The sequence below is a fragment of the Myxine glutinosa genome, chromosome 3 (assembly GCF_964187855.1).
Source record: "Myxine glutinosa chromosome 3, kmMyxGlut1.1, whole genome shotgun sequence".
Classification (NCBI taxonomy): Eukaryota; Metazoa; Chordata; class Myxini; order Myxiniformes; family Myxinidae; genus Myxine; species Myxine glutinosa.
The window spans coordinates 183,869,034-184,157,391 of NC_136263.1; the positions used below are offsets into that span (position 1 = coordinate 183,869,034).

The window sequence follows — 288,358 nt, forward strand, 5'->3', positions numbered from 1 at the left end:
ATATTAGATATATTTATATTTATTTATTATATATATTTATATTAGATATATTTATATTTATTTCTTACATATATTTATATTTATTTATTAGATATATTTATATTAGATAGGCTATATTTATATATTTTTATTATATACATTTATATTAGATATATTTATATTTATTTATTAAATATATTTTATATATTAAATTAATTTTTATATATATATATATATACTGTATATATATATATATATATATATATATATATATATACAGACTTGGCATTTAATATGGAATATTTTTTTTGTGGGGGTGAACTTACTTTTCAAGATGACTTAGAACCAAAAGTTCATTGGAATTATGTTGAAATTATTCTAGATTTTGTTAATGTGACCTTTAAAAGAAACAAAAACCTCATTTGACATTTCGAAGCAAATAATTTGATCCTTGAAAGTGATGTAAACTGATATCGAACTCAATTCACGGACAGTACTGTGTTAAACTTCTGTACGTTTTCCAGAAGTATCTCTTTATTTTGCACAGTAGCCAAAATTTTTTTTAACAAAAACAAAAGTTAAATTACGACTGGGATTACAGACAGTAAAATTACAGTACAGTACTTCGTGTAACCCCCACGAGCATTCAGGAGAGCACGTACACGTTGAGGCATGCTGTTCACGAGATTTGCCAAGGTTTGGACAGGAATCGCTTGCCATGCAGTGACAATAGCCTGCTGCAATTCACGCGCAGAGGTCGGCTGCTGGTCCAAGTGGTCGATTTCACGCGTTAATTCTGCCCACAAGTTCTCTATCGGATTCATATCCGGGGACATGGCAGGCCACTCCATATGCTCTACACCACGGTCAGCAAGAAAGTGTTGGATCATGCGAGCACGATGAGGCCGTGCATTGTCATCTTGGAAGACAAAGTTTCCTCGAAAGGCTGCACAAGCAAATGGAAGCAATGTTTCTTCCAGAATGGCCCTGTACTTGAACTGGTTCAGGTTTCCATTCAGAACAACCAGGTCAGTTTTGCCCCCTGCATGAAAAGCAGCTCAAACGGTCACCCCACCACATCCAGCTTGGACTCTTGGCACTATACAATCTTTGTTGTAGGCTTCATGCACTTGTCTGCGCACTCGGACACGGCCATCTTCACGATAGACCATAAATCTAGACTCGTCACTGAAGATCACGTGATTCCAGTGTCCTGTCTGCCATTGACGGTGCTCTCTGGCCCACTGCAATCGGCGCGAGCGGTGTTGTCTGGTCAGGCGTGGCTTTCTCAGGGGACGCCTGGCACGATAGCCTGCTTGAACCAGTCGTTGGTTGACTAGCCTTCTGGATACAGGCGCATTTGCCAGTTGCTGCCACTCAGCCCTAAGCCGATTAGCTGACTTGGTACGGCCATTGTGGACGAACCGGTGCAGCTGGCGATCATCCCTCCTTGTGGTTCTGCGGGGACGTCCTGGTCTCGGTATTGGAGTAGGGACACCCCTCTGAGCATTTCGTTTCAGGATCTTTGACACCTGACCTTGAGTGATGCCATACTGCCGAGCAATAGCACGCTGTTTCATGACGTAATTTTGTAAAGCCACAACTCCATGACAAACAGCATTGTCGAGTTGACGGACCATCTCCAGAGGAAGCGGCAATAACTTTTGGAGACGTGCAGCAGTTGTTTTCCACTAATACAGAACCAACAACCCTTGAATACCTGAATGTGAAGCCAATCATCAAATGCACCTGTCCATACATTTTGCCACGCCACCTGTGATATAATCCTGTTGTTGACTTCTTGCTGCGACAGACAATCAGTGACATGGTTCTTTTAACAAATAAATCACCAAAGTGTAAAAGAAACTCACCAGATTGATATATTGAGTTAAGAAAGTAAACCCGTCAAGAAAAAAAAAAAATTCCATATTAAATGCCAAGTCTGTATATATATATATATTGTTACGGATCTCAGAGACGGCACTCCCCTTAGCAAGGGGGGGGGAGGGGCGGGGGGGGTTAATCCCCTTGGCCCGTTAAGCTGGCCGTCTCTGGTCCTGGTACTTGTAACGCTCTTCTGCTGGGTGGAATTGATCAGGGTTATTGGTCAAGGTGTTCTCCCGAATACCTTCACCAATCCCGCCGCAAAACAGTGAGACAAGTACCGCTCGAACCACAGACAAGATGGTATTTGCCGAGCGGTTTAGCAATCCGCGGTTCGAGCCGTTATCAATTGACTCAACCCGATTCCGAGCGTTGGCCAAATCATGCCACAGGTACTCAATGGAAAGAAGGGACTAAAGCGGTCGGACGAGAAAGAAGAAACCAAAAGTAAGAAATAACAGACATTTATTAATTATGAACAAAAAAACCAAAGGAAGAGAAACGACAGCAATATACAGGACGAAGAAGAAGATACACAGGGCAAGCCTTAAAACAGTCTTAATTATCAACGCCCAGACAGAACAAACACAGACTTACATGAAAGGGGAATAGCAGGCAGGAATCACTGGAAGGAGAAGGTCCAGGTGGGACAACAGGGCTGGAAGGTTCGGCACGGTACAGCAAGGAGGTCCGCTCCAGGTCCACGCTCCGGGCTGGAAGCGAGCAGCCAGCGGCAGGTACACGTAGTCATTTCACGCGGTAGGGCTTTTTGAAGCAGCTTGTCACAGAGCTCCGCGCAGCTTCGTCTCTCTCTGCCTTCTTCCTCCAACTCTCTTCCAACTCGTACCTTCTCACCGAATTGTACCTTTTCCGTCCAACTCCTTCGGAACCCTCTCACTCAACTGGCCAAGCAGTCCCTTGCAGCCCTTTTTATTGCTGTGTTGGAAATCAAGCCGCCGGTTCGAGAACACGCCTACCGGTTGGCTCACCGCGGTGCTGTTTGGCCGGTAAGGGCTTGCTGACTCCACCTCCTAAGACGAGCTGATGTGCCACACCCTGTTCTGGGGGCTCCTCCCCCTTCTTCCCCGGCCCGACCGCATGGCCAATGGCGGCTGGTGGGGAGTTAGAACACCACTTGCACCGCTTTTGAAGGGAAGTTCGGGCCTACTCTTATTTGATTAATGCAACGCAGATTCAACTATTGGGAACAGGTCCTTAACTGAAACACATAATAATGAGATAACTACGAAGAGCTCCTATGGTTCGCTACGTGTTGTTCATGGACTAACTAGGGTGCGATCTTTAACAAGCCAATTGATGGGAATATTTACAGGGGGATATTTATAAGGGATACATTTGCTAAAATTTACTAGTGAAGGTTCTAAAAACCGTAACTATATATATATATATATATATATATATATATATATATATATATATAAATATATATATATATATATATAAATATATATATATATATATATATATATATATATATATATATATATATATATATATATATAGATATATATATGTATATATATACTGTATATATTGTTGTGGATATGAGAATGTTTTTTTTTTTTTTGTTGTGGTAAAATGTTGTTGTAAAAGGTTGTTGTAAAATATCACCCCTCCTCCCTCCGTTTGTGGTTGTATAAAGGTCAAAGGGCGTTCCCGTAGTTAGTCCATAAAACATACATGCAGGACACGATATATCTTTTTTTGACAGTTATATCCTTATTATGTGTATTAGTGTAAGGCTGTGTCTTCCATTAATTGAAATACTCCATTGCACCAAGTGAAATAAGATAGATTCCCTTTCATTCCCATTCCCAAAACCTCCATTTCCAACTGCGTCATTGCCATTCGCATTGCCAACTACAATTGCCGCCATTAAGCGTGGTCAGCTCGGGGAAGAAGGGCGTGCCCGCCCATCGTCATAGAGGGGAGGAGTGAGCCAGCCCCGAACAACCAACCAAGTACAAGGGGTTTGGCTTGAGAGGGCGGAGAGAGAACGCTCGGGGAGGTTCGCGAAGGTTCGAGGGTGTGGCCTATATAACCCGCGGCCCCGACGCCCCCAAGAGAGTTGAGTTGAGGAGAGTTGAGTAAGGGATCCCTGAAAGAGCAGCTTCAGCCACCGCAGCTTCAGCCAAAGCAGTTTCAGCCACCGCAGCTTCAGCCACCGCAGTTTCAGCCACCGCAGCTTCAGCCACCGCAGCTTCAGCCCCAGCAGCTTCAGGGCTTCGACGGCAGTTTTCGTCCGTGGCCACGAAGGTACGGCGGCTGCTAAACGCGCCGATCGAGAGAGGGCGGCGGCTGCTCATCCCCGACCCGACCGTGCTGCGGTTCCAGCTGGACCCTCCTCCCCCTCCAGCCATCCACCTCCTGCCATTCCTGTCATCATTCCCCGCGTGAGTCTGTCTTTTGTTTGTTCTGTCCCAGGGTATCAATTAAGACTGTAGGTAAGCTAGCATTGCACTGTGTCTCTGAGTTCTTCTGTATATTATTTTATTATCTTTCCCTCTCCTTGGTTTTTTTGGTCCTGTAAATAGTAAATAAATGATATTTGTATTCCTTACCCTTTGTCTTTCTTCTTCTTCACATCCTTCGCTTTAGTCTTTTCCCCATTGAATATCTGTGGCACGATTCGGCCAACGTTCAGGAATCGGGTTAGTCGGGGTAACGGTTAGGGCCGCGGTGCCATCCGCTCGGCAAAACAACATCTTATCCGCGGTCCGTAACAATATATATATATATATATATATATATATATATATATATATATATATATATATATATATATATATATATATATTGTTACGGCCAGCGGATAAGGATGTTGGTTTGCTGAGCGGATGGCACCGCGGCCTAACAGTTACCCCGATTAACCCGATCCCCGAACGTTGGCCGGATCGCGCCACAGCTATTCAATAGGGAAAAGACAAAGGCGACACGGATGTGAAGAAGAAGAAGACAAAAAGGTTGGCAATACGAATATAATTTATTTACTATGTACAGGCTCAAAAAAACCAAGGAGAAGGAAAGATAAGAAAATAATTTACAGAAGATTTTAGACACAGTGCAACCTAGCTTATACAAACTTAATTAAATACCCAGGACAGAACAAACAAAGACAGACTCACGCGGGGAATGATGATAGGACTGGCGGGAGGTGGATGGCTGGAGGGAGAGGAAAGTCCAAGGGGTCCTGCAGCACGATCGGCGCGTTTAGCAGCCGCCGTTCCTTCGCGGCCCTGCTCAAAACCGCCGTCCAGGCCCCAAGCGGCTGTTGAGTGTTGTTGCTGCTGTGGCCGCCGCTGCTGCTGCTGCTGCTGCTGTGGACGTCGCGTGCTTTGCCAGGACTACAACAGGCTTTGTGCTTCCCTGGATGATGATCTCCTTAATGTGCTCTATGTTCTTTTAGTGCGGGAGCCCAGAAACATTTGTTTCACATCTCGAGTACAAAAGGTTTGAGGCCTGGAATATATGCATCTATGATAGGAGACCCCAAAAAGGCAATTCTTAAGTTCTGCAATTCTGCACAGCAACCAGGGGGCGCCACCAAAGACCCCTAAATGTGACTCTTAATTCACAATTTGAGTACATCTTTCAAACTTGTCTTAAAATGTTCTCTATAGGAGTGGAAATCAGAATTCCCAATTCTTAAGTTTTCAATTTGTGTATTAGGTCGCTTAAGAACGACCTAATTAATGCTAATTAACGCTAATTAGCATTTTTAATTCACAATTTGAGTACATCCATGAAACATATGGCAATGTATTCCTTAGGTCATCCTAAATCAAGATCAGTCATTCTTAAGTATCCATTTCATGTATTAACCCACTTAAGAACGCAAAATGTACTCATTGACCCCGTCCCTGGCAAGGTGAGTGTTAATTCACAATTTGAGTACATCTTTCAAATTGGTCCCAAACTGTTCAGTAGATCATCGTGAATCAAGAACAGCAATTCTTATGTGTCCATTTCATGCATCAACCCACTTAAGAATGCAGTCAGTATTGTAACGGAATTTGGGTTGTCACTGGCTGCTATCCCCCCTCCACTCCCTGGCTGGCCCTCCCTTATATGCAAGGGAGGGGCTGGAGTGCTGACCTGAGGGCAGGCCCCAAGTAGACACCCACACCAGTGCTGAGCATGCACACACCTGTCTGGCTGGCCGGATCGAGGGTGTTCAGTTTTGGTTAAGGAAGGAGTTTTGGCCTCCCAGCCAATGGGGAGGCTTCTTCCCTAACTTGAGCCAATTACACCCTAAACAGGAAGTGCCTCTCTACAGAAATGACTGTCCTGCAGTGAATAACTGGGACCAATATACAACATTGTTTGGGGAATAATAACCAGTGACTTAAAGGGAAATATTAACACATTATCAATCCAGGTTTGTGACACTATCTTGAGGGACGAACTTTCTGGGACACCCTGTAGAGGGAGTTGTCGGTTTATCATAGGACCTAATCATGGGGAATCTCCTGCTCTTTCCCTCCATAGATTCTCTGAATCGGCTGCAGAATGTCTGATGTTGCCTGCAATGCCTAGATCACTGCTTAGGTAAGTCAACAAATAGGGTTAGGGTTTGGGGTTAGGTGGCAAAACCCCGGCAGAGGTTGTAGAAGGTGACGACTCCTTGGATGGACATAAATGTGGGGCATTGCTATGGTGAACATCACTGGCGGCTTTAACAGGTGGCGTTTGGGATGAGATGGCGGTAAAGTTCTTGTAACAAGAAACATGGTAACCCTAACCCTAACCCTAACCCAACCCTAACCCTAACCCTAACCCAACCCTAACCCTAACCCAACAAACAATACTATGCTGTAGGCCTAATAAGCATTCGGGGCCGATACAGAATTATGTAGCCCTAGGCCTAGGTGGCGCGCAGGAAATGTCCAGGCAGATGAGGGTATCCAAAGTTCTGTATGCATACCGATTTCAGGTTCGAACCACAGCTGAGTAGAAAATAATGACTTATTGCCTCAAAATTTGAAATAACTTCTTTTGGATTTCACTGACCAAAACTGACTGACTCGCCATGCTCACTGACCACCCGCTGTGATTTTATTTTTCAGACAATGATTTGAAACATGCAACCATGGAATCGGCCACCAATACTACGCCTACTGTCCAGCCTACTGTCCAGCCTACTGTCCAGCCTACTGTTTCATCATTGGAACGCAGATGTATTCTTCACATCCAACGCAGTGCAGACAAGAAAGCTCGTCCAGACGTTCTACCTTTCAAGGATACGCAATGGGAAGCAGTAGAAACAGCAGCAGCTAATAGACGGCAAAAGCAACATTTCCAGGACTCTGTCTATTGTGGTGTAGTTCAGAGATTGCCTACGTCTCCTGCTGAAATGGATGGTTACCATGTTTCTTGTTACAAGAACTTTACCGCCATCTCATCCCAAACGCCGCCTGTTAAAGCCGCCAGTGATGTTCACCGTAGCAATGCCCCACATTTACGTCCATCCAAGGAGTCGGCACCTTCTACATCATCTGCCGGGATTTTGCCACCTGTTTGTCTATTCTGTGAGAAAAAGATAAAACGACTCAAAGGTGGAAGCGTCGAACTGTTGGGAAGATGTGAAACCATTGAAGCCGGTGTATCGATCCAAAATGCAGCAAAGACATTAAATGACAGTAAGGTTATTCCAAAAGTAGTTGATACGGATTTAATTGCCAAGGAGGCCCACTACCATCATTCATGTAAAAGTGCGTATTTGTTGTCAGCCAATCGAGTTTCCCAAAAGGACACACGTGAAACAAAAACGCCTTCTGAGACCAGTGTGTTGGACATTTTTGCATACATTGAGCAATCTGTAATAATAGACAACAGACCTGAACTTCTTAATTCTGTATATGAACGTTATCTTGATATTTGTTCGGCATCCGCAGAAACGCCCAGGGGAAGCGCCTTCAGCCTCTCTAGGACATTGATGAGTCACTTCAAAGCGCGCATAAAGATACAGAGTTCACTTGGGAAAAGGCTTGGAAACATCTTATATAATGCAGAAACCGCAGATGATGCAATTCGTGTTGTATATGATTACACATCTACTGATGAGAGAACAATCGCCAAAGCAGCATTGCTTTTGCGCAACCAGTTGCTCAAGGTTGAAAAGGTCGACCTTCCTGAATGTCCGACATTGGAGGATTTAAGAAACGGGGACTCGTCACCCCCAAAACTTGTAGTAGATTTTTTCAATATTTTGTACGGAGGGCTAAAACCAGAGCGATATACAGAGTCAGTAAAGCGCCGCGCAAATTCGTCTAGTCAGGATGCCTTGTTCATTGTACAACGGGGTCGCGCAAAACCTGCAAAACATGTAGCTCTTGGTATGAGTGTTAAGTCGGTCACTGGCAGTAAAAAAATGGTTCAAGTCCTGAACAGGTTTGGTCACTGTTTAAGCTACAACACATTGGAAGAAGTTGAAACTGCCACAGCTGAATCCATTCAAGAACAGAAGCTTGCTTGTCCAAAAGGAACAGTCGTAGGTAAACCAGTCGGATTAGCCTTCGACAATTTCGATGAGATGACTCAAACCATGTCTGGAGCCAATTCGCTGCACGATACCATGGGTATTCTGTACCAAAATGTGCCAGCACCTGATGAAGAACGTGAAGCATCTGCTGTCATGGCAGTTTCAACCTCAACTAGTGCTCGGCAAGTAAAGACAGGCAAAAGGAAGAGAACCCTTGAGAGTACAGATACTGCACTCCAGCCATATACTGCACTTGAAAAGCTGAAGGGAGCTGATGCCAGTAGTATTCCTCCATGCGAAAGAGAGGTTGCTGCCCACATAAAGCGTGTATCGCTTGTTTCAAGAATGTGGGCCAATGCTGACCAGCCAATCATCCAGCAACACCCATCAGAGGATGACGGATGGGAACTAGTGGGAGATCAATATAAACCCATCTGGTTTGAGGGAGACCAACTTCCGGAGTCGCTCGTTCCAGATGATGAAGAATTAGCTGATGCTGACGATGATGAGGTCCTAGCGCAGTCATCTTCTGATGAAGAGGACGTTGAAGGAGATGGTGATGATGGTGATGTGTAGGTTTACAATCGACCAAACCTGTTCATACGATTATATTCAGTACGGTACATATCCAAAGCATCCTGACAGGGAATTTGTAATGTTTTTGAAATTTTAAGCAAAATAATGTTAGGAATGTTGGATAAAACAACATATATACAATCATGTTGATGTTTGAGATAAATTCAATAATTTTTCGTTGATATAGTTAGTTGAGTTTTTACATACATTAAAATTTGTTTTTAGTTCAGGGTAATTAGCTTAAACATGTTAAATAGTTTATAAGCGATAGTCAGAGATAAAACAGCAATATCGCTAATAGAGTAAAAGTTAGACATTAGGTATTAATTTTTATAAAATTAACATTAAAAATTGTTTTTTGTTCCGAGATTTGAGATTTAATTGTTGATGGGCGGTAGAACCAGGACGCCAATTTACTACATGACTTACTATGATCTGATTTTGAAGCATAATTCATGCATACTAAGTACATTTTTGTGTAGTTTATAAAAAAATAAAACATTGTGTTTGTATACAATCTATGTTTCTCCTTTTTGTCAGTGTGCATTCTTAAGTGGGTTAATACATGAAATGGATACTTAAGAATGACTGATCTTGATTTAGGATGACCTAAGGAATACATTGCCATATGTTTCATGGATGTACTCAAATTGTGAATTAAAAATGCTAATTAGCGTTAATTAGCATTAATTAGGTCGTTCTTAAGCGACCTAATACACAAATTGAAAACTTAAGAATTGGGAATTCTGATTTCCACTCCTATAGAGAACATTTTAAGACAAGTTTGAAAGATGTACTCAAATTGTGAATTAAGAGTCACATTTAGGGGTCTTTGGTGGCGCCCCCTGGTTGCTGTGCAGAATTGCAGAACTTAAGAATTGCCTTTTTGGGGTCTCCTATCATAGATGCATATATTCCAGGCCTCAAACCTTTTGTACTCGAGATGTGAAACAAATGTTTCTGGGCTCCCGCACTATTTTGCTCACATGCCAGCCTCGGACTCTGCTCGGAAAAGCACCAGCTCCGGAACAAACATCAGCCCACTTGATCAGCCGTTGCTGTGTACAAAGCTTCCTTGGGTGATCTCAATGTACTCTCGCAGTTGGTTCTCCTCCAGTTGGTTCTCTGTTCTCCTGGATCATCTCTTGCAGTACCTTGCGCGCGCGCTTTTATAACGCCTCCGGCGATCAAGCCGCCGGCCTTCAGGACACGCCCATCGGTGTGCTCACCTCGGCCCTGGTTGGTCGCGCGACCCTCTGGCTCCGCCCTTGATGACGACGGGTGGGCACGCCTTTCTTCCCCGACCCGAGCACATGTTCAATGGTGGTTTTGGAGGGGATGTAATCGGCAATCGAGGCTTGGCCATGACGAAAGGGGAAATGGAGGTTTTGGGAATGGGAATGAAGAATGAAGGGAATCTATCTTATTTCACTTGGTGCAATGGAGTGTCATTTTAATGGAAGACAAAGCCTTAACCTAATACACAGAATAAGGAAATAAACTACTGAACAGGGATATTATAGTGTCCTTCATGTATGCTTTATTGAACTAACTACGGGAACGCCCTTTGACCTTTATACAACACTGGAGGCAGGAGGGTCCAGACAAAAGCAATATTCACAACAATTGGTATACAATACAACACAATCAAAAAAACTCAATCCTCATATCCGCAACACTGCACCCTCCTCCTCTTAGGCACGTCCCGGGCCTATTACTTTAATTTAGTGTGACACGTAGGTGTAGTTCCCTCTACATTTAACCTGACCCTGAGTGCGACAGTTTTAAAACATAAATAAATATGTCCCGCTGCTCCATTGCACCCTACCTAACAGACTCACGCCCACAGCTAACCGAATTGCGGAATGGTCTTCAAACTATACACTGACGGTGGGGAGCATTATTTACAATGACGCTACTTTTATTTACAAAACGCAACCCAGGACCTGTGATTGTTCTTTCTAGGGGGGAGACAGTCTGCTCTGCATCAATGCACCATGAAAGCACCCAAAACGCACCAACACACCCTCAAGCACCAATCGGTGCACAGTCATCATTGTTCATGAAAATAAAAACAACAACCCCTAACCCTGCAGGTGGTCTCTTGCTCTTCGGCTCCCTCTACTGGCTATTATTATTTTCCTGGTGTTGTCATCTTCCTTTGCTGGCGGCCTATTTGCAATAAAAAATGCACCCAACATGTCCATTTTATTTATTTATGGCCCACAGGGGCCTACTAGTGTGGTTCACCTGTGGGGCATCGGTGCCCTGTGATCAAGGTCCGCCAGCAAGATTTCGGGCCTTCATGGCCGGTTCCAGCAGTGGGGCCATGCCCCAACCCATGGGGTCCATCAGTGGTGCTCGGCCACAGACATGTGGTCCATAATGTGGTTCATCGATGCAGACAGCTGGTTCTGGGAGTTCCGGGCGCACAATGGCGGACTCACGCACGCTCCCCTCGGCGCACAGGTCCTCAGGTGGGAGACAAAGGGGGGGAGAGACAGATGAGCGAGGGGTAAGGTCACAAGGGTACACATCAAACAAGGCAATGCAAGGCGAAATGCGTACGGAGAGCGAAGTGAGAAAAGCTCGTCCCTTCCGTACGTCACCCCCCCTGTCACCTACTCTACCCTTGCCCCGACCCCATATGTACAACAATCTACACATTTACAAATCCGTCGCTACCGTCACATCTTCCCCCTATACCAAATTTGTTACCACAATCCCTCTTACCAAAATTTGCCATCACCCAATTCATCATCAATCCTCATAAGGAGGAAGAGATGGAACACAAAGCACAATGTCACACCCACGTCATGATGCGTCTCTCATTCCAAACATTTGCATCAAAAATAATAAAACAACCTGGCATGGTGTGGAGGTACGTCATCCCAGGTGAGTGGATGCAGATGGTGCGAGGAGATTTTCATCCTAACTACTGTCTAAATGACATTAACACACTTTACACTACCCGGGGTCTTTCCCTGCCAATCCATTGGCCAACTTACACTATGGGTTCTAAAAACCAATTCCCATTGACTAAACTGTGGTGCTTCTCAATTTGGGGTCTCACTCCCCCGATTCAACTCCCTGTGCCCTTGCACAATTTCAGGACTGGGGCGTGTAGCTCTCCCAGCAGGCCTACCCACCTGCACACCTCCACCACTGTAGTTGCCACCCGAGCTTACCTAGCTCCTCACCCTAACCTACCTAACTGGGGAAGGCCCCTCCTGGCTCTGTCACCCCTTGGTGCCCTCTGGCACTGGGCTACCCGGGTCCTCCTCCTAGGGTCCTCAGGCCCCACTCACAACTACACAACTACCCTAACTGGGGAAGGCCCCTCCTGGCTCTCTCACCCCTCGGTGCCCTCTCTGGCACAGGACTACCCGGGTCCGTCCTCCGGATCCTCAGGCCCATCCACAACAACTCTACTGGCTCCCAGAGCCCACCTGCGGCCTCACCTGGCCGACAGACTAACAGTGGCGGAGTGCCCATAACTACAAATGGTCATGCAACTACCACAACCCCCAAGGAACTGCAGCCTCCTGCAGCTGGAGCTCCGAGGGAGTTGGTGACGTAATGTCATGGTCAAGGACCATAGCCTTCAACTGGCATCGTTCCGAGCATAACTCCCAAGGGATTCGGACTGGCATGCAGTTGGAACCCCAAGGGAATTGATTACTCCGGACACCAGGTGGGGAAACTATGGTGCGCCATGATCATAACTACGAATTCAGCCACACGCCCAGCCATTTCCACAACACTAATGCACCCATCCAATCACCATTCTTCCACCACGCACCACAGATGCCAATATCCAACCACAATTTACCTGTACCCTCTACCTAACACTTAAACTACCCTCCCCGGGTATTCGTGATGGGGGTCCATCCTTCCCCCACTCACACCTTCGCACCATCCACTCCACTCCATAGTTTCCACCATACTCACTCCACGACCATCCATTCCAATACTCCAGATATTCCACACTACCATTTATTCCACACAGCCATTCTCCATACACCTGTTGTTGCACACCTGTGCAATCACACCTGGTGCCACTGGCACCCTCCTTCCTTCCTGGACCATTTGGTCAACACAACTCACATCACTATCACTCACTCAAACACTGCTCCATACACCTGTTCAGTTGCACACCTGTGCAATCACACCTTTTTAACCATTCACACGGCATCATCTAATCTACCTACTCCCATCTGAAACTCGCGCTTCCCAGTTGTCCCTTTAAACTATTGCGCTCCCTCGTCATTATCATCCACTCTAATCTACCTGCGTCCCCACTACAGGTATCATTGTCACTACCTAATCTTAACGTTACCTAAGGTCATCTTCTAGGTCCCCATACATTATCCAAACCCTCCCTGGCTAGTTTTCACTGCCATAAACCCCATAACTAGTGCTCCTTTGCCCCCGCTGTGAGAGATGGCAGAGTTGCCATCCCACCACATCGGGTATCTCTCACTATAAATTTTGCTCGTCCAAATTCCACAAATCAAAAATTTGCCAATCACTTTACCAATCGCCTGCCAATCCTCACTCTGCCAATCATCAAATTTTGCTTTGCGATTTCGGGTCCAAAACACTTTCCTCATCATCAGTCTTCTCACTTGAGCCTCTCGGTGCACCAATTCGTTTCCAAAGCTCTGCTTCGTAAAGCCGAGCAATGAATGCGGGTTGTTTGGTGCCAGCGGCTGGATACGTCCCGCATTCGGTGCAGGGAAGGACGCTTACCCGGGCCGAGATCCCACGCACCACCTCGGCACGGAGCCATCCAATGGCCCGATCTCGACCTGCCGGAACGCCTCAACAAAAAGGGGTCGCCATGACGACCCTTCCTATCGGCTGCCCGCTCCGCCTAGTGGAGCACGGACGCGGCCGTTCTGAGCGAGGCCCAGCGTGGATCGCGTACGGCGGTTCTTTCGAAACCGCCGTGGTTCAGATCCCCGCTGGTCCTCGCGGCACGCGAAGCTGCTCGGCGCGCACCGAGGGCCCGATTCGGCTATAAGTCGCTCTAACCGCTAACCCGGTTACCGTCGATGCTTCACCTGCATGCTCACACGCATACGCTACCCCTTTCACCCTCACCGAGCTCGGTGCTCCAACGCCGCCCGTACACCCCGCGTACTTCGCTATCGTACTCGTTCTTTCGCTCACAGACTTGGTCACACACCTGACCACCGCACACCTTTGCACACTCTCGTCGTTCGCACACCTCACCAACACACCTCTTCACGCCCCCTCCTCGGTCACCTCCTCGGTGACAACCAAAGGTGTGCTCTCACTCGCACACCCAACCACGTGCCTCACTACCAACTCAAGTGTGCATTCCCACACACGCTCTACCATTCCAGGTGTGCATCCTTCCATTCCAGGTGTACATCCTCTCTCACCTGTCACAACCAACTCACGCTCCGTGTCACTCTCACTACTTTCACCACCACTCTTGACAGCGCACTCACCCTTACTCTCGACAGCACACTCTTTCCTCATGCACCTGTCCGTTACACACCTTTCTCGCGCACACTCTCCCGTTACACCCTCTGTAACACTCACCACAGGTGTGCATTCTTCCTTACTTTTGACAGCGCACTCTTTCCTCATGCACCTGTCCGTTACACACCTTTCTCGCGCATCCTCTTGCGCACACTCTCCAGTTACATCCTCCGTAACACTCACCACAGGTGTGCACTCTTTCGTTACATCCTCTGTAACACTCCCCACTCCGCGCTTCCATGTGCCCCCTCGCACACGCGCAACAACCAACTCACTCTCGACGGCACACTCACTCCTCGGCGCGCACCTTTTCCTCACACACCCCAGAGTCGGACATTCTCGCACACCTCCTCTTTCGCACACCGTACCTGTCGCACACTTCACCAACGGCCTCTCACGAACACCCGGATCCAAATCAACCCCCAAGCCGACTGAAGCTCCCCTCACATCATCTACATTTCCGAATATATCGCCACTCACCTTGGCACCTCGTCTCCGCACCTCCTTCGCCACCTGCAAACTCTTTATTTGGTTAGTGAGCACATCATCACGATTCGAGCACAGACCTTGTACCAATTCCATTACCTCCTCCTTTATCTCCTTTTTAGTTTCCCTTCGTCTCTTCTTAATTTCACTCACCCCTTCTTCCACCTCCTCTAATTTTTCCTTTACCTCCTTCATCTCCCGGTGCGCCCCCTCTATCTCTTCCTCTAACGCCACTTTAACCGTTTCTATGTGCGTCCTCACCTCTCGGTCCTTCGTCTCCATACGCTTTTCACCTCGCTTTACCTCCTCGCGTACCCCCGAGACCTCCTCACTTACACCTCGTCGTATCTCCTCCTTCATCTCCTCCATCTCTTTTGTAGATGCCACCCTCATCTGTCCCAATTCATCCCTCTGAGCATCCAATTTACCTTCTAACTCGATTTTCACCTCCTCTATCTGGTTCCCCATCCGTTTGATTTCCCGGGCGGATTGCTCCCCTACTTCCTGCAATTTGTCGTCCATTGTGTTTTCTAACCCCCTTAACCCATTCTTCACCCCCTCTATCTGATTCTCCTGGGCAGCCATTCTATTTTCCACCCCCGTTAACCCATGTTTCACCCCTTCTATCCCATTGTCTAGCCCCTCAAATTTCTTGTCTAACCCCTCAAATTTCTTGTCTAACCCCTTTAAATTGTTGTCTAACCCTTCAAATTTCTTGTCTAACCCCTCAAATTTAGCTTCTAGCCGCTCCCCCATTTCTCCCATTTTGCCCCCCATTTCACCCCCCAATCGCTCACTATTAGCCCTTGCTTCGTCCCTCATTTGCTCACCCATTTCTCTTTGCTCTCGGGTGGACTTATCACTTTGGGCATCCATTTTTGCCATCATTTGAATCATAAAGACTTGCATGTACTCTGGCATCTCTGGCTCGGCTGCCGCGACCACGTGCGCAGCGCAATTTGGTGCTGCTACGGTCACGGGCGCGGCAAAATTTGGTGCCGCTACAACCACGTGCGCGATGGCTCCATTTTGTGCGCCTGAAACCTCCTCAACCACTTTGCCATTTTTCTCCTCCTCCCTTTCCTCCACATACATTTCCCCGAGGTGCTGGGTCGATTCTACCCCGTCTATCTCTCCCACCGACATCCCGTCGCCTTGACCAGCCATGGCGTGATTTCAAAATTCGGGTTTTGTAAAACAAACCAAATTTCAGTAGCTCGTAATTTTGAGCGCGTTAAGCGCGCTTCGGGTCCGATCCCACTCCTGACACCAATTGTTACGGCCCGCGGATAAGGATGTTGGTTTGCCAAGCGGATGGCACCGCGGCCTAACAGTTACCCCGATTAACCCGATCCCCGAACGTTGGCCGGATCGCACCACAGCTATTCAATAGGGAAAAGACAAAGGCGACACGGATGTGAAGAAGAAGAAGAAGAAGACAAAAAGGTTGGCAATACGAATATAATTTATTTACTATGTACAGGCTCAAAAAAACCAAGGAGAAGGAAAGATAAGAAAATAATTTACAGAAGATTTTAGACACAGTGCAACCTAGCTTATACAAACTTAATTAAATACCCAGGACAGAACAAACAAAGACAGACTCACGCGGGGAATGATGATAGGACTAGCGGGAGGTGGATGGCTGGAGGGAGAGGAAAGTCCAAGGGGTCCTGCAGCACGATCGGCGCGTTTAGCAGCCGCCGTTCCTTCGCGGCCCTGCTCAAAACCGCCGTCCAGGCCCCAAGCGGCTGTTGAGTGTTGTTGCTGCTGTGGCCGCCGCTGCTGCTGCTGCTGCTGCTGTGGACGTCGCGTGCTTTGCCAGGACTACAACAGGCTTTGTGCTTCCCTGGATGATGATCTCCTTAATGTGCTCTATGTTCTTTTGCTCACATGCCAGCCTCGGACTCTGCTCGGAAAAGCACCAGCTCCGGAACAAACATCGGCCCACTTGATCAGCCGTTGCTGTGTACAAAGCTTCCTTGGGTGATCTCAATGTACTCTCGCAGTTGGTTCTCCTCCAGTTGGTTCTCTCTGTTCTCCTGGATCATCTCTCGCAGTACCTTGCACGCGCGCTTTTATAACGCCTCCGGCGATCAAGCCGCCGGCCTTCAGGACACGTCCATCGGTGTGCTCACCTCGGCCCTGGTTGGTCGCGCGACCCTCTGGCTCCGCCCTTGATGACGACGGGCGGGCACGCCTTTCTTCCCCGACCCGAGCACATGTTCAATGGTGGTTTTGGAGGAGATGTAATCCGCAATCGAGGCTTGGCCATGACGAAAGGGGAAATGGAGGTTTTGGGAATGGGAATGAAGAATTTTTTTTTATTATTTATTTATTTATTTTTGTATACAAGATCGAGGCTCGTGAAAGAGCGAACATTAATCACACAGAAAGACAAACCGACACATAAAACATATAACATCGGGAGCGGTAGACAAGATGGGGAGAGAGGGGGAAGGACACAAACACAACATTTGAGAGCAGGGACCGAGAGACATGGAGACATCGAGAGATCTGAGAGAGGGCGAGGGCTTTGGGGGGGGGGGGGGCATGGGAAGGGGGCGGTGGGAGAGGTATAAAACATATGGACACTGCCAGGACTTCCAGGAAAGAAGTTGGAATTTCAAACAAGGTGGATCTGGGGTGAATTAGCGGGGGTAGAAAAGATCAAGGTTTTGGATGGGAGAAGATAAGAGATGGTGGTGAACAGCTGTTTTAAAGACCTGGAGGGAGGAGTGGGATTGAAGGGAGTGAGGGAGTTTGTTCCAGAGGCGGGAGAAAAGAGGAATGAAAGAGTGAAGGTGAGCAGAGAGCCGAGATTTCGGCAGTTTAACCATCAGAGGGTTGCTGGCAGATCTTGTGCGACATGTAGGAATATTTGGGGGACAGAGCACAGAGAGAGCTGGGGGTGCAAGGCCGGAGAGGAGTCGGTAGAAGACAGAAAGACCACCTACCTGCCTGCGGTGAGTGAGTGAAAGGCCCTCAGAGATAGCTTCATCGCGGGAGATTCCAATAATTCTGAAAGCTTTGGTTTCAACAGCGTGAAGCCGAGCTAGGTGTGAGGCAGGAGCACCGGCCCATAGGGCAGAACAGTATTCCATTGAGCTGCGGATGAAAGCCTTGTATGTGGTGAGGAGCTCAGGTGTGCCGAGGAAGGACTTCGCACGACGGAGGATGCCCAGTCGGCGACTGGCTTTGGAGGCCAGCTTGGAAATGTGGTTTTCCCAAGAAAGATCATGGCAGATAGTGAGACCCAAAATCTTGAGCGACAGAACTTCTTGGAGAGGATTGTTGAGAAAGTAGATGGGAGGGTTGTCCAGTCGATCTTTTCGGAGAGACATAGTAAGAGTGTGAGATTTGTCAGGATTGAAAGACATGTTCCACTTGTTTGACCAGTCTGTGATTTTGTCCAGGTCTTCAGAGAGTGAGGAGGCAGCAGACTGCCGATCTGAGGGAAGAGGAATGGAGCGGCAGAGAGTGGAGTCACCAGCAAAGAGATAGAGAGGATTTTCGAGAGAGTCAGAGAGATCATTGATGAAGACCAGAAAAAGCACGGGGCCCAGAACACTGCCTTGGGGAACTCCAGCCTGAACAGGAAGAGGAGATGAGAGAAACCCATTCAGGGCCACACGTTGACGACGACTAGAGAGGAAGTCCGCCAGCCATGCGTGGAGATTTCCATGGATACCAAAGGAGGAGAGTTTGGTGAGCAGAGCGGGGTGCCAGACCGTGTCGAAGGCACGTGATATGTCGAGGGAGACAGCTCTAATTTCCTGTTTGGCATTGAGGACCTCCATCCATTGTTGAGACAGCAGAAGCAGCATGTCCAGAGTAGAGTGACCTGGTCTGAAACCAAATTGATGATCAGAGATCAAGCCATTGGAGAAGAGGAAAGATTTCATATCCGAAGCAATGATGGATTCCATGACTTTGCTGATAATTGGGAGAAGGCTGATTGGTCTGTAGTTGCTAGGATCTGTTTTTGCACCTTTTTTGTGCAAAGCGGTGATGTTGGCTGATTTCCAAGCAGATGGCAGTTGACCTTGAGCAAAAGAGAGGGTGAAGAGAACAGAGAGAGGGTGAGATAGAGCAGCAGAGCAGGATTTTAGGACCCGTGGGCTGATGCCGTCGGGTCCAGTTGCAGAATCAGAGTCGAGGGTTGACAGAAACTTTTCCACCTTGTCAGGAGGAAAGGACACGGAGTCCAGGAGCAGCAGGGTATGACTGGGTATGGTGGGTACAGAGAGGGATGGGTTTGGGACACAAGATTTAGAGGCAAACACAGAGTTGAGGCATTCAGCTTTTTCACGTGCGGAGTCAGCTGTGTAGCCGTTTGAGGTAAGGGAGGGGATGGAGGGGGAACAAACACCAGAAACGGATTTGACCAGACGCCACCAGGATTTGGAAGAGGGAGACAGATAAGAGAGTTCGGTCTTGAGAACGGAGAGATATTGTTTCCTGGCTCTCCTGAGGGTGGACACACACTTGTTTCAGGCTTTGTGAAAGGAAATGAGATTTCCTTCCGTTGGATTTGCTTTCCAGGAGACGAAGGCAAGTTGTTTCTGGGCAACAGCCTCACCACAAGATTCCGTGTACCATGGATGGGAGGAAGGGTATGACAACTGAAGACGAGATGGGATAAATCTGTGCATGAGAGAGAGCAATTTACTTTGGAAGAATTCCCAGGATGAGTTGATGTCAGAGGTGGTAGAGATCGGAGACCAGTCCAGATGATTGATGGCTGCTTGAAGACCGTGCCAGTTGGCCTGAGTGAAATGCCAGACTCGTCGACGCTGAGCAGGCTCCCTGAGGATGGTCAGAGAGATGTCCACTTTAACAAGGACATGATCAGATGATCCGATCGGAGCAGAAGAAGAGCAACAGACATTTTCAGGGAAGTTAGTCATAACCAAGTCCAGAAGAGAAGATGTTCCGTTGACTGAGATCCGGGTCGGGAAATTGACAGATTGTGTCAGTCCCAGTGAGTCGCAGAAGTCCTTTGCTGAGGAGCCATGGCTGGTGAGAGAGGTACCCACACCCAGCCAACTGGCATGATGACAGTTGAAATCACCACATATGAGGAAGAGAGAGTTGGGATGAGTAGATAGAAGTTGGTCCATATCATCAGACAGCGAGATGTAGATGGAGTCATCACTGTTTGGTGGACGGTACAACACACATATGAACAAGAGGTGGGAGCGAAGGGGAAGCCGTAGCCAGAGGTATTCCTGGGGGTGAGGTGGAGAGAGTGCAGTGCAGGGCGAGTGAGGAAGAGAGTTTTTGATAAAGATAGCAACCCCGCCTCCAGGACGAGGCTCAGGTCTATCATACCGGAGGAGGGAGTAGCCCGGGAGAGATACTATGGAATCAGAGACATCATAAAGGAGGAAAGTTTCTGTTAAGCAGATCACGTCTGGTTTGACAGAAGCAACCTGTATGGAGAGATCAGTTAAGTTTGAATGAAGGCCCCGGATGTTTGAGGTCCATACGGTTAATGAAGAGGAAGGGGGAGCATCAGATACAGAACAGGGGGGAGGAGGGGTAGGGTAAGATGTGGAAGAGGTGGAAGAGGTAGGGAGAGCTGTTGAAGGTGTGTCAGAGATTTCAGAATAGCTCGGAGAAAGGGAAGGATGGGGCGGACAAAAGGTTTGATGGTGATTGGGTGAGCCACAATGAGGTGTTATTTGAGGAGGGGGGAAGAGCGAGGCAGAAGGTTGGGGGAGATGGAGGTGAGAGTTTGAAGGGGGAAGAAGTGGGGAGGACGCTTTGAGGAGGGGGAGTGAGAGGGGGGAAATTGAGAAGCAATGAGGGTGGGGAGATTTGAAGGGGAGGGGTGAGGGGGGAGTTTGGGAGGGAAGGGACAAGGGGAGGGATTTGAAAGGGATGGGATATGGGGGAGATTTGGAGGGGAGGGGTGAGGCAGGAGTCTAGGAGGGGAGGGGCGAGGGGGCGTCTTGGCGGGGAGGGGTGAGGGGGTAGTTTAGGAGGGAGGGGGGAGATTTGAAAGGGATGGGTGATGGGGAAGATTTGGAGGGGAGGGGTGATGGGGAAGATTTGGAGGGGAGGGGTTATGGGGAAGATTTGGAGGGGAGGGGTGAGATTGGATTTTTGAAAGTGTACGATTTATGGGAAACGAACATTTATTGCAAAATGAGTTTCTTGTGACCTTCGAGTTAAAAATACGTTTAAGGATGCTGGATGGAGGATGGAGTGCAGGAGAGTTTAGGGAATGTAGAAAAAAGGCACTATAGGAGATGGATATTTTTTTTGGGATGAATTGATTTGGTGAGCAAGTCGAAAGCAGCCTTTTAAAGAAGAAGAAGAAAAAGGTGTTATAAAATATGACGGAATACATAACTTGAGGGGAAAGTGTAAACATTGAAGGTTAATGAGTGAAAACTATCTGGGGAAATGGGGGAGAAACACGTGGTCGAAGAACGAACGAACGAATAAGAATGAATAAACGAATGAGAACAGAGAAGAAAATGTTGTTTTGTTTTTTTTTGTTTTTTGTGAGTTGAGATTTACACAAGGAAGTATAGGCTATGGGTGAAAAGACTGGGAATACAGATAACGAAAGTTATTGGATCACAAACGACAGACCGCTGAGAGAAAAACAAAGCCTCAAGGTTGTACAGTGCACACTGTACAAGGCCTCAAGACACGACACGAATTAACACGATTTTCAATACAGGTATGAAAGATTTGCACCGAAAAATCTTCGTCGGGACACAATTTACGTACAACACCATAAATAAATACAGTTTTAACGAAAATACAAATGGGAACAATCACTTAACTTCGATTTCAAATCGTTCGCGACGCGGCAAAGGCCTTGCTCGCGACACGGCAAACAGACGATCAATTTATGAAAGATAAACACCGAGAAACAACCAAAGTTGCACACAATAACTTCACACACCGAATGATAAATACAGTTTCGACAAAATACAATTGTGAACAGACTTAACTTCGAAAAACGTGGAGACCGTGTGGAGCTTTGAAAATCCCTCCCACCGTCTCCGAGATCTCGCGAATGAAGAATGAAGGGAATCTATCTTATTTCACTTGGTGCAATGGAGTGTCATTTTAATGGAAGACAAAGCCTTAACCTAATACACAGAATAAGGAAATAAACTACTGAACAGGGATATTATAGTGTCCTTCATGTATGCTTTATTGAACTAACTACGGGAACGCCCTTTGACCTTTATACAACACTGGAGGCAGGAGGGTCCAGACTAAAGCAATATTCACAACAATTGGTATACAATACAACACAATCAAAAAAACTCAATCCTCATATCCGCAACAATATATACAGTATATATATATATAATTGTCACACATTACATTACCGGTTGCTGTTTATTAATCTGGGAATGATCAGTTGTTATTATGGATCGATGACGTCACAATTTATTTTCGATATCGGGAAGAAAGAATTTCGTTTGTCCGCATGCGAGTTTAAAAATATCTCTTTTAGCAACACTTCCTCTGCATCGTACTCTCTGGACAAAGCCCATTCGTAAAATGTGTCATTCACAAACATTCCAGAAAAACAACGCAAAACGCAACTCCATTCATTGGGAAAATAACGGCCATCGAGATCGTCATGGTTGTGTGGAGAGCTGCATCATAATGGCTGCACTGTGACGTCATCAAAATTCTCGCTCTAAACTCCCTCTCTACTATTTACCCTGCTCATGGCTAGTTATTAACATGCCTATCCATATGAACTAACAACGCCAAGTTTCTACAGGGCACACGCGGTCCACCATCAAAGCCCCCTTATGGTGAAACTCCCTCAATCCGGGATCACCGCTCACCTCCACTCTTTCGTTTCTCTTTTCTCCTGCCTGTGGAATGAACTTCCACACCATCTTCAATCTCATTCTTCCCTCCAGCTCTTCAAGACAGCTGGTCGCCATCATCTCAGATCATCCCCAATTCAAAACCATGATCTTTTCTACCCCAGCAACCCCCCAAGCCCACCTCCTATTCCAAATTTCCAGTTTTGCTTCCTAAGAGATTGCTTCTGTATGCATCTTGTCCACCCCATGAATCCTTCCCTGTTCCCCATTCCTTCCCACATCCCTTATTTGTCCAAGTCTCACTATCAAGGGAGGTGTAAAGCACCCCTCCCTTTATATAAGGGATCGTTTCTCTGTATGCAGCTTGAACATGGGGACTGAAAATACGTTTCTCGGCTTCTACTGGACGAAATCGGCTGCAAATTCCTTTGTACATCCAGAAGTAAATGCTTTGTACATCGAGGTAATATGTTCGAAATTTCAGCAACGTCCGTTTTTGCATTCTTGAGTTATCATTAGAAAACACTCAAAATCGCGTTGGTGTCTGTCCGTCCGTCCGTCCGTCCTCCCAAAATGTGTTGGCGCTCATATCTCAAGGACTATACATTGAAACGAGCTGAAACTTGGAATATGCATCGGCCAATAGGTCTAGTTAATGGCTTTCAAAGCAAATTTGTGCTATCGTTTTCGCTTTAAAATTAAATATCTACCATATAAAACACAATGTGTGTCTGTCTGTCTGTCTGTCTCCCTCCATAAGGATAGGTTTTAAGGGCTTTGAGTAGTGCTTTAGGAGGGATTTCAGTGGGGAGGTTTAAGGGGCAATCTTTGAACACGACTGTGTGTCCACCAGTTAAAGGACCCAAAAGACACCAAGGACCCAGAAGACCCAATGTACCTCAAACACCCAAAATACCCTGTAGACTGTTGAAGACACAAAAGACCATGAAGACCCAGAAGACTCCAAGGACCCAGAAGACCCCAAGTACTCTGAAAACCCAAAATACCCGAAGACCCAATGGACCCCAATGACCCAGAGGATCCAAACAACCCAAGGACCCAAATAGACCCCAATGACTCTGAATATCCAAAATACCCCAAAGACCCAAAACACCCTGAAGACTGTTAAAGACCCAAAAGAGCATGAAGACCCAAAATACCCTGAGGATCCCAAAGACCCAAAAGACTGAAAAGACCCTGAAGACCAAATGGACCCCAAACACCCAAAATACCTGGAAGACACAAAAGACCAAACAATCCCGAGGACCCAAATGACCCCAAGGACTCTGAAGACCCAAAATAACCCAAAGACACAAAAGACCCTGACGATTCAATGGGCCCCAAACACCCAAAATACCCTGAAGACTGTCAAAGACCCAAAATACTCCAAAGACCCAAAAAAACCCAAAAGGCCCGAAGACCCTTAAATACCCCGAAAACCCATAAACACCCCGAAGGCCCAAAATGCTCCAAAGACCCTTAATACCCCAAAGAGCCAAAAAGACCCTGAAGACCTCAATGACCCAGAGGACTTAAAATACCGACAAGTTCCTGAAAACCCAAAATACCCCAAAGACACCAAGACCCTTAAAGATCCCAAAGACCACAAAACCCCAAAAGACTCTGAAGACCCAAAATTCCCTAAAGACTCTGAATACCCAAAAGACTCCAAGACCCTTAAAGACCCAAAATACCCCCAAAGACCTTTAAATACCCTGAAGACCAAAAGGATCGAAAAGACCCTGAAGATCCAAAATACCCCGTAGACCCTTAAAGACCCAAACAATCCAAAAGACCGAAAAGACCCTGGAGCCCCGTAAATACCCTGAGGACCCAGTGGACCCCAAATTACCCCGAAGACACAAAATACCCGAAGACCCTTAAATACCCCAAACATCCAGATCGAGGACCAAAAATACTCGAATGACTCAAAAGACCGAGAGTACCCAAAAGACTCAAATGACCCCTTAAGACACCGATGAACCAGAAGACCCAAAAGACACAGTGGCTTGCAAACTGAGCCTCAAGGTCGATGTACAGAATCGGTATTTTTTAAATCACAATAAATACAAGGCACAGGGAGGTGAAATTTGCTGCACGTGATGTGCAATGCGCGTAGAGTAAATTGAGTGTTCATTTATGTCTGTAGGATGTCTATAAATAAAGATGATATAAGCACCCGACACTAGGCCCAGACTTCAGACTTTGGCATGCTCACGTGGCTGTACCGTCAAAAACTGTTCCAACCCGTCATTTTTGATGGGCTTTATACTAGTACATAAATAAATATATAAATATATATACACATAAATAAATATATAAAAATATATACACACAAATAAATATATAAATATATATATATAAATATATAAATATATATACACGCAATATAACATTAGGCCCAATGGCCTAATGGATAAAGCATCAGATTCCCATGCGAGGGATTGTGGGTTCAAATCTTGTCTGGGTTGAATATTTTTTCCCCTTACTTTTTCAAGTCCTTTGTATCGTCTTGAATAAAGTCTTGTAAGATGAACAAATGCATTTTGTTTGTATTTAAAATGTATCTTGGGGAAAATGCCAGGGTCATAGGAAAGGCCCTTTTCTATGGTATGTGCCATGTGGCAAAGTATAAAAAAGAAGGGAGATTATTGGGTAAAAATTTTTTTTTTTTTTTTTTTTTTTTTTTTTGTATACTGAATCGAGGCTCGTGAAAGAGCTAACATTTATTTCACAAACAAATCAACCAGACAAACAAAATATATAAAAAGAGGGAGCGGAAGACAAGATGGGGAGAGAAGGGGAAGCACACAACCACAACATTTGAGAGCAGGGAGAAGTGTGGGAGGAAGAGGGCTTGGGGGCAGGAGGCGTGGGAAGGGGGGGGGGGGGGGTGGGAGAAGTATAAAACACAAGGGGACCGAAATTAGCGGGGGTAGAAAAGATCAAGGTTTTGGATGGGGGAGAATAAGAGATGGTGGTGAACAGCTGTTTTAAAGACCTGGAGGGTGGAGTGGGATTGAAGAGAGTGAGGGAGTTTGTTCCAGAGGCGGGAGAAAAGAGGAATGAAGGAGTGAAGGTGAGCAGAGAGCCTAGATTTTGGCAGTTTAACCATAAGAGGGTTGCAGGCAGATCTTGTGCGACCTGTAGGAATATTTGGGGGACAGAGCCCAGAGAGGGCTGAGGGGGCAAGGCCAGAGAAGAGTCGGTAGAAGACGGAAAGACCACCAACCTGCCTGCGGTGAGTGAGTGAAAGGCCCTTGGAGTTAGCTTCATCGTGGGAGATTCCAATGATTCTGAACGCTTTGGTTTCAACAGCGTGAAGATGGGCTAGGTGTGAGGCAGGAGCACCAGACCAGAGGGGAGAGCAGTATTCCATAGAGCTGCGGATGAAAGCCTTGTATGTGGTGAGGAGCTCAGGTGTGCCAAGGAAGGACTTCGCACGACGGAGGATGCCCAGTCGGCGACTGGCTTTGGAGGCCAGATTTGAAATGTGGTTTTCCCAGGAAAGATCATGGCAAATAGTGAGACCCAAAAGCTTGAGTGACAGAACTTCTTGGAGAGGATTATTCAGAAAGTGGATGGGAGGGTTTTCCAGTCGGTCTTTTCGGAGAGACATTGTAAGAGTGTGAGATTTATCAGGATTGAAAGACATGTTCCATTTGTTTGCCCAGTCTGTGATTTTGTCCAGGTCTGCAGAGAGTGAGGAGGCTGCAGACTGCCGATCTGAGGGGTGAGGAATGGAGTGACAGAGAGTAGAGTCGTCAGCAAAGAGATAGAGAGGATTTTCAAGAGAGTCAGAGAGATCATTGATGAAGACCAGAAAAAGCACAGGGCCCAGAACACTACCTTGGGGAACTCCAGCCTGAACAGGAAGAGGAGATGAGAGAAACCCATTCAGGGCCACACGTTGACTACGACCAGAGAGGAAGTCCGCCAGCCATGCGTGGAGATTTCCATGGATACCAAAGGAGGAGAGTTTGGTGAGCAGAGCAGGGTCATAGAAAAGGCCTCTTTATATAAGTGTATGTGCCATGTGGCAAAGTATAGAAAAGAAGGGACATTCCATAGCTTGTAGAAAATTCCCAACAGTACAAAATAAGGGGCAATCAAAAAATCTCGTGTGCATGCTGTATGTACTACCCTTGTGTTCTTAGGAGGAACCAAGTAATGCTCTAGAAAGTTTCATATAAAGGGGGGAACCTACATCTGGTAAATAAAATACATTTACGTCTTCATGCAGGTGTACGAATCAAATTGGCACCCCTTTACATGAACTTTGTTTTTGTCCCTCAACTCCGCTGTTTGTTTCCTCCCTCTTTATACTGTTCTGTACTGAACCGTTCAGTGTTCCATTTCTTCAATGAGCCTTGACTTGCTATACAAAAAAACGGGTCTTGTTATGCAATGTCAAGGCTTGGATGGGAGGATGGCTTTGAGGTCCTAGTGGACCCCGGCTGGGGTGGCAGGATGGCTTAGAGGCCATAGACATACGCACAGTCACCTATGAACTGTCCTGTCTAACTTGGATTTGGATCTCAACCCTGTCATCCTGGTGCCATGAGCTGTCATCCTGGTGTTTTGCAGACAGGACAAGGCTGTTCCTCAAGTGGGTGTTAAACTTGACCTTCCCATCCAGCCGGCATTAGTTGGTTACGTTAGCGATCCCCACAGTGTCCTTCATGAAGAGTCGACGAGTTATCGCAGGCACTCTGAATAACTTCCAAATCCCTGATCTAACCTATAGCAACAGCACAGCAATAGCAACAGCACAGCAACAGGGGCACAGCAAAGTCCCCATCAAATTGTCACCACCACCACCAATGTGCTGCATATGAAAAGAGAGGAAGGAAGCAAGTCAAGGTTCATTGGACAGTGAGGTGTCAAAGGGCAAAAAGGCAATGTATTAACAATGGGGCCTGTTTGACACAAGCAGGGAAATGAGCAAACAAGAAAAGAGGGGAGAGAGAGAGAAGAGAAAAATTACTACAATGCCTTCAGAAAGTATTCACACCCCTCGACTTTTTCACATTTTGTTGATACAGCCTGAATTTAAAATGGATTAAATTGAGATTTTTTTGTAAATGATCTACACATAATACCTCGTAATGTCAAAGTGGACTTATTTTTTTTTAGAAATATTTACAAAATAATTAAAAATGAAAAGCTGAAATGTCTTGAGTCAATAAGTATTCAACCCCTTTGCTATAACTCTCCAAATTGAGCTCAAGTGCATCCAATTTCCTTTGATCATCCTCGAGATGTCTCTACAACCTGAACCTGATATGGGGAAGGGTATAAAACAATTTCTAGAGTGTTGAAAGTTCCCAAGAGCACAGTGAGCTCCTTCATTAGGAAGTGGAAAAAAATATGAAAATACCCAGACTCTTCCTCGAGCTGGCCGCCCGACAAAACTGAGCAACCAGGCAAGAACGACCTTAGTCAGGGAGGTGACGAAGAACTCAATGATCACTGACAGAAATACAGAGTTCCTTGGCTGACATGGGAGAACCTGCAGGAAGGACAAGTCTTTGCAGCACTTCACAGATCTCGGCTTTATCAGAGAGCGGCCAGAAGGAAGCCACTCCTGAGAAAAAGGTGCATGACAGCACACCTGGAGTTTGCAAAAAGGCAGGTGAAAGACTCTGAGAGCATGAGGCAAAAAATTCTGTGGTCTGATGAGATGAAAATTCAAGTCTGGCCTGAATGCAAAGCACTACATCTGGCAGAAACAGAGCACAGCTCATCACTCATCCAACACCAGCCCGAATGTGAAACATGGTGGTGGCAGCATCGTGCTCTGGGGACGCTTTTGCATCGGCAGAGACTTGTAAGGATAGAGGGAACAATGAATGGAGCCAAATGCCGGCAAATCCTTGAGGAGAACCTGCTTCAGAGTGCAAAGTTCTTAGACTGCAGTGAAGATTTACGTTCCAACAGGACAATGACCCCAAGCATACAGCCAAAGCAACACTGGAATGGCTTCAGAACAAGAACGTGAAAGTCCTTGAGTGGCCCAGCCAAAGCCCAGACTTGAATCCCATTGAGAATCCGTGGAAAGACTTGAAGATTGCTGTTCATCGACGCTCCTCATCCAACTTGACAGAACTTGAGCAAATCTGAAAGGAAGAATGGGAGAAACTCCCCAAATCCAGATGTGCAAAGCTGATACAGACATACCCAAGAGTCCCCTTGCCTCCACTGTCTCCCAATGTGATGCTCTTGGATTTCTAATTGTGGGAGTATGTCGAGAACCGTTTTCCAAACCTCTGATGCTGACATTGAAACACTTTGTGCAAGGATAACCAATTGCATCAGCAGTGTGACAAGGGATATGCTGGCCAACACTTGGAACATTGATTGCTGGGAGGTGCTATGTGCCACTAAAGGTGCACATGTTTAGGTGTACTAAAGAACACAAGAATCGTTATGAATTATGTGACAAAATGCAAAAAACACACCTCAGTGTATGTCGTTTGGCTTGGTTGTAATAAAAATTTAAAACTGGAACAAGACTGTGGATAGCCTGAACTTCGTTCCTGAGCTGAAAATTATCATCATATAATCCATGTTAAGTTTACCCGAGGGAAATTCTGTCTGGAACAGCGTTTGTCTGGCCCAGCCAAAGGTGTATGTATGTCCATTGTCCGGTGTATGTATGTCCCTCACAAACGTCCACCAATCAGAGCTGAGGATCTGGTCACATGATAGGGGCACAGCATTTAGTAACCATTACAGTTGCATATTTTCCTAAAAGGAAATATAATAACCTACTGAGGAGTTGTCTGAGGAGGTCAGACACAAGATTGTAGCAAAGCATGGACAATCTCAATGCTACACGTCCATCTCCAGAGACCTTGATGTTCCTGTGTCCATCACATGCAATGTTATCAGGAAGTTTAAGGCCCATGGCACTGCAGCCAACCTCCCTAGATGTGACCGCAAGAGAAAACGTGATCGAAGATTGCAGTGAAGGACTGTTCGAATGGTGGAGAAAGCACCTCGATCAACTACCAAACAGATTCAAGCTGACCTTCAGACACAACGTACGACAGTTTCAACTCACACCATCCATCACCAACTGAATGAAAGGGGATTCTATGGGAGGAGACCCAGGAGGACCCCACTGCTGAGAAAGACAAACATAAGGAAGCCCAAATGGAGTTTGCCAAAACACACCTGAACAAGACAAACTCCTTCTGGGAGAATCCCTGTGGACAGATGAGACCAAATTAGAGCTTTTTGGTAAAGCACATCATCTCTATGTTAACAGAAAACAAAATGAAGCCTTCAAAGAAAAGAACACCTTCCCTACAGTCAAACATGGAGGAGGTTCAGTGATGTTTTGGGGTTGCTGTGCTGCCTCTGGCACTGGGTGCCTTGAATGTGTGCATGGCATCATGAAATCAGGAGATTACCAAGGCATTTTGGAGCGCAATGTTCAACCCAGTGTCAGAAAGCAGGGTCTCCGTCGAAGGTCATGGACCTTGCAGCAGGACAATGACCGAAAACACACTTCAAAAAGCACCCGAGAATGGTTCAAGACTAAACGCTGGACTGTTCTGAAGTGGCCAGAAACGAGTCCAGATCTAAATTCCATTGAACACCTGTGGGGAGATCTGAAAACAGCAGGTGGGAGAAGGCACCCTTCAAATCTGGGAGAACTGGGGCAGTTTGCACAAGAAGAGTGGGCCAATCTGCCAGTAGAGAGGTATAGGAAGATCATTCATGGCTTTCGGAAGCGCTTGACTACAGTTATTTTGTCCAAAGCCTGTGATACCAAATAAGGTGTCAATAATTTTGTCAATGCCATTTCTTTTTATTTTCTGATTTAAAAGGATATATTAAGTTCTGAATCAAAAACAATGGTTCTGTAATATTAACAGTGAAATAAAGAATTGTGGAGACCAAATACTTTTGTCAATTTCAACTTATTATTCGAGAAAATTGTGAGTTATTTGAAAAAAGTGCAAGGGTGACAATATTTTTGGCCACGACTGTACATCATTGATGTTTACATTTTCTGAAACTTTGACATCAAGCCCAGCTCTGAAAAAGTTAATCACTCTTTGGCGTCCAAAGTACACTATCTTTTTATTTGATGTAACTGTGAAAGGGCTGCAGTCTCTAACTATTTATTCTAAACATATTACACTATGCTGTCTGTGTTGGCCCTCGACTTGTGGCAAAGAAGACATTTGTCCTCAAAGTCATGAAGTGCGGTTCCAAAGAGCTGGGTTCAAGCAACCTCAACTCAAGCACCATCGAGGTTGAAAGGTTAATACATTCGCAGCATATAAACAGGAGGCTAAAGGCAAAGGACTTTATTTTTTAAAAGTTTTGTTTCACAGTATGTTCAAATAAGTTTCACACATCTACCTCTCTTCTGCCTTACAACTGACTACTTTAAAGGATCACCTGTAATGGGGCTGATGCACTCCTTCCTAGTCCACACCCATAAGTCCCAGGTGTCTGCTTACCTTCTTTGTTTCATCCTTCACTCATGTTTGGAAATGCCTTGATCTCATCTTGAATTTCATGCCACGCCTTTAAGATGGTTGCACGTCACCCACTTAACACCATCCGACGTCTGGTGGAAACCGAGCATAGCTCATCGCCCATCTAACACCATCCGTACTGTGAAGCTTGGTGGAGGCAGCATCATGCTATGGGGATGCTTTTCAGCAGCAGATACTGGGGGACTTGTAAGGATAGAGGGACCAATGAAGAAAAGAGAAGAACCACCTTTAGAGGCCATTTTTCCCCGCAAAGCGGGGGTCGGCCTTTTTCGGGCACCATGGTCCCCTTTTTGAAGCAATGTTTTATGGCCGGATGCCCTTCCTGCCACCAACCCTGTTAGTCCCTCTTGCGACACACAGGGAATTACCAGTGAACTGGTACTCAATTTGCCGACCTCGGAAGGATGACAGGCTGAGTCAACCCCCCTGGCGTCAATTCAGCGATCGACCGCGATTCAAACCCAGGATCCTAGGATCCCAAGCCGGCACCCTAACCGCTAAGCCAACACCAGGCTTCAAATGAGGGTCCAATGAATGGAGCCAAATTCCAGCAAATCCTCGAGAACCTGATTCAGAGTGCAAAAGACCTAAGACTGCGGTGAAGACTTACATTCCAACAGGACAATGACCCCAAGAATACAGCCAAAGCAACACTGCCAATCTCGAACATCATATTCCAATCCTAGCTCACGTCTAACATCTGAACCCCTAGCAGCCTAGCTCCTAATGCAAGTTATTCTTCTTTAACGGCCACAATTATTCCCACGTTCTTGTGGGGTTGGCCGGGGAAAGTTTTTTTGGATGACACCAACTATATTTGTCCACCAGTCTCATTTCCCCCACCACATCCTAATTGTCAGTCTTCCTAACATGATGTATCCGTGATATTCTGTCTAAAGAAAATAAACCCAAATAATTCCTATATTAAAGGACATGTTTCCCATACAAACAACCCATCTCAAACACCTTTTATTTAAGTTCTGGCAGACCATGACCATATACCATAAAGCATCCAGACTGAAGACAAGCATGCTTTTGGGTGGACAACAATAACTTTAGGAGACAATAACTACACTGTGCACGCGGTTCACCATAAACCACCTTCATGGTTTAACTCCCAAAATCCAGGATCACTGCTCACCTCTCATTTGTTCCAATATTCTCCCACTTGTGGAACCAACTTCCACATCCGCTTAAATCTCATTCTTCCCTCCAGGTTTTCGAGACAGATGTTCATCATCTCAGATCATTGGGGTCTAAAAAGAATCGGGGTCTAAGGGGGTCTACTGGGGGTCAAAATGCATCCAGGTTTGACCCCCCAAAATAGGAATTTGCTTTTTTCTCTGAAACTACACAAACTATTTCCATGAAACTTGACCACAACCTTAATCACCCGTGTTGTACCAAAGTTTGTTCACAGCATTAAAAAAAAAATCGGACTGTGAGGGGTCTACTAGGGGGTTACCCCCCAAAATAGGTATTTTTTTGTTTGTTTGTTTAAAGTGTTATGATCATGTTAGTCTGATTCTACATGCTGTCCGGTCTTCTAGCAACCATTGAAATTGGTTTAAAATACCCTTAGTCGGTGCAGTATGCTGTTTATTCTACCAGGGGTATTGCCCCTATGTTTTTGAGTTGCTCCTGGGTTGGTGTGTAATCAGTGTTCCCATCTGAACCCTAAGCTTCTAATGCAAGTTCTTCTTCTTTAACCGTCACAATAATTCCCACGTTCTTGTAGGGTTGGCCGGGGAAAGTTTTTGACCGAAGTATTTCGCGAACCAACTGGCTGGGCCTGATGCTCAACTAAGAAGTTAGGGGACGAATTTGTTAGGGAAATGTGAAGTTAGGGGAGCCAGCTTAACGTCCATCCGATGGAAGGCCCACACATTGATGAATGACCCCTTCCTGTGAAATACCAGGATGACAATCTATAGCTGGGCCGGGATTCAAACTCAAGATGGCGGCTTAGTGTGGCGTGTGCGTACCCCTAGGGTCTAGGCCATCGTGTCAGCCCTCTCCTGATGTAAGCTCATCGGTTTTAATTTCCATATTCCACATATTTGTCCAATTTGTCTGCTGATGTCCTTGTAATTAAGGTAAAAAATAAACTACCGTTACCTCCGCCACCAAAGGTGGATGGAGGTTATGTTTTCACTCTTCTCTGTCTGATCGTTGTGAACAAGATATCTCAAAAAGTTGTCGACGGATTCAGACGAAACGTGGTGGAGAGGTTTGGTATGTGACAAGGACGATTCGATTCGATTTTGGTGAAGATCTGAATAAGGATTTAGATACGAGAATTATTTAATTTTTTAAGTGATGTTCACCATTGATGGATAGAGCTAAAACCGATACATAGCACGACATATCAAAATGTTATGGACGAGTTATGACTAAACTTGGGGAATGAGTTGGTTAGGTGACGAGAACAAGCCGATTAGATTTTGGTTCAGGTCTGAATCCAGATCCGGCCTATCAGTGGGTTACAAAACAAACTGTTCAGCCTGGTGGAGGTATGTGCTCCACCGAGTGCTGTTCTAATTTACTAATGTATTTATCTGTATGTAATGGATGTAAAATGTCCTCCAGGAGTCTTCGATCACTAGAAAAAAAAAAAACCACAAAGGCCGACCTACAAATGATCTTTGTAGACATTAAAGAACAAGTTTTCTGGGTTGTTGTTTTTTCTCAACATCCTCTTTTGTTTTGATTTGCAGTTTTTAGCACCATCTTTGGCATTTTACTTGTAACACTTCGGCTTGTGTAGTCACACTTCTTTTTTGAGTAGGCCTTTCCAGTTCTAGACTCGGTTCAAGTTCCTCTTGTGAAGCGTTACACTTCCTCACTTGGCGATATAACATGCTTCCCAATAAGACATGCTCGACAAATCCTATGGTGATGCAGTTTCAGTAAAAACAATTGCTCATCCTGCAGATTACGTCCCATGTAACACTTTGAACAATCGCTATGCAAGGCCAGGAACACATTCTTCACAGCACAGATGATACCACCATGTAAGAAATCTCGATATCGAGACACATTGTTCTACGAAAAACGCTAGTGTATTTAAAAAAGAACCTGTTTATGGAATTCCTTCATCAGCATATTCTCCTTCAAAGATAACATATTCGACACTACCAATGATAGTATTGGATGTCAGCTGTTTTTGTTTCAACACAGATTCCTCTTTCGTGAAATTCTGACCAAAATAATTACTTGCTATGAATAACCAAAACACAATATTAACAAGAAAGAGCAATCAGAGATTGGTAACCATCGCCAGCATGTATTTTCAGTGGTTTTTAAGGCTTTTGTGTTAAAACAAATATGGCGGCCGAACCACGTGACCGATGACGTCATCATTATTATTTTTTTCTCCACCAATTTATGCCGACATGACGCTCAAGAAATTTCATCTTGATCGGAAGAAGTTTTGTACTTGTCGAATTATGACGTCATAACGGAGGCACCTATGACATCATCATTAACATATTTTATTCCCGATTGAGAGTTCTTTACAATGAGCCATGTCTCAATTTTTTCTATTCAGCGCTTTCGGATATAGAGGTGCAACGTTTTTCGGTTTTTCCAAGATGGCGGCCGAAACCACGTGACCTATGACGTCATAATTATCATACAAAAAATTATACAGGTGGTTGCACCTATGGTGAAAATGTTTTGTCGATCGGACCAACGGTTGCAGAGAAAATCATATTTATTCTGTGCGGACAAACGGACTCAAATGCAATACCCTCTCCTCAGGCGAGGGTAAAAACTAGAATGACACTCTTCGACATGACGACGTTGACCGATATGCCTCCACCCACATTATTACATCATTATTACACCGATATGCCCACATTAAACCACGCTCGGAGGGCCGAGGTGGTGGAATTGCCGTTATCCACCGTCAAGACATCAAGACCAACCTCATCTCCATCTCATCTGCTCCATCATTTGAACACCTGGCTTTTAAACTCTCTGATCGCACGCAGTCAGTCATGGCTGTCGTCTACCGCCCTCCCAAACCACACCCATCATCCCTGTCTGACTTCTACTTTCTGACCCAGCTATGTTCCCTCTCCCCCTCAATCCTCCTCCTTGGTGATTTCAATATCCACATGGACTCCACTGTCTCCACAATAACCACTGACTTCACTGATTTACTCACCTGCTTTAACCTCACTCAACATGTCGACTTTCCTACCCATATCCGTGGTCACATTTTGGACCTTGTCTGCTCCACTGGATTAAATTTGCACCATCTCTCTGGCTCCGACCTCACCCTCTCTGACCACTTAGCCATCACTCTGACCATCAACATCCCCGCCCCAGGACCAAGGCATTATCGCACTATCAACTTCCGTAAGCTAAACGCTCTTTCACCTACCTCATTCTCATCCACCCTCTCTGGAAAAATGTCCACTTCTCCCTTCATTGACCTCCACACCCCTTCCGACCTCACTGACTACTACAACCACACTCTCTCCTCCTGCCTTGACCAGCTTGCGCCTGTAAAAACCAAATCAGTTTCTTTCACCCATTCTGCTCCCTGGTTTACCCCTGAACTCCGCCTGATGAAAACTCGTGCTCGCCAACTTGAAAGACTCCGCAATAAAACGGGTCTCACAGTTCACTCCCAAGCCTACAAGGACCACCTACAACACTACAAAGATGCCCTCTCCTGCGCCCGCTCCGCCTACTACTCTCAAATTATCCACTCTGGCTCCGGAAACCCAAAAGCACTCTTCTCGACAATAAACAAACTCCTCCGCCCCCTGAACACCACCACCCAGTCATTCACAGTAGACAACTGCATCTCCTTCCTCTCTTTCTTCCAACGCAAAATTGACAACATCGACAACAGCTTGACCACCGCCGCACCCGCTCCCCCTCCAACCACCTGCCCCCCCTTGTCCTGCCATCCCCTGTCTCGATTCTCCCCAATCTCCCCTACTGACCTCTCTGAACTCCTCATAGGAATGAAAACTGCCACCTGCACTCTTGACCCCATCCCCTCCAGCTTTGTCAAGGCCTCCCTCCCTGCTCTCTCTCCACTTATCATTGCAACAATAAACTCCTCCCTGTCTACAGGCATCGTCCCACCTTCCCTCAAAATTGCTGCTGTTACCCCCATTCTAAAAAAACCTGGTCTAAACCCTGACACCCGAAACAACTTCAGACCCATCTCCAACCTACCCTTTCTGTCAAAAGTTTTGGAACGCGCTGTAGCCACTCAACTCAAACATCATCTCTCTGCCAATAACCTGTATGAAACATTCCAATCTGGATTCCGCTCCAACCACAGTACTGAAACTGCTCTCCTCAAAATCACCAACGACCTTCTCCTCTCCTCTGACGCTGGCAACCTCAACATTCTCGTCCTCCTCGACCTCAGCGCTGCCTTTGACACCATCGATCACACCATCCTCCTCACCCGACTTGAATCCACCTTTAACGTTACCGGCACTGCCCTCTCTTGGATTAAATCATACCTCTCTGACAGACACCAGTTCATCTCCATCAATAACTGCAAATCCCCCACTGCTCCCCTCCCCCAAGGTGTCCCCCAAGGTTCAGTTATTGGCCCCCCCCTCTTCATCCTTTACCTGTCCCCCCTCGGTCACTTAATCCGCCGGCATGGTCTCCAATTCCACTGCTTCGCCGATGACATCCAGCTTTTCATCTCCACCAAGTCCGTCTCCACCGACACCCACTCTATCCTGACAAACTGCATCACTGAAATAAAATCCTGGCTTCAAATCAACTTCCTCAAGCTTAACTGTGATAAATCTGAAATAATCATCATTGGCCCAAAAACGCTCACAAAATCCACCCAGAACTTTGCCCTCAACATCGACGGTATCCCAGTATCCACCTCCCCTCACATCCGGAATCTTGGCGTCATCTTTGACCAAACCCTTTCCTTCGACAAATACACTAAACAGATCACAAAGTCAGCCTTCTTTCACCTGAAAAACATCGCCCGTCTCCGCTCATCCCTCTCCTCCACGGCTGCAGAAACCCTCATCCACGCCTTCATCACCTCCCGTCTGGACTACTGCAATAGCCTCCTCTATGGTTCACCCTCAAAAATCACCAATAAACTCCAATACATTCAGAACTCCGCTGCCCGTCTACTCACCAATTCCCGGACCCGTGACCACATCACCCCCGTCCTTTACAAGCTTCCCTGGCTCCCCATCCCCCAGAGAATCCAGTACCAAATCCTCCTCTAGACATACAAAGCCCTCCATAACCTGGCCCCATCCTACCTGGCTGACCTCCTCTCCAGACACACTCCCACCCGCAACCTCCGCTCTGCTGGTACCAACCTCCTGACCCCCTCCATCCGGACCAAATTCAGATCCTGGGGGGACAGTGCCTTCTCCATCGCTGCTCCCACCCTCTGGAACTCACTACCTCACACCAACAGAGACTCCTCCTCACTCACCACATTCAAAACATCACTAAAGACCCACCTGTTCAACACTGCATTCAACATTCAACCCACAGCATTTAACCCCTGACTATCTCTTCTCCTTCTCCCTCCTTTTGCTTTAAATATTTCCCTATTGATTCTTGTCTTTTTGCAATTGTTGTTTTCATGTATTGTTATGCATTATGTTTTCCACTCTGTCAAAGCGCCTTTGGGCTTCTGGAAAAGCGCTATACAAAATAAATGAATTATTATTATTATTATTATTATTATTATTATAATACTTGTACGAAGTTTGATTTAAATCCATTCAGCTGTTCTCAAGTTATCATATTTTTACCTGACATGACCTCTGACCTCTTGACCACAAAATTTAATCAGTTCATGCTTACATCAGTATACATAACTGTTCCAAGTTTTAATTTAAATCCCTTCAGCTGTTCACAAGTTATCGCATTTTTACCTAACATGACGTCTGACCTTTGACCTCTTGACCCCAAAATCTAATCAGTTCAGCTTTACATGATTATACATATCTGCACCAAGTTTGAATTAGATAACTTCAGCTGTTCTCAAGTTATCGACCTATTACAGACTTTGATCTTTGACCTTGTGACCCCAAAATATAGTCAGTTCATCTTTACATAATTCTACATACAACAACAACATGCATTTTAAAAGGCCATTTTCCCTGCTAGAGCGGGGGTTAGCCTTGCGGTCCCCATGACAATCTTCTCCATTTTGCCCTATTTTCTGCATCTCTCCTTGTTAACCCCCTTGCCCGCATTTCTTCTTCCACCATCTTTAGCCAAGTCTTTCTCGGTCTTCACCATCTTCTACTTCCTTCTACATTCATTTCCATCACTCTTAACCAGTCACTTTCATCCTTCCTCAACACATGACCAAACCATCTCAACCTGTTCCTCTTCACAGCATCAATCACAGGCTCTATTCCCATCATCTTTCGCAATTCATCATTTGTCTTCCTCTCTCTCAACGATACTCCGCACATCCGTCGAACCATTCGCATTTCCACCCTTTCCAACCTTCGTTGCTGCTCTACGTTCATTACCCATGTCTCGCTCCCATAAATCATAACACTTCTCACACATGCAGCATACACCTTTCCCTTCAACTTCAACGACACTCCCCTCATCATCAGCACGCCACTCAATTCCCGAAACTTCTTCCATGCACATCTCACTCAAGCAGCCGTTGTCGAGTCTGATCCACCTTCTCCATTCTGCATGTCTCCGAGGTAGCAAAATGTTTTCACACCTTCCAGCTTCACGCCGTCTCCAATATCCAACTCAACATTTCCTCCATCTGCAGCTCCCTCTGTGCACACCTTACATTTGAATGTAGCTGCCACACTGGTTAATGACCCTCTTAGACCACTACATTTTTGATGAACCCACTCAGCGCACATTGTACACTGAATGGAGTTCACTCCGGACACCCTTCCCACACCCAGCACAGGGCCACTTCCCAGTTCTTTCCACCTCACCACATGCTTTACCACTTGCCATCACCTTCGTCTTTCCGATATTCACCTTCAGACCTTTTGTCTCCATACATTCCTTCCACGTGTTCATCTTTTCCTTCAGTCCATCCATACTTTCCGCAATCAACACCAGATCATCTGCATACAACAACTCCCACGGTAAACCCTCCTTTACGTTCTGAGCCAGCACCTCCATCACAGCTACAAATAGTAGTGGACTTAGTACCGACCCCTGATGCACTCCCACCTTCACCTCAAACTCACCACTGTTCCCGTCCTTCATCCTTACAGCTGTGCGCGCTCTTTTGTACATTGCCATCACTACTCTGATCAACCATTCCTCCACTCCTAACTTCCTCAATGCCCATGTCAATACTTTGCGTGGAACCCGATCGAATGCTTTCTCCAGATCAACAAACCCAAGAAACAACTTCTTCCTCTTCTCCATGTACTTCTCCTGCAACTGCCTCACAATGAAAAGTGCGTCTGCCGTTCCTCTTCCTGGCATGAATCCAAACTGCATTTCGTCGATCTTCACTTTCTTCCTTATCCTCCTCTCCAACACCCTTTCCAATACCTTCATTCCATGCTCCAATAACTTTATCGCTCGGTACGAGCCACACTCCAGAGGGTCACCTTCCCCCTTGTATAGAGGGACGCGGGTACTCAGTTCCCAATCCACTGGAATGCGGCCTTCTTTCACCACCAGATTACAGATCTCTGTCATCCTCTTCACACCCCAACTTCCTGCTGCCTTCAACATATCTCCCACAACTCCCGTCGGCCCTCCCGCTTTTCTACCCTTCATTGCTTTCATCGCTTCCTCAACTTCCTTCTCAGTTATCTTCTCTGCTGGTCCTAAAACTGGGTTACTCTCTATGTTGCCATCCCATTCTTTCTCTGTATTCAACAGCATTTCCATATATCTTTTCCATCTTCCTTTAATTCCATCTGGGTCGACAACGATTTGTCCCACTTCATCCTTCAAGCAACTCACCCCCATCACATCACACCTCTCTTTCGCTATCTGCTTTGCAATCCTGAATACTGCTTTCTGACCCTCTTCCGAATCCAAGCGTTCTCCGAACATTTTCCTACATGCCTCCTGCGCCTTTGCTACCTCTTTCTTTGCAGCCTTCCTGGCTGCCTTATAACTTTCATGCTCTGCTGTTTCTGCTCCCGTACCCGTCGCCTTCTGCCACTCCTTGAACTTCTTCCTCTTCTCGTCAATCCTCTTTCCAACTTCATCATCCCACCACCATGTTTCCGAGTGCCTCGGTGGTCCTTTTGTCCATCCACATACCTCACCAACGGCTCCCAACAGACTAGCTTTCATTGACATCCAACCACTTTCAAGCTCAACCACATCATCCTCGACCCTACTCAGCCTCTCTTTTAATGCCTCCCTTACTGTCACCTCTTTCAACCTCCACACCTTCATTCTCGGTTGGTACTTCACCTGCCGAGCTCTCCTCGCACCTTTCACCCTTACGTCGCAGACAACCAAGTGGTGCTGTGAAACAGCCTCCCCCCCCGGGATCACCTTTGTGTCCCGGAGGTGCCCCCTATCTCGCCTACGCACCATCAGGTAGTCAACGGTTGTCGTCGACCAACCTGACGTGTATGTAACAAGCTCATTATCCTCTTTCTGGAACTGAGTATTACAAATCAACAAATCAGCTCCATCAGCAAACTCCAAAATCCTTTCACCTTCTCCATTTCTCACACCATATCCGTAACCCCCATGAACTCCGTCAAAACCATCCATACTCCTTCCCACATGTCAATTTAGGTCTCCTCCTACCACAACAACTTCCTCATCTTTCACGTTTTCCATCAGCTTCTCTATCGCACACCAGAACTTGTCCTTCTCTTCATCGCTTCGACCAACCTGTGGAGCATATCCCGAGATGACGTTCACCAAGAGCTTTCCTATCATCATTTTCACCATCATCAACCTATCACTCACTCTAGTCACACTCACCACACTGTCTACAAACTCCTCAGAAAACAGGACACCAACACCATTCACGCCCTCCGGGCACCCTTGCCACACAAACTTGTATTTCTGTCCCTGCCTACCCTTCACCATTCTCACACCACCTCCCTTCCATCTCGTCTCTTGCACACAACATATGTCCACTCTTCTTCTGACCAATACTTCCACCACTTCTCCTGATCTCCCTGTCATTGTCCCTACATTCCATGTCCCAAACTTTACATAATTCTACATAATTGTATCAAATTTGGTCAGAATCCCATCACTGGTTCACAAGTTATCGCGGTAACAGGATTTTTACCTAACATGACCTCTGACCTTTGACCTCGTGACCCCAACATCTAATCAGTTCGTCTTTACCTGAAAACATCATGCCTCTGGCGACTTCGTTGACGGAGGCATAAACAATGCAATTACAGGATAGCAAAAGCTTCTCAATTACTTATTCCCAAATCACATTAGGGTAGTTATTAAATCTGACCCATCCATGTATCTACACTATAAAAGTGAAATTGAGTTATAGTTCCTCCACCACTGAAAGTCGATGGAGGTTATGGTTTCATTCCTGTCTGTGTTTGTTGTCTGTGAGCAGGTTATCCCAAAAAGTTGTGGACCAGTTCCAGAAAACAAACTTGGTTGACAGGTTGGATGTGTCACGAGGATGAAATTCTTCGATTTTGGTGAAGATCCAGATCTGGATAATATAGGTTTTGAGAGATCCTTCACCATTGAGAGAAAGGAGATTAAAAGGCCAGGTAGGCGATGAAAAGATCATTCATCCTGTCACACCTTTACCTTTGAAAGAGATGTTGAAAAGTTATGCCTCCTATTCCTTTTCTCCAAAACAGGCCAAGATATTTGAATGAAACAAAGACCGATACTTGCATCATTCTTTATTCTACTGTGGTGCATATTTACGTAATCACGACTGCGGCCCACACATTTCTACCCAAGTTCAAGTACTTTTGTGATGCCATCTGGACAGCTGCCTGGAAATCATCGTCAGTAGAAAAATATTCTCCATGAAGGTGATCCTTAAGTTTGGGGAAAGAGATGATAATCTGACGGAGCCAAGTCGAGGCTGATGACCGGTTGTGGCGGAACTCCGTTGACCGGTACTTTTACTCTCTGGACCGTAATCGTGCACCCAACTCCCATCTCATTGAGATCGAGCATGGATCCACCCCTGGGTTGGCATCCCAATGTAAGGAGAAGATTTTTCCTTAATTCCTGAGACAACCTGCCATAATTTAGGTCAGGTCAGTCTTTTGGGACTGCCACTGGTAACATGTAACCCAGTGCTACCTGCCGCATGGTCGGGTTGGCGGCGACTAAACCGACACCCCTCACTGGCTTTGCTAATGGGGAGGGTGACTGACTCCCTGCCAGGACCAAAAACAACACCTGGCAAAAGGGCAGATGAGCTCCAGTTGGGAGCCAATGATCTTCCAGTAAGGAGATTGTGCCTCCTAAAAAACACCCATCTGGTTTGGACCAGTTCAAGTCATACCAAAGACTTTAAAAATGGTACGTGCTGCTTCCTTGCTTGACAAGGATAGAGCACGGACAAACTCCATCGGTTGGCATCCATGGGGAGAAAGAAATTCCTCTTGAGGAAATGCCCTGCTGAGTATGGTGAGAAAAGCGGTGCCATTGTTATGACATCGCTGGTACCCAGGGTGTCCCAGGAAGTGACGGTACTTCCCCAAAGCTCAGTGTCTGTGTTAAATGTTTGTCTCGTGTGTGTGTGTGTGTGTGTGTGTGTGTGTGTGTGTGTGTGTGTGTGTGTGTGTGTGTGTGTGTGTGTGTGCGCGTGTGTGCGCGCGCTCTATTACAAGCCTCAGCCCATGTATTAAAAATAAATAAAAACAGATCCTGAGGGCCCCAGGAAGTGGCATCACTTTCCCCAAGGTCAACGGCTGTGTTCATCTGAAGTCAAGTCTATGGTGAAGGTTGTGTCATGTATTTGCATGACTACTCACACCCATTCACTCCGGAAGCGAGAGGTTCCGTTTTCAGAATTCACATCGTTTGCCATCCTCAATACCCCTTGTCTCCATGCAGGGCTGATCCGACGATCTCGCCAAACCATCCAATTGATAGTAGCGACGGGTAGTGTGTACAAAGGGCAGGGACTTGATGCGAGCTGATGACTCGTGCGTACTGGGAATTCCTCGTTCATGGGTGTCTCAAGCCCCAGTCCCCATCACGGACCGGGCTCAGCAGTTTAACCGAGCCCAACAGCCCCCTTGATCCAAAATTGAAAAATTGAAGCCTGAGCGATTGTGCAGGCGACTCCCTTGTATTCATTTGTCAAGTTTCAGAACAATCAGCCGGGCGATAAGGGAGTAGCAAAAATAGCAAAATAGATGGTAGACCGGACGGACAGACATCCGGACATCACAACCCATTTTATGAGTTCATCTCTTCGAGAATCGAGACGCGATGACCTAAATGGACATAATTAGACGTCACGACATGCACCAATACACCTCCGCCCACATTAAGTCTTTGCTTCCTCGAACTCCGACTTAAAACCTCAAGACCATTTGCCCTCAATATCTAATCTGTACATATGTATCATATTTTACATATACTTAGTTTAGTTAAAATCCCATAGCCAATCGTATCACTTTAACAGGAGTTTTAATGTGACCTCTGACACTTGACCTTTTAGTAACAAATAAAATCTCATGGATGGACACACTGACAGAAGTTTATAATACTAGTACCAAGTTTGATTTAAATCCCTTCAGCTGTTCCCAAGAATCACATTTTTACCTGCCGTGACCTCTAACCTTTGCCATAATCTAATCAGTTCATCTTTACATCATTATACATACTCATCCCAAGTTTGACCGAGATTCCTTCAGCCATTCTTAAGTTATCGTGGTAATGAAATCCTATCACGGAAGCACGGCTGGACAGATGGAAGGACGGACAACCCGAACACATAATGCCTCCAGTGACCATCAGTAAAGGCACAAAATCAGACAAATAATGGACAACCATCGTGATAACTACAATTATACAAAAGGCATCATAAAATCTCAGGCAGTATCACCGAAAGGAAGAGGTGGTTTACACGGTGTAATTATTATACAGACAGTGTATCATTTTAGAATTCAATCTTGTACAAATTTATCCCAATGACGAATATTGTGTCAAACCAACATAAGATTTATCAAGAGTTCCAAACTGACGTCAATAAAAGTACCAGAAGTGAACATTGTATGACGCAATCAAGAATAATCAGCCAAGAGGTGATTAAAATTGGATTGGAATATTTGCCAGCTTTTATTACATGAAGAGACCCTTCTAGTATTCCAGGCCTCGTATGGCTGCCAAGCCACAAACCAGCCTCTGTGGAGCAACTCTGGCCACCGAGCGAAAGTCTTGGGGTGTTGCCTTGAGCAAAGCGAGTGCATGCTGTAGGGCTTTGGAAGGCTGGAGACCGATTGCATCCAGAACGTTGATGAGATATTCTGTAAATAAACAAGAGGGAGAATTGCTTTGCCATACATATCCCCTACTGGTCCCAATGAATGTTCTTGTTCCAAACACTCAGCAATTGTGAGCCATATACACTACACAGTCGGGCAAATTTTTTTAGGTATGCAAAGCAACAGCATAAGTTGCAGTTTCTGTAACTTGTCATAATAAAACCATGTACCAAGTTTCAGTTAAATATATTAGAGGTTAAGGGAAAAAAGTATGGAAAACTGACCCATGTTTAATGTGTGATGTTTCTAAGTCCAAAAAGGGTACAACTCCGTGAAGAATTGGAGAAACGCCCCGAAACTCAAACTTGTTGTGTAACTTATCATAACTAGAACGGCAATCTGCAGAGAGCATACCTCCACCTGGTTGGTCATATCACTCAATGGTGAAGAATCACTTTAAAATTATACTAGCTGGATCCGGATCCAGATCTTCACCAAAATCGAATCGATTCTTCCTTGTCAGACAACCAACCTGTCCACCAAGTTTCGTCCAAATACATCCACAACTTTTTGACATATCCTGCTATGTATCGTTTTTGGCCCTATCGCCCAATGGTGAAGAATCACTTTTAAAAATTATTGTAGCCAGATCCGAATCCAGATCTACATCATCTCATCCTTGTCACATACACCAAATTGTCACAAATGTCACATCATCATCATCAAAATGTCACTTGTCACCACTTCTCTGCCAAATTTCCTCCGCATCCGTCCACAACTCTGAGATATTTTGTTCACAAACAAAGGGACAGACAAACAGACAGGAGTGAAAGTGTAACCAACCTCCATCCTCCTTTGGTGGCAGAGGTAATAAAGCCGTGCACCAAGTTCCAGTTGGATATGTTAAAGTGCATGGGAAAAAGGTCTGGAAAGCCACAGGTGGGATGGACAGATGGACGGACTGACAGACGGAGAGAAAACCTATAGCCCCCTCTGATGAAACCGGTAGGGGACTAATAATTAATCAGAGCGAAGTCGATGGCACGCCATCGCAAATCCCCACGCTTCCCACCGAAAGCAAAGTTGAAAGATGGCAAAAAGTTCCACCAGGAATGACCCAATATCAAGTTTTGAGTCAAGGATGCTTTTCCTTGTGACCATAAGTTGGGGGTCAAATCCTGTGACCCCCAAGTCGGCGGCATGAACCCGGTGGTCAAATCCCAAAAAATTCGTTACATATTTCATTTGTCTCCCAATGTTGATTGCACATACCACAACAACAACAACAACAGCAACGGCATTTTTAAGGCCATTTTCCCTGCTAGAGTGGGGGTTAGCCTTACGGGCCCCATGACAATCTTCTCCATTTTGCCCTATTTATGTTGATTGCACATACAAGGTTTAATTTTAAAATGTTTAAACATGTGCCCGTAATTGCATTTTTCGGTATTTGACCTTTTGACCCTGCCCCAAGGGTATGGCCAAAATAACACTGCTCTTGCACATTCTTGCCATGTGGTGATCATAACTACTAAGTTTGGTGAATTTCTGCCCAACCGTTTAGGAGGAGATAGTGTGACGGACGGACACAGATAGACAGAGACAAGCAGACAGACGTAGCCATTTTCTTCAAAAAGCTTGGGGATAATAATCCACAGCATTTATATAGCGCCAATATATCTGCCAATTAAGCCATTCAAAGGTGCTCCATGATCCAACAAACCTTGCAATTGTCACCAAACTATGGTTGGTTGCCTATGCTCTATCCTTATTAAATGTCGGGCTTCAAGCAAGGAAGCAGCACGTACCGTTATTTGCTACGACTCAGCCGGGGTTTGAACCACCGACCTCCCAGACTCAGAGCTGATGCTCCGAATGAGGAATCAGATTCCCTCACCCTTTTCCAGGGTTTCGATAAAGGCTGAAAAGCTTGAATGAATGAATGAATGAATGATCGTTTTCAGGCCATTTTTCCCCCGCTACAGCGGGGGTTAGCCTTGCGGGCCCCATGACAATCATGGTTCCCTGTTTGAGGCAATGTTTTTATGGCCGGATGCCCTTCCGGATGCCAACCCTTAGTCGCCTCTTACGATGCGCAGGGATACGGTGTACCTATTCTAAACCGGGGTACACACCGGGATCATTCATCCCAGCAAGCTGGTACTCAATTTGCCGACCTCGGAAGGATGACAGACTGAGTAAACCCCCCTGGTGTTAATTTAGCGATCGACCGGGATTCGAACCCAGGATCTGAGGATCCCAAGCCGGCACCCTAACTGCTAAGCCAACACCAGGCACCCTGATCGCTAAGCCAAAGGCTGAAAAGCTTAGGATCTGTTAATCGAGACAAAGTCCTCTATCGGAATGGACCGTGTACTTATTACTTCCACTAATATGGTGGAATTTTCTCGATCCGTGGTCTGTTCTTCCAGCATGAATCATATGTACTGAGTGTGCTTTGTGGACATCTCACCCTTCCTCACCTCCACCCACTGACACATCCAAAAGAAGATGTGCTAATTTTGTTCTTATGCTTTCTGCCTGTGTAATGTTACAGTGAAAGTCATGCCTGCCATGTCCAGCAAAATCTATTACAGATTTGGCATTATCTCAAAAATATTTCATCCTTTAACATTTACATAGTAAAAATGCTAAATTACCAACTCCAATCTTTTTTTTCTACTCATCACAAGTATTTAATGACAAGTAGTTTAAAATAAAAATTCTACTCGGTGAAAGAAAACAATAAAATATATACTAAGAGGGTCGGCATATATCGAAAGGTTAACAAAAGGTAACTTAAGAGTTTTAATATTTTAAATAATACTGTACCATACATCCACATACAAAACTAGAAGGGCACTTGGTAGAGCGCATACCTCCGTCAGGCTGAACAGTTTACATTTTGTATCCCACTGACAGACTGGACCTGGATCTGCACCTGAACCAAAATCGAATCCATTCGTCCTTGTCACAACGTCAAACTCTCCACCAAGTTTCGTCTGAATCCGTCCATAACTTTTTGACATATCATGCCATATATCGTTTTTGGCCCTATCTCAATGGTGAAGAATCACTTTAAAAATTCCAGTAACAGGATCCAGATCTTCACCAAAATCTAATCATTTCGTTCTTGTCACGCACCCAACCTCTCCACTAACATTTGTCCAAATTCAGAATCATTGGAATCTCCTGCGATGAAGCTAACTCCGAGGGCCTTTCATTTACTCACCGCAGGCAGGTTGGTGGTCTTTCTGTCTTCTACCGACTCCTCTCCGGCCTTGCTCCCCCAGCTCTCTCTGGGCTCTGTCCCCCCAATATTCCTTCAGGTCGCACAAGATCTGCCTGCAACCCTCTTATGGTTAAACTCCCAAAATCTAGGCGCTCTGCTCACCTTCACTCTTTCATTCCCCTTTTCTCCCGCCTCTGGAACAAACTCCCCCACTCCCTTCAATCCCTCCCCTCCCTCCAGGTCTTTAAAACAGCGGTTCACCACCATCTCTCATCTTCCCCCATCCAAAACCTTGATCTTTTCTACCACCGCTAATTCACCCCAGATCCACTTTTTTTGAAATTCCAATTTCTTTCCTGGAAGTCCTTGCAGTGTCCATATGTTTTATACCTCTCCCACCTCCCCCCAAGCCCTCTCCCCCCACAGATCTACCAATGTCCCTGCTCTCAAATGTTGTGTTTGTGTCCTTCCCCCTCTCTACCCATCTTGTCTACCGCTCCCCTTATTTTGTGTTTTGTGTGTCGGTTTGTCTTTTTGTGTGCTTAATGTTAGCTCTGTCACGAGCCTCGATCTTGTATACAAAAAAAAAAATGCGTCCAGAACCTTTTGAGATATCCTGTTCACAAACAAAGAGACAGGGGTTAAAACATAACCTCAGTCTACCTTCGGTCCCAGAAGTTATAAGCACTACCTTATTGACAGAACATACGAGTACGTAGGAACGGGTGATGCCAGGGGTGGAGGGGGTGAGGGATGATCATATTTCTATATTTCGGTGTGTAGCTGAAATATAACATGCCTGCCCATCTGTTTGCCAATCACACAATGACTACTTGACATATAAACATGATCTACACCTAATTGGAAAGGTTTTGGATAGCAGAATGATGTGGGATTTGTTGGGGGAAAGGGGTATGAGGAAAGAGTGGTGGGAGGAACGCGATAACCTCTTGCCTTAGAGAATAAGTACTGGCCCATAATTATGTGAGAACTATTAACTGCGGAGAGAGGGGGGGCAGAGGATGGACAGAGGGAGGGGGAGGAGAAAAGGGGAGATAGCGAAGGAAGAAAAGGGAGATATATGGAGGGAATGGAGATATATCATGGGAAGGGAAGGGAGAGATATCATGGGAAGGGAAGGGAGAGATATCATGGGAAGGGAAGGGAAGGGAGAGATATCATGGGAAGGGAAGGGAAGGGAGAGATATTGTGGGAAGGCAAGGGAGAGATATGGAAGGAAGGGAAGGAGAGAGATAGAGAAAGGAGTGAAGGGAAAGAGGGAAGGAGGTAAGGGAAAGTGGCGATAGGGAAAGGATGGAAGGGGGACATCAGGAAAGGAGGGAAGGGGAAGATAAGGAAAAGAGGGAAGGGGAGATCAGGAAAGAAGATAAAGGAGAGGGGAAAGGAATAGAGAAGGAAAAAAGGAAAGAAGGATAAAGTGGGAAGAGGGCAAAAATGGAGGGGGAGATGGGGGGGGTCACCAACTTTACAGGTATATCAACTCATTCAAGTATTTTTAAAAAATTACATTTGAGTTTAAAAGTTCAAGAAGTTTGGCAGATTTGGAGTACTAGGGCATGCCCGTACTATACACAAAGAATTAAGTTAAGCACCCCCCCCGTTTTTTTACAACCTCGCACATTACAAGTTTGTTGTCGTCAAAACAGTGTAATATACCCATGATATTGCTATATTTTCTGGAGAAGTGATATTATGGTCACATAAAAACATAACAATCATGCCGTTTTCAATATTTTATTCTGAATAATTTAAGGTGAAATTTTTTGGGAATTTTAGGCATATTTTCACCTCAATTTAAGTATGGAGCTATAGGTCCATCACGGACAGTGTGGATGACGTTTATGTTTTCTAACGTACAGTCATTGTTCTGAGAAGACCTCTAGCGATCTTTGCGTCAATAACGTGTGTAGGACCCACGTGATCGGATCACTGACTCAACCAATCACTTTTTTTCACTTTGATCACTCAATTTCATCAATGGATAATTGCTAATGTCATACCAATCATTATTTGATCTCACATACCTTAGAATATATGCCAATGTATACATATACACAAAGAATATATATTAGGGGGTGCTTACCTTAATTCGTTGTGTAGGGGTGCTTAACTTAATTCTTTGTGTATATATATATATCTAAAATTATATCCCCCCCCTCTATTTACATGAAATGGTTTGGTCCAAAGCGAACGGCTTGCGAGTACGGTGACAATCCCCCCCCTCTATTTACATGAAATGGTTTGGTCCAAAGCGAACGGCTTGCGAGTACGGTGACAATCCCCCCCCTCTATTTACATGAAATGGTTTGGTCCAAAGCGAACGGCTTGCGAGTACGGTGACAATCCCCCCCCCCCTCTATTTACATGAAATGGTTTGGTCCAAAGCGAACGGCTTGCGAGTACGGTGACAATCCCCCCCCTCTATTTACATGAAATGGTTTGGTCCAAAGCGAACGGCTTGCGAGTACGGTGACAATCCCCCCCCTCTATTTACATGAAATGGTTTGGTCCAAAGCGAACGGCTTGCGGAGTTTGGTAAAGAAATCGCCATAGCGTGCACAAACGGGCAGGAAAGCGAAAGAATCGCAAATTAGTTTTAATTAGTTTTAAAACATAGTTTAACGCCAACATAGTTTGCCAACGTGAAATAAATGAATACGCTCTCAAATGTGCCGTCCGAGGCAGAGTCTGTTCGCCACGTTCGGCACACGTGATAGCTCGCTGCTCTCTGATTGGTTGAATCGTTTTTTGGACATAGCTCGGTAACTACTTGTCCGATTAATTTCAAACCTTGAAAAGGCACATCCTCGGGTCCCCAGCAATATACCTGGCAAGTTTAAAGTATATCGGACCCGTGGTTGTCGAGAAACAGCGGTCACAGACAAACATACAAACACACATACACACATACACACATACACACAGAGATTAATGGAATTATAGATAGATGAAGCGGTAAGGGAATGGTGGGGAGGGGAGTGAAATGAAGACGAGTTGTGAAAAATGAAGATTTGAGAAGAGTGATTTAATAGAGAAGCTTCATATTAATGGGCTCCAACCAAGGTTTGCTCAACTGTAAATTAGTAAAGATGTTGCCACCATAGTAGGAGAATCATGCTTGCATACAAGAAAGCAAGAACACAGCAGGTAATATCTCACCAATATCAGTCGTGAGCTGGCGTGTTGCATGTGGGGACAGATGGCCAATTTGCAATATGGCCTCACAGTAGCACTGCAAAGAAGCACGGGCCACCGCACCAAGCCAACGGTCGGCTACACTGTCCATCTCCGGCAGTTCATCTCCTGCGCGTTAGCAACACAAACAGCAATGGGTCACAAAACTGGATGCTCACCTCCATTCTTTCATCTCACATCCTCTCGTATTTGTAAAGCAGTCTCCCCGAGTCTGTCATTCTATTCCTTTTAAGTCATTCAAGATTACAGTAAACTATCACCTCATGATCTCCGTCATATCCATACCTGAGCTGTTCTACTGAATATTCCGCCCCCCCCCCCCCCCTGATTTGCTCAAATTTGCAGAGTACATTGTAGTGTTTTTTTTATTTTACTTTCTGGTTGGAAGCACCTTTCTTTCTTTAAAAACCCATGTATATATAAACCCACACACACATAATATATGAACTACGCCACTGTAACGAAGTGATAGCAACGCTCTTTCACAACTACGTGTAATTGTGCCCATTCTGCTTGTTCTTGAAGAGAAATGAAATTTGCTAAATTATATACACAGCACTGCAAATATTTAACAGCAGCAATTAAATCGTAAAGCACGTCCAAACCTATCCTCACTGGATGTTGGCAGGACAGTGCAACACGTTTGCAAATGAGAGTTATTTCTATATCTAGTCCTAGGTTACATGCATTATCACTTGCAAATTGCATTGGTACTGAAACTTGAGTTACTGTTTGCAACTACAAAATGAATGGAAATCATTGATCCAATTGGAAGAACAAGAGCATTTTACTTTTCGGTATCTGCTCCTGTGTTCTGCATTTGATATTATCAGTACAGAGCAGAACATTGACACGAAAAGAAAAACACCAAGTTATTCACATGTGACGTTGGATGATGATGATAGTTAAATGATGATAAATAGTTCAATGATAATTATATGCAACAATAAATAATAATAAAACCACAATGCATTCTGATAGATATCAAATTTGAGCAGGACCAAATAAACAGTCAATATTATATTGTTCTAAGAGTAATACATCGACCACTGGGAAGTCAGAGAGGCAGTCCTCATAGATTTTTCGGTGTGTAGCCGATTGTCATTTTTCTCACTCGAATACACAAAGTAACCTGAAGAAGAAAAATCACCCATTACAAAAACAAAGTAAACACAAGTCAGGAGACGACAATGGTTCACGAGCGAGCGGTATTCAATGACAAAGGACGGACTATAACCGAAACAGGCCCGGACAGGCCAGGCCTGGAAATGTCAAAACGAAGGTTACTGACCTTGAAATGAGATAGAAATGTTATGAGGTTATGAGGAAATGTTATCAGTTATGAGGTTAGTTAGCTACACAATACCGAAAATTTGGTTCGATTCCGACAACTTTGAAACTTTGACCATTGTGACCTTCAAAGGTCAAAGGTCGAAGATTCTGAAATTTGTTGGAAAACTTGTATTTCATGATGTATGTGATAATATAAGATCATGTACGACATTTCATCCTATCAGGAAGCCAACAATGTAATAAAACCATCAAAAATCGACTTTTCTAAATTTAGTGACCTTGTGACCTTGACCTTGGGGCGAAAATGAAAAATCGAGCTCCGTGGGACTAGACACATGACATTGGCCTAACCAAATACCAAAACCCCTGTCAGATTCCACCAACTCCCTCGGAGAAGATGTAGCTTGAACTCGATTACCCCCTAAAAAGACATCCTTTTCGGGCATCGCTCCACCCACAATGGGCGCAATACGCCCACTCTAGGCAGGACACAACTAGATCATGATATCAACCTCCCACCCAAGTTTCATCAAGATCGGATGATATTGTTGCGGATCTCCTCGTCGGCCTTTCCCCTTACCAAAGGTTGGATTAGTCCCCTTGTCTTTTACTAGCCGACGGGATCCGGGGCTATGACGTTCCTTCCGGACGGTGTTAAATAGGGTAGTAGGCCGAATTCCGATTACCTAAGTACCAACGCTGCCCAGGAAGCAAGGAAATAAACCCCGCCCGAATCACGGTTATAGGTGGAAACGCCGAGTGATAGCGAACCATGACCCGGGCCGTTAGCAAGGACTAAACCCGATCCGAGCGGTTCTGATCGTTCCACGCTTACCCAATGGGGGAAATCACTGATACGGTCGAATCAGGAAGAAACAAGGAATAACAGATTTATTTACAATTTGTACAGGAAGGTGAAGAAGAACACACAATGCAGCCTTATTACAGTCTTAACTTATCCCAGGACACGGGCCCGTTTCACACTCACTCACACGGGGATTGTAGATGGTCAGGTTGATGGTCCAGGGATGATGGCCAGGCAGTCCGCTCCGGTCCCCGACTCGCACCGCGAAGAAGATGGTCAGGGCGGCAGAAGCTCCCCGCGGGTCGTTGGCGCGGATCGGACAATTACGGGGTTAAATGTGGGGTGAAAGGTAAGGCTGGCTGGGCGGTTACTTGCGACCACAGTCGCGTACGTAATAGATGAACCGGGCTTGGCGGTTATACTTGCGGTCACGGCCATGTACGTAATAGAAGAACCGGCGCTATATGCGCTCCCAATAGAGTTCGATGGCAAAGCGCCTCTCCCGCAGAAGTCCTCTCACAGAGCGCAAATCGGGCAAGTCCTCTTACAGTGCGCGTATCCTCTGCAAGTTCTCTTTCAACGAAGTTCTCCTGGCCAGTCCTCCTCATACGAGCACTGTTGCGTCAGTCCTCTCCAGGGCTTTGTGTGTGCGCTTATATAGGCACGCCCTTACCACGCCCTATCACGCCATGTCACCCGAGCCCTGATTGGTTGGTGGCTCTTACCGTCTCCCGCTGCCGCTCCCCGACCTCAACGCCGGCCCCACCCTCTCTCAGGCCTACCTCCTGGCCACCCGACTAGTGAGCATCCTAATGCGAGGTGCAGTAGCCAAAATGGGGTGCGGGATGGATGCTGCCCAACGAGGTAGATTTGGAGGGTGGAGGCAAAATGAACGGGGCCTATACTTATTTCTTTTACACAACGCAGATGATACTAGGGAAATGGCCTTATCCTCACACATACTATGACATAACTAATGTTCTAAAGGGCCTACGTGTTGCTTGTGGACTAACTATGGGGGCAAACCTTTAACCTTTAATGATGTTATATTTACACTCTCAAAACCGCAACAATATCATCGGGTAGGTATGCTGCGGACAGACAGACACACAGACAGACACACACCCATGACGAATATAGTGGTCACTCTGTTTGATAACTCGTGAACCAATTGTATGTATTTTTACTTCTTCATCTCTTCCCTTCATAAGCAGTGAGGTCCAATGGTACAAAGACCATCACTTCCTTCTGTACTCAGCCAACTCTTTCTACTCTCCAACCACCCCCACCTTACTGATATCCGGCCAAACGCAATCTTCCCATCTCACCCACGGTCTACCCCTTTCCAACCTCACTCCCGCAACTTATCCGCTTTCTTTGCCATTCTCTCTTCCTCCATCCGCAACAAGTGATCAGGCTACTTCGGCCGGCTTTTTACAAATATCCCCATCAAGCTTATTTGCACACCAATCTCCTCCCTCAGTTCATCCTTCTTCCTTCTATCCACCCTCTTCAGTCCCACAATCCTCCTGACCTAGTTGTTCTCGCAGGCCTGCAGCCTCTGTTGTTGTTGTCTTTCTGCCAGTGCTACTTTCTCCAGACAATAAATGTAGGCTGGCATTATAAAACACCAGAACTGTCCCTTTCTATTTCCTGGATATTTTTCCTCTGTCACCAAAGGTGGATGGAGGTTATGTTTTCACCCCCTGTCTCTCTGTCTGTTTGTTTGTTTGTTTGTTTGTTTGTGAACAAGAAATCTCAAGAAGTTGTGGACAGATTCAGACAAAATTTGGCAGAGGGGTTGCATATGTGACAAGGACGAAATGATTATATTTTGGTGAAGATCCGGATTCGGATCCGGCTAGTAGAATTTTTGAAGTGATTCTTCACCTTTGGGCGATAGGGTCACAACTGAAATATAGCAGGATATCTGAAAACGTTATGGACGGATTTGGACGAAACTTGGCGGAGAGGTTGGGTTTGTGACGAGGACTAATCTTTTCGATTTTGGTGAAGATCTGAATATGGATTCCGATACGAGAATTATTTAATTTTTAACCGATTCTTCACCCATTGGGAGATCGGGCAAAAAGCCATATATAACATGATATTTTAAAAGGTTATGGACGAGTTATGAATAAACTTGGTGGACGGGTTGGTTAGGTGACAAGAACAAGCAGATTAGATTTTGGTTTAGGTCCGAATCCAGATCCGGCCTATCAGTGGGATACAAAGCAAACTGTTCAGCCTAGCGAAGGTATGCGTTCTACCAAGTGGTGTTCTAGTTTTGTCTGTCACCAATCCCTCCACCCTAATCCACACATTCACATCCACCTGAATACTCCTCTGCAGCTCTGCCTCTGACTTACCATCCCCAGTCACTGTTTACCCCCAGATACTCAAATCAGTTTTCTTGTCTGATCTCCCTCCCCTCAAACCCGATATAAATTTCCTTCCTCTGTTGCCCGAACCAAATCATCTTCCATCTTCTGCAATCTGTTTCCACAATGCGCTCTACCGCTCCCCAGTACCTCCTGCACCCCCCACTACCAACAGCCAGATCGTCCGCATAACATCTTCCTCAGAATACCCTTCATTTAACCCTCCTGCCTACCAGCTCCATCACCATCTATATATATAAAACACAGTTTGTGTGTGTGTGTGTGTGTGTGTAATGTTACCGATAGACTCCTAGACGGAGAGGCTCACGTGCTTGATATTTGGCATAGACATGGCCATTGAGCCTGGGAAGAACATGGCCGACCTAAAAAAAAAAAATTTCATAATATTTTTTTACCATATTTTTACCTCAGCGCATTTCAGCGAGGAATATTATGCAAGGAATCTGAGGCGGTGGCAGAGCAGCGCGCTGATTTGCTCAGAGCGATCATGTGATGTTCCTTGCCGCCATAAACTCAGTTACGCGTTCTCACGTATTTCAGAGCGAAAAGCGATTGCGTTTTTTCACATTTCAGCGAGGAACATTGCCATTCACACCACATGGGTTTTTTTTTTCTTTCATCTTTACGAGATCCATATTTTTTATTCATATTTACCTCAGCGCATTTCAACGAGGAATATTATACATGGAATCTGAGCAGGTGGCAGAACAGCGTGCTGATTCGCTCAGAGCGATCACGTGATGTTCCTTGCCGCCATAAACTCACAGTTACGCGTTCGCATGTAATTCACACGTTCAAAACAAACGAGATCCGCGAAGCGAGTTGGTCGAGTCGTGCTAACCAAGATGGCGACACGGCAGCTTCACTTTTCACGGAGTACGAGTGTTCTATATATTTTCAATTCAGTGCGCCCGACTCGCTCACGTACTTGATTTGTGGCATAGACATGGCCATTGGGCCTTCACGGTGTAATTTGTGCGAGGCTTTTGTCCGAGTGAGCATGAGTCGAGAGGGCGAATGTACGGGTTGGGAATGTACGTGTCTCCCTTCCCCCGCCCGGCAACGCCGGTAATGGAGGGCGTCACAGGATCGGTGAGTCTCCAAAATCCGCTTCGTGCTGTTGCGAAGATGCAGGACGATGTCGCGATTGTTGTGCTGCTCTCCGACCATGAGAACTGCAACATCATTGTTGACTGGCCCTCCCCTTCCCTTCCCCCTCCCCCCTCTGTCCTCCCCTCCCCCTCCCTTCCCCCTCCACCCTACCCCCTCCCCCTCCCTTCACCCCACCCCCCCCCCTTCCCTTCCCCCTCCCCCCTCTGTCCTCCCCTCCCCCTCCCTTCCCCCTCCACCCTACCCCCTCCCCCCTCCCCCAATTTGGTTTGAGGTGGGACAGAGATCGAGAGTATGTCTGTGTACATGTGCGGGGGAGGGAGGGGAGGAGGAGGGGGAGTACACATCTGTGGGTTTTGAATGGGGAGGGAGAGGGATAGGGCAAGAGTGAAGGTGTGTCTGTGTGTGTGTATGTTTGTGTATGTGTGTGCGGTGTGTGTGCGTTCGCATGATAATGTAAAGCGCCATGAGGGTCGTTTACTCTGCTTGATGGGGCTATATAAGACTCGTTTATTATTATTATTATTATTATTATTATTATTATTATTATTGCCCTGCAAGAGAGTGCACAAATGATATCTGGGTGTTTGGTGTGTTCACACACTCCTTTTGAAGATGATTAATGGGGTGCTCATAAGAACAAAAAAAACAAGAAGACATCATGCACAGCACAATACCTGCAAAATCCATCAACCCACCCGAAAAAAAAGTTGCAATTGATCCAGCAAATTGTCCATTTCATCAAGATCAAAATTTACGATCTTGATCAAAGCTCGGGTCAATAGGATGAAAAGTGATTATTATTAGATGAAAATTGATGATTTTAGAAGTTTGACCTAGAGTTGTCCATTGACCTTTTGACCTCAAAAATAGTTGGTTTCCCAATTCAGTGAGGCAATATGCAAATGCTGTTCTATTTTCAAGTGAATCGGATGAAAATTGATTGTGGAAGTTTGACCTCGAGTTGACCTTTGACCTTTTGACTCTTTGGTTTCCCAATTTAGTGACTCAATATGCAATTGCTGTTCAATTCACAAGTCAATCGGATGAAAATTGATGGTTTTTCAGATTAAAAGTGATGATTTTGGAATTTTGACATTGAGTTGACCATAGACTTCAAAAATAGTTGGTTTCCCAATTTAGTGACTCACTATACAAATGCTGTTCAATTTTCAAATTAAATCGGATTAAAATGGCGATTTTAGAAATTTGACATCCAGATGACCTTTGACCTTTGAACTCAAAATCAATAGGTTTCTCAATTGTGATGACCTCTACAACTTGGTAAAGTTTCGTGAAGATCGGTTGAAAATTGTGACCTGTAGGCGACTGACATACAGACAAACAAGTAAAGACAGACAAACAGACAAACAGACAAACTAAAAAAAATCACTCAGAGCACACTTGGCAAAAGAGAACAAAGTAGAATGTCACTCAGTAGAGAATCCTTTTGACTTCACAAATAATTGGTTAGGTGTTTGAATTATGTGACCAGATATGCAAATCTTCTTCAAATTAAGGTAATCGGATGAAAATTGTCAATTTTAGAAATTTTGCCGATGTTGACATTTTGGCCTATTTTGACCTCAAAATAGTTGGTGGTTGGTTTCAGTAAGCCGATATGCAAATCCTATTCAGATTTCAAGTCAATCGGATGAAAATTGCGGATTTTAGAAATTTGAAAAAACGTGGTTGACCATTGGCCTATGTTGACCTTTTGGCTTATTTTGATCTCAAAAATAGTTGGTGGTTGAATTCAGTTAGCTGATATGAAAATCCCATTCAAATTCCAAGTCAATTGGGTGAAAATTGAGGATTTTAGAAATTTGAAATAGTTGTTGACCTTTGGCCTATGTTGACCTTTTGGCCTATGCTGATCTCAAAAATAGTTGGTGGTTGAATTCAGTTTGCTGATATGTAAATCCTATTCAAATTTCAAGTGAATCGGATGAAAATTGAGGATTTTCGAAATTTGAAAAAAAGTGGTTGACCTTTGGCCTATTTTGATCTCAAAAATAGTTGGTGATTGAATTCAGTTAGCAGATATGAAAATCCTATTCAAAATCTGAAGGGTCCGGTCTGAAGAGGACGCAGGCGTCACATGCTCGCCGCTTCTTCGACTGGGCCACTGTCTGTGGCTTGCTTTTTTGGTGGTCGTGCGGATTTTTTGGCCATTGAGTCTGCCCTCCGCATAGTCCCGGCTCTGCTCCCTGCTTCGCCTACCCGGCTCCTTCGCCTGCTCGCTGTTTCCTCGGGCACGCTCTCGTGGGTTGTGTCCTTCGCAGCGGTGTGGCGGTGGTTTTCCCGCCGTGATCTTGATTTGTAGCGGCGGCGGTTGATTGCCGCTGCATTTCCCGCTTTGCCGTGATCAACCTTGGCCTCGTGATCGTCTCTTTGCTCCTGTCTGCCCTCTGCTTGTCCCGACTCTGCTCCTGGCTTCACCTACCTGGCTCCTTCGTCTCCTTCGTTTCCTTGGGCCTGCTCCCGTGCGTTGGGACCATTGTTTCACCTCCTCAACCTTGGCCTCGTGCTCGCCTCTCCGCTCCTGCCTGGCATGGCTCTGCGGTACTCCGCCGCAAGGCTCCTTCTGCTCAATACCCGCTCCACCCCATCATGCATCTCTGCCATCAAATCAAATGGACTCCTCCGACGACCCAGGTACATTCACCGTGGCTCCGGTCGTAAGTTTGTATATGTACAATCAGGTCACTCCATCCCCGTCCTCTGGTCGGCTCAGCGCACTCCCACTCATCGTCCCAGCGCACCTGGTCACGGCAACGCACAAAATCGCACCTTCTGCCTGCGAACCCTGGCTAAATCACCTGAATTCATCCCCGCTGTTCAAAACAACATCAGGCTCACCCTGTTCAACACCCGGTCCCTCAACAACAAATGCCTCATCCTGAACGAATACATCCTGGATAACAAACTGGACTTTCTCTGTCTCACCGAAACCTGGCAACAACCACTGGACTACTACACGCTCAACCTCACCACACCCAATGGATATTCCTACGTCAATAAACCACGTTCGGAGGGCCGAGGTGGTGGAATTGCCGTTATCCACCGTCAAGACTCATTTTTACGGTGGATAATGGCACCGAAACTCATTTTGAGTTTCTCAAACTCATCAAACTCAAAGAAACTCATTTTGCAATAAATGTTCGTTTCCCATAAATCGTACACTTTCTAAAATCCAATCTCACCCCTCCCCTCCAAATCTTCCCCATAACCCCTCCCCTCCAAATCTTCCCCATCACTCCTCCCCTCCAAATCTTCCCCATCACCCATCCCTTTCAAATCTCCCCCCTTGCCCCCTCCCTCTTAAACTACCCCCTCACCGCCAAGACGCCCCCTCGCCCCTCCCCTCCTAGACTCCTGCCTCACCCCTCGCCTCCAAATCTCCCCCATATCCCATCCCTTTCAAATCCCTCCCCTTGTCCCTCCCTCCCAAACTCCCCCCTCGCCCCTCCCCTTCAAATCTCCCCACCCTCATTGCTTCTCAATTTCCCCCCTCTCACTCCCCCTCCTCAAAGCGTCCTCCCCGCTTCTTCCCCCTTCCAACTCTCACCTCCATCTCCCCCAACCTTCTGCCTCGCTCTTCCCCCTCCTCAAATAACACCTCATTGTGCCTCACCCAATCACCAATCAAACCTTTTGTCCGCCCCATCCTTCCCTTTCTCCGAGCTATTCTGAAATCTCTGACACACCTTCAACAACTCTCCCTACCTCTTCCACCTCTTCCACATCTTACCCTACCCCTCCTCCCCCCTGTTCTGTATCTGATGCTCCCCCTTCCTCTTCATTAACGGTATGGACCTCAAACATCCGGGGCCTTCGTTCAAACTTAACTGATGTCTCCATACAGGTTGCTTCTGTCAAACCAGACGTGATCTGCTTAACAGAAACTTTCCTCCTTTATGATGTCTCTGATTCCTTAGTATCTCTCCCGGGCTACTCCCTCCTTTGGTATGATAGACCTGAGCCTCGTCCTGGAGGTGGGGTTGCTATCTTTATCAAAAACTCTCTTCCTCACTCGCCCTGCACTGCACTCTCTCCATCTCACCCCCAGCAATACCTCTGGCTACGGCTTCCCCTTCGCTCCCACCTCTTGTTCATATGTGTGTTGTACCGTCCACCAAACAGTGATGACTCCATCTACATCTCGCTGTCTGATAATATGGACCAACTTCTATCTACTCATCCCAACTCTCTCTTCCTCATATGTGGTGATTTCAACTGTCATCATGCCAGTTGGCTGGGTGTGGGTACCTCTCTCACCAGCCATGGCTCCTCAGCAAAGGACTTCTGCGACTCACTGGGACTGACACAATCTGTCAATTTCCCGACCCGGATCTCAGTCAACGGAACAAATTCTCTTCTGGACTTGGTTATGACTAACTTCCCTGAAAATGTCTACTGCTCTTCTTCTGCTCCAATCGGATCTGATCATGTCCTTGTTAAAGTGGACATCTCTCTGACCATCCTCAGGGAGCCTGCTCAGCGTCGACGAGTCTGGCATTTCACTCAGGCCAACTGGCATGGTCTTCAAGCAGCCATCAATCATCTGGACTGGTCTCCCATCTCTACCACCTCTGACATCAACTCATCCTGGGAATTCTTCCAAAGTAAATTGCTCTCTCTCATGCACAGATTTATCCCATCTCGTTTTCAGTTGTCATACCCTTCCTCCCGTCCATGGTACACAGAATCTTGTGGTGAGGCTGTTGCCCAGAAACAACTTGCCTTCGTCTCCTGGAAAGCAAATCCAACGGAAGGAATTCTCATTTCCTTTCACAAAGCCCGAAACAAGTGTGTGTCCACCCTCAGGAGAGCCAGGAAACAATATCTCTCTGTTCTCAAGACCGAACTCTCTTATCTGTCTCCCTCTTCCAAATCCTGGTGGCGTCTGGTCAAATCCGTTTCTGGTGTTTGTTCCCCCTCCATCCCCTCCCTTACCTCCCTTACCTCAAACGGCTACACAGCTGACTCCGCACGTGAAAAAGCTGAATGCCTCAACTCTGTGTTTGCCTCCAAATCTTGTGTCCCAAACCCATCCCTCTCTGTACCCACCATACCCAGTCGTACCCTGCTGCTCCTGGACTCCGTGTCCTTTCCTCCTGACAAGGTGGAAAAGTTTCTGTCAACCCTCGACTCTGATTCTGCAACTGGACCCGACGGCATCAGCCCACGGGTCCTAAAATCCTGCTCTGCCGCTCTATCTCACCCTCTCTCTGTTCTCTTCACCCTCTCTTTTGCTCAAGGTCAACTGCCATCTGCTTGGAAATCAGCCAGCATCACCGCTTTGCACAAAAAAGGTGCAAAAACAGATCCTAGCAACTACAGACCAATCAGCCTTCTCCCAATTATCAGCAAAGTCATGGAATCCATCATTGCTTCGGATATGAAATCTTTCCTCTTCTCCAATGGCTTGATCTCTGATCATCAATTTGGTTTCAGACCAGGTCACTCTACTCTGGACATGCTGCTTCTGCTGTCTCAACAATGGATGGAGGTCCTCAATGCCAAACAGGAAATTAGAGCCGTCTCCCTCGACATATCACGTGCCTTCGACACGGTCTGGCACCCCGCTCTGCTCACCAAACACTCCTCCTTTGGTATCCATGGAAATCTCCATGCAGGCTGGCGAACTTCCTCTCTAATCGTCATCAACGTGTGGCCCTGAATGGGTTTCTCTCATCTCCTCTTCCTGTTCAGGCTGGAGTTCCCCAAGGCAGTGTTCTGGGCCCCATGCTTTTTCTGGTCTTCATCAATGATCTCTCTGACTCTTTGCTGATGACTCCACTCTCTGCCGCTCCATTCGTCTTCCCTCAGATCGGCAGTCTGCAGCCTCCTCACTCTCTGAAGACTTGGACAAAATCACAGACTGGTCAAACAAGTGGAACATGTCTTTCAATCCTGACAAATCTCACACTCTTACTATGTCTCTCCGAAAAAATCGACTGGACAACCCTCCCATCTACTTTCTCAACAATCCTCTCCAAGAAGTTCTGTCGCTCAAGCTTTTGGGTCTCACAATCTGCCATGATCTTTCTTGGGAAAACCACATTTCCAAGCTGGCCTCCAAAGCCAGTCGCCGACTGGGCATCCTCCGTCATGCGAAGTCCTTCCTCGGCACACCTGAGCTCCTCACCACATACAAGGCTTTCATCCGCAGCTCAATGGAATACTGTTCTCCCCTATGGGCCGGTGCCCCTGCCTCACACCTAGCTCGGCTTCACGCTGTTGAAACCAAAGCTTTCAGAATTATTGGAATCTCCCGCGATGAAGCTATCTCTGAGGACCTTTCACTCACTCACCGCAGGCAGGTAGGTGGTCTTTCTGTCTTCTACCGACTCCTCTCCGGCCTTGCACCCCCAGCTCTCTGTGCTCTGTCCCCCAAATATTCCTACAGGTCGCACAAGATCTGCCAGCAACCCTCTGATGGTTAAACTGCCAAAATCTCGGCTCTCTGCTCACCTTCACTCTTTCATTCCTCTTTTCTCCCGCCTCTGGAACAAACTCCCTCACTCCCTTCAATCCCACTCCTCCCTCCAGGTCTTTAAAACAGCTGTTCACGACCATCTCTTATCTTCCCCCATCCAAAACCTTGATCTTTTCTACCCCCGGTTATTCACCCCAGATCCACCTTGTTTGAAATTCCAACTTCTTTCCTGGAAGTCCTGGCAGTGTCCATATGTTTTATACCTCTCCCACCGCCCCCTTCCCATGCCCCCCCCCCCCCCCAAAGCCCTCGCCCTCTCTCAGATCTCTCGATGTCTCCATGTCTCTCGGTCCCTGCTCTCAAATGTTGTGTTTGTGTCCTTCCCCCTCTCTCCCCATCTTGTCTACCGCTCCCGATGTTATATGTTTTATGTGTCGGTTTGTCTTTCTGTGTGATTAATGTTCGCTCTTTCATGAGCCTCGATCTTGTATACAAAAAAAACCAAAAAAACAAACAAAAAAAAAACACATCAGGACCAGCCTCATCCCCATCGCCTCATCCTCATCCTTTGAACACCTGGCTTTTAAACTCTCTGGTCGCACGCAGTCAGTCATGGCTGTCGTCTACCGCCCTCCCAAACCACACCCATTATTCCTGTCTGACTTCTCCTACTTTCTGACCCAGCTATGTTCCCTCTCCCCCTCAATCCTCCTCCTTGGTGATTTCAATATCCACATGGACTCCACTGACTCCACAATAACCACTGACTTCACTGATTTACTCACCTGCTTTAACCTCACTCAACATGTCAATTTTCCTACGCATATCCGTGGTCACATTTTGGACCTTGTCTGCTCCACTGGATTAATTTTGCACCATCTCTCTGGCTCCGACCTCACCCTCTCTGACCACTTAGCCATCACTATGACCATCAACATCCCCACCCCAACACCAAGACATTATCGCACTATCAACTTCCGTAAGCTAAACGCTCTTTCACCTACCTCATTCTCATCCACCCTCTCTGAAAAAATGTGCACTTCTCCCTTCATTGACCTCCACACCCCTTCCGACCTCACTGACTACTACAACCACACTCTCTCCTCCTGCCTTGACCAGATTGCACCTGCAAAAAACAAAACAGTTTCTTTCACCCATTCTGCTCCCTGGTTTACCCCTGAACTCCGCCTGATGAAAACTCGTGCTCGCCAACTTGAAAGACTCCGCAATAAAACAGGTCTCACAGTTCACTCCCAAGCCTACAAGGACCACCTACAACACTACAAAGATTCCCTCTCCCACGCCCGCTCCGCCTACTACTCTCAAATTATCCACTCTGGCTCCGGAAACCCAAAAGCACTCTTCTCGACAATAAACAAACTCCTCCGCCCTCTGGACACCACCACCCAGTCATTCACAGTAGACAACTGCATCTCCTTCCTTTCTTTCTTCCAACGCAAAATTGACAACATCTACAACAGCTTGACCACCGCCGCACCCGCTCCCCCTCCAACCAGCTGCCCCCCCCCCCTTATCCTGCCTTCCCCTGTCTCAATTCTCCCCGGTCTCCCCTACTGACCTCTCTGAACTCATAGGAATGAAAACTGCCACCTGCACTCTTGACCCCATCCCCTCCAGCTTTGTCAAGGCCTCCCTCCCTGCTCTCTCTCCACTTATCATTGCAACAATAAACTCCTCCCTGTCTACAGGCATGGTCCCACCATCCCTCAAAATTGCTGCTGTTACCCCCATTCTCAAAAAACCTGGTCTAAACCCTGACACCCTAAACAACTTCAGACCCATCTCCAACCTACCCTTTCTGTCGAAAGTTTTGGAACGTGCTGTAGCCACAACTCAAACATCACCTCTCTGCAAATAACCTGTATGAAACATTCCAATCCGGATTCCGCTCCAACCACAGTACTGAAACTGCTCTCCTCAAAATCACCAACGACCTTCTCCTCTCCTCTGACGCTGGCAACCTCAACATTCTCGTCCTCCTCGACCTCAGCGCTGCCTTTGACACCATCGATCACACCATCCTCCTCACCCGACTTGAATCCACCTTTAATGTTACCGGCACTGCCCTCTCTTGGATTAAATCATACCTCTCTGACAGACGGCAGTTCATCTCCATCAATAACTGCAAATCCCCCACTGCTCCCCTCCCCCAAGGTGTCCCCCAAGGTTCAGTTCTTGGCCCCCTCCTCTTCATCCTTTACCTGTCCCCCCTCGGTCACTTAATCCGCCGTCATGGTCTCCAATTCCACTGCTTCGCCGATGACATCCAGCTTTTCATCTCCACCAAGTCCGTCTCCACCGACACCCACTCTATCCTGACAAACTGCATCTCTGAAATAAAATCCTGGCTTCAAATTAACTTCCTCAAACTTAACTGTGATAAATCTGAAATAATCATCATTGGCCCAAAAACGCTCACAAAATCCACCCATAATTTGCCCTCAACATCGACGGTATCCCAGTATCCACCTCCCCTCTCATCCGGAATCTTGGCATCATCTTTGACCAAACCCTCTCCTTCGACAAATACACTAAACAGATCACAAAGACAGCCTTCTTTCACCTGAAAAACATCGCCCGTCTCCGCTCATCCCTCTCCTCCACGGCTGCAGAAACCCTCATCCACGCCTTCATCACCTCCCATCTGGACTACTGCAATAGCCTCCTCTATGGTTCACCCTCAACCATCACCAATGAACTCCAATACATTCAGAACTCCGCTGCCCGTCTCCTCACCCATTCCCGGACCCGTGACCACATCACCCCCATCCTATACAAGCTTCACTGGCTCCCCATCTCCCAGAGAATCCAGTACAAAATCCTCCTCTTGACCTTCAAAGCCCTCCATAACCTGGCCCCATCCTACCTGGCTGACCTCCTCTCCAGACACACTCCCACCCGCAACCTCCGCTCTGCTGGTACAAACCTCCTGACCCCCCCCCCCCCCCCCATCCGGATCAAATTCAGATCCTGGAGGGACAGGGCCTTCTCCATCGCTGCTCCCACCCTCTGGAACTCACTACCTCACAACATCAGAGACTCCTCCTCACTCACCACATTCAAAACATCACTCAAGACCCACCTGTTCAGCACTGCATTCAACATTCAACCCACAGCATTTAACCCCTGACTATCACTTCTCCTTCTCCCTCCTTTTGCTTTAAATATTGTTGCGAATATGGAATTTGGCCTCCATATCCGCTTGTAAATATTCCCCTATTTTCTCCAATACTCCCCAACTTTCCCCAATCCCCCATTCCCTAGTCCCATTGCATGTAAATAACAATCAGTAGAGCCGACCTTCCCCTTATTCCCCCATTAAATGTCGTGCCCAGGTCCACCGCACCACACGTAGACAACTTTCGGACATCTTCCTAGTTATTCTTATTCTATGTCAGTTAAGGCCTCGTCTCCATTAATTATGACTCTTCGTTGCACCAGAATGTGATTATATGGCATCAGTAGTGAGTTTAGGACCTTTCCAATACCTCCTTCCATCTTCTTCCCCAACAATTACAACAACAACAGAGGAGATGGCGGCGGAGCGGGGGAGGATGCGTCCTCACCCCGGCTCGATTAGCTCCAGACCATGCGCTCCACGGGGTTACCACGAAGGGGCTCCTTGTCAGCTCCTCGTCAAGGGCGGAGCCTGGTAAACCCCCCGCACGCACCCAATGAGAAGCAACGTGCCGATTCCACGAGGCGGAGCTAACGAGCCGAGGGCGTGTCACTCCCCGCCGGATATACGCGGCCCCGCGCCGGATGTGATGAGAGATGCGCACCCAGCTTGGAGAAGGAAAGCCACCTGCGAGCGCTGAGTCAGATGCGCCCCCAGCCTGGAGAGAGAAGTCGCCACCCCTCGAGCGCTGCAATACCTCCACCGCATCTCTTAAACTGGACCGTACGTGATCCTGCCCTGAGCCAAGGTGCACCTGGAGCGATCGCTACCCGCTTTCCTTGCCATCAAACCCCGTGTGAGTGAGCCTTGTCCCGTTTATCTGTCGTCTGTTGGGGTTAATATAAGTGTGTTTAAGTGCCCACCTTCCTATGTTTCCCTCTTGTCCCTGTAATCTAACCTTCCGCCTTAATATAACCTCCTCCGGAGGTCTTGAGAACTGAACCCCTGGTGTCGTATTGTGTTATTGTGATCCAGCCGGGTGTCTTCTTTTTCCTTCATTGGTCTAGCATAGCGCGATTAGTCAACGTTCGGGCACAATCGGGTAACTTGTGCAGACGTGGTCATACCATAAAACCGCTCGGTAAATAACATCCAAGCCACGTCTGTAACAATTGGTGTCGAGGAGTGGAATTCGAACCCGGGACTAAATTTATTAGGCCCAAATTTTGGGAGGGAAAATCGAGCCGGAGCGCGTACGGCGCTCGACCGAATCGATTCGGAGCGCGTTTCCCGCGCGAAATTATAACGGCGAAATTTGAATTTGTTTTACGAAAATAAAAAATAAAAACCGAATTTTGAAAGTCGCGCTATGGCGGATCAAGACAGCTGGGGTCCGGTAAAGGAGAGTGAGGTAGGGTCGATCCAGGACCAAAATGAGGGACAGGAGGAGAGCGAAGCAGTGAGGGCGGCAGGTTCGCAAAATAGCGCCGTCACGCACGAAGAAGCGGGCGCGCAAAATGGCGCCTCGCTGATCACCGCGCCAGCGACCGTGGCAGCGCCCCCGATGGATTGGGGCCTTTTTTTCATACAAATGAAGGCCCTTATGGCCCAGAATAGTGAGCGATTGGAGGGCCGGATGGATGCTCAGAGTGAGCAAATGGGGGTAATGGGGAACCGGATGGATGCTCAGGGTGAGCGATTGGAGGGCCAAATGAGGGGTACCGGTGAGGGATTAGAAAAGAAATTTGAGGGGTTAGACAACGGGATAAAAGAAGTAAAGAATGGGTTAACGGGGGTAGAAAACAGAATGGCCGCTCAAGAGAATCAGATAGAAGGAGTGAAACATGGGTTAACGGGGGTAGAAAACAGAATGGCCGCTCAAGAGAATCAAATAGAGGGAGTGAAAAATGGGTTAGAGGGGTTAGAAAACAGTATGGAAGGCAAATTGAGGGACATGAGGGACCAAGCGGAAAGGGAAGTTAAACAAATGGAGCAGCAGATAGAGGGGGTCAGAATGGGGGTAGAAACCAAACTGGATGCTCACAGGGAGGAAATGGAGCAGATGAGGGTGGCATCTGGGCAGGAGATGCAAGTGATGGGAGAGGAGATCAGAAGAGGAGTGAGTGAGGAGGTCGGAGGAGTGCGCGAGGAGGTGAGGCACTGTAAGGAGCGCATGGAGAAAGAGGTGAGAAAGGGGACTGTAAAATTGCAAGGTGGTATAGAGGAGTTGACGCTGGGAGTAGAACAACTGACAGTGGGACAAACGGAGTTAGTGGAGCAGGTTCAAAGGAACACTGCGGTATTAGGAGGTTTAAAAGCGACACAAAACGACATAAAAAACGACTTGATAGCGACAAAGAGGGAAAGTCAGATGGTACGTGAGGGACTGACAACGAGGTTGGACGAGGTGATAGAGGTAATGGAGACGAAGGACCGGCAGGTGAGGACGCACCTGGAAACGGTCAAGGTAGCCTTAGAGGATGAGCTTGAGGAGACGTACCGGGGAATAAAAGAGGTGAAGCACAAATTAGAAGAAGTGGAAGAAGGGATGAGCGAAATTAAGAAGCGACGGAGAGGGGATAAGAAAGAGATAAAAGAGGAGATAAAAGAATTGGTCCAAAGTCTGTGTTTGGATCGTGATGATGTGCTCATTAACCGGATGAGGGATTCGCAGGTGATGGAGGAGAAGCGAAGAGGAAGAGGACCCGGTGTAAGTGGTGACCAATATGGTCGTGCGTATGATGCGCCAGGTGATTTAAGAGGCTTGGGGGTCGAGATAGACCCGGGTGTTCGTGAGAGGCCGTTGGTGAAGTGTGTGACAGGTCTGGTGTGCGAAAGAGGAGGTGTGCGAGAAAGTCCGACTCTGGGGTGTGTGAGGAAAAAGTGTGTGCCAAGGAGTGAGGGTGTTGGCGAGAATGAGTCGGTCGTAGCGCGTGTGCGAGGGAGCACATGGAAGCGTGCTGTGGTGAGTGTTACAGAGGGTGTGACGGGAGAGTGTGCGCGAGGAAGGTGTGTGACGGACAGGTGCATGGGGAAAGAGTGCGCTGTCAAAGGCAAGGAAGAATGCACACCTGTGGTGAGTGTTACAGAGGGTGTAACTGGAGAGTGTGCGCGAGAAAGGTGTGTGACGGACAGGTGCATGGGGAAAGAGTGCGCTGTCAGAAGAAAGGAAGAGTGTCCACCTGTGGTGAGTGTTACAGAGGGTGTAACGGGAGAGTGTGCGCGAGAAAGGTGTGTGACGGACAGGTGCATGAGGAAAGAGTGCGCTGTCAAGAGTAAGGGTGAGTGCGCTGTCAGGAATGGAGGTGAAAGTAGTGAGAGTGACATGGAGCGTGAGTTAGTTGTGACAGGTGAGCGAGGATGTACACCTGGGATGGAAGGATGCACACCTGGAATGGTAGAGCGTGAGTGGGAATGCACGCTGGAATTGGTGGTGAGGCACGTGGTTGGGTGTGCGAATGAGGGCACACCTGTGATTGTCACAGAGGAGGTGACCGAGGAGGGGGTGCGAAGCGGTGTATTGGTGAGGTGTGCGACCAACGAATGTGTGCCAAAGTGTTCGGTGGTCAGGTGTGTGACCAAGGCTGTGAGTGGAATGAGGGTACCTGGGTGTGTAAGGAAGGGTACGAGGAGCATGGGCACAGCTGGATGTGTGAGCAAGGAACGGGCTGCGGGGTGTAAGCATGCAGGTGAAGCATCGACATTAAACGGGGTAGAGTGTAGAACGACTTATAGCCGAATCGGGCCCTCGGTGCGTGCCGGGCCTCGCTTTGAACGGCCGCGTCCGGGCTCCACTAGGCGGAGCGGGCAGCTCGATAGGAAGGGTCGTCATGGCGACCACTTTCTATTGAGACGTGCCGGCAGGTCGAGATCGGGACATTGGATGGCTCCACGCCGAGGTGATGCGTGGGATCTCGGCCCGGGTAAGCCCCCGTCCCTGCACCGAGTGCCGGACGCATCCAGCCGCTGGCACAAAACAACCAGCATCCATTGCTTGGCTTTACGAAGCCGGGCTTTGGACAGGGATTGGCGCACCGAGAGGTATTAGTGAGTCGACTGGGTGATGAGGTTAGTGTTTTGGACCCAAAATTAGAGAAAAACAAAATTTGATGATTGGCAAAGGATTGGCAGTGGTGATTGGCAGATGATGGGCAGTGATTGGCAAATTTTTGATTTGTTGAAATTTGATGTGCAAAATTGGTAGTGAGAGACCCCCGATGTGGTGGGATGGCATCCCTGCCACCCTGCCCAAGTGGGGGGCAAAGGAGCAATAGCTTATGGGGTGTATGGCAGTGAAAACTAGCCCGGGTGGGTTAGGATATGGTGTGTAGGGATCTAGCGAGGATTGACATTAGGTGACGTTAAGTTTAGTTAGTGACTGATACCTGTAGTGGGGACGCAGGTAGTTTAGTGTGGATGATAATGACGTGGGAGCGCAATAGTTTAAAGGGACGACTGGGACGCGCAAGTTTCAGAAGGGAGTAGTTAGCTGAAATGATGCCGTGTGTGTGAGCATTGAACAGGTGTGATTGCACAGGTGTGCAACTGGACAGGTGTGTGGAGCAGTGTGTGAGTAGTGAGTGTGTGGATCAGCGCGAATGCGCTTGGGGAGAGAAGGGTGCAGGTGGCACCAGGTGTGAGAGCACAGGTGTGCAGGTACAGGTGTGTGGAGAGAGTTGGAGTGAGTGGTACGGAGTGGTGTGCATGGTGCGAAGGTGTGGATGGGGGAAGAGTGGACCCCTTTCACGAGTACCCGGGGCGGGTAGTGTAAGTGTTAGTTAGAGGGTGCAGGTAAATTGTGGTTGGATATTGGCATTTGTGGTGCGGTTGCAGAATGGTGTTGTGAATGGGTGCATTAGTGTTGTGGAAATGGCTGGGCGTGTAGCCTGTTAGTGTGTGTAGTTGGTTGGGCACTCCACCACTGTGAGGATGTCGGCCAGGTGAGGCCGCAGGTGGGCTCTGGGAGCCGGTAGTTGTGAGTGGGTGCCTGAGGATCCCGGGTGTGGATCGGGCAGCCCAGTGCCAGAGAGGGCACGGAGTGGGGAGAGAGCCAGAGGGCCTTCCCCAGGTAGTTAGGTTAGGGTAAGGAGCAGGTAAGCTCGGAGGCAACTGCAGTGGTGGAGGTGTGCAGGTGGGTAGACCCACTGGGAGAGGTACACGCCGCAGCCCAGAAATTGTGCGAGGGCACCGGGAGATGAATCGGGGGAGTGAGACCCCAAATTGAAAAGCACCACAGGTTGGCCAATGGGAATTGGTTTTTAGAACCCATAGTGTAAGAGGGCCAATGGTTTGGCCGGAGAGAGACCCCGGGTAGTGTAAAGTTGTTAAAGTCATTTAGGAAATAGTTAGGATTGATGAACCTGTCGCACCATACGCAGCCACTTACCTGTGGTGATGATGATGACTCCACACCTGTGTTTTCTTTGTTCTGTGTGCAGGAAATGAGATTGCTGTGGATTTGTGAGACGCATCACGACGTGGATGAGACATTGGGGTGATTCCATCTCTCCCTCCTTAGGAGGGACTGATGATGAATTGGTGATGGCAAATTTTGATGTGCAGTTGGAGATGGCAAATTTTGATGAGAGTTGAAAATGGCAAATTTGATTGGTTAGGAGGGAGAGAAGACGAATTTGGTTTATGGGAGGAACGGGGAAGACAGTAGGGATGTTTGTCGATTTGTAAAGTAGATGTTTATGGGTAGTGTTGTGTTTTGTGGATGCAGTAAGGGGTAAGGGAGGGGCCATGTAGGTTACCTGGTGGGGGGGGGGCGTACGATAGGAACGTACCTGTCTCACCTGGTTCCCATGTGCCCCCAGTGTGCATCACCTTACATTGCGTGCACTTTTGCGCCCTTACCACCTTACTCACTTGTTTCTTCTTTTGTCTCCCACCTCCGAGGATCTGGCTTTGGGGTGGAGAGAGAGGAGAGAGAGGTGCTGGCTGCGCAGTTGTGGGCCTGCACTTTCGCTGTTTGCTGCCGGGATCGATACACCATATGGACCGCAATGTTTGTGGCCACCCACAATGGACCGCAGTTCGTTTGCGGCCAAGCACCACCCGGGGATGGACCTATGGGTCAACGTGGCACCTATGCCATACAGGTGAACCACTTTTAGTTACCACCAAGTGCACCACAAGAAGAGCAAGAGACACCTGCAGGGTTAGGGGTTGTCGAATTTATTTTTATACCAATGAACAATGGTGACTGCACCGGATGGTGCTGACTGTGTGGTGGGGTGGTGCTTTTGATGCTGGGAAAGGGTGCTCTGCACGTTATTAAAGGCCGTCGGCCACAGAGCACTCGTGGGTTGGTGTATCGATGTTGGCAAGCGCGCTCTCTCTCTATGCATAACATCTGCATGTGTTCCTCCAAAAACAGGTCCTGGATCGTAGTGTAAATAGCCGCGTAGTCTTGTAAATAATGCTCCCTACCGGCTGTATGTTTAGTTTGCGAATTCTTTCCGGATTCGGTTATCCTGTGGGTGTGTTTCTGTGAGGAGAAGGGTGCAACGTCGCAGGGGGACATATTTACTCATTTGTGAATATCTGTAAAACTGTCGCACTCAGGGTAGAGTTAATAGTAGAGGGAACTACATTGCGTGCCACACTAAAGTAGGTAAAAATTTATCGGGTCGGGACGCCCCGAGGGTAGAGAAGGGTGCAATGTTGCGAATATGGAATTTGGCCTCCATATCCGCTTGTAAATATTCCCCTATTTTCTCCAATACTCCCCAACTTTCCCCAATCCCCCATTCCCTAGTCCCATTGCATGTAAATAACAATCAGTAGAGCCGACCTTCCCCTTATTCCCCCATTAAATGTCGTGCCCAGGTCCACCGCACCACACGTAGACAACTTTCGGACATCTTCCTAGTTATTCTTATTCTATGTCAGTTAAGGCCTCGTCTCCATTAATTATGACTCTTCGTTGCACCAGAATGTGATTATATGGCATCAGTAGTGAGTTTAGGACCTTTCCAATACCTCCTTCCATCTTCTTCCCCAACAATTACAACAACAACAGAGGAGATGGCGGCGGAGCGGGGGAGGATGCGTCCTTACCCCGGCTCGATTAGCTCCAGACCATGCGCTCCACGGGGTTACCACGAAGGGGCTCCTTGTCAGCTCCTCGTCAAGGGCGGAGCCTGGTAAACCCCCCGCACGCACCCAATGAGAAGCAACGTGCCGATTCCACGAGGCGGAGCTAACGAGCCGAGGGCGTGTCACTCCCCGCCGGATATACGCGGCCCCGCGCCGGATGTGATGAGAGATGCGCACCCAGCTTGGAGAAGGAAAGCCACCTGCGAGCGCTGAGTCAGATGCGCCCCCAGCCTGGAGAGAGAAGTCGCCACCCCTCGAGCGCTGCAATACCTCCACCGCATCTCTTAAACTGGACCGTACGTGATCCTGCCCTGAGCCAAGGTGCACCTGGAGCGATCGCTACCCGCTTTCCTTGCCATCAAACCCCGTGTGAGTGAGCCTTGTCCCGTTTATCTGTCGTCTGTTGGGGTTAATATAAGTGTGTTTAAGTGCCCACCTTCCTATGTTTCCCTCTTGTCCCTGTAATCTAACCTTCCGCCTTAATATAACCTCCTCCGGAGGTCTTGAGAACTGAACCCCTGGTGTCGTATTGTGTTATTGTGATCCAGCCGGGTGTCTTCTTTTTCCTTCATTGGTCTAGCATAGCGCGATTAGTCAACGTTCGGGCACAATCGGGTAACTTGTGCAGACGTGGTCATACCATAAAACCGCTCGGTAAATAACATCCAAGCCACGTCTGTAACAATATTTCCCTATTGATTCTTGTCTTTTTGCACTTGTTGTTTTCATGTTTTGTTATGCATTATGTTTTGCACTCTGTCAAAGCACCTTTGGGCTTCATGAAAAGCGCTATACAAAATAAATGAATTATTATTATTATTATTAAAATTAGTCAATTGGATGAAAATTGAGGATTTTAGAAATCTGGCCTATGTTGACCTTTTGGCCTATGTTGACCTCAAAAATAGTTTGGGGTTGAATTTTGTGACCAGATATGCATATAGTCTTCAAATCTTAAGTTAATCAGATGAAAACTGACAATTTTTGAAATTTGGCCTATGTTGACATTTTGGCCTATGTTGACCTTTTGGCCAATGTTGACCTTTTGGCCAATGTTGACCTTTTGGCCAATGTTGACCTTTTGGCCAATGTTGACCTCAAAAATAGTTAGTGGTTGGTTTCACTAAGCTGCTATGAAAATCCCATTCAAATTCAAAGTCAATCGGATGAAAATTGAGGATTTTAGAAATTTGAAATGGTTGTTAAGCTTTGGCCTATGTTGACCTTTTGGCCTATGCTGATCTCAAAAATAGTTGGTGGTTGAATTCAGTAAGCCGATATGTAAATCCTATTCAAATTTCAAGTCAATCGGATGAAAATTGAGGATTTTATAAATTTGAAAAAGGTGGTTGACCTTTGGCCTATGTTGACCTTTTGGCCTATGCTGATCTCAAAAATAGTTGGTGGTTGAATTCAGTTTGCCGATATGTATATCCTATTCAAATTTCAAGTCAATCGCATGAAAATTGAGGATTTTAGAAATTTGAAAAACGTGGTTGACCTTTGGCCTGTGTTGACCTTTTGACCCCAAAAATATATAGGATTTTGTCGGACCACGAACTCTACCATTTGGTGAAGTTTCGTGAAGATCGGTTTAAAATTGTGACCTGCAGGCAAGTATAAGTGAGCGGACAGACAAATACACAAACACAAGGCGGAGTGATCAGCATACTTGTCCCCCCAAAACATTTTTTGCCAAGTAATAACGCACAAGACCAACCAATATAATTGGGGAAAAAATTTACGATTTTGCAAGTAAAAAGGCCTTACCAAAATGGCGGTGCACCATTTTGGTCAGCCCTCTGTCACATCCCTTGGTTCTTACATCACAATTTTGTTTCAGCCCATTCAAACATGCCTTGGCTTGAAAACACGATCCAATCTCATGGACTAATTAAAGTATATAATCAAAAGATGGATTTAGATTTGAGGATCGGATTCCATGCACTAAATAAGTATCGAAATCTGGAGTGAAATCTGAAAAATGTAGGAAATTGGCAATTCTTATATTCTCTGTCTCTATAATCAAGGTCCCTCTCTGTCTCCTTGTACTTTTTCCAAGCCTTTCCTTTATCACGGGATTGTGCCAGTTCCGTGGGTGATGTATGGCTGTTTCCGCCTGTATGTTTTATACCTCTCCCACCCCCCGCCCCTTCCCATGCCTCCCCCCCCAAAGCCCTCTCCCTCCCACAGATCTCTCAATGTCTCCATGTCTCTCAGTCCCTGCTCTCAAATGTTGTGTTTGTGTCCTTCCCCCTCTCTCCTCATCTTGTCTACCGCTCCCGATGTTATATGTTTTATGTGTCGGTTTGTCTTTCTGTGTGATTAATGTTCGCTCTTTCACGAGCCTCGATCTTGTATACAAAAAAAAATAAAAAAATAAAATAAATTCCTAGTCGGTACACTTTTAGGAATACATTTGTCCATGGTTGCCTCCGTTGTATTTCTAAAAAAGAACCATGCCTCTTCACAGTTTAACTCTGCTCGCTCCTCATCCCATTTTACCTCCACAAGTTTCTGGTTCATCTGCTCATAATCCCCTTTATTCAGTTTCAATCTACGTACATTTATGGGATTGTTTTCCAATGCACAAACTGAGCTCCACTCGAATGCAGCAATGGTTGCAACTTCCAAGTGGCCCGAAGTATTCTATCGATTTCATCATCTCATTCACATTAGTTATCACCAGATCCAAAATGCTACACTTCTGCCCTTGGCGGTGTCGCCTGGTTCCGGTAATATGCTGTTGATAAATAATTGCCTGCAGTGTCTCGATAAATCGATGTGCTGGGTGCTGTGGCATGGCACATATGTGCCATGATTCCCAGTCAATACCCGGAAAATTAAAATCTCCAACTATTACTATATGAGACTCATGTCTCCTACCCCGGTACCGGTGTGTACCCCGGTTTAGAATAGGTACAACGTATCCCTGTGTGTCGTAAGAGGCGACTAAAAGAGTTGGCGTCAGGAAGGGCATCCGGCCAGAAAAACATTGCCTCAAAAAAGAGAACCATGACAATTACAACTACATATGGGCAGGGTACAGCCAGAAGTACCCCGTGGGGGACCCAACTCCCTCTCGTCAGAACTCAAGGTGGGGAACCCGATCGAAGCAAGGGTGGAAATCACTCCATTTATGATGACGAAACGTCTGATGCCCGACGTGGAGATCGGTTTCTGAGGTTTGGCACATGGAATGTAGGGACAATGACAGGGAGATCAGGAGAAGTGGTGGAAGTATTGGTCAGAAGAAGAGTGGACATATGTTGTGTGCAAGAGACGAGATTTAAGGGAAGTGGTGTGAGAATGGTGAAGGGTAGGCAGGGACAGAAATACAAGTTTGTGTGGCAAGGGTGCCCGGAGGGCGTGCATGGCGTTGGTGTCCTGTTTTCTGAGGAGTTTGTAGACAGTGTGGTGAGTGTGACTAGAGTGAGTGATAGGTTGATGATGGTGAAAATGATGATTGGAAAGCTCTTGGTGAACGTCATCTCGGGATATGCTCCGCAGGTTGGTCGGAGCGATGAAGAGAAGGACAAGTTCTGGTGTGCAATAGAGAAGCTGATGGAAAACGTGAAAGACGAGGAAGTTGTTGTGGTAGGAGGAGACCTAAATGGACATGTGGGAAGGAGTATGGACGGTTTTGAGGGAGTTCATGGGGATTACGGAAATGGTGTGAGAAATGGAGAAGGTGAAAGGATTTTGGAGTTTGCTGATGGAGCTGATTTGTTGATTTGTAATACTCAGTTGCAGAAAGAGGATAATAAGCTTGTTACATACACGTCAGGTGGGTCGACGACAACCGTTGACTACCTGCTGGTGCGTAGGCGAGATAGGGGGAAAGGTGATCCCGGGGGAGGAGGCCGTTTCCCAGCACCACTTGGTTGTCTGCGAAAGGTGCGAGGAGAGCTCGGCGGGTGAAGTACCAACCGAGAATGAAGGTGTGGAGGTTGAAATAGGTGACAGTAAGGGAGGCATTAAAAGAGAGACCGAGTAGGGTAGAGGATGATGTGGTTGAGCTTGAAAGTGGTTGGATGTCAATTAAAGATAGTCTGTTGGGAGCCGTTGGTGAGGTATGTGGATGGACAAAAGGACCACCGAGGCACTCGGAAACATGGTGATGGGATGATGAAGTTGGAAAGAGGATTGACGAGAAGAGGAAGAAGTTCAAGGAGTGGCAGAAGGCGAAGGGTACGGGGGCAGAAACAGCAGAGCATGAAAGTTAGAAGGCAGCCAAGAAGGCTGCAAAGAAAGAGGTAGCAAAGGCGCAGGAGGCATGTAGGAAAATGTTCGGAGAACGCTTGGATTCGGAGGAGGGTCAGAGAGCGGTATTCAGGATTGCAAAGCAGATCGCGAAAGAGAGGTGTGATGTGATGGGGGTGAGTTGCTTGAAGGATGAAGTGGGACAAATCGTTGTGGACCCAGATGGAATTAAAGGAAGATGGAAGAGATATATGGAAATGCTGTTCAATGCAGAGAATGAATGGGATGGCAACATAGAGAGTAACCCAGTTTTAGGACCGGCAGAGAAGATAACCGAGAAGGAAGTTGAGGAAGCGATAAAAGCAATGAAGAGTAGAAAAGCGGGAGGGCCGACGGGAGTTGTGGGAGATATGTTGAAGGCAGCAGGAAGTTGGGGTGTGAAGAGAATGACAGAGATCTGGAATCTGATGGTGAAAGAAGGCCGCATTCCAGTGGATTGGGAACCGAGTACCCTCGTCCCTCTATACAAGGGGAAAGGTGACCCTCTGGACTGTGGCTCGTATCGAGCGATAAAGTTATTAGAGCATGGAATGAAGGTATTGTAAAGGGTGTTGGAGAGGAGGATAAGGAAGAAAGTGAAGATCTATGAAATGCAGTTTGGATTTATGCCAGGAAGAGGAACGATAGATGCGCTTTTTATTGTAAGGCAGTTGCAGGAGAAGTACATGGAGAAGAGGAAGAGGTTGTTTCTTGGGTTTGTTGATCTGGAGAAAGCATTTGATAGGGTTCCACGTGAAGTAGTGATATGGGCATTGAGGAAGTTAGGAGTGGAGGAATGGTTGATCAGAGTAGTGATGGCAATGTACAAAAGAGTGCGCACAGCTGTAAGGACGAAGGACAGGAACAGTGGTGAGTTTGAGGTGAAGGTGGGAGTGCATCAGGGGTTGGTACTAAGTCCACTACTATTTGTAGCTGTGATGGAGGTGCTGGCTCAGAACGTAAAGGAGGGTTTACTGTGGGAGTTGTTGTATGCAGATGATCTGGTGTTGATTGCGGAATAGTATGGATGGACTGAAGGAAAAGATGAACAAGTGGAAGGAATGTATGGAGACAAAATGTCTGAAGGTGAATATCAGAAAGACGAAGGTGATGGCAAGTGGTAAAGCATGTGGTGAGGTGGAAAGAACTGGGAAGTGGCCGTGTGCTGTGTGTGCAGGAAGGGTGTCGGAGTGAACTCCATTCAATGTACAATGTGCGCTGAGTGGGTTCATCAAAAATGTAATGGTCTGAGAGGGGCATTAACCAGTGTGGCAGCTACATTCAAATGTAAGGTGTGCAGAGGGAGCTGCAGATGGAGGAAATGTTGAGTTGGATCTTGGAGACGGCGTGAAGCTGGAAGGTGTGAAAACATTTTGTTACCTTGGAGACATGCTGAATGGAGAAGGTGGATCAGACTCGGCAATGGTTGCTCGAGTGAGATGTGCATGGAAGAAGTTTTGGGAACTGAGTGGCATGCTGACCAGGAGGGGAGTGTCGTTGAAGCTGAAGGGAAAGGTGTATGCTGCATGTGTGCGAAGTGTTATGATTTATGGGAGCGAGACATGGGTAATGAACGTAGAGCAGCAACGAAGGCTGGAAAGGGTGGAAATGCGAATGGTTCGGTGGATGTGTGGAGTATCGTTGAGAGAGAGGAAGACAAATGATGAATTGCGAAAGATGATGGAAATAGAGCCTGTGATTGAGCCTGTGATTGATGCTGTGAAGAGGAACAGGTTGAGATGGTTTGGTCATGTGTTGAGGAAGGATGAAAGTGACTGGTTGAGAAGAGTGATGGAAATGAATGTAGAAGGAAGTAGAGGATGGGGAAGACTGAGAAAGACTTGGCTAAAGATGGTCAAAGAAGAAATGCGGGCAAGGGGGTTAACAAGGGGAGATGCAGAAAATAGGGCAAAATGGAGAACATTGTCATGGGGACCGCAAGGCTAACCCCCGCTCTTGCAGGGAAAATGGACTTAAAATGCCTGTTGTTGTTGTTGTTGTTGTTGTCACTGGCATCAGCCATACCAGGTACTCCAGCATGTTTTCTTGTGCATGATCTGCATGTTTTGTATTTTCTTTTCTACAGTTTCCACCATGCTTTTCTTTTTATTTGCACATTTTCCAACATGTGACCGATCTTGTATGTCTGTTCCTTTTCCATTTGTCTCGCTCTCTTCACTGTCATTACTGCCAATTCTGTACCCCCTTTTCCAATTTGATGCCAATTTTGCACTCATTCACAAACATATCATATGCTTCAATCAGTATATTCTGACGGTTTAAAGAAGCCTGCCTCTCACATTATGATACACATTATCCATCTCCGCACTCTTCCTTATCCTCCTGTCCAGAATCCTCTTCAGTACCATCGTGATGTGACTTCGGAGCGTAATGCCTCTGCACATCAGCCTTCCCCTTCCATTTTGGCACAATTAACCCTGTCCTCTACTCTTGCAAAATCGAACCCTCTCTCACACATACATTCAACAGCCTCTTCGTCCAACTTCTCCCATTGCAATTAGCATCTCCGTACATGTCTCATCAATGACGGGCGGTATTGGTAAAACATCAAAAACCTTCAGACAAATGTTTCTCTAATTTTACAAAAAGTAATGCAATTTCACAAAAACTGAGAACTGGGCACAATTTCATGAAGATTGATCACTGTTTAATAAATAAGCCTAGGGGAAAAAAATATTTCCCCGCAAGTTCGATAATCTTCTTCTCCTCTGTTATGGCTACAATTATTCCTGTTCTTGAGTGGGGAGGGGGGAGAGGGGTTGGCCAGGGGAAGCTTGGCCCAAGTCTTTCATGAATCGGCTAGCCAAGCCTGTCGTTTGAATAGGGTTGTGGCAGGAATTTGTCCAGGGTTTTTTGGGGGTAATTTTGTATACAAGATCGAGGCTCGTTTAAGAGCTAGAATGCCTCTGCACAACTGCACAAGGTGATGGCGATAGCTCACCTACTCTTTGCGAAGGACACCATGGGATATTTAACATAGACCAACTAATGCCTGTAGATGGGATGCCCATTTAACGTCCATCCAGGGGACGGCACACACATTGATGAATCACCGTGACTGGGAAACACCAATGTGACAGTTTATAGCTGGGCCAGGATTCAAACCCAGGGAGATTGGGCAGGTTAGAGGAGATTGTGCCTACCTCTAGGCCATCCTGCCCACCCCACAAATTACATAATCATAAGGCAAAAATTTTGATTTTTTTCAAAACACCTTTAAAAAAACGATTCTTTTAAATGTTAACTCGTCGTATAACCAAATCAAATGGATTTTAAAAAAACATCCTCATACATTCCTATTTCGATTAGTACAATCAGAATTGAAATTGGCCGAACAATAACAAAGATATTCATGTTTGAATTGACAAGAAATATTATGAATTATATTTCTTTGTACAGCACCACTTCCTGGTAAGAAGTGGAGATTGGTGCAAAGTGCATCAATTAACACATTAACTAACAGATTTTGTGCATCGAAAAGAAATTCACGACACAGAAGGGTCAACATGTAGAATGAAAGTCGACGAGCCAGCTGGATTGCTACAGTTAGTCACAGTCACAACTTCAGTCACAAGATACATCAAAATCCGTTTCATGCATGCCAATTGTTTACTATAACTGCCCGAGTGCTGACCTTTGACAAATAGTCTGATGAAAAAAAAAAAATCCATCAGTTCCCATTCTAATTCTGCACAACAGGGTCAGTAATATGTTAACATCAGAAACCTACTGTGTTAATTATTCCCAGTTCACCAAGTCATTTTACAAATGCAAGTACAAAACTTTAAAGAAAAGAAAAACAGACTCTTGCTGCAAACAGCTCACTTGCAGTTGGGTCATCTAACCACAAAGTTTTGCTCTTTAATATGCAATTTACATTTACAATCAAAACCTGAATATACCGTATGTACTTGGTGATAGTAATAAATGTTGTGGCAAAACAGTGCAATTCAGAAGTAACAGAAGTTTTACCCTTTTCTGGTGGATATGGAAGTTTGCCCGCATGTAGTGCAAGCTCCAAGGCAGCATCCTCTTCAGTTACAAAAGGCTCCAGATGCAGAGGCAAGGACATGATGTACTGGCCAATCTGAGATAACAGTACACATCAACAAACCAAATGCATTACTGTAATGACAGCAGGGAAAGGATGTGGGTTTTAAAATGAAATTAAACAATTAAAGAAGGCAGTATGACATAGGAAAGGAAGCCAAATAACTAGACTCGGTGGCATAATTGTTAGAGCGTGCGGTCTGAGTCTGGGAGGTCGGCAGTATGTTTCCGACAATAGCAGTCATGCCAAATACTTTACAAATGGTATGTGCTGCTTTTGTGGTTGATGGTCAGCATTTAAAATGATCAAGCACAGAAAGACCCGGGAATGGGTTGGCATTGATGAAGAGGAGGAAATATATCCTCCAATGCCTCGCTGAGTGCAGAGAAAAGCGACGTCATAAAGATAGTGTCGTCATCGGTACACAGAGTGCTCAGGGAAATTACTTCACTTCCCCCCTAGCCCCTACTCTGGCCATGTTTGTCTGAAGTTGAGACTGGAGACGTTTTGTGTGTGCATGTGTTTCAGCTCCTGCACAAAGCCTTAAGTGCAAGACTACTGCACCAACGATTTTGAGGAAATATCAATATTAAGTGACGAGAATGAATGTATTTGGTATTTTGTAAAATTAACAAAGTGCCAGCAACTTTTAACTGTCCTGCTGTGCCAAACGAATGTCCAATCAAAAATGTAATGCACATAGAACATTCCATTTCAGGATGAGTAGGTGTGCAGAATTTCATTCTGTGATGCATTTCAAAATAATTTGGGCATCTGAGGGCTGAAAGTGAGCATGCAGCGGTGCTACTTGACCTCTTTACACCAACAATCATGAATAATGAAATCAAGGCAGTCTTGTAAAACAACGACAAGAAACCTCCAGCATTCTTTTCTTTTGTATGCAGCACTAGGTTGCTGGGTAGCACAATTGGATGGGGACATGGCTGCGCCGCTAATGCAGCGCCCACTGCTGGTTAGGGCAGGAACTTGTAATTTGTTCATGGTGCCAGCAATGGGACATACCGGTCATCCGAAGCATCGTCTTGCATGCGGAGCACCAGGGTGGTGGGTTATCGCTGGGCTGAGATTCAAAGCCAGGGTAGACAGCTCAATGGCAAGTGCACAAATTAAGTCTAGGCCAGGGGTCGCAACTCAATTAGCAAGAAGAGCCATTTTTTTCAAATTTGGTCAAAAATGCAACATCTTAACAGCCGCAATGCATGTAACCCCTATTTCACAAATCACTCTTCACAACCTCCCAACCTCCCCCCCCCACACAAAGCCCACCTCCTTCCAAATTTCCAGTCTTTTCTGAGAGTTTGCTTATGTATCCATCTTGTCCACCCCATATGCATTCTTCCCCACCCCTCATTCCTCCCCACATCCATCATTTGTCCAAGACTCCCTCTATTTTGTCCTTCAACCCTTCTGTTGGTGTTTCCTCCTTTGTTCTGCAGTTCTGTTGCATCCTGATCCATTCAGTGTTCGAGCTCTTCCACGAGCCTTGACTTTTTGTACAAAAATAATTTTTAAAGGGCAAAGTGTCTGCCTTTAATTCAAAAAAAGAAAAACTTCAAAAGCTTTGGGTCCACAACCCATCCATGCACCCCTCCCCCATCCCACTCTCAACAAAATTCTGTGACCTTTATATTTGAGCAAGTCATAAAATTGTTTAGCCTCAACCTCTCTTCTGCTCTGGTTCTGGACGGCATTTGTGCCACAGATCTCAAATCTTGTTCCGACGTGCGGACTTCTCCTCTGTCTGCCCTCTTAAACAGGTTCTTCACAACGACCTTTTTTTCTCTTACCGTAGGCAGGTCAATAGACTCTTCGTTTTGTATAAACACCTTGTCTATTCTTATATCCCTTACCAATTCAACCCTACACCAGCTCCAAGCTCTTCCAGGTCAACACATTCTTCCAACACAACCACTCTTTTTTCATTGATCTGAAGCTTGTACATAAATCACTTGCTGGACCAAGACCTTAGTAGAAATCTGTCCTTTTAGGTGAATTACAAGAACATTTATGTGAGGGCATTTTGAAAAGTAATACCTCCTATTGTTTTTCTCCAAAACATGTAAATATATTTGAATGAAACAAAGACCAGAACCTACATCAACCTTTATTCCACCGTGGTGCATTTCAATTTCTCAACATAATCACCACTGCTGCCCATACTTTTCTGCCAACGTTCAAGTCGTTTTGTGATGCTGTCATGCTGACCGAACCAGCACTTCACAGCGGCCTTGACATCATCTTCGGAAGAAAACCGTTCTCTAAAAATGTGTTCCATAAGTTTTGGAAGAGAAGAAAATCTGACCGAGCCAAGTCGGGGGTGGTGATCCTTTGTGGTGGTACCTCATTGACCGTGAGGATCATAATAGTGCACCAGACTCATTTCCAATCGCTCATCCCAACTTTCATCTCCAGTTAGTCACCCCCACTCTCATCTCTGACGCTTCACTCTTCACAGTACTGACAATGTTGTGCAACGCTATCGAGTTATCGCGGTAACAAAAACCTATCACGGGCGGACGGACGGACAGATGGACAGCCGGACGGACAACCTGAAAACGGACTTCGTCGGCGGAGGCATAAAAATAAATAAAATAACACCTTGGTCCAATTTGAGCTGGGATATAAATGTGTGAACATTAAAAACTTAGAAATAGTCATTTTACTTACATTGGTGACATATTCCAAAGGGGAAAGCCCAAAGTTTGGGAGCTCATCTGTCAGCATCTCTGAACCTCCAGCCTCCCTCCATACCTGTGTAAGAAAAGAAAAAAAAAGAATCAGACTTCATAATGTAGTTGTTAAATGAAATAAAAAATATAGGTCTTGGAAATACCAGTAATAAAGGGGAAGAGTACTTAATGAGTAGAAATAAACAAGAACTAGAGAATTCATAGAACACCTCACCATATGTTGTCTTAAAAAACAACGACATAGGCATGTGGGGTCTGTGAGTGGCAAATTTGATTGGTCGTAATGACGTAAATGCCATAATATTTTGTCCAAGTACTGCTAAATGAAATTGTTTTCAGAGAGCCAAAAGGTGCTTTGTGTTCTACAGTGTTCAAAAAATAATTCAATTGAAATAAAATAATGATTTTGAAGGTCGTATAATTTTTTCCCGCAAGTTTACTGTCGTTGATGCGGCGTCTTTTACACCACCTCATCTAACCAAGTTTCATTCGTTGTTCATGCCTGTTGTTTGTGTCCTTTATGACATCCTCAAACAGTAAGTTTCCTGTTTGAAATTATTTTCAATTTTGTTTGACTTTCAGAGATACAGGTAGAGTAAAAAAATTATCTCACTCTTCTCTGTGCCTGTGTGATCGGGACAAATTTAGAGCCAAAGTGCTGCAAAACTACAGGTTTGTTTTCCAATTCATGTTGAAACTAGAAAGAGCAATCGGAGATTGCAGACCCTCGCCAGGACGCGTTTATGTCATGTATTTTGTATGGCGTTTATTAGCTGCTGTGTTTGTGTGCTTTATTGACGGCGTAGATTTATGTCAATCCAATATGGCTGCCAAAGCAAGTGACCGATGACATCATCAATTTAATTCTCCCATACAATTTGTGTGAATTACGGTCAAGAAATTTAAAACTGATCGGATCAAGCGTTCTACTTGTTCAGTTATGATGTCATAATGAAGGCACTGATGACCTTGTCATGAATATATGTTGTTCCCCATGGGGAGTACTTAACGACAGGAGCGGTTTCGGAGATGTAGAGGTGCAAAGTCTTTCAGTTTCTCCAAGATGGCGCCAATGTGAGCTATGATGTCATAATTAACATTAAAACATTTTTACAGGACGAGGCGCTGCTATGGTGAAAATTGTGTTGATCGGTCCAACGGTTACAGAGAAAAGCACTCATTCTGTGCGGACAAACAAACAGACAGACAAACGCAATACCCTCTCCTCTCGTGAGGGTAAATATAACATTCAATTGAAATGAAGTTGTTCCTCATTATAAACTGACGTTTGTAGACAGACAGACAGACAGACAATTGCTTTACCTCGACTTTATGCTTCCTGCACAAGGGATAAAAATAAAAAAGAAAAAATATATAAATAAACTTGCTTTGTGCAACTAGCCTGTGATAGAAAGTGAAAATTATTGCAACAAACATTATTGCTGCGATTATGGATGTAAAACCAAAAAAAAAAAAAAAAAAATCAAAAACATTTCCAGCATAAACATTCAAAGATGAAGACAACTCTCAGTATAAAAAAAAAAAAGCATACGTAGAAATATAAAATAAATGCATTATTATTATTTATTATTAGAATATTTCATCAAATAACATTATTGTTCATGGTAAAACCAAAACGAATAATTGTCCAAAGCATTAACGAAAGAAACATTGCAGCCAAACATTTTAACAATGATCGACTCACCTCCATGTGTGGCACAAGTTTGAGTTGCTGCTGAATCCACAAGAAAACTACGTCAAAAGCCAGCTGGTGAGACTGCTGATTTAAACGAGAAAGGGCTGTCCGGCTTTCCGCCAAAATGTTGCTGCTGCCTGTGCCTTTCTCCTAATGGGCACATCAATGTTACAAGTTCACAAGCCACAGGAAAAATTGTCAAATATGATGATATCTAAGATGAGAATGTCCCGATTGGGAATATGAAACGATGATCTTGTGCTCATAACAATTAAGCTAAAGATATAATATCCTAACGTGGTGCCAAATCTTATTAAAATGGAACAAACGTATATGGTTATGTATGTATATATGTGTATGTGTATGTGTATGTGTATGTGACCAAAACGTCTTCTTCAAATATATATAAAACTGAAAAATACAGTCCGTGAAGCCGTGATGTGGTTAGAGGTGAGAGGTGAGGCGGTGAAGCCATGTGACTACATATCTATTAATTAAGTACTTTTTGAACGTCGGTTGCAACCTGACATTACGCACATTGCAACCTGAAAATTACGTACGTCAATTAATTACATACTGTTGGAATGTACCTTTCAACCCTTTAGACTGCTGAGACCCCATGATACCTTTGACGACCCTTTTAGTCCCCCAAAACACTTAAAACCACCAAGACCCCTAAATATCCAGAAGACCCTTAAAGACCGAAGAGACCCAGAGGATACCAAAATAACCCGAATACCCAAAAGACCCAAAATACTCCAAAGTCCCCAAATACCCTTAAATATCCCAAAGACCCAAAACACCCTGACAATCTCAAAGACCCTAAAGACCCAAAAGACCATGAAGACCCAAAAGACCCTGAAGACCCAAAATATGCTAAAGACCCAAAGGACTCAAAAGACTATAAAGCCTCCTGAGATCATTAAGGACCACAAAGACCTTTAAGACTCCAAAGACCTATAATACACGTTAGACCCATTAGACCACTTGGACCTTTTTTTGATTACAAATAAATTACAAATAAATAATATCATCAATATTACAAATAAATTTGCACAAAAGAAATGTTTGTATTATGATTGATGGAAATCATGACAACACAGAAACTCAAATTCAGTGAGGTCATCATCCTCTGTTTAAACAAGCCCGTGCCTCTGTAGCGATGTGTGGTGAGGCGAGCGTAGCAAGCTGATCCACGCTAGTAAATATTATGACAAATCTCCACAATATGAAAAATGCTCTTCCTTGAAATACCAAGAAAGCCAAGCGGTGGAGAGGTAATACTGGCACAGATCATCTGGTCCAAGCAGAAAATATATTTGGGAATACGATTTGGTTATGGCATGTTGTGGGATAGCCCCAAGCTAAAAGGTGGTTATGGCATGTTGTGGGATGGTCGGGCCCAAAAATATTTGGAAAGATAAACATAAACATCATTTGATTTATTCCCTTCCCCTCCCTCCTCTGGTAATAATGATGTTATTTGGATCTTAATTCTTACGAGGACTGAACAACCAATTAGTTTGGTGTCTGAGACGATTTCAGATTCCGTCTTGTGGCTTGCTCTTTCAAGGCCTACCAGGCATGAAAGAACAGCCTACCTTGCAAATTATGGTCCAAGAAAATGCATAATTATGCAAGTGAAATGTGTATAGATTAAAAACAGAATTTATTATATGCATAATAAATATGTATATACAGACTTGGTATTTAATATGGAATATTTTTTTTTTCTTGACTTGGGTTTAATTTCTCAACTCGGTATATCAATCTGGTGAGTTTCTTTTACGCTTCGGTGATTTCTTTGTTAAAAGAACCATGTCACTGATTGACTGTCGCAGCAAGAAGTCAATAACAGGATTATATCATAGGTGGCGTGACAAAATGTACGGACAGGTACATTTGACGATTGGCTTCACAATCGGGTATATAAGGGTTGTTGCGTTCTGTATTTGTGGAAAACAACTGCTGCACATCTACAAAAGTTATTGCCGCTTCCCCTGGAGATGGTCCGTCAACTCGACAATGCTGTTTGTCATTTAGTGGTGGCTTTACGAAATTCCGGCATGAAACAGCGTGCTATTGCTTGGCAGTATGGCATCACTCAAGGTCAGGTGTCAAAGATCCTGAAACGAAATGCTCAGAGGGGTGTCCCTACTCCAATACCGAGGCCAGGACGTCCCCGCAGAACCACAAGGAGGGATGATCGCCAGCTGCACCGGTTAGTCCGCAATGGCCGTACCAAGTCAGCTAATCGGCTTAGGGCTGAGTGGCAGCAACTGACAAATGTGCCTGCATCCAGAAGGCTAGTCGACCAACGACTGGTTCAAGCAGGCTATCGTGCCAGGCGTCCCCTGAGAAAGCCACGTCTGACCAGACAACACCGCCAGCGCCGATTGCAGTGGGCCAGAGAGCACCGTCAATGGCAGCCAGGACACGGGAATCACGTGATCTTCAGTGACGAGTCTAGATTTCTGGTCTATCGTCAAGATGGCCGCGTCCGAGTGCGCAGACAAGTGCATGAAGCCTACAACGAAGATTGTATAGTGCCAAGAGTTCAAACTGGAGGTGGTGGGGTGACCGTTTGGGCTGCTTTTCATGCAGGGGGCAAAACTGACCTGGTTGTTCTGAATGGAAACCTGAACCAGTTCAAGCACAGGGCCATTCTGGAAGAAACATTGCTTCCATTTGTTCGTGCAGCCTTTCGAGGAAACTTTGTCTTCCAAGATGACAATGCACGGCCTCATCATGCTCGCGTGATCCAACACTTTCTTGCTGACCGTGGTGTAGAGCATATGGAGTGGCCTGCCATGTCCCCGGATATGAATCCGATAGAGAACCTGTGGGCAGAATTAACGCGTCAAATCGACAACTTGGACCAGCAGCCTGCCTCTGTGCGTGAATTGCAGCAGGGTATTGTAGCTGCATGGCAAGCGATTCCTGTCCAAACCTTGGCAAATCTCGTGAACAGCATGCCTCAATGTGTACGTGCTCTCCTGAATGCTCGTGGGGGTTACACGAAGTACTGAACTGTAATTTTACTGTCCGTAATCCCAGTCGTAATTTAACTTTTGTTTTTGTTAAAAAAATTTTTGGCTAATGTGCAAAATAAAGAGATACTTCTGGAAAACGCACAGAAGTTTAACAGTACTGTCCGTGAATTGAGTTCGATATCAGTTTACATCACTTTCAAGGATCAATTTATTTGCTTCGAAATGTCAAATGTGGTTTTTGTTCCTTTTAAAGGTCACATTAACAAAATCTAGAATAATTTCAACATAATTCCAATGAACTTTTGGTTCTAAGTCATCTTGAAAAGTAAGTTCACCCCCACAAAAAAATATTCCATATTAAATGCCAAGTCTGTAGTATAAGCATAATTCCTGTTTTTGGAATTGGCTTCCTAAAACTTTAATCCCACTCGGATTCACTCATTCTTCAAGACTAAAGGTTCAAGCAAGGGGTGCACTCCCATTTTGTGTCATCCTCCAGTGCTACCCACAATATTTTCTACCCCCAGGTTACTGTGTTTTCTCTCCTCTTCCCTGTTTGTTCCTTAACCTTGCTTATTGTGTAAAACAGTGGGCCCACTGTCAGTAAATACCCCACCTCCATGACACTCCTCATGGAGCCCCCGTTATGTCTGCCAAGTTTTGGTGGCCCTACAATGTTACGTTCTCAAGACATACAAAATATAAGGGAATTGACAGACAGACAAATACAAACATAGAATATGACAATAAGGGCAGCTTTGTGTTTGTGTCAGCTATTCCTGGTGTGAGACTGGTTAGCAAACATTGTCCACTTGGACCAAAGAATAAAACAAGTGCAGATACATTCAAAGTACACCACCCCCATGCCAAATAAATAAATATCCTCCAGCACGGCATTGCCGGGGCACCTTCGGCGCCTGGCGATACCGCCATGCAGCTTATAGAGACTGCATTGGAGGGAGAGGTGTACAATAATTGATTGATTAATTGCATAATTAAAATCAGTATATAATGTTCATAAAATATTTTCTTAATCAAATGGCTAATAGCATACGTAAACCACCAGTGCTTCATCCGCTGTAACTTTTTGAAAATTAATTGGTCATTAATCAAAAAAATTAAATAATTAATTGATTAATCAATAAATAATTAATCGATTAATTGATTAATCAATAAATCAAAAATATCCTTTAAGGGGGCATTATACCATTCATTGAAGGCAAAAAAAAAACATTTTTTTACAAATATACAAATGCATCAATTAAAATGTTTGTTTCCTAGTATTGTATATATGTACCAAGTTTGAACGTAAATGGACTTGTCATAGAGAAGATATAAGCTGTAAAGTGGTAATTCATCATTTGTATGCATCTGGTTACCATGGTAACCATGCATAATATAATGCTATGTAATGTATACCAATGTAATGTTCATATATCAAGCAACATGTACATATATAGTTTTGCATATTTTCAATCAAGACATTTTATCAAAAAGTGCATTACTGTGATTCAGTGTTGTTTTTACTGTGTTCAGTGTAATGGGGAGCTTATATCTTCTCTATGACAAGTCCATTTACGTTCAAACTTGGTACATATATACAATACTAGGAAACAAACATTTTAATTGATGCATTTGTATATTTGTAAAAAAATGTTTTTTTTTTGCCTTCAATGGTATAATGCCCCCTTAAGCCACATCTCTTGGTCACTGTCGTGTCCAAATATCAGCTTCCTAGCTCAAAAGGTGCCTGAAATATTGCCCAGATGAGAAAGAAAATAAATAAATAATAATCATAAAATAATTAAATAATTAATCAATTGGCCAATAGAATACCTAAACCACCACAGTTTCATCCAAATCTGTAACTTTAAAAAAATTAACTAAGGCATTAATCGAATAATCTAATAATTAATTGATTAATCAATAAACCAAAAATAGCCTTTACAGCCAAATCACTTGGTCATTGTCCTGTCAAAATATCAGCTTCCTAGCTCGAAAGGTGCCTGAGATAATGGCCAGAAGAGAAAGGAAATAAATAAGTACTTAATTAATCTATAATAATTAAGTAACGAACCAATTAATTGATTAATCAAAAAACAAAAAAATACCATTTTGCCAAAGCCAAAGCTCACCATTGTGCCAAAATTTCAGCTTCCTAGCTCAAAATATGGCTGAGATATCACCCGGACAAACAAACAAGAAAGAAACTGGAGAGAAAACTGAGCACTCCCTTTCAGGGCGCGTCGTACAATACTTCAGTTTGTAACGGAATCGAGTGCAATTCCGTTAACTGCAGATGGTAAGGCTGGTACTCAAATTCAGAATTGAGAAGCAACAACTCGAGACTTAAACAAAAAGTTGCCCCATCCCTCACATTTTCATTGCACATGTGTAGAATCTTTCACCCTTATTTACCTGTCACCATATATATGAAATCAGCAATTAGTTGAAGCTTTGTACCTTTATGCAGGGACTTCCTTTACATCCCCAAATCCTCACGAACAAACACGTACAATAGAGTTATCGGCACTGTATTGTCTGATCTCGGGTAGATCGCAACAACGGTGTCTTAGGAAAAGCAAGTTTATACTTTCAGCAAATTTCAACCAAATCAATTATTATCAATGAAACAAACCTCTGCTTTGCCTATGAAATGTGCACCATTTCATGCAGGTGATGGCCCTCTCCATCTTTATGGATATCCATGGTGTATAAGCCAAGTCCTGTGACTACACAATCCCATCTTATAGGCTGAACTGTTATAGTTTCTGAACTGTTGTCACCTTGAGTGTGTACAGCATCTCCAAGAGAGCAGCGTGCTTCGTTGGATTGCCTTTGAGCAGGTAATTGTACTCGAGCCATGGGTTCCTGGTGCCCCCGCGCCTCTCCATGGTGCTGCCCTGGGCCAATCCCACAAGGCTGCTTGGGCTGTAGCTCTCAGCTAAGTACTTCGCACTAGTTGCTACTATCCTGCAACAAGGCAAGATTCCATTGCCAACAGAAGATAATAAGATCTTGCTCAGGTAAATTTTAAACATTTTCCACAACTCAAAAAAAAAATTTCTAACATTCAAAAATGTCGCACAATCTCACCCTTCCCAAACTCATGCTAAGCTGCCTTGACGTCATAGTCTAGTACTGTATGTCAAAGGCACAAGTGATACCAAACTTGGAAAAGCACAAGCATTTGTAAGATCCTGCAACAAAAGCCTCGAAAAGGGCAAAAGATTCTCACCTACTCGCAAGTTGTTGTTCAAAATCTCCACACTGTCTGAGAAGTTCTCCACATGTTTTTATCACCCTGGTAAGAATAGCTCATTATACAAACAGTATCAATAGAATGTGCTTTGTGAAAATTATATGGTCAATGGAGAAGGAAAGGTGAGTGTGGGGAGGGTCTTGATTAGTAAATCAAGAAAAAAGAACTTTCAAAAAGGATTTGGGAGCAAAAGAAGGAAAGAGTCAGCTGAGTTGAGGAAGAAGGGAGTAAAAGAGGAACGGTGCTTGAGAGGAGAAAAGAGAAAGGGATGGAGAATATATAGGGCAGAAGGTGTGTGGGGAAATCAAAAAATATCACCTTTTGTTCTATTTTTAATAAAGTATGTAAGGCTCATAGTGGAGCTACCAGACACACATCTCACAAATATGGACATACAGACAAAACAGATAAATACACGAGACAGCACAGGACTGTTAGACAAGACAAACACTGCTATTGAGCTTGGGGGAACTGCAGTCACTTCCCAGGGTACTCTGGGTACCAGGTGACGACACAGCACCGTGCACTCACCACGGGGAATTTCAGAAGGAGGAATTTTCTCCTTCCCATGGATGCCAACCTATGGTTGCTTTCACCTGCTCTGTCCTTGTAAATGCCGAGCATCAAGCAAGGAAGCAGCACGTACCATTTTAAAAGTGCGACTCAGGCGGGGTACTCTAACCGGAATCATTAAATTTGTCATCGGCGATGCTTCTTTTCTCCATATCCATGAACCCATAAGTGGATTGTTATCCCAAATATCTGCCAGGTCAGGTCAGGTATGGGAGCATGCGCCAAAGCAGAGCGTCGCCAGAGCAGGCCCATCCCTATCTCCTTGAGATACCGATTAACCTGCTGCACCCAAGAATCACGCGGTCGGCCCATTGGCCTCCTCCACTCACGAGGCTCCCTTGCTGAGAGTATCTGGTGAGCTGGATCAGCATCCGGAAAACGAGCCGCATGTCCATACAGCCGCAGCTGACGCTCATGGACCATACAGGAAACAAATCTCATCTGAGTCTCTCTCAGCAACCGCTCGTTGGACACAAAGTCCGACCAGCAATAGCCAAGGATTCTCGGAAGAGACCTGGTCCCGAAGGAGTCAAGTCTCATTCTCGGGCCCTTGGTGAGGGTCCAAGTCTCACATCCGTAGAGCAAGACTGGAAGCACCAAGGACTTAAAGACTGACTTTCGTCTTCCTGCATACATACCGACAGTGCCACACCCCATGATCCAGTGAATCCATGACTCCCCAGGCCAGACTCAGATGTCCATCAACCTCTGGCCCACAACATGCAGAGACATGAATAACACAGCCAAGGTAAGTGAATCTCTTCGTGACCTCAACATCTTCGCCACAAACGGGCACAGACCAGACAGCAGCATCCAATATGTCAATGAAAGCCTGGATCTTGGTTTTGACCCAGGAAATCCATAATCCACGTCACCCAACCTAAAATCATGGATCCGTGCCTGTATGTAAAATGTAAGTGACTGGTTATATCAGGAAACGTCTCAAATATAGATACTCTTCGATAGGGTGGCACAAATCATAAAAAGGCACCCTTGGTTAAAAAAATCTATGAAAATAACCCGAAAAGATTCTACCGTGATCTAGAGAAACAAAAGCTAAACATGTCAAATCCCCCCTACAAAGATAAACATAAAAATTTATGGAAAGGAATCTATGAGGACCCAAAATAACACAACAAAGAGGTGGATTGGATTCAATACTTGGAGAAAAAGAAACATCTTATGGAAATGCCACTAGTGATATTTAATGATGAGAAAAGATAACTAGCAAAAATGCCAAACTTTAGAAGCATAGGCCCAGATGGAATGCCAAACTTCTGGTTAAAGCAACTAGATTCTCTCCACAATCACTATGCTCGAGCATTCACGAAACTTATCCAAGGGGAGGAGACCTTAGATGAGTGGCTCACAGTAAGTAACAAATTCCTCATCCCAAAGTCAGAAGAGACCAAACTACCTCACAAATATAGACCAATAACCTGTCTGCCAACAACATACAAACTCCTGACAAAAATAATCACAGAAATGATGTACCACCACCTAACATAAGGAGGCCGAGAAGGAGAACAGAAGAGGTGTAAAAGAGGATGCTATGGAACAATAGACCATCTTTTAGTAAATAAGGATATACTCAAAAATTGCAATACAAGAAGAATAAAATTATCCACAGCAAGGTTAGACGACAAAAAACCTTTTGATAGTGTCCCATATTCATGGATGATAAAATGCATCCAATTGTACAAGATAAACCCCCAAATATAATGAAACTGATAAATAAAAAAAGCAATGGAGCTTTGGAATACCACATTGATATTACAGCACTCAGAAGGAAAGATCAAAATACTAGGAGTGAAGATACAGTGAGGAATCATTTAGAGAGACAGCCTTTCACCCTTTCTGTTTTGACTGGCCCTGGACCCAATGACAACCTCGTTAATGAACAAGGATATGGATACACCCTGATGTCAAATAAAAGACCGTCCAAAGAGACAAAAATGTGACATCTACTTTACATGGATGATTTAGAACTGCACCAAACGATGAGAAATTGGCAGAAAAACTCAAATTAGTGAAACAGTACTCCAATGACATCCAAATGGAATTTGTCTCAATATCTGCAAACGTCTCAATATCCCAGTTCCAACAAAGTCGTGGAAACATGAACCAAAAGCATTCACTGAAAACAAGGACGTAACGCTCATGTATACCTAATGATCCCATCAAGCATGAACATAGAGAACAGAGCATTGCGACCGGATATAGTACTGAGATACAAAAAAGAAAAGAAAGCATTGCAAGTTAAAGTGTCAGTATCCAGTGATTTTGGCCTAGACAATGCAGAAATTGAGAAAATGACCAAATACCAAGATCTCAAAAATGAAGTGAAAAGATCCTATAAGCTAAATACCACCAAAATTGTACCAGTGATTAATAGGAGCAATGGGAATGATAATAAATTTAAAAAACCTCACAGAGATCTTAAAAACAATCCCTGGAGATATTACGACAAACAAACTGCAGTTGGAAGCTGTCCGAGGCTGAAAAGAGTCCTCGGAACAAAACTTTGAGAACAAGAAAACTTCACAAACTGGTCCATGAATCATGATCCCTTACTGAAATGGAAGTGGATAATTTGAGACCCAGAAGGACTCTGTTCCACCTTATGAAACCTGCATATGGAGATAACAACCAACAACACATACATACACATACACATACACATACACATACACATCTTATAGTTGTAGATGAAATCATTGTGGATTCTTTGAAACGCTATGCTGTGCAGAATGTATTATATTTGGCACGTACCGGATGGCATTCTGAAAGGCAGTCCAGTCCTCCTGGAAGTGATCTGATACAGAGTGATCGTCCAGATGGCACTTCTTCCGTATGGACTGCAGCGTGCTGGAAAACACTGCTGTGTACCTGACACAGAGCCCGACTCTCCGTCATTTTATGTGCACATTAATGCAGTGGACAACATTACAAAATAGGATTAAACACATTATTAAGAACTAGCAGGTACCCATGGAAATTCCTCATAATGTCCATGGACATTCCTAGTAATGTAAATGTAATTCCAACAATATTATGAAAAGAATGTTTACTTGATCACATCAACTCCCTACACCCTAAGTTCTCAAGTTCTCAACTCCCCTCCTCCTTACTTCCCCATCTACAAAGCAAGAGGGCAATCTTAAATCATGACATATTGTTTTTTCATCAATCATTAAAATGTCTTAATTGTTTTAATAAATTATCCTAATAATTATCTTTCTCGTGACTGACACACACACACACACACACACACACACACACACACACACACACACACACACACACACACACACACACACACACACACACACACACACACAAAATAAGAATAAACAGCGTTTAATTCACAATATCACGAGACGACAGACTTTTGAGATATGCGACGGAAAGAATGTCAAGCGTATTGTATAGATTTGGGACACCTATTGGGCAAGTGTGCCTCTACGCCATCCTATCAGTCCCGCAATTGAATAGAAAATGACCGGAATAAACCTTTGTGCTGGGAGAAGTGGGGTAGGAAGAGGGAAATCTCAAGTATGGTAAAAAGGGAACAAAAAATCCTCATGGTTGATTTTTTTTTCATTTAAGGTTTTGTAACCACCAAAAATTCATATTATTGGCAACTTTATGATGCTATAAAATATCAGAATGATTAAGAGAAATGCCAGGATATATTGAAACTAAAACTGCACTCTGACGTCACGAAGTTAACCGATATGCCTCCACCCACATTATTACATCATTATACATACTTGTACCAAGTTTGACTTAAATCCCTTCGGCTGGTCTCAAGTATCACATTTTTACCCTCAAACATTTGATGCCAAAATCTAATCAGTTCATCTTTTCATCATAAAATATACTTGTACCAAGTTTGGTCAAAATCCCATCACCGGCTCTCACAAATTGGCACAGCAACAAAATTTTACTTTACCAAATGCGACCTCTGACCTTTGACCTCTTACTTTAATCCATTTATCCTTACATCATTATACATACTTGTACCAAGTTTGCCTTAGTTCCCTTCAGCCGTTCTTAAGTTATCCTGGTAACAAAAGCTTCTTACAGACTGACGTTTGACCTCTTGAATCCAAAGTCGAATCAACTCATCTTTGCATCACAATACATGGGAGCGAGACATGGGTAATGAATGTAGAGCAGCAACAAAGGCTGGAAAAGGTGGAAATGTGAATGGTTTGGTGGATGTGCAGAGTATCGTTGAGAGAGAGGAAGACAAATGATGAATTGTGAAAGATGATGGGAATCGAGCCTGTGATGGATGCTGTGAAGAGAAACAGGTTGAGATGGTTTGGTCATGTGTTGAGGAAGGATGAAAGTGACTGGTTGAGAAGTGTGATGGAAATGTGATGGAAATGTGAAATGTGATGGAAATGGATGGAACTGTGATGGAAATGAATGTAGAAGGAAGTAGAGGACGGGGAAGACCGAGAAAGACTTGGCTAAAGATGGTGGAAGAAGAAATGTGGGCAAAGGGGGTTAAACAAGGGGAGATGTAGAAAATAGGGCAAAATGGAGAAGATCGTCATGGGGCCCGCAAGGCTAACCCCTGCTCCAGCAGGGAAAATGGCCTTAAAATGCCTGTTGTTGTGTTGTTGTTTGCATCACAATACATACTTGCACCAACTTTGTTCAAAGTTCCATCACTGGTTCACAAGTTATCACGGTAACAGAATTTTTACATAATATGACCTGTGACCTTTGATCCCAAAATCTTATCAGTTCATATTTTCATAATAATACTGTATAGTGTATATGCTTATACCAAATTTGGTCAAAATCCCATCACTGCTTCACAAGTTAGCGCAGTAACACAATTTTTACCAAGCGGGACCTCTGATCTTTGACCTCTTGACCCCTTAATCTAATCAGTTCATCTTTACATCATTATGCATACCTGTACCAAGTTTGACTTCGATCCCTTCAGCTGTTCTCAAGTTATGATGGGAAAGAAAACCTATCATGGACGCATGGATGGATGGATGGACAAACAGACAACCTGAAAACATAATGCCTCCAACAACTTTGTCGGCCGGCAGAGGCATATAAAAATAAATAAATACATGACCAAATAAATGATAAAGGATATCTATATTATTTTTGGAAGCGCAAAAAAAAAAAAAAAATCACATGAAGGTAGTAGTCTGCCATATCTGATGAAGGTCAAAAGTCCAGTCTTGCCGATGTCACATGCACATCCCAACACAATCTTCTATTGCAAAGTAACTATACAGCAAATAATTTGGCCAGGGCACTGGCAAGCAATGGCATATTATTTTTGAAAGCGTGTAGGGCGTTTAATGTCCCAAACCTTAACGCAAATGGGAATGCTGCCTTTATTTCCTCAAAAAAAACAAAACAAAAAAAACATTGTAAGCTCAAAGATGTAGCATACCCTGCTGGTGCTGCGCAAGCATGCGTATGAAGTAAAGACCAACTCTGTCACAAAATTTAAACTACGCAAGAGAGCTCACTCGTAAAGAGGCTACCAAAGTGTGGTACCACTAATTTTCCATCCTATATTTTTTTTACCTCTGCCACCAAAGATGGCAGCAAGTCATGTTTTCACCCCTGTATGTTTGTCTGCATGTGAGCAGGATATCTCAAAAAGTTATGGACCGATTCGGACGAAATTTGGTGGACAGGTTGGGCATCTGACAGACAAATTGATTACATTTTGGTGAAGATCTGAATACGATAAAAAAAAAATTTTTAAAGTGATTTTTCACCATTGAGAGATGGGGCTAAAAATGACATACACCATGATATTTCAAAACGTTGTGGACGGATTAAGACAAAACAAAGTGGATGAGTTGGGTAGGTGATAATAACAAGCCAATTGGGTTTTGGTTAAGGTCCAGATCCAAATCCGGCCTATCATTGGGATACAAAACGTAAACTGTTCAGCCTGACGGAGGTATGCGCTCTACCAAGTGCCATTCTAGTTACAAGGGCGAATCCATACGACATATTATATTCATAACTTGTCTCACCACATACAACGACATGTTAGCTCATTAAAATAAACTTCGTATATATCTTATAGACGTCTTATTGGCAAACTTTTTATTTGATTTCAATGCCATCAAATACACCGCACAGCAAAAAAGCAGATATTTACTTGGCAAACAGAGTACGAAGAGCTTGGAGGACGCCGGTGCAACCGAGGCCATCAGTGAAGAGAGCACACCTCTCTGTTGCTCCAGATGCCAGCTGGAATAGCTTGTGTACCGACTGGGCCATCTCCCGGACGCAGTCTGCCAAGTCGCCTCGTTCCTGAAACACCACCGCACATGATAGCACATCTTAATTTTTCCAAAAACAAATATCAAAACTTCTGAAATTGTGAAATGTGCAACAATTCAGAATATCCTGAAAAAATTAGAGCAATGCGACTGTGTCGCCAATATGCTTCCGCATAGTCCCACAATGGGTGGATGCCCTCGTTCACTGTCCTAAAAATAAACACGTTTGATTTATATCCCTCAGTGAAGCGGTTTCTGGGAAGGGATTTTTAAAAAATACCTGCTTTCAAGCTATTATGGCTACCACACCACGTGACATATGACCTTAAAAAATATACACTCTGCATATGCATGGGTAGGGGATCACGTTTGTGAAGTTTCGTGTTGATCGGCTAAGGTTCGTTTTTCTATCCAAGATGGCTGCCAAAACACGTGACCTATGACATCATTTTCAAACTATATGCAACAGTGCTGAGATGATATTTGTAAAATTTCGCATCAATAAGGTGTGCGGTTTCAGAGATATAATTATTTAATATTTTCCTTCAATCCAAAATGGCTGCTTCAATCCATGTGACCTATGATGTCATAAATTGAATATTTCAATATAAATGGGTCATCGATCATGTGCATGCAATTTCAGATTTTTAGGATAAGGATTTCGATTAAAACATTTTTGGCTGGTATACCACTTCACCTACGATGTCATCATTATCATGCTTTTGTTCCCCATTTGGAGTACTTGACAATGTGCCAAGTTTCAAATTTTTCCATTTAGCGGTTTCCGAGAAATAATTATTTAATTGTTTGCTTTTAATCCAAGATGGCTGCCATACCACATGACCTATGCCGTCACAATTATCATAAAAACATTCTGCATGGGTGTCACTTCTACCCTGAAAGTTTCGTCTCAATCGGACATATGGTTGCTGAGAAAAACGAGGTTTAGCCCGTACGGACGGACAACCCGAAAACATCATGCCTCTGGCGACTTTAAACCTTTCCTACTTGTCCAATTTCTCTACTTGTAGTCCAGTAAAACCAGGATAAGAAAAGGAGGGCCAATAGCCATTGTACCTAGCTCCTAACATGTGATTACAATATCCTCATAAAATAAAGATTTCTGATTAACTCATAGTTAGAGAGTTCCACCTTTTAAAAAAATTTAAAAAAAATGTAGATGGACAGACATTGGAAAGAATAAAGCAGACAGATGAAATACGATTATTATTTTATTTGTATCACTTTTCAGTCTGTCCAGTACATTTATATAATCTTCTGTCACTTATTTTGTTTCCCACAATTATTTTCACTTTTCTCCAGGTCCCAATCACCTTGATGTTTAACACCTAAACCCTGACCCTTCCTGTCGAAATTAGTCATTTTTACCCCCACAAGCCCCCTTGACCTCACTCCTTCGACTCGCCCCTAGCTTATATTAACCCTCGCCGATATCTTCTCTTTTGCTCCAACAAAGGGTTAACAGCCGGAACGTGAGCTTCTCCTTGCTTCCCACAGAGGTGAGCATACCAATCAAGGTCTTGGGGATTTTATCCATTAGACTCTTGGCTTGTTTAATTTAATTTGTTTATTTAAATTAATTGTTTATTTAAATTAATTGACACAATGGCACTCACTTTTAAGAAGCAGATCTGCAATTATCAGAAGCAGCTATGTGAATTTTGATGCTTAGTAAGAGCATGGAATCAAAATTGACTGAAGGAATCAAAATACCTGCAAAACGTCACATATGGTACATGTTACATCACATGTTTACTCTGTGTTATTTTAGTGCCATAAGCAAAACCACAAAAACATCTCCAAAAAAAAACCACAGGCTCTTTTCTTTCTTTTTCTCCCCCCCCCCCCCCCCCCACCCCCACTATTTGCACTGATCCATAAACATTTCATTGGCAGCAAGAAAGGACTACAACATAGTGTAAATAAAAGCCAAGAACATACATACCAATGGTACAGCACTGATCTGTATCAGGAGGTTCTGCTCCTCCATTTCTCCATAGGATAATTGGTAGCTCAAATATGGATGAAATACCAATTCGACGAGCTCAGTCACTTTGGCCAAGTTCAGCTCCTCTGAAAAGGCAGATGAAGTTAGCGCTGAAAAATTGCAAGTCTGAGAATATTGCTGTTCCATGTGCAATTTACACAACACATCATTTATAGGGTTTCCATAAAAAGTCATCTCGAACGTATAGAGTGTGAAATTAGGTTTGCCGAAGGTGAAGGTTAATCTTTCATTGTTTGAAGAAAGGCATAAAAATACATTATTATGATTCTGAAAAATAATATTGTCCTGTCAGCCCGGCGGTTAAAACCACTGGGTGATGAATAGCCGTAACGGTCCTTAATTCCGAGGTGCGTAGCTGAATTTGACGGTTCGTCTGTCGTGCACGGGTGATGTGCAATGTGAGCAAATGTGAACAAATTGAACAAATAAACACCTGTGGTCAATTCAATTGATTGGTCATGATTTAGAAAGAAACACACCATTCTACAGACTTGGCATTTAATATGGAATTTTTTTTTTTTCTTGACTTGGGTTTACTTTCTTAACTCAGTATATCAATCTGGTGAGTTTCTTTTACACTTTGGTGATTTATTTGTTAAAAGAACCATGTCACTGATTGTCTGTCGCAGCAAGAAGTCAACAACAGGATTATATCACAGGTGGCGTGGCAAAATGTACGGACAGGTGCATTTGATGATTGGCTTCACAGTCGGGTATACAAGGGTTGTTGCATTCTGTATTAGTGGAAAACAACTGCTGCACATCTCCAAAAGTTATTGCCGCTTCCTCTGGAGATGGTCCGTCAACTCGACAATGCTGTTTGTCATGGAGTGGTGGCTTTACGAAATGACGGCATGAACCAGCGTGCGATTGCTCGGCAGTATGGCATCACTCAAGGTCAGGTGTCAAAGATCCTGAAACGAAATGCTCAGAGGGGTGTCCCTACTCCAATACCGAGGCCAAGATGTCCCCGCAGAACCACAAGGAGGGATGATCGCCAGCTGCACCGGTTAGTCCGCAATGGCCATACCAAGTCAGCTAATCGGCTTAGGGCTGAGTGGCAGCAACTGACAAATGTGCCTGTATCCAGAAGGCTAGTCAACCAACGACTGGTTCAAGCAGGCTATCGTGCCAGGCGTCCCCTGAGAAAGCCACACCTGACCAGACAACACCGCCAGCGCCGATTGCAGTGGGCCAGAGAGCACCATCAATGGCAGCCAGGACACTGGAATCACGTGATCTTCAGTGACGAGTCTAGATTTCTGGTCTATCGTCAAGATGGCCGCGTTCGAGTGCGCAGACAAGTGCATGAAGCCTGCAACAAAGATTGTGTCGTGCCAGGAGTCCAAGCTGGAGGTGGTGGGGTGACCGTTTGGGCTGCTTTTCATGCAGGGGGCAAAACTGACCTGCTTGTTCTGAATGGAAACCTGAACCAGTTCAAGTACAGGGCCATTCTGGAAGAAACATTGCTTCCATTTGCTCGTACAGCCTTTCGAGGAAACTGTCTTCCAAGATGACAATGCACGGCCTCATCGTGCTCGCATGATCCAACACTTTCTTGCTGACCGTGGTGTAGAGCATATGGAGTGGCCTGCCATGTCCCTGGATATGAATTCGATAGAGAACTTGTGGGCAGAATTAACGCGTCAAATCGACCACTTGGACCAGCAGCCTGCCTCTGTGCGTGAACTGCAGCAGGCTATTGTCACTGCATGGCAAGCGATTCCTGTCCAAACCTTGGCAAATCTCGGGAACAGCATGCCTCAACGTGTGTGTGCTCTTCTGAATGCTCGTGGGGGTTACACGAAGTACTGAACTGTAATTTTACTGTCCGTAATCCCAGTCATAATTTAAGTTTTGTTTTTGTTAAAAAAAATTTTGGCTAATGTGCAAAATAAAGAGATACTTCTGGAAAACGTACAGAAGTTTAACACAGTACTGTCCATGAATTGAGTTCGATATCAGTTTACATCACTTTCAAGGATTAATTTATTTGCTTCGAAATGTCAAATGTGGTTTTTGTTTATTTTAAAGGTCACATTAACAAAATCTAGAATAATTTAAACATAATTCCAATGAACTTTTGGTTCTATGACATCTTGAAAAGTAAGTTCACCCCCACAAAAAAAATATTCCATATCAAATGCCAAGTCTGTATATAAGGTCCCACAGTTCACAGTGCATGTCAGAGCAGAAACTCTACCATTAACTCCAAGGAACTGTCTGTGGAACTCCTAGATAGAATTGTGAAGAGGCCTCGATCTGGGGAAGGGTATAAAACAATCTCCAGAGCAATGAAAGTTCACAAGAGCAGTGAGCTCCATCATTAGGAAATGGAAAGAACATCAAACTACCCAGACTCTTCCTAGAGCTGGCCGTCCAACCTAATTGAGCAACCGGACAAGAAGTACCTTGGTCAGGGAGGTGACCAATAGGGTGGTCCAAAAAAAACAAAGGAACAAATTTCCTTTTTCCACAAGGTTATTTTTATTCCTCGATACGTAAATGAAAAGTACACAAAATCATTTTCATAAAAAACAATATTTAGAGGTCGCCCCATGTTGCACTCATAAATCAGAGATCCCACGTAGCATAAAACAATCATTTGCTTGAAAAACTATGACAGACCTGCCTTCGATGGAGTGGGGAGCTCTTTTCTGTGATTTACCACCAATTGAAGAAGGAACAGTTTCTGTTCTTCGCCTTTCGTCAGTGTCTCATTGTATTTTTGGATCAGGTTGATGCCCCATTCCACCGTGTCGTTTACTACTTTCATCCGAGAGGACCGATCCTGAAGTTCGTTGAAAAAAGTATTGTCAGTTCACTGTCTGGGGGGTTTCTTTGGAAAAGATTGGGATTTCACTTTTCCCCCTTCCATCAAGCCATCAAAGAAGGAACTGGTCCTTTTTGTCACAAGGTCTTCAAACTACAGGTCTTCCACTTAATTTGTGATCTCCAGACGTCGAGGAAGGCCGGGTAACTGAGAACGTTGTAGGTTCCGGACCATCCTTTCTTTCGTCTCCGAGCACCTAGTTGCCCTAGCCTTTTTCGACGACGGAGTGACCACGGAGAGAAACCAAAGAAGTCTACAAAAGGCCGCGGATGCTTTGCTGGCCACAATCTGATTGGGGTAAGTCTTGAGAACAGGCAGAAGTTGAATGTCCTTGTAGGGGGCTCGAATTCCAAGGGACGCTTCGTTCCACTGCCTGATGTAAACAAGACTCACGAACAGAGCCAAATTGGTTATGCTCTTGGCTTCTCGTGATGTCAGCTTCAACTGAGCTTGGAAAAAGTACATCTTCAATGCATAAATCCCTTTCCCCATCCATTGAGTGTGGTGTGTTGGTCCAGGAGCTCAAAATGAATAGTTTCCACTTCCTCCACCAAGGAATAAGAGAGACGGGCGCAAAAATTCTTGATAATGAAATTTTTAGTACTAGGCTGCCTATAAATATTCACCCACCAAGCTCCAATTTCACATACAAGTAAATCGACCCCAGTGGACAAAAACAACATATGTAGAGAAAAGATTCAACTAATCTCGTTTTTTTGGACCACCCAAGTGACCAAGAACCCAAAGACCACTCTGACAGAACTAGAGTTTCTTCGCTGAGATGGGAGAACTTGCCAGAAGGACGACTGTCTCTGCAGCACTTCAAAATCTAGGCTTTATGGGAGAGTGACCAGACATACATTAATAACGCATTAACAACATTAACAATTAACAACACCCATCGAGCACCAACACACAGAAGTAAAAATCCCCCACAAAAAAAAATCAAAGAACACTTTTTTGTATACTGAATCGAGGCTCGTGAAAGAGCTAATGAGAGGTGCACAGTTCCTTGCAACGGCAAATGCCAACCCTAATCACCCATACCACGACATGTACAACCACCCACAGGCTCCTAGACACATTAAAACTACACGACAATGACATACTACGTAACATCCCCAACCAAACAACAGAAACTACAAAAAAATAAAAAACACACCCACATCACTATAAACGCAGTAATCAAACTAGGCCCAAACAGTATCTTGAGCACAAAACCCCCACCCATCAATGACAGAAAAACTACTCCCCAGGTCTGATCATGTTCATCTTTCACGCCTTCGCTGTGGACACCACCCACAACTTTTCCACTACAAACATAGACTCAACAACACCACTGATGACACCTGCAACCATTGCCAGGCAGCTCCACACACAATAAAACATATCATGGAAGACTGTGTAGTCCTGCCTTCACATAGGCAAGAGCACACCATCTTGGGTGTGAGGGATCCCTGGGTCGCTCATGTGAGATTGATCGGCTATCTCTGTGCCACTGGTCTGTTCAACCAGAACTGACTGTGGCAACAACACAACAACAATAACTTTCTGAAGGCACTGCATCCCACCTTATTCAACACATTAAATGATATATTTATGTCTGATGTTTGTGTCTTTCATGATTTCCCTCAAAACTGTAAGTCTCCTGTTTGGAATTATTTTCATCTTGTTTGATTGCCAGAAAAAAAGAAAAAAAAAAAATCACACCTGTGTCCGAAGGAAGCGGTTCAGTTTGGCATTTTTTATATGAAATTGGCAAAGCCTAGAAACAAACGAACCCATTATAATGACCTTAGAGAACCATTTATAATTACCATTTAGATCCCTTTAGAACCCATTAAAATTACCCATTAGAACCCATTATAATTAAACACAGTGGGTTAGAAAGGTTGTTCTCCTTCATTTTGACAGATGGATGGAAGGTAGGACCCATAGGCAGGTATTGAAGTGGCCTCACCGCTTAAAAATTACCTTATTCCTCTGTGTGCATGCACAATCGGGACCAGATTCAGTACAATTTGCCAATTTCAGAGCCAAAATACTGCTAAATTACAGGTTCATATTCCTATTCATGTTCCGATTCGGGTTCTGCAGTATTCAAAATATAAAATTCAATTGAAATTAAGTAGTTTCTCTCTCACAGACCGATATCTGTAAACAGACAAAGTGAACAAATCGTTTAACCCCACTTTTCGCTTCGTGCACACAGGGTAACAATTATAATAAAAGGAGTGCAGACACCATCACATTGATACAACAGGAAACCAATTTCCTTTATGGTGGCAGCTTACCAAGGTGAGATGCCATGGCTTCCTCCAAGCCATGAGCGAAGATCTGAGTCACCTCATGGAGTTTTAGGAGCTCATCGAGCTGGGACTCTGGGCTTTGTCGATAAATTTCTGCCCCGATACACTCAGGCAATGGTGGAGACACAGCAGACAGAGTCTGAATCAGGAGCACGGTAACAACTTCAAAGGGACTGTTGAATACCTGCAGGAAATATGGAACCAAAAACAAGGAAATTATTGCAGAACCAAAGTGAAGTGCAACATTCATGTTGGCTTGGAATTTTTATGCCTTAAAAAATTGACAACTTCAACATAATATAACATTTTCCACATCTGCCACAAGTACGTATTTGCTGTCTGGCCTACCTGGCTACACCACTTGAGCTGCGCGTTCCAAGTATCGAGCAGAAGGTCGTAAAAATTGTGCAGGGCCTGCCTGAGCTCAGTTCCACTTTGCGTCATGTCTTGCCATGAAACCAGTAGCTGGGCCTAGAGACAAAGTAAAATGTAAAATTATATTGTGATACATTTAGAATCACATAAGACAAACAAATACCACTATCATAATTACCGACACAAATTCAAAGAAAATCAACGCTTGTGGACAATAGGTAAACAAATAGGAAGAGGATTTTCATTCTCATAAAAAAGAGAGACAACATTGTTAGCAAATTCATAACAAGCTTCACAGGGAAAATAAATGATAAAACAAATAAATACCAAGCAAGAGATGTTTCTTGTTTGGTGTTTATTTAATTCTACAGGGTGTCCACAAAGTCACGCATCATAGGAAATTATTTAATTTAATTTATCTGATGTATTTATTTTTTAATGTATCTTTTTTATTTATTTATCAATTATCCCGGATATGTTGAAGAACATTCAGAGAAACCTGCTTTTCCATTTACAAACATGTTTTGAGATTGGTGGGACACATTTCGAATAACTGATGGAGGCAACCTTACAAATAAATGTTTTGCCTATAATTCGTGACTTTGTGGACACCCTATAGAACACTTCTATACTTCCTGCTTGGTGTTCATGTCTAGAATAATCACAACAATCTTTACTCTTGCCTGTAGGTTTGCCTTTTTCTCAGAAATGGAGGAGAAATTAAGTGACAATTTATTTTTGTAAAAGCAAGAATGGGTTTTATTTATTGCACACAAGCTTCTTTATAACATCACAATTGTGTAAAACAAAGGATTCATACCTTCTGGTACTTATAGTAGTAGGCAAGAAGTTGTGGCATCCGATCTATGTCCGAAAATATTTTCACAAACATACGTGACTGATCTAAGAAGAAGAAAAAATAACAATAATAGTAAAGAAATTGTTCTGGGAAGAATGAAAAGAGAGCAATACATAATTATCTTTTTTGATGTACCATACTCTTTACAGAACGTTGGTGCTGCCAAAGTGTTTCTTTGGCAAGGGTTATACTGGGTGGTTTGCCATTGTCTTTTTTTTCTTTTCTTTTTTTCTGGATACAAAAATCGAGGCTCGTGTAAGAGCTAACATTAATGACAAAAACCGAACACAAAAGACATATAATAAAGGGAGCGGGAAGCACACAAGTACAACATTTGAGAGCAGGGACATTGGGATATCTGTGGGAGGGAGAGAGCTTGGGGGGAGGAGGCATGTGAAGGGGGGGAGGAGGCGAGTGAAGGGGGGAGGGGTGTGGGAGAAGTAAAAAAACACATGGACACTGGCAGGACTTCCAGGAAAGAAGTCGGTATTTCAGAAAAGTGGATCTGGGGTGAATTAACGGGGGTAGAAAAGATCAAGGTTTTGGATGGGGGAAGATAAGAGATGGTGGTGAACAACTGTTTTAAAGACCTGGAGGGAGGAGTGGGATTGAAGGGAGTGGGGGAGTTTGTTCCAGAGGCGGGAGAAAAGAGGAATGAAAGAGTGAAGGTCAGCAGAGAGTCTTGATTTTGGCAGTTTCACAAGAAGAGGGTTGCTGGCAGATCTTGTGCGACCTGTAGGAGTATTTTGGGGACAGAGCACAGACAGGGCTGGGGGGGCTAGGCCAGAGAGGAGTCGGTGGAAGACAGAAAGACCACCAACCTGCCTGCAGTGAGTGCATGGAAGGCCCTCAGAGTTAGCTTCATCGCGGAAGATTCCAATGATTCTGACAGCTTTGGTTTCAACAGCGTGAAGCCGAGCTAGGTGTGAGGCAGGAGCACCAGCCCAGAGGAGAGAGCAGTATTCCATTGAGCTGTGGATGAACGCCTTGTATGTGGTGAAGAGCTCAGGTGTGCCAAGGAAGGACCTCGCACAACAGAGGATGCCCAGTCGGCGATAGCCTTTGGAGGCCAGCTTCACAATGTGGTTTTGCCAGGAAAGATCATGGCAGATTGTGAGACCCAACAGCTTGAGTGACAGAACTTCTTGGAGAGGATTGTTGAGAAAGTAGATGGAAGGGTTGTCCAGACGGTCTTTTCGGAGAGACATAGTGAGAGTGTGAGATTTGTCAGGATTGAAAGACATGTTCCACTTTTTTGACCAGTCTGTGATTTTGTCCAGGTCTGCAGAGAGTGATGAGGCTGCAGACTGCCGATCTGAGGGATGAGGTATGGAGCGGCAGAGAGTGGAGTCATCAACAAGGAGATAGAGGATTTTCCAGAGAGTCGGACAGATAATTGATGAAGACCAGAAAAAGCACAGGACCCAGAACACTGCCTTGGGGAACTCCAGCCTGAACACAAAGGGGAGATGAGAGATATCGATTCATGGCCACACTTCGACTCCGACCAGAGAGGAAGTCGCAAGCCATGTGTGGAGATTTCCATGGATATCATAGGAGGAGAGTTTGATGAGCAGAGCGGGGTGCTAGACCGTATCGAAGGCATGTGATATGTCAGGGGAGACAGCTCTAATTCCCTGTTTGACATTGAGGACCTCCACCCATTGTTGAGACAGCAGAAGCAGCATGTGCAGAGTGGAGTGACCTGGTCTGGATCCAATTGGATTATCAGAGATCAAGGAGGAGGCTCGCCCGGTTGTTGGTTTTTCGGGTGACATAGTCACAATTTCGGTCTTCGAGGCCGGCCGATAGGCACAGTGTGACCAGAAGGGACGAGGTTCTCCTGACCACGTGGCCCTCGACTTGGTGGGGTTTGTCCGCACAATGTGGGCGCTTCCAGGATGAACTTTAGCCGGGGAGCGTTTGGGCGCCCCGGTCTGATACTGCCGCCCACGCGCAGAACAACTTGTGAGTGCACGTGGGTCCCGGCGGTCCCACTGGCCTAGCGCTACCATGTTTAGACAGCGAAGTCCGTCCCCGGGCACTGGCACCTACTCCCGGAAGTTTGAGAGAATAGCGGCGCCAGGCACGGTAGGACACCCGCGGAGCCCCGGCGGACCAGGGACGCGCGAGCCTACGTGTTAGCGTGCTACGGCGGAATCAACGGCTTCGGCCACGGTCGGGCCGATACTCGGCCCGGTCGCACCGGAAATGAACTGGTTCGACGCCCGCGCTGGAGAGGTCGCGGGCGACTGAGATGTATTAACAAATTAATGAATTAATTTGAGACGTCGCTCGGGTGGCAACTGCAGTGGTGGAGGTGTGCAGGTGGGTAGACCTGCTGGGAGAGCTACACGTCACAGCCCAGAAATTGTGCAAGGGCACCAGGAGATGAATCGGGGGAGTGAGACCCCAAATTGAGCAGCACCACAGTTTGGTCAATGGGAATTGGTTATTAGAACCCATAGTGTAAGTGGCCAATGGATTGGCAGGGAAAGACCCTGGGTAGTGTAAAGTGTGTTAATGTCATTCAGAGGATAGTTAGGATTGAAGTCTCCTCGCACCATCTACATCCACTCACCTGAGGTGACAGGTACTCCGCACCATGCCATGTTTATTATTTTTTGAGGCAAATGTTTGGATTGTGAGACGCATCATGACGTGGGTGTGACATTGTGCTTGATGTTCCATCTCTTCCTCCTTATGAGGATTGATGATGAATTTGGTGATGGCAAATTTTGGTTAGAGGGATTGTGGAGACGAATTTGGTATAAGGGAAATATGGGGAGATGTGACAGTAGTGACGAATTTGTAAATGTGTAGATTTTTGTACATATGGGGTAAGGGCAAGGGTAGTGTAGGTGACAGGGGGGTGACGCACGGTAGGGACAAGCTTTCTCACTTCGCCCTCCGTATGCATTTCGCCTTGCATTGCCTTATTGATGTGTACCCTTGTGACCTTACCCCTCGTTCATTTGTCTCTTTTGTCTCCCACATGACCTGTGCGCCATTGGGCGCCGAGGGGAGCGTGCGTGAGTCCTCCATTGTGCGCCCGGAATTCCCAGAACCAGCTGTCTGCATCGATGCACCACATTATGGACCACATTCCTGTGGCCGAGCACCACTGATGGACCCCATGGGTTGGGGCATGGCCCCTCTGCTGGAACCGGCCATGAGGGCCCGAAATCTTGCTGGCGGACCTTGGCCACAGGGCACCGATGCCCCACAGGTGAACCACACAGTCGGCCCCTGTGGGCCATAAATAAAATAAAAACAGACACATTAGGTGCATTCTTTTATTGCAAATAGGCCGCCAGCAAGGGAAGATGACAACACCAGGAAAATAATGATAGCCAGCAGAGGGAGCCGAAGAGCAAGAGACCACCTGCAGGGTTAGGGGTTGTTGGTTTTATTTTCATGAACAGTGATGACTGCACCGATTGGTGCTTGGGGGTATTGGTGCGTTTTTGGGTGCTTTCATGGTGCGTTGATGCAGAGCAGACTGTCTCACACCCCCCCCCCCCCCCCCCCCCCCCCCCAAGAAAGAACAATTACAGGTCCTGGGTTAGTTTTGTAAATAAAAGCAGAGTCATTGTAAATAATGCTCCCCACCGTCAGTGTGTAGTTTGAAGACCATTCCGCAATTCGGTTAACTGTGGGCGTAAGTCTGTTAGGCAGGGTGCAATGGAGCAGCGGGACACATTTATTTATGTTTAAAAACTGTCGCACTCAGGGTCAGGTTAAAAGTAGAGGGAACTATACCTACGTGTCACACTAAATAAAAGTTGTAGGCCCGGGCCGTGCCTAAGAGGAGGAGGGTGCAGTGTTGCGGATATGAGGACTGTATTTTTTTGATTGTGTGTATTATTATTAGTGTTCAGTCTGCGCCTCCTGCCTCCGGAGCTGTGTAAAGGTCAAAGGGCGTCCCATAATTAGTCCATAAAGCATCCACACCACAGCTAATCATAGAATACCCCTGTTCGATAGCTTATATCTTATTATGTGTTTTAGGGTAAGGCTGTGTCTCCCATTAATTGAAATACTCCATTGCACCAGTGAAAGAAATAGATTCCCTTCATTCCCACTCCCAAAACTTCCATTCCCCCTTTTCGTCAATTGCCATTCGCATTGCCAACCAACAATTGCCGCCATTGGCCACGAGGCAGGGTTGGGGAAGAAAGGCGGGTCCCCACCTCGTCATAGAGGGGAGGAGTGAGTCAGCCCCACTCAACCAACCACGAACAAGGGGTTGGACTTGGAGAGGGTGTGGAGAGAAACATCGAGGAGGTTCGCGAAGGTTGAGGGGCGGGGCCTATATAACCCACAGCTAGGGCGTTTCCCAAAGAGATGAGCTTTTACAGAGAGACGAGAGGAAGTCCAAGCGGTTGAGTCCAAGAGAGGCGCTTTGAGTTGAGTCCGAGAGAAGTCCAGAGTTGAGCTGCAGCTCGAGCCACCGAAACTGCATTTACTGCAGCTCGAGCCACCGAAACTGCATTTACTGCAGCTCGAGCCACCGAAACTGCATTTACTGCAGCTCGAGCCAGTGAAACTGCACTTACTGCAGCTGGAGCCACCGAAACTGCAGCCACAGCAGCGTGAGGCCTGGACGGCAGTTTGGAGCAGGGCAGTGAAGGAGCGGCGGCTGCCCAACGAGTCGATCGGTTGCAGGACCAGTTGGACCTCCCTATCCCGCCAGCCATCCATCTCCCGCCAGTCCTATCATCATTCCCCGCGTGAGTCTGTCCTTGTTTGTTCTGTCCTTGGGTTAATTAAGACTGTAGGTAAGCTAGCGTTGCACTGTGTATCTAATATCTTCTGTAAATAAACGTGATTGCTTTCTTCCTGCTTATATGTGTAAATAATAAATCCAATTACTCTTCTGTACGTCTTCTTCCTCTTTGTATTCGGTCGCTTTAGACTTTTCCATATTGAGCAGCCGCGGTGCGATACGGCCAACGTTTGGGTGGAATTGGGTTCTAGTCGGGGAATAACTGTTCAGTCGCGGTAATACCACCGCTCGGTAAAATAACATCCTTTAACCGCGTCCGTAACAATTGGTGTTGTCCTGGTGTTGGGCTAGCGGCTAGGGTGCCGGCTTAGGATCCTAGGATCCTGGGTTCGAATCCCAGTAGATCGCTGAATTAACGCCAGGGGGGTTGACTCAGCCTGTCATCCTTCCGAGGTCGGCTAATTGAGTACCAGTTCACTGGTAATTCCCTGGTTGTCGTTAAAGGCGGCAAAAAGGGTTGGCGTCAGGAAGGGCATCCGGCCGTAAAACATTGCTTCAAAAAGGGGACCAAAAAACAACAACAACCACGGTTCCCAAAAAAGGCCAACGCCCGCTTTGCGGGGAAAAATGGCCTCTAAAGGAGGTAAGCCATTGGAGAAGAAGAAGGATTTGAAATCCGAAGCAATGATAGATTCAATGACTTTGCTGATAATTGGGAGCAGGCTGATTGGTCTGTAGATGCAAGGATCTGTTTTTGCACATTTTTTGTGTAAAGCGGTCATGTTTGCTGATTTCCAAGATGCTGGCAGATGACCTTGAGCAAAAGAGAGGGTGAAATAGAGCGGCAGAGCAGGATTTTAGGACCCGTGGCAGGTCGGGAAATTGACAGATTGTGTCAGTCCCAGTGAGTCGCAGATATCCTTTGCTGAGGAGCCAAGGTACCCACACCCAGCCAGCGGATTGATGACAGTTGAAATCACCACATATGAGGAAGAGAGAGTTGGGATGAGTCGATGGAAGTTGGTCCATGTTATCAGACAGCGAGATGTAGATTGAGTCATCACTGTTTGGTGGACGGTACAACACACATATGAACAAAAGGTGAGAGCGAAGGGGAAGCAGTCTGGTCCAGTTGCCATCTGGTCCAGTTGCAGAATCAGAATCGAGGTTTGACAGAAACTTCTCCACCTCGTCAGGAGAATGGACACAGAGTCCAGGAGCAGCTGGGTACAACTGGGTGTACGGTGGGGACAGAGAGAGACGGGTTTGTGACAAGATTTTGAGGCAAACCTAGTTGAGACATTCAGCTTTTTCACGTGCAGAATCAGCTGTGTAGCCATTTGAGGTAAGGGAGGGGATGGAGGGGGAACAAACATCAGAAACGGATTTGACCAGACGCCACCAGGATTTGGAAGAGGGAGACAGATTTGAGAGTTCACTTTTGAGAGTAGAGAGATATTGTTTCCTGGCTCTCCTGAGGGTAGACACACACTTGTTCCGTCCAGGCTTTGTGAAAGGAAATGAGATTGCCTTCCATTGGATTTGCCTTCCAGGAGGCGAAGGCAAGTTGTTTCAGGGCAACTGCCTAACCACAAGATTCCGTGTACCCTGGACGGGAGGAAGGGTATGACAACTGCAGACGAGATGGGATAAATCTGTGCATGAGAGAGCAATTTACTTTCGAAGAATTCCTTGGATGAGTTGATGTCAGAGGCAGTAGAGATGGCCGACCAGTCCAGATGATTGATGGCTGCTTGAAGACAATGCCAGTTGGCCTGAGTGAAATGCCAGACTCGTCGACGCTGAGGAGGCTCTCTGAGAATGGCCAGAGAGATGTCCACTTTAACAAGCATATGGTCAGATGAACCGGTTGGAGCAGAACAAGAGCAGCAGACATTTGCACGGAAGTTTGTCATAACCAAGTCTAGAAGAGAAAATGCTCCGTTGACTGATATCCGGGTCGGGAAATTGACAGATTGTGTCAGTCCCAGTGAGTCGCAGATGTCCTTTGCTGAGGAGCCAAGGTACCCACACCCAGCCAGCGGGTTGATGACAGTTGAAATCACCACATATGAGGAAGAGAGAGTTGGGATGAGTCGATGGAAGTTGGTCCATGTTATCAGACAGCGAGATGTAGATGGAGTCATCACTGTTTGGTGGACGGTACAACACACATATGAACAAAAGGTGAGAGCGAAGGGGAAGCCGTCGCCAGAGGTACTCCTGGGGGTGTGGTGGAGAGAAGGCAGTGCAGGGAGAGTGAGGAAAAGAGTTTTTGATAAAGATAGCAACCCCACCTCCAGGACGAGGCTCAGGTCTATCATACCGAGGAGTAACCAGGGAGAGATATTAAGGAATCAGAGACATCTTGAAGGAGGAAAGTTTCTGTTAAGCAGATCAAGTCTGGTTTGTCAGAAACAACCTGAATGGAGAGATCAGTCGGGTTTGAGCGAATGCCCCGGTTGTTTGAGGTCCATACTGTTAAGGAAGAGGAAGGGGGAGCATCGGATAGAGAACAGGGGAGGTGAGGACTCGAGTAAGATGAGGAAGAGGATGAGGAGGTAGGGAGAGCTGTTGATAGTGTGTCAGAGATTTCAGAAGAGCTAGGAGAAAGGGAAGGATGAGGACAAAAGGTTTGATGGTGACTGGATGAGGCACAGTGAGGTGTTGTTTGAGGGGGTGGGGGGGAGCACAGAGCGAGGAAGAAGGTTTGAGGAGATGGAGGTAAGAGTTGGAAGGGATAGGAAGCGGGGAGAACGCTTTGAGGAGGAGGGGTGAGGGGAAATTGGAGAGAAAATGAGGGTGGGGAGATTTGAAGGGGATAGGGGATGGGGAGTTTTGAAATGGACGGCTGAGGGGTATTTAGGAGGAGAGGAGTGAGGGGGGAGTTTGGGAAGGGAGGGGTGAGGGTTGAGTTTGGGAAGGGAGGGGTGAGGGAGAGTTTGTGAGGAGAGAGGTGAGTGGGGAGTTTGGGAGGGGAGGGGTGAGGGGAGAGTTTAGGAGGGGAGGGGCGAGGGGGGACATTTGAAAGGGATGGGTGAGGGGGGAGTTTAGGAGGGGAGGGGCAAGGGGGGAGATTAGAAAGGGATGGGTGAGGAGAGAGTTTAGGAGGGGAAGGATGAGTTTGGATTTTAGAAAGTGTTGGACGATTCATGGAAAACGAACATTTATTGCAAAATGAGTTTCTTGTGATTTTCTTTTCACTTGAGTCTTCTCAGTGTTGTTAGTCCTTGCTCTGTCCTTGTAAAAGCTGAGCGTCAAGCAATGAAGCAGCACGTACTATTTTAAGCCTTTAGTATGACTCGTACGGGGTTTGAACACTGACCTCCAAGACGCTGAGCAAATGCTCCAACGAGACTGACTGATTGAGTGAGACACACACGCACACGTTTTCTCCATCAAAATCCACCAGCTTCTCAATGTCAATTTTTATTATTATTTAGTTAATTTAATTTAATTTAATTTGCCAGCCAGCAATTTAATTTGCAAATATGATTTGATCTCCCTTCCATCAATCGGTTCATTGGGTTTACTGGTCTTTGAAACCTATCTGAGAGATTTTTTAAAAAGATTTTGTAAATGTGAGATGGCGACCAAGCCTTTGGACCAATGGGCTTAATCGAAGGATGTGCACTACATCCTTTAGGGCTTCCAACAAACCTGTGAAGAAAATTTTATCATTGGAGCTGTCAAAATGTGGCAGAAAAATAATAAAAATTAAAACTGCAGCAGTGATGCACCGGAAACCAAGACGCACCACTCTGATTGGACAAGTGCGTGACGACATCATTGCCAACGGCAGCCCAGATCCAGTTATTTAAAGTTTGAATTGATTCGATTAAAAAATGGAGATGCATTTTGAAGGTTTTCATGAAATCCAATATGGCCGCCTTGTCACATGACCTACTAAGTCAATCAGAGGATATACATCAAGCCAAGTGGTGTACTATAAGTGGTGCAAGTTTCAACTCAATCGATCCAAAAATGGAGGAGATGCATTTTAAAGGTTTTCATTAAATCCAATATGGCCGCCTTGTCACATGACCTACTAAGTCAATCAGAGGATATACATCAAGCCAAGTGGTGTACTACAAGTGGTGCAAGTTTCAACTCAATCGATCCAAAAATGGAGGAGATGCATTTTAAAGGTTTTCATTAAATCCAATATGGCCGCCATGTCATGTGACCTGTGACGTCATATTTAGGATGTGCATCCAATCAAGTGGCATACTATAATTGGGCAAAGTTTCAACTCAATCAATGGAAAAATGAAGGACACAAAGAAATTTAAGAAAAGAAAAAAAAAAGATGAAAGAAAAAGGAGATGCATTTTCAAAGAAAGGAGATGCATTTTCAAAGAAAGGAGATGCATTTTCAAAGAAAGGAGATGCATTTTCAAAGAAAGGAGATGCATTTTCAAAGAAAGGAGATGCATTTTCAAGGTTTTCATGAAATCCAATATGACCACCATATCACATGACATATGACATCATACTTAGTATATGCATCAAGCCAAGTGGCATACTATAGGCATAAGGGGTCCAAGTTTCAAGTTCCTCTGACCAATGGTTTGAGACAAAATTCATGGAATTATAACATTACTTTAAAAAACAAAAAAAAATGACCAATGACGTCATCATTTTTAATTGGCCAGTGGCAGCCTAATTTGCATGAAAATCAAAAATAGGAGAAAAGAGTGTTTAGCATCGGTGACAGTGGTAACAAAATAAAGTGAAAAAGAAGCAACACCGAGTTGTGCAAAAATGATGGTTTGTGAGTGACCAAAAATATCACAAACTACTTAATGTTGGTGAACAATCCCATAACCATTCAACTAAGAAAATCAGTCTTCAAAAAACTTATTAGTAGTACATTAATTAGCTAGAACAGCACTCGGTAGAGCACATACCTCCACCAAGCTGAATAGTTTATGCTTTGTATCCCACTGATCATTTAGATCTGCATCAGGACTTCAACCAAAATCTAATTGACTTGTTCTCGTCACATACCACTCTCATCCACCAAGTTATGTCATAATCCATCCATAACTTTTTGGAATATTGTGTTATTATATCATTTTTGGCCCCATCTCTCAATGGTAAAGAATCACTAAAAAATATATTGTAATGGATTTGAGAAGTGTAACGGATTTGCGAAGTGTAACGGATTTGAGAAGTGTAACAATTTTGAGAAAGTGTAACGAATGTGAAAAGTATGGTTTTGTTGTGTGTAACTGACCCTCATAATGTAAAGAATGGTCGCAGCTCGTCCTCTTAGTTAATTCCATAAACCTACACACAGGACACGATATATCCTTTTAAATAGTTAGTCCCTTATTCTCTGTGTAGGCTAAGGATGTGTTTCCCACTAGTTTGACTCTTCATTGCACCGAATTAAATAAGAGTAGGCCCTCCGAAGCCCCATGGCAGCTTCCAAGTGCCAGGTTTGCACTTTGCTGCATTTTCATCTGCCGTCCACTTTGCAGCAGTTAACTCCATTACGCACGAGGTAACGCCGAAGAAGAAAGGCGGGTCTCCACCTCGTCATAGAGTGGAGGAGTAAGTCGGCCCCGCTCATCCAACCCAGAACGAGGGGTTTGGCTAGAGAGGGTGGAGAGAGAACGTTTGGGGAAGGTTCGAAAAGGGTGAAGGGCGGGGCCTATATAACCCGCTGCGGTATGCTCCCAAAAGAGAGATGAGCTGAGAGGAGGGATGAGTTCTGGGTCCAGGAGATGCGCTGGAGACGAGCAGGTGTGACCGAGCCGCCGTGAGACGTGCCGCGCTGCAGGAGAAACGGACCAGGGCAACGCAAGGAGCGCACGAGGCAGTACGGAGAAAGGAACTTCGCCCGCGCAGTTTGGGACCAAAGCTCGGCTTCTTGACGGCGGTGCCTTCTGGCCCGACCGTGCCCAGCACCCGCTGAACCTTCCTTGCCTCTAAAAGCCACCCATCTCCAAGCCATTCCTTCCTGCCTGCATTTCCCCGTGTAAGTGTGATCGTCCGTCTGTCTTTAATGTTGTCCTGGGGTTTATTAATTAAGCTTGAATAGGTAAGCTAATGATTTCACTGTGTGTCTGCTCCTTCCATTTTCTGTATATAACCGACTGCTCTCGTTGCTTTGGCTTGTGAAAATACTTAATAAATCCTGTTATTCCTCCGTACTTCTTCTTCTTCTTCTTCATTCTCGTTCGGTCGCTTCAGAGGTTTCCATATTGAGCAGCTGCGGCGCGATACGGCCAAAGTTTGGGGTGAATCGGGTTTTAGTCAGGGAAGCACTGTTCGGTCGCGGAGCCTCCGCTCGGCAAACATACCATCTTTAACCGCGTACCGTAACAATATATCTATTCGTTCTCATAACCGGATCTGGATCCGGATTCGGATCTTCACCAAAATCTAATCAATTTGTCCTTGTCACACACCCAAACTGTCCACCAAGTGTCGTCCCAATGTGTCCGTAACTTTTTGATATATCCTGCTCACAGTCAGACAAACAGACAGATGAAAAATCACTCATAGAGCGACACTTGGCAAAAGAGAACAAAGTAGAATGGCACACAGTAGAGCATCCTTTTGGCCTCAAAAATAATTGGTGGTTTAATTCAGTGACCTGATATGCAAATCGTCTCCAATTTTTAAGTTTATCAGATGAAAATTGACAATTTTAGAAATTTGGCCGATGTTGACCTTTTGGCCTATGTTGACCTCAAAATATATAGGATTTTGTCAGACCACGAACTCTAACATTTGGTGAAGTTTCGTGAAGGTCGGTTTAAAATTGCGAACTGTCGGCAATTTAATACAAGTGAGCTGACAGACAAACAAACACACACAAACCGGGGTGATCAACATACTTGCCAAAAATAATTTTTTTGCCAATTAACAAACAGACAGACAAACTGAAAACATAACCTGTCCCCCTTCGGTGGCAGAGGTAATCAAAGAACTTAAATAAATTTAGTGGAAATACAAACAAAATGTATCAAATTCTCAAGATCCATTAAATAATTCAAATTTTACCCAAAAATGTTTCGAACTACACAGAATAACATACCGACAGACTGAGAGGTGAAGGCAGAAACAATCTGCGTGCTGGCGATGGCCTCCAACCTGTTCTTGAGCGTCTCCAAGTGAACACATTTCTCCGAGAAGTCTGGTGTGTCTTCCAACATACATAAGCTGCTCTGGAGTCCTGTTAGCTTCTCTGCGATGACCACTACATCCTGACAGAGTCGATAACATACAATTATCACATTTGTGATTTTAACATTTTGAATCTCCAACATTCTTCTTTTTTTTTTAAATAACACATCATGAAGAACTTCAAGAACATGAAGAACATAACATCAGGATTGCAAAGCAGATAGCGAAAGAGAGGTGTGATGTGATGGGGGTGAGTTGCTTGAAGGATGAAGTGGGACAAATCGTTGTCGACCCAGATGGAATTAAAGGAAGATGGAAAAGATATATTGAGCTTTCTTTTATATGGAAATGGAAATGCTGTTGAATACAGAGAATGAATGGGATGGCAACATAGAGAGTAACCCAGTTTTAGGACCGGCAGAGAAGATAACTGAGAAAGAAGTTGAGGAAGCGATAAAAGCAATGAAGAGTAAAAAAGCGGGAGGGCCGACGGGAGTTGTGGGAGATATGTTGAAGGCAGCAGGAAGTTGGGGTGTGAAGAGAATGACAGAGATCTGTAATCTGGTGGTGAAAGAAGGCTGCATTCCAGTGGATTGGGAACTGAGCACCCTCGTCCCTCTATACAAGGGGAAAGGCGACCCTCTGGCGTGTGGCTCGTACCGAGCGATAAAGTTATTGGAGCATGGAATGAAGGTATTGGAAAGGGTGTTGGAGAGGAGGATAAGGAAGAAAGTGAAGATCGACGAAATGCAGTTTGGATTCATGCCAGGAAGAGGAACGACAGACGCGCTTTTCATTGTGAGGCAGTTGCAGGAGAAGTACATGGAGAAGAGGAAGAAGTTGTTTCTTGGGTTTGTTGATCTGGAGAAAGCATTCGATCGGGTTCCACGCAAAGTATTGACATGGGCATTGAGGAAGTTAGGAGTGGAGGAATGGTTGATCAGAGTAGTGATGGCAATGTACAAAAGAGCGCGCACAGCTGTAAGGACGAAGGACGGGAACAGTGGTGAGTTTGAGGTGAAGGTGGGAGTGCATCAGGGGTCGGTACTAAGTCCACTACTATTTGTAGCTGTGATGGAGGTGCTGGCTCAGAACGTAAAGGAGGGTTTACCGTGGGAGTTGTTGTATGCAGATGATCTGGTGTTGATTGCAGAAAGTATGGATGGACTGAAGGAAAAGATGAACAAGTGGAAGGAATGTATGGAGACAAAAGGTCTGAAGGTGAATATCGGAAAGACGAAGGTGATGGCAAGTGGTAAAGCATGTGGTGAGGTGGAAAGAACTGGGAAGTGGCCCTGTGCTGTGTGTAGGAAGGGTGTCGGAGTGAACTCCATTCAGTGTACAATGTGCGCTGAGTGGGTTCATCAAAAATGTAGTGGTCTGAGAGGGTCATTAACCAGTGTGGCAGCTACATTCAAATGTAAGGTGTGCACAGAGGGAGCTGCAGATGGAGGAAATGTTGAGTTGGATCTTGGAGACGGCGTGAAGCTGGAAGGTGTGAAAACATTTTGCTACCTCGGAGACATGCTGAATGGAGAAGGTGGATCAGACTCGGCAACGGTTGCTCGAGTGAGATGTGCATGGAAGAAGTTTCGGGAATTGAGTGGTGTGCTGATGATGAGGGGAGTGTCGTTGAAGCTGAAGGGAAAGGTGTATGCTGCATGTGTGAGAAGTGTTATGATTTATGGGAGCGAGACATGGGTAATGAACGTAGAGCAGCAACGAAGGTTGGAAAGGGTGGAAATGCGAATGGTTCGACGGATGTGGAGTATCGTTGAGAGAGAGGAAGACAAATGATGAATTGCGAAAGATGATGGGAATAGAGCCTGTGATTGATGCTGTGAAGAGGAACAGGTTGAGATGGTTTGGTCATGTGTTGAGGAAGGATGAAAGTGACTGGTTGAGAAGAGTGATGGAAATGAATGTAGAAGGAAGTAGAAGACGGGGAAGACCGAGAAAGACTTGGCTAAAGATGGTGGAACAAGAAATGCGGGCAAGGGGGTTAACAAGGAGAGATGCAGAAAATAGGGCAAAATGGAGAAGATTGTCATGGGGACCGCAAGGCTAACCCCCGCTCTCGCAGGGAAAATGGCCTTTAAAATGCATGTTGTTGTTGTTGTTGTTTGTTGTTTGTTTGTCTGTATGTTTGTCCGTTTGTCCGTACAGAATAAATACGATTTTCTCGGCTTCAATGGTTGTTCTATAGATTCTGGTCACGACTCATTTTTGAGACATCCACATGAATATACAAGAATAATTTCCATCAAACTCTGCCAATGTACACACATTTGTGTCTTGGCAAGTTAAGAGGATCTTGAAAAACTAAATGTTTAATAAACCAAAAAACATGTATGACAAGTTAAACCATTGACTTTCTGATTCCAGTGTAAGCAGAACAGGTAGATAGCACAAAACAATGGAATATTGACAACCACATAATCTCGACGACTAACTTATCACTGCGACTTCCTCACCTGCAATTTGAAAACTCCTTCAATTTCAGCATTGAGAGTACTCCATTTGTCAGCTACGTGCAAGGCCTCAGATGCAGCTTGCATACGAGACTTTACCTTGTCGATCTCCACAAGTACCTGGAAGTAATCACATAAGAAGTTAGGGGGGAAAAAATAATAAGAACAGTTTTTTTTCCCCCTTTTATCTTTCCCCTTGTCCGTATTTGTGTCAGCCTGGAGGGTCCCTCACGTTAGATTTATTTTACCTCAACATTCTTTTCATCGTATTGCATTTATTTTCATTAAACCACTATTTGTTGCCTTTCATTTGTTGTATTGTTGATTTTCCTTGTCTAATTTGTATGTTTGTGGGTTCGAGGAATAAACCCCGTGGCTTTCGTCTGTGTAGGGTATAACTTTGGCCCCGTCCCGCGCACGCCAAAAGGTACCGCAAATTTTCGGCTTATGCGCCTCGGAGTTAAAGCAAACTGTTCGGCTATATGCCGCCCGTGATCTTAATCACCGGCGACATGACAGTACTCAACCCCTCTGCTATGACACTCCAAATTGAGTTCAGGTGCATCCAATTTCTTTGATCATCCTTGAGAATCTTCAACTTGATTGGAGTCCACCTGTGGCCAATTCACCTGATTAGACATGTTATAGAAAGAAAGACACCGTTCTATATAAGGTCCCACAGTTGACAGTGCATGTCAGAGCAGAAGCTCGACCATTAAGTCCAAGGAACTGTACGTAGAACACCGAGATAGAATAATTAGGAGGCCTAGGTCTGGGGAAGGGTATAAAACAATTTCTAGAGTGTTGAACACTCCCAAGAGCACAGTGAGTTCCATCATTAGGAAATGGAAAGAATATGGAACCACCGAGCCGCTTCCTAGAGCTGGCCATGCGAGCAAATTGAGCAACCGGGCAAGAATGACCTTGGTCAGGGATGTGACCAAGAACCCAATGACCACTCTGACAGAACTAGGGTTCCTTGGGTGACATGGGAGATCCTGCCGGAGCGACATCGGTCTCTATAGCACTTCACAAATTTAGGCTTTATGGGAGAGTGGCCGGCCGCAGCCCTCCTCAGAAAAAGGCACACAACAACACGCCTTGAGTTTGCAAAAGGTCAACTGTGAGAGCATGAGGCAAAAGGTTTTGTGGTATGACGAGACAAAAATTGAACTCTTTGGCCTGAATGCAAAGCACTACATCTGGCAGAAACAGAGCACAGCTCATCTCCCATCTAACACTATCCCTAAAATAGAGCATGGAGGTGGGAACGTCATGCTATGGGGATGCTTTTCAGCAACAGGAACTTGTAATGATAATGATATACTTGCAATGATAGAGGGAACGATGAATGGAGCCAACACAGGCATATCCTTCAGGAACTTCAGAAACAAATACAGGAACCTCCTTCAGAGTGCAAAATACCTCAAACGGCGGCAAAGATTTACGTTCCAACAGGACAATGACCACAAGCATACAGCCAAAGCAACACTGGAATGGCTTCAGAACAGGAATGTGAAAGTGCTTGAGTGGCCCAGCGAAAGCCCAGACTTGAATCCCATTGAGAATCTGTGAGAACATTCGAAGAAGACTGTTCACCAACGCTCCCCATACAACAACACCGACGAAGATGACTGTTCACCGAATGGGAGAATCTCCCCAAATCCAGATGTGCAAAGCTGATCCAGACATACCCATGAAGACTTGAAGCTGTAATCACTGCCAAAGGCACCTCAATGAAGTATCGACTCAAGGGGCTGAATATGTATGTAAATTAGATGTTTCTTTATTTTGTTTTCAATAAATTTGTAAAAACTTCTAAAAACAAGTTTTCACTTTGTCATTATGGGGTATTTTATGTAGATCGGTGACAACATTATTTCATTTAATCCATCTTTAATTCAGGCTGTAACAAAAAAAAAAAAATGTAAAAAGTCAAGGGGTGTGAATACGTTCTGAAGGCACTGTGTATGCCACCATTTTGTTTCACAAACATCTGCGCTCATTTGGATTCCATGAAAAGTTAAATTAATTTAAATATTTTAGAACTGGCATGGGATTAACTCCCATTGGAATGCAAGCTGGTGATGACCGGTCAGAATCAGCTCATGAGAAGCAGTTTAGCTCAGCCATCTTTCAAGTCTTGTATGCAGCATGCAATGGTAACAGCCAGGTGTGGCTGCATCCTGTCTGGAGGTTACCTCCCATGCAACAGTTGTCTGCAAGAGGGACGCTGCACAAAAACGACCGCCATTCTTTTTCACCTCGTCTCACTTTTGAATGCCAAAGTTTGAATGGACATGAAAATTCAAGCCTTTGCATTACTCATCTACAGTTTCTAAATTTTCCTACTATACGTAATCAATGTGCTCATCATTGCTCACCTTCATGGACTGGGAAGTATCTTGCTCCACCTTGCGAATATCTTCCTTGACAAGAGCCATCTGCTTGGCTAATGTGGCAGCTTCCTGCCTCACAGATTCCACATCACGTAGCACACGGGGCAAGCTTTGCATTGCTTGATTGCTGATATCTGCGGAATGAGCACATACAGGTCAAAACATGAAATTATTGTGCTCAGGAAGAGCTTAAATGCCCTCACAGTGAATAATACAACAATAAAATGGTCAACCTTTTGAATACCATCATGGTAAAGTAATGCACTTTATCAGCATACTATGTGGGATTTGAACCTTGGGTAACATCCTTGTTGTGTATCTTGAGGAATTATATTCCTACCTCTGCTCAGTGGAAACTTTCCACACTCCTGTAATAAAGTGTAGACATGTCTCGTCTGTCTCCAGGACTGTCTCTCACTTTAAAGGTTCATGACTTGTGATGAGCATTCCATGCTCTGTTATAGGGCTTATGGGAATCTCAAAATACAAGATGGCAAGAGTCAGCTAACTTTATGCAATCAAGCTGGAAGGCCTGGCAGATGATCACTCAACTCACAGGGAGATCAGCAAAACGACACCCCTGCCCTGTTACTGCAGACTCCATTGCACATACCCGAGGGTTCATACCCTTTTGGGTGTCTGAAATTCCATGACGTTTCCATGACCCTTGCCTGACTCCATTTCATATACCCCAGGGTTCATACCCTTTTGGGGTGTTTGAAACTCCATTACTTTCCCATGACCGTCAGTGAAATTCCATGCCTTTCCAGGACTGAAAAAGCATTTTGTTAAATTCCATTACTTTCTAGCATTTCCATGACCTGTACGAACCCTGTACCCTTACCATTACTGGCATGTACCCACACCCTGACAGAGCACTCTCCCAGTTTGTTTATTAACAGTGCATTGAGAAACGACCTCTTCGAGGCCGAGGAGTCCCTGGTGTTGGGCTAGCGGCTAGGGTGCTGGCTTAGGATCCTAGGATCCTGGGTTCGAATCCCGGTCAATCGCTGAATTAACGCCAGGGGGGTTGACTCAGCCTGTCATCCTTCCGAGGTCGGCTAATTTGAGTACCAGTTCACTGGTAATTCCCTGCTTGTCGTTAAAGGCGGCAAAAAGGGTTGGCGTCAGGAAGGGCATCCGGCCGTAAAACATTGCTTCAAAAAGGGGACCGAAAAACAACAACAACCACAGTTCCCGAAAAAGGCCAACCCCCGCTTGCGGGGAAAAAATGGCCTCTAAAGGTGTTTTTTTATTATTTTTTTTTTATTGAGAAACGACCTGGGCTGACAGAATAGCCTTGAGGTACGCACACTCACCTCTAAGCTGTCTAGCCTGGGTTTTATCCCAGACCCGACTATAAACTGTGTTTCATAGACTGGGTGATTCATCAATGTGTGTGCCATCCCTCGGATCGACATTAAACAAGGCATCCCGTCTACTGACATTAGTTGGACATTAAAGATCCCCACGTTGTCCTTCGCGAAGAGTGGGTAATCATTTAATTAAGTTTTCTTTAAGCAAGTTTTCTTTTTTCTTTAAGTAAGTTTTCTTTAAGTTTTCTAAATAGAGAGAGGGGGGTGGGGTGTGAGAAAGGAGAGCAGAAAGACAGGGATGGTGGGTGGGGGGGGGGGGGGGTGGGAGGGAGGGGAGTGGGGAAGAGAGAGGGTAGAGAGGGGAGAGCAGACAGAGAGGGGAGGGGGGAGAGAGTGAATATGGAGAGAGAGAGAGCAGAGGGGAGGTACATGGGAGTTTCCCTCCGTACCCATCCTGTCCCTCCCCTCCCCCCCCCCCCCCCATTTTATCCTTCAACTCCGCTGTTCGTGTCCCTCTCCCCACCCTCCTCTCCCCCACCCCCACCACTCTCTACTGTTCCATTCTGTGCTGTTGGGTCCTAGTCCATATAGTGTTTGAGCTCCACCATGAGCCTCAACTCTGTATACAAAAAAACCTATTATTGGTTGACAACCATCGTGCAGGCTTAATGGGCCAAACTTTGTGCCGATTGAATTTCTTTTCATTGATAGTCGCTGACACCACTAAAACAAATCCCAAGAACAATCAAAGTCAGACATTTTTCGACCAAAAAAAAAAACTTTTTAAATAAATAAATAGACTATTGTGGCTTTTGGACCTGTCCCCTAAGGGATTGCATATTCTTAAGGTCGATTTGATATGTGTTTACATTTTTAGAGTTCTGTCGAGGTGTTTTTGTTTTTTTTTCTTGTTTTTTTTGGTATACAAGATCGAGGCTCGTGTAAGCGCTAACATTAATCACAAGAAAAAAAAACACATTAAAAACATACAATAAAGGGAGCGGGAGGACAAGATGGCGAAGGAGAGGGTGGGGAGAGAGAGGGAAGCACACAAGTACAACAGTAGAGAACAGAGACATCGGGAGATCTGTGGGAGGGAGAGGGCTTGGGGGGAATGGGGAGGGGAAGGGGGAGGGGGGAGGTGGGAGAGGTGGGAGAGGTATAAAACACATGGACACAGTTAGGACTTCAAGGAAAGAAATCAGTATTTTAAAAAAGTGAATCTGGGGTGAAATTAATGGGGGTAGAAAAGATCAAGGTTTTGGATGGGGGAAGATAAGAGATGGTGATGAACAGCTGTTTTCAAGACCTGGAGGGAGGAGTGGGATTGAAGAGAGTGAGGGAGTTTGTTACAGAAGCGGGAGTAACGAGGAATGAAAGAGTGAAGGTGAGCAGAGAGTCTCGATTTTGGCAGTTTCATCAGAAGAGGGCTGCTGGCAGATCTTGTGCAACCTGTAGGAATATTTGGGGGACAGAGCACAGGCAGAGCTGGGGGAGCAAGGCCGGAGAGGAGTCGGTAGAAGCCAGAAAGGCCACCAACCTGCCTGCAGTGAGTGAGCGAAAGGCCCTCAGAGTTGGTTTCATCGCTGGAGATTCCAATGATTCTGAAAGCTTTGGTTTCAACAGCATGAAGCCGAGCTAGGTGTGAGGAAGGAGCACCAGCCCAAAGGGGAGAGCAGTATTCCATTGAGCTGTGGAAAGCCTTGTATGTGGTGAGGAGCTCAGGTGTGCCAAGGAAGGACTTCACACGACAGACGATGCCCAGTCGGCGCCTGGCTTTGGAGGCCAGCTTGGAAATGTGGTTTTTCCAGGAAAGAACATGGCAGATAGTGAGACCCAAAAGCTTGAGTGACAGAACTTCTTGGAGAGGATTGTTAAGAAAGTAGATGGGAGGGTTGTCCAGTCGGTCTTTTCGGAGAGACGTAGTGAGAGTGTGAGATTTGTCAGGATTGAAAGAGATGTTCCATTTGTTTGACCAGTCTGTGATTTTGTCAAGGTCTGCAGAGAGGGAGAAGGCTGCAGACTGTCGATCTGAGGGATAAAGGTATGGAGCAAAGAGATAGAGAGGATTTTCCAAAGAGCCGAAGAGATCATTGATGAAGACCAGAAAAAGCACAGGTCCCAGAACACTGCCTTGGGGAACTCCAGCCTGAACAGGAAGGGGAGATGAGAAAAATTCATTCAGGGCCACACATTGACTATGACCAGAGAGGAAGTCCGCAAGGCATGAGTGGAGATTTCCATGGATACCATAAGAGTAGAGTTTGGTGAGCAGAGCTGGGTGCCAGACCGTATCGAAGGCACGTGATATGTCAAAGGAGACAGCTCTGATTTCCTGTTTGGCATCGAGGACCTCCATCCATTGTTGAGACAGCAGAAGCATCAGGTCCAGAGTAGAATGACCTGGTCTGAATCAAAATGGATGATCAGAGATCAAGCCATTGGAGAAGAGGAAGGATTTGATATCTGAAGCAATGATGGATTGTGAATGAAATTATGAGAAATCTGGGGGGAAATAAGCGTTTAAAAAAATCTGGGAGAACAAAAATGAACGGGTCTGTGATGCTGTTTGCATCAGCAGACAATTAAAATGACATGTTTAATTAATTTTCAGTTATGCAAGAATATCAAGAAACTCACCTTCAATAGAATTATTGACCTCCTGCATGAACAACTGAAGTTTCATGACAAGTGTTGAAGCATGTTGATCCACCTTGGCTGGAGATTCATGTTGAACCGCTTTGAAAGCTCCATTCACCCAATCCTTGACATCAAAATCATCATTGAGAAACTTTGAGAAGTCCATTGTGCAGATGACCGCAGTAAGGCCTTCAGGGCTCGGCACTACATCTGCAGGATTTAACAAGAATAAAGTTCCATCTCGATACTTTAGCTTTGCATATACATATACGTGTGTGTGTGTGGTGTGGTGTGGTGTGGTGTGGTGTGTGTGTGTCTTTGCAGATAGGCATATTTATCTATTAAAATAAATAAATAAATGTAAACATTTTGAAGAGCATTTTCTGTTCGAAGCTCAGATCATACTTTAAATAATTACTTTAATCACCATAATTTGCATTCAGACAATGACCAATCTTGATCACAAAGATCAATCGAGCGTTCATAGAACACCTTACCCCAATGCAGTGTTCAAGTATATAATTTGTGTCCTTTTTGATGTCCTTAAAACAGTAACTTTCCTGTTTAGAGTGATTTTCAATTTTGTTTGACTGTCAGACATGCAGACAGAGTAAAATATTATCTCACTCCTCTCTGCGCATGTGTGATCGGGACAAATTCAGAGCCAAAGTAATGATAAACTACAGGTTCCTCTTCAGATACATGTTTAAACTAGAACTGCACTCGGTAGAGCGCGTACCTCTAACAGGCTGAACAGTTTATCTTTTGTATCCCACTGATAGGCCCGATCTGGTTCCGGAGACCTGAACCAAAATTGAATCGGCTTGTTCTCATCACCTAACCAACTTGTCCACCTAGTTTTGTCAGAATTCGTCCACAACTTTTTGACATATCATGCTATATATGTCTATTTTTTTTACCTATTTTTTTTTTTTGGTCATGTCTCAATGGTGAAAAAATCACGTAAAAATTAAAAACTTGTCAAATCTGGATCCAGATTCGGATCTTCATCAAAATCAAATCATTTTGTCCTTGTCACAGACCAAAACTCTCCACCAAAGTCCGTCCAAATCCGACCATAACTAATTGAGACATTGCGCTATATAACATTTCTGGCCCTGTCAATGGTTAAAATATATATATATATATATATATTCTAGCATCTGGATCCGGATCTTCACCAAAATCAAATCAACCTCTCCACCAAATTCTGTCCGAATCCATCCACAACTTTTTTTTAGATATCCTGTGCACAGACAGAGAGCGGTGAAAACATAACTACTGCCCACCTTCAGTGGCAGAGGTAAATATATAACATTCAGAAATCAAGTTATTCCTCAATCATAAACTGACGTTTAACAATTTTGGACAGGTAGACACAGACAGACAATGAGACGATTGCTTAATCCCACTTTCCACTTTGTGTGCAAGGGGTAATCAATTTGAGAGTGCTAATGCTAGATTGGTGTCGATTCAATTTGACATGGATGGAATAAACAGAATGTGGATCAAAGTATACACACTGAAGTTTCGGGCGTTAACCCTTCATCTGAGGAAAAGAGCACAACAGAAAATTAACCCTTGCTTTTCACGGTGGCATACTTCAATTGGCATTGTGTTGATTCCATCCATTGTTCTGCCTTCACGACGACGAGGTATATACTCTTCAATCTCTCCACGGCATCAAAGTTTGAGTGTTTTCCCGTTCGTCTCTTTGTCAAATTTCCGCTGGGTATTTTGTTGTGTATGTGTTATTGTGTGTTTTATTTGGTTTTGTAGTTGTTGCAAATTTGTGTTTAATTAGTCGGTTTTTTTGTTCGCGCCGCGGGCGCGGCCTGGTGTCTCCGGGCTCCCCCCCCCCCCCCCCCCCCGTCAGTGTTTTGTGAATATGGGTTCTTTCCTTCATAGTATTTGCTTGTTTCTTTGATTTTCTTTTCTCCCCCCTACCTCTCACGACCATCTTACCTTTTGTCCAGCGTTTTGAAAACAGAACAAACAAATAAACAAACAAAAAAAATTCTATATTAATTCTTTCTCTCCTCCCGGACACGTGCTTGTTCGCTCTCCTCCTCGTCTCGACTTGTGCCCCGCCCCCTATATCTCGTATTCTTCCACCTTTGCTCCTGCTTTCTCAAATCCACGTTCTCACTTAGAGACTTTTCCCAGATTGTTTTTCATGGTCTTGTTTAAATATTATTTAAATATGTTTAAACCGCAGCCGTGATGCTGACGCCACCCCCCCCCCCCCCCCCCCCCAGAATTTCCATGTTTTGAACGTTTCCCAGTGTATACCCTGGATTAGAATAGGTACACCGTATCCCTGCGTGTCGTAAGAGACGACTAAGAGGTTTGGCGTCAGGAAGGGCATCCGGCCATAAAAAACATTGCCTCAAAAAGAGAACCATGACAATTACAACTACATATGGGCAGGGTACAGCCCGAAGTGGAGATCGGTTTCTGAGGTTTGGGACATGGAATGTAGGGACAATGACAGGGAGATCAGGAGAAGTGGTGGAAGTATTGGTCAGAAGAAGAGTGGACATATGTTGTGTGCAAGAGACGAGATGGAAGGGAAGTGGTGTGAGAATGGTGAAGGGTAGGCAGTGACAGAAATACAAGTTTATGTGGCAAGGGTGCCTGGAGGGCGTGAATGGTGTTGGTGTCCTGTTTTCTGAGGAGTTTGTAGACAGTGTGATGAGTGTGACTAGAGTGAGTGATAGGTTGATGATGGTGAAAATGATGATTCGAAAGCTCTTGGTGAACATCATCTCGGGATATGCTCCGCAGGTTGGTCGGAGCGATGAAGAGGACAAGTTCTGGTGTGCGATAGAGAAGCTGATGGAAAACGTGAAAGATGAGGAAGTTGTTGTGGTAGGAGGAGACCTAAATGTGGGAAGGAGTATGGATGGTTTTGACGGAGTTCATGGGGGTTACAGATATGGTGTGAGAAATGGAGAAGGTGAAAGGATTTTGGAGTTTGCTGATGGAGCTGATTTGTTGATTTGTAATACTCAGTTCCAGAAAGAGGATAATAAGCTTGTTACATACACGTCAGGTGGGTCGACGACAACCGTTGACTACCTGATGGTGCGTAGGCGAGATAGGGGGCACCTCCGGGACACAAAGGTGATCCCGGGGGAGGAGGCTGTTTCACAGCACCACTTGGTTGTCTGCGACATAAGGGTGAAAGGTGCGAGGAGAGCTCTGCGGGTGAAGTACCAACCAAGAATGAAGGTGTGGAGGTTGAAGGAGGTGACGGTAAGGGAGGCATTAAAAGAGAGGCTGAGTAGGGTCGAGGATGATGTGGTTGAGATTGAAAGTGGGTGGATGTCAATGAAAGCTAGTCTGTTGGGAGCCGTTGGTGACGTATGTGGATGGACAAAAGGACCACCGAGGTACTCGGAAACATGGTGGTGGGATGATGAAGTTGGAAAGAGGATTGACGAGAAGAGGAAGAAGTTCAAGGAGTGGCAGAAGGCGAAGGGTACGGGAGGAGAAACAGCATAGCATGAAAGTTATAAGGCAGCCAGGAAGGCTGAAAAGAAAGAGGTAGCAAAGGTGCAGAAGGCATGTCGGAAAATGTTCGGAGAACGCTTGGATTCAGAAGAGGGTCAGAAAGCAGTATTCAGGATTGCAAAGCAGATGGCGAAAGAGAGGTGTGATGTGATGAGGGTGAGATGCTTGAAGGATGAAGTGGGACAAATCGTTGTCGACCCAGATGGAATTAAAGGAAGATAGAAAAGATATATGGAAATGCTGTTGAATACAGAGAATGAATGGGATGGCAACATAGAGAGTACCCCAGTTTTAGGACCGGCAGAGAAGATAACCGAGAAGGAAGTTGAGGAAGCGATAAAAGCAATGAAGGGTGGAAAAGCGGGAGGGCCGACGGGAGTTGCGGGAGATATGTTGAAGGCAGCAGGAAGTTGGGGTGTGAAGAGAATGACAGAGATCTGTAATCTGGTGGTGAAAGAAGGCCGCATTCCAGTGGATTTGGGAACTGAGTACCCTCGTCCCTCTATACAAGGGGAAAGGTGACCCTCTGTAGTGTGGCTCGTACTGAGCGATAAAGTTATTGGAGCATGGAATGAAGGTATTGGAAAGGGTGTTGGAGAGGAGGATAAGGAAGAAAGTGAAGATCGACGAAATGCAGTTTGGATTTATGCCAGGAAGAGGAACGACAGACGCACTTTTCATTGTGAGGCAGTTGCAGGAGAAGTACATGGAGAAGAGGAAGAAGTTGTTTCTTGGGTTTGTTGATCTGGAGAAAGCATTCAATAGGGTTCCACGCAAAGTATCGACATGGGCATTGAGGAAGTTAGGAGTGGAGGAATGGTTGATCAGAGTAGTGATGGCAATGTACAAAAGAGCGCGCACAGCTGTAAGGACGAAGGACGGGAACAGTGGTGAGTTTGAGGTGAAGGTGGGAGTGCATCAGGGGTCGGTACTAAGTCCACTACTATTTGTAGCTGTGATGGAGGTGCTGGCTCAGAACGTAAAGGAGGGTTTACCATGGGAGTTGTTGTATGCAGATGATCTGGTGTTGATTGCGGAAAGTATGGATGGACTGAAGGAAAAGATGAACACGTGGAAGGAATGTATGGAGACAAAAGGTCTGAAGGTGAATATCGGAAAGACGAAGGTGATGGCAAGTGGTAAAGCATGTGGGGAGGTGTAAAGAACTGGGAAGTGGCCCTGTGCTGTGTGTAGGAAGGGTGTCGGAGTGAACTCCATTCAATGTACAATGTGCGCGGAGTGGGTTCATCAAAAATGTAGTGGTCTGAGAGGGTCATTAACCAGTGTAGCAGGTACATTCAAATGTAAGGTGTGCACAGAGGGAGCTGCAGATGGAGGAAATGTTGAGTTGGATCTTGGAGACGGCATGAAGCTGGAAGGTGTGAAAACATTTTGCTACCTCGGAGACATGCTGAATGGAGAAGGTGGATCAGACTCGGCAACGGTTGCTGGAGTGAGATGTGCATGGAAGAAGTTTCGGGAACTGAGTGGCATGCTGATGATGAGGGGAGTGTCGTTGAAGCTGAAGGGAAAGGTGTATGCTGCACGTGTGAGAAGTGTTATGATTTATGGGAGCAAGACATGGGTCATGAACGTAGAGCAGCAACGAAGGTTGGAAAGGCTGGAAATGCGAATGGTTCGACGGATGTGCGGAGTATCGTTGAGAGAGAGGAAGACAAATGATGAATTGCGAAAGATGATGGGAATAGAGCCTGTGATTGATGCTGTGAAGAGGAACAGGTTGAGATGGTTTGGTCATGTGTTGAGGAAGGATGAAAGTGACTGGTTGAGAAGAGTGATGGAAATGAATATAGAAGGAAGTAGAGGACGGGGAAGACCGAGAAAGACTTGGCTAAAGATGGTGGAAGAAGAAATGCGGGCAAGGGGGTTAACAAGGAGAGATGCAGAAAATAGGGCAAAATGGAGAAGATTGTCATGGGGACCGCAAGGCTAACCCCCGCTCTAGCAGGGAAAATGGCCTTTAAAATGCTTGTTGTTGTTGTTGTTCTGCCTTCACAATTAACACAAGGTAGTCATCCCACCACTTATAGTTATAGAGAAATTTAGTCTTGTGTTTTTGCTGCCGATTTTTTTCGTTATTACAACTCAGCTCATGGAAAAGCGAGTACTCGAGCAAAAAGGTAATGCAGTGGGGGCACAAATGCACATAGGAATTAAGAAACAGGAAAATAGAAGCGAGAGAGAGAAACAGTAATCTGCAAGTAAAAGGGTTGAGATAGGTAGAGTAGAAAAGATGTCAGGTATAAATGATATGAGCCAGAGGTACACTGCCTGTTTGAAGCCCTGCAGGGGAGGGTTGGATTGAACAGTCTCTGGAAGGACAAGACACTGCTGGGACAAAAACGCTGACGTAAGCATACAGGCGGACAAGTATATCAAACAGACAGGGCGCTTGGAAGACAAGAATCAAAAAGAAGAAACCTACGATAACAAAGCAGTCTTCCATGGTTCGTATTCGTGACAGCCAGTACATACTACATTCGACTCTTGAATAATATGTACGTGGCAATGGATGTCGCCAGAACCAGCAGCCGCCCTTCCTTTTGGAGTTGAGTGGAAATTTCAAATCACACACGATTACTGTACATAGAAGTGAAAATATTTATATCAAATTCCCTCGAATATATATTTTTAAGCAAGTCCGGCAGAGAGAACAGCAAACCGCTTCGCCGATTACATCAACTATACACTGCCGCTAAATACACAATAATAGTTAGTTAATCTTTATTATTTCATTTATTATTCCTCAACAATGACGAACACCCCTTAACTCAAACTTTATGGGAAATGCAAATAACATTTAGGGAAAACAGCGAAAAACAAAAGGATGTGTTCGCCGAGCTTACAAAACTCTCATATACAACTCAAATATTATTATTACTGTAACGTGCGTGGTAAGTCCTCAACACGTCACTTGTTCTGATAAAGTTAAATTCGTGTGGAAAAGCAGAAACGTTTCAAATACATTTTACATATTATAAAGACATGACTGGAGATTATAATTTTTTCATGCTATAAAACCAATAATAATCTAATTTTAATAACCGCTTTTGTGTGGTGATATATGTGGCGGTGTAGACGGCTGCACAATCACACGGCATGTACAATGTACTTTTTTGGGGGGGAAATAAAAGAATATTATCCTGTTTTAGCAATAAACAGAAGATTGGGTATAATGTGTTATTTGTGATTTTATTTGAGAGTCGATTTATTGTAACAAGACACCTAACCTAATTGAGAATTTGTCTCTAAAAGGTATGATGACGTACCACGAGAGGGTGCGATGGTGCGAAGCTCTTCCTTTCGAGATCTTCCACTCAGACCTCATTACGAATGGGGTGTCCTGGCCTTCCGGTAGTCTGTCGCCCTTTGACGAGGTGTTGCGAACTGCGTGGCAGTCCCGCCTCGACGCGGGCTTATTCCGATACCAGTTGCGCAGCTCTCCTTTGAGCCGCGTGCTGAGTCCCCCGCACGATGTGCGTTTCCCATTTGTGGCGCAGCTGAACCCGGAGAGGTCCAGCGAACGAAGACCCCCGCAGCGCTTTGCTTCGGTTCAGCAACCTTTCGACCAGGAAGCCTTCCATTTCGGGCGGATTCCTTGCCGGGAGGTGCTTTTCGAGTTGCGGTTGCACGGCGAGACCGAAAACGAGGAGGGTGGTGATGGAGACTACGTGGTAATCAATGTAAGCCCGTTGGAGTTTGGTCACGTGTTGCTCCTGCCTCAGCCCGGTCTGCTCCTCCCCCAGGCTCTGTCCGTGCGGGCTGTGCGTCTGGCTCTTCGCACGTTGCTGCTCAGCGCACACCCAGGCTTCCGTGTTGGCTTCAACAGCTTGCGTGCCTTTGCTTCTGTCAACCACCTACACCTGCATGCCTACTACCTTGAGCATAGGCTTCCTGTGGAGTGGACGAAGCTATCCGTGATCCCCGGTCTTCGGGCGGCAAACCCACTCCGCTTGGCACTTCCGCCAGCGACGCCAATACCAAGCTTTGTGGTGTTGGTGGATCCTGAAGAGTCTTGGGCACTCGAAAAACTCACCTACATTGTGTGTCAACTAGTGCAGCTGATGGCACAACGTGAGATTGCCCACAACGTGATGTTCACGCGGGGAGAGGAGCCTGAGAAAGAGGAGCCTGAGAAAGAGGAGCCTGAGAAAGAGGACCTTGAGAAAGAGGACCTTGAGAAAGAGGACCTTGAGAAAGAGGACCTTAAGAAAGAGGACCTTGAGAAAGAGGAGAAAAATAGGTTCCATTTTGGGACTCGAGGAGGAACTTGTAGTAAAGGGGAGAGGGATGGGCAAGGAGGTTCAACAGACATTACTAAAGACTGGCAACATTGTAAAACGATTGAAAGCAGTCATGAAAGATTTGAGACCAGGAAGTCACAAATAGAAAGAAAAATAAAATGTCATCGAAGTAGCAACAGTAGTAATACAGGTGAACATGCGACAGAAAGGGCCACAACAGGCAGGTGCATGGTATCTATGGTGCGCGCTTTCATTTGGCCAAGGAAATCCAGCCCTGAGACCAAAAATCTCGGGGCTTTCAATGTGGCACTGTGCGAGTTGGCGGGTCACCTGCCTGTGGGCAGTCGAGAGCACTTTGACGTGTTGTGCTGGCACGATGCGGCGACAGCGCTGAAGGACCAGGCTCTGAGTGAGCAAGATTTTGCGGTGCTTGAGAAGGATGTGGTAAAACTGTTGAACAACTGCAATAGTCTTGTAATGACCGGTGAATGAAAGACTAACGTTGCTTGTTCTCACTTCGCCAACTGGACGACCGTGCCAACCATTTGTATGATGATGTATTTGAATGACAGTTGTGTGTGGCATTGGCAATGATAATAAAATATATGTAAAAGAGTTGTGGTACACACTTCTTCTTCACTACCTCCTTCCACCATAATTTTATTGTTCCAAATGTATCCATAATATTGTTGTGGATATGAGAATTGTGTTTTTTTATTGTGTAGTAAATGGTAAAATATCACCCTCCTTCCTCCAGTTGTGTATAAAGGTCAAAAGGGCGTCCCTTAGTTAGGTCATATACAATCGCGTTAGCCAATCATAGATTTCCTGCTTGTTGGTAGTTTATTTCCTTATTCTATGTAGGTTAAGGCTCTGTTCCCACTAGTTGACATTCTCCATTGCACCCAATTCAAATAGAATAGATCCCCTTTCATTCCCAAAGCCCCATTCCCAAAGCCTCGATTGCCAACTGCATTCGCCGCCATTGCCATGTGCTCCGGCTCGGAGAAGAAAGGCGTGTCTCCACCTCGTAATAGAGGGGAGGAGTGAGTCGGCCCCGCTCAACCAACCCAGCCAAAGGGGTTTGGCTTGAGCGGGCGGAGAAAGAACGATCGGGGAGGTTCAACAAGGTTGAAGGGTGGGGCCTATATAACCCGCAGCGGGACGCTCTCCACGGCAGATGAGTCCAGACGAGCTTCAGAGAGAGACGGGAGACGCGTCCTGAGGTGAGCCAGAGAAGCAGCTTTGAACCACCGCAGCTTTGAAATCCACCACCACCAGCTTGGAGCCACACAGCTTTGACTCCGCCAGGGTGCTCGTATCACGGCAGCCTGCACGACCGCAGCTAGGGCGTTGATGGCGGCTGCTGGACGTGCCGATCGAGGAAGGGCGGCGGCTGCTGACTCCCGGGCCGACCGTGCTCCGGTTCGAGCGGAGCGTTCCTCTCCTTCCAGTCCTTCCATTCCTGCCTGCAATTTCCCCATTCGTGTGAGTTTGCTCGTAGTCTGTTTTGTGTGTCTTGTCCTGGCGTATTAATTAAGACTGAATAGGTAAACTAGAGTTTCACTGTGTCCTTCTGGTCCGTCCCTCTTTCTGCCTTTATTTTATTATCCTTCCTTCTCCTTGGTTTCTTTTGGTTGTAAATAGTAATAAATCATATTCGTATTTCCTACCTCTTGTCTTCTTCTTCACATCCGTCGTCTTTGTCTTTTCCAAATTGAATACCTGTGGCACGATTTGGCCAACGTTCAGAATCGGGTTAGTCTTTGTTAGCGGTTCGTGCTGCGGTTGCTAAACACCGCTCAGCAATCAATTAACATCTGTCCGCGGTACGAACGGGGCTGTGCACCGGCCTTTCCGGAGGTCGCGGTACAGCACCAGGGACCACGTCGGTCAGTTATAGAAGAGGGGATTAATCCCCCCTCAAAGGGGAACCATAGACCGACGTTGGGTTCCATAACAATATATTGTTACGTTTGTGGGGGTAGACGATTAATTACCATAGTAAAGGTAGGATTGTATCATATTGGCATGCACCGTGGCCACGTAGGAGACATCTCAATGTATTTAAGTTGGGAAAACTGTGAGCTTAAGATCGTTGACGTGTCGCCACACGGGTGGTGCTGCTGTGTTAACTAGGTAGGGTCTAAGGCGAGTTTCTTCCAGTATGTGATTGCCCCCCTGTGAACTTTCCCTATGTTATTATTCACAACTAGAACGGCACTCAGTAGAGAGCATATACCTCCGCCTGGTGAACAGTTTACGTTTTGGATCTCAGAGTAGACCAGAAAATCAATACAGAATTTATAATATAATGTAGAAACATTCTTCACCAAAATTGAATCGATTCTTCCTTGTCAGACACCCAACCGGTCCACCAAGTTTCGTTCAAATCCGTCCACAACTTTTTGAGATATCCTGCTATGTATCGTTTTTGGCCCTATCTCAAATGGTGAAGAATCACCTAAACAAATTCTAGTAGCCGGATCCGAATCCGGATCTTCACCAAAATCTCATCATTTCGTCCTTGTGACATATGCTGCATTTCTGCCAAATTTAGTCTGAATCCGTCCACAACGTTTTGAGATATTTTGTTCACAAACAGACAAGGGTGAAACCATGACCTCCATCCACCTTTTGTGGTGGAGGTAATCAGGGGAAGTATTACAGAATAAGTGCATCAGAATCAGTGAAATATTTTAAAAAGATATGCATGTAATTACTTTGTCCTTAAAAAACGTTGAAAGAGGATGTCGTTAAAAAGTAGAATAAAAAGGGAGTGCAATGTATATTATTCATTCAAAGTTTTAACAAAGCATGGTTTTGCACTGTTTTTGTACCTTTGGGGTTTTGCATGTGATTTGTGAGTTGAGATGAATTTCTGGGAGTGTATGGTGTCATATCCTGCCTGAGGTCTGGAAGCCAATGCCTAACCTCATTAGACGTTGGCAATTGGCCTGCGAATCTCAGACAAATTTCAAACCTGCGTCGTTTCAAGGTTGAGATCACAAAACTGAAGGGCCTGATCATAATGAATGTATGATTGTCCCAGAATGATTCGGACAGCCCTTTTCTGAACCTGTTCCAGGTCGTTACTTTGGCGGATTGTGAGACCAGCATTACAAACTGGAACGGCATACTCTAAAAGTGATATGACATAACCTTTGTCAATGGTGAGCAAATCTTCCACAGCTAAGTTAAACCTTTTCAGCATCTTCAACATAAACAACTTTCCATTTGCCCTTTTTTTCCCCTTTTTTTTGTATACAGGATCGTGGCTCGTGAAAGAGCCCTGGTGGCAATATTGTGAATGTGAAGATTCCACTTCAGATCAGATGAGATGTTCATAGGATCAACCTTCTGCGGTACAGTCGTTTAGATAGTAAATTAGGCCTTGGCGGAGGTTGTTTCATGAAACAAACTTCTATAAGGCCACACTGTGTTCTTAACACTTTATCAGTGTTCAACTTGATGTTGTTTTTAATTGCCCACTGAGTAAAAACATTCAAGGCAGATTGCAGTTTCATATTAGGTTGCCTGCCCCTTGAATTCTCAATCAGTGTTGTCATCAACATACATAAGGGCTAGGATATGAGCACAGTCATCAAGCTGAGATATCGCATCATTGATTTGAGACAAAAAACAGAGAGGGCCCAATTTGGGACCCCTGTGGTACCCCTGCACACAATGTAAGAAAGGATATCAACTGTAGATCTTGCCTTCCGAAAGTCATATTGATGGTCAGATTGAAGACTGTGAAATTCAAGATGCTTGAGTAAATGGAAATTGAGAAGACATTCAAAGACTTTCAAAATAGTAGAAGTCAGAGCAATGGGACGGTAGTTGGAAGGGTTTGAACGATCACCTTGTTGATCACCTTGTCCTTTATGGAGACACTTTAAAATAGGCTGTACTAAGGCATGTTTCCAGGAAAGAGGAAAAGTTTGGGTTTTTAAACAAAAACGAAACAAAAGAGCAAGCACGGGAGCAGGTTCTGAAGCACACTCCTTCAAGGCACGAGGAGGAATGCCATCTTGTCCGTATGCCTTGCTTGTGTCCAGAGAGAGGAGTACTTTTTTGACTGCATGGAAAGAGATTATAGGGAGGGGATAGGATTGGTAAGGGGTGTATCGGAGGGAGATGGGATGTTAGTCATCCAGAGTGGAATTAGAGGAAAAAAGAGAGCCAAAAAGAGTTGCTTTGTCAGTCGGAGAAACAGCGATAGTATCATCAGAATGGAAAAGTGAAGGAAAGGGAGAGCGACAGGTAGAAAAGTGTAAAGGTAGAGCGACAGAAGTTGTTAGAGATACTTTTAGCTAATGACCAGAAAGCTCTATTAGTGGAAGAAGATGAGAGGTTGTCACATTTCTTTTGGATAAAGGGATGCTTTGCCTCACAAATAACATGGTTGCAACCATTTCTGGCAGATATGAGAGCTGAATGCGAGTCGGAGGAAGAGGAGTTTTTCCATGTCCGATATGCCACATCCCTTGCACGAATGGCCGCAGAGCAGGAATTATTGAACCAAGAGTTGGTAGGAGAGATAGACTTGAAAGACAAGAGGATATAAGAATCCTTTCCTGCACCAATAACTTCAGCTATATGTTCAGCAGAGCCCGAAGAGAGGCTTTCTTGGGAAAATCAGAAAATACGTTTTGTAGACCAGTCAGGTCAGAGCTATTGAAATACCAATACTGGTGTTTCGTCAGAGCAGTCAGAGGAGAAGAAGTGGTGGTAAGTAAAGTAATGGTCACAACATTGTGGTCAGAAAAACCAATTGGAGGTGAAAAACAAATCCAAGGCATTGGAAGGGTGGTCATGACGATCTGGGATATGGGAAGGGTTGGTGATAATTTGTTCCAAATCATTGACAATGGAAAATGTAAAAGCTTCAACTCCCCCAACATCCATGTGGGAAGATTTCCCACAATTTTTTGTAACCAGTTGAGTTTTAATTTGTACATGGTTTTTGCAGGTGTTCATGACATGTAACCTCCTTCAACTACAACAGTGTTTAGTTTGATCTCTTTGGCTCAGCCTGGTGTTGGCTTAGCGGTTAGGGTGCCGGCTTGGGATCCTAGGATCCTGGGTTCGAATTCCGGTCGATCGCTGAATTAACACCAGGGGGGTTGACTCAGCCTGTCATCCTTCCGAGGTCGGCAAATTGAGTACCAGCTTGCTGGGATGAATGATCCCGGTGTGTACCCCGATTTAGAATAGATACACCGTATCCCTGCGCATCGTAAGAGCGTGACCAAGGGTTGGCGTCAGGAAGGGCATCCGGCCATAAAAACATTGCCTCAAACAGGGAACCATGATTGTCATGGGGCCCGCAAGGCTAACCCCCGCTCTATCGTGGAAAATGGCCTTAAAACCATCATTCATTCAGTTTGATCTCTTTAGTTATCAATAAAAAAGTTCATTTGGAAAAAAATGTTTCTCCATAATTTGTAATTCGCTCGATGTAAGTTCGCAAAATCGTCACAATATTATATCAATCCATCAAGTCTCATATCGCATATAAAGGATGCCTGCGTTGCTTTACCTGTGTTGCTTTAATTACAAGATTGTGGTCAAGAAATTCAACCGAAAATCAGGAACATTCAATTGCATTGCCTCGAACGTCTACCCGCAGAGCGTGCCCCTGCACCCCCACACCATCGGGTCAAAGAGTGCTGCAGCACCCCCACTCCATCGCGTGGTCGCCATTTCACAACAGTTGAATTTTCCAATCGCTGGACAATGGGTTACATACGGTGGGGGCACTTGCGCTTTTTTTATCTAAATGATTGTTTGATGCAAATCAAGGCTCCTTCACGAGTTGACTGTTATTAGTCCCCTGCCGGTGTACACCGGAGGGGACTATAGGTTTGCACTCCGTCCCTCAGTCTGTCAGTCTGTCCGTATGTCAAGCAAAGAACAGTTTTGTGGACTTTTTTCTAAACTCTTAATGCTAATGATTTCAAACTTGGTGCATGGTTTCCTCATGATAAGTTACAGATCAAGTTCGAACTTCACGACGTTTCGATCATTTTTGACAAAGTTATGGCACTTTGAACTTTGGTAATTTCCCCAACAGTTTTCCGGACGACAGACTGTCGGTAGGGGCCATGTATTGCAGCGCGATATTCAGAATGCTTGTTAACACTATGTGTTCACGATGTGTTATTAGCGCAGGTGATAGCGTTTTGTAATCGTGTGTGTGTGTTATGGGGAAGACAAATTAATAATTTTGTCGAAAGGTCAAAGGTCAGCATCACATAAAATCATAAATTTTCATCCAATTGACCTGGAATTTCAAATTACCATTTGAGCTTGGTCAATTTAGTAAAATTTTCAACAAAGCTTTATTATGAGAGTATAAAAAAAACCAAAAAAAAAACCACCTTTAGAGGCCATTTTTCCCCGCAAGCGGGGGTTGGCCTTTTTCGGGAACCGTGGTTGTTGTTTTTCGGTCCCCTTTTTGAAGCAATGTTTTACGGCCGGATGCCCTTCCTGACGCCAACCCTTTTTGCCGCCTTTAACGACAAACAGGGAATTACCAGTGAACTGGTCCTCAATGAGAGTATGGAGAGTATGGAGATGAGATTATGAGAGTATGAACTATTATGAACTATTATGAGCTATTATTATGAACTCTCATAATGAACTATTATGAGAGTATGGAGAAGAGAAAATAATAATTTGGTCAAAAGGTCAAAATCGTCAAATTTCATGCACTTGACCTGAAATTTTCAGAATCTCCATTTTGAGTCACTGAATTGGTTCACCAATAAAAAGCTCGAAGCCAATTGTTTATTTCGATCAAAAGGTCAAAGGTCAGTGCCACATAAAATCGTCAATTTTTATGATCTGAAATTTTAAGAATCTGGATATTGGGTCACTGAATTGGTTCACCCATCAAAAGCCTGAAGCCGATTGTTTTGTTTTTTTTAGATCAAAAGGTCAAGATCGCATAAAATCATCAATTTTCATCTGATTGGGCTGAAATTTTAAGAATTTGCACATTGGATCACTTAATTGGTTCACCAATCAAAAGTTGTAAGCCGATTTTTTTTTTTAGACCAAAAGGTCAAGGTTGCATTAAATCATCAATTTTCATCTGATTGGCCTGAAATGTTAAGAATTTGCATATTGGGTCACTGAATTGGTTCACCTCTCAAAAGCTAGAAACCACTTATTTGTCACCGTGCACTCACGAAGCGAAAAGCAGGGTTACGCATTCGGTTTCGTACGTGTGATGTGTCTGCATTTTTAAAAGAAATTTTCTCGGCAACTGTTGGTCCGATTGACACGAAAGTTTACCGTCGGAGCGCCTTCACCTGTAGAATTGTTTTATTCATAACTATGACGTCATGACACGAAATTAACTATGACGATTCATAACTTTACCAAGATGGCGTCTGTACCATGTGGTACAGACGCCATCTTGGTAAAACGTTACACCTCTATATGTCCCAAACCGCTCAATGGAAAAATTGAAACATGGCTCATTGTCAAGTACTCCCCCTGGAGAATAAGATATGTTGATGATGATGATGTCATTGATGCCTTCATTATGATGTCATAATTCGACAAGTACAATGCTTTATCTGATCAGTATGAAAAAAAAAATTCTCTGCAACTGTTAGTCCAAAGGGCAAGAAATTTTCACCAGAGGAGCGCTTCCTCCTGTAGAATTTTTCCTTTTTTTTTTTTCTTTTTTTTTCTTTTGTATACATAATCGAGGCTCGTGAAAGAGCTAACATTTATCACACAAACAAATCAAACAGACAAACAAACAAAGTATATAAAAAGGGGAGCGGTAGACAAGATGGGGAGAGAAGGGGAAGCACATAAACACAACATTTGAGAGCAGGGACATCGGGAATGTGTGGAAGGGAGAGGGCTTGGGGGGAGGTGGCGTGGGAAGGGGGGGGGGGGGTGGGAGGAGTATAACCACAAGGACACCAAGGACTTCCAGGAAAGAAGTTGATTTCAAAAAAGTGCATTTGGGGTGAAATTAGCGGGGGTAGAAAAGATCAAGGTTTTGGATGGGGGAAGATAAGAGATGGTGGTGAACAGCTGTTTTAAAGACCTGGAGGGAGGAGTGGGATTGAAGAGAGTGAGGGAGTTTGTTCCAGAGGCGGGAGAAAAGAGGAATGAAGGAGTGAAGGTGAGCAGAGCATCTTGATTTTGGCAGTTTAACCATAAGAGGGTTGCACGCAGATCTTGTACGACCTGTAGGAATATTGGTGGGACAGAGCCCAGAGAGAGCTGGAGGAGCAAGGCCGGAGAGGAGTCGGTAGAAGACAGAAAGATCAGCAAACCTGCCTGCGGTGAGTAAGTGAAAGGCCCTCAGAGGTAGCTTCATCACGGGAGATTCCAATGATTCTGAACGCTTTGGTTTCAACAGCGTGAAGACGAGCTAGGTGTGAGGCAGGAGCACCAGCCCAGAGGGGAGTGCAGTATTCCATTGAGCTGCGGATGAAAGCCTTGTATGTGGTGAGGAGCTCAGGTGTGCCAAGGAAGGACTTCGCACGACGGAGGATGCCCAGTCGGCGACTGGCTTTGGAGGCCAGATTTGAAATGTGGTTTTCCCAGGAAAGATGATGCAGAGATGAAAGATGCCTGCAGCATCGTCTGTCAGAACAACAGTTCGACCCGCCACTGGACGTTTCCGCTCCACGTTTGGATGGACGTTTCTTGATGGACGTGACGGGATGGACGTTTCCGCTCCAGCCGGCTCGGATGTCCCGAAAACCTCTGCGAACGCTACACCCTTTGTGGAGACCAAAGGAATCACCTCGGACTCTGTATCCACTGGTCCACCGCGCCGCTCAATGCGTGAGAGAAAAGCACCTGACCGTTTGAATCTTTGAAGATGTTTTTTTCACGTTGACACATGTTCTATTTTCACATTGACACACACAGGGACAGAATTATCCCCTTGCCCACTTGCTTTTGTTTGCACACAAAAACATTTTCACATGTTTTTGGAAATGTTACTTTTGGAATGTAAATTTTGGAAATCTAGCACGTATTGCTCTTGGTAAGTTTGGACTTAAAGGGGAGGATGTCATATATGAAGGTGCAAATATTCCCCGTTTTATCCCGACACCATGACCCCGGGTTTATTTCCGTTTCCGGGAGTTAAATGGCGTTTAATGGTTTAATTACGGATGGCACTGTGGTGAATCGGGCCTGTATCTGTAGAGTTAACAAGCGTTACGCCTAGGTCCCCCGTCGGCGAAGTGATGCGAGTTGACAAAGTGGAAGACGCAAGGCGGCCATCTTGGATTTTGACGTGGCGACCCAATTTTCAATAGCGTTCTTCCTTATGCCTAGCTCTTTTTAGCTCTTTCACGAGCCTCGATTCAGTATACAACAAAAAAAAAAAAAAAAAATGCCTACATACACCCACACAGCAGATTAGACGTTAGTAGTTCGTTTATTTTTCAAGATATTTCGCTCACAAGGTTCAGACATTTATATGGTGGCGGCCATCTTGGATTTTGACGTGGCGACCCAATTTTCAATAGCGTTCTTCCTTATGCCTAGATACACCCACACACCAGATTAGAAGTTGGTACTTCGCTTATTTTTCAAGATATTATGCTCACAAGGTTCAGACATACATGGTGGTGGCCATTTTGGATTTTGTCGTGGGTTGCACCCACACACCAAATTCGAATGCGGTCCTTCGCTTATGCATGCACGCACGCACGCACGGACGGACAGACGGACGGAGGGGTAAACCATAGTCACCCTTTCGCTCTGCGGTGCGACCGGGGACAATAAACGTGTGCAACAATCGATCGTAGTCTGTCGAGATACCTTACAGTGGGAATGTACTCGCAGGAACCCAATTGGTGATTGTAAATTATATCAGTCTGCATCAAGCTAAGCAACTCATGACAACCCCTGACTTTGAACAGATTTACTGTGGAGTCACCTACGCGAGTTTGGCCTGAGCCTTGCTTTGTTCACTCTGTGGCCGGTCAGGGCGGAGGTTCCAGCAAAACAGAACTCCCCATAAAGCTGGGTGCATACTTTCCTTACCTTGGCTATTGAGCAGACAACTGTGAGCTCCCCAGGTAGCAGTTTCCTTTGCTGTAGACATCCTTAAGTACTACCTCCGGTTGGTCCTTGTTCTTCGGGGGACTGTCGCTTCCTTCACTCCCAACTGCATTGTCAACGACGGGCGTAGGGCGACACTGCTCAATGATCTGACTCGTTGGTGCATGAATTTGCCTTCTGTTGATGGCCTCGTTTGCCTCGCTGTGGAACATGGCATGTCCTCTGCATGACACCGACATATTGTGGCATCACTGGACCTCCCGTGGAGTTCCGTCCATGGAATCCTGGGTGGTCACCTACATCCATCCGCCTATGGGGTTCGCCAGTATGGATGTTGGCGGGTTCCAGCTCACGTCCATCCTTCCTCTGCTGGCACGATCTTCCAACGCTAGCATTGTGAGTCTGATTGCGACCTGGAGTATACTGGGGATTATTGGACACCACTACTCCCTGTATCACCATCTATACCGCTTCTGCCGCCTGTGCCGCTCCGGGTCCCGGTGGTCCCTTTGGAGGTTACCACAGCCGTACAGCCTGATATGGATCGCTACCTTCCACGCTGTGGTCATCCAGTCATCCAGCCAGCCAGCCAGTCAGTCATCCGTTCTTCGGAGCTACAGATGGCCTGTCCTCAGCTATCATCTGCACCCGACCTGCGTGGCTCCAGTCACGCTTGGCGACGGCCTGGTTGTCTGCACGATTGCTGTCTTATCCTGATTGTGTTGATATCGTAAAGGCTGATATCTACAGTTATTCCTGTTTTCAGTTATTTTCAACTGTTTCTCACTAATTTGGTGCCCACGAATCTGAATCTGACCTTAAAATGGCACTATCACGTAACCTTGACGTAATACATCATAAGTGTGGAAAAAATATTTGTAGCATGCAAATTTATTGATTAAGTCTCAATAAGTCTATTTATTGTCACAAAAAATAATATGAACTTTAAGTTTTTATTTACATCACATAAAAAAATGTAAATCTCCAAAAATAATATGAACTTTATAAGATATCACCAAAAATAATATGAACTTTAAGTTTTTATTTACATCACATAAAAAAAATGTAAATCTCCAAAAATAATAATTACTTTATAAGATATCACAAAAAATAATATGAACTTTAAGTTTTTATTTACATCACATAAAAAGTGCTTCTGAACTTTACTTTTGCGTTTGTAGGAGCAATCACTTTCACGCTGTGAAGTCCAACAGTAGTCGCCCATCATGTTTGGATTGAATCGGCCTTGATATCGAGTCTCCATGATGGCAATTTCCTGGTGAAACCTTTCAACATGTTCATCACTGACATCGCCAAGATATTGTGGAAAGAAGTTCAGATGAGAATGGAAGAAATGTACCTTGAGTGACATTCGAGCACCGAGCACCTGGCAATTCTTCAACATCTTGTCCACAAGCTCTTCATAATTTGGTGTTCGAAAATTTCCAAGGTAATTGTTAGCAAGAGCCACAAAGCTATCCCAAGCAACGCTTTCCAGCTCAGATAGTCTCTTTACAAAGTCTTGATTAGTGAGTACAAGACGAATTTGAGGACCATTGAAAACACCCGCCTTTACTTTGGCATCATATACAATGCCTTGGAACTTCATTAGCAAGTAGTGTAAGCCAGCACCATCTTGATCCATGGCCTTCACAAAGTTCTTCATCAAACCAAGTTTCAAATGAAGTGGTGGTAAGAATACCTTCTCTGGGTCAACAAGAGGTTTGTGAATTTCAAATGAAGTGGTATTCCTATGGTATACTGGTTCTCAAAAACTGGATGTGCTCGTGAAAATTCTATATCAAAATCGAAATCTACAGGTTCATGTTGGTTAGAATCACCTCAAAATATACTAGTGTAGCGGTTACCGCTGGATGTACATAATCGCCTTGCACCGGCCAGAACACGGCCAGACGCGCCTCTCCCGGGCATGCCCGGACTCACTGTTCCTGGGCACGCCCGAACCTCCCGGGCACGCCCGGTCTCGTCTTTCCCGGGCATGCCCGCTCTCGCCTTTCCAGGGCTCGCCCAGAGCGTCCGGGCATGCCCGCTATCGCCTTTCCAGGGCTCGCCCAGAGCGTCCGGGCATGCCCGCTATCGCCTTTCCAGGGCTCGCCCAGAGCGTCCGGGCATGCCCGCTATCGCCTTTCCAGGGCTCGCCCAGAGCGTCCGGGCATGCCCAGCCTCGACTTGCCAGGCCGCAGCCAAACACGCCCGGGCAGGTCCAGACTCGCCTTTCCAAGGCTCGCCCTTGATACCCGGGCATGCCCGGTATAGCTTTTGCCGGGCAAACTTCCCGACATAAATGTGTATATATATTGTTGCCCGAAAAACGGGCTTGTCAGAATACCTGAGCTGTTTTGTTTCAATAAAGCAACTCGGACGAATTCCGTCTTTGGTCGCGTCAATTCTTTCGACTCGCGTTGGAGCGCAGTTCCTTCACTAGCACCATAAAAGTTTTAAAATTTTGTTGACCAGTGTTATTGTTGATTAACGTCAATGCATGTCATAACTTTTCCCTGAGTTGTTTCCACCCCATTGGTGATTTTAGTTCAATTCCATCTTCATATATGACATGCTATGCTAATCCATTATATCCATCAGTGATTTTTTTTCGGAGTCTGGGTGCTATTGAAGCGCGGTGCTACGCGCGCTACTTGCTTAGCAAGGAGGAAGCGGACAACGCGGTAGGTTAAAAGAGTTTATTTCAAGAGCTCCACTGTAGCACTGGAGCGCTCCGGGCTGCGCAACCCGGTGTATATCCCGCGGCCACGCCTACCCCTCGGGCGTGGCCGCCGCCCACTTGGTGCGCGGAATGATGCCATCATGCCAGTGAGCTTTCGTGTCCGCCACACGCACCCCCCCCCCCCCCCCCCCCCAGAATTCCCGCGCACCTGGAGGGCCAGTTTGTGGGGCAAACAGATGACCCGGCCGAAGCGCCCTCTGGCGACTGGCGGCGTCCGGGGTGCAGGGATGCCAGCTGGGATGCCTCCGGCTGCACCCGGGATGGGTGCAGGATCGGGGGGCGGCGTGCTGGCGGGCCTGGGCGGTGCCGGAGGTCCACCCACAGGGGGGCGGCCCCGACGCGGGGGCCGAGCCACCGGCGGTGGGTGTTCCACGTCGAGGTGGGCCGGCTTGAGGCGATCCACTGAGACGCGGTCGGGAGTACCGCCGATGTCCAAGGTGAAATGTTTCACCCCGGTCTCCAGCACGTGGAAAAGCCCGTCGTACGGGGGCCGCAGTGGTGTCCGGTGGGCGTCGTGCCGGACAAAGACGTACTCCGCGGTGCGAAGCTCCGGGGCGACGTGCGTAGGCGGGTTCCTGTGGTGCGCCGTCGGCACCGGGGCGGACCTCCGGGCGGTCTCCGGCAGCGCGGAGTGCTCCTGCGCCGCGGACCATGGTGCCGTGGGGTCGGGGAGGAACTCGCCCGGCACCCGCAGCGGTTGTCCGAAGACCAACTCCGCCGCAGATGCACGCAGGTCGTCCTTGGGCGCCGTCCGGAGGCCCAGCAGGACCCAGGGGAGCCTGTCGACCCAGCCGCCGTCGCGGAGGGTGGCCCGGAGCGCGGCCTTCAACGAGCGGTTGAACCGCTCGCACAGGCCATTGGCCTGGGGATGGTAGGCCGTGGTTCGGTGCAGCTGGACCCAGAGCCCCCGTGCGACCGCCCCCCAGAGCTCCGAGGTGAACTGGGGGCCGCGGTCGGACTAGATGTCCGAGGGGACGCTGAACCGGGCGACCCAGGTGGCGATGAACGCCTGCGCGACGTCCGCTGCCGTCGTCGCCGCCAAAGGCACGGCCTCCGGCCACCGGGTGATGCGGTCCACCATTGTCAGGACATGGGTGAAACCCCGCGAGGGGGGCAGAGATCCCACCAGGTCCACGTGCACGTGGTCGAACCTACGTTCCGGCACCGTAAACGGGGCCAATGGGGCCTGGGTGTGCCGGTGCACCTTCGCACGCGAGGCACGTCCTGGTCCAGCCGCGGACGGCCTTCTGGAGGCCATGCCAGACAAACCTGTCGGCGACCAACCTCTGGGAGGCCTTTGTGCCCGGGTGGGACAGGCCGTGGATGGTGTCAAAAACCTGGCACTGCCAGCCCGCGGGCACGATGGGGCGAGGCCGCCCGAGGGAGACGTCGCACAAGAGGGCCGCGCCCGCGCCGTCGAACGGCACCTCGGTGACGCGGAGGCCCGTGACGGCGGTCCGCAAGGCCTGGACGCCGGGGTCGGCGGCCTGGTCCGCTGCCATCTGGGCATAGTCGATGCCAAGGTGGACTGCGTGGGGGACGGACCGGGAAAGGCAATCCGCCACCGGGTTGTCCTTCCCCGCGACGTGCCGGATGTCCGTTGTATATTCGGACAAGGCCGAGAGGTGACGCTGCTGCCGGGCCGACCACGGCTCGGCGACCTTGCCCATCGCGAAGACCAGTGGCTTGTGGTCGACGAAGGCCGTGAACGCACGGCCCTCGAGCAGATGGCGGAAGTGCCTGACCGCCAGGTGAAGCCCGAGCAACTCACGGTCGAAGGTACTATAACGGCGTTCGGGCGGGCGAAGCTGCCGGCTGAAGAACGCCAGCGGTTGCCAGGCACCACGCACCCATTGCTCGTGCACCGCGCCCACCGCTTAGTCCGAGGCGTCGGTGGTGAGGGCGATCGGTGCATCGGGCGCCGGGTGCGCGAGCATGGTGTCGTTAGCCAAGGTGAGCCTCGTGCCCGCGAACGCCACGTCCATCTGCTCGGTCCAGGTAACGTCACCTTTGCCCGGCTTCCCTCGGAGGGCCTCGTGCAAGGGGCGCAGGAGCTGGGTGATGCGGGGCAGGAACCGATGGTAAAAGTTTACCATGCCCAGGAACTCCTGGAGCCCCTAGATCGTGCGGGCGTGTGGAAACCCCTTCACCGCTTCCACCTTGGCCGGTAGGGGGACGGCCCCGTGCCTGGTGACGCGGTGCCCCAAAAAGTCGATGTTGGTGACGCCGAACCGGCACTTGGCGGGGTTCACGATGAGGCCATGCTGGCCCAGACGTTCGAAGAGCGTGCAGAGATGGTGTAGGTGCTCTTTGCGGGACGCGCTGGCGACGAGGATGTCGTCCAGGTAGACGTAGACAAAATCCAAGTCGCGCAAGACGCTGTCCATTAGTTGCTGGAACGCCTGAGCCGCATTTTTCAATCCGAAGGGCATCCGAAGAAATTCGAAAAGACCGAATGGCGTGATGACCGCCGTCTTTGGGATGTCCTCCGGCCTGACGGGGTCCTGCTGGTAGCCGCGTATGAGGTCCACCTTTGAAAAGAAGGACATGTCCGCCAACCGGGCGGAGAAGTCCTGAATGTGGGGGACGGGGTAGCGGTCGGGGGTGGTGGCGTCGTTGAGGCGCCGGTAGTCCCCGCACGGTCGCCATCCCCCGCCAGGCTTTGGCACGATGTGGAGCGGCGACGCCCAAGCACTCTCGGAGCGCCGCACGATGCCGAGCCGCTCCAGCGTAGCGAACTCCGCTTTAGCTACCGCGAGCTTCATCGGCTCGAGGCGGCGTGCCCGGGCGTAGACCAGTGGCCCGGCGATGGGGATGTGGTGTTCCACCCCGTGCTTGACGGCCCCCGCCGAGAAGGTGGGCCGCGTGAGGGCCGGGAAACCGGCGAGGAGGTGGGTGAATTCGTTCGCTGCCGGAAACATACAGATGAACCTGGGCGGAACCGAACCGCTCAGCGAGCCGCTCGATGAGCCGCTCCGGGAGCTGCTCAACGAGGCGGGCAGCGCGCAAGCGAGCGAGCTGAACATCTCAGCCTGGACAAGCCTTCTGTGCTTTACGTCCACCAGCAGACCATTGGCACACAGGAAGTCCGTGCCGAGCAGTGCCATAGGCACGTCGGCAGTGACGAACGACCACCGGAAAACCTGCCCTCCGAACCGCAGAGAAAGGCAGCATTTTCCGTATGTGTGAATGGACGTATCATTGGCAGCAAGCAGCGCGGGGCCCCGGCCCGCGGTCTGCTTGTCGGACGTACCGGCGGGAACGACACTCACCTGCGCTCCCGTGTCGCACAGGTAACGGCGCCCGGATAAGGTGTCCGTGATGAACAGTAGGCTGTTTGAACGGCCGGCGCTCAGTGCCACTACCGAGGGCTGGCCCGGGCGTTTCCCGACCTGCCGAATGAGCACGGCGGGCGACATTGCCGAGCGTCCTGGCCGAACTGGGCATGGAAAAAACACCAGGTTGGCGGTGGAGGCGGCAGAGGCCGCGGTTTTGTCTGCGGTGGTGGGCGGGGCGTGGCGGCGGCCGCGATGTGTGCATCAGCATCAGCCACGAGGTGTGGTGCATCAGGGTCAGCCTCGGGATTCACGACGGCCGCGCCAAAACTCGCCTGCATGTCCAAAGCCGCAAAGAACTTGTCGGCCTCGGCAGCGAGAGCTCGGGGTTCCGTCGTCGCAGAACCGGCCAACGCGAGGCGTACTCGTGCCGGCAGCTGGCGTCGAAATAACGCCCGGAATAGAGCGTTCGGGGTTTGATCGCCCATCAGCGTCAGGATATGGTCCATGCGGACCGACGGTCCCATGTCACCGAGCTCTGGGAGGTCCAGGAGGCGGTCGGCCCGTGCGCTACCGTGAGGCCGAACATGGCGAGGAGGAGGCGCTTGATCGCCTCATACCTGCCATCGGCCGGTGGGTTCCTCAGGACCGACACGACGCGGGCGGCCGTGCCGGGCCCGAGGGAGGCGACCGCATGGCAGTACATGGTCTAGTCCACCGTGATGCCTCAAAGTCGGAACTGGGCTTCTGCCTGCAGGAACCATACTTCAGCTTGCGCCTCCCAGAACTCAGGGAGTTTGATCGTAACCGTGTTGTTTGCCATTGCGATGGCGTATTCGGTCGGTCAGCGACGGCTGATCCAACGTCGGAGGGTCACCAATGAAGCGCGGTGCTACGCATGCTACTTGCTTAGCAAGGAGGAAGCGGACAACGCGGTAGGTTAAAAGAGTCTTTATTTCAAGAGCTCCACTGCAGCACTGGAGCGCTCCGGGCTGCGCGCCCGGTGTATATCCCGTGGCCACGCCTACCCCTTGGGCGTGGCCGCCGCCCACTTGGTGCGCGGAATGATGCCATCACGCCAGTGAGCTTTCGTGTCCGCCACACTATTTTCATTTGGTTTAATCTACATGTATGTTGTTGATGCCCACATGCTATGGCTATGCTAACCCATTACATCCATCAGTGATTTTATTTCGGAGTCTGGGTGCTATTTTCATTAATTGGTTTAATCTACATGTATGTTGTTGATGTCTGCATGCTATACTAACCCATTACATCCATCAGTGATTTTTTTTTCCGGAGTCTGGGTGCTACTGGGCAAGGTGTGGTGTAATATGAAAGATGATGAATAACATCTCAACTGCTATATATAATATGTTGATCTGCCATTGAACTCTCCTGCCTCGTACCAACTCATTTGGTTATTGTGCTCGGGAGTTGAAACAGAAGTGAAACAGAAGGAGGGGGAGGGCGCTTGGTGGTGGGGAGGGGAGGGCTTGGTGGTGGGGAGGGGGAGGGGAGGGCTTGGTGGTGGGGAGGGGGAGGAGCTTGGTGGTGGGGAGGGGGAGGAGCTTGGTGGTGGGGAGGGGGGGGAGCTTGGTGGTGGGGAGGGGGGGAGCTTGGTGGTGGGGAGGGGGGGGAGCTTGGTGGTGGGGAGGAGGATGCGTTGGGAGATTGGGCCTGTTTCATTCCCGGTGTAATTCTGGAAGTGAGTACATTACAGAGGAATATTCTCCGTTTTGTAAGAAAGGGAGATGTAACGTATGCATTTGGTTTCGTCAATACTGCCGTTGTTGTATTATTATTGTAATGGCAGCCGACCACATTCGTTTTCTTGGTGATCTAATTTTTAGGGGGTTTTGCCCTGCTGGTAGTTGTGGCAGTGTATCGGTTGTGGGAGTAGTGTTTTTAACGGTGGTTTACATCGTGCTTTTTGTAACAGCAATTTGTATCTCGGTTTTGTAACGTCCACCAAAATCATTAGGCTTCATAGTTATTTCCACATTTTAACTGGGGAATTTTGTAGAAATTTCATGTTGTGGCGAGTTGGAGCGCAGCGCACCCATAAATGAAGAAGAAGAAGAAGAATGCGTGGACACTGTGCAGGTAGGGCAAACACTGAACTTTGAGAAAGATTAATGGAGGATCCAAAGTTGGTATGCAATTTCATTTGTTTCTTTGATACGTAATACATTTGCTGCTTAAGCTGTAAGAAATAGATTTAATGTGCATTTGCCGCTTTGTGAGGTAATTCCTTTACAAATGGTTTGTATTTCGCCATTGCTGTTTAGTGTTTTCTCGTACAGAACGACAAACTGCTGTATGATTGTATTGAAGCCGAATGTGTGACTTGCAATTGTGGAGATTTGTCGATTCATCATTCATCCTGATGTCGATCGTTTCATCAATATCTCAGATGGAGCTGCACCGGTTGTTACAGGTGTTAGCTTGTGTTGATAACACCGCCCAGTGTACTGTGCACATGTACTTCCGGAGTTACCTCCGGGCCGGGAGTGCCGGACGCGGAACATGGATTGCTTGAACTACTGACGGCTCCGTGTCCTTTTATACGCGCGTCTGAAACATGGTGACAGAAGTGGCTTGATGCAAGTTACCCCATAACGGACTCCTTCAAGCAACACTGCGTGTACAAAAATGAGTGAATAACTGTGATCTCCCACCGCAACGTGCTGTGCTGAAACGCCACGGGCATAGGCCTTGATCAACATGGCTGCCAACATTCCACCCCCGGACACGATGAAAATGAGTGGTGACTGGAGCAGTAATTGGGACAATTTTAGAGCTGAATTTGAGGATTATGTACTCGCAACCGGTCTGAATGAGAAGCCAAGGGAAGGGAAGTGCAAGCGGCAACTTTGAGAAGGGTGATGGACAGCGAATGTCGTCATATTTATAAGCACAACTTTAATCTCCCAGCCGAGCAGGAGAAAGACATGTCGGCCATACTAATTGCGTTAGAGACGTACTTCAAGCCGGCAAGAAATGTGATTTTTGAACGATACGTGTTCGGCAGCTGTAAGCAAGAAGAGGGAGCATCGATTGACAATTTTGTTACGCATCTCAGAGAAAGCGGCATCTTGTGAATATGGCTTATTGAAGGACGAGCTGATTAGAGACAAAATCGTTCTCGGCATCGCTAATGAGAGTATACGCCGTCGCCTCCTGAGGGAACGGGATTTAACCCTAAACACAGCCATCGAGACATGCCAGGCAGCGGAGCTCACGGACATGCGGATGAAAACAATGGAGCAGGAAAGGCCGCTGATCGACAGTGTCAATGTTTCAGCGAGGAAAACAGTGCAGCAGGACCGGCTTTCCAAAAGCGACAAGGCAAAACGACCACCCTCCCAGCATGTCGACAGACGACCGGGCCACATGTAAATACTGTGGCAATGCACACAGACGAGGACGAGAACACTGTCCAACCTATGGTAAGGCATGCAGGTTATGTGGCACGGCTAATCACTTTGCCAAATATGCTTTAAGAGCACGACAAGGCCCGCAGCAAGGCAGCTGCACAAGGTGGAAAATACTGAATCTGAAGAGGAAGATGATAACAGTGGCAATTTCATTTACACAAGCGAGTGCATCGGTGCTTTGAGGTCAAGAGGAAAAAAATGGTTCATCACACTGCAACTGCATACTAAGTTACAGCAATGCCAGTTTGACTCTGGGGCAACGTGCAACGTAATGAGCCGTAAAGGCACGATGAATCTCGCACCGAAAGCGCGACTCTTACCAAGTAACACGAGACTGAAGTTGTATTCTGGCGAGTTGTTGAAGTCACTGGGACTTTTCAAGACAAAGTGTGTAATACGTGGACGAACACACAAGCTTGAGTTTGAAATTGTGGAGGTCAGTCAGAAACCCCTGTTGTCAGGCTTCACATGTGAGCGCTTGGGACTGATGCACTTCACTGTCCCTGCTGAACTGCACAAAATGGAGCACCATCTGACTGGGCCTTTGACCAAACAACAGCTCATAAGCATTGTTACGGGGTCCTCTGCAACCTCCGAACCCCGAGAGGAACCCGGCAGAAAGATATAGATGTTATTCCGTGTCGAAATCGATCACTACTGAAACCATCCATGAAACCCTCAAAGGAAACAGTCCAAATCAATAAGGAAACCACACCAATGGTTATCAACAAAAAGAATATATTAAAAATCACACGGGAATAGTACAATACAATACAATACAATAAATATCTTAAGATGGTACCACCTTATCTAGTAACGTAACCCCAAACTCACGGCACTCCCAGGAAATGGAACCGAGCCCTCCGCAATGTCTCTATAACCATCCAAGGCGAAGTTGATGCGCTCCGGCGATCGTTGAACCAACGTCCGATCAAGAGAAACCGAGGCGTAGACGGTCGAAGCGACACAGGAGTCACGTGGTCCAACACCCAGCAAACCTGCGATAGAAAGGGAACTCCCAAAGACGCGATCCAGACGTGCACCTGCACCGTTCAATCAGCGAACCGCAGTGCAATCTTCAGACGCCGCTTTATTGCACAGCTGTCCCCAGCAAACCACCGGAGGATAAGCCCAACCAACGCGACAAAAACCTTCTCCGATGATGGTAGCGCGTGGGGCGAAATGGCGGACGGCCCTCACTTGAGCCAGAGCTTATAGGCAAGGATTCTCCGGAATCTCAATGCCGATACCCGTCGACGCAGGCTCCACAATACTCCGGCGATATCACCTATCGCTCGGACTTCCTTTCAAGGACTCAAAGTCCACTCGCGACGTTCGCTCAACCACGCTCCGTACAGAGCTTCAAGGCACGTCTTTTCTGTCCTGATGTCTTCTTCTTCTTCCCCGCCTTTCTTCCGGGTCACGATCCGATTTCCTGTCTCCTTTTTACCATGAGCGCTTTTAACCTTTTAACCACAAAAACCATTTCCCTTAAACAACAATACCCATAATACTGAGAACCCACAATAATAATAATAACAGCAATAATAATAATAAGTGCCGAATCCGTAACAGCATGTACAACGATGTTTTCAATGGGCCAATAGAGTCAGTTCCAGGAGAAATACATTTTGAACTGGACGCCCAAATGCATCCAGTCCAGTGCTCCCCGCGCAATGTACCCATGGCCATGAAGTCCTCCGTGAATGCACAGCTGGACAGACATGAGGCAGATGGGCACATTACCACTGTGACCGATCCGACAGACTGGATAAGTAACATGGTCATAGTAAAAAAAGCCTGAGAAGCTGAGAATTTGCATTGATCCAAAGTTTTTGAACCAAGCACTGCGAAGATCTCACTACCTCATGCCAACACTTGAAGATGTCTTGTACAAATTACCAAAGGCATGGGTATTCACACCCGTAGATGCACGTGATGCCTCTTTACAATGCAAGCTAGACGAGAAGAGCAGTTACATGACAACATTTTGGACTCCCTGGGGCAGGAAACGGTGGCTCAAACTGCCTTTTGGAGTCTCCGTTGCACCAGAGGTGTACCAACGCAAGCAGCATGAGCTATTGGCTGGGCTAGATGGAGTAGAGCCCATTGCAGATGACATCCTCATTGTTGGCTGCGGGGATACAGATGACGAGGCAGATAGTGACCACGAAGCAAAGTTACTGGCGCTGATGGACCGCTGCAGGCACGTTAAACTAAGACTTGGCCTGAAGAAGCTGCAGTTCAAGGTAGCAAAGGTCCGTTTCCATGGACATGTACTGTCTTCAAATGGCCTGACGGCTGATCCCGAAAAGGTGAGAGTCATTCTGGAAATGTCACACCCAACAGATGGGAAGGCGGTCCAGCGTTTCATTGGCTTTGTGACCTACCTTGCCAAATTCATGCCACACCTTTCTGAGGTTTGTGAGCCATTGATGAGACTGCTGGCAAGGATGCGATATGGCATTGGCTACCGAAACACGATGCTGCAGTGCAGGAAATAAAGCGCCTGGTCACCACGATGCCTGTATTAAGGTACTATGACATCTCAAAGCCAGTCACTATACAAAGTGACTCAAGCCAAAATGGACTGGGGTGCTGTCTCATGCAAGAGGGACAACCGGTTGCATTTGCATCAAGGGCGCTAACGCTGACGGAACAAAACTATGCACAAATCGAAAAAGAATGCCTGAGCATAGTGTTTGCTTGCAACGGTTCCATCACTATCTGTATGGCCGGGAAGTGATCACGGCAGAGACTGATCACAAGCCGCTCATTGCCATTTTCAGCAAGCCTCTCCTAAGCGCACCTAAGCGGCTGCAGAGCATGCTGCTCACACTCCAGAACTACAGCCTCAGGGTTGTGTACAAGCCTGGGCCTAAAATGTATATCAGCGACATGCTCAGCAGGGAAACAGCAGCGGTCAGTACTTCCAATGTGGAACATGAGCGACACACAGTTTGTAGCATGCAGCAGGAGTAGTATGATGTGGAGCAGATTACCTGAACGTCACTGATCGACGCCTGCTTCAGATCAGACAGCACACAGACAGAGACGAATACCTACAAGCACTAAAAGCTGTTGTTTTGGCCGGGTGGCCTGACCAGAGAGAGGAGACATCTCTTGCTGTTGGAGATTGTTGGCTATGCAGAGATGAAATCAGTGTGCAGAATGGCATGCTGTTCAAAGGTCAGAGTTATCATACCGAAGTCTTTGCGCCCAGAGATGCTGGCACGAATCCACGCCAGCCACATTGGAGGGGAAGCATGCTTCAGGCAAGCACGCGATACTCTCTTCTGGCCAAACATGCAAGCAGAGATCAAAGACTTTGTCAGTAAATGTTCTGTGTGCAATGAATATGCACATGAGCAGCAAAAGGAGACGACGGTGTCGCACGAGTTGCCCACGGCCCTGGCAGATCATCAGCATGGACTTATTCAAGTACATTGGGAAAGACCTCCTCCTGATGGTCGATCAGTATTCTGACTTCTGGGAAATTGAGCTGCTCCCAGACCTGTCTGCTGAGACAACAATCCGGCGATGCAAGGCACAATTAGCACGTCAATCGTGTAATCTCTGACAATGGGCCTCAATTTGCAGGCGAGCAATTCAGACGCTTTCCCATCGAATGGGAATTCGAGCATCTCACATCCTCTCCACGACACCCAAAAGCCAATGGCAAAGCTGAGTCTGCCGTCAAAATCGTAAAGAACCTGTGCAAGAAAGATACATGTGATGGCAATGACCCCTGGAAGGCCATACTCCAGTGGAGGAACACACCAATGGAGGACATGGATAGCAGCCCAGCGCAGCGCTTGATGTCAAGAAGGCTGAAAACACCTTTACCTGTGACCAACAAGTTACTCGAGTCTTGTGTTGTGCCAGGCATTTTGGAGAAACTGCGTCAAAAAAAGCAGATATCCAAGCTCAGCTATGACAGGTCAGCCAGAGACTTACCTGAACTAAATGTTGGTGAGTACATCCGTATGAAACCACTGCCTGGAGACCGAACTGGTCGCTGGAAAATAGGAACCTGCGTGCAACAGGTTGCCCCACGCTCCTATCTCCTGGATGTTGAAGGTGCCCTTTATCGCCGCAATCTCGTGGACCTGAGAGTAGCTGAGTCAGCACCACCTCCCTGTTATGGACAGCCCTCGGATGTGCTAGCGGAGGAAAGGCACAACTGGAGCATCACAAGACCGGATGTGCAAAGTGAAGACAAAACTGCCATTGAGCCTGAGGGCTGCAATGCAAAGAAAAATTTGGTTGAGAGTGAGTACACCAGCAGGGAGGGAGGACCTGCAGCACACCCTCAACACCGGCCATGGTCAGAGCCTCTCGCACACAGGAGTCCTGTTTTCTCCCGCAGTGGAAGACTGTCAAAACCCCCAAACAGACTTGATCTGTGAACTGTTACAAGTAACAGCAAGGACATTTAGTTTTTTTTTTTTTTTTTTTTTTTTTTTTTGTATACAAGATCGAGGCTCGTGAAAGAGCGAACATTAATCACACAGAAAGACAAACAGACACATAAAACAAATAACATCGGGAGCGGTAGACAAGATGGGGAGAGAGGGGGAAGGACACAAACACAACATTTGAGAGCAGGGACCGAGAGACATGGAGACATGGAGAGATCTGTGGGAGGGAGAGGGCTTTGGGGGGGAGGCATGTGAAGGGGGGGAGGCATGTGAAGGGGGGGGGGTGGGAGAGGTATAAACATATGGACACTGCCAGGATTTCCAGGAAATAAGTTGGAATTTCAAACAAGGTGGATCTGGGGTGAATTAGTGGAGGTAGAAAAGATCAAGGTTATGGATGGGGGAAGATAAGAGATGGTGGTGAACAGCTGTTTTAAAGACCTGGAGGGAGGAGAGGGATTGAAGGGAGTGTGGGAGTTTGTTCCACAGGCGGGAGAAAAGAGGAATGAAAGAGTGAAGGTGAGCAGAGAGCCGAGATTTCGGCAGTTTAACCATCAGAGGGTTGCTGGCAGATCTTGTGCGACCTGTAGGAATATTTGGGGGACAGAGCACAGAGAGAGCTGGGGGAGCAAGGCCGGAGAGGAGTCGGTAGAAGACAGAAAGACCACCTACCTGCCTGCGGTGAGTGAGTGAAAGGCCCTCAGAGATAGCTTCATCGCGGGAGATTCCAATGATTTTGAAAGCTTTGGATTCAACAGCGTGAAGCCGAGCCAGGTGTGAGGCAGGAGCACCAGCCCATAGGGGAGAACAGTATTCCATTGAGCTGCGGATGAAAGCCTTGTATGTGGTGAGGAGCTCAGGTGTGCCGAGGAAGGACTTCGCACGACGGAGGATGCCCAGTCGGCGACTGGCTTTGGAGGCCAGCTTGGAAATGTGGTTTTCCCAAGAAAGATCATGGCAGATAGTGAGACCCAAAAGCTTGAGTGACAGAACTTCTTGGAGAGGATTGTTGAGAAAGTAGATGGGAGGGTTGTCCAGTCGATCTTTTCGGAGAGACATAGTAAGAGAGTGAGATTTGGCAGGATTGAAAGACATGTTCCACTTGTTTGACCAGTCTGTGATTTTGTCCAGGTCTTCAGAGAGTGAGGAGGCTGCAGACTGCCGATCTGAGGGAAGAGGAATGGAGCGGCAGAGAGTGGAGTCATCAGCAAAGAGATAGAGAGGATTTTCCAGAGAGTCAGAGAGATCATTGATAAAGACCAGAAAAAGCACTGGGCCCAGCACACTTCCTTGGGGAACTCCAGCCTGAACAGGAAGGGGAGATGAGAGAAATCCATTCAGGGCCACACGTTGACTACGACCAGAGAGGAAGTCCGCAAGCCATGCATGGAGATTTCCATGGATACCATAGGAGGAGAGTTTGGTGAGCAGAGCTGGGTGCCAGACCGTATCAAAGGCCCTTGATATGTCAAGGGAGACAGCTCTGATTTCCTGTTTGGCATTGAGGACCTCCATCCATTGTTGAGACAGCAGAAGCAGCATGTCCAGAGTAGAGTGACCTGGTCTGAAACCAAATTGATGATCAGAGATCAAGCCATTGGAGAAGAGGAAAGATTTCATATCCGAAGCAATGATGGATTCCATGACTTTGCTGATAATTGGGAGCAGGCTGATTGGTCTTTAGTTGCAAGGATCTGTTTTTGCACCTTTTTTGTGTAAAGCGGTAATGTTAGCTGATTTCCAGGATGCTGGCAGATGACCTTGAGCAAAAGATAGGGTGAAAAGAACAGAGAGAGGGTGAGATAGAGCGGCAGAGCAGGATTTTAGGACCCGTGGGCTGAGCCGTCTGGTCCAGTTGCAGAATCAGAGCCGAGGTTTGACAAAAACTCCTCCACCTTGTCAGGAGAGAAGGACACAGAGTCCAGGAGCAGTTGGGTTCGACTGGGAAAGGTGGGAACAGAGAGAGATGGGTTTGGGACTAAGGATTTCGAGGCGAACACAGAGTTGAGGCATTCGGCTTTGTCACGTGCGATGTCAACTGTGTGGCCATTTGAGGTAAGGGAGGGGATGGAGGGGGAACAAACACCAGAAACGGATTTGACCAGACGCCACCAGGATTTGGAGGAAGGAGACAGGTTTGAGAGTTCATTCTTGAGTGAGGAGAGATAGTGCTTCCTGGCACTCCTGAGGGTAGACACACACTTGTTCCGAGCTTGGTGGAAGGAACTGAGATTTCCTTCAGTTGGATTAGCCTTCCAAGAGGCAAAGGCAAGTTGTTTCAGGGCAACTGCCTCACCACAAGATTCAGTGTACCATGGACGGGAGGAAGGGTAAGACAATTGAAGGCGAGATGGGATAAATCTGTGCATGAGAGAGATCAGTTTGCTTTGGAAGAATTCCCAGGAAGAATTGATGTCAGAGGCAGTGGAGATGGGAGACCAATCCAGACGATTGATGGCTGCTTGAAGACCGTCCCAGTCGGCCTGAGTGAAATGCCAGACTCGTCGACGCTGAGGAGGCTCTCTGAGAATGGCCAGAGAGATGTCCACTTTGACAAGCACATGATCAGAAGAACCGATTGGAGCAGAAGAAGAGCAGCAGACATTAGCAGGGAAGTTTGTCATAACCAAGTCTAGAAGAGAAGATACTCCATTGGCTGAGATCCGGGTCGGGAAATTGACAGATTGTGTCAATCCCAGTGAGTCACAGAAGTCCTTTGCTGAGGTGCCATGACTAGTGAGAGAGGAACCCACACCCAACCAGGTGGCATGATGACAGTTGAAGTCACCACATATGAGGAAGAGAGAGTTGGGATGAGTGGATAGAAGTTGGTCCATGTTGTCAGACATTGAAATGTAGATGGAGTCATCACTGTTTGGGGGACGGTACAGAACACATATGAACAAAAGGTGGGAGCGGAGAGGAAGCCGTAACCAGAGGTACTCCTGCGGGTGAGGAGGAAAGAGAGCAGTGCAAGGAGAGTGAGGAAGAGAGTTTTTGACAAAGATAGCCACCCCACCACCAGGCCGAGGCTCAGGTCTATCATACCGGAGGAGGGAGTAACCAGGAAGAGATATTAAGGAATCAGAGACATCTTGAAGGAGGAAAGTCTCTGTTAAGCAGATCAAGTCTGGATTGTCAGAAGCAACCTGTATGGAGAGATCAGTCAGGTTTGAGCGAAGGCCCCGGATGTTTGAGGTCCATACCGTTAATGAAGAGAGAGGGGGAGCATCGGGTACAGGACAGGGGAGGGGAGGAGTAGGGTAAGATGAAGGATGAGAGGGGGAGGTAGGGAGAGCAGTTGATAGTGTTTCAGATGTTGCAGAAGAGTTCCAAGAAAGGGAAGGATGAGGAGGATGAAAGGTTTGCTGGTGAAGGGATGCGGCACAGTGAGGGGTTGTTTGAGGGGGGGCAGAGGAAAGTAGAAGGTTTGGGGGGGTGGAGGTATGAGATAGAAGGGAGACGAAGTGGGGAGGAGGCAGCTTGGAGGAGGAGGGGGGAGGAGAGAGAATTGGAGAGGAATGGTATGGGGGGAGAATTGAATGGGAGGGATTGGGGGGGAGTTTTGAAGGGGAGGAGTGAGGGGGGAGTTTAGGAGGGGAGGGGCAAGGGGGGAGTTTTGGAGGGAAGGGGAAAGGGGGGAGATCAGGAGTGGAGGGGCAAGGGGGGGATTAGGAGGGGGATGCGGCATAGTTATTGATTTGATGTTATTGATTGGTTGAAATGTTCAGCTCCTGGCATAATCCTATGTTATAATTTAGCCAGAATATTGTTATGTTGTGTTACCAGTTTACATCTCTTCAAAATTTTGGTAGAATAGATTGCATCACATGATAATTTAGTAATGTTAAAAAAGGGAGATGTTACAGGTGTTAGCTTGTGTTGATAACACCACCCAGTGTACTGTGCACATGTACTTCCGGAGTTACCTCAGGGCCGGGAGTGCCGGACGCGGAACATGGATTTCTTGAACTACTGACGGCTCCGTGTCCTTTAATACGAGCGTCTGAAAAACACCGGTTGTTGATTGTGGCGTGATGCGGTATTTGAACAGGAGACGAGAAAGCTTTGTTTCCAGGGTTCCCTCCTGAAGTTTCTGCAATCCGGATTTGATGATTCCCATGGGTCGTTCGGCCAAGCCATTTGAAGCCTGGTGATGTGGGCTGACAAACTTGTGTTTGATGCCATTCCGACGTGTGAACTCGGCAAACTCGGAACTGGAAAAACATGAACCGTTATCACTCACGATCATCCTGGGTAGACCATGAGTGGTGAAACAGCGTCTGAGTCTTTCGATGACAATGGCTGACGTAGTACCACGCGTCACTTAGGCATCAATCCATTTTGTGTGCGCGTCCGTAATTATTAGAATCATGCTGCCGTTAATAGGCCCGGGATAATCGAGATGTAGGCGATGCCACGGTTCGCTGGGCCATTCTCAGGGATGCAGTGGCGCTTTTGCAGGTGTATTCCAGGTGCTCTGGCAGGGGTAACAATGTTGAACATGATGTTCGATATCAGCATCAAGATTCGGCCACCACACATCGTTTCTAGCAAGTGACTTCATCTTCACAATCCCGGGGTGACAGTCATGGATTTCATCCATGACCCTGGAACGCAGATTTTCCGGGATCACAACACGACATCCACAGAGTAGGCAACCATTTTCCACGCTGAGTTCGTTTTTACGTGCTTTAAAAGCCGCAAAAGCTGGGTCACCCTCAGGTAGCAAATGCCATCCAAGCTGTACAGCCTGGACAGAACGGGGTCTCCTCGAGTATGAGTGCGGATCTGGCCGGAATTGACAGCACAATCTTCCAGATGATCCATCAGTGCGATAATGGATCCTGGTGTACGCGAATCATCAACGGATTCTGGAAGGGGTAACCGACTCATGGCATCTGCATTTGTGATAGACAAACCGGGCTTATAGATAGACTACCGGGTAGGGGGCACCTCCGGGACACAAAGGTGATCCCGGGGGAGGAGGCTGCTTCACAGCACCACTTGTTTGTCTGCGACATAAGGGTGAGAGGTGCGAGGAGAGCTCGGCGGGTGAAGTACCAACCAAGAATGAAGGTGTGGAGGTTGAAAGAGGTGACAGTAAGGGAGGCATTAAAAGAGAGGCTGTGTAGGGTAGAGGATGATGTGGTTGAGCTTGAAAGTGGTTGGATGTCAATGAAAGCTAGTCTGTTGGGAGCCGTTGGTGAGGTATGTGGATGGACAAAAGGACCACAACGAGGCACTCGGAAACATGGTGGTGGGATGATGAAGTTGGAAAGAGGATTGACGAGAAGAGGAAGAAGTTCAAGGAGTGGCAGAAGGCGAAGGGTACGGGAGGAGAAACAGCAGAGCATGAAAGTTATAAGGCAGCCAAGAAGGCTGCAAAGAAAGAGGTAGCAAAGGCGCAGGAGGCATGGAGGAAAATGTTCGGAGAACGCTTGGATTCGGAAGAGGGTCAGAGAGCAGTATTCAGGATTGCAAAGCAGATAGCGAAAGAGAGGTGTGATGTGATGGGGGTGAGTTGCTTGAAGGATGAAGTGAGACAAATCGTTGTGGACCCAGATGGAATTAAAGGAAGATGGAAAAGATATATGGAAATGCTGTTGAATACAGAGAATGAATGGGATGGCAACATAGAGAGTAACCCAGTTTTAGGACCGGCAGAGAAGATAACTGAGAAGGAAGTTGAGGAAGCGATAAAAGCAATGAAGAGTAGAAAAGCGGGAGGGCCGACGGAAGTTGTGGGAGATATGTTGAAGGCAGCAGGAAGTTGGGGTGTGAAGAGAATGACAGAGATCTGTAATCTGGTGGTGAAAGAAGGCCGCATTCCAGTGGATTTGGGAACTGAGTACCCTCGTTCCTCTATACAAGGGGAAAGGTGACCCTCTGGAGTGTGGCTCGTACCGAGCGATAAAGTTATTGGAGCATGGAATGAAGGTATTTGAAAGGGTGTTGGAGAGGAGCATGAGGAAGAAAGTGAAGATCGACGAAATGCAGTTTGGATTTATGCCAGGAAGAGGAACGACAGATGCGCTTTTCATTGTGAGGCAGTTGCAGGAGAAGTACATGGAGAAGAGGAAGAAGTTGTTTCTTGGGTTTGTTGATCTGGAGAAAGGATTTGATATGGTTCCACGCAAAGTATTGACATGGGCATTGAGGAAGTTAGGAGTGGAGGAATGGTTGATCAGAGTAGTGATGGCAATGTACAAAAGAGCGCACACAGCTGTAAGGATGAAGGACGGGAACAGTGGTGAGTTTGAGGTGAAGGTAGGAGTGCATCAGGGGTCGGTACTAAGTCCACTACTATTTGTAGCTGTGATGGAGGTGCTGGCTCAGAACGTAAAGGAGGGTTTACCATGGGAGTTGTATGCAGATGATCTGGTGTTTATTGCGGAAAGTATGGATGGACTGAAGGAAAAGATGAACATGTGGAAGGAATGTATGGAGACAAAAGGTCAGAAGGTGAATATCGGAAAGACGAAGGTGATGGCAAGTGGTAAAGCATGTGGTGAGGTGGAAAGAACTGGGAAGTGGCCCTGTGCTGTGTGCAGGAAGGGTGTCGGAGTGAAGTCCATTCAATGTACAATGTGCGCTGAGTGAGTTCATCAAAAATGTTGTGGTCTGAGAGGGTCATTAACCAGTGTGGCAGCTACATTCAAATGTAAGGTGTGCACAGAGGGAGCTGCAGATGGAGGAAATGTTGAGTTGGATCTTGGAGAAGGCGTGAAGCTGGAAGGTGTGAAAACATTTTGCTACCTCGGAGACATGCTGAATGGAGAAGGTGGATCAGACTCGGCAACGGTTGCTGGAGTGAGATGTGCATGGAAGAAGTTTCGGGAACTGAATGGCATGCTGATGAGAAGGGGAGTGTCCTTGAAGCTGAAGGGAAAGGTGTATGCTGCATGTGTGAGAATTGTTATGATTTATGGGAGAGAGACATGGGTAATGAATGTAGAGCAGCAACGAAGGTTGGAAAGGGTGGAAATGCAAATGGTTTGATGGATGTGCGGAGTATCGTTGAGAGAGAGGAAAAAAAAAAATGTTGAATTGCGAAAGATGATAGGAATAGAGCCTGTGATTGATGCTGTGAAGAGGAACAGGTTGAGATGGTTTGGTCATGTGTTGAGGAAGGATGAAAGTGACTGGTTGAGAAGAGTGATGGAAATGAATGTAGAAGGAAATAGAGGACGGGGAAGACCGAGAAAGACTTGGCTAAAGGTGGTGGAAGAAGAAATGCGGGCAAGGGGGTTAACAAGGAGAGATGCAGAAAATAGGGCAAAATGGAGAAGATTGTCATGGGGACCATGCTGTCATGGTCCCCAGCTGTCATGCTACTGTCATGTCAGCCAGCAAGGCTAACCCCCGCTCTGGCAGGGAAAATGGCCTTAAAATGCATGTTGTTTTTGTTGTTGTTGAACCGGGCTTATAACATATGGTGTAGTCATAAGCAGCGAGAAACAGGGACCAGCGGATGATCCTGTGCGGTAATGTGTCAGATGTCGCCTTAGTTGGACCAAACAGACTGATCAGCGGCTTGTGATCAGTGCGAATCGTGAAATGATGTCCAAGAAGGTACTGGCGAAATTTGCTGATGCCGAAAACGATTCCCAATCCTTCCTTGTCAAGTTGGGAATAGTTCTTCTCTGCCGGGGACAACGTTCTGGATGCAAATGCAACAGGTCTTTCCGTACCATCAGGCATCACGTGTGATAATACACTCCCCACTCCATACCGACAGACATCGCATGTCAGCACAAGATCCTTCTCTGGATCAAAATGAACGAGAACATTGGACGATTTGAGCAGTTCCTTAGAGGTCTGGAATGCTGATTGTTCAGTGGACCCCCAGCTCCAGGAGACTCCTTTCCTCAAAAGCCGATAAAGGGGGCCCAAAACGTCGGTCACATTCGGGATGTAACGACCATAGAACTGAAGCAAACCGAGGTATGACTTCAATTCGGTCACGTCTCGTGGAGCAGGAGCATCCTTGATAACTCGGACTTTCTCATCTGTCGGGTGTAGACCCTCGGCATCAATCGTATGACCCAGGTGACTGATGTGACGTGACTGATGGCACCATAAACTTGCACTTGTCTCGACGCAAACATAGGCCGGAGTCCGAAATCTTCTTCAGAACTCTATCCAGGTTTTGTAGATGTTCCGCGTCCGTACGACCAGTAACCAGAATATCACCCTGGTAACGAACGACGTTGCGTTCCGCGGCAAACAAACTGTCCATGACACGCTGATAAATTCCAGGTGCAGATTTCACTCCAAAACTGAGTCGGTGGTACCTGTGTCGGGCTTGAGGTAAACCATATGAGCCAGGTGACCCAACATATAGGTAATGTGAGAATTATGCATGTTTAGTTGCGCTTTATTTCCACTCAATGTGTGCTTTTAAATAAACGGGATTGAACTTTCTAAAGATACTTTCTACACAGTGACATGTATTTTGCTGTCCAAATGGGACAAGGATGGACAATTTCCACACAGTTACATGTATTTTGCTGTCCAAATGGGACAAGAATGATGTCCAGATTAAGGCTTGCTTCAAACTGCTAATGGCCCCTTGGCCCAGTAATTGCTATCTAATGACTGCACTTGCAAAGTTCGTCCTTCGGTCAGACTGCCCTAGGCAATAAACGATTACGGACCCTGTCCCCAAAACAGCTGCCGAAGGAAGGGACAACATGATTAATTATCTTTAACTTGCCTGCACGTTTGTTCATTGCTTGCATTCCTGGCTTGAGTTTGCCTTTTGATATGACTGCAAATTCCCCTGTGACATACATTTCCTGTCCTTGATGATGCTGGTCCAGTTCTGTTTTAGATAATGGCTTGATAATGACATAATGTCTTACTTTCCATCTGTGCCTTTAACTGAATTCCTTTCATTAATTAAGGGATGTCGACAGGGGCTGTTGTCCTATATCTAGGGGTCACTGCTTCAGCGCAGAGTTAATCTGATTTAGCGAACGTTTTTTCTGCATGGCTCAGGCTATATAAATGGATCCTGTTCCAGTGTATTTTTCGGTTCAGTCCAGATAGCACTGCCTTACGTTTTAGGCTCTGCTCTTTGGCCAGACTCCACATTTGTGTATTGCTGTGTTTTCATTAAACTGCTGATGCTTTAACCCTCGTCTTTCCCTTCCTGGAGTTGAAGACCAACACCTGTACAACCCACGATGTGTGTTGATGGTAAGATACTGTTTCGAATTCTCGTCCAAGCGGAGCTGTAGATAGGTGGATTTGAGATCGAGTTTCGTAAAAGTCTTGCCTCCCGTAAGACGAGCATAGAGGTCTTCGATCCTCGGGATTGGATATTTATCCAATGAAGAACACTTGTTCACGGTCATTTTATAATCTCCACATATGCGGATGGACTGGTCCGATTTTATGACCGGAACGATGGGTGCCGCCCATTTGGCATGCTGGATTTGCTTGATGATGCCCAGAGTTTCAAGATGATCCAGTTCCTTGTCAATCCGCTCCCGCAGGGCAAAAGGGACTGGGCAAGCTCTGCAAAATATAGGATTGGCATCCTGGTCAACACTGAGTTTAGCCGTATGTCCTTTCAAGGTTCCAAGCTCATCCTTGAAGACATCCAGGTACGTATCCAGCACATTTTTGAGTGTGTATGCTGCAGTAGGAGAAACGTTGGCTGCCCGGAGTTGATGAATGCTTTTCCACTTCAGTTGAATTACGCTCAACCAGTTCCTGCCGAGTAAGGAAGGGCCCTTTCCAGGAATGACGATCAGGGGTAGGTGAAACTCACGGTTATCGTAGCCCACCGTGACGTCACATGTACCGCAGGGAACAATCTTCTCACCTGTATAGGTGGAGAGTCCATTGGTAGTAGGTTTCAGATGGGGTCGGTCAGCATCACTCCACAGGTTTGTGAAAACAGCATGACTGATGAGCAAGACGGCCGCACCAGTGTCGACCTCCATTCGCAATGGTCGATTGTTGATGACAACAGTGGCAAGAAGAGGGTCCCGCTTATGGTGAGAATCAATATGAAGCAGGTCATACGATTCTGAGTTGTCTGAAACAGAGCTCACCTGGTCAAACTCAAGTTCCTCCGAACCGATAAACTGATGAATCTTCTTGTCAGCAGCTTTCCCTTTTCCCGATTTGCGAGTGATGCAAGCTGGAGCAATATGGCCAGTTTTCGAACAGAAATGGCAGATTGCATCTTTGAACTGACACGTCTCCGGAGGGTGCTTTCCGTTGCACCGAAAACATTTGTTGTGTGTTTGAGACTGCACTGGCTTCTAACGAGGAGCCATGTTCCAACGTTTTGGCTGATCATGATCCAACCGATTCACAGCAGGGCTGGTACCAGTCGAGTGAGTGGCACCGATGCTTGTAGCGTTGCGTTCAGCACTTTCCATGGAAATGGCGGTGTCTCTGGCATTTTGGAACGTCAGTCTTCTCTCAGCAAGCAGGCGTCTACGAGTGCGGTCATCGGACATGCCAACCACCAGCAAATCACGGAGCATGTCATCAATCGTGTCCCCAAACTCACACAGATGTGACGGTTTTTTGAGGTGTGCATTGAAGTCTGCGATCGACTGACCTTGCTACTGTCTGCACATGTAAAAATTAAACCGACACAGGATGACTGAAGGAGATGGATTACAATGTTCCTTCAAAGCGGCCTTAAGCTCTGCATACGTGAGCTCCTGGATTGTCCGAGGCCGAATCAGGTTTTTAACGAGTGTGAACGTCTCACCCCCGCAAACGGACAGGAAGACGGCCTTCATCCGGGCTTCGGTCGCGATGCCGTTCGCCTCGAAGTAAAAGGACAACTGCTCAGAATACGTGTCAAAATCTTCCTCATGAGGGTCGAATTCATCGATATGGCCGAAAGAAGTCATGGTCTAGATATCCCATCCTCGTCGCCATGTAAGGTATCTCGACAAACTACGATCGATTGTAGCACACGTTTATTGACTCTCCCGATACAGGCCCGATTTACTGCAGCGCCATCCGAGCTGGGGCGTAGGGATACAACGCGGTCACGGTGTAGGGATACAACGGTGAATGTTTGCAGCTTCATACATGACAATTTGCTCGGAATTTGCTGTTTGTTTCTCATGTTTCACGGAGCCATCGAATAAAACAGCTTCTGAACGACACCCTCCCATAGTTTCCTGTAATCTTATTTGGGCAGTGTTCATCTTCTTCATAAGCATAACCTGAGCGGCTCCTCTTTGGTTTGCGCATTGAGTACGTGATGATGCAATCGCTTGAATAAACATGCTCGCTTACAGCGCGATGGAGTCTGTGTGAGAACGTTACATTAAAATAAGTTCCTGCTCAAAAACGATGCAGTTATATGGCGAGTTTATTTTTGGCCGTTTTGGGAGGAGATGCAGTTGCGGGTCCAGCATTTTAGGTTTGGGGGGGGGGGGGGTGGGGAGGGAGGGAAGTGGGGGTTGGTGCAAAAAATATTACATTGTGTAGAAAAATATAATTTCGCCGAGCAGAGCGAGGGAACATTTTCTGTGGGTGTTTCTTTTTGTCATAAATTCTAAAGGCGATTCTAAATACAGTCGGACCCCAATATTCGCGGGGGATATGTTCCTGGAAAATCCACGAATAGTGAAACCCCCGCGTATGTGGGGGCATTGTTTCAACAGAAAAGGGGGGAATAGGTTCCCAAGTCGCGAAAATCCACGAACGGCGAGGTAAAATCCGCGAATGGTGACGCAAATCCAAAGAATGTCGACGATAATCTGCGAAGGTCAATGAAAGTCCAGGAAATTGCAAGACAAAACCCACGAATGTCGATGAAAATCTGCGAATGTCGATGAAAATCCGTGAATGCATGCCGTGATATTGTTTCAATGGGGGAAAAGGGAAACAGCTAATTGCACTAATAGACACTGTGGAGTGTTTTCATTTTGTACAGTAACTCATGGGGATGACGTGTTATGCAAGGTGGTATATCCCACGAAACATTGTTTACCTGTGAATGGCAGAATATCACATGAAGCTGTTCAGTGTTAATAACTGGACATCCCGCGAAACATTGTTTACCTGTCAACGGTGGAATATTGTAGAAGTATAAAGACCCCTACAAGCCAGGAGTAGGCGAGTTATCGCAGGCATTCAAATTGAAACCTGTCCCTCATCCTTTTAATTTAATAAAATGCATTGTGATGACAAATGCCCTGCATGAACCCCGATGTATTGTTAATGAGATAGAAATAGTTCAGTTATTTGATGAATCTTAACAATACTGTGGTCTTAACAATACTTAACAATACTATACTGAATAGTTCATAACGACTTTTGTAGGAAAGGATTTATTATATTATTAAGGATGCGTGTATATATATATTGTTATGTCAGGGGGGTAGAGTGATATCTAGAGCCAGATAGATCTGTATAGGTAGGTATCCGACTGTCGACTGGTTGGAGAAAGAAAGGCCTGACGTCACAGGGCGAGCAGTAAAACTGCCGGCTCGCCGGGATTGCGCTCTCTTCTCTGCTGGCCTGGGCTGATTCGTGTCCTTCCTTCCTCCCGCGCTCTTTCCGTTCCTGTCTCTTTGTGCCTCGTGTTGGAGATCGACCTCGTGTGGAGATCGCTAGCCTTGTGTTGGTGCTTGGAGCGGTGCTTGGTCCTTCGCGGTGCTTTTGGTGCTGGGAGCGAACGGACCTCGTGGGCGGTCGACGAGGAGCCTGGAGTGGGGTGTTGGCTCGGGCCTGGCGGAGCGCGTGGGTGAAGCGGACGGAGGGTTTCCTCGCGCCAGAGCTTGGAGCCACGTTGGACGGTGGACAAGATTGCAGGCAGTTAAGACGCACCACATTTCACACGTACACGATGAAGAGTTATTTTTGCAATTCATTCCCTTGTCTCGTATTTGGAAGTCGGTGTGTGGGATCCCGATTTAGGACATTTTATTACCGGCGCCTATTTCCCTGTCCCGCTATCTTTTGTAAAATAAACCCTTGCATTATTTTCCCTTTCCATTCAAAATCTTGTCTGTTTTGAGTTAATTCCCCTGCAGGATCGGAGCTGCGGTTGGATCGCTATCGGTAAGCGCTTCCGCCTCTTCCTCTTCACCTCTTCCTCCCGCGTTTTATAGCAAAATCCGCGTTTGGTCGTCGCCTCCATTAAAGCCGTTTTGGGTCATTCGCGAGCCCTGGTATTAACCGGAGGGTATTCGCACGACAATATGTTTAATCAAGCTTAGGAATTTAAGAATATAATTCAGACTCTGGTTGACTCAAAAGTTGCCTTGTGACTGGTTGACTCAAGAGTTGCCTTGTGATGGAAAGATATACATATGTTTCATGTGCAGTCCTGTGTAAATACTAAGTTGGGGATAAGGTCTGTGAAACAAAGACAAAACTTCCTCTCTCATCAAGTTACCCACTGAGAAGATAATGGCTATCAAGGTTTCTCATCCCCCAGATCTAACCCCTCCCTAATCCCTTATCGGAATCCCTCGCCCCCTCACCCCCGATCTCCCCTCCTCCCAGAGCCCTTTATACACAGAGTTTGGCCAACTCGGTTTCAGTTTTTAGCGATCACGTGACAAACAGGCACCATGTTGAAGCCCTACGCGCAAGCTACAAAATCTAACTAAACATGTCTACTGACTACTGTCGTACATTTATCGTGATCGCTTGTAAATGTACACCTTTCACCTAAAAACTGAGGGAAATGCCGTGCTGTTCTGCATGGGGATGCTCCAATCGAAGGGAGAGGGAACAAAGATGGATGCATTATTTCCCTCGAGATCCTGGAAGGAGACGAATTTGGGAGATTAAAGTTCGTCGCAAAAATTGGAACGCCAATGATACTGTAGCGGCTACCGCTGGGTTTACACAATCGCCTTGCACCTACCAAGGACGCGGAGCGATCACCATGCCGGGCTCGTCCAGGACGCCCGGCCATGCCCGCTCTCGACTTGCCAGGCCGCGTCCGGGACGCCCGGGCATGCCCGCCCTCGACTTGCCAGGCCGCGTCCAGGACGCCCGGCCACGCCCCCTCTCGCCTTTCCCGGGCAAACGCTCCGGGATAATGTATGTATATATATTGCTGCCCGATAAACGGGCTTTTGGAGAGTACCCGAGTTGTTTTGTTTCAATAAAGAAACTCGGACGAATTCCAGCTTTTTGTCGCGTCCATTCTTCCGATTACGTGGGAGCACAGCTCCTACAATACCTCACTTCTGTGTGCCGTAAGTACCGTAATAAGTTACTCGATCTAAATTTATGTAGGGTCTAAATAAATTCATGAGGGCTGCAGGGAAGAGGCTAAGGTGATATGTCACCGAGATTGAACACATGAGCAGGTCAAGTGAACAGTAAAGTAATAGTATAAACAGGTCAACGCAACTGTAGCAATAAGCTTAAGCAATAAGATTGTTTGTGTGCCAATTATTCCGGTCTCAGCACAACTCAACTTTCTCTTTAATATTTTTTTTTTTGGGGGGGGGGGGGGGGGATGGGGGGGAACATGATAGGGGGAACATGATAACTAGGCAATGTTTAATGTCAGGATTCTTTTTAACTGCTTGTGTAAGTTGTAAACTTCATTTAAGTGTGTCATTGATACAGCCCTTATTATTTATTTATTTTTGCTTAACAGAAGTGTTACGTGGTCCTCCCGGTGACTACCTGGTCTCGGTGACCCCCGGACCGTGAGAGGAACTCCGCCAGAAAGATCTATGATTTATACGCTTTCGTAACGCAATCAATATGAATTCCAGTCAATAAGAAACCCCACACCAAGGATCCGGAATAATCAATAATATATTCCCCGAGCAATCAACAACCATCAACAATCAACAATCAATCACCAATATTACTAAGATGGCCATCTTATATGTGTGTCCCCTTTCCCCACTCACGACCCCTTGGGTACTCACGACCCCTTGGGTCACTGTCCCTCACAATGTCTCTGGGTCCCTCCAGACCAAGATGAAGGTCGGCTTCTCCGCACACGGGCGGTTGAACGAACCCCGGGCGGACGTGCTTCAAACGTGCAGGTCGCGTACCGGGGACAACTGCTGCAACGCACACCTCCTTGCCAAGCAACGGGGCCAAAACCAAGCGCGGCTTGCAATGCGCGCGAGGCCCAAGGTGCGACCCGTACGCGTCCTTGTAGACGGTGAGGCGAACTGTGCCGGACGCTTGGTTCCGTGCACGAACCCACGGCGACTTGACGTATAAATGGGTAATTACCCCGCGCAGGTAACTCCTTTCGCCAGAAGGGCTTTCAAACACAGCGTTCCCCACGCTGCTCAATATCGATCCTGCTCGCGTCGGGGCTCGGAGAGGAAGAGAAAGAAGATCGTCGCTTCTCCAGGACCTCGTGTCTTTTCTTCTTCCGTTTCCGGTCTCCTTTTCCCCAGAAGGGCTCCTGACCCTTTAATCACAACAACCTTTAATCGACTACACATTAATAAGCAAAGACCTGAATAGTAATTCACCTAAATTCACATAAATCCGTAACACTCCCCCCCTTCAAGAAAGAAAGTTTGAACCCAGCGAAAACTTTCTTTGCCGGCCAACTTGGATAAACAAACCAGATAACTCACCCCCCCCCCCCCCCCCCCCCCCAAATCATCAGTTCCCCCCGGGCACAATTATCACTTAAACATAAAGCAACAAAATTTCACAAAAACCCTAGATTAATTCCCTCTGGACCAAGCGTCAACCACTTCTAGTTTCTCTTGAATGACGGTTAAGAGGTGGTGACCAAAGCCCCAAAGTTAAACCTCTCGATAGCACTTTTTCGGGAGGCCCAGCTGAGTATTCCCTACATGGACGCCTTAAGGAATGTGGAGTTCACGGTTAGTCCGGGGAGGAAAGTTCATTACATGGACGCCTTTAAGAACGTAGAGTTCACGGTTAGTCCGTGCAGGAAAGTTCACTACCTGGACGCCTTTAAGAACGTGGCGTTCCCGGTTAGTCCGTGTAGGAGCCCCGGCTCGGCGGCTCCACCGTATATAGTGCTTCAACTTCTCCAGACTCCTAACAGTTACGGTGGGACCCCTTGTCCCAGCCGTTACCTGACTGGCGGTCTCCTTCTCGGCCAGTGCTCTGACATTCATTCTTTCGGGAGGTGCCGTAACTCTGGGAGCCTCCATAGTAATATCGGCTGCTGCCAACACCAAAACTACCGCCAAGTGGTCCTCTTCTGTAGACCTCTCGACGCCTACGAAATGCCTTCCCTACTGTTATGGTCTGACCTTCCAAATCCTTACCATTCCAATTCTTCTCTGCCTCCCTGGCATCTCTTGTGCTTGCAAACGTGACAAAGCCGAACCCTCTTGACCGTTGCGTTTCCCTGTCTTTTACCACCCGCACTTCCACCAGCGGCCCATGTCTGTTGAAGACAGAGGTCAGAACTTCTTCCTCTGTGTTGAAGTTCAGTCCCCCTACAAATAACTTGGAACTTTTGTCGCCATCCCGAGCTGGTGTGGTGTTATTTTCCCTGCTGTGCTCTTTACCAACCCTCGGGTTACCATAAATTTGCCCCCCGGCCAAATCATTCCCGATAATCACAGATACTCCCTCTACAGGAAGCGTGGCTTGTAAACCGACGGTGACCGGTCCTGACACCAAATCGGATTCCAAATGGATGACATGAAGTGGGGCACTAACACAGCCACCGATCCCTTGTAACCGAACACTATCACCAGTTGCGGTACTCTTTGACAATGGCAAAATGCCTTCAAGCATTAAGGATTGATGGGCTCCTGTGTCCCTCAATACCCTAACAGGTCTTGGGTTAGTCAAGTCTCCCTTGAGTGAGACAAACCCCTCATAAATAAATGGTTGGTAACTCTTCTGTGGGTGATTTCTTACGCTAGCCATCGCATTCGGAGTTGTAATAGTCGGACTCCGCTCCGGGTTGTCCCTTTTCATAAGGTAACAACTGGACATCAATTGTCCAGGTTTTTTGCAAAAGGCACAAGTAGGCCCAGAGGAAAAACTCGTGGTCTGCCTCGGGCCCCCCAAAAAATAAGTTTGTCTTGGGCCCGTAGCCCCCTGATTTCGAACCGTTCGGGTATCAGCGTTGTCCCCATAATCATCTCGAGGCCGCCGCCATGTATTGTCGTTCTCCGCACCTGCTGTTCCACACCTCCCCTGCGGAGATCTAGGCGAGGAGTTAGGTTCGTGGACCCCTATCCGGTGTGTTAAGGCATAATCATCGGCCATGGTGGCTGTGTCCCACAACTTCGGTACTTTCTTTTCCTACAGGTACACTTTGATTTCCTCGTGGACACACTGTTGAAATTGCTCCACCAGCATCAGGTCACGCAATGCTTCGAAGTCATTCCCGACTCCTTTTGACTCACACCACCGATCAAACATGTTTTCTTTCACTCTGGCAAACTCCACATGGGTTTCACTCTCCCTCTTCCTGGCATTCCTGAATTTTTGCCGGTAAGCTTCCGGAACCAACTCATAGGCTTTGAGGATGTGCTTCTTCAATACCTCATAATCTGCACATTGGTCCATTGGTAGCGCCGAATAAATCTCTTGAGCTTTACCCACCAGCACACTTTGCACTAGTATGGTCCAGGCCTCCTCCGGCCAGTTTAACTGTCGAGCCACTTTCTCAAAGTGTGGAAAAAATTTAGCGACTTCCTTTTCACTGAAGGGTGGAACCAGCCTCACATGTCTGCCCACCTCCCAGGTGTTCTGGCTAGGTGTCGACCCCGTCAGCAAGGGTGGTACCTCTCCCCGTTCTCTCATTAAATCCAGCTCCTTGAATTTAATCTCTTGCTGAAGCGCCAGATCACGTTCCTTCAACTCCCTTTCGGCTTTTCTCTCCTCTGCTTCGAGTTCCCTAGCAGCTCTCCTCTGCTTTTCTCCCTTCTAACCTTTCCTGGAGTTCTCGTTCCACTCTCCTTTCCTCTGCTTGTTTCTCTTCTCTCCTCTCTTCTGCTTTCCTTTCTTCTTCTGCTCTTTCCTTTTCTGCTTTCCTTTCTTCTTCTTTTAACCTTTCCTGGAGTTCTCGTTCCACTTTCCTTTCCTCTGCTTGTTTCTCTTCTCTCCTCTCTTCTGCTTTCCTTTCCTCTTCTTTGATCCATTCCTAGCTCCGTAATTGCAACTCCAGTTTCCAGAGCTCAACGTCTTCTGGTTCTTCGGGTAGCCACTCCCAGGCTAACTCGTCCCATGTTCCTAATCCCACCATAGATTGTATCACCGTGGTCTGCAACTCTGCCTTCCTCAAATTAGTTCAGACCTCCAAGTTAAAATGTTTGGCCAATTTCAAGAGGTCCGCTTTTAGTAACGCTCGGAACTGTGCCTCACTAGGTGTTACCGCAAAGTTCTGTGCAACAAACGCCATGGTGACTATCGTTAACACCTGTTAACCTTCACCCAAGACTTTACCACAATTTCTCAAAAATTTACCAATTAATAATTAATTAATTAATTTTAATTAATAAAAATTATTATTTTATTATGTTTATATCCCGGAATTCAATTGGACGAGCCCCCAATTCTGTTACGTGGTCCTCCCGGTGACTACCTGGTCTCGGTGACCCCCGGACCGCGAGAGGAACTCCGCCAGAAAGATCTATGATTTATACGCTTTCGTAACGCAATCAATATGAATTCCAGTCAATAAGAAACCCCACACCAAGGATCCGGAATAATCAATAATATATTCCCCGAGCAATCAACAACCATCAACAATCAACAATCAATCACCAATATTACTAAGATGGCCATCTTATATATGTGTGTCCCCTTTCCCCACTCACGACCCCTTGGGTACTCACGACCCCTTGGGTCACTGTCCCTCACAATGTCTCTGGGCCCTTCCAGACCAAGATGAAGGTCGGCTTCTCCGCACACGGGCGGTTGAACGAACCCCGGGCGGACGTGCTTCAAACGTGCACGTCGCGTACCGGGGACAACTGCTGCAGCGCACACCTCCTTGCCAAGCAACGGGGCCAAAACCAAGCGCGGCTTGCAATGCGCGCGAGGCCCAAGGTGCGACCCGTACGCGTCCTTGTAGACGGTGAGGCGAACTGTGCCGGACGCTTGGTTCCGTGCACGAACCCACGGCGACTTGACGTATAAATGGGCGGCTTTCAAACGCAGCGTTCCCCACGCTGCTCAATATCGATCCCACTCGCGTCGGGGCTCGGAGAGGAAGAGAAAGAAGATCGTCGCTTCTCCAGGACCTCGTGTCTTTTCTTCTTCCGTTTCCGGTCTCCTTTTCCCCAGAAGGGCTTCTGACCCTTTAATCACAACAACCTTTAATCGACTACACATTAATAAGCAAAGACCTGAATAGTAATTCACCTAAATTCACATAAATCCGTAACAAGAAGGAAAACATGCTTATCATAACCTACATTTGAATTGATTTGTAAGGTAATGAAAAGCTTCAGCCATTCATTGCCGATTTTCCACACTTCTGACCACATCTTATAATGTGCAATGAGAAGTGTATGTTCAATTGCCAAAGATTATTTGCCCAACATTGTGCAATTAAAGTGTCAAGTTAACCTAAACATAAATTTGTAAGCTTCCTTGTAACACAATCAATAATCAGTATCACATCGAAGATGGAAGAGGAGAGGCAAGAGAGTGAGAAAGAGTGAAGATGAAATTGGGAGAGAGGGGAAAGGAGGCATGGAGGAGGAAAGGTGCCGAGATAGGTAAGAGAGAAGCGTATTAAGGACAGAAGAGTGTAAGGAAATAGAAAGAAAGAGATTTTGAGGAGTAAAAATGAGAGGAAAAGGGGAATGCATTTAAGGAAAAAGAGTACAAAGAGAGCCAGTACATAGATGAGGTAGAGACCGAATCATGTATGAGTAGACTCGTGAATTGAACCAATCTTCGTCACTTCCGATATACCAGCAGAAGTACAGAGTGAACACTACACATAGTCGGTCATTGAACCTGTTGACACCAAAGCCACCAAATATATATTTTTGGGAGCAATTTTTTTCCCTTATTTCATCATTCAAATTGGCAACATATTTTCTTCTTTACTTATATTGATACTTCAAAAAGTGATTTATTCCATTACAAATGAAAAAATGAACATTTTCATATAGTTTTTGATCAAACATTGCTAATTTTCATTGGAAATGGTGATTTTCAATTATCAAAATTGTTGCCAATTTAATAATTTACCAATCATTTTGCATTCAAAATAGGCCCTATTCCTGTGAGCAAACTTCAAATTGAACTGTGAAAAATGTGGGCTCAAGTTGTGGAGAATATTTTTCTCTTTCTGTTGATCTATCTTCTAAGATTTTTATGATTCTACATCACGAGTTATTACAAGATTTGTCAAAACTCCACATAATGCGGAGTCCGGTGTCAATTGATGGGTTAAACACACAAAGGGATATAAATGAATTAACATTTAAAAAATAATTAATTCCATCCCATATAGACATAATGGATGTGGCATGGAGATTTTTATTCTTCAAACGAAAGAAGTGAAGCCCAGCAATTCAACGACCCTCGTTTGGGATGACTGAATGTAGAAAAAACAAAAGCTTTTAATACACTGTAAATGAAAAAGAATGGCCCAGTGAAATTCCAACAAATCTAATCAATACCGTGTACATACATTTGTGTAACAGGGACAACTGCCTCACCACAAGATTCAGTGTACCATGGACGGGAGGAAGGGTAAGACAACTGAAGACGAGATGTGATAAATCTGTGCATGAGTGAGGACAGTTTGCTTTGGAAGAATTCCCAGGAAGAATTGATGTCAGAGGCAGTGGAGATGGGAGACCAGGTCAGATGTTTGATGGCTGCTTGCAGCCCGTGCCAGTCAGCCTGAGTGAAATGCCAGACTCGTCGGCGCTGAGGAGACTCTCTGAGAATGGCCAGAGAGATGTCCACTTTAACAAACACATGATCAGAAGAACCGATTGGAGCAGAAGAAGAGCAGCAGACATTTGCAGGGAAGTTTGTCATAACCAAGTCCAGAAGAGAAGATACTCCATTGACTGAGATCCGGGTCGGGAAATTGACAGATTGTGTCATTCCCAAAGAGTCGCAGAAGTCCTTTGATGAGGTGCCATGCCTGGTGAGAGAGGAACCCTCACCCAGCCAGCTGGCATGATGACAGTTGAAGTCGCCACATATGAGGAAGAGAGAGTTTGGATGAGTTCATAGAAGTTGGCCCATGTGGTCCGACAGCGAAATGTAAATTTAGTCATCACTGTTTGGAGGACGGTACAGAACACATATGAACAAAAGGTGGGAGCGGAGAGGAAGCCGTAGCCAGACGTACTCCTGGGGGTGGGGTGGAGATAGGGCAGTGCAAGGAGAGTGAGGAAGAGAGCTTTTGATAAAGATAGCCACCCCACCACCAGGACGAGGCTCAGGTGTATCATACCGGAGGAGGGTGTAACCAGGAAGAGATATTAAGGAATCAGAGACATCTTGAAGGAGGAAAGTTTCTGTTAAGCAGATCAAGTCTGGATTGTCAGAAGCAACCTGAATGGAGAGATCAATCAGGTTTGAGCGAAGGCCCCGGATGTTTGAGGTCCATACCGTTAATGAGGAGAGAGTGGGAGCATCGGGTGCAGGACAGGGGAGGGGAGGGTGAGGGTCAGATTGAGGATGAGAGCGGGAGGTAGGAAGAGCAGTTGATAGTGTGTCAGAGATTACAGAAGGGTTACAAGAGAGGGAAGGATGAGGAGAACGAAAGGTTTGGTGATGGGATGAGGCACAGTGAGGGGTTGTTTGAGGGGGGGGGGGGGGGGGGGGGAGAGGAAAGTAGAAGGTTGGGGAAGGTGGAGGTATGAGATAGAAGGGAGACGAAGTGCGGAGGAGGCAGCTTTGAGGGGGGAGAGTTTGTGAGGGATGGTTCGGGGGGAGAATTTAAGGGAAGGGGTTGGGGGGGGGGAGTTTTGAATGGGAGGGGCAAGGGGGGAGTTTAGGAGGGGAGGGGCATGGGGGGAGATTTGGAGGTGAGGAGGGGCACGGGGGAGATTTGGAGGTGAGGGGAGGGGCACGGGGGGAGATTTGGAGGGGAGGGGCAAGGGGGGAGTTTGGGAAGTGGATGATTTATGAAAGACGAACATTTATAACAATTTGGGTTGATTGTGATTTTCAAGTTAGCGATCCCTTTAAGAACGATAGAGGAGGGGTGGAATGAATGTGAATTTGGAGCATGTAGTGATTTAGAATTATAGGAGATTGAATATTTTTTTGAAATGGAATGAGTTGGAGAGGAAATTGAAAAGAGCCTTTTAAATAGGAAGAAAAACAGCGTGTTGTAATATACCACTGAATAAAACACTGCAGGGGAAAGTTTAAACATATTTAAATAGTAGAGGAAACGAAAGTGAAAAAGTGGCTTCGAAATTGATTTGAAAATAATTTCAGGTTGGAGACAGGCATCCAGTGGGAAGAGTTAGGGCATGGGGTGGTGCATTGGGAAAAGGTGGATGCCAGCTGAGATTTTCCTGAAAAGGGTCATTTTAACACCTTTTTTGCCAAATTGTTATTTTCAAAGATTTTTTTAACTTTGGAGGTAGTTTTCAGATATACCTTGCAATAATATTTCATATATTTTATTTGTTATAAGTTTCCAATACCTCATTTCAAAGCTTGTGATGTCATACCCCTTTTACCATGTACACTGTAGCTCCTTCTCCGCCATCTCTGTGAGAGATCCGGAAAGAAATGCTGCCAAGTCAGCCTTGTTGGCAGAGAGGCTGAGGAATGAGTTGAAGTTGGAGGGGAGCTTCACGTCCTTTGAACTGATGACACGTCTGATTGGGCGGGTTTTGCCGGCTCTTTTTTCCCTTGTGCCAGACTTGATGGAGACCTCCTGATACCGATCGAACACAACATCAACCCTGGAGTACATGGGACCAAAGCCGTTTAAGACACTGGTACAGAATACATTGCTCAGATCTCCAAAAGTCTCTGATTTCTCAGGCTTGCCAATTGCTTGTATCAGTGCAGGGCTGTCAATGATCAAGCAGGTTTTTGCTGTACTCTTGGGAAGGTTTTATCATGAAAGAATTCCAGAGGCTGGACGTCTTCATCGATTCCGAGAACCATGTTGAAGACCTGGTGTGCCTTGGCACAAAGGACGTCGTCCCAGACTCCATCAAAGAAGAAGTCCTCAAGGCTGGTGAAACAGGAGCATCCCTAGTTGAAACATTTGTCTCCACTCGCCTTATTGAGAAGTCAACAGACTTTCATGCTACATAATCTAGGAACAAAACACCATCAATAAGCAGGATGTACAAAGTAAGCATTCAACCAAGTGGAGCTGGCAAACAGAAAGAGATCAAAGCTGACAGGAATCTAATCCAAAGACTGTTTGTGGCAGCACAGGGAGGGAGAGATGTAGACCTGAATAACATCCTGAGGCATGAGCTTTCATCAGTCCCACGTGCACTAGCAGACACCAATGGGAAACTCCATTCTACCGACAAGTCCCAGCTTCAAGAAATGCTGACCAAGGGCATAGAAGTGTCAAAAAACCTTCCCAAGAGTACAGCAAAAACCTGTTTGATCATTGACGGCCCTGCACTGATACAAGCAATTGGCAAGCCTGAGAAATCAGAGACTTTTGGAGATCCGAGCAATGTATTCTGTACCAGTGTCTTAAACCGCTTTGGTCCCATGTACTCCAGGGTTGATGTTGTGTTCGATCGGTATCAGGAGGTCTCCATCAAGTCTGGCACAAGGGAAAAAAGAGCCGGCAAAACCCACCCAATCAGACGTGTCATCAGTTCAAAGGACGTGAAGCTCCCCTCCAACTTCAACTCATTCCTCAGCCTCTCTGCCAACAAGGCTGACTTGGCAGCATTTCTTTCCGGATCTCTCATAGAGATGGCGGAGAAGGAGCTACAGCCAACATATTAATTAGTTGTTGCCGGCGGGTTTGAGGATTTGATGAGGGTATGGATTTCTACCGGCAGGAGCACCAACTCCATGAACGCAAACCATGAAGAGGCGGACACCAGGATCATCCTGCATGCCAGGGATGCGACACTACAGGGCTACCAGAGATGTGTCCTTCAATGCCGAGACACAGATGTCCTGGTTGTGGCACTGGGCCTGCGAGATCACCTATCTCCAGAGGTGTGGTTCAGTTCAGGATTGAAATCCAAACGTCCCTTCATCCCCATCCATCAGATCTCACTACCAGAAGACCAAATTCAGACAATTATTGCATTCCATGCACTAACAGGTTCTGACACAGTCAGCCAGTTCGCCGGTATAGGGAAGAAGACTGCGTTGAAAGTGTTCACTGAAGTCAGCATGCCTCCAGAAGATGGGGTCTAAAAACATCAGTGACCAATTGATCCAAGACGCTGAGAAGTTTGTGTGCAAACTGTACCTAAAAACCACCCCTCTTACGGCAATTGATCAAGTTCGCCGAGAAATGTTCCTTCAAGGAAAGCGTTCGCTTGATGCTCTTCCCCCCTCCAAGGATGCACTGGAAATGCATATTCGTCGAGCAAACTACCAATGCCTTGTCTGGAAGGAGTCACTAAGCCCAGTGCAAGATCTGCCTGATCCAACAACCAGTGGATGGAAGGTTGATAGTAGTGGAAACCTCGTTCCCAATTTGATGACCCTGAGCCCTCTTCCAAAAGCTTGCAAGGAGCTTGTGAGCTGCTTTTGCACATCTGGTTGTGGAAAAAGATGCGGCTGTTTCCGTGCAGGACAAAAGACCTGCATTAGTGCTTGCACTTGTAGGGGATCATGCACCAATTCACAGGATGATGATGAAGATGTGTAGGTAGTCGGAGCCCCGGTTCAAACTATGTTATCCGTAGGTTGTTGGCAAACAGAATAAAGTCTCAAACAATACTAGGAATCTTGACCATGGTGGTTTGGAGACATTTTCCAATGCATACTGTATGCTATAACATCACACTTAACAATTCCATGTACCGGTAAATACAAAACAGAGGTTTTTTTTCACAATTTCTATGTATTTTTGAAGAAAAGGTTAATTTTCACCCTTCACTAATTGCCCACAGAGGGGTATTACATCAATCTTCCCTCACTAAAAACTGCTCTTCTATGTGAGGATTGATAAATAAAAGCAATTAGAACCAGTAAATTTAGTTTTATATGGCATTTTGCCTATCTACTAGAAAGTGTGAGAAAATTATATATTTTTGCCATAGGTTGACCTTTGACCCCCACTGTAACCATGGTAACCCCTTAATTATATATATTTTTAAAATACTGAGATGCATTTTGTAGGCAATATCATCAGCAACAAAATGATGTATAAAAACCCCATGTAGAGTAAAATGGCTGGGCAAATAAATGGGATATTGCTACAAACATCTCTTCTCTTTTTCAACACTTTGGAAATACTGATTTAGCAAAAAAAAAGGGTTAAAAATGACCCTTTTCGAAAAAATCTCAGCTGGCATTCACCCTCCCCCGATGCATCACCCCATTCCCTACCTGTTTCCAGTGGATGCCTGCTTTTAACATGAAATGATTTTCAAAATGAAATTTTCAGGCTCATTTCCTCTACTAAAACTGAACTGTGAAGAACAGTCTTATATTCACAAAAATACCAACGGGGAGAGCGAGCCTCGAGGGACAACCACGAGGCACGTGAACAGGGGAAAAGGTGGAAGGCAAGGAGATAATGGGGGCGGGGCGAGACAGCGCACGTGGACAGAAGCACATGATGGGACAACTTCACACGTGGAGAATGGGAAATAAATGTTGTTTATTTATTTTTATTTTTATTTTTTGCTTTTTTTGGGGTTGGGGGGGGGGGGGGTTTAAACGTTAGACAAAGAGTAGATGTTTGGGGGAGAAGAGAAAAATCTAAGAACCTAGCAAAAACAGCGAAGGAAAGAACAAACTTTGACGGGGGACCGGGGATGCCTGAGGCAAGGCCGCACACGCGCGGCAAACACGATTAATTTATGAAAGATTAACACCAAGAAACATCCTAGGGACACACTATAGGTTCACACACCGAAAGATACATACAGTTTCGACAAAATACAATTGTGAACAATGACAACTTTGAAAACGTGGAGAACGTGTACAGCTTCAAAAATCTGTGCCGTCGCCGTCAAGATCTCGCGAGATCAACCATTGAGTAATATCAAGGTTGATATGGGAGTGCAATGATAAAACAAGATGTACCAAGCTGACAGCCTCTTCGAGGACAAAATGGCATATCGGCCTATAATGGAGGCGCTGGCTCCCTCCAACAATGACTCACACTTGGTGATAAAACCTGAGACGCAGGTTTAATTGCAGTCGCAATATATGACGATGTCGTGGACAATTTAACTTTCTTAATCCCTTTCCCGGGAAGCCTCAACTCATTCGCCGACCAATATCAAAAAAGTCCGCTCGCAGCCTCGAGCAGCTATCTACAATCCTCGCAGCTATCTACAATCCTCGCATCTATCTACAATCCATGTACAGATTTTGATTCGTTTTGATTATAAAGAAATAACTAGTTGGTATTCATAGAAAACTTCCGCTGTGCAGTCATTTTCAGTTTCTTTGATAAAATATGGCTGCCAGGCCATGTGAGCGATGACATTATAAATTTATATTCTCTGATTGCATAGATTACGTAGATAATTGCGTAGATTACGCTCAAGAAATTTCAAACTGATTAGACTAAGCCTTGTCCCTGTCAAATTATGACGTCATAATGAAGGAACCATTGATGTCATCATTAACAACCCTTATTCCCCATATGGAGTTCTTTACAATGAGCCACGTTTCAATTTTGTCTATGAAGTAGTTTCGGAGATATAGAGGTGCAACGTTTTTCGTTTTTTCCAAGATGGCGCCTGTACCACATGGCCGATGATGTCATTATCATTACAATATGATACAGGAGGAGGCACTCCGATGGTGAAAATTTCACGTCCATCAGGCTAATAGTTGCAGAGGAAAATAAATTCATACTGTTCGGATAAAGCGTTATACTTGTCGAATTACGATGTCATAATGAAGGCACCAATGACGTCGTCATTAACGTATCTTATTCCCCATGGGGAGTATTTGACCATGAGCCATGTTTCAAATTTTTTTTCCATTGAGCGGTTTTGGAGAAAGGAGGTGTAACATTTTTCCAAGATGGCATCCATACCATGTGACCTATGACATCATAATTATGAATAAAAAACATTCTGCAGGCGGAGGAGCTCCTATTGTAAAGTTTCGTGTCAATCGGACCAACAGTTGCCGAGAAAATGAATTTTTAAAATGCAGACGTACGTAATCAGTCGATTTAACCTGCCTTTGCTTTGCGAGTGCAGGGTAATTATACGTTCATAAGATGGGATAACAACTCGGGATCTCTTGTATACTAAGAAATGGTTAGATTACGTTATAACACAGTCTGCTATCTTCTTCAATGCTGGATAGATCACGATGAAGGACCAAACCAGCAACAGATATTACCAACAACACAGACATAGGCCTACTCGTAATTACACAATTCCAACAGACTAAGAAGGATCTAAAAGTTAATGGAGGTACAAAACCAAGTTGTAACCATTTAACTTTCTTACCTTTTTTTCTGCATGCAGATCATGGTCCTTTAAATCTGTCTTTAAAAAAAAAAAAAAAACTGTGAATACTTGAATTTTCTCTATTTTTGACGAACTACATCATTACGCTGCCATTGTTATTGTTGCTGTTGATGATGATAATGATGATTAGCCGGGAACTTAAATGACAATAACAGAAACTATACTGAAAATACTGTTACGTTTATGGGGGGGGGGGGGGGGGGGGGAGGGGAGTAGAAAAAGAATACCGTTGGAGAGGTAGAACTGTACAGGAAATAGCATGGACTGCGTGACGTGTAGGAGCATTTTGATGTCTTAAGTGGGGAGAATGTAGCTTAAGGTTGTTTAATTGTGCATCATACAGGGGATGATGCAATGCTAATTAGTAATAGGGTTTAAGGCTAGTTTTCCCCAGTGCGTGCATGGCCTCTAATTTTTCCGTTTTTGCTGACAACCTTAAATTACAGCAAAAGCCAGGCAAGGGTCGGCCGAACTGGGACCGCCCCATGGACCTAATAAGGCAAAATCCCTGCTCAGAAGAGGCGGGGAACGAGGGGGTGGAGAGGAAGGCCAGCAGACCACACCCGGAGGGATGCGATTGGCTCAGCGGAGTGAAGAAGAGGAGTGTGCGTATTCTACTTGGAGAAGAAGGCTGGCCATTTTGGTACGCTGAGAGAGAGCGGGTTTTCCTGGCAACCTTTGAAAGAGGGCTTCGACTGTTGGTGGGCTGAAGGCCGGGCGCTGATCAAAAAAGGCAAAGAGACGATCTGAAACGAGACGAGCAAAGAGACGAGTTTCCAGAAGTTCTCAAAGTTGGCATTGGTGTGCGAGTAATGATTATTCGAAATGTCAACATTGAACTCGGCCTTACAAATGGTGCCTGCTGAATTGTGCAGAGCATTGCACAGGATAACACTGGCAAAGTTGGCATAATCAGTGTAGAGTTTGACAACGGAATTGAAGTGGGAGTTGAAAAAGCAACAGGTGATCATGAAGTTGGTAACAACATTTTTGTCACACGAAAGCAATTCCCCCTGGTTGTTGCTTATGCAATGACAATTCACAAATGCCAAGGACTATCACTCGACAAAGTATTCTTGGATATTGGTGAAACACTATTTGAACATGGAATGGCTTGTGTTGCACTATCACGAGCAAAATGTTTGCAGAATGTGTTTCTAATGGAATTTGACCCGTCAATAATTATCTGTTCAAAAGAATCGGTTGACGAGTACAATCGCCTACGGAAAACTATTACAATGGAACCTGTGCCAATGTGCAATATTTCACCACAATCAGTGAAGGAAAAAGGATTCTCAGTAAGATCAAGAACAATTTGTGGCAACAACACTAAAGAAGATAAAAAGCAGAGAACAAATGTAGACCAAAAAAACAAGCAAGGGCAAATCAAGAAACAAGACAAGAACTTGTTCCAACTCTGTTTACTAAATACTGATCAAGTTAGCTGCTATGCAAATGTGAGTGTGCAATCATTGTTTCAATGCAAAGAATTTGTGAGAAATATCGCACAAGACAGATTTCTCCGGCTGGCTGATGACTCTTGAAAGAGCATTGCACATGATCTTCCAGCAGAAAATAACTGCACAGATCTCCAGCGAATAATTGGTAATCAATCTATGCAGCAACAGCAAGAAGATGTTCATCATTTCATGGTTGCTCTCCTTGAATAACTAACATCTCCAGCACAAGACCTGTTTAGAGGCAAGGAAAAAACTATCTACTTGCCATAGTTGTCCAAATGAGAAACAAACTGAAGAAGTTTTCATTATGATCAGCCTCAACATAACAACACCAACTGGAGATGGCACTTCCATCAAATTTAACACACTGCTTGAGGAGCTTATTCAGCCACCTCGTGCAGATGAATTAAGTTGCAGTCAATGTGATCAAATTCAACCTCATCGAAGATCAACATCCTCTGAATTTGGTGCAAATCAAAAATATTTGATCATTTACATCCAACGTTTTCAATATGGACAAAATGCTCAGCAAATTCCTAAGCAAATGAAAGGATTCAATTCCTCAATACAAAACATATTTGCGAGGAACTTCAAAACTTTGGCAGTGATTCATTCCAGTTCAACAAATACAACTAAGCATGGACATTATGTGGCATTTGTCAAAAATCTACTAGCTGGGTGGATAAGGATTGATGATTTGAATCAAAATTCTACTCAAAGGGCACTGCCATCGTCATTGCACAAAATTGTATTCTTGGTACTTCAAAAATGTTGAGGGAATAACTTTAAATTTTTGTGTAAGTGCAACAATGTTATGTACTAATTATACTCAATAAAATGAGCTGCATGAATAAAAATTGATGAATTGCTCAAAACATAACTCAAAAAGCATTGCCACTGGATGGCATTGCAAAGAATTGTGTTGTTGGTACTTTTAAAATGTTGAGTGAGTTAAGGTGTAAACTTGGGGAAAATGCCACGGGCATAGAAAATGCCCCTTTATATGGTATGTGCCATGTAGCAAACTATAGAAAAGAAGGGACATTCTTGGGAAAAATGCCAGGGGCATACAAAAGGCCCCTTTATATATGGTATGTGCCATGTGGCAAAGTATAGTAAAGAAGGGGCATTCCATAGCTTGTAGAAAACGCCAAACAATAGAAAAGAAGGAACATAAAAAAAAAAAATTGTGTGCATGCTGAACTACCCATGTGTTCTTAGGAGGCACCAAGTAATGCTCTAGAAAAGTTCATATAAAGGGGCGCCACTTTGATTCATACAGCTGCATTAAGAAGTAAATGTATTTTATTTAACAGATGTAGGGATCACATTTAGGGGCATAGCTGAATAGATTTAAATCATTGAGTCTCCCATGATGAAGCTAACTCCGAGGGCCTTTCACTCACTCACTGCAGGCAGGTTGGTGGTCTTTCTGTCTTCTACCGACTCCTCTCCGGCCTAGCTCCCCCAGCTCTGTCTGTGCACTGTCCCTCAAATATTCCTGCAGGATGGACAAGATCTGCCAACAACCCTCTTCTGGTGAAACTGCCAAAATCAAGACTCTCTGCTCACCTTCACTCTGTCATTCCTCTTTTTCTCCACCTCTGAAACAAACTCCCTCACTCTTCAATCCCACTCCTCCCTCCAGGTCTTTAAAACAGCTGTTTCAAACCTTGATCTGTTTCAAACCCCCATCCAAAACCTTGATCTTTTCTACCCCCGTTAATTCACCCCAGATTCACTTTTTGAAATACCGACTTCTTTCCTGGAAGTCCTAGCAGTGTCATGCCTCCTCCCCCCAAGCCCTCTACCTCCCACAGATCTCCCGATGTCCTTGCTCTCCATCCTGTTTCCCACTCCCTTTATCATATGTTTTATGTGTCAGTTTGTCTTTTTGTGATCAATGTTAGCTCTTTCACGAGCCTCGATGTTGTATACAAAAAAAAGAAGTCAAACTTGATACAAGTATTAGAATGATGTAATAATGTAGGCGGAGGCATATCATTCGAGGTCGTGATGTCGAAGAGTGCCGTTCTAGTTGTGATCTGGCATGTAGGGCAATATGTGGGAATAATTTGAATACATCCAACTCCTCCATGGGTCTTGATTCTTGGAAGCTAAAGTCAATTTTACAAGATGTCGAAAGCTAAACCGAAACAATTTTTTGGCAAAAACACTGTTTTTGGTTTCTGGATTTTCAGGTGTGGTAAATGTGGTACCAATCTGGTAAATGTACTACCAATTATTACCTCTCCACCAAAGGTGGATGGAGGTTATGTTTTCACCCTAGTTTGCCCGTGTGTTTGTGAACAAAATAGCTGAAAAAATTGTTGACGGATTCGGACGAAATTTGGCAGAGATGCAGTGTATGTGACAAGGGTGAAATGATTATATTTTGGTGAACATCCACATGTAGATCCGGCTACGAGAATTTTTTAAGCGATTCTTCACCATTGGGAGATCGGGCCAAAAACAATACATAGCAGCATATCTCAGACTTGTGGATGGATTTGGAGGAAACGTGGTGGACCGGTTAGGTGTCTGACAAGGACGACCTGATTCGATTTTGGTGAGGATTTGAATATGGATTCTGATATGAGAATTGTTTTTTTCTTTTTTAAAAATGATTCTTCACCATTAGGAGATGGGGGCAAAAACGATACATAGCGGGATATCTCAACGTTATGGATGGATTTGGACTAAACTTGTTGGACAGGTTGTGTGTGTGACAATAAATAATCTATTCAATTATGGTGAATATCCAGATCCGGATCCAGCTAGTGGAATTTTTGAAGCGATTTTTCACCATTGAGTGATATGGCCAACCAGATGGAGGTATGCTCTCTACTGAGTGTCGTTCTAGTTATCACGTGTAAATGTGCTGTCATTTACCACTCTTCTCCCATCCAAAACCTTTATTTTCGACCCATGTTAGTCCACCCCAAATCCACCCAGCCCTCTCCCTTCCACAGATCTCCCGATGTTCCTGTTCCCTACTGTTGTCGTACTTCCCTCTCTCTCCACCTCTTGTCTCCCGCTCCCTTTGTCATATGTTCTATGTGTTAGCTCTTACACGAGCCTTGACTTGATACACACACACACAAAAAAGTTTGCATATTCCCATCTACCTCTGTTTCCATTTTGATTTTCTTGGTTGAAACTGTTTATTGTCCCCCGTCGCACCGCGGAGCGAAAGGGGGACTATGGTTTTCCCCTCCGTCCGTGTGTCCGTCCGTGTGTCTGTCTGTGTGGGCGTGCGTGTGTGCGTACATGCATGCGTAAGCGAAGGACCGCATTCGAATTTGGTGTGTGGGTGCAACCCACGTCAAAATCCAAGATGGCCGCCGCCATGTATGTCTGACGCCATGTATGTCTGAACCTTGTGAGCGAAATATCTTGAAAAATAAGCGAAGTACCAACTTCTAATCTGGTGTGTGGGTGTATCTAGGCATAAGGAAGAACCCTATTGAAAATTGGGTCGCCACATAAAAATCCAAGATGGCCGCCGCCATGTATGTCTGAACCTTGTGAGTGGAATATCTTGAAAAATAAGCGAAGTACCAACGTCTAATCTGGTGTGGGTGTATCCAGGCATAAGGAAGAACGCTGTTGAAAATTGGGTCGCCACGTCAAAATCCAAGATGGCCGCCACCATATATATGTCAACCTTGTGAGCGAAATATCTTGAAACATAAACGAACTACTAACTTCTAATCTGGTGTGTGGGTGTATCTACGCATAAGGGAGAACACTATTGAAAATTGGGTCACCATGTCAAAATCCAAGATGGCCGCCTTGCGTCTTCCACTTTGTCAACTCGCATCACTTCAACGACGGGGGACCTAGGCGTAAAGCTTGTTAGTAGCGTCTTGTCCACCCTGTTCCCTGTACTTTTTTTTTATACAAAAACTTGTGTTTCAGCTCCTTTTCGAGTGTGTTTGCTGTCCATTTCTGCCCAATTGAATGATCTTTGGGGAACGCCAGTTGTAGCGTCCATTGAACGCAGTGCAATAAAAGACCATTTGGGCCATATCCCGAGACTAAAGGTCCCAGCACTGTGGTATACTGTGTTAACGGGAGCCTCAGGCATGACGATATCGACAAAAGCCTCAATGAGTTTTCAATGGTTAATTTTTTTTTTTAATGTTCTGAAATATTTTCCATGAAGTGATAAGAAGTAACTTTGAAGCACAATGTATAATTTGACCCATTAAGCCTTAAAATATTGGTCGATGCACCTATAGGTTGCTTTGCATATGAAAGCAATTGCTGTCTTTGCAAGTTCTTTGCTTGAGATTTTTTATCCCTAAATCAGTTTTTCTTGAGTAATTTTTCACCTCAAGCAAGCTTTCATTTCCGTGCTTTAAAGGATAACATTTGGTGCTTGGGCTTCATCGATAAACCGGCTGTTGGAGTCAGGTCAATGACCCTGCCTGGTTGCGCCTCAATGTGGAGCTGCTGCAAAAGGATCGCCAGGAATAGCAACACTTCCATGCGAGCAATGTGTTCCCCGGGGCAGCGTCGCTTGCCCATGCCGAATAAGAGCACGTTGTTGCCAGCCACGCGGTCAATCTGACCGTCACCATTGATGAAGCGCTCCGGAAGGAAGCGTTCCGGCTCTTTCCAAACGTTTCTGCCAAACCGAAGAGAAATAGAGCATTACCATTGAACCATGTTCACTTTCAGTGTGGAACTTGCGTTTGCTTATTCTCACAACATGCCATCTGTTTCTGTAACTGAAATTTCTGAAATTTCAAGCCTAATGTTTGAAATGCAACTTTATACAGCACAGCTGAAACAAGCAAAAAGTGTTCCACAACTTATAGAAGAAAGTTTTCAAACCCTTATAATAATTTGAAACGAAACTTCAAAGTGATCCCTTTACAATGGACGTCTGGCTTTTAAAATCTAAATGCCCAACTCACAATAAATTGTTAAGATGTTTGGGGGAAAACTGCCATGCAAAGTAATCTGTTAGAGTTTAAAAAAAATACACCGGACATTTAGTCATCTTGATTGTCATCGTTATCGTCATCATTTGCCACTGTCATTATCTTTAATTTTAATAGATTATTGGCTTGGAAATAAGGAACAAACAGAGCATTGGTGATTTTTTTGCAAAAAAAAAAATTGTCTGCTGTGTAATAATAAAAACACACAAATTTATCACAGGCTCGGAACAAACAAGGCACCTTCTGAAAATTATCCTTCGAAGCTTTATTGCCAATGTCATTCTTTTGTCTCCCTCCTCCATCTATCCTTACTACAATTCATGGACCAGTGTTAGTCTGCTCGTGTTTATTTGTCGTTCTGGCCCGATTACATCCAGACTTGCTATATTGGATCAGCATGGCCCCTATTAGCGTGTAGATGTGTTTTTATCTTTGGGAGTGGTCTTGGGGGGAGGGAGGAGGAGGAGGAAACGCAAATTCTCTATGTAAATGTGTATCGTGTAATGCCGCCTATAGGCAGGAGAGGGTATTACATGTCCCCACCATGTACAATCCAGTATTCCTGTCCCCTTGTTTTCCATTGCAGTGAGGTTTTTTTGCTTCTTACCCATAACCCATGCTTGAATGAGCTGTCAGTTGCTTATACGCCACCTAAATAAAGGTCAGAAGAACGTGTTGTAAGCTTGGAACAACATTGCCCATTGGGCAGGTAGTCTGCTGGTTTTGAATAATGAGCGATTTTTCTTGCAATAATAATTACATTACATGGTCCAAAGGAATACCATGAACATGTTTCTGAACAGTAACGTTGATCGGGGCACATTAAATTGAAGGAGCCGCGGAAGTCAATGTGCAGTCATGACCAAAAATATTGGCACCCTTGCACTTTTTTCAAATAATGCACCATTTCTTCCAGAAAATTGTTGAAATTAAAAAATCTTTTGGTATCCACATATGTGTTTCTTTTATTTGCATTGGACCAAAACAAAAAAAGCTGAAAAATTACAAAATCTTATCTTATTCCACATAAAATCCTAAAATGGCCCGGAAAATATTATTGGCACCTTTTAGAAGTTGGTAGAAATAATTTGATTTCAAGCAGGTGATTCTCCTTTACCTTGGAATGGAACTCACCTGTGGTGAGTTGCATGTGCCTGCAATATAAAAATCACTCATTCAACCAGTTTTAATAGAGAAAAGGAGTCATTCCGCAAGTGTCACCATGTATACCGCAATGAGCATGGAGAAAAGAAAGAAAACCAGAGAATTGTCTGAGGAGTTCAGACAAACGATTGTAGCCAAGCATGGACAATGTCAAGGCGACAAGTCCATCTCCAGAGACTTTGATGTTCCTGTGTCCACCGCACGCAATGTTATCAGGAAGTTTAAGGCCCATGGCACTGCAACCAATCACCCTGGATGTGGCCGCAGGAGAAAACTTGATCGAAGATTGCAGCGAAGGATTGTTCGAATTGTGGAGAAAGCACCTCAATCAACTGCCAAACAGATTCAAGCTGACCTTCAGACACAAGGTACAACAGTTTTAACTCGCACCATCTGCCACCAACTAAATGAAAGGGGGTTCTATAGTAGGAGACCTAGGAGGACCCCACTGCTGAGATAGAGACATAAAAAGCCCGACAGGAGTTTGCCAAAACACACCTGAACAAGCGAAAATCCTTCTGGGAGAATGTCCTGTGGACAGATTAGACCAAATTAGAGCTTTTTAGCAAAGCACATCTCTATGGTTGCAAAAAATAAAATGAACCTTCAAAGAAAAGAACACCTTTCCTGCAGTCAAACATGGAGGAGGTTTAGTGATGTTTGGGAGTTGCTGTGGTGCCTCTGGCACTGGGTGCCTTGAATGTCCGCACAGCATCATGAAATCAGGAGATTACCAAGGCATTTTGGAGCGCAATGTTCAACCCAGTGTCACAAAGCTGGGTCTCCGTCGAAAGTCATGGGTTTTGCAGCAGGAAAATGACCCCAAACACACTTCAAAAAGCACCCAGGAATGGTTCAAGACAAAACGCTGGACTGTTATGAAGTGGCCAGCAATGAGTCCAGATCGAAATCCCATGGGACACTTGTTAGTCAGGTTCACTATGTTTTTTCGTTCAAAATTTTGGTAGATTAGCAAAACTATACATTTCTGGAATACTCAGAGCATGAGGAATCCAAAAATTAATGTTTGCATTTGCATAGACACCTTTGCGAAAATGACCCTCAGGACAGTGATGAAGATCTGTAAAAGCATATTCCTGAACGGTGTAGACCTAGTAGACCCTGTGTATAGGACTTTTATTTTCTTTTTTTTTTGTATACTGAATCGAGGCTCGTGAAAGAGCTAACATTTACTTCACAAATAAATCAACCAGACAAACAAAATACACAAAAAAAGAGGGAGCGGAAGACAAGATGGGGAGAGAAGGGGAAGCACACAAACACAACATCCGAGAGCAGGGAGATGTGTGGAAGGGAGAGGGCCCGGGGGGAGCAGGCATGGGAAGGGGGGGGGGAGGGAGAAGTATAAAACACAAGGACACCAAGGACTTCCAGGACAGAAGTTGGTATTTCAAAAAGTGGAATTGGGGTGAAATTAGCGGGGGTAGAAAAGATCAAGGTTTTGGATGGGGGAAGATAAGAGATGGTGGTGAACAGCTGTTTTAAAGACTTGGAGGGTGGAGTGGGATTGAAGAGAGTGAGGGAGTTTGTTCCAGAGGCGGGAAAAAAGAGGAATGAAGGAGTGAAGGTGAGCAGAGAGTCTTGATTTTGGCAGTTTAACCATAAGAGGGTTGCAGGCAGATCTTGTGCGACCTGTAGGAATATTTGCGGGACAGAGCCCAGAGAGAGCTGGGGGGGCAAGGCCAGAGAGGAGTCGGTAGAAGACGGAAAGACCACCAACCTGCCTGCGGTGAGTGAGTGAGAGGCCCTTGGAGTTAGCTTCATCGCGGAGATTCCAATGATTCTGAATGCTTTGGTTTCAACAGCGTGAAGACGAGCTAGCTGTGAGGCAGGAGCACCAGCCCAGAGGGGAGAGCAGTATTCCATTGAGCTGCGGATGAAAGCCTTGTATGTGGTGAGGAGCTCAGGTGTGCCAAGGAAGGACTTCGCACGACGGAGGATGCCCAGTCGGCGACTGGCTTTGGAGGCCAGATTTGAAATGTGGTTTTCCCTGGAAAGATCATGGCACATAGTGAGACCCAAAAGCTTGAGTGACAGAACTTCTTGGAGAGGATTATTCAGAAAGTGGATGGGAGGTTGTCCAGTCGGTTTTTTCGGAGAGACATCGTAAGAATGTGAGATTTGTCAGGATTGAAAGACATGTTCCACTTGTTTGCCCAGTCTGTGATTTTGTCAAGGTCTGCAGAGAGTGAGGAGGCTGCAGACTGCCGATCTGAGGGATGAAGAATGGAGCGACAGAGAGTAGAGTCATCAGCAAAGAGATAGAGAGGATTTTTAAGAGAGTCAGAGAGATCATTGATGAAGACCAGAAAAAGCACAGGGCCCAGAACACTGCCTTGGGGAACTCCAGCCTGAACAGGAAGAGGAGATGAGAGAAACCCATTCAGGGCCACACGTTGACTACGACTAGAGAGGAAGTCCGCCAGCCATGCGTGGAGATTTCCATGGATACCAAAAGAGGAGAGTTTGGTGAGAAGAGCGGGGTGCCAGACCGTATCGAAGGCACGTGATATGTCAAGGGAGACTGCTCTAATTTCCTGTTTGGCATTGAGTACCTCCATCCATTGTTGAGAAAGCAGAAGCAGCATGTCCAGAGTAGAGTGTCCAGGTCTGAAACCAAATTGATGATCAGAGATCAAGCCATTGGAGAAGAGGAAAGATTTCATATCTGAAGCAATGATGGATTCCATGACTTTACTGATAATTGGGAGAAGGCTGATTGGTCTGTAGTTGCTGGGATCTGTTTTTGCACCTTTTTTGTGCAAAGCGGTGATGTTGGCAGATTTCCAAGCAGATGGAAGATGACCTTGAGCAAAAGAGGGTGAAGAGAACAGAGAGAGGGAGTGAAAGAGCGGAAGAACATGATTTTAGGACCCGTGGGCTGATGCCGTCAGGTCCAGTTGCAGAATCAGAGTCGAGGGATGACAGAAACTTTTCCACCTTGTCAGGAGGAAAGGACACAGAGTCCAGGAGCAGCTGGGTACGACTGGGTATGGTGGGTACTGAGAGGGATGGGTTTGGGACACAAGATTTAGAGGCAAACACAGAGTTGAGGCATTCAGCTTTTTCACGTGCGGAGTCAGCTGTGTAGCCATTTGAGGTAAGGGAGGGGATGGAGGGGGAACAAACACCAGAAACAGATTTGACCAGACGCCACCAGGATTTGGAAGAGGGAGACAGATAAGAGAGTTCGGTCCTGAGAATGGAGAGATATTGTTTCCTGGCTCTCCTGAGGGTGGACACACACTTGTTTCGGGCTTTGTGAAAGGAAATGAGATTTCCTTCCGTTGGATTTGCTTTCCAGGAGACGAAAGCAAGTTGTTTCTGGGCAATAGCCTCACCACAAGATTCCGTGTACCATCGACGGGAGGAAGGGTATGACAACTGAAGACGAGATGGGATAAATCTGTGCATGAGAGAGAGCAATTTACTTTGGAAGAATTCCCAGGATGAGTTGATGTCAGAGGCGGTAGAGATGGGAGACCAGTCCAGATGATTGATGGCTGCTTGAAGACCGTGCCAGTTGGCCTGAGTGAAATGCCAGACTTGTCGACGCTGAGGAGGCTCTCTGAGAAGTATCTGTTATAGTTCAATCTGATACTAACAAGGCTGCTTTCTTGCTTTATAAACCCATACCTATAACTTCAAAGGACTTGCAATATCATGTATTATGTAATACAGTTATATCACAAATATAAAGACAATGGTTTTCAATTACCTTTGTTGCTTTTCTATAATCCTGAGCACTATTTTGAGGCCTTTATTGGATTCCTTGACCCAGAAAACATAGGATTAGCATATTTAATTAAGTTCATAGGTTGACTAGAAGCCGAGATAGCGCAAAATATGTATTTTATGGCGGCCATTTTGAAAATCCAAAATGGCGGCCATGCAGGTGTCTGTGCAAATGCCAACATTGATTTTCGGATTCTCCATGCTCTGATGATTCCAAAAATGTACAGGTTTGCTAATCTCCCAAAATTTTGAACGAAATTATATTTGTTAACATAGTGAACCTGACTCTTCATCACTGTCCTGAGGGTCATTTTCGCAAAGGTGTCTATGCAAATGCAAACATTAATTTTTGGATTCCTCATGCTCTGAATATTCCAGAAATGTATAGTTTTGCTAATCTACCAAAATTTTGAACGAAATTATATTTGTTAACATAGTGAACCTGACTATGTGGGGAGATCTGAAAACAGCAGTTGGGAGAAGGAACCCATCAAATCTGGGAGAACTGGAGCAGTTTGCACAAGAAGAGTGGGCCAAACTGCCAGTCGAGAGGTGTAGGAAGCTCATTGATGACGATAGGATGTTCTTGACTGCAGTTATTTTGTCCAAAGTGCCACCAATAAGTCTAGGGTGTCAATAATTTTGTCAATGCCATTTCTTTTTATTTTCTGATTTGAAAGGATATATTACGTTCTGAATCAAAAACAACGTTTCTGTAATATTAACAGTGAAATAAAGATTTTTGGAGACCAAATACTTTTGTCAATTTCAACTTGTTTTCGGAGAAAATTATGAGTTATTTGAAAAAAAGTGCAAGGGTCTCATTATTTTTGGCCACAACTGTAGTAACAGGGGGTGTCTCAATAAAAGCTGAACAGACTCTTCATCGGAAACGATACTATCATGTTGTTCTGCACTGCCTTTTTTGTCCTCCGTCCCACCGCGGAGCGAAAGGGGGACAATGGTTTTCCCCTCCGTCCGTGTGTCCGTCCGTCCATCCGTCCGTCCGGCCGGGCGTGTGTGCGTGCGTGCGTGCGTAAGCGAAGGACCGCATTCGAATTTGTTGTGTGGGTGCAACCCACGTCAAAATCCAAGATGGCCGCCGCCATGTATGTCTGAACATTGTGAGATGAATATCTTGAAAAATAAGCGAAGTACCAACTTCTAATTTGGTGTGTGGGTGTATCTCGGCATAAGGAAGATGGCTATTGAAAATTGGGTCGCCACGTCAAAATCCAAGATGGCCGCCACCATATATATGTCTGAACCTTGTGAGCGAAATATCTTGAAAAATAAGCGAAGTACCAACTTCTAATTAGGTGTGTGCGTGTATCTCGGCATAAGGAAGAAAGCTATTGAAAAATGGGTCGCCACGTCAAAATCCAAGATGGCCGCCACCATATATATGTCTGAACCTTGTGGGCGAAATATCTTGAAAAATAAGCGAAGTACCAACTTATAATCTGGCGTGTGGGTGTATCTACGCAGAAGGGAGAACGCTATTTAAAATTGGGTCGCCACGTCAAAATCCAAGATGGCCGCCTTGCGTCTTCCACTTTGTCAACTCGCATCACTTCACCGACGGGGGACCGAGGCGTAACGCTTGTTTTTTTGTTTGTTTTTTTGTATACAAGATCGAGGCTCATGAAAGAGCGAACATTAATCACACAAAAAGTCAAACCGACACACACCAACACAAAAAACACAAAATAAGGGGAGAGGTAGACAAGATATGGAAAGAGGGCGAAGGACACAAACACAACATTTGAGAGCAGGGGCATCGAGAGAACTGTGGAAGGGAGAGGGCTTGGGGGGAGGTTGGAGAGGTATAAAACATATGGACACTGCAAGGACTTCCAGGAAAGAAGTTGGAATTTCGAAAAAGTGTATGTGGGGTGAATTAGCGGGGGCAGAAAAGATCCAGGTTTTGGATGGGGGAAGATAAGAGATGGTGGTGAACAGCTCTTTTAAAGACCTGGAGGGTGGAGTGGGATTGAAGGGAGTGGGAGAGTTTGTTCCAGAGGTGGGGAAAAAGGGGAATAAAAGAGTGAAAGTGAGCAGAGAGCCTAGATTTTGGCAGTTTAACCATAAGAGGGTTGTTGGCAGATCTTGTGCGACCTGTAGGAATATTTGGGGGACAGAGCACAGAGAGAGCTGGGGGAGCAAGGCCGGAGAGGAGTCGGTAGAAGATAGAAAGACCACCAACCTGCCTGCTGTGAGTGAGTGAAAGGCCCTCGGAGTTAGCTTCATCGCAGGAGATTCCAATGATTCTGAAAGCTTTGGTTTCAACAGCGTGAAGTCGAGCTAGGTGTGAGGCAGAAGCACCGGCCCAGAGGGGGGAACAGCATTCCATTAAGCTGCGGATGAAGCCTTGTATGTGGTGAGGAGCTCAGGTGTGCCAAGGAAGGACTTTGCACGACAGAGGATGCCCATTCGGCGACTGGCTTTGGAGGCCAGCTTGGAAATGTGGTTTTCCCAAGAAAGATCATGGCAGATAGTGAGACCCAAAAGCTTGAGCGACAGAACTTCTTGGAGAGGATTGTTGAGAAAGTAGATGGGAGGGTTTTCCAGTCGTTCTCTTCGGAGAGACATAGTAAGAGTGTGAGATTTGTCAGGATTGAAAGACATGTTCCACTTGTTTGACCAGTCTGTGATTTTGTCCAGGTCTGCAGAGAGTGAGGAGGCTGCAGGCTGCCGATCTGAGGGATGAGGAATGGAGCGGCAGACAGTGGCGTCATCAGCAAAGAGATAGAGAGGATTTTTCAGAGAGTCGGAGAGATCATTGATGAAGACCAGAAAAAGCACAGGGCCCAGAACAATACCTTGGGGGAACTCCAGCCAGAACAGGAAGGGGCGATGAGAGAAATCCATTCAGGGCCACACGTTGACTATGACCAGAGAGGAAGCCTGCAAGCCATGCATGGAGATTTCCATGGATACCATAGGAGGAGAGTTTGGTGACCAGAGCTGGGTGCCAGACCGTATTGAAGGCATGTGATATGTCAAGGGAGACAGCTCTGATTTCCTGTTTGGCATTTAGGACCTCCATCCATTGTTGAGACAGCAGATGCAACATATCCAAAGTAGAATGACCTGGTCTGAATCCAAATTGATGATCGGAGATCAAGCCATTGGAGAAGAGGAAGGATTTGATATCCGAAGCAATGATGGATTCCATGACTTTGCTGATAATTGGGAGCAGGCTGATTGGTCTGTCGTTGCAAGGATCTGTTTTGCACCTTTTTGTGTAAAGCGGGAATGTTAGCTGATTTCCAAGATGCTGGCAGATGACCTTGAGCAAAAGAGAGGGTCAAAAGAACAGAGAGGGTGAGATAGAGCGGCAGAGCAGGATTTTAGGACCTGTGGGCTGATGCCGTCTGGTCCAGTTGCAGAATCAGAGTCGAGGTTTGACAAAAACTTCTCCACCTTGTCAGGAGAGAAGGACACAGAGTCCAGGAGCAGTTGGGTTCGACTGGGTTAGGTGGGAACAGAGAGAGATGGGGTTGGGTCACAAGATTTTGAGGCAAACACAGAGTTGAGGCATTCGGCTTTGTAATTTTTTATGCCTTTTGGGTAAACAGCCAACACAGGGTCATTACATATTTTAGGTATTGCCCCAATCTGCTGGATTTCCTGAATGGATTTCCTGAATGAATCCCGAATGGATTTCTCTCATCTTCCCTGCCCGTTTTGGCTGGAGTTCCCCAAGGTAGTGTTCTGGGCCCTGTGCTATTTCTCATCTTCATCAATGACCTCTCCGGCTCTCTGGAAAATCCTCTCTATCTCTTTGCTGATGACTCCACTATCTGCCGCTCCATTCCTCATCCCTCAGATCGGCAGTCTGCAGCCTCCTCACTCTCTGCAGACCTGGACAAAATCACAGACTGGTCAAACAAGTGGAACATGTCTTTCAATCCTGACAAATCTCACACTCTTACAATGTCTCTCCGAAAGGACCGACTGGACAACCCTCCCATCTACTTTCTCAACAATCCTCTCCAAGAAGTTCTGTCGCTCAAGCTTTTGGGTCTCACTATCTGCCATGATCTTTCTTGGGAAAACCACATTTCCAAGCTGGCCTCCAAAGCCAGTCGCCGACTGGGCATCCTCCGTCGTGCGAAGTCCTTCCTTGGCACACCTGAGCTCCTCACCACATACAAGGCTTTCATCCGCAGCTCAATGGAATACTGTTCCCCCCTCTGGGTTGGTGCTCCTGCCTCACACCTTGCTCGGCTTCACGCTGTTGAGGCCAAAGCTTTCAGAATCATTGGAATCTCCTGCGATGTAGTCAACTCCGAGGGCCTTTCACTCACTCACCGCAGGCAGGTTGGTGGTCTTTCTGTCTTCTACCGACTCCTCTCCGGCCTTGCTCCCCCAGCTCTCTCTGTGCTCTGTCCCCCAAATATTCCTTCAGGTCGCACAAGATCTGCCTGCAACCCTCTTATGGTTAAACTGCCAAAGTCTAGGCTCTCTGCTCACCTTCACTCTTTCATTCCCCTTTTCTCCCGCCTCTGGAACAAACTCCCCCACTCCCTTCAATCCCACTCCTCCCTCCAGGTCTTTAAAACAGCTGTTCACCACCATCTCTTATCTTCCCCCATCGAAAACCTTGATCTTTTCTACCCCCGGTAATTCACCCCAGAGTCCTTGCAGTGTTCATATGTTTTATTCCTCTCCCACCTCCCCCCAAGTCCTCCCGATGTCCCTGCTCTCAAATGTTGTGTTTGTGTCCTTCCCCCTCTCTCCCCATCATGTCTGCCGCTCCCCTTGTTTTTTGTGTTTTGTGTGTCGGTTTGTCTTTTTGTGTGATTAATGTTAGCTCTTTCACGAGCCTCGATCTTGTATACAAAAACAAACAAAAAAAAATCTCTGCAATTTAATTAGTTTTACCGATATATTCAATAAAGTCTGTTTACATTTTATTGAGACACCTTGTACTCCTGCAGTGATGTGATGTGCATTACCTGTCATGGTTTGCTTGCCATTGGTTCACAAACACACAGGTATTTCTGGGAATGAAGTAACCTTCAAATACAACGTCTCTCGTAGTGCTACAGAGGAACATGGGAAAAAGTTTACCTCATTACTCAACTGCATTTGTTTCAAATTATGTCAATGACTAAGCAACGATTTTTTAATACACGTATTATACATCTCGGCACACTGACCAATGTGGAACAGCCAGAGGGAGAAAAGTGGAATGTCGGAAAACTTCCAGCATGAAGGCCTCAATGTATGGCAGATTGGGCTTGTCAGTCAGCCTCGGGAAATTACTCCTGTCCACTGCTGCATCTGGGGATGCAGATAAAAACAGGAACAAACACAACAGCGCTCTTGGATTGTGGCAAACTCAACTGTGAACTCAACCACAATTTCTGGTCATGCAAACTTAATCCTCATTTACACTCCTAAATAGTCATTTCTAAGGGATGTAACTGACAAATGTGGGATGCCTATATACCGACGAATGAGCGATATTCTACTTGAAATCATGAAAATATGATTGCATGATTCTACAGAACCAGAAATCTTTCTGTTGTGGCTTAGCATTTGTGCTGTAAAGTGTTGTGGCTCAGCAATTGTAACACTTTTTTAAATTTTGTCTTTTTCGAATAAAGATAATTCAATGCTTGACACCTTTCCAACGGGAATATATTCATTACCCCATGCACGCAAAGCAAAAAGCGGGGTTCAGCAATTGGCTCACTTCTCTCTGTCTTTCTGTCTGTCCAGATTACAGATGAAATAACATTAATATAAAAAAGAAACTTTTAACAACATTCGTGACATAAACAAATATTTAAATCCTGATGTGAAGTTCCGTGCGGTTGGATGAATACAATTACGAATTCAAAATCGTAATTGTATTCACTCAATTCCAATCATCAAGTGATACTTTAACAAAACGATTAACACGATTAATGTTTGACGATTTAACATTACGATTGAATGACGGTTGTATTTGGATATTGTCAAACCCGCGCATTGCCTCATCTGTCCACTTCCGCATTCGCGGCAGGTTCATAATTGTGGACAGATTGTGGAAGATGCGGAAGTGGACAGATGACGGCAATGCGTGGGTTTGATAATATCCCAATACAACTGTCCTTCAATTGTAATGTTTAAACGTTAATTGTGTTAATTGTTTTGTTAAAGTATCAATTGATGATTGGAATTGAGTGAATACAATTACGATTTTGAATTCGTAATTGTATTCACCCAACCGTACGGAACTTCACATCAGGATTTAAATATTTGTTTATGTCACAAATGTTGTTAAAAGTCTATTTTTATATTAATGTTATTTCATTTGTGATTGGAGTTATGCTGTTTGGAATGAAAAAAGAGATATCGAGTTTAAGTGAATGACGAAATGCCGTGACGGTTTCTACTTTCTAAACATGAATTCGCGGATCGCCATATGCAGATTCACCATTGACTGGGAATGGAACAAACATACCCGTTTGTTTGCCAATGGGTACGTTTTTCATGGAAGTCCTTCACGAACTCCCTCACTCTCTTCAATCCCACTCTTCCCTCCAGGTCTTTAAAACAGCTGCTCATCACCATCTCTTATCTTCCCCCATCCAAAACCTTGATCTTTTCTACCCCCATTAATTTCACCCCAGATCCACTTTTTTGAAATACCAACTTTTTTCCTGGAAGTCCTTGTAGTATCCTTGTGTTGTATACTTCTCACACCCCCACCCCCTTCCTATGCCTCCTCCCCCCCATGCTCTCTCCCTCCCACAGATCTCTCGATGTCCCTGCCCTCAAATGTTGTTTGTGTGCTTCCCCTTCTCTCCCTATCTTGTCTACCGCTCCCCTTATTATATACTATGTGTGTCTGTTTTAATTTTTTATGTGATAAATGTTAGCTCTTTCACGACCCTCGATCCTGTATACAAAAAAAACCAAAAAAACTTTCTGTCCATGTCTGACATGCAACTGAAGGTGCTTCAGGAATGTGGAATTTATTGGTTTCATGCTTTAGAATTCATCGTTTCTGCATTGTCTGTTTGCTGCTGGCTTCCCACCCGTGCCTAGCACGGGTACCTCACTCGTTTTATTTAAATTGAAATATACTTTAATACTGCAGGACACAAATCGCCTTTTTGGTACTTTCAAAACACTTCTGTTGAGCAGTACTTGGTCAAAATATTACGGCATTGTGCGTCATCACGACCAATCAAATTTGCCGCTGGTAGACTCAGCCCATGTCCTTGTTTCTCAAGACTGCGTGGTATAAGGTGTTCTATGAGCTCTCCAGTTATAGAAAGCAATCAACATGGCCAAGTTCATTGGGCAACAGGGCTGAAAATGTATCGAAGTAATTGGGTTCGTCTCAATATGCGTGATGTAAAGAAATTTTTGTTTACCGACATGTCAAAGGTACAGTACAGTATATAACTCACCGATCTCTTTCTGAATCTTCTCCTGAATTTCAGGAAATTTCACGAGGTAAAGGAGGCACCAGTTTAATGTAGTTGAAACTGTGTCAAAACCTGGAGTGGGCACATAGAGTGATGTAAATAATTAAATAATATTCCTCATGTTCACAAATAACTTTCGTTGTTTGAAAAGATTGCTTTTGTAGTAAACACGACAGTGGGTGCACCTACCTGCACCAAACAGGTCTATTATTGTGGTGATGATTTGCTCTTTCGAGATTCGACGGTTGACGTTTTCATCGCATTCAGTTTCTTTGCTCAGAGCAATGAGAGAATCCGTCACGTTTGAGAGGTTGTTCTGCGGGCGTAGGGAACACAAAATAATTGTTTAATAAACATTAAATATTGAGCACGTACTGCTTAAATGAATAGAAGGAATGGTAAAGGCAGACACGGACACTGAAACATACCTTCGTCAATCCATTTGGTTTGTAATGCTCCAGCACATTCCGCTCGAGGAATGAATTAAACGTGGTTATGTTCTCATTGAACCTTCTCATGGCGAAGTTTGGCAGATACTGCAGAATCGGTATGAAGTCCGAGCGGTTCTCAGTGCTTGCCACCACCTTTGCGAAGTCGTCAGCGACATGCATCGTGTTTATGAACTCCTTGTCATCATGCTCAAAACGCCGACCAAAGAGAATAGCAGAGATGACGTTGCCAATGGACCCCGTCAGATGTTGTTCTGGGTCAAACGCCCCGTGCTCTGCAGTCAGATCGACACACATCTGAACGAAGTATCGCGCCTCTGCCCACACATGTTGCTCGAGAGCACATGAGCATTCACTGATCTCAGCCTCTTCTGAGCACACGGTGCGCAGGGCATTTTGTGCAACACGCTTGTAAGCCTTCCACTCAGCATTATACGGCTTGTTGAAGATGAAGCTCTGACCTCGAGCTAGCAATTCCATTGACTTGAAGTAGGGACGTTCAGCGAAGTCTTCACCCTGGCTTACAAGAGCTTTCTTAATGGTGTCCAGGCCATTGAGGACGACGACAGGCCGTGAGCCGATTTTCAAGCTGAACACCTCTCCGTATTTGTTTACCATCTCAGAAAAGACGAGATGCGGTTTCTTTCCTAGCTGGAAAATGTTCCCCACAATGGGCCAAGGATAGGGTCCTGGTATGGAGTGAACCCCATTTTGTCGCTTACCCACAATGCGGTGTAGAGTCACGAGTGCTAGGAAAATGGTGCTGAAGATGAGCATGCTGCTCTGGAGTGATGGCCACCATACCTCACTGGTCCCCAAAGCACTGGCCATCTCTACAATGCACAAACGATATCTGGGGTTTAAGGGAGAGAAACATGCATCTTTAATTGAACCGACTTCTATCATGTTCATATGGCATGCAAAAACTTATAAAAGATCGTTTTCGAAGTCCATGGTGTGTGTGTGTGTGTGTGTGTTTAATTCATTCCTCGAAGTCCATGGTGTGATCATCCTGCGCGTTTGTGCACGCTATGGCGATTTCTTTACCAAACTCCGCAAGCCGTTCGCTTTGGACCAAACCATTTCATGTAAATAGAGGGGGGGGATTGTCACCGTACTCGCAAGCCGTTCGCTTTGGACCAAACCATTTCATGTAAATAGAGGGGGGGGGATATAATTTTAGATATAGATATAGTACGGGCATGCCCTAGTATGAGAAAACAATGTAGGTGACAATGATTAAAATAGTTGAACTTATAGACAACAAATTTTCTCATCCAAATGTTGAGAAAGGTACGCTAACCACTGTGGGGAATAAGGAGACAATGCTTTGGCCATGAGCCCTTCTAGAGTGATCTCTTGCTTTGAGATAAAGAAGGATAACGCCCAAAACATCATCTCACCTTCTTTCCCATGGTGGTCTTTCCCTAAACATAAGGTTGAGAAAATTAGATGTCCTTTTACTCCGATACTGACCAACTAAATCCATTATAAAGACTAGTTTATCCGTGTATGTAAAACTTATACAGATTCAACGAGAGAGTTTATAGAATACGTTACCCCACTCAGTGTTCAACTATACTTCAACTCAAATAAAATAATGATTTTATAGATCGTTACAAACAATTCCGGAATTTTAGCACTATTGAAGCAGTGTTATACACCACCATTATACACCACCCTATTACCATGTCCAAGTACAGCTAAACTGGAGGCTCTTAGAAGTGACAAGAAGGCGATTTGTGTTCTACAGTGTTCAAGCACACAATTCAATTTAAATAAAATAAAGATTGGAAACGTCATGTAAGTGAGACAAAATCCAATCCGGCCAAATTAAGAGACAAAGTACTGCTAAACGATAGGTTTGTTTTCTGATTCGTGTTCAAAATATAACATTCAATTTAAATTAAGTTGATCCTCGATCATAAACTGACGTTTATGGACAGCCGGAGAGACGGACAGACATCAAGCAATTGCTTAACCCCGCTATTTGCTTTGTGAGTGTGGGGTAATGATCTAAAATAGACATCATCAGTTCCATTCTTTCCTCAAGGTTTTTAAAAGATAATGTACAAGTGCGGCATCCTCCCCCCCCCCCCCCCCTTCCCACGCCTCCTCCCCCCAATCCCTCTCCCTCCCACACATCTCCCTACTCTCAAATGTTGTGTTTGTGTGCTTCCCCTTCTCTCCCCATCTTGTCTTCCGCTCCCTCTTTTTATATATTTTGTTTGTCTGGTTGATTTGTTTGTGAAATAAATGTAAGCTCTTTCACGAGCCTCGATTCAGTATACAAAAAAAAAAAAAAAAAAAAAAAAATGGTATAAACTCTGTATGTATGTATTGTTGCGGATCTTGGGGATCGGCTCTCCCCTTATCAAGGGGGAGGTGGGGGTTAATCCCCTTGTCTTTTTAAGCTGGCCATCCCGAGTCCTGGGAAGTTATAACGTTCCTTCCGTTCGGTAGTAAGTAGGGTTGCTGGTCGAGTCTTAGTCAAATTACCTAAGTACTACCATCGGCCGTAAAGCAAGGAGATAACTCCCGCCCAAACCACGGCGTTAATGGACACGCCGAGCGAAGCGAGCTGCGATTCGGGCCGTTAACAAAGACTAAACCCGATTTTAAGCGGTTTCCAATCGTGCCACGTTTACCCAATGGAAGAAAAGACGGATGCGATCGGATTAGGGAAAAGCAAGAAAGAACAAGGTAAATTTATTACAAACAAAAATAGGAAAGGAAAGAATGTACAAGAAAGGAAGAGGAAGAAGCAGGACACAGGGAAGTCTTAAAACAGTCTTAACTTACGAGCCCAGACAAACACACACACTCACACGGGGATTGTAGCTGGTAGGGTGGAAGGTCCAGGTAGATGGTCCAGGCTCCAGGTGAGGCTCTGGTTCCGCGGGTGAAAACTCGACAGGCAGCTCCACGTATCGTTCAACGCGAGCGGACCTTACATATATCGGGGGGACTGGGATGCTTCGTACGTAATAACTGTACATTCGCGCCAAACGCTCTCCCTCTCAAAGTTCTTTCAATGTGCGCGCCTCCAACAAGTCCATCAAAGAAGCAGTCCTCGGCACAGTCCGTTACAATCAGACGTCTCCGCGCAGTCCTCTCAAGTCCTTCACAATAGGCGCAGTCCTCTCCAGTCCTTCACAATAGGCGCAGTCCGTGAAAAGTCCGTCAAAGGGCTTTGCGCTCGCGCTTATATAACGCGTGCCAAGATCACTCTGCGCTCCGCCAAACCACGCCCGTCGGCGATATTCCCTCAGCCCTGGTTGGCTGGTGAGGGCTTACCGGCCACGCCTTTGACGGCTGGATGACAGGCCACACCTTCTTCTTGCCGGTCCGCCCCCTTTTTCCTCGGGCCGACCGCGTGGTTAATGGCGTCGTTTGAACGAGCTTCCTCAAGGCAGCGAACGCTGCTGGCAGGGCCGCGTAATGGCGTCGCTTGGAGAGGGAGGTCGCAAAATGGCCGGAATTGGGACCTACTCTTATTTAATTAACGCAATGCAGATTCAGATATTGGAAACACAGCCTTAACTAAACACATAATAATGAAATAACTGGAATTCCTATGGTGAACTACCTGTTGCTGTGGCCTATCTAAGGGTGCTACCTTTAACCTTTAATGTCATATTTACAAGTGATTATTTATTTACAAGTGTGGGTTCTCAAAACCGCAACAGTATGTATGTATGTTTGTGAGTATGTACAAAACAGGGAAGAATAGCCATTTGCAGTCCCTCAATAAGAAGTGCCAAATATTATATTATGGTACCTATCATTGCTTGTCCGGGTATTGCCATATACAGTGCATTCAGAAAGTATTCAGACCCCTTCACTTTTTTCACATTTTGTTATGTTGCAGCCTCATGCTGAAATCGTTTAAATTCATTTTTTCCCTCATCATTCTTCACTCAATACCCCATAATGACAATGAGAAAACAGGATTTTAGAAAGTTTTGCAAATTTATTAAAAAGTAAAAACTGAAATATCACATTGACATAGGTATTCATACCTTTTGCTATGACACTTTAAATTTAGCTCAGGTGCCTCCCATTTCTCTTGATCATCTTTAAGATGTTTCTACATCTTGATTGGCGTCCACCTGTGGTAAATTCAATTGATTGGACATGATTTCGAAAGGCACACACCTGTCTATATAAGGTCTCACAGCTGACAATGCATATCAGAGCAAAAACCAAGCAATGAGGTCGAAGGAACTGCCTGCAGAGCTCAGAGACAGGATTGTGTCGAGGCACAGATTTGGGGAAGCCTACAAAAAAAATTCTGCTGCATTGAAGGTTCCCAAGAGCACAGTGTCCTCCATAATTCTTAAATGGAAGAAGTTTGGAACAACCAGGACTCTTCCTCGAGCTGGCCGCCCGGCCAAACTGAGCAATCGGGGGAGAATTGCCTTGATAATAGAGGTGACGAAGAACCCGATGGTCACTCTGGCTGAGCTCCAGGGATCCTGTGTGGAGATGGGAGAAACTTCCAGAAGGACAACCATCACTGCAACACTCCTCCGATCTGGGCTTTATGGCAGAGTGGCAAGACGGAAGCCTCTCCTCAGTGAAAGACACATGAAAGCCCGCTTGGAGTTTGCAAAAAAGCACCTAAAGGACTCTCAGACTGTGAGAAACAAGATTCTGTGTTGGAACAAGATGCTCTGTTGGGAATAGAGCCTGTGATTGATGCTGTCAAGAGGAACAGGTTGAGATGGTTTGGTCATGTGTTGAGGAAGGATGAAAGTGACTGGTTGAGAAGAGTGATGGAAATGAATGTAGAAGGAAGAAGAGGACGGGGTAGACCAAGAAAGACTTGGCTAAAGATGGTGGAAGAAGAAATGCGGGAAAGTGGGTTAACAAGGAGAGATGCAGAAAATATGGCAAAATGGAGAAGATTGTCATGGGGACCGCAAGGCTCTCCCCCGCTCTGGCAGGGAAAATGGCCTTAAAATGCATGTTGTTGTTGTTGTTGTTGTTGTTGTTCTTCACATAGCTGGTCTCTATGGGCAGTTGGCAAGAAAGAAGCCATTACTGAAAAAGACGCATGTAAAAGCTCGTATGTTGCGAAAAAGCATCTTCATGATACTGCATGCATGTGAAACTTTTTGTGGTCAGATGAGACAAAACCTGCTGAAAACCTTGATGATGAAATCCTTGTGTGGAGCTGGAACCTCCCCAGATGAGAGAGCAGGAGAATCCTTGATGAAAACCTGCTCGAGTCAGCCATGAAGCTAAAACTGGGTCGGAGATTCACATTTCAGCAGAAAAATGATTTCAAGCACAAAGCTAAAGTCACACTCGTGTGGCTGAATAATAAGAAAATAAATGTTCTTGAGTGGTCTAGTCAAAGTTCTGACATGAACCCAAATGAATATTTATGGTGAGACTTGAAGATTGCAGTCCATCGACGATTGCCATCAAATCTAGCAGTACTAGGGCAATTTTTACGGGAAGAATGTAGAAATACTTCACCATCTCACTGTGTAAATCTGGTAGAGACCTAACCAAAAAAAACCCATAGCAGTCATTTTTTTCAAAAATTGCTTTCACCAAGTACGGACGCATGGGGCTGATTTTTTTATTTATTTATTTATTTATTTATGTTGAAGGCTCCAGTCACAGACTATATCATCCTCATCAAAGCCAGGCATTAAATAAAAGCTGCATTGCTAGAAAAGTGAAGAAAGAGAGAATTGTCGAAGAGTTTTAGAGGAAGTAAAAAATCTCCTTTTTGAAAAGGGGAAAAAAACGTAAGTGTTTGGAAATTCGTGGGAAGGTAATGTTATGGATTCGTCACTTCCGTTGTTGTGGTTTTCATCCACTGTAAACATTTTTGATTCCATGTACTATTATTGTTGTCGTTTAAGGGAAATAGATATTGCTATTTTCAAAAGATAAAAAAGTTAATGTTTTAAATGAAACCGGAACCGGACGACGTAGAAGAGGAGGAGGAGAGAGAGAAGGCGGAGCGAGTCGTCGGACAAGAAGCCGAGTTGCTTCAAGGTCCTGAGCGAACGTTGTTGAACGAGAGTCGCTAGTGAACTTTGGGTTTCCCGGGAAAGGGATTCCTGCAACAGAGTTGTTATCGTTGTGACAGATCAACCTGTGTGTCAGGTTTTGGCGGTTGAGTCCGAGGAGAATCATCATCGGGCCGTTATGCCTCGAGAACGGGCCGTCGGCCATTTTGACTCATGCGCATTGTGCATTGCGCAAGGTCTTTGCTTTGCTTCAGCCGTTTTCACCGCATTCAGATGTTTATCTGGTGTGTGTAATGTGGATTTTGAAGGTAAATCTGCGGTTCGCCGATTTGGAGCCGTGAAGCGTCCATACCCGAGGGTGTGATTTCCCAGTCGCCTGGAGGGCGCCTTTGGATTTCCCAGTTGCCTTGAGGGTGCCTTTGCGCAGCTTTGGCCACGTGACTGTGACTGTCATCCGAACAGGATTCTGGTCTCAATTAGACATCGTTCTGATCGATCGCTGGAGCGGATCGACTTTGGCTTGAAGCCGGGATCAACTTTGGTTTGAAACCGGAATCAACTTTGGTTTGAAGCCGGGAAAAAGACATTGGGAATGTTCTTGTTTCACTCACTTGGAGCACAGTGAGTTATATATTACGAAACTGATGGTACCATCAAAGGATATATAGATTTTACTTTTGATTACTATTATTGTTGTACTGTTATTCTTGTGTGATCTTAATACAATATTTGTTTGTTGGTAACAAGTTTTTAATTTTTTTTTGTATACTGAATCGAGGCTCGTGAAAGAGCTAACATTTACTTCACAAACAAATCAACCAGACAAACAAAATATATAAAAGGAGGGAGCGGCAGACAAGATGGGGAGAGAAGGGGAAGCACACAAACACAACATTTGAGAGCAGGGAGATGTGTGGGAGGGAGAGGGCTTGGGGTGGGGGGGTGGGAGAAGTATAAAACACAAGGACACCAAGGACTTCCAGGACAGAAGTTGGTATTTCAAAAAAGTGGAATTGGGGTGAAATTAGCGGGGGTAGAAAAGATCAAGGTTTTGGATGGGGGAAGATAAGAGATGGTGATGAACAGCTGTTTTAAACACCTGGAGGGTGGAGTGGGATTGAAGAGAGTGAGGGAGTTTGTTCCAGAGGCGGGAGAAAAGTGGAATGAAGGAGTGAAGTTGAGCGGAGAGTCTTGATTTTGGCAGTTTAACCATAAGAGGGTTGCAGGCAGATCTTGTGCGACCTATAGGAATATTTGCGGGACAGAGCCCAGAGAGAGCTGGGGGGGGGGAGGCGGGGGCTAGGGCAGAGAGGAGTCGGTAGAAGACGGAAAGACCACCAACCTGCCTGCGGTGAGTGAGTGAAAGGCCCTTGGAGTTAGCTTCATCGTGGGAGATTCCAATGATTTTGAACGCTTTGGTTTCAACAGCGTGAAGACGAGCTTGGTGTGAGGCAGGAGCACCAGCCCAGAGGGGAGAGCACTATTCCATTGAGCTGTGGATGAAAGCCTTGTATGTGGTGAGGAGCTCAGGTGTGCCAAGGAAGGACTTCGCACGATGGAGGATGCCCAGTCGGTGACTGGCTTTGGAGGCCAGATTTGAAATGTGGTTTTCCCAGGAAAGATCATGGCAGATAGTGAGACCCAAAAGCTTGAGTGACAGAACTTCTTGGAGAGGATTATTCAGAAAATGGATGGGAGGGTTGTCCAGTCGGTCTTTTCGGAGAGACATCATAAGAGTGTGAGATTTGTCAGGTTTGAAAGACATGTTCCACTTGTTTGCCCAGTCTGTGATTTTGTCCAGGTCTGCAGAGAGTGAGGAGGCTGCAGACTGCCGATCTGAGGGATGAAGAATGGAGCGACAGAGAGTAGAGGCATCAGCAAAGAGATAGAGAGGATTTTCAAGAGAGTCAGAGAGATCATTGATGAAGACCAGAAAAAGCACAGGGCCCAGAACACTGCCTTGGGGAACTCCAGCCTGAACAGGAGGAGGAGATGAGAGAAACCCATTCAGGGCTTCACCATTGTTTCAGGTTGATTCATTCAGATTCAGACACCATTGATTCAGATTGATTGATTGATTCAGGGCTTCACCTTCACCTTCACCATTGATTGATTGAATTGGTGTGGCTTCACCATTCATCTTTGACATACAGGATAACACATTTTTCTGCTGTGACTCCTCTCGGGGCTTGGAGGGACACCGTGACCGGGGGTTGGGGAGGAGCACGTAACAGTAAAGCAACAGAAATTGTTGGAGTGTAGCGGCTACCGCTGGGTTTTCACAATCGCCTTGCACCTATCAAGGACGCGGAGCGATCACCATGCCGGGCTCGTCCAGGACGCCCGGGCAGGCTCGCCCTCAACTTGCCAGGCCGCAGCCAGGATGCTGGGCCACGCCCCCTCTCGCCTTTCCTGGGCAAACGCTCCGGGATAATATGTATATATATTGCTGCCCGATAAACGGGCTTTTCAGAGTGCCTGAGTGTTTGGTTTGATTAAAGCAACTCGGATGAATTCCAGCTTTTTGTCGCGTCCATTCTTCCGATCGACGTGGGAGCCCCAGCTCCTTCAGTGGTGACCTACCGACATGGACACGGCAGTCGCCCTTAAACTGCCTACCTTCTGCGAGGCTCACGCGGCGGTTTGGTTCGCACAGGCGGATTCCCTGTTCGCCCTGCGAGGCATCACGGCCGACGACACCCGCTTCCACCATGTGGTAGCAGCGCTCGGTTCGGCCACCGTGGCCCGCGCCCTGAGCCTCCTCGAGAGCCCGCCAGCCGCTGACAAATACGGCGCGATTAAGAAGCTTCTCCTCGACGCTTTCGCCCTCCCATCGGCGGAACGCGCAGGGCGCCTGCTCGACCTGCCCGAGCTCGGCGACACGCGCCCTTCCGAGCGAATGGACTACATGCTTTCACTGCTCAGCGAGCACTCTCCGGCATTCCTGTTCCGGGAGCTGTTCCTCCGTCAGCTGCCTAACCCGGTACGCCTCGCCCTGGCAAGCACGACGATCACAGATCCCCGGGCCCTTGCCAGAGAAGCCGACAAGATCTCCGCCGCAGGTCAGCGCATCGCAGCGGCGACATGGGACCCACCGCCGTCCGACGCAACACCCATGGCGCCCGAGCACCCGGCACGGTCGACGACCGAACTGCCGACGCAATTGGCGGCCGCTACACCGAGCCGACCACCTCCAGCACGACGACCGGGGCCTCCACCTGACCAAGCGTGGTGTTACTATCATGCCAGGTTCGGACAGAAGGCCCGGACATGCCGACCCCCGTGCACCTTCGGCAGGCCGGGAAACGGCCGGGCCGGCGTTCATTACCAGCCATGAGCGCCGGCCACACGGGCAACTTACTGTTCATCACGGATAAAGCGTCCGGACGGCGCTTCCTGTGCGACACCGGCGCCCAACTGAGCGTCATACCCGCCTCTGACCAGGACAGGCAATCCGCGGTTTGCGGCCCCTCCTTGGTTGCGGCCAACGGATCGACCATCCGCACCTTCGGCCCGCGCAACGTCACCCTCTGCTTCGGCGGCCAATGCTTTGCTTGGACGTTTGTAACCGCAAACGTGCCCATGGCTCTGCTAGGCGCTGACTTCCTCTGCGCACACGGACTGCTGGTGGACGTCCAACGGCGTCGTTTAATCAACGCCGAAACCTTCAGCTCCCTGGTATGCACATTGAGCAGCTCCGCGCCGACCGAGCTGGCATGCGCCGTCCCGGCGGCGAACGAGTTTGCTCGCCTGCTCACGGAGTTCCCGGCCCTCACGCGGCCGACGTTTTCGGCCGTCGCAGTACGGCATGGGATCGAGCACCACATACCAACCACGGGCCCGCCGGTCTACGCCAGGGCCCGCCGCCTCGACCCAGCCAAGCTCGCCGTGGCAAAAGCCAAATTCGACGCGTTGGAGCACCTCGGCATCATGCGGCGCTCCGATAGCGCGTGGGCCTCGCCACTGCACATCGTGCCAAAGCCGGGGGGTGGATGGCGCCCGTGTGGCGACTACCGCCGTCTCAATGACGCTACCACCCCCGACAGGTACCCGATCCCGCATATCCAAGACTTCTCCGCCCGTCTGGCGGGATGGGTCATTTTTTCGAAAATTGATCTCATACGGGGATATCACCAGGTACCTGTCAGGGCGGCCGACGTCCCTAAAACGGCAGTCATCATGCCGTTCGGCTTATTCGAATTCTTGCGGATGCTGTTTGGTCTCAAGAACGCGGCTCAGGCGTTCCAGCGCTTGATGGACGGCGTGCTGCGTGACCTGCCGTTCCTTTTCGTTTACCTGGACGACATCCTCGTCGCCAGCACGTCCCGGGCCGAGCACCTCCTCCACCTCCGAACACTGTTCGGGCGCCTCAGCGAGCACGGCCTCATCGTCAACCCGGCCAAATGCCACTTCGGCACGACGGCCGTTGATTTTTTGGGCCACCACATCACCAAGAACGGGGCCGTGCCGCTGCCAACCAAGGTCGAGGCCATCACCACGTTCCCGCGTCCCCGCACCATAAAGGCCCTGCAGGAATTCCTGGGAATGGTGAATTTTTATCACCGCTTCGTGCCCCGCGCTGCTCAACTCATGCGGCCCCTCTACGAAGCCCTCCGGGGCAAGCCGGCCAACACGACATCGCCTGGTCCGCAGCAATGGATGCGGCCTTCCAAAGCTCAAAGCGGGCCCTCGCCGACGCAACACTGCTCGCTCACCCGGTGCTCAACGCTCCCATCGCTCTCACCACGGATGCCTCCGACTACGCGGTGGGCGCCGTACATGAGCAATGGGTGAACGGGGTTTCGCAGCCACTCGCTTTTTTCAGCCGGCAGCTCCGGCCGAACGAGCTCAAATACAGCACGTTTGACCGGGAGCTCCTCGGTCTACACCTGGCCGTCCGCCATTTCCGCCACCTCCTGGAGGGCCGACCTTTCACGGCGTTCGTCGACCACAAGCCGTTGGTTTACGCCATGGCCAAGGTCACGGAGCCGTGGTCGGCCCGCCAACAGCGCCACCTCTCCGCCGTGTCGGAGTTTACCACGGACATCCGGCACGTCGCCGGCAAAAAAAACGCCGTGGCCGACTGTCTTTCCCGGGCCAGCGCGAACGCGGTCCACCTGTGCGTGGACTTTGTGCTTATGGCGGCGGACCAAACCACCGACACCACGGTGGAAGCCCTCCGGGCGGCGGACACAGGCCTCCGCCTGGCCGACATCCCCTTCGCGGACACTGTCCTGCTCTGCGACGTCTCCCAAGGCCAGCCTCGCCCCATCGTGCCCGTCACCTGGCAACGCCGCATCTTCGCCTCCCTCCACGGCCTTTCCCACCCGGGCCGGAAAGCTTCCCAGAAGCTGGTGTCGGCGCAATGCGTCTGGCACGGCCTTCGTCGGGACGTCCGCGATTGGACCAGCACCTGCACGGCCTGCCAACGGGCCAAGGTCCGCCGACACACCCAGGCCCCGCTGGCACCTTTCACCGTGCCCGAACGACGTTTCGACCACGTCAAAGTGGATCTGGTGGGCCCCCTCCCCCCGTCACGGGGGTTCACACACCTGCTCACCATGGTGGACAGGACCACCAGGTGGCCGGAGGCCGTTCCCCTCGTCTCCACCACCACCGCCGACGTGGCGCAGGCTTTCATCGCCACCTGGGTCGCCCGCTTCGGCGCACCGGCGGACATCTCGTCAGACCGCGGACCACAGTTCACCTCCGAGCTGTGGGGCACGGTCGCCCGCAACCTGGGGGTCAAGCTCCACCGTACTACGGCCTACCACCCCCAAGCAAACGGGTTGTGCGAGCGATTCCACCGCTCCATGAAGGCCGCGCTCATGGCCGGCCTTCAAGACGGCGGTTGGGCCGACCGGCTGCCGTGGGTCCTTTTGGGCCTCCGCACGGCCCCCAAGGAGGACCTCCAGGCATCCACCGCCGAGCTTGTCTATGGCCAGGCGCTACGCGTCCCGGGCGAATTCGTGCCCGACTCTACCAGTCCCTGGTCCGCAGCTCACCAGCGCTCGGACCTCCAGGAGGCCGCCCGACGGTTTGCCCCCGTGCCAACATCCCACCACGGTGACCCCCAGTCCTACGTCCCCCCAGCACTTCGCACAGCGGAGTATGTTTTTGTGCGTCACGACGCACATCGGGGGCCACTCCGGCCGCCGTACGACGGGCCCTTCCGGGTGCTGCGACGGGACGACAAGTCGTTCGTCATCGACATCGGCGGCAGGTCGGACCGGATTGCGGTGGACCGCCTCAAGCCGACGCACGTGGACGTCGACCACCCACCACGGGTGGCCCTTCCGCCGCGGCGAGGCCGCCCCCCGTCCACGGTGCCCCCCACTCGACCGCCCACCACCACACCGGACCCCCTCCCACGACCCGCCAGGGGTCGCTTCGGCCGGGTCATCAGGACCCCCCTCAAATTGACCCTGCCGGTGCAAGTCGATTCTGGGGGGACGTGTGTAGCGGCTACTGCTGGGTTTTCACAATCGCCTTGCACCTATCAAGGACGCGGAGCGATCACCATGCCGGGCTCGTCCAGGACGCCCGGGCAGGCTCGCCCTCAACTTGCCAGGCCGCAGCCAGGACGCTGGGCCACGCCCCCTCTCGCCTTTCCTGGGCAAACGCTCCGGGATAATATGTATATATATTGCTGCCCGATAAACGGGCTTTTCAGAGTGCCTGAGTGTTTGGTTTGATTAAAGCAACTCGGATGAATTCCAGCTTTTTGTCGCGTCCATTCTTCCGATCGACGTGGGAGCCCCAGCTCCTTCAGAGATACTTTTAGCTAATGACCAGAAAGATATATTAGTGGAAGAAGATGAGAGGTTGTCACATTTATTTTGGTTCAAGGAATGCTTTGCTTCACAAATAACAAGGTTGCAATCTTTTCTGGCAGATATGAGAGCTGAATGCGAGTCGGAGGAAGAAGAGTTTTTCCATTTCCAAGATGCCGCATCCATTGGACAAATGGCCGCAGAGCAGGAATTATTGAACCAAGAGTTGGTAGGAGAGATAGACTTGAAAGAGAAGAGGATATAAGCATCCATTCCTGCACCAATAACTTCAGCTATATGTTCAGCAGAGATAGAGGCAGCACCCGAGGAGAGGCTTTGTAGGGAAAAATCAGAAAATAAGTTTAGTAAACGTGTCCAGTCAGAGCTATTGAAATACCAATACTGGTGTTTAGTCAGAGCAGTCAGAGGAGGAGGAGTGGTGGTAAGTAAAGTAATGGTCACAACATTGTGGTCAGAAGAACCAATTGGAGGTGAAGAACAAATCCAAGGCATTGGAAGGGTGGTCATGACGATCTGGGATATGGGAAGGGTTGGTGATAATTTGTTCCAAATCATTGACAATGGAAAATGTAAAAGCTTCAACTCCCCCAACATCCATGTGGGAAGATTTCCCACAATCTTTTTGTAACCAGTTGAATTTTAATTTGTACATGGTTTTTGCAGGTGTTCATGACATGTAACCTCCTTCAACTACAACAGTGTTTAGTTTGATCTCTTTAGTTATGAATAAAAAAGTTCATTTGGAAGAAATCTTTCTCCATAATTTGTAATTCGCTCGATGTAAGTTCGCAAAATCGTCACAATATTATATCAATCCATCAAGTCTCATATCGCATATAAAGGATGCCTGCGTTGCTTTACCTGTGTTGATTTAATTACAAGATTGTGGTCAAGGAATTCAACCGAAAATCAGGAACATTCAATTGCATTGCCTCGAAGGTTCGTAATTATACTCTTACCAACAAAAACGAAGAGGGAAGCTCTCGCTTTGCCGAAATGGGAACTTCTTGATAATTCCGTTTTCCACTTTGCCAAGATGCACAATCGCTCGTGCAAATTGCCCTTCTCTGCGTGCTCGGTTTGCCCGCTTTTATGGCAGGCCCCCGGACCCAGCAACCAATTGAGCATTCCTCGTCCCCCGCATGAATCTGGCTCACATTGGTGAACCCGTGACCCAAGTCACTCTGTAAACAGTGTCTGCGCACAAAGCGTGCCCCCACTCCATCGGGTCAAAGAGTGCTGCAGCACCCCCACTCCATCGCGTGGTCGCCATTTCACAACAGTTGCATTTTCCAATCGCTGGATAATGGGTTACATACGGTGGGGGCACTTGCGCTTTTTTTTTTTAGCTAAATGATTGTTTGATGTAAATCAAGGCTCTTTTACGAGTTGACTGTTATTAACACGATGTGTTCACTATTCGTTATGAGCGCACGTGACAGCGTTTTGTAATCACGTGTGTGTGTGTGTGTGTGTGTTATGGGGAAAATAAATTAATAATTTTGTCAAAAGGTCAAAGGTCAGCATCACCTAACATCATAAATTTTCATCCAATTGACCTGGAAATTTAATTTACCATTTGAGCTTGGTCAATTTCGTAAAATTTTCAACAAAGCTTTATGATGAGAGTATGGAGAAGAAAAAATAATAATTTGGTCAAAGGTCAAAGGTCAGTGTCAAATAAAATCGTCAAATTTCATGCACTTGACTTGAAATTTTCAGGATCTGCATTTTGAGTCACTGAATTGGTTCACCAATCAAAATCTTGAAGCCGATTGTTGTTGTTTTTCGATCAAAAGGTCAAAGGTCAGTGTCACATAAAATCGTCAATTTTTATGCTCTGAAATTTTAAGAATTTGGATAATGCGTCACTGAATTGGTTCACCTATCAAAAGTTTTAAGCCGATTGTTTTTGTTTTTTTTAGATCAAAAGGTCAAGGTTGCATTAAATCATAAATTTTCATCTAATTGCCCTGAAATTTTAACAATTTGCATATTAGGTCACTGAATTGGTTCACCAATCAAAAGTTTTAAGCCGATTGTTTTGTTTTTTTTTAGATCAAAAGGTCAAGGTTGCATTAAATCATAAATTTTCATCTAATTGGCCTGAAATTTTAAGAATTTGCATATTGGGTCACTGAATTGGTTCACCTCTCAAAAGCTCGAAACCACTTATTTGTCACCCTGCACTCACGAAGCGAAAACAGGGTTAAGCAATCGGGTGCGTACGTGTCTGCATTTTTAAAATACATTTTCTCGACAACTGTTGTTCCGATTGACACGAAATTTTACCATCGGAGCGCCTTCACCTGTAGAATTGTTTTATTCATAACTATGACATCGTAAGTCACGTGGTACGGACGTCATATTGGAAAAACGTTACACCACTATATGTCCCAAACTGCTCAATGGAAAAAATTGAAACATGGCTCATTGTCAAGTACTCCCAATGGAGAATAAGATATATTGATGATGATGTCATTGATGCCTTCATTATGATGTCATAATTCAACAAGTACAACGCTTTATCTGATCAGTATGAAAAAAAATTCTCTGCAACTTAGTCCAATGGACATGAAATTTTCACCATAGGAGTACTTCCTCCTGTAGAATTTTTCATTGATAATTAGGACGTCATTGGTCACGTGGTACAGGCGCCATCTTGGAAAAATCGAAAAACGTTGCACCTCTATTATCTCCAAATCCGCTCCATGGAAAAAAAATGAAACGTGGCTCATTGCAAAGAACTCCGCATTTGGGAATAAGTGTTGTCAATGATGACCTCATTTTTGCCTTAATTATGACGTCATAATTCGACAGGTACAATGCTTAGTCTGATCAGTTTGAAAGTTATTGAGCGTCATCTACGCAACAATTATACGAGAGAATGTAAATGTATAATGTCATTGGTCACTTGGTTTGGCAGCCATATTGGATCAAAGAAAAAAAAACCTTTAAAAAACCCTTCTTTTAGGTAGTATCTCACCATGGTCATTCTGATAATAGCCATGTTTGAGTGGGTCGAACAGACGTTGCCACATCATGGTGGCTTGGCACCGCACCCTACTCTGTGTGCGCACACGTTCAATGTGCTCCTCAAAAGGTCAAAAGGTGTCCATGCAAATGCCAACATTAATTTTTGGATTCCTCATGCTCTGAATATTCCAAAAATGTATAGTTTTGCTAATCTCCAAAAATTTTGAACGAAAAAACATAGTGAACCTGAGTCGCCGGGGCGACGATCAAAAAAGCCAAAAAAAACGATCTGAAACAGCAGAGTTTCCAGAAGTTCTCAAAGTTGGCATTGGTGTGCGAGTAATGATAATTCGAAATGTCAACGTTGAACTCGGCCTAACAAATGGTGCCTGCGGAATTATGCAGAGCATTGCACAGGATAACACTGGCCAAGTTGGCATAATCAGTGTAAAGTTTGACAACGGAATTGAAGTGGGAGTTGAAAAAGCACACTTGCCACAAGGATTATCACTGGACAAAGTATTCTTGGATATTGATGCAACACTATTTGAACATGGAATGGCTTGTGTTGCACTATCACGAGCAAAACCTTTGCAGAATGTGTTTCTAATGGAATTTGACCCGTCAATAATGATCTGTTCAAAAGAATCTGTTGACGAGTACAATCGCTTACGGAAAACTATTAAAATGGAACCTGTGCCAATGTGCAATATTTCACCACAATCAGTGAAGGAAAAAGGATTCTCAGTAAGATCAAGAACAATTTGTGGCAACAATACTAAAGAGAATGAAATGCAGAGAACAAATGTAGACCAAAAAAACAAACAAGGGTAAATCAAGGAACAAGACAGGAACTTGATCCAACTCTGTTTACTAAATACTGATCAAGTTAGCTGCTATGCAAATGTGAGTGTGCAATCATTGTTTCAATGCAAATAATTTGTGAGAAATATCGCACAAGACAGATTTCTCCGACTCGCTGATGACACTGTTGAAAGAGCATTGCACGTGATCTTCCAGCAGAATCTTAATAACTGCACAGATCCCCGGCGAATAATTGGTAATCAGTTTTTGCAGCAACAGCAAGAAGATGTTCATCATTTCATGGTTGCTCTCCTTGAACAATTAACATCTGAAGCACAAGACCTGTTTAGAGGCAAGGAAGAAACGATATACACTTGCCACATTTGTCAAAATGAGAGACATACTGAAGAAGTTTTCAATATGATCAGCCTCAATATAACAACACCAACTGGAGATGGCACTTCCATCACATTTAAAACACTGCTTGAGGAGCTTATTCAGCCACCTAGTGCAGATGAATTAAGGTACAGTCAATGTGATCAAATTCAACCTAATCGAAGATCAACATCCTATTAATTTGGTGCAAATCAAAAATATTTGATCATTTACATCCATTGTTTTCAATATGGACAAAATGCTCAGCAAATTCCGAAGCTAATTAAAAGATTCAATTCCTCAAGACAAAAATATTTGTTAGGAACTTGAAAACTTTAGCAGAAATTCATTCCAGTTCAATAAATACAACTAAGCATGGACATTATGGGGTATTTGTCAAATATCTACGAGCTGGGTGGACACGGGTTGATGATTTGAATCAAAACTCAACTCAAAGGGCAATGCCATCGTCATTGCACAAAATTGTATTCTTGGTACTCAAAAATGTTGAGTGAGTTACAGTGTAAACTTGGGGGAAAATGTCACGGGCATAGAAAATGCCCCTTTATAAATGGTATGTGGCAAAGTATAGAAAATAAGGGGCATTCCATAGCTTGTAGAAAATGCCAAACAATAGAAACGAAGGGACATTTAAAAAAATCTCGTGTGCATGCTGAACTACCCATGTGTTCTCAGGAGGCACCAAGTAATGCTCTAGAAAAGTTCATATAAAGGGGCGCCACTTTGATTCACACTTTGATGCATTAAGAAGTAAATGTATTTTATTTACCAGATGTAGGGCTCCCCTTTAGGGGCATAGCTGAATGGATTTGAAAATCTCCCGTGATGAAGCTAACTCCGAGGGCCTTTCACTCACTCACTGCAGGCAGGTTGGTGGTCTTTCTGTCTTCTCCCGACTCCTCTCCGGCCTTGCTCCCCCAGCTCTCTCTGTGCTCTGTCCCCCAAATATTCCTACAGTTCACACAAGATCTGCCAGCAAACCTTCTCATGGTTAAACTGCCAAAATGAAGACTCTCTATTCACCTTCACGCTTTCATTCCTCTTTTCTCCCACCTCTGGAACAAACTCCCTCACTCCTCTTCAATCCCACTCCTCCCCCCAGGTCTTTAAAACAGCTGTCCACCACCATCTCTTATCTTCCCTCATCCAAATCCTTGATCTTTTCTATCCCAGTTAATTCCGCCCAGATCCACTATTTTGAAATACCGACCTCTTTCCTGGAAGTCCTAGCAGTGTCCATGTGTCTTTTCCCTCTCCCACGCCCCCCCCTTTCCCATGCCTCTTCCCCCCAAGCCCCCCCCCCCCCACCCACAGATCTCCCGATGTCCCTGCTCTCCATCTTGTCTCCTGCTCCCTTTAGCATATGTTTATGTGTCAGTTTGTCTTATTGTGATCAATGTTAGCTCTTCGAGCCTTCGAGCCTCGATATTGAATATAAAAAATCAAAATCAAACTTGATACAAGTATTATAATGATGTAATAATGTGGGCAGAGGCACATCATTCGACGTCGTGATGTCGAAGAGTGCCATTCTCGTTGTGATCTGGCATGTATGGCAATATGTGGGTATAATTTTAATGCATCCAACACCTCGATGGGTCTTGATTCTTGGAAGCTAAAGTCAATTTTACAAGATGTCAAAACCTCAACCGAAACAATTTTTTTGGCAAAAACACTTCGTTTTTGGTTTCTGGATTTTCACGTGTGGTAAATGTGGTAACACTCTGGTAAATGTACTACCAATTATTACCTCTCCACCAAAGGTGGATGGAGGTTATGTTTTCACACTTGTTTGTCTGTGAAAAAAAGATCTCAAAAAATTGTTGACAGATTCGGACGAAATTTGGCAGAGATGACAAAGCAGCGTATGTGACAAGAGTGAAATGATTATATTTTGGTGAAGATCTGCATTTAGATCCGGCTATTATAATTTTTGGCCCCAGTCGCACCGCGGAGTGAAAGGGGGACTATGGTTTTCCCGTCCGTCCGTCCGTGCGTGCGTGCGTGTGTGCGGGCGTGCATGCGGGCATGCGTGCGTGCGTAAGCGAAAGACCGCATTCGAATTTGGTGTGTGGGTGCAACCTGTAATGAAAGTGAGTTCCACAACTTTGACCTGGTAGTAGGTTTAATGACAATTTGATCTCTGGCAACATCCTGTAAGAATACAGTCATGCAATATATCAGGATCATGGAATCATGGATAATAAATCAGTAATATCAATCAATGCAAGCAAGCCTAGATTAATCTATGTATACGCACCATTCGAGTCTACATGTCATGGATTAAATGTCACAGGAGTGTCTCGGAGCGATAGTCGTCCGAGTTCTTTTAGACGCCTCTCAGTGGTTAGAGAGAGCATCACACCTGGGTTCAACTTAGATACATTTTCATTACATTCTCCCCGCCGTTAGAACTACATGTCCGCTAGGCAGGAATCAAGCATGCAGCAGCATTAGTAGAGCAGCGATGTCAGTACATGTCAGTCGGTCCATCCGTAGCGATCGGGGCGACGAATTTCCCTGCCAGCACGGGTCCGGAAACTACCGGGTACTACATCCCCAAGTCCGGTGTCCCCCGCGTCGGAGTAGCCGCCTGAGTCAGGTGACGAAGGTGGCACCATGGTGCCTACAGGCAGGGGTGTAATTGGCGGCGAGATGGACGGCAGATGCTCCATAGGCAGAGCCACGGGAGAGTCCATAGACTCGTAAATTGGTTCGTCGATGTCCCCGCAAGGGACCAGGTAGTGTACGGAGACAGTGGACTCGCGTCCATCAGCCATCAACACGCGAGCATGCTCGGGATTAGCTTGGAGTACCTGCACCTTATCCACTAGTGGATCATACTTGCTCGTGCGAACCGCATGTTTGAGGTAGGCCTGCCCCGGCTCAGCAAGCCAACTAGGTAAAGGTCGGATACTACCCGAGCTTTTCGGGTGATGAAACATCCGTTCGTGAGGAGTCTGGTTGGTGGCCGTACATAGTAAAGTCCTGATTGAGTTCAGCGCCGCAGGTAACGACCAGGCCCATTTATCTAGGCCTCGGCCGAGGGACCTAAGGCTTAGCGTGACGGCTCTCCATATAATCCCATTGAAGCGTTCGACCTGCCCATTCACCTGTGGCCTATACGGGGTGGTATAGCTAGAAGCGACATTATGCTGAAGTAAGAAGCTCCTCACCTCCTGGGACAGGAACACCGCACCTCGATCGGTATGCACGTAGGCCGGATTCCCAAACATAGAAAACAAGTTCTGCAGACACCATATAACCGTGGTGGCCGTCATAACTGCGCACGTGAAAGCGAAAGGGAATCTCGAGAACTCATCAACGATAGTGAGCAGGTAACGAGAGTCACTCGATGCCGGTGACGCCGGCAGCGGCCCTTTGAAGTCCATCGCCAATCTCTCCCACGGCCTAGTTGCTCTGACCAGTGTCCCCATAGGAGGGTTGTAAAAACGCGGTTTGAGTTCAGCACATACAGTACAGTTACGACAGACCAGGCGAATGTCTTCAACCGAGAACGGCAGATTACGACAACGCACAAAATGAGCGAAACGCGTCACCCCAGGGTGGCACAGAGTGTCGTGCAAAGCACCCAGATCCTCCAAAGATATGAGGCCTGCACACGTTGCCGGCCGCGATAAGGCGTCGGGAACCAGGTTATCCCTCCCAGGGCGATATTTGATGGTGTAGCAGAAATCGGCGAGTTCGATGCGCCAGCGAGTGATTTTCTCATTCTTAATGCGTTGAGCATGCAGGGTGTCATACATAAACGCAACGCTCTGTTGGTCCGTGATAATTTGGAAGCATCGTCCGAGCAAATAGGGACGCCAACGCCGAATCGACTCGACGATCGCGTACGCTTCCTTTTCGACAGACGAATGTCTCCGCTCAGCGGAGGTGAGAGTTCACGAAAAGAAAGCCACAGGGCGCCCCCCCTGGGAGAGAGTCGCTGCTATCGCATGATCCGATGCATCACTTTCCAAAACGAAAGATTTGTTCTCGTCAATCGTCGCCACAGCGGCGCCAGCGATATCAGACTTAAGGCCATGGAAAGCAGCCTTGGCATCAAGGCTCATGGGGAACGCTTCGCAGTCCACAAGTGGGTGGAGTTTCGTGGAGAAATTTTGTACCCACTTAGAATAATGGGCGAACAGCCCGAGAGCACGCTTCAGCGAAGCACGATCGCAGGGCGGGGCCATGTCGAGCAAGGGTCGCAGACGCCCCTTATCCGGAGCAACAGAGCCGTGGGTCACGGTGTACCCCAGAAGATCTGTCGTGCGAGCGGAGTAACGACATTTAGCCTCATTCATAGTTAAGCAATACCTCTGCGCGACCTCAAGGAAGCACTTCAGATTAGCATCATGATGTTCCTGGTCATGCCCGCAAACCGTGAGATTGTCCAAATATACAAAGATGTCGGTCAAGTTCTCCTTAGTGATGAGGTCGTCCATAGCCCTCTGAAAACACGCGACCCCGTTCGTGACCCCAAAAGGTAGCAGAGTGAACTGGTATAACCTTTGACCCGATTCAAACGCGGTATAGATACGGTCGGCCTCGGAGATGGGGATTTGATGATACGCACTACGCAGATCGAGAGTGCTATAGACCGAGGACTGGGCCACCTGTCGAACCAGGGAGTCCATTCCTGGAAGGGGGTAGGCGTCCAGCTGTGTAAATCGATTAATCGTCTGCAAATAGTCGATTACCATGCGTTTGCGATGCGCTTCCCTTCGTACCACCAGAACTTGGGCAAGCCATGGCGACCGACTAGGCTCTATGATACCTTCCTTTTATAGCTGGGCCGTTTCTTCCACAATGAATTGCGCGTCAGCTCGTGAGTAGCATCGCGATTTAACCGCTACAGGTGTACAGTCCGTGGTCATATTGGGGAACAGCGACAGCGGCTCAATTTCCATCTGGGCAAGAGCGCACACAGCTAGCGTATCAGTGCCACCAAATTCCATTTCCAACCGTCCATGTCGCTTGAGAAAATCATGTCCTAGCAAAACGTCTGCACATAATGCTGGTACGACCATGAGATGCACATCCGGAAACATTCGTCCCTTAATCACAAGCTTCAATCGACATTCCCCTTTTGTGCTGAGCCTAAGCCACTGAGAGGCCATAAAGATCCGACGTCTTGTCCCAAGAATCGGCCATCCATTTTTTTGCACCAGTCGATAATCAACATAACTATCTGTGGAACCTGTATCGATCAAAGCATGAGCAAAAATTCCCTCGATCATAAGTGGAATTATATCTCGTGCCAGGCCAGGTGGAACTGCAGTTATCGAGTCGTCTAGGCGAGGTGCTCACGCACGGAGTTTCAAAGCCAGCTAAAGTTTTCTGTGCCGTAGCAGTAGCTTGTAGTTCATACGAGCAGCCTCCGGATGGCGCTCATGTCACGCGCGGAGTTTCGAAGCCAACATTAGCCGTTCGGGTGGCCGATCCGGAAAGTTGGCAGGGGCGCGGAAGATGCCGGCCAAGGACGGTCGGATCGTATTCTGTCGTGTTTGCGCCACTTGATTAGTCGGTGTGACGAATCTCACCAAGGTTGAGCGCGCAGTCAGGGGCCCTCAGGAAGGTGCGATCCTCATCAATGTCGGGCGAGGCGCCCTGCGCTTCGGTCGGCCGGCTGGCTCGGCGATAAGCACATTCATCGTCGAGCGGGTTCGCTTGCCCCGCGTCGTCGATTGGCAAACCTTTGCAAAATGCCCTGTCTTTGTGCACAAATGACATGTCGCATCTCGAGCCAGGCAAACAGACCTGAGATGTTTTCGGTTCCCGCAGAAATAGCACGTAGCGTTATGTCCAGGCTTGGGTCCGGCAGCTTCAGCTGCCGTCAAGCCCGGTTCAAAATCCTCCTCGGGAGTGGCCGGGGTCTCCGATTCCGGCAGAGATGCCGTGGCTGAAACCGCGTCTTCGGCGGTCGCTCTCTCCGGTCAAACTTGTCGAGATGTCCCCGCAGTGACGAATGGGTGTTCATACGCGTCGGATTGTTCCCGTGCTTGGGTATAGACGTGAACCAGCCATAGTGCTTCAGCGAGCGTCAAGTCGGCTTCTTCAAGAAGTCTCTGTCTGACTACTGGGGATCTGAGTCCCGCGACGTAAGAATCGCATACAAGCTCATCATAAACTTGTTCATGTGTATGCACCTCCGGTGCACTCTCGGTCAGCAGACGTCGGAGCTCTTGTGCGAAGTGATCTAAAGTCTCCGTGGGCTGTTGTTTTCGTATTGCCAGCAGATGCCGGGAATAAACCGCGCTTCGTTTCTTAATGTAAATACGCTTCAGCTCTGTCACGACTGCATCGAATGTCACGCATTGTTCGATCGCCAGGTACACGTTGTGATGTACTTTTGTTTGTAGTACCTCTAATTTCGTTTCATTGGTGACGGCGGCTTCCTGAGCCTTGAATTGATTTATCCAAGGTTTTCAGCCAATGTGTCAGCTCCGCGCCCGCATCCGCTGCTTGTGGGTCGGCTGCAAAGAGCGGCACCTGGATCATTCTGTGTCCCGCCATGATGCTCCCGTTCGCCTCTTGTTCTCGATCGAACGGCGAGACAAATTGTCATTAATTGTAATGAAAGTGAGTTCCACAACTTTGACCTGGTAGGAGGTTTAATGACAATTTGATCTCTGGCAACATCCTGTAAGAATACAGTCATGCAATATATCAGGATCATGGAATCATGGATATAATCAATCAGTAATATCATTCAATGCAAGCAAGCCTAGATTATCTATGTATACGCACCATTCGAGTGTACATGACATGGCTTAAATGTCACAGGAGTGTCTCGGAGCGATAGTCGTCCAAGTTCTTGTAGACGCCTCTCAGTGGTTAGAGAGAGCATCACACCTGGGTTCAACTTAGATACATTTTCATTACACAACCCACGTCAAAATCCAAGATGGCCACCGCCATGTATGTCTGAACCTTGTGAGATGAATATCTTGAAAAATAAGCGAAGTACCAACTTCTAATTTGGTGTGTGGGTGTATCTCGGCATAAGGAAGAACGCTAGTGAAAATTGGGTCGCCATGTCAAAATCCGAGATGGCCGCCACCATATATATGTCTGAAATTTGTGAGCGAAATATCTTGAAAAATAAGCGAAGTACCAACTTCTAATCTGGTGTGTGGGTGTATCTCGGCATAAGGAAGAACGCCATTGAAAGTTGGGTCGCACGTCCAAATCCAAGATGGCTGCCGCCATGTATGTCTGAACCTTGTGAGATGAATATCTTGAAAAATAAGCGAAGTACCAACTTCTAATCTGGTGTGTGGGTGTATCTCGGCCTAAGGAAGAATGCTATTGAAAATTGGGTCGCCACGTCAAAATCCAAGATGGCCGCCACCATATATATGTCTGAACCTTGTGAGCGAAATATCTTGAAAAATAAGCGAAGTACCAACTTATAATCTGGTGAGTGGGTGTATCTCGGCATATGGAAGAAGGCCATTTAAAATTGGGTCGCCACGTCAAAATCCAAGATGGCCGCCATCATATATGTCTGAACCTTGTGAGATGAATATCTTGAAAAATAAGCGAAGTACCAACTTCTAATTTGGTGTGTGGGTGTATTTGGTTATGACTAACTTCCCTGCAAATGTCTGCTGCTCTTCTTCTGCTCCAATCGGTTCTTCTGATCATGTGCTTGTTAAAGTGAACATCTCACTGGCCATTCTCAGAGAGCCTCCTCAGCGCCGACGAGTCTGGCATTTCACTCAGGCCGACTGGCACGGTCTGCAAGCAGCCATCAATCAACTGGACTGGTCTCCCATCTCTAATGCCTCTGACATCAATTCTTCCTGGGAATTCTTCCAAAGCAAACTGCTCTCTCTCATGCACAGATTTATCCCATCTCGTCTTCAGTTGTCTTACCCTTCCTCCCGTCCATGGTACACTGAATCTTGTGGTGAGGCAGTTGCCCTGAAACAACTTGCCTTTGCGTCTTGGAATGCAAATCCAACTGAAGGCAATCTCAGTTCCTTCCACCAAGCTCGAAACAAGTGTGTTTCTACCCTCAGGAGTGCCAGGAAGCACTATCTCTCCACACTCAAGATTGAACTCTCAAACCAGTCTCCTTCCTCCAAATCCTGGTGGCGTCTGGTCAAATCCGTTTCTGGTGTTTTGTTCCCCCCCCATCCCCTCCCTTACCTCAAATGGCGACACAGTTGACACCGCACGTGACAAAGCCGAATGCCTCAACTCTGTGTTTGCCTCAAAATCTTGTGTCCCAAACCCATCTCTCTCTGCTCCCACCTTTCCCAGTCGAACCCAACTGCTCCTGGACTCTGTGTCCTTCTCTCCTGACAAGGTGGAGAAGTTTTTATCAAACCTCGACTCTGATTCTGCAACTGGACCAGATGGCATCAGCCCTCGGGTCCTAAAATCCTGCTCTGCCGCTCTATCTCACCCTCTCTCTGTTCTTTTCACCCTCTCTTTTGCTCAAGGTCATCTGCCAGCATCTTGGAAATCAGCAAACATTACCACTTTTCACAAAAAGGTGCAAAAACAGATCCTTGCAACTACAGACCAATCAGCCTGCTCCCAATTATCAGCAAAGTCATGGAATCCATCATTGCTTCAGATATCAAATCCTTCCTCCTCTCCATTGGCTTGATCTCTGATCATCAATTTGGATTCAGACCAGGTCATTCTACTCTGGACATGTTGCTTCTGCTGTCTCAACAATGGATGGATGTCCTCAATGCCAAACAGGAAATCAGAGCTGTCTCACTTGACATATCACGTGCCTTCGATACGGTCTGGCACCCAGCTCTGCTCACCAAACTCACCTCCTATGGTATTCAGGGAAATCTCCACTCATGGCAGGCGGATTTCTTCTCTGGTCGTAGGCAACGTGTGGCCCTGAATGGATTTCTCTCATCTTCCCTTCCTGTTCTGGCTGGAGTTCCCCAAGGTAGTGTTCTGGGCCCTGTGCTATTTCTGGTCTTCATCAATGACCTCTCCGACTCTCTGGAAAATCCTCTCTATCTCTTTGCTGATGACTCCACTATCTGCCGCTCCATTCCTCATCCCTCAGATCGGCAGTCTGCAGCCTCCTCACTCTCTGCAGACCTGGACAAAATCACAGACTGGTCAAACAAGTGGAACATGTCTTTCAATCCTGACAAATCTCACACTCTTACAATGTCTCTCCGAAAGGACTGACTGGACAACCCTCCCATCTACTTTCTCAACAATCCTCTCCAAGAAGTTCTGTCGCTCAAGCTTTTGGGTCTCAGTATATGCCATGATCTTTCTTGGGAAAACCACATTTCCAAGCTGGCCTCCAAAGCCATTCGACGACTGGGCATCCTCCGTCGTGCGAAGTCCTTCCTTGGCACACCTGAGCTCCTCACCACATACAAGGCTTTCATCCGCAGCTCAATGGAATACTGTTCCCCCCTCTGGGCTGGTGCTCCTGCCTCACACCTTGCTCGGCTTCACGCTGTTGAGGCCAAAGCTTTCAGAATCATTGGAATCTCCTGCGATGTAGTCAACTCCGAGGGCCTTTCACTCACTCACAGCAGGCAGGTTGGTGGTCTTTCTGTCTTCTACCGACTCCTCTCCGGCCTTGCTCCCCCAGCTCTCTCTGTGCTCTGTCCCCCCAATATTCCTTCAGGTCGCACAAGATCTGCCTGCAACCCTCTTATGGTTAAACTGCCAAAGTCTAGGCTCTCTGCTCACCTTCACTCTTTCATTCCCCTTTTCTCCCGCCTCTGGAACAAACTCCCCCACTCCCTTCAATCCCACTCCTCCCTCCAGGTCTTTAAAACAGCTGTTCACCACCATCTCTTATCTTCCCCCATAGAAAACCTTGATCTTTTCTACCCCCGGTAATTCACCCCAGAGTCCTTGCAGTGTTCATATGTTTTATTCCTCTCCCACCTCCCCCCAAGGCCTCCCGATGTCCCTGCTCTCAAATGTTGTGTTTGTGTCCTTCCCCCTCTCTCCCCATATTGTCTGCCGCTCCCCTTGTTTTTTGTGTTTTGTGTGTCGGTTTGTCTTTTTGTGTGATTAATGTTAGCTCTTTCACGAGCCTCGATCTTGTATACAAAAAAAAATCAAAAAAAAAACTCTGCATAAGGAAGAACGCTATTGAAAATTGGGTCGCCACGTCAAAATCCAAGATGGCCGCCACCATATATATGTCTGAACATTGTGAGCGAAATATGCAGAAAAATAAGCAAAGTACCAACTTCTAATCTGGTGTGTGGGTGTATTTAGGCACAAGGAAGAACGCTGTTGAAAATTGGGTCGCCACGTCAAAATCCAAGATGGCCGCCGCCATGTATGTCTGAACCTTGTGAGATGAATATCGTGAAAAATAAGCGAAGTACTAACTTCTAATTTGGTGTGTGGGTGTATCTCGGCATAAGGAAGAAGGCTGTTGAAAATTGGGTCGCCAGGTCAAAATCCAAGATGGCCGACACCATATGTATGTCTGAACCGTGTGAGCGAAATATCTTGAAAAATAAGCGAGGTACCAACTTATAATCTGCTGTGTGGGTGTATCTCGGCATAAGGAAGAAGCCTATTCAAAATTGGGTCGCCACGTCAAAATCCAAGATGGCCGCCGCCATGTATGTCTGAACCTTGTGAGCGGAATATCTTGAAAAATAAGCGAAGTACCAACTTCTAATCTGGTGTGTGGGTGTATCTAGGCATAATGAAGAAGGCTATTGGAAATTGGGTCGCCACGTCAAAATCCAAGATGGCCGCCTTGCGTCTTCCACTTTGTCAACTCGCATCACTTCACCGACGGGGTACCTAGGCATAACGCTTGTTTAAGTGATTCTTCACCATTGGGAGATCAGGCCACATATACATAGCAGCATATCTCAAAAAGTTGTGGATGGGTTTGGACGAAACTTGTTGGGCAGGTTGTGTGTGTGTGTGACAAGAAAGAATCTATTCAATTATGGTGAATATCCGGATCCGGATCCAACTCGTATAATTTTTGAAGTGATTATTCACCATTGAGTGATATGGCCAACCAGGCGGAGGTATGCTCTCCACTGAGTGCCGTTCTAGTTATCACGTGTAAATGTGGTGCCATTTACCACTCTTCCATCTCAAACCTTGATCTTTTTTACCCCTGTTAGTCCACCCCAAATCCACCTCCTTCAAGTTGCATTTTCTTTCCTAAAAGTCCTTGCAGCGTCCATCTTGTCTACCCCGCCCCATCCCTCTCCCTTCCACAGATCTCCCGATGTTCCTGTTCCCTACTCTTGTTGTACTTCCATCTCTCTCCATCTCTTGTATCCCGCTCCCTTTGTTATATGTTCTATGTGTTAGCTCTTACACGAGCCTTGACTTAGTACACACACAAAAAAATAGTTTGCATATTCCCATCCACCTCTTTGTTTCCTTTTGATTTTCTTGGTTTATACTGTTTATTAGTAGTGTCTTGTCCACCCTCTTCCCTGTACCTTTTATCTACAAAAACGTGTATTTGAGCCATCTGCTTTTCGAGTGTGTTTGCTGTCCATTTCCACCCAATTGAATGATCTTTGGGGAACGCTAGTTGTAGCATCCATTGAACGCAGTGCAATAAAAGACCATTTGGGCCATATCCCGAGACTAAAGGTCCCAGGACTGTGGTATACTGTGTTAACGGGAGCCTCAGGCATGATGATATCGACAAAATCCTCTGAGTTTTCAATGGTGAATTTTTTTTTAGATGTTCTGAAATATATTTTGCATGAAGTGATAAGAAGGAACATTAAAGCACAATGTATAATTTGACCCCTTAAGCCTTAAAATATTGGTCGATGCACCTAAATCGGTTGCTTTGCAGGCGAAAGCAATTGCTGTCTTTGCAAGTTCTATGCTTGAGATTTTTCATCCCTAAATCAGTTTTTCTTGAGTAATTTTTCACCTCAAGCAATCTTTCATTTCCGTGCTATAAAGGATAACTTATGGTGCTTGGGCTTCATCGTTAGACCGGCTGTTGGAGTCAGGTCAATGACCTTGCCTGGTCGTGCCTCAATGTGGAGCTGCTGCAAAATGATCGCCAGGAAGAGCAACACTTCCATGCGAGCAATGTGTTCCCCGGCGCAGCGTCGCTTGCCCATGCCGAATAAGAGCACATCGTTTCCAGCCACGCGGTCAATTTGACCATCTCCCTTGATGAAGCGCTCCGGAAGGAAGCGTTCCGGCTCTTTCCAAACGTTTCTGCCAAACCGCCAAGAAATAGAGCATTATCATGAAACCATGTTCACTTTCAGTGTGGAAATTGCGTATGCTTATTCTCATAACATGCCATCTGTTTATGTAACATCTGAAATTTCAAGCCGAATGTTTGAAATGCAACTTTATACAGCACAGCTGAAACAAGCAAAAAGTGTTCCACAACTTATAGAATAAAGTTTTCAAACCCTTATAATAATTTGAAAAGAAACTTCAAAGTGATCCCTTTACGATGGACGTCTGGCTTTTAAAATCTAAATACCCAACTCGCAATAAATTGTGAAGATGTTTGGAGGGAAACTGCCATAATAATTGTATTACATTTTCCAAAGGAATACCATGAACATTTTTCTGAAAAGTAACGTTGATCGGGGCACATGAAATTGAAGGAGCCAGACGTCAAAGTACAGTCATGGCCAAAAATATTGACACCCTTCACTTTTTTCAAATGCACCATTTCTTCCAGAAAATTGTTGAAATTAAAAAATCTTTTGGTATCCACATATGTGTTTCTTTTGTTTGCATTGGACCAAAACAAAAAAAGCTGAAAAAAATTACTAAATCTTTGCTTATTCCACACAGAAATCCTAAAATGTCCTGGAAAATATTATTGGCACCTTTTAGAAGTCGGTATAAATAATTTGATTTCAAGCAGGTGATTCTCCTTTACTTTGGAAATGAACTCACCTGTGGTGAGTTGCAGGTGCCTGCAGTATAAAAATCACTCATTCAACCAGTTTGAATAGAGAAAAGGAGTCATTCTGTTGTTTTGTGTCACCATGTATATGAGCATGGAGAAAAGAAAGAAAACCAGAGAATTGTCTGAGGAGGTCAGACACAAGATTACAGCCAAGCATGGACAATCGCAAGGCTACAAGTCCATCTCCAGAGACCTTGATGTTCCTGTGTCCACCGTATACAATGTTATCAGGAAGTTTAAGGCCCATGACACTGTAGCCAACTTTCCTGGACGTGGCCACAGGAGAAAACTTGATCGAAGTTTGCAGCAAAGGATTGTTCGACTGGTGGAGAAAGCACCTCCATTAACTGCCAAATAGATTCAAGCTGACCTTCAGACACAAGGTATGACAGTTTTGACTCGCACCGTCCGCCACCAACTCAATTAAAGGGGGTTCTATGGTCGGAGACCGAGGAGGACCCCACTGCTGAGAGAGAGAGACTTAAGAAAGCCCGACTGGAGATTGCCAAAATCCTTCTGGGAGAATGTCCTGAGGCAGATGAGACCAAATTAGAGCTTTTTGGCAGAGCACATCATCTCCATGGTTGCAGAAAACAATATGAACCTTCAAAGAAAATAACACCTTTCCTACAGTCAAACATGGAGGAGGTTCAGTGCGGTTTTGGGGTTGGCGTGGTGCCTCTGGCACTGGCTGCCTTGAATGTATGCATGGCATCATGAAATTACGAGATTGTGAAGGCGTTTTGGAGCGCAATGTTCAACCCAATGTAAGAAAGATGGGTCTCCGTTAAAGGTAATAGACCTTGCAGCAGGACAATGACCCCAAACACACGTCAAAAGCACCCAGGATTGGTTCAAGACAAAACGTTGGACTGTTCTGAAGTGGCCAGCAATGAGTCCAGATCTAAATCCCATTGAACACTTGTGGGGAGATCTGAAAACAGCAGTTGGGGGAAGGCAACCTTCAAATCTGGGAGAACTGGAGCAGTTTGCACAAGAAGAGTGAGCCAGACTGCCAGTCGAGAGATGTAGGAAGCTCATTGATGACTATAGGATGTTCTTGACTGCAGTTATTTTGTCCAAAGTGCCACCAAATAAGTCGAGGGTGTCAATAATTTTGTCAATGCCATTTCTTTTTATTTTCTAATTTGAAAGGATATATTACGTTCTGAATCAAAAACAAAGTTTCTGTAACATTAACAGTGAAATAAAGATTTGTGGAGACCAAATACTTTTGTCAATTTCAACTTATTTTTCGAGAAAATTGTGAGTTGTTTGAAAATTGTAATGGTGTCATTATTTTTGGCCACAACTGTAGAGACAGGGGAGGGGGTGTCTCAATAAAAGCTTAACAGACTTTATACATCGGAAACGATACTATCATGTTGTTCTGCACAGCCTTATGGGTAAACAGCCATCATGGGCTCATGCGATATTTTAGGTATTGCCCCAATCTCTGCAATTTAATTAGTTTTCCTGATATATCAAATAAAGTCTGTTTACATTTTATTGAGACATATTGTACTCCTGCAGTGATGTGATATGCATTACCTGTCATGGTTTGCTTGCCATTGGTTCACAAACACACAGGTATTTCTGGGAATGAAGTAACCTTCAAATACAACGTCTCTCGTAGTGCTACGGAGGAACATGGGAAAAAGTTTACCTCATTACTCAACTGCATTTGTTTCAAATTATGTCAATGACTAAGCCACGATTTTTTAATACACGTATTATACATCTCGGCACACTGACCAATGTGGAACAGCCAGAGGGAGAAAAGTGGAATGACGGAAAACTTCCAGCATGAAGGCCTCAATGTATGGCAGATTGGGCTTGTCAGTCAGCCTCGGGAAATTACTCCTGTCCACTGCTGCATCTGGGGATGCAGATAAAAACAGGAACAAACACAACAGCGCTCTTGGATTGTGGCAAACTCAACTGTGAACTCAACCACAATTTCTGGTCATGCAAACTTAATCCTCATTTACACTCCTAAATAGTCATTTCTAAGGGATGTAACTGACAAATGTGGGATGCCTATATACCGACGAATGAGCGATATTCTACTTGAAATCATGAAAATATGATTGCATGATTCTACAGAACCAGAAATCTTTCTGTTGTGGCTTAGCATTTGTGCTGTAAAGTGTTGTGGCTCAGCAATTGTAACACTTTTTTAAATTTTGTCTTTTTCGAATAAAGATAATTCAATGCTTGACACCTTTCCAACGGGAATATATTCATTACCCCACGCACGCAAAGCAAAAAGCATGGTTCAGCAATTGGCTCACTTCTCTCTGTCTTTCTGTCTGTCCAGATTACAGATGAAATAACATTAATATAAAAAAGAAACTTTTAACAACATTCGTGACATAAACAAATATTTAAATCCTGATGTGAAGTTCCGTGCGGTTGGATGAATACAATTACGAATTCAAAATCGTAATTGTATTCACTCAATTCCAATCATCAATTGATACTTTAACAAAACGATTAACACGATTAATGTTTGACGATTTAACATTACGATTGAATGACGGTTGTATTTGGATATTATCAAACCCGCGCATTGCCCTCATCTGTCCACTTCCGCATTCGCGGCAGGTTCATAATTGTGGACAGATTGTGGAAGATGCGGAAGTGGACAGATGACGGCAATGCGTGGGTTTGATAATATCCCAATACAACCGTCCTTCAATTGTAATGTTTAAACGTTAATTGTGTTAATTGTTTTGTTAAAGTATCAATTGATGATTGGAATTGAGTGAATACAATTTCGATTTTGAATTCGTAATTGTATTCACCCAACCGTACGGAACTTCACATCAGGATTTCAATATTTGTTTATGTCACAAATGTTGTTAAAAGTCTATTTTTATATTAATGTTATTTCATTTGTGATTGGAGTTATGCTGTTTGGAATGAAAAAAGAGATATCGAGTTTAAGTGAATGACGAAATGCCGTGACGGTTTCTACTTTCTAAACGTGAATTCGCGGATCGCCATATGCAGATTCACCATTGACTGGGAATGGAACAAACATACCCGTTTGTTTGCCAATGGGTACGTTTTTCATGGAAGTCCTTCACGAACTCCCTCACTCTCTTCAATCCCACTCTTCCCTCCAGGTCTTTAAAACAGCTGTTCATCACCATCTCTTATCTTCCCCCATCCAAAACCTTAATCTTTTCTACCCCTGCTAATTTCACCCCAGATCCACTTTTTTGAAATACCAACTTTTTTCCTGGAAGTCCTTGTAGTATCCTTGTGTTGTATACTTCTCACACCCCCACCCCCTTCCTATGCCTCCTCCCCCCCCATGCCCTCTCCCTCCCACAGATCTCCCGATGTCCCTGCTCTCAAATGTTGTTTGTGTGCTGCCCCTTCTCTCCCTATCTTGTCTACCGCTCCCCTTATTATATACTTTGTGTGTCTGTTTTAATTTTTTATGTGATAAATGTTAGCTCTTTCACGACCCTCGATCCTGTATACAAAAAAAAAAAAAAAAAACTTGCTGTCCATGTCTGACATGCAACTGAAGGTGCTTCAGGAATGTGGAATTTATTGGTTTCATGCTCTAGAATTCATCGTTTCTGCATTGTCTGTTTGCTGCTGGCCTCCCACCCGTGTGTAGCACGGGTACATCACTCGTTTTATTTAAATTGAAATATACTTTAATACTGCAGAACACAAATCGCCTTTTTGGTACTTTCAAAACACTTCTGTTGAGCAGTACTTTGTCAAAATATTACGGCATTGTGCGTCATCACGACCAATCAAATTTGCCGCTGGTAGACTCAGCCCATGTCCTTGTTTCTCAAGACTGCGTGGTATAAGGTGTTCTATGAGCTCTCCAGTTATAGAAAGCAATCAACATGGCCAAGTTCATTGGGCAACAGGGCTGAAAATGTATCGAAGTAATTGGGTTCGTCTCAATATGCGTGATGTAAAGAAATTTTTGTTTAGCGACATGTCAAAGGTACAGTACAGTATATAACTCACCGATCTCTTTCTGAATCTTCTCCTGAATTTCAGGAAATTTCACGAGGTAAAGGAGGCACCAGTTTAATGTAGTTGAAACTGTGTCAAAACCTGGTGTGGGCACATAGAGTGATGTAAATAATTAAATAATATTCCTCATGTTCACAAATAACTTTCGTTGTTTGAAAAGATTGCTTTTGTAGTAAACACGACAGTGGGTGCACCTACCTGCACCAAACAGGTCTATTATTGTGGTGATGATTTGCTCTTTCGAGATTCGACGGTTGACGTTTTCATCGCATTCAGTTTCTTTGCTCAGAGCAATGAGAGAATCCGTCACGTTTGAGAGGTTGTTCTGCGGGAGTAGGGAACACAAAATAATTGTTTAATAAACATTAAATATTGAGCACGTACTGCTTAAATAATAGAAGGAATGGTAAAGGCAGACACGGACACTGAAACATACCTTCGTCAATCCATTTGGTTTGTAATGCTCCAGCACATTCCGCTCGAGGAATGAATTAAACGTGGTTATGTTCTCATTGAACCTTCTCATGACGAAGTTTGGCAGATACTGCAGAATCGGTATGAAGTCCGAGCGGTTCTCAGTGCTTGCCACCTTTGCGAAGTCGTCAGCGACATGCATCGTGTTTATGAACTCCTTGTCATCATGCTCAAAACGCCGACCAAAGAGAATAGCAGAGATGACGTTGCCAATGGACCCCGTCAGATGTTGTTCTGGGTCAAACGCCCCGTGCTCTGCAGTCAGATCGACACACATCTGAACGAAGTATCGCGCCTCTGCCCACACATGTTGCTCGAGAGCACATGAGCATTCACTGATCTCAGCCTCTTCTGAGCACACGGTGCGCAGGGCATTTTGTGCAACACGCTTGTAAGCCTTCCACTCAGCATTATACGGCTTGTTGAAGATGAAGCTCTGACCTCGAGCTACCAATTCCATTGATTTGAAGTAGGGACGTTCAGCGAAGTCTTCACCCTGGCTTACAAGAGCTTTCTTAATGGTGTCCAGGCCATTGAGGACGACGACAGGCCGTGAGCCGATTTTCAAGCTGAACACCTCTCCGTATTTGTTTACCATCTCAGAAAAGACGAGATGCGGTTTCTTTCCTAGCTGGAAAATGTTCCCCACAATGGGCCAAGGATAGGGTCCTGGTATGGAGTGAACCCCATTTTGTCGCTTACCCACAATGCGGTGTAGAGTCACGAGTGCAAGGAAAATGGTGCTGAAGATGAGCATGCTGCCCTGGAGTGATGGCCACCATAACTCACTGGTCCCCAAAGCACTGGCCATCTCTACAATGCACAAACGATATCTGGGGTTTAAGGGAGAGAAACATGCATCTTTAATTGACCCGACTTCTATCATGTTCATATGGCATGCAAAAACTTATAATAAATCGTTTTCGAAGTCCATGGTATAAACTCTGTATGTATGTATTGTTGCGGATCTTGGGGGTCGGCTCTCCCCTTATCAAGGGGGAGGTGTGGGTTAATCCCCTTGTCTTTTTAAGCTGGCCGTCCCGAGTCCTGGGAAGTTATAACGTTCCTTCCGTTCGGTAGTAAGTAGGGTTGTTGGTCGAGTCTTAGTCAAATTACCTAAGTACTACCATCGGCCGTAAAGCAAGGAGATAACTCCCACCCAAACCACGGCGTTAACGGACACGCCGAGCGAAGCGAGCTGCGATTCGGGCCGTTAACAAAGACTAAACCCGATTTTAAGCGGTTTCCAATCGTGCCACGTTTACCCAATGGAAGAAAAGACGGATGCGATCGGATTAGGGAAAAGCAAGAAAGAACAAGGTAAATTTATTACAAACAAAAAGAGGAAAGGAAAGAATGTACAAGAAAGGAAGAGGAAGAAGCAGGACACAGGGAAGTCTTAAAACAGTCTTAACTTACGAGCCCAGACAAACACACACACTCACACGGGGATTGTAGCTGGTAGGGTGGAAGGTCCAGGTAGATGGTCCAGGCTCCAGGTGAGGCTCTGGTTCCGCGGGCGAAAACTCGACAGGCAGCTCCACGTATCATTCAACGCGAGCGGACCTTACATATATCGGGGGGACTGGGATGCTTCGTACGTAATAACTGTACATTCGCGCCAAACGCTCTCCCTCTCAAAGTTCTTTCAATGTGCGCGCCTCCAACAAGTCCATCAAAGAAGCAGTCCTCGGCACAGTCCGTTACAATCAGACGTCTCTGCGCAGTCCTCTCAAGTCCTTCACAATAGGCGCAGTCCTCTCCAGTCCTTCACAATAGGCGCAGTCCGTGAAAAGTCCGTCAAAGGGCTTTGCGCTCGCGCTTGTATAACGCGTGCCAAGATCACTCTGCGCTCCGCCAAACCACGCCCGTCGGCGATATTCCCTCAGCCCTGGTTGGCTGGTGAGGGCTTACCGGCCACGCCTTTGACGGCTGGATGACAGGCCACACCTTCTTCTTGCCGGTCCGCCCCCTTTTTCCTCGTGCCGACTGCGTGGTTAATGGCGTCGTTTGAACGAGCTTCCTCAAGGCAGCGAACGCTGCTGGCAGGGCCGCGTAATGGCGTCGCTTGGAGAGGGAGGTCGCAAAATGGCCGGAATTGGGACCTACTCTTATTTAATTAACGCAATGCAGATTCAGATATTGGAAACACAGCCTTAACTAAACACATAATAATGAAATAACTGGAATTCCTATGGTGACCTACCTGTTGCTGTGGCCTATCTAAGGGTGCTACCTTTAACCTTTAATGTCATATTTACAAGTGATTATTTATTTACAAGTGTGGGTTCTCAAAACCGCAATAGTATGTATGTATGTTTGTTTGTATGTACAAAACAGGGAAGAATAGCCATTTGCAGTCCCTCAATAAGAAGTGCCAAATATTATATTATGGTACCTATCATTGCTTGTCCGGGTATTGCCATATACAGTGCATTCAGAAAGTATTCAGACCCCTTCACTTTTTTCACATTTTGTTATGTTGCAGCCTCATGCTGAAATCGTTTAAATTCATTTTTTCCCTCATCATTCTTCACTCAATACCCCATAATGACAATGAGAAAACAGGATTTTAGAAAGTTTTGCAAATTTATTAAAAAGTAAAAACTGAAATATCACATTGACATAAGTATTCATACCTTTTGCTATGACACTTTAAATTTAGCTCAGGTGCCTCCCATTTCTCTTGATCATCTTTAAGATGTTTCTACACCTTGATTGGCGTCCACCTGTGGTAAATTCAATTGATTGGACATGATTTGGAAAGGCACACACCTGTCTATATAAGGTCTCACAGCTGACAATGCATATCAGAGCAAAAACCAAGCAATGAGGTCGAAGGAACTGCCTGCAGAGCTCAGAGACAGGATTGTGTCGAGGCACAGATTTGGGGAAGCCTACAAAAAAAATTCTGCTGCATTGAAGGTTCCCAAGAGCACAGTGTCCTCCATAATTCTTAAATGGAAGAAGTTTGGAACAACCAGGACTCTTCCTCGAGCTGGCCGCCCGGCCAAACTGAGCAATCGGGGGAGAATTGCCTTGATAATAGAGGTGACCAAGAACCCGATGGTCACTCTGGCTGAGCTCCAGGGATCCTGTGTGGAGATGGGAGAAACTTCCAGAAGGACAACCATCACTGCAACACTCCTCCGATCTGGGCTTTATGGCAGAGTGGCAAGACGGAAGCCTCTCCTCAGTGAAAGACACATGAAAGCCCGCTTGGAGTTTGCAAAAAAGCACCTAAAGGACTCTCAGACTGTGAGAAACAAGATTCTGTGTTGGAACAAGATGCTCTGTTGGGAATAGAGCCTGTGATTGATGCTGTCAAGAGGAACAGGTTGAGATGGTTTGGTCATGTGTTGAGGAAGGATGAAAGTGACTGGTTGAGAAGAGTGATGGAAATGAATGTAGAAGGAAGAAGAGGACGGGGTAGACCAAGAAAGACTTGGCTAAAGATGGTGGAAGAAGAAATGCGGGCAAGTGGGTTAACAAGGAGAGATGCAGAAAATAGGGCAAAATGGAGAAGATTGTCATGGGGACCGCAAGGCTCTCCCCCGCTCTGGCAGGGAAAATGGCCTTAAAATGCATGTTGTTGTTGTTGTTGTTCTTCACATAGCTGGTCTCTATGGGCAGTTGGCAAGAAAGAAGCCATTACTGAAAAAGACGCATGTTAAAGCTCGTATGTTGCGAAAAAGCATCTTCATGATACTGCATGCATGTGAAACTTTTTGTGGTCAGATGAGACAAAACCTGCTGAAAACCTTGATGATGAAATCCTTGTGTGGAGCTGGAACCTCCCCAGATGAGAGAGCAGGAGAATCCTTGATGAAAACCTGCTCGAGTCAGCCATGAAGCTAAAACTGGGTCGGAGATTCACATTTCAGCAGAAAAATGATTTCAAGCACAAAGCTAAAGTCACACTCGTGTGGCTGAATAATAAGAAAATAAATGTTCTTGAGTGGTCTAGTCAAAGTTCTGACATGAACCCAAATGAATATTTATGGTGAGACTTGAAGATTGCAGTCCATCGACGATTGCCATCAAATCTAGCAGTACTAGAGCAATTTTTACGGGAAGAATGTAGAAATACTTCACCATCTCACTGTGTAAATCTGGTAGAGACCTAACCAAAAAAAACCCATAGCAGTCATTTTTTTCAAAAATTGCTTTCACCAAGTACGGACGCATGGGGCTGATTTTTTTATTTATTGATTTATTTATTTATGTTGAAGGCTCCAGTCACAGACTATATCATCCTCATCAAAGCCAGGCATTAAATAAAAGCTGTATTGCTAGAAAAGTGAAGAAAGAGAGAATTGTCGAAGAGTTTTAGAGGAAGCAAAAAATCTCCTTTTTGAAAAGGGGAAAAAAACGTAAGTGTTTGGAAATTCGTGGGAAGGTAATGTTATGGATTCGTCACTTCCGTTGTTGTGGTTTTCATCCACTGTAAACATTTTTGATTCCATGTACTATTATTGTTGTCGTTTAAGGGAAATAGATATTGCTATTTTCAAAAGATAAAAAAGTTAATGTTTTAAATGAAACCAGAACCGGACGACGTAGAAGAGGAGGAGGAGAGAGAGAAGGCGGAGCGAGTCGTCGGACAAGAAGCCGAGTTGCTTCAAGGTCCTGAGCGAACGTTGTTGAACGAGAGTCGCTCGTGAACTTTGGGTTTCCCGGGAAAGGGATTCCTGCGACAGAGTTGTTATCGTTGTGACAGATCAACCTGTGTGTCAGGTTTTGGCGGTTGAGTCCGAGGAGAATCATCGTCGGGCCGTTACGCCTCGAGAACGGGCTGTCGGCCATTTTGACCCATGCGCTTTGCGCATTGCGCAAGGTCTTTGCTTTGCTTCAGCCGTTTTCACCGCATTCAGATGTATATCTGGTGTGTGTAATGTGGATTTTGAAGGTAAATCTGCGGTTCGCCGATTTGGAGCCGTGAAGCGTCCATACCCGAGGGTGTGATTTCCCAGTCGCCTGGAGGGCGCCTTTGGATTTCCCAGTTGCCTTGAGGGTGCCTTTGCGCAGCTTTGGCCGCGTGACTGTGACTGTCATCCGAACAGGATTCTGGTCTCAATTAGACATCGTTCTGATCGATCGCTGGAGCGGATCGACTTTGGCTTGTAGCCGGGATCAACTTTGGTTTGAAACCGGAATCAACTTTGGTTTGAAGCCGGGAAAAAGACATTGGGAATGTTCTTGTTCACTCACTTGGAGCACAGTGAGTTATCTATTACGAAACTGATGGTACCATCAAAGGATATATAGATTTTACTTTTGATTACTATTATTGTTGTACTGTTATTCTTGTGTGATCTTAATACAATATTTGTTTGTTGGTAACAATTTTTTTTAATTTTTTTTGTATACTGAATCGAGGCTCGTGAAAGAGCTAACATTTACTTCACAAACAAATCAACCAGACAAACAAAATATATAAAAGGAGGGAGCGGCAGACAAGATGGGGAGAGAAGGGGAAGCACACAAACACAACATTTGAGAGCAGGGAGATGTGTGGGAGGGAGAGGGCTTGGGGTGGGGGGGGGGGGGTGGGAGAAGTATAAAACACAAGGACACCAAGGACTTCCAGGACAGAAGTTGGTATTTCAAAAAAGTGGAATTGGGGTGAAATTAGCGGGGGTAGAAAAGATCACGGTTTTGGATGGGGGAAGATAAGAGATGGTGATGAACAGCTGTTTTAAACACCTGGAGGGTGGAGTAGGATTGAAGAGAGTGAGGGAGTTTGTTCCAGAGGCGGGAGAAAAGAGGAATGAAGGAGTGAAGTTGAGCGGAGAGTCTTGATTTTGGCAGTTTAACCATAAGAGGGTTGCAGGCAGATCTTGTGCGACCTGTAGGAATATTTGCGGGACAGAGCCCAGAGAGAGCTGGGGGGGGGGGGGCAAGGCCAGAGAGGAGTCGGTAGAAGACGGAAAGACCACCAACCTGCCTGCGGTGAGTGAGTGAAAGGCCCTTGGAGTTAGCTTCATCGTGGGAGATTCCAATGATTTTGAACGCTTTGGTTTCAACAGCGTGAAGACGAGCTTGGTGTGAGGCAGGAGCACCAGCCCAGAGGGGAGAGCACTATTCCATTGAGCTGCGGATGAAAGCCTTGTATGTGGTGAGGAGCTCAGGTGTGCCAAGGAAGGGCTTCGCACGATGGAGGATGCCCAGTCGGTGACTGGCTTTGGAGGCCAGATTTGAAATGTGGTTTTCCCAGGAAAGTTCATGGCAGATAGTGAGACCCAAAACCTTGAGTGACAGAACTTCTTGGAGAGGATTATTCAGAAAGTGGATGGGAGGGTTGTCCAGTCGGTATTTTCGGAGAGACATCGTAAGAGTGTGAGATTTGTCAGGTTTGAAAGACATGTTCCACTTGTTTGCCCAGTCTGTGATTTTGTCCAGGTCTGCAGAGAGTGAGGAGGCTGCAGACTGCCGATCTGAGGGATGAAGAATGGAGCGACAGAGAGTAGAGGCATCAGCAAAGAGATAGAGAGGATTTTCAAGAGAGTCAGAGAGATCATTGATGAAGACCAGAAAAAGCACAGGGCCCAGAACACTGCCTTGGGGAACTCCAGCCTGAACAGGAAGAGGAGATGAGAGAAACCCATTCAGGGCTTCACCATTGTTTCAGGTTGATTCATTCAGATTCAGACACCATTGATTCAGATTGATTGATTGATTCATGGCTTCAACTTCACCTTCACCATTGATTGATTGAATTGGTGTGGCTTCACCATTCATCTTTGACATACAGAATAACACATTTTTCTGCTGTGACTCCTCTCGGGGCTCGGAGGGACACCATGACCGGGGGTTGGGGAGGAGCACGTAACAGTAAAGCAACAGAAATTGTTGGAGATACTTTTAGCTAATGACCAGAAAGATATTCGTGGAAGAAGATGAGAGGTTGTCACATTTATTTTGGATAAAGGAATGCTTTGCTTCACAAATAACAAGGTTGCAATCTTTTCTGGCAGATATGAGAGCTGAATGCGAGTCAGAGGAAGAAGAGTTTTCCCATTTCCAAGATGCCGCATCCATTGCACAAATGGCCGCAGAGCAGGAATTATTGAACCAAGAGTTGGTAGGAGAGATAGACTTGAAGGAGAAGAGGATATAAGCATCCATTCCTGCACCAATAACTTCAGCTATATGTTCAGCAGAGACAGAGGCAGCACCGAAGAGAGGCTTTGTAGGGAAAATAAGAAAATAAGTTTAGTAAACGAGTCCAGTCAGAGCTATTGAAATACCAATACTGGTGTTTAGTCAGAGCAGTCAGAGGAGGAGGAGTGGTGGTAAGTAAAGTAACGGTCACAACGTTGTGGTCAGAAAAACCAATTGGAGGTGAAGAACAAATCCAAAGCATTGGAAGGGTGGTCATGACGATCTGGGATATGGGAAGGGATGGTGATAATTTGTTCCAAATCATTGACAATGGAAAATGTAAAAGCTTCAACTCCCCCAACATCCATGTGGGAAGATTTCCCACAATCTTTTTGTAACTAGTTGAGTTTTAATTTGTACATGGTTTTTGCAGGTGTTCATGACATGTAACCTCCTTCAACTACAACAGTGTTTAGTTTGATCTCTTTAGTTATGAATAAAAAAGTTCATTTGGAAAAAATGTTTCTCCATAAATTGTAATTCGCTCGATGTAAGTTCGCAAAATCGTCACAATATTATATCAATCCATCAAGGCTCATATCGCATATAAAGGATGCCTGCGTTGCTTTACCTGTGTTGCTTTAATTACAAGATTGTGGTCAAGAAATTCAACCGAAAATCAGGAACATTCAATTGCATTGCCTCGAAGGTTCGTAATTATACTCTGACCAACAAAAACGAAGAGGGAAGCTCTCGCTTTGCCGAAATGGGAACTTCTAGATAATTCCGTTTTCCACTTTGCCAAGATGCACAATCGCTCGTGCAAATTGCGCTTCTCTGCGTGCTCGGTTTCCCCGCTTTTATAGCAGGCCCCCGGACCCAGCAACCAATTGAGCATTCCTCGTCCCCCGCATGAATCTGGCTCACATTGGTGAACCCGTGACCCAAGTCACTCTGTAAACAGTGCGTGCCCCTGTGCCCCCACTCCATCGGGTCAAAGAGTGCTGCAGCACCCCCACTCCATCGCGTGGTCGCCATTTCACAACAGTTGCATTTTCCAATCGCTGGATAATGGGTTACATACGGTGGGGGCACTTGCGCTTTTTTTTTTTAGCTAAATGATTGTTTGATGTAAATCAAGGCTCTTTTACGAGTTGACTGTTATTAACACGATGTGTTCACTATTCGTTATGAGCGCACGTGACAGCGTTTTGTTATCACGTGTGTGTGTGTGTGTGTGTGTGTGTTTGTGTGTGTGTGTGTGTGTGTGTGTGTGTGTGTGTGTGTGTGTGTGTGTGTGTGTTTGTGTGTTATGGGGAAAATAAATTAATAATTTTGTCAAAAGGTCAAAGGTCAGCATCACCTAACATCATAAATTTTCATCCAATTGACCTGGAAATTTAATTTACCATTTGAGCTTGGTCAATTTCGTAAAATTTTCAACAAAGCTCTATTATGAGAGTATGGAGAAGAGAAAACAATAATTTGGTCAAAGGTCAAAGGTCAGTGTCAAATAAAATCGTCAAATTTCATGCACTTGACTTGAAATTTTCAGGATCTGCATTTTGAGTCACTGAATTGGTTCACCAATCAAAATCTTGAAGCCGATTGTTGTTGTTTTTCGATCAAAAGGTCGAAGGTCAGTGTCACATAAAATCGTCAATTTTTATGATCTGAAATTTTAACAATTTGCATATTGGGTCACTGAATTGGTTCACCTATCAAAAGTTTTAAGCCGATTGTTTTGTTTTTTTTTAGATCAAAAGGTCAAGGTTGCATTAAATCATAAATTTTCATCTAATTGCCCTGAAATTTTAACAATTTGCATATTGGGTCACTGAATTGGTTCACCTATCAAAAGTTTTAAGCCGATTGTTTTGTTTTTTTTTAGATCAAAAGGTCAAGGTTGCATTAAATCATCAATTTTCATCTAATTGGCCTGAAATTTTAAGAATTTGCATATTGGGTCACTGAATTGGTTCACCTCTCAAAAGCTCGAAACCACTTATTTGTCACCCTGCACTCACGAAGCGAAAACAGGGTTAAGCAATCGGGTGCGTACGTGTCTGCATTTTTAAAATACATTTTCTCGACAACTGTTGTTCCGATTGACACGAAATTTTACCATCGGAGCGCCTTCACCTGTAGAATTGTTTTATTCATAACTATGACATCGTAAGTCACGTGGTACGGACGTCATATTGGAAAAACGTTACACCACTATATGTCCCAAACTGCTCAATGGAAAAAATTGAAACATGGCTCATTGTCAAGTACTCCCAATGGAGAATAAGATATATTGATGATGATGTCATTGATGCCTTCATTATGATGTCATAATTCAACAAGTACAACGCTTTATCTGATCAGTATGAAAAAAAATTCTCTGCAACTTAGTCCAATGGACATGAAATTTTCACCAAAGGAGGACTTCCTCCTGTAGAATTTTTCATTGATAATTAGGACGTCATTGGTCACGTGGTACAGGCGCCATCTTGGAAAAATCGAAAAACGTTGCACCTCTATTATCTCCAAATCCGCTCCATGGAAAAAATTGAAACGTGGCTCATTGCAAAGAACTCCGCATTTGGGAATAAGTGTTGTCAATGATGACCTCATTTTTGCCTTAATTATGACGTCATAATTCGACAGGTACAATGCTTAGTCTGATCAGTTTGAAAGTTATTGAGCGTCATCTACGCAACAATTATACGAGAGAATGTAAATGTATAATGTCATTGGTCACTTGGTTTGGCAGCCATATTGGATCAAAGAAAAAAAAACCTTTAAAAAACCCTTCTTTTAGGTAGTATCTCACCATGGTCATTCTGATAATAGCCATGTTTGAGTGGGTCGAACAGACGTTGCCACATCATGGTGGCTTGGCACCGCACCCTACTCTGTGTGCGCACACGTTCAATGTGCTCCTCAAAAGGTCAAAAGGTGTCCATGCAAATGCCAACATTAATTTTTGGATTCCTCATGCTCTGAATATTCCAAAAATGTATAGTTTTGCTAATCTCCAAAAATTTTGAACGAAAAAACATAGTGAACCTGACTCGCCGGGGCGACGATCAAAAAAGCCAAAAAAAACGATCTGAAACAGCAGAGTTTCCAGAAGTTCTCAAATTTGGCATTGGTGTGCAAGTAATGATAATTCGAAATGTCAACGTTGAACTCGGCCTAACAAATGGTGCCTGCTGAATTATGCAGAGCATTGCACAGGATAACACTGGCCAAGTTGGCATAATCAGTGTAAAGTTTGACAACGGAATTGAAGTGGGAGTTGAAAAAGCACACTTGCCACAAGGAGTATCACTGGACAAAGTATTCTTGGATATTGATGCAACACTATTTGAACATGGAATGGCTTATGTTGCACGATCACGAGCAAAACCTTTGCAGAATGTGTTTCTAATGGAATTTGACCCATCAATACTTATCTGTTCAAAAGAATCTGTTGACGAGCACAATCGCTTACGTAAAACTATTAAAATGGAACCTGTGCCAATGTGCACACCACAATCAGTGAAGGAAAAAGGATTCTCAGTAAGATCAAGAACAATTTGTGGCAACAATACTAAAGAGAATGAAAAGCAGAGAACAAATGGAGACCAAAAAAAACAAACAAGGGCAAATCAAGGAACAAGACAGGAACTTGTTCCAACTCTGTTTACTAAATACTGATCAAGTTAGCTGCTATGCAAATGTGAGTGTGCAATCATTGTTTCAATGCAAAGAATTTGTGAGAAATATCGCACAAGACAGATTTCTCCGACTGGCTGATGACACTGTTGAAAGAGCATTGCACGTGATCTTCCAGCAGAATCTTAATAACTGCACAGATCTCCGGCGAATAATTGGTAATCAGTTTTTGCAGCAACAGCAAGAAGATGTTCATCATTTCATGGTTGCTCTCCTTGAACAATTAACATCTCAAGCACAAGACCTGTTTAGAGGCAAGGAAGAAACGATATACACTTGCCACATTTGTCAAAATGAGAGACATACTGAAGAAGTTTTCAATATGATCAGCCTCAATATAACACCAACTGGAGATGGCACTTCCATCACATTTAAAACACTGCTTGAGGAGCTTATTCAGCCACCTAGTGCAGATGAATTAAGGTACAGTCAATGTGATCAAATTCAACCTAATCGAAGATCAACATCCTATTAATTTGGTGCAAATCAAAAATATTTGATCATTTACATCCATTGTTTTCAATATGGACAAAATGCTCAGCAAATTCCGAAGCTAATTAAAAGATTCAATTCCTCAAGACAAAAATATTTGTTAGGAACTTGAAAACTTTAGCAGAAATTCATTCCAGTTCAATAAATACAACTAAGCATGGACATTATGGGGTATTTGTCAAATATCTACGAGCTGGGTGGACACGGGTTGATGATTTGAATCAAAACTCAACTCAAAGGGCAATGCCATCGTCATTGCACAAAATTGTATTCTTGGTACTCAAAAATGTTGAGTGAGTTACAGTGTAAACTTGGGGGAAAATGTCACGGGCATAGAAAATGCCCCTTTATAAATGGTATGTGGCAAAGTATAGAAAATAAGGGGCATTCCATAGCTTGTAGAAAATGCCAAACAATAGAAACGAAGGGACATTTAAAAAAATCTCGTGTGCATGCTGAACTACCCATGTGTTCTCAGGAGGCACCAAGTAATGCTCTAGAAAAGTTCATATAAAGGGGCGCCACTTTGATTCACACTTTGATGCATTAAGAAGTAAATGTATTTTATTTACCAGATGTAGGGCTCCCCTTTAGGGGCATAGCTGAATGGATTTGAAAATCTCCCGTGATGAAGCTAACTCCGAGGGCCTTTCACTCACTCACTGCAGGCAGGTTGGTGGTCTTTCTGTCTTCTCCCGACTCCTCTCCGGCCTTGCTCCCCCAGCTCTCTCTGTGCTCTGTCCCCCAAATATTCCTACAGTTCACACAAGATCTGCCAGCAAACCTTCTCATGGTTAAACTGCCAAAATGAAGACTCTCTATTCACCTTCACGCTTTCATTCCTCTTTTCTCCCACCTCTGGAACAAACTCCCTCACTCCTCTTCAATCCCACTCCTCCCCCCAGGTCTTTAAAACAGCTGTCCACCACCATCTCTTATCTTCCCTCATCCAAATCCTTGATCTTTTCTATCCCAGTTAATTCTGCCCAGATCCACTATTTTGAAATACCGACCTCTTTCCTGGAAGTCCTAGCAGTGTCCATGTGTCTTTTCCCTCTCCCACCCCCCCCCCTTTCCCATGCCTCTTCCCCCCAAGCCCCCCCCCCCACCCACAGATCTCCCGATGTCCCTGCTCTCCATCTTGTCTCCTGCTCCCTTAAGCATATGTTTATGTGTCAGTTTGTCTTATTGTGATCAATGTTAGCTCTTCGAGCCTTCGAGCCTCGATATTGTATATAAAAAATCAAAATCAAACTTGATACAAGTATTATAATGATGTAATAATGTGGGCAGAGGCACATCATTCGACGTCGTGATGTCGAAGAGTGCCATTCTCGTTGTGATCTGGCATGTATGGCAATATGTGGGTATAATTTTAATGCATCCAACACCTCGATGGGTCTTGATTCTTGGAAGCTAAAGTCAATTTTACAAGATGTCAAAACCTCAACCGAAACAATTTTTTTGGCAAAAACACTTCGTTTTTGGTTTCTGGATTTTCACGTGTGGTAAATGTGGTAACACTCTGGTAAATGTACTACCAATTATTACCTCTCCACCAAAGGTGGATGGAGGTTATGTTTTCACACTTGTTTGTCTGTGAAAAAAAGATCTCAAAAAATTGTTGACAGATTCGGACGAAATTTGGCAGAGATGACAAAGCAGCGTATGTGACAAGAGTGAAATGATTATATTTTGGTGAAGATCTGCATTTAGATCCGGCTATTATAATTTTTGGCCCCAGTCGCACCGCGGAGTGAAAGGGGGACTATGGTTTTCCCGTCCGTCCGTCCGTGCGTGCGTGCGTGTGTGCGGGCGTGCATGCGGGCATGCGTGCGTGCGTAAGCGAAAGACCGCATTCGAATTTGGTGTGTGGGTGCAACCTGTAATGAAAGTGAGTTCCACAACTTTGACCTGGTAGTAGGTTTAATGACAATTTGATCTCTGGCAACATCCTGTAAGAATACAGTCATGCAATATATCAGGATCATGGAATCATGGATAATAAATCAGTAATATCAATCAATGCAAGCAAGCCTAGATTATCTATGTATACGCACCATTCGAGTCTACATGTCATGGATTAAATGTCACAGGAGTGTCTCGGAGCGATAGTCGTCCGAGTTCTTTTAGACGCCTCTCAGTGGTTAGAGAGAGCATCACACCTGGGTTCAACTTAGATACATTTTCATTACATTCTCCCCGCCGTTAGAACTACATGTCCGCTAGGCAGGAATCAAGCATGCAGCAGCATTAGTAGAGCAGCGATGTCAGTACATGTCAGTCGGTCCATCCGTAGCGATCGGGGCGACGAATTTCCCTGCCAGCACGGGTCCGGAAACTACCGGGTACTACATCCCCAAGTCCGGTGTCCCCCGCGTCGGAGTAGCCGCCTGAGTCAGGTGACGAAGGTGGCACCATGGTGCCTACAGGCAGGGGTGTAATTGGCGGCGAGATGGACGGCAGATGCTCCATAGGCAGAGCCACGGGAGAGTCCATAGACTCGTAAATTGGTTCGTCGATGTCCCCGCAAGGGACCAGGTAGTGTACGGAGACAGTGGACTCGCGTCCATCAGCCATCAACACGCGAGCATGCTCGGGATTAGCTTGGAGTACCTGCACCTTATCCACTAGTGGATCATACTTGCTCGTGTGAACCGCATGTTTGAGGTAGGCCTGCCCCGGCTCAGCAAGCCAACTAGGTAAAGGTCGGATACTACCCGAGCTTTTCGGGTGATGAAACATCCGTTCGTGAGGAGTCTGGTTGGTGGCCGTACATAGTAAAGTCCTGATTGAGTTCAGCGCCGCAGGTAATGACCAGGCCCATTTATCTAGGCCTCGGCCGAGGGACCTAAGGCTTAGCGTGACGGCTCTCCATATAATCCCATTGAAGCGTTCGACCTGCCCATTCACCTGTGGCCTATACGGGGTGGTATAGCTAGAAGCGACATTATGCTGAAGTAAGAAGCTCCTCACCTCCTGGGACAGGAACACCGCACCTCGATCGGTATGCACGTAGGCCGGATTCCCAAACATAGAAAACAAGTTCTGCAGACACCATATAACCGTGGTGGCCGTCATAACTGCGCACGTGAAAGCGAAAGGGAATCTCGAGAACTCATCAACGATAGTGAGCAGCTAACGAGAGTCACTCGATGCCGGTGACGCCGGCAGCGGCCCTTTGAAGTCCATCGCCAATCTCTCCCACGGCCTAGTTGCTCTGACCAGTGTCCCCATAGGAGGGTTGTAAAAACGCGGTTTGAGTTCAGCACATACAGTACAGTTACGACAGACCAGGCGAATGTCTTCAACCGAGAACGGCAGATTACGACAACGCACAAAATGAGCGAAACGCGTCACCCCAGGGTGGCACAGAGTGTCGTGCAAAGCACCCAGATCCTCCAAAGATATGAGGCCTGCACACGTTGCCGGCCGCGATAAGGCGTCGGGAACCAGGTTATCCCTCCCAGGGCGATATTTGATGGTGTAGCAGAAATCGGCGAGTTCGATGTGCCAGCGAGTGATTTTCTCATTCTTAATGCGTTGAGCATGCAGGGTGTCATACATAAACGCAACGCTCTGTTGGTCCGTGATAATTTGGAAGCATCGTCCGAGCAAATAGGGACGCCAACGCCGAATCGACTCGACGATCGCGTACGCTTCCTTTTCGACAGACGAATGTCTCCGCTCAGCGGAGGTGAGAGTTCACGAAAAGAAAGCCACAGGGCGCCCCCCCTGGGAGAGAGTCGCTGCTATCGCATGATCCGATGCATCACTTTCCAAAACGAAAGATTTGTTCTCGTCAATCGTCGCCACAGCGGCGCCAGCGATATCAGACTTAAGGCCATGGAAAGCAGCCTTGGCATCAAGGCTCATGGGGAACGCTTCGCAGTCCACAAGTGGGTGGAGTTTCGTGGAGAAATTTTGTACCCACTTAGAATAATGGGCGAACAGCCCGAGAGCACGCTTCAGCGAAGCACGATCGCAGGGCGGGGCCATGTCGAGCAAGGGTCGCAGACGCCCCTTATCCGGAGCAACAGAGCCGTGGGTCACGGTGTACCCCAGAAGATCTGTCGTGCGAGCGGAGTAACGACATTTAGCCTCATTCATAGTTAAGCAATACCTCTGCGTGACCTCAAGGAAGCACTTCAGATTAGCATCATGATGTTCCTGGTCATGCCCGCAAACCGTGAGATTGTCCAAATATACAAAGATGTCGGTCAAGTTCTCCTTAGTGATGAGGTCGTCCATAGCCCTCTGAAAACACGCGACCCCGTTCGTGACCCCAAAAGGTAGCAGAGTAAACTGGTATAACCTTTGACCCGATTCAAACGCGGTATAGATACGGTCGGCCTCGGAGATGGGGATTTGATGATACGCACTACGCAGATCGAGAGTGCTATAGACCGAGGACTGGGCCACCTGTCGAACCAGGGAGTCCATTCCTGGAAGGGGGTAGGCGTCCAGCTGTGTAAATCGATTAATCGTCTGCAAATAGTCGATTACCATGCGTTTGCGATGCGCTTCCCTTCGTACCACCAGAACTTGGGCAAGCCATGGCGACCGACTAGGCTCTATGATACCTTCCTTTTATAGCTGGGCCGTTTCTTCCACAATGAATTGCGCGTCAGCTCGTGAGTAGCATCGCGATTTAACCGCTACAGGTGCACAGTCCGTGGTCATATTGGGGAACAGCGACAGCGGCTCAATTTCCATCTGGGCAAGAGCGCACACAGCTAGCGTATCAGTGCCACCAAATTCCATTTCCAACCGTCCATGTCGCTTGAGAAAATCATGTCCTAGCAAAACGTCTGCACATAATGCTGGTACGACCATGAGATGCACATCCGGAAACATTCGTCCCTTAATCACAAGCTTCAATCGACATTCCCCTTTTGTGCTGAGCCTAAGCCACTGAGAGGCCATAAAGATCCGACGTCTTGTCCCAAGAATCGGCCATCCATTTTTTTGCACCAGTCGATAATCAACATAACTATCTGTGGAACCTGTATCGATCAAAGCATGAGCAAAAATTCCCTCGATCATAAGTGGAATTATATCTCGTGCCAGGCCAGGTGGAACTGCAGTTATCGAGTCGTCTAGGCGAGGTGCTCACGCACGGAGTTTCAAAGCCAGCTAAAGTTTTCTGTGCCGTAGCAGTAGCTTGTAGTTCATACGAGCAGCCTCCGGATGGCGCTCATGTCACGCGCGGAGTTTCGAAGCCAACATTAGCCGTTCGGGTGGCCGATCCGGAAAGTTGGCAGGGGCGCGGAAGATGCCGGCCAAGGACGGTCGGATCGTATTCTGTCGTGTTTGCGCCACTTGATTAGTCGGTGTGACGAATCTCACCAAGGTTGAGCGCGCAGTCAGGGGCCCTCAGGAAGGTGCGATCCTCATCAATGTCGGGCGAGGCGCCCTGCGCTTCGGTCGGCCGGCTGGCTCGGCGATAAGCACATTCATCGTCGAGCGGGTTCGCTTGCCCCGCGTCGTCGATTGGCAAACCTTTGCAAAATGCCCTGTCTTTGTGCACAAATGACATGTCGCATCTCGAGCCAGGCAAACAGACCTGAGATGTTTTCGGTTCCCGCAGAAATAGCACGTAGCGTTATGTCCAGGCTTGGGTCCGGCAGCTTCAGCTGCCGTCAAGCCCGGTTCAAAATCCTCCTCGGGAGTGGCCGGGGTCTCCGATTCCGGCAGAGATGCCGTGGCTGAATCCGCGTCTTCGGCGGTCGCTCTCTCCGGTCAAACTTGTCGAGATGTCCCCGCAGTGACGAATGGGTGTTCATACGCGTCGGATTGTTCCCGTGCTTGGGTATAGACGTGAACCAGCCATAGTGCTTCAGCGAGCGTCAAGTCGGCTTCTTCAAGAAGTCTCTGTCTGACTACTCGGGATCTGAGTCCCGCGACGTAAGAATCGCATACAAGCTCATCATAAACTTGTTCATGTGTATGCACCTCCGGTGCACTCTCGGTCAGCAGACGTCGGAGCTCTTGTGCGAAGTGATCTAAAGTCTCCGTGGGCTGTTGTTTTCGTATTGCCAGCAGATGCCGGGAATAAACCGCGCTTCGTTTCTTAATGTAAATACGCTTCAGCTCTGTCACGACTGCATCGAATGTCACGCATTGTTCGATCGCCAGGTACACGTTGTGATGTACTTTTGTTTGTAGTACCTCTAATTTCGTTTCATTGGTGACGGCGGCTTCCTGAGCCTTGAATTGATTTATCCAAGGTTTTCAGCCAATGTGTCAGCTCTGCGCCCGCATCCGCTGCTTGTGGGTCGGCTGCAAAGAGCGGCACCTGGATCATTCTGTGTCCCGCCATGATGCTCCCGTTCGCCTCTTGTTCTCGATCGAACGGCGAGACAAATTGTCATTAATTGTAATGAAAGTGAGTTCCACAACTTTGACCTGGTAGGAGGTTTAATGACAATTTGATCTCTGGCAACATCCTGTAAGAATACAGTCATGCAATATATCAGGATCATGGAATCATGGATATAATCAATCAGTAATATCATTCAATGCAAGCAAGCCTAGATTATCTATGTATACGCAGCATTCGAGTGTACATGACATGGCTTAAATGTCACAGGAGTGTCTCGGAGCGATAGTCGTCCAAGTTCTTGTAGACGCCTCTCAGTGGTTAGAGAGAGCATCACACCTGGGTTCAACTTAGATACATTTTCATTACACAACCCACGTCAAAATCCAAGATGGCCGCCGCCATGTATGTCTGAACCTTGTGAGATGAATATCTTGAAAAATAACCGAAGTACCAACTTCTAATTTGGTGTGTGGGTGTATCTCGGCATAAGGAAGAACGCTAGTGAAAGTTGGGTCGCACGTCCAAATCCAAGATGGCTGCCGCCATGTATGTCTGAACCTTGTGAGATGAATATCTTGAAAAATAAGCGAAGTACCAACTTCTAATCTGGTGTGTGGGTGTATCTCGGCCTAAGGAAGAATGCTATTGAAAATTGGGTCGCCACGTCAAAATCCAAGATGGCCGCCACCATATATATGTCTGAACCTTGTGAGCGAAATATCTTGAAAAATAAGCGAAGTACCAACTTATAATCTGGTGAGTGGGTGTATCTCGGCATATGGAAGAAGGCCATTTAAAATTGGGTCGCCACGTCAAAATCCAAGATGGCCGCCATCATATATGTCTGAACCTTGTGAGATGAATATCTTGAAAAATAAGCGAAGTACCAACTTCTAATTTGGTGTGTGGGTGTATTTGGTTATGACTAACTTCCCTGCAAATGTCTGCTGCTCTTCTTCTGCTCCAATCGGTTCTTCTGATCATGTGCTTGTTAAAGTGAACATCTCACTGGCCATTCTCAGAGAGCCTCCTCAGCGCCGACGAGTCTGGCATTTCACTCAGGCCGACTGGCACGGTCTGCAAGCAGCCATCAATCAACTGGACTGGTCTCCCATCTCTAATGCCTCTGACATCAATTCTTCCTGGGAATTCTTCCAAAGCAAACTGCTCTCTCTCATGCACAGATTTATCCCATCTCGTCTTCAGTTGTCTTACCCTTCCTCCCGTCCATGGTACACTGAATCTTGTGGTGAGGCAGTTGCCCTGAAACAACTTGCCTTTGCGTCTTGGAATGCAAATCCAACTGAAGGCAATCTCAGTTCCTTCCACCAAGCTCGAAACAAGTGTGTTTCTACCCTCAGGAGTGCCAGGAAGCACTATCTCTCCACACTCAAGATTGAACTCTCAAACCAGTCTCCTTCCTCCAAATCCTGGTGGCGTCTGGTCAAATCCGTTTCTGGTGTTTTGTTCCCCCTCCATCCCCTCCCTTACCTCAAATGGCGACACAGTTGACACCGCACGTGACAAAGCCGAATGCCTCAACTCTGTGTTTGCCTCAAAATCTTGTGTCCCAAACCCATCTCTCTCTGCTCCCACCTTTCCCAGTCGAACCCAACTGCTCCTGGACTCTGTGTCCTTCTCTCCTGACAAGGTGGAGAAGTTTTTATCAAACCTCGACTCTGATTCTGCAACTGGACCAGATGGCATCAGCCCTCGGGTCCTAAAATCCTGCTCTGCCGCTCTATCTCACCCTCTCTCTGTTCTTTTCACCCTCTCTTTTGCTCAAGGTCATCTGCCAGCATCTTGGAAATCAGCAAACATTACCACTTTTCACAAAAAGGTGCAAAAACAGATCCTTGCAACTACAGACCAATCAGCCTGCTCCCAATTATCAGCAAAGTCATGGAATCCATCATTGCTTCAGATATCAAATCCTTCCTCCTCTCCATTGGCTTGATCTCTGATCATCAATTTGGATTCAGACCAGGTCATTCTACTCTGGACATGTTGCTTCTGCTGTCTCAACAATGGATGGATGTCCTCAATGCCAAACAGGAAATCAGAGCTGTCTCACTTGACATATCACGTGCCTTCGATACGGTCTGGCACCCAGCTCTGCTCACCAAACTCACCTCCTATGGTATTCAGGGAAATCTCCACTCATGGCAGGCGGATTTCTTCTCTGGTCGTAGGCAACGTGTGGCCCTGAATGGATTTCTCTCATCTTCCCTTCCTGTTCTGGCTGGAGTTCCCCAAGGTAGTGTTCTGGGCCCTGTGCTATTTCTGGTCTTCATCAATGACCTCTCCGACTCTCTGGAAAATCCTCTCTATCTCTTTGCTGATGACTCCACTATCTGCCGCTCCATTCCTCATCCCTCAGATCGGCAGTCTGCAGCCTCCTCACTCTCTGCAGACCTGGACAAAATCACAGACTGGTCAAACAAGTGGAACATGTCTTTCAATCCTGACAAATCTCACACTCTTACAATGTCTCTCCGAAAGGACTGACTGGACAACCCTCCCATCTACTTTCTCAACAATCCTCTCCAAGAAGTTCTGTCGCTCAAGATTTTGGGTCTCAGTATATGCCATGATCTTTCTTGGGAAAACCACATTTCCAAGCTGGCCTCCAAAGCCATTCGACGACTGGGCATCCTCCGTCGTGCGAAGTCCTTCCTTGGCACACCTGAGCTCCTCACCACATACAAGGCTTTCATCCGCAGCTCAATGGAATACTGTTCCCCCCTCTGGGCTGGTGCTCCTGCCTCACACCTTGCTCGGCTTCACGCTGTTGAGGCCAAAGCTTTCAGAATCATTGGAATCTCCTGCGATGTAGTCAACTCCGAGGGCCTTTCACTCACTCACAGCAGGCAGGTTGGTGGTCTTTCTGTCTTCTACCGACTCCTCTCCGGCCTTGCTCCCCCAGCTCTCTCTGTGCTCTGTCCCCCCAATATTCCTTCAGGTCGCACAAGATCTGCCTGCAACCCTCTTATGGTTAAACTGCCAAAGTCTAGGCTCTCTGCTCACCTTCACTCTTTCATTCCCCTTTTCTCCCGCCTCTGGAACAAACTCCCCCACTCCCTTCAATCCCACTCCTCCCTCCAGGTCTTTAAAACAGCTGTTCACCACCATCTCTTATCTTCCCCCATAGAAAACCTTGATCTTTTCTACCCCCGGTAATTCACCCCAGAGTCCTTGCAGTGTTCATATGTTTTATTCCTCTCCCACCTCCCCCCAAGGCCTCCCGATGTCCCTGCTCTCAAATGTTGTGTTTGTGTCCTTCCCCCTCTCTCCCCATATTGTCTGCCGCTCCCCTTGTTTTTTGTGTTTTGTGTGTCGGTTTGTCTTTTTGTGTGATTAATGTTAGCTCTTTCACGAGCCTCGATCTTGTATACAAAAAAAAATCAAAAAAAAAACTCTGCATAAGGAAGAACGCTATTGAAAATTGGGTCGCCACGTCAAAATCCAAGATGGCCGCCACCATATATATGTCTGAACATTGTGAGCGAAATATGCAGAAAAATAAGCAAAGTACCAACTTCTAATCTGGTGTGTGGGTGTATTTAGGCACAAGGAAGAACGCTGTTGAAAATTGGGTCGCCACGTCAAAATCCAAGATGGCCGCCGCCATGTATGTCTGAACCTTGTGAGATGAATATCGTGAAAAATAAGCGAAGTACTAACTTCTAATTTGGTGTGTGGGTGTATCTCGGCATAAGGAAGAAGGCTGTTGAAAATTGGGTCGCCAGGTCAAAATCCAAGATGGCCGACACCATATGTATGTCTGAACCGTGTGAGCGAAATATCTTGAAAAATAAGCGAAGTACCAACTTATAATCTGCTGTGTGGGTGTATCTCGGCATAAGGAAGAAGCCTATTCAAAATTGGGTCGCCACGTCAAAATCCAAGATGGCCGCCGCCATGTATGTCTGAACCTTGTGAGCGGAATATCTTGAAAAATAAGCGAAGTACCAACTTCTAATCTGGTGTGTGGGTGTATCTAGGCATAATGAAGAAGGCTATTGGAAATTGGGTCGCCACGTCAAAATCCAAGATGGCCGCCTTGCGTCTTCCACTTTGTCAACTCGCATCACTTCACCGACGGGGTACCTAGGCATAACGCTTGTTTAAGTGATTCTTCACCATTGGGAGATCAGGCCACATATACATAGCAGCATATCTCAAAAAGTTGTGGATGGGTTTGGACGAAACTTGTTGGGCAGGTTGTGTGTGTGTGTGACAAGAAAGAATCTATTCAATTATGGTGAATATCCGGATCCGGATCCAACTCGTATAATTTTTGAAGTGATTATTCACCATTGAGTGATATGGCCAACCAGGCGGAGGTATGCTCTCCACTGAGTGCCGTTCTAGTTATCACGTGTAAATGTGGTGCCATTTACCACTCTTCCATCTCAAACCTTGATCTTTTTTACCCCTGTTAGTCCACCCCAAATCCACCTCCTTCAAGTTGCATTTTCTTTCCTAAAAGTCCTTGCAGCGTCCATCTTGTCTACCCCGCCCCATCCCTCTCCCTTCCACAGATCTCCCGATGTTCCTGTTCCCTACTCTTGTTGTACTTCCATCTCTCTCCATCTCTTGTATCCCGCTCCCTTTGTTATATGTTCTATGTGTTAGCTCTTACACGAGCCTTGACTTAGTACACACACAAAAAAATAGTTTGCATATTCCCATCCACCTCTTTGTTTCCTTTTGATTTTCTTGGTTTATACTGTTTATTAGTAGTGTCTTGTCCACCCTCTTCCCTGTACCTTTTATCTACAAAAACGTGTATTTGAGCCATCTGCTTTTCGAGTGTGTTTGCTGTCCATTTCCACCCAATTGAATGATCTTTGGGGAACGCTAGTTGTAGCATCCATTGAACGCAGTGCAATAAAAGACCATTTGGGCCATATCCCGAGACTAAAGGTCCCAGGACTGTGGTATACTGTGTTAACGGGAGCCTCAGGCATGATGATATCGACAAAATCCTCTGAGTTTTCAATGGTGAATTTTTTTTTAGATGTTCTGAAATATATTTTGCATGAAGTGATAAGAAGGAACATTAAAGCACAATGTATAATTTGACCCCTTAAGCCTTAAAATATTGGTCGATGCACCTAAATCGGTTGCTTTGCAGGCGAAAGCAATTGCTGTCTTTGCAAGTTCTATGCTTGAGATTTTTCATCCCTAAATCAGTTTTTCTTGAGTAATTTTTCACCTCAAGCAATCTTTCATTTCCGTGCTATAAAGGATAACTTATGGTGCTTGGGCTTCATCGTTAGACCGGCTGTTGGAGTCAGGTCAATGACCTTGCCTGGTCGTGCCTCAATGTGGAGCTGCTGCAAAATGATCGCCAGGAAGAGCAACACTTCCATGCGAGCAATGTGTTCCCCGGCGCAGCGTCGCTTGCCCTTGCCGAATAACAGCACATCGTTTCCAGCCACGCGGTCAATTTGACCATCTCCCTTGATGAAGCGCTCCGGAAGGAAGCGTTCCGGCTCTTTCCAAACGTTTCTGCCAAACCGCCAAGAAATAGAGCATTATCATGAAACCATGTTCACTTTCAGTGTGGAAATTGCGTATGCTTATTCTCATAACATGCCATCTGTTTATGTAACATCTGAAATTTCAAGCCTAATGTTTGAAATGCAACTTTATACAGCACAGCTGAAACAAGCAAAAAGTGTTCCACAACTTATAGAATAAAGTTTTCAACCCCTTATAATAATTTGAAACGAAACTTCAAAGTGATCCCTTTACGATGGACGTCTGGCTTTTAAAATCTAAATGCCCAACTCGCAATAAATTGTGAAGATGTTTGGAGGGAAACTGCCATAATAATTATATTACATTTTCCAAAGGAATACCATGAACATTTTTCTGAAAAGTAGCGTTGATCGGGGCACATGAAATTGAAGGAGCCAGACGTCAAAGTACAGTCATGGCCAAAAATATTGGCACCCTTGCACTTTTTTCAAATAATGCACCATTTCTTCCAGAAAATTGTTGAAATTAAAAAATCTTTTGGTATCCGCATATGTGTTTCTTTTGTTTGCATTGGACCAAAACAAAAAAAGCTGAAAAAAATTACTAAATCTTTGCTTATTCCACACAGAAATCCTAAAATGTCCTGGAAAATATTATTGGCACCTTTTAGAAGTCGGTATAAATAATTTGATTTCAAGCAGGTGATTCTCCTTTACTTTGGAAATGAACTCACCTGTGGTGAGTTGCAGGTGCCTGCAGTATAAAAATCACTCATTCAACCAGTTTGAATAGAGAAAAGGAGTCATTCTGTTGTTTTGTGTCACCATGTATATGAGCATGGAGAAAAGAAAGAAAACCAGAGAATTGTCTGAGGAGGTCAGACACAAGATTACAGCCAAGCATGGACAATCGCAAGGCTACAAGTCCATCTCCAGAGACCTTGATGTTCCTGTGTCCACCGTATACAATGTTATCAGGAAGTTTAAGGCCCATGACACTGTAGCCAACTTTCCTGGACGTGGCCACAGGAGAAAACTTGATCGAAGTTTGCAGCAAAGGATTGTTCGACTGGTGGAGAAAGCACCTCCATTAACTGCCAAATAGATTCAAGCTGACCTTCAGACACAAGGTATGACAGTTTTGACTCGCACCGTCCGCCACCAACTCAATTAAAGGGGGTTCTATGGTCGGAGACCGAGGAGGACCCCACTGCTGAGAGAGAGAGACTTAAGAAAGCCCGACTGGAGATTGCCAAAATCCTTCTGGGAGAATGTCCTGAGGCAGATGAGACCAAATTAGAGCTTTTTGGCAGAGCACATCATCTCCATGGTTGCAGAAAACAATATGAACCTTCAAAGAAAATAACACCTTTCCTACAGTCAAACATGGAGGAGGTTCAGTGCGGTTTTGGGGTTGGCGTGGTGCCTCTGGCACTGGCTGCCTTGAATGTATGCATGGCATCATGAAATTACGAGATTGTGAAGGCGTTTTGGAGCGCAATGTTCAACCCAATGTAAGAAAGATGGGTCTCCGTTAAAGGTAATAGACCTTGCAGCAGGACAATGACCCCAAACACACGTCAAAAGCACCCAGGATTGGTTCAAGACAAAACGTTGGACTGTTCTGAAGTGGCCAGCAATGAGTCCAGATCTAAATCCCATTGAACACTTGTGGGGAGATCTGAAAACAGCAGTTGGGGGAAGGCAACCTTCAAATCTGGGAGAACTGGAGCAGTTTGCACAAGAAGAGTGAGCCAGACTGCCAGTCGAGAGATGTAGGAAGCTCATTGATGACTATAGGATGTTCTTGACTGCAGTTATTTTGTCCAAAGTGCCACCAAATAAGTCGAGGGTGTCAATAATTTTGTCAATGCCATTTCTTTTTATTTTCTAATTTGAAAGGATATATTACGTTCTGAATCAAAAACAAAGTTTCTGTAACATTAACAGTGAAATAAAGATTTGTGGAGACCAAATACTTTTGTCAATTTCAACTTATTTTTCGAGAAAATTGTGAGTTGTTTGAAAATTGTAATGGTGTCATTATTTTTGGCCACAACTGTAGAGACAGGGGAGGGGGTGTCTCAATAAAAGCTTAACAGACTTTATACATCGGAAACGATACTATCATGTTGTTCTGCACAGCCTTATGGGTAAACAGCCATCATGGGCTCATGCGATATTTTAGGTATTGCCCCAATCTCTGCAATTTAATTAGTTTTCCTGATATATCAAATAAAGTCTGTTTACATTTTATTGAGACATATTGTACTCCTGCAGTGATGTGATATGCATTACATGTCATGGTTTGCTTGCCATTGGTTCACAAACACACAGGTATTTCTGGGAATGAAGTAACCTTCAAATACAACGTCTCTCGTAGTGCTACGGAGGAACATGGGAAAAAGTTTACCTCATTACTCAACTGCATTTGTTTCAAATTATGTCAATGACTAAGCCACGATTTTTTAATACACGTATTATACATCTCGGCACACTGACCAATGTGGAACAGCCAGAGGGAGAAAAGTGGAATGTCGGAAAACTTCCAGCATGAAGGCCTCAATGTATGGCAGATTGGGCTTGTCAGTCAGCCTCAGGAAATTACTCCTGTCCACTGCTGCATCTGGGGATGCAGATAAAAACAGGAACAAACACAACAGCGCTCTTGGATTGTGGCAAACTCAACTGTGAACTCAACCACAATTTCTGGTCATGCAAACTTAATCCTCATTTACACTCCTAAATAGTCATTTCTAAGGGATGTAACTGACAAATGTGGGATGCCTATATACCGACGAATGAGCGATATTCTACTTGAAATCATGAAAATACGATGGCATGATTCTACAGAACCAGAAATCTTTCTGTTGTGGCTTAGCATTTGTGCTTTAAAGTGTTGTGGCTCAGCAATTGTAACGCTTTATTAAATTCTGCCTTTTTCGAATAAAGATAATTCAATGCTTGACACCTTTCCAACGGGAATATATTCATTATCCCATGCACGCAAAGCAAAAAGCGGGGTTCAGCAATTGGTTCACTTCTCTCTGTCTTTCTGTCTGTCCACAAACAACAGATTTTGATCGAGGAACAACTTCATTTCAACTGTTATATGTTGAACATGAATCAGAAAACGAACCTGTATTTTAGCAGGTCTTTAGCTCTGAATTAGTCCCTATCGCGTGTGCGCAGAGAGGAGTGAGGTCATTTTTTTTTTTTTTACGGTGTCGCCCACAGGGCAAAGCCATCTAGAACAGTGTGTCTGTATGTATGTATGTCCCCTCAAACGTACACCAATCAGAGCAGACGATCTGGTCACATGACAGGGTTGATGTGATGTCATTAGGGCTGATTCCACACACCGCCATTTTGATTCCCATGCCGTTCAGGCTGGACATATCGTCGAACCTGTCATGTATCACAATGTGCATGCCTTGCCTTTGCGTCTTTAATTGAGCGTGAAACACATGAAGCAAAACACGTAAAAATAAGTATCTTTAATAATACTCGATTGTTGTCGTGGCTGTGGTTGTTGTTGTTTGTGGGTTTCTTCTGTGTAGTTTTATGTATTTTTATATTGCTTCGCAAAATATCACTGCTGTATATAGAATTTTGTATGCTCGTTCCGTGTCCTAAAGGGTTTCTACTGTCGTAGAATAATAAATGTTTCCGTTCAAACTGCTGTGTGAATAAACCATACATTAGCGCTTCTTCCTCTTCTTCATACTTGCAAAGAGGCTTTTTGAACTGGCAAATTCGTGATTAAACAAACGATTTTTTACGACGTAGATGTGTGGTTCCTGTGCTTACAGCGTTTGTTTCTCCGTATGTATGTATGTCCCTCACATGTTTATCCTACATATTGGGTGAGTTTTATAACCGACAATTACGGTTTTGAAAGGTAGACTGTAATGCCTTTGGCATTGCCAGTTATGTTTCTTCAAACACCCTTTCGGGAATGTTCATATATTACGTCATACCAGTGAGGTAGCCGTGCTATGCACGGGTGGGAGGCCAGAAGCAAACAGACAATGCAGAAACGGCAAATGCTAAAGCATGAAACCAATAAATTCCACATTCCTGTGGCACCTTCAGTCGCACGTCAGACATGGACAGCATGTTCGTGAAGGACTTCCATGAAAAACGTACCCGTTGGAAAACATACGGGGACGTTTGTTCCATTCCCAGTCAATGAAGAATCTGCATATGGCGTTTCGCGAATTCACATTTAGAAAGTAGAAACCTTCACGGCATTTTGTCATTCACTTAAACTCGATATATCTTTTTTCATTCCAAACAGCATAACTCCAGTCACAGATGAAATAGCATTAATATAAAAAATAAACTTTTAACAACATTCGTGACATAAACAAATATTTAAATCCTGATGTGAAGTTCCGTGCGGTTGGGTGAATACAATTACAAATTCAAAATCGTAATTGTATTCACTCAATTCCAATCATCAATTGATACTTTAAGAAAATGATTAACACGATTAACGTTTGACGATTTAACATTATGATTGAATGACGGTTGTATTTGGATATTACCAAACCCGCGCATTGCCGTCATCTGTCCACTTCCGCATTCGAAGCAGGTTCATAATTGTGGACAGATTGTGGAAGATGTGGAAGTGGATGGATGACGGCAATGCGTGGGTTTGATAATATCCCAATACAACCGTCCTTCAATTGTAATGTTTAAACGTTAATTGTGTTAATTGTTTTGTTAAAGTATCAATTGATTGGAATTGAGTGAATACAATTACGATTTTGAATTCGTAATTGTATTCACCCAACCGTATGGAACTTCACATCAGGATTTAAATATTTGTTTATGTTAAAGCGCGGCGTTACGCGCGCTGCTTGCGAGCAAGGAGGAAGCGGACAAGCGGTAACTTATAAGTGTCTTTATTTCAGGAGCTCACTGTAACACTGGCGTGCTCCGGGCTGCGCGCCCGGTGTATATCATGAGGCCACGCCTACCCCTCGGGCGTGGCCACCGCCCACTTGGTGTGCGGAATGATGTCACCACGCCAGTGGGCTTTTGTGTCCGCCACACGCGCCCCCCCAGAATTCCCGCGCACCTGGAGGGCCAGTTTGCGGGGCAGAGGAATGACCCGGCCGAAGCGCCCCCTGGCGATCGGCGGCGTCCGGGGTGCAGGGATGCCAGGTGGGATGCCCCTGGCTGCCCCTGGGATGGGTGCAGGACCGGGGGGCGGCGTGGCTGCGGGGCTGGGCAGTGCCGGGGGTCCGCCCGCAGGGGGGCGGCCCCGACGTGGGGGTCGGGCCACTGGCGGTGGATGGTCCACGTCGAGGTGGGCCGGCTTGAGGCGGTCTACCGAAACGCGGTCAGGAGTACCGCCGATGTCCAGGGTGAAGTGCTTCGCCCCGGTCTCCAGCACGCGGAAAGGCCCGTCGTACGGGGGCCGCAGTGGTGTCCGGTGGGCATCGTGGCGGACGAAGACGTACTCCACCGTGCGAAGCTCCGGGGCGACGTGCGTCGGTGGGTGCCCGTGGCATGCCGTTGGCACCGGGGCGAACCTCTGGGCGGTCTCTTGCAGAGCGGAGCGCTGCTGTGCCGTGGACCATGGTGCCGTGGAGTCGGGGAGGAACTCGCCCGGCACCCGCAGCGGTTGCCCGAAGACCAACTCCGCCACGGATGCGCGCAGGTCCTCCTTGGGCGCCGTCCGGAGGCCCAGCAGGACCCAGGGGAGCCTGTCGACCCAGCCGCCGTCGCGGAGGGTGGCCCGGAGCGCGGCCTTCAATGAGCGGTGAAATCGCTCACACAGGCCGTTAGCCTGGGGGTGGTAGGCCGTGGTTCGGTGCAGCCGGACCCCGAGCCCCTGCGCGACCGCCCCCCAGAGCTCCGAGGTGAACTGGGGGCCGCGGTCGGACGAGATGTCTGAGGGGGCGCCGAACCGGGCGACCCAGGTGGCGATGAAAGCCTGCGCGACATCGGCCGCCGTTGTCGACGCCAAGGGCACGGCCTCCGGCCACCGGGTGGTGCGGTCCACCATGGTGAGGACGTAGGTGAAACCCCGCGAGGGGGGCAGAGGTCCCACCAGGTCCACGTGGACGTGGTCAAACCGGCGTTCCGGCACCGTGAACGGGGCCAATGGGGCCTGGGTGTGCCGGTGCACCTTGGCGCGCTGGCACGCGAGGCACGTCCTGGCCCAGCCGCGGACGGCCTTCCGGAGGCCATGCCAGACGAACTTGTCAGCGATCAGCCTTTGGGAGGCCCTCGCGCCCGGGTGGGACAGGCCCTGGATGGCGTCAAACACCTGGCGCTGCCAGCCCGCGGGCACGATGGGGCGAGGACGCCCGAGGGAGACGTCGCACAAGAGGGCCGTGCCCGCGCCTTTGAACGCCACCTCGGTGACGCGGAGGCCCGTGACGGCGGTCCGCAAGGCCTGGACGTCGGGGTCAGCGGCCTGGTCCGCTGCCATCCGGGCATAGTCGATGCCGAGGTGGACTGCGTGGGCGACGGCCCGGGAAAGGCAATCCGCCACCGGGTTGTCCTTCCCCGCGACGTGCCGGATGTCCGTCGTGTACTCGGACACGGCCGAGAGGTGACGCTGCTGCCGGCCGACCACGGCTCGGTGACCTTGCCCATCGCGAAGATCAGCGGCTTGTGGTCGACGAAGGCAGTGAACGCACGGCCCTCGAGCAGATGGCGGAAGTGCCTGACCGCCAAGTGAAGCCCGAGCAACTCGCGGTCGAAGGTACTGTAACGGCGTTCGGGCGGGCGAAGCTGCCGGCTAAAGAACGCCAGCGGTTGCCAAGCTCCACGCACCCATTGCTCGTGCACCGCGCCCACCGCGTAGTCCGAGGCATCGGTGGTGAGGGCGATCGGTGCATCGGGTGCCGGGTGCGCGAGCATGGTGGCGTTAGCCAAGGCGAGCTTCGCGCCCGTGAACGCCGTGTCCATCTGCTCGGTCCAGGTAACGTCGCCTTTGCCCGGCTTACCTCGGAGAGCTTCGTGCAGGGGGCGCAGGAGCTGGGCGATACGGGGCAGGAACCGATGGTAAAAGTTCACCATGCCCAGGAACTCCTGCAGCCCTCTGATCGTGCGGGGGTGCGGAAACCCCTTCACCGCCTCCACCTTGGCCGGCAGGGGGACGGCTCCGTGCCTGGTGACACGGTGCCCCAGAAAATCGATTATGGTGGCGCCGAACCGGCACTTTGCGGGGTTCACAATCAGGCCATGCTGGCCCAGGCGTTCGAAGAGCGTGCGGAGGTGGCGTAGGTGCTCTTCGCGGGACGCGCTGGCGACGAGGATATCGTCCAGGTAGACGTAGACAAAATCCAAGTCATGCAGGACGCTGTCCATCAGTCGCTGGAACGCCTGAGCCGCATTCTTCAGACCGAAGGGCATGCGCAGGAACTCGAAGAGTCCGAATGGCGTGATGACCGCCGTCTTCGGGACGTCCTCCGGCCTGACGGGGACCTGATGGTAGCCGCGTATGAGGTCCACCTTCGAGAAGAAGGACATGCCCGCCAAACGGGCGGAAAAGTCCTGAATGTGGGGGACGGGGTAGCGGTCGGGAGTCGTGGCGTCATTGAGACGGCGATAGTCCCCGCACGGTCGCCATCCCCCGCCGGGCTTCGGCACGATGTGCAGCGGCGATGCCCAAGCGCTCTCTGAGCGCTGAACGATGCCGAGTCGCTCCAGGGTAGCGAACGCCGCTTTTGCCACCACCAGCTTCGTCGGCTCGAGGCGGCGTGCCCGGGCGTAGACCGGTGGCCCGACGGTGGGGATGTGATGAGCCACCCCGTGCTTGACGGCCCCCGCCGAGAAGGTGGGCCGCGTGAGGGCCGGGAAGCCGGCGAGGAGGCGGGTGAATGCGTCCGCTGCCGGAAGCGTACAGACCAACGTGGCCGGAACCGAACCGTTCGGCAAGCCGCTTGGCAAGCCGCTCGTTGAGCTGGGCAACGCACAAGCGAGCGAGCTGAACGTCTCGGCCTGGACAAGACGTCTGCGCTTGACGTCGACCAGGAGCCCATTAGCGCACAGGAAGTCCACGCCAAGCAGTGCCATGGGCAAGTCGGCGGTGACGAACGTCCATCGGAAAACCTGCCCTCCGAACCGCAGAGAGAGGCAGCATTTTCCGTACGTACGGATGGGCGTCCCGTTCGCGGAAAGCAGCGCGGGGCCCCCACCCGCGGCGTGCTTGTCTGACGTGCCGGCGGGAATGACACTCACCTGCGCTCCCGTGTCGCACAGGTAACGGCGCCCGGAGAAGGTGTCCGTTATGAACAGCAGGCTGCTCGAACGGCCGGCGCTCATCGCCACTATTGAGCGCCGGCCCAGGCGTTTCCCGACCTGTTGAAGGAGCATGGTGGATGACACTGCCGAGTTTCGTGGCCGAACTTGGCGTGGAACCAGCACCAGGTGGTGGAGCTGGAGGAGCGCGGCTGGCTCCGCCAGGCCGGTGGAGTTGGCGGGTTTCCCGCGGTGGCGGTTTTCGCCGCGGCGGTGGGCGGGGCGTGGCGGCGGTCACGAGGTGCGTATCAGCATGCTGCGTATGCTGTATAAGCAGATGCTGTGGATCAGCAGCATCAGCAGCAGCATCAGCAGCATCAGCCACGAGGGCCGTGACGGCCACGCCGTCTCTCGCCCGCGTGTCCGAAGCGGCGAAGTACTTGTCCGCCTCGGCTGCCAATGCTCGGGGTTCCGTTAGCCCGGTCCCGGCCAACGCGAGGCGAACCTGCGCTGGAAGTTGGCGACAGAAAAGCGCCCGGAATAGAGAACCGGGGGCTTCGTCGCCCAACAGTGACAGCATATGGTCCATTCGGACCGACGGGCGTGTGTCACCGAGCTCGGGGAGATCCAGGAGGCGGTCGGCCCGTGCGTCGTCCGTGAGGCCGAACTTGGCTAGGAGTAGCCGCTTGAGTGCCTCGTACTTGTGGCCGTCCGGTGGGTGGCGAAGGACGGACACAACTCGAGCGGCCGTGCCGGGCCCGAGGGAGGCGACGACGTGGCAATAGCGCGTGTCATCGCCGGTGAGGCGCCGAAGCTGAAATTGGGCTTCGGCCTGGACGAACCAGACTTCGGCCTGAGCCTCCCAAAATTCGGGAAGTTTGATGAAGTTGGCCATGGCAATGGCGTCGCGTGTGGAAGGATCGCTCCGGCAGATCCAACGTCAAGGGGGTCACCAGTAAAGCGCGGCGTTACGAGCGCTGCTTGCGAGCAAGGAGGAAGCGGACAAGCGGTAACTTATAAGCGTCTTTATTTCAGGAGCTCACTGTAACACTGGCGCGCTCCGGGCTGCGCGCCCGGTGTATATCATGAGGCCACGCCTACCCCTCGGGCGTGGTCACCGCCCACTTGGTGCGCGGAATGATGTCACCACGCCAGTGGGCTTTTGTGTCCGCCACAATGTCACAAATGTTGTTAAAAGTTAATTTTTATATTAATGTTATTTCATTTGTGATTGGAGTTATGCTGTTTGGAATGAAAAAAGAGATATCGAGTTTAAGTGAATGACGAAATGCCGTGACGGTTTCTACTTTCTAAACATGAATTCGCGGATCGCCATATGCAGATTCGCCATTGACTGGGTATGGAACAAACGTACCCGTTTGTTTGCCAATAGGTACGTTTTTCATGGAAGTCCTTCACGAACTCCCTCACTCTCTTCAATCCCACTCTTCCCTCCAGGTCTTTAAAACAGCTGCTCATCACCATCTCTTATCTTCCCCCATCCAAAACCTTGATCTTTTCTACCCCCGTTAATTTCACCCCAGATCCACTTTTTTGAAATACCAACTTTTTTCCTGGAAGTCCTTGTAGTATCCGTGTGTTGTATACTTCTCACACCCCACCCCCTTCCTATGCCTCCTCCCCCCCATGCTCTCTCCCTCCCACAGATCTCTCGATGTCCCTGCCCTCAAATGTTGTTTGTGTGCTTCCCCTTCTCTCCCTATCTTGTCTACCGCTCCCCTTATTATATACTATGTGTGTCTGTTTTAATTTTTTATGTGATAAATGTTAGCTCTTTTACGACCCTCGATCCTGTATACAAAAAAAAACAAAAAAACTTGCTGTCCATGTCTGACATGCAACTGAAGGTGCTTCAGGAATGTGGAATTTATTGGTTTCATGCTTTAGAATTCATCGTTTCTGCATTGTCTGTTTGCTGCTGGCCTCCCACCCGTGTGTAGCACGGGTACATCACTCGTTTTATTTAAATTGAAATATACTTTAATACTGCAGAACACAAATCGCCTTTTTGGTACTTTCAAAACACTTCTGTTGAGCAGTACTTGGTCAAAATATTACGGCATTGTGCGTCATCACGACCAATCAAATTTGCCGCTGGTAGACTCAGCCCATGTCCTTGTTTCTCAAGACTGCGTGGTATAAGGTGTTCTATGAGCTCTCCAGTTATAGAAAGCAATCAACATGGCCAAGTTCATTGGGCAACAGGGCTGAAAATGTATCGAAGTAATTGGGTTCGTCTCAATATGCGTGATGTAAAGAAATTTTTGTTTACCGACATGTCAAAGGTACAGTACAGTATATAACTCACCGATCTCTTTCTGAATCTTCTCCTGAATTTCAGGAAATTTCACGAGGTAAAGGAGGCACCAGTTTAATGTAGTTGAAACTGTGTCAAAACCTGGTGTGGGCACATAGAGTGATGTAAATAATTAAATAATATTCCTCATGTCCACAAATAACTTTCATTGTTTGAAAAGATTGCTTTTGTAGCAAACACGACAGTGGGTGCACCTACCTGCACCAAACAGGTCTATTATTGTGGTGATGATTTGCTCTTTCGAGATTCGACGGTTGACGTTTTCATCGCATTCAGTTTCTTTGCTCAGAGCAATGAGAGAATCCGTCACGTTTGAGAGGTTGTTCTGCGGGAGTAGGGAACACAAAATAATTGTTTAATAAACATTAAATATTGAGCACGTACTGCTTAAATAATAGAAGGAATGGTAAAGGCAGACACGGACACTGAAACATACCTTCGTCAATCCATTTGGTTTGTAATGCTCCAGCACATTCCGCTCGAGGAACAAATTATACATGGTTATGTTCTCATTGAACCTTCTCATGACGAAGTTTGGCAGATACTGCAGAATCGGTATGAAGTCCGAGCGGTTCTCAGTGCTTGCCACCACCTTTGCGAAGTCGTCACAGACATGCATCGTGTTTATGAACTCCTTGTCATCATGCTCAAAACGCCGACCAAAGAGAATAGCAGAGATGACGTTGCCAATGGACCCCGTCAGATGTTGTTCTGGGTCAAACGCCCCGTGCTCTGCAGTCAGATCGACACACATCTGAACGAAGTATCGCGCCTCTGCCCACACATGTTGCTCGAGAGCACATGAGCATTCACTGATCTCAGCCTCTTCTGAGCACACGGTGCGCAGGGCATTTTGTGCAACACGCTTGTAAGCCTTCCACTCAGCATTATACGGCTTGTTGAAGATGAAGCTCTGACCTCGAGCTAGCAATTCCATTGACTTGAAGTAGGGACGTTCAGCGAAGTCTTCACCCTGGCTTACAAGAGCTTTCTTAATGGTGTCCAGGCCATTGAGGACGACGACAGGCCGTGAGCCGATTTTCAAGCTGAACACCTCTCCGTATTTGTTTACCATCTCAGAAAAGACGAGATGCGGTTTCTTTCCTAGCTGGAAAATGTTCCCCACAATGGGCCAAGGATAGGGTCCTGGTATGGAGTGAACCCCATTTTGTTGCTTACCCACAATGCGGTGTAGAGTCACGAGTGCTAGGAAAATGGTGCTGAAGATGAGCATGCTGCTCTGGAGTGATGGCCACCATACCTCACTGGTCCCCAAAGCACTGGCCATCTCTACAATGCACAAACGATATCTGGGGTTTAAGGGAGAGAAACATGCATCTTTAATTGAACCGACTTCTATCATGTTCATATGGCATGCAAAAACTTATAAAAGATCGTTTTCGAAGTCCATGGTATAAACTCTGTATGTATGTATTGTTGCGGATCTTGGGGATCGGCTCTCCCCTTATCAAGGGGGAGGTGGGGGTTAATCCCCTTGTCTTTTTAAGCTGGCCGTCCCGAGTCCTGGGAAGTTATAACGTTCCTTCCGTTCGGTAGTAAGTAGGGTTGCTGGTCGAGTCTTAGTCAAATTACCTAAGTACTACCATCGGCCGTAAAGCAAGGAGATAACTCCCGCCCAAACCACGGCGTTAATGGACACGCCGAGCGAAGCGAGCTGCGATTCGGGCCGTTAACAAAGACTAAACCCGATTTTAAGCGGTTTCCAATCGTGCCACGTTTACCCAATGGAAGAAAAGACGGATGCGATCGGATTAGGGAAAAGCAAGAAAGAACAAGGTAAATTTATTACAAACAAAAATAGGAAAGGAAAGAATGTACAAGAAAGGAAGAGGAAGAAGCAGGACACAGGGAAGTCTTAAAACAGTCTTAACTTACGAGCCCAGACAAACACACACACTCACACGGGGATTGTAGCTGGTAGGGTGGAAGGTCCAGGTAGATGGTCCAGGCTCCAGGTGAGGCTCTGGTTCCGCGGGTGAAAACTCGACAGGCAGCTCCACGTATCGTTCAACGCGAGCGGACCTTACATATATCGGGGGGACTGGGATGCTTCGTACGTAATAACTGTACATTCGCGCCAAACGCTCTCCCTCTCAAAGTTCTTTCAATGTGCGCGCCTCCAACAAGTCCATCAAAGAAGCAGTCCTCGGCACAGTCCGTTACAATCAGACGTCTCCGCGCAGTCCTCTCAAGTCCTTCACAATAGGCGCAGTCCTCTCCAGTCCTTCACAATAGGCGCAGTCCGTGAAAAGTCCGTCAAAGGGCTTTGCGCTCGCGCTTATATAACGCGTGCCAAGATCACTCTGCGCTCCGCCAAACCACGCCCGTCGGCGATATTCCCTCAGCCCTGGTTGGCTGGTGAGGGCTTACCGGCCACGCCTTTGACGGCTGGATGACAGGCCACACCTTCTTCTTGCCGGTCCGCCCCCTTTTTCCTCGGGCCGACCGCGTGGTTAATGGCGTCGTTTGAACGAGCTTCCTCAAGGCAGCGAACGCTGCTGGCAGGGCCGCGTAATGGCGTCGCTTGGAGAGGGAGGTCGCAAAATGGCCGGAATTGGGACCTACTCTTATTTAATTAACGCAATGCAGATTCAGATATTGGAAACACAGCCTTAACTAAACACATAATAATGAAATAACTGGAATTCCTATGGTGAACTACCTGTTGCTGTGGCCTATCTAAGGGTGCTACCTTCAACCTTTAATGTCATATTTACAAGTGATTATTTATTTACAAGTGTGGGTTCTCAAAACCGCAACAGTATGTATGTATGTTTGTGAGTATGTACAAAACAGGGAAGAATAGCCATTTGCAGTCCCTCAATAAGAAGTGCCAAATATTATATTATGGTACCTATCATTGCTTGTCCGGGTATTGCCATATACAGTGCATTCAGAAAGTATTCAGACCCCTTCACTTTTTTCACATTTTGTTATGTTGCAGCCTCATGCTGAAATCGTTTAAATTCATTTTTTCCCTCATCATTCTTCACTCAATACCCCATAATGACAATGAGAAAACAGGATTTTAGAAAGTTTTGCAAATTTATTAAAAAGTAAAAACTGAAATATCACATTGACATAGGTATTCATACCTTTTGCTATGACACTTTAAATTTAGCTCAGGTGCCTCCCATTTCTCTTGATCATCTTTAAGATGTTTCTACACCTTGATTGGCGTCCACCTGTGGTAAATTCAATTGATTGGACATGATTTCGAAAGGCACACACCTGTCTATATAAGGTCTCACAGCTGACAATGCATATCAGAGCAAAAACCAAGCAATGAGGTCGAAGGAACTGCCTGCAGAGCTCAGAGACAGGATTGTGTCGAGGCACAGATTTGGGGAAGCCTACAAAAAAAATTCTGCTGCATTGAAGGTTCCCAAGAGCACAGTGTCCTCCATAATTCTTAAATGGAAGAAGTTTGGAACAACCAGGACTCTTCCTCGAGCTGGCCGCCCGGCCAAACTGAGCAATCGGGGGAGAATTGCCTTGATAATAGAGGTGACCAAGAACCCGATGGTCACTCTGGCTGAGCTCCAGGGATCCTGTGTGGAGATGGGAGAAACTTCCAGAAGGACAACCATCACTGCAACACTCCTCCGATCTGGGCTTTATGGCAGAGTGGCAAGACGGAAGCCTCTCCTCAGTGAAAGACACATGAAAGCCCGCTTGGAGTTTGCAAAAAAGCACCTAAAGGACTCTCAGACTGTGAGAAACAAGATTCTGTGTTGGAACAAGATGCTCTGTTGGGAATAGAGCCTGTGATTGATGCTGTCAAGAGGAACAGGTTGAGATGGTTTGGTCATGTGTTGAGGAAGGATGAAAGTGACTGGTTGAGAAGAGTGATGGAAATGAATGTAGAAGGAAGAAGACGACGGGGTAGACCAAGAAAGACTTGGCTAAAGATGGTGGAAGAAGAAATGCGGGCAAGTGGGTTAACAAGGAGAGATGCAGAAAATATGGCAAAATGGAGAAGATTGTCATGGGGACCGCAAGGCTCTCCCCCGCTCTGGCAGGGAAAATGGCCTTAAAATGCATGTTGTTGTTGTTGTTGTTGTTGTTCTTCACATAGCTGGTCTCTATGGGCAGTTGGCAAGAAAGAAGCCATTACTGAAAAAGACGCATGTTAAAGCTCGTATGTTGCGAAAAAGCATCTTCATGATACTGCATGCATGTGAAACTTTTTGTGGTCAGATGAGCCAAAACCTGCTGAAAACCTTGATGATGAAATCCTTGTGTGGAGCTGGAACCTCCCCAGATGAGAGAGCAGGAGAATCCTTGATGAAAACCTGCTCGAGTCAGCCATGAAGCTAAAACTGGGTCGGAGATTCACATTTCAGCAGAAAAATGATTTCAAGCACAAAGCTAAAGTCACACTCGTGTGGCTGAATAATAAGAAAATAAATGTTCTTGAGTGGTCTAGTCAAAGTTCTGACATGAACCCAAATGAATATTTATGGTGAGACTTGAAGATTGCAGTCCATCGACGATTGCCATGAAATCTAGCAGTACTAGGGCAATTTTTACGGGAAGAATGTAGAAATGCTTCACCATCTCACTGTGTAAATCTGGTAGAGACCTAACCAAAAAAAACCCATAGCAGTCATTTTTTTCAAAAATTGCTTTCACCAAGTACGGACGCATGGGGCTGATTTATTTATTTATTTATTTATTTATTTATGTTGAAGGCTCCAGTCACAGACTATATCATCCTCATCAAAGCCAGGCATTAAATAAAAGCTGCATTGCTAGAAAAGTGAAGAAAGAGAGAATTGTCGAAGAGTTTTAGAGGAAGTAAAAAATCTCCTTTTTGAAAAGGGGAAAAAAACGTAAGTGTTTGGAAATTCGTGGGAAGGTAATGTTATGGATTCGTCACTTACGTTGTTGTGGTTTTCATCCACTGTAAACATTTTTGATTCCATGTACTATTATTGTTGTCGTTTAAGGGAAATAGATATTGCTATTTTCAAAAGATAAAAAAGTTAATGTTTTAAATGAAACCGGAACCGGACGACATAGAAGAGGAGGAGGAGAGAGAGAAGGCGGAGCGAGTCGTTGGACAAGAAGCCGAGTTGCTTCAAGGTCCTGAGCGAACGTTGTTGAACGAGAGTCGCTAGTGAACTTTGGGTTTCCCGGGAAAGGGATTCCTGCAACAGAGTTGTTATCGTTGTGACAGATCAACCTGTGTGTCAGGTTTTGGCGGTTGAGTCCGAGGAGAATCATCGTCGGGCCGTTACGCCTCGAGAACGGGCCGTCGGCCATTTTGACTCATGCGCATTGCGCATTGCGCAAGGTCTTTGCTTTGCTTCAGCCGTTTTCACCGCATTCAGATGTTTATCTGGTGTGTGTAATGTGGATTTTGAAGGTAAATCTGCGGTTCGCCGATTTGGAACCGTGAAGCGTCCATACCCGAGGGTGTGATTTCCCAGTCGCCTGGAGGGCGCCTTTGGATTTCCCAGTTACCTTGAGGGCGCCTTTGCGCAGCTTTGGCCACGTGACTGTGACTGTCATCCGAACAGGATTCTGGTCTCAATTAGACATCGTTCTGATCGATCGCTGGAGCGGATCGACTTTGGCTTGAAGCCGGGATCAACTTTGGTTTGAAACCGGAATCAACTTTGGTTTGAAGCCGGGAAAAAGACATTGGGAATGTTCTTGTTTCACTCACTTGGAGCACAGTGAGTTATATATTACGAAACTGATGGTACCATCAAAGGATATATAGATTTTACTTTTGATTACTATTATTGTTGTACTGTTATTCTTGTGTGATCTTAATACAATATTTGTTTGTTGGTAACAATTTTTTTATTTTTTTTTGTATACTGAATCGAGGCTCGTGAAAGAGCTAACATTTACTTCACAAACAAATCAACCAGACAAACAAAATATATAAAAGGAGGGAGCGGCAGACAAGATGGGGAGAGAAGGGGAAGCACACAAACACAACATTTGAGAGCAGGGAGATGTGTGGGAGGGAGAGGGCTTGGGGTGGGGGGGTGGGAGAAGTATAAAACACAAGGACACCAAGGACTTCCAGGACAGAAGTTGGTATTTCAAAAAAGTGGAATTGGGGTGAAATTAGCGGGGGTAGAAAAGATCAAGGTTTTGGATGGGGGAAGATAAGAGATGGTGATGAACAGCTGTTTTAAACACCTGGAGGGTGGAGTGGGATTGAAGAGAGTGAGGGAGTTTGTTCCAGAGGCGGGAGAAAAGAGGAATGAAGGAGTGAAGTTGAGCGGAGAGTCTTGCTTTTGGCAGTTTAACCATAAGAGGGTTGCAGGCAGATCTTGTGCGACCTATAGGAATATTTGCGGGACAGAGCCCAGAGAGAGCTGGGGGGGGGGGGGCGGTGGCTAGGGCAGAGAGGAGTCGGTAGAAGACGGAAAGACCACCAACCTGCCTGCGGTGAGTGAGTGAAAGGCCCTTGGAGTTAGCTTCATCGTGGGAGATTCCAATGATTTTGAACGCTTTGGTTTCAACAGCGTGAAGACGAGCTTGGTGTGAGGCAGGAGCACCAGCCCAGAGGGGAGAGCACTATTCCATTGAGCTGTGGATGAAAGCCTTGTATGTGGTGAGGAGCTCAGGTGTGCCAAGGAAGGACTTCGCACGATGGAGGATGCCCAGTCGGTGACTGGCTTTGGAGGCCAGATTTGAAATGTGGTTTTCCCAGGAAAGATCATGGCAGATAGTGAGACCCAAAAGCTTGAGTGACAGAACTTCTTGGAGAGGATTATTCAGAAAATGGATGGGAGGGTTGTCCAGTCGGTCTTTTCGGAGAGACATCATAAGAGTGTGAGATTTCTCAGGTTTGAAAGACATGTTCCACTTGTTTGCCCAGTCTGTGATTTTGTCCAGGTCTGCAGAGAGTGAGGAGGCTGCAGACTGCCGATCTGAGGGATGAAGAATGGAGCGATAGAGAGTAGAGGCATCAGCAAAGAGATAGAGAGGATTTTCAAGAGAGTCAGAGAGATCATTGATGAAGACCAGAAAAAGCACAGGGCCCAGAACACTGCCTTGGGGAACTCCAGCCTGAACAGGAGGAGGAGATGAGAGAAACCCATTCAGGGCTTCACCATTGTTTCAGGTTGATTCATTCAGATTCAGACACCATTGATTCAGATTGATTGATTGATTCAGGGCTTCACCTTCACCTTCACCATTGATTGATTGAATTGGTGTGGCTTCACCATTCATCTTTGACATACAGGATAACACATTTTTCTGCTGTGACTCCTCTCGGGGCTCGGAGGGACACCGTGACCGGGGGTTGGGGAGGAGCACGTAACAGTAAAGCAACAGAAATGGTTCGAGTGTAGCGGCTACCGCTGGGTTTTCACAATCGCCTTGCACCTATCAAGGACGCGGAGCGATCACCATGCCGGGCTCGTCCAGGACGCCCGGGCAGGCTCGCCCTCAACTTGCCAGGCCGCAGCCAGGACGCTGGGCCACGCCCCCTCTCGCCTTTCCTGGGCAAACGCTCCGGGATAATATGTATATACAGTATATTGCTGCCTGATAAACGGGCTTTTCAGAGTGCCTGAGTGTTTGGTTTGATTAAAGCAACTCGGATGAATTCCAGCTTTTTGTCGCGTCCATTCTTCCGATCGACGTGGGAGCCCCAGCTCCTTCATTGGTGACCTACCGACATGGACACGGCAGTCGCCCTTAAACTGCCTACCTTCTGCGAGGCTCACGCGGCGGTTTGGTTCGCACAGGCGGATTCCCTGTTCGCCCTGCGAGGCATCACGGCCGACGACACCCGCTTCCACCATGTGGTAGCAGCGCTCGGTTCGGCCAACGTGGCCCGCGCCCTGAGCCTCCTCGAGAGCCCGCCAGCCGCTGACAAATACGGCGCGATTAAGAAGCTTCTCCTCGACGCTTTCGCCCTCCCATCGGCGGAACGCGCACGGCGCCTGCTCGACCTGCCCGAGCTCGGCGACACGCGCCCTTCCGAGCGAATGGACTACATGCTTTCACTGCTCAGCGAGCACTCTCCGGCATTCCTGTTCCGGGAGCTGTTCCTCCGTCAGCTGCCTAACCCGGTACGCCTCGCCCTGGCAAGCACGACGATCACAGATCCCCGGGCCCTTGCCAGAGAAGCCGACAAGATCTCCGCCGCAGGTCAGCGCATCGCAGCGGCGACATGGGACCCACCGCCGTCCGACGCAACACCCATGGCGCCCGAGCACCCGGCACGGTCGACGACCGAACTGCCGACGCAATTGGCGGCCGCTACACCGAGCCGACCACCTCCAGCACGACGACCGGGGCCTCCACCTGACCAAGCGTGGTGTTACTATCATGCCAGGTTCGGACAGAAGGCCCGGACATGCCGACCCCCGTGCACCTTCGGCAGGCCGGGAAACGGCCGGGCCGGCGTTCATTACCAGCCATGAGCACCGGCCACACGGGCAACTTACTGTTCATCATGGATAAAGCGTCCGGACGGCGCTTCCTGTGCGGCACCGGCGCCCAACTGAGCGTCATACCCGCCTCTGACCAGGACAGGCAATCCGCGGTTTGCGGCCCCTCCTTGGTTGCGGCCAACGGATCGACCATCCGCACCTTCGGCCCGCGCAACGTCACCCTCTGCTTCGGTGGCCAACGCTTTGCTTGGATGTTTGTAACCGCAAACGTGCCCATGGCTCTGCTAGGCGCCGACTTCCTCTGCGCACACGGACTGCTGGTGGACGTCCAATGGCGTCGTTTAATCAACGCCGAAACCTTCAGCTCCCTGGTATGCACATTGAGCAGCTCCGCGCCGACCGAGCTGGCATGCGCCGTCCCGGCGGCGAACGAGTTTGCTCGCCTGCTCACGGAGTTCCTGGCCCTCACGCGGCCGACGTTTTCGGCCGTCGCAGTACGGCATGGGATCGAGCACCACATACCAACCACGGGCCCGCCGGTCTACGCCAGGGCCCGCCGCCTCGACCCAGCCAAGCTCGCCGTGGCGAAGGCCAAATTCGACGCGTTGGAGCACCTCAGCATCGTGCGGCGCTCCGATAGCGCGTGGGCCTCGCCACTGCACATCATGCCAAAGCCGGGGGGTGGATGGCGCCCGTGTGGTGACTACTGCCGTCTCAATGATGCTACCACCCCCGACAGGTACCCGATCCCGCATATCCAAGACTTCTCCGCCCGTCTGGCGGGACGGGTCATTTTTTCGAAAATTGATCTCATACGGGGATATCACCAGGTACCTGTCAGGGCGGCCGACGTCCCTAAAACGGCAGTCATCATGCCGTTCGGCTTATTCGAATTCTTGCGGATGCCGTTTGGTCTCAAGAACGCGGCTCAGGCGTTCCAGCGCTTGATGGACGGCGTGCTGCGTGACCTGCCGTTCCTTTTCGTTTACCTGGACGACATCCTCGTCGCCAGCACGTCCCGGGCCGAGCACCTCCTCCACCTCCGAACACTGTTCGGGCGCCTCAGTGAGCACGGCCTCATCGTCAACCCGGCCAAATGCCACTTCGGCACGACGGCCGTTGAAGTTTTGGGCCACCACATCACCAAGAACGGGGCCGTGCCGCTGCCAACCAAGGTCGAGGCCATCACCACGTTCCCGCGTCCCCGCACCATAAAGGCCCTGCAGGAATTCCTGGGAATGGTGAATTTTTATCACCGCTTCGTGCCCCGCGCTGCGCAACACATGCGGCCCCTCTACGAAGCCCTCCGGGGCAAGCCGGCCAAGCACGACATCGCCTGGTCCGCAGCAATGGATGCGGCCTTCCAAAGCTCAAAGCGGGCCCTCGCCGACGCAACACTGCTCGCTCACCCGGTGCTCAACGCTCCCATCGCTCTCACCACGGATGCCTCCGACTACGCGGTGGGCGCCGTACATGAGCAATGGGTGAACGGGGTTTGGCAGCCACTCGCTTTTTTCAGCCGGCAGCTCCGGCCGAACGAGCTCAAATACAGCACGTTTGACCGGGAGCTCCTCGGTCTACACCTGGCCGTCCGCCATTTCCGCCACCTCCTGGAGGGCCGACCTTTCACGGCGTTCGTCGACCACAAGCCGTTGGTTTACGCCATGGCCAAGGTCACGGAGCCGTGGTCGGCCCGCCAACAGCGCCACCTCTCCGCCGTGTCGGAGTTTACCACGGACATCCGGCACGTCGCCGGCAAAAACAACGCCGTGGCCGACTGTCTTTCCCGGGCCAGCGCGAACGCGGTCCACCTGGGCGTGGACTTTGCGCTTATGGCGGCGGACCAAACCACCGACACCACGGTGCAAGCCCTCCGGGCGGCGGACACGGGCCTCCGCCTGGCCGACATCCCCTTCGCGGACACTGTCCTGCTCTGCGACGTCTCCCAAGGCCAGCCTCGCCCCATCGTGCCCGTCACCTGGCAACGCCGCATCTTCGCCTCCCTCCACGGCCTTTCCCACCCGGGCCGGAAAGCTTCCCAGAAGCTGGTGTCGGCGCAATGCGTCTGGCACGGCCTTCGTCGGGACGTCCGCGATTGGACCAGCACCTGCACGGCCTGCCAACGGGCCAAGGTCCACCGACACACCCAGGCCCCGCTGGCACCTTTCACCGTGCCCGAACGACGTTTCGACCACGTCAACGTGGATCTGGTGGGCCCCCTCCCCCCGTCACGGGGGTTCACACACCTGCTCACCATGGTGGACAGGACCACCAGGTGGCCGAAGGCCGTTCCCCTCGTCTCCACCACCACCGCCGACGTGGCGCAGGCTTTCATCGCCACCTGGGTCCCCCGCTTCGGCGCACCGGCGGACATCTCGTCAGACCGCGGACCACAGTTCACCTCCGAGCTGTGGGGCGTGGTCGCCCGCAACCTGGGGGTCAAGCTCCACCGTACTACGGCCTACCACCCCCAAGCAAACGGGTTGTGCGAGCGATTCCACCGCTCCATGAAGGCCGCGCTCATGGCCGGCCTTCAAGACGGCGGTTGGGCCGACCGGCTGCCGTGGGTCCTTTTGGGCCTCCGCACGGCCCCCAAGGAGGACCTCCAGGCATCCACCGCCGAGCTTGTCTATGGCCAGGCGCTACGCGTCCCGGGCGAATTCGTGCCCGACTCTACCAGTCCCTGGTCCGCAGCTCACCAGCGCTCGGACCTCCAGGAGGCCGCCCGACGGTTTGCCCCCGTGCCAACATCCCACCACGGTGACCCCCAGTCCTACGTCCCCCCAGCACTTCGCACAGCGGAGTATGTTTTTGTGCGTCACGACGCACATCGGGGGCCACTCCGGCCGCCGTACGACGGGCCCTTCCGGGTGCTGCGACGGGATGACAAGTCGTTCGTCATCGACATCGGCGGCAGGTCGGACCGGATTGCGGTGGACCGCCTCAAGCCGGCGCACGTGGACGTCGACCACCCACCACGGGTGGCCCTTCCGCCGCGGCGAGGCCGCCCCCCGTCCACGGTGCCCCCCACTCGACCGCCCACCACCACACCGGACCCCCTCCCATGACCCGCCAGGGGTCGCTTCGGCCGAGTCATCAGGACCCCCCTCAAATTGACCCTGCCGGTGCAAGTCGATTCTGGGGGGACGTGTGTAGCGGCTACCGCTGGGTTTTCACAATCGCCTTGCACCTATCAAGGACGCGGAGCGATCACCATGCCGGGCTCGTCCAGGACGCCCGGGCAGGCTCGCCCTCAACTTGCCAGGCCGCAGCCAGGACGCTGGGCCACGCCCCCTCTCGCCTTTCCTGGGCAAACGCTCCGGGATAATATGTATATAATTATATTGCTGCCCGATAAACGGGCTTTTCAGAGTGCCTGAGTGTTTGGTTTGATTAAAGCAACTCGGATGAATTCCAGCTTTTTGTCGCGTCCATTCTTCCGATCGACGTGGGAGCCCCAGCTCCTTCAGAGATACTTTTAGCTCATGACCAGAAAGATATATTAGTGGAAGAAGATGAGAGGTTGTCACATTTATTTTGGATAAAGGAATGCTTTGCTTCACAAATAACAAGGTTGCAATCTTTTCTGACAGATATGAGAGCTGAATGCGAGTCGGAGGAAGAAGAGTTTTTCCATTTCCAAGATGCCGCATCCATTGGACAAATGGCCGCAGAGCAGGAATTATTGAACCAAGAGTTGGTAGGAGAGATAGACTTGAAAGAGAAGAGGATATAAGCATCCATTCCTGCACCAATAACTTCAGCTATATGTTCAGCAGAGACAGAGGCAGCACCCGAGGAGAGGCTTTGTAGGGAAAATAAGAAAATAAGTTTAGTAAACGAGTCCAGTCAGAGCTATTGAAATACCAATACTGGTGTTTAGTCAGAGCAGTCAGAGGAGAAGGAGTGGTGGTAAGTAAAGTAATGGTCACAACGTTGTGGTCAGAAAAACCAATTGGAGGTGAAAAACAAATCCAAAGCATTGGAAGAGTGGTCATGACGATCTGGGATATGGGAAGGGTTGGTGATAATTTGTTCCAAATCATTGACAATGGAAAATGTAAAAGCTTCAACTCCCCCAACATCCATGTGGGAAGATTTCCCACAATTTTTTGTAACCAGTTGAGTTTTAATTTGTACATGGTTTTTGCAGGTGTTCATGACATGTAACCTCCTTCAACTACAACAGTGTTTAGTTTGATCTCTTTAGTTATGAATAACAAAGTTCATTTGGAAGAAATCTTTCTCCATAATTTGTAATTCGCTCGATGTAAATTCGCAAAATCGTCACAATATTATATCAATCCATCAAGTCTCATATCGCATATAAAGGATGCCTGCGTTGCTTTACCTGTGTTGCTTTAATTACAAGATTGTGGTCAAGGAATTCAACCGAAAATCAGGAACATTCAATTGCATTGCCTCGAAGGTTCGTAATTATACTCTTACCAACAAAAACGAAGAGGGAAGCTCTCGCTTTGCCGAAATGGGAACTTCTTGATAATTCCGTTTTCCACTTTGCCAAGATGCACAATCGCTCGTGCAAATTGCGCTGCTCTGCGTGCTCGGTTTCCCCGCTCTTATAGCAGGCCCCCGGGCCCAGCAACCAGTTGAGCATTCCTCATGCTTCGCATGAATCTGGCTCACATTGGTGAACCCGTGACCCAAGTCACTCTGTAAACAGTGCGTGCCCCTGTGCCCCCACTCCATCGGGTCAAAGAGTGCTGCAGCACCCCCACTCCATCGCGTGGTCGCCATTTCACAACAGTTGCATTTTCCAATCGCTGGATAATGGGTTACATACGGTGGGGGCACTTGCGCTTTTTTTTTTTAGCTAAATGATTGTTTGATGTAAATCAAGGCTCTTTTACGAGTTGACTGTTATTAACACGATGTGTTCACTATTCGTTATGAGCGCACGTGACAGCGTTTTGTAATCACGTGTGTGTGTGTGTGTGTGTGTGTGTGTGTGTGTGTGTGTGTGTGTGTGTGTGTGTGTGTGTTTGTGTGTTATGCGGAAAATAAATTAATAATTTTGTCAAAAGGTCAAAGGTCAGCATCACCTAACATCATGAATTTTCATCCAATTGACCTGGAAATTTAATTTACCATTTGAGCTTGGTCAATTTCGTAAAATTTT

At 46.4% G+C, this 288,358-nt stretch overlaps 6 protein-coding genes across 12 annotated transcripts in view; 2 read left to right on the forward strand and 4 right to left on the reverse strand.

The window, feature by feature from the left end:
- LOC137423912 (uncharacterized) overlaps positions 1–9,459 on the forward strand; it is a 9,873-nt gene extending 414 nt beyond the window's left edge. Inside the window, exons 2-3 of one of the 2 annotated variants that reach the window (XM_078774806.1) lie at positions 6,373–6,432; positions 6,951–9,459. In XM_078774806.1, the coding sequence (XP_078630932.1) occupies positions 6,974–8,941 (1,968 nt within the window). In that variant the 5' untranslated portion in view covers positions 6,373–6,432; positions 6,951–6,973 and the 3' untranslated portion in view covers positions 8,942–9,459. The remainder of the gene's footprint in view (positions 1–6,372; positions 6,433–6,950) is intronic. The other variant, XM_078774807.1, reaches the window with a different exon arrangement.
- A 32,638-nt stretch (positions 9,460–42,097) lies between these two features.
- On the reverse strand, positions 42,098–134,574 carry COG7 (component of oligomeric golgi complex 7). Its single transcript, XM_068109726.2, has 18 exons — positions 134,303–134,574; positions 128,341–128,550; positions 124,370–124,518; positions 121,989–122,105; positions 119,426–119,594; positions 107,608–107,690; positions 106,761–106,883; positions 106,398–106,596; positions 101,208–101,335; positions 99,118–99,272; positions 95,730–95,846; positions 92,361–92,426; positions 91,909–92,095; positions 86,139–86,279; positions 84,411–84,494; positions 81,644–81,758; positions 51,075–51,218; positions 42,098–44,704 (listed from the first exon to the last, which is right to left on the reverse strand). Exons 2-18 carry the CDS (start codon positions 128,504–128,506, stop codon positions 44,538–44,540), a joined length of 2,310 nt encoding a protein of 769 aa, XP_067965827.2. The 5' UTR covers positions 128,507–128,550; positions 134,303–134,574; the 3' UTR covers positions 42,098–44,537.
- A 553-nt stretch (positions 134,575–135,127) lies between these two features.
- GDPGP1 (GDP-D-glucose phosphorylase 1) lies at positions 135,128–136,736 on the forward strand. The gene has a single exon (XM_068102032.2). The coding sequence runs from the start codon at positions 135,135–135,137 to the stop codon at positions 136,611–136,613; it is 1,479 nt and encodes a 492-aa protein (XP_067958133.2). The 5' UTR covers positions 135,128–135,134; the 3' UTR covers positions 136,614–136,736.
- A 52,264-nt stretch (positions 136,737–189,000) lies between these two features.
- On the reverse strand, positions 189,001–220,894 carry LOC137416443 (cytochrome P450 1A1-like). Of its 3 annotated transcripts, XM_078774813.1 has the most exons (8): positions 220,556–220,746; positions 206,789–207,662; positions 206,550–206,676; positions 206,343–206,432; positions 204,096–204,219; positions 203,892–203,978; positions 195,670–195,702; positions 193,170–195,526 (listed from the first exon to the last, which is right to left on the reverse strand). In XM_078774813.1, the coding sequence occupies exons 2-8, from the start codon at positions 207,638–207,640 to the stop codon at positions 195,517–195,519; spliced, it is 1,323 nt and encodes a 440-aa protein (XP_078630939.1). In that variant the 5' UTR covers positions 207,641–207,662; positions 220,556–220,746; the 3' UTR covers positions 193,170–195,516. The 3 variants fall into 3 exon arrangements, with proteins under 3 accessions (XP_078630937.1, XP_078630939.1, XP_078630938.1); XM_078774811.1 differs by lacking the exon at positions 195,670–195,702 and having other exon boundaries at positions 189,001–193,688; positions 220,556–220,894; XM_078774812.1 differs by lacking the exon at positions 193,170–195,526 and having other exon boundaries at positions 195,591–195,702.
- Positions 220,895–230,374: 9,480 nt separating this feature from the next.
- LOC137416445 (cytochrome P450 1A1) lies at positions 230,375–249,209 on the reverse strand. Its single transcript, XM_078774817.1, has 8 exons — positions 248,998–249,209; positions 241,127–241,997; positions 240,889–241,015; positions 240,682–240,771; positions 238,432–238,555; positions 238,228–238,314; positions 233,867–235,961; positions 230,375–231,073 (listed from the first exon to the last, which is right to left on the reverse strand). The coding sequence occupies exons 2-7, from the start codon at positions 241,973–241,975 to the stop codon at positions 235,679–235,681; spliced, it is 1,560 nt and encodes a 519-aa protein (XP_078630943.1). The 5' UTR covers positions 241,976–241,997; positions 248,998–249,209; the 3' UTR covers positions 230,375–231,073; positions 233,867–235,678.
- Positions 249,210–258,867: 9,658 nt separating this feature from the next.
- LOC137416447 (cytochrome P450 1A1-like) overlaps positions 258,868–288,358 on the reverse strand; it is a 72,013-nt gene continuing 42,522 nt past the window's right edge. For 2 of the 4 annotated variants that reach the window (XM_078774815.1, XM_078774814.1), the window contains exons 2-7: positions 275,259–276,132; positions 275,021–275,147; positions 274,814–274,903; positions 266,782–266,905; positions 266,578–266,664; positions 263,785–264,307 (exon numbers count right to left, since the gene is read on the reverse strand). In XM_078774815.1, the coding sequence (XP_078630941.1) occupies positions 264,025–264,307; positions 266,578–266,664; positions 266,782–266,905; positions 274,814–274,903; positions 275,021–275,147; positions 275,259–276,110 (1,563 nt within the window). In that variant the 5' untranslated portion in view covers positions 276,111–276,132 and the 3' untranslated portion in view covers positions 263,785–264,024. Of the gene's footprint in view, positions 259,289–262,224; positions 262,621–262,762; positions 264,308–266,577; positions 266,665–266,781; positions 266,906–274,813; positions 274,904–275,020; positions 275,148–275,258; positions 276,133–287,667; positions 288,041–288,358 lie in introns of those variants that run through there. The other 2 variants (XR_013622907.1, XM_078774816.1) reach the window with 2 other exon arrangements.

Excerpts from the sequence above, each read along its gene's own strand:
- LOC137416443 (XM_078774811.1), bottom strand. The coding sequence starts at position 207,640 with ATGGCCAGTGCTTTGGGGACCAGTGAGGTATGGTGGCCATCACTCCAG. Across the intron at positions 203,979-204,095 it reads CCTCTGGCTGTTCCACATTG|CACTACGAGAGACGTTGTAT; the intron begins GTCAGTGTGCCG and ends GTTCCTCTGTAG. Across the intron at positions 193,689-203,891 it reads TGGCAAGCAAACCATGACAG|AAACGTTTGGAAAGAGCCGG; the intron begins GTAATGCACATC and ends TCGGTTTGGCAG.
- COG7 (XM_068109726.2), bottom strand. The coding sequence starts at position 128,506 with ATGGACTTCTCAAAGTTTCTCAATGATGATTTTGATGTCAAGGATTGG. Across the intron at positions 119,595-121,988 it reads AAGGAGTTTTCAAATTGCAG|GATGTAGTGGTCATCGCAGA; the intron begins GTGAGGAAGTCG and ends CGACTCTGTCAG. Across the intron at positions 81,759-84,410 it reads CTTTGGAATATGTCACCAAT|ATTGGCCAGTACATCATGTC; the intron begins GTAAGTAAAATG and ends CTGTTATCTCAG.
- GDPGP1 (XM_068102032.2), top strand. The coding sequence starts at position 135,135 with ATGATGACGTACCACGAGAGGGTGCGATGGTGCGAAGCTCTTCCTTTC.
- LOC137416445 (XM_078774817.1), bottom strand. The coding sequence starts at position 241,975 with ATGGCCAGTGCTTTGGGGACCAGTGAGTTATGGTGGCCATCACTCCAG. Across the intron at positions 241,016-241,126 it reads AACCAAATGGATTGACGAAG|AACAACCTCTCAAACGTGAC; the intron begins GTATGTTTCAGT and ends CTACTCCCGCAG. Across the intron at positions 235,962-238,227 it reads TGGCAAGCAAACCATGACAG|AAACGTTTGGAAAGAGCCGG; the intron begins GTAATGCATATC and ends GCGGTTTGGCAG.